Here is a 288,358-nt window from a genome sequence, read left to right as displayed (position 1 = left end):
CAATTACTCAAACCTAGTGGTTCTGAAATTTCTTTCCATGATTCTCTTTCTCTTGTTCTGGTGAGGTATGATATTTTGAAGGCTTTTGTTGGATAGCAACAGCAGTGGAACAGAAATATGCTGGAGAAGCGAGGCAGAGGGAGGAGCCATAGACTAATCCCCCTACGGCCTGAGAGAAGTGTGCAAGAAGCAAGATTACAATTCAGAACGCAGAAGGGCGGGTCTCAGGATAGAAAGCCAATCCCCTTCTCATCTGGACCAGCCTACTCTCCCATCCTTGCTATTGGTGGCTGCATAGAATTCTCTGGTTAAAGGGACTTGGTAACTCCCTGCGAGAAAGAGTGGTGTTTGATTCCACGGTACAGATTCAGAAAAGGGAAAAGAGCGTCACTTGATCAATTATGACTGCACCTAAAAAAGCAAATTAAGAGACTTAGACGTTGCCCTTATAAGGAAAGACTGGCGTGGGTGGTCAGCATATTAACAATGGCACAAATGTTCAGTTATAAATATATGGCAGAGACTATAATAATGGTTGGGATAGCGTGAGGACTGTGTTTCAAACTAATTGTTCTATAAATTGCATGTGTCTGTGTGTTTATTTCATAATAAATCTCCAGTGAGTTGACTAATTTTGACCAAATTTGGTTCATTTATCAAGGGAATAAATTTACATCACATGAAGCCTATGAGCCAATGTATCAAATGACAGCCAATAAAAGCTTTCAAAGAGCTTTACTTTCTATAATTTGTAATGACTTGCAGAGACCTCTTTCTCTTACCCTCTTTAACCACACTGTAGAGCCCGAGATAAACCTCCCAATTTCGGCTTATTTCACCATTTTCTGTATGTCACTCTCCTGCTGAAAAAACTAGCCCACAAAGCCTGAATTCCTCTACCTGCCTTTTGACTGATTGATAGGTTATTCTACAGGTAAGGCCTATAATTCACAGAACCACAACTATGCAGCCATTTTTCAGAGTACAGAGGTCAGGAAAGGTTATGAAACATGTTAGAGAAGGGACCCCCTGTCTCCAGGTAAACAAGGGAACTTTATAGAGGCTTCCAGGATTCTGAGAAGTGTTTGAAAGGTGCAGCGTTAAAGGTGTCCTGGGCATACATTTTTGTGTGGGACAAAAGTTCTAATGCAGTCAGAAGAGATCGTTATAGAGCCATCATGAAAAGAAGGAATTTGACCAGGTCTGCGTGCTCTACAGACAGCAATCCTCACACCTTAATGTGCATCTGATCACTGGGGATCTGGCTGAAGTGCAGATGCTGCCTCAGTAGGTCTGGGTGGGGTCAGGTTTTTACATTTCAAACCAGAGGTCCGTGATGCTGGTCCTTGGACCATGCTTTAAGTATGGCTACTGAGCTATAAGCCATAAGGAATAGTTTTTTTTGTTGTTGTTTTTGACAGAGCTGTCAAAAGATGAAGCATTGGGGTGGGGGAAAGTCAGTGACTGGAAATAAGGTTCTCGGGAAATACTATACATGACACACGGACGGAGTAAGATCTTTAGTTTTATCCCAACTCTACCATTTAGTTTCTTCATTTCATTAACCTCGTAAAGCTCAATTTCCTCATCTTTAAAATGGGAATAATGAAAATTAACCTGTAGGGATGGTGATAAAAACTAAATGGGCTAAGGGGCATAAAGCACCTATCATAGACTGCGCGACACAGATGCTTCAATATTGCAAGTCTCCTTCCCCTCACCTCAATCACTGCCTTCGTCACACCTGACCCCGTACAGGAAGTGACAAAGAGCATGCTGCCCTCAGGGGGACGGCATTGATGGCCCCGGGGTTCTACAATAGGCGCCCTGATCAACAGAACTCGGAGGCAGCGATTTGGGGGCTGGGTGGCCCCGGGGGCATCGGCATGATTCAGGTGTGTTATTTTTGTGCACACATCCATTATGCTCATAGGCTAGATCGACAGCCGGGAATCAGACACTAATGACAGCTAATAACTGAATAAACAGTTCAATACCGAAGCACATGTGTGCATGAAGATGTTCCCATCCACTGTCTAGAAAGGGCCCTTCATCCTCCTGCTTTCCACCAACACAGTCTTTTGAGGGCTTTCAGTTCTGTTATCACATTTGAGCCTTAAAAGAACCCTAGGAGTGAGGCTTATAATCCCTGTTTTACAAACAGGGAAGCCGTTTGATGATTTGCCCAAGGGCCCCACACCAGGAAGACCCAGGACCAACCCCAGCACCTGGTGCCGCGTCCTCTCCTCTGTGCTCCGCTGTCCCTTCGAACAAGTTGTTAACACTGTTGAATCCAACAAATATTCAAATGCCCTTGGTGAGCAAAACCCTGCAAAAGGGTGGGCGGGGGAGGCACAATTAGAGATTTTAGAACATACAGGCGCATGTGCTGGCATCTGTAGCAGGTCCTTCGTTGTAAGATCAGGTCACTATGGTGGAAAGAAATGTGGCGACTTGCCTAAAGTCACCAGTTAGTTCTGGCCTTAAAGAGACAAAGCTATTGTCAACACTGCATACAGTCTAAGTAGCAGCTTTCAATAGTCCCGCTCTGAGGCACCCAGGCTTGGCATTGTTGTTCTCTCTGATCTGCTATAATTTCCAATTAATTTGGAGCTATCACATACTTTGCTATTTTAATAAACAAGTAAAATCTTGGGCTTAAGATCAGGGGAGAGGGCCATCCTCCGGTTATCTTTGCCCTTGTTAAGTCAAATATTCTTAGGTGATTCTGTATTGATATTTAAGCGTAAGATATATGGCTAACGCACCAAAGCCAACCAGGGCTGGTGTGGAAAAGTTTCAACTCCAAACTGGTGGGAACAGGCATATCCAATACCTTCTTACTGGATTAAAGAAGGACTGGCCATTCGCCATTCCATTTCTGCTACTTCTTTAATCAAAGCCGAACAGAATGAATTGCAAATAAAAAGGGGAAAAAAAGAAACATTAAATATGAAAGGCCAACTTGCTCACCTATATTTTTAGTTCAAGTGACAGTTTTAAAATTACAAAGGTAAAAACCCTTTGTTGAATCGAATTTTAAATGTGCCATTTGTCAAACGAGCACATTTTTACAATTTTTAAAACTACTGTTTTATCCTGAAAGGTAAAAATACAAAGCGGTGGTATTATTCTTCATTTTTAGCACCACCACCCCATTTGCATTTGGGGGTGGTTTGTTTTTCTTTGCACCAGACTGGGCCTTTCTCCGCAAACCTCTTAGAAAGACACATTTTCATTCATGTCACAATGCCGTCAGATCATTTCCCAACCCCAGAGCCATTATTGTTTCCTAGAAATAGGGAAAATGATCCTTGTAGCAATCACAGAATTTCGGAGCTGAACGGGACCCAAGCAGTCGTCTCAAACAGCTCCCACACTTCACAGATGAGAAGACTGAGGCCAGAAAGCTGAACAGACCTGCCTGTGATAACCCAGCTCATCAGGGGCAGAGCCTGGCCTGGATTCTAGTTCTCTTCACACTTGGTGTGTGATTTTGTGCCGCAATGCCCTTCCTGACACTGTCCCTGCAAATGGCCAGTGCTTTCTGGTTTTGCCCCCCAGGTCTCTTCTCCTCTCCAGCCAGTGTTAGTAGTTTGACTTACAGAAAGGCCCTAACCCAGACTCATAGAGTCTTTGTAAAGACAGCCAAGAGGAAAACACCTTTTCTGCCAGGTCAAGGTAAGGACCAAATCCTTGTGTCATTATAAAAGGGATGTGGGTATCTGGGAATGAGAGATGAGGAAGTGATATATTATTATGTCAAAGAGAAAAGAGGAAGCTATGAAGAGCACAATAGAATGTCTCCTATACCCCTAGACAAGTCTGCCTTTTCTCCACGACTACTTCAACAACTTTGTAAATTTTCCCTGAGAGAAAGGGAAAAGAAACTCTGATTTCCGAGTCACTCAGAGGCACTCTCTGTACAGCTGTGGAATCTGTGCCTCTGAATATAAATAGCTATGGCTGGTAGGAAGTGGGCTGAAACTGTCACCAGGCAGACGAGGGTTCTTGAGTGGGTCCTGCTCAGGTCTTTCCTGGGTCCCTGGCCAAAGCCCCTAGATTTCTGGGAGCCTCCATGCTGACTTCCAAAATGGAAGCCCTAGTAATACGTTTGTAAACAGTCTTATTTAATCCCATCCTCAGGACCCCAAAAGATTGTCTATTTCTACCATGTCCTGTAATAACAGCCATTCTGACAGTCAGAGCAACCTCGGTCTCAGGGAGAGGAGACACCGGCAGACCAACCAGCGCTTGCTAAATATAGAGTCCCACATAATGGAATTGCAGCTCTCAGTCCAAAATCGACACTTTTGGTTAAAATTGGGTTCTCACCAAATGATTCATTATTAATGAAAAGAAAAGCATGTATTCACATTTGCTAATTATTTTTTACTCACTTATGGCAAAAAGAAAAAAAAATGCTTTAAGCTCTATAATTTGGTCACCAATTAGTCTTTAATTTCTTGGGGTTTATTATTATTATTGTTGTTATTATTTGAAAAAAGGGCTTGCAGCTGAAAATTTACATTTAAAAAGTAATTAATGCCAATTCAACGAAGAAACCCTCAGTTTCCTACGGAATTATATTGCACCTCAAACCCTTTGTAAAGATAAAAAAAAGTCCAGCACCAGGAATGGAGCTTTGCTGGCGCTCAGCTGGACAGGATACACCAGTGTCTTTCTCCAGGTAAATGGGTATGAAACCCCTTTCCACTTTCCACTCAACTTCGTCTCCTCCACTCTTCCTACCTACGTGCATCGTTACTCAGAAGAGAGCTTTTGACTAACAGTTACCGTCCAGTTCCATTCCTTCTCGTTCCAGTTGAGTGCTTCCCTGGCACAGAGCACTCTGCTGCCCGGGAACCAGGACAATGACTTAGGCGTCTCACCTGTCAGCCGCACTGCCTCCCATCTCCTTCCTCTCCTCCCAGGTTTCCTGAGCCCTCATGTACATACTCATCTGCCTGGTGTGAACTGAACCAGCTCATCTTCATCTTCCTCCCTCACCCCCAAGACAACTGCCCTCCTTGGGGTATGAGGTGTGCTGAGCAGAAGCCACTGCTCTAGCAGGAGCAGTGCTCTAGCTTGCAGTAATACTTCTCCTGGGAGAAGAACCACAATTGTTAGACAATTAACCTCTGCCAGGTTTCCTGAGCTACGTAAAAGACCATATTCGGCAGTCTTTTTACTACTGGACCAAGGAGAAGTTCCATCTTCTCTTTCGAATTCGCTTTTGTGTTGGCATAAACTTGAGCAAAATGCAGTTTACTGAATTTTCTCCTTAAAAAGAACATAAATGGGAATCTAGTTTCTCTGGGTGCTTCCAGAACATGCAGGGTACACCGGTGATTCTCAGTCATTCATTCTATCATGTCACGTACAGGTCGCCTTACACCTGTGATCGCAACTGGCAGGACGTGGGGTGGGAACCACGAGGCACACAGTCTCTAATGCATTCAAATATAAATGCCGCACCTATAATGGAGAGTTTCCATGTGGTTTTGACCAAAGCCAAAGGCCAGAGTGAATAAACCCATCTGAGCATTGTTTCTGACATCCTCTATTCACTACAAGTTCAGTGCCCTGCTCTCTGACCCGGCTTTCTGAGCTGTGCGTGTATATGTCACTGCCACTTACTCAGCCGTGACTCTGTACCAGGTATTCTGCTACACATCTCCAGGAATCTACAAGAACAGCCTTGTCATTCCCATTTTACTGATGAGAAATCGGAGAGTTCTCAACGAAATCATTTGCCGAATGTCATTTAGCTTGGGAGTGCCCCAGCTAAAATTCAAACCAGTTCAGTCAAGCTCTGGATGCCACACTACATACCGTGTTTCCAGCAAAATAAGACCTAGCCCGACCATCAGCTCTAATGCGTCTTTTGGAGCAAAAATTAATTTTTAATTAAATTTAATTTAATTTTTGCTCCAAAAGACGCATTAGAGCTGATGGTCGGGCTAGGTTTTATTTTCGGGAAACACAGTAGAGACCTGAGAATAAGATTTATTCAGTCACAAAGTTTATACATGGGATTGGAACATATGGCCAGTAACGTCAGCATGAATTCTTTGTAGTTTAAAAATCTGAATCTTTCGGCGGTGACACATTATGTAAAGACGTCCGTGATGGAAAGGATTCAGTTGTTTGGGCATCTTCATTGGGTAGCTATTTGCTGGGTACCTGAAGGACGGTAAGGTCCGGGCCAGCGGAGGGGTGGGCTTTATGGGACGTGTTCCTAGTAACTGGGCAGCAATCCTGTCTCTGACCATCTTTGTCTTCTCCAACTCACAGCAGCTTGAGTTTCAGGAAAGGCTGGCCTCCTGGCCCGGCTCCCCCTGCTGCTATGCCCATACTGGCCAGCGGGGCAGCAGATGGGAAGAGTGTCTTCCAATCAAAGCATGAGCTCCAGACCTGAGCTCTGAGAAGTCTCCACAATTGCTAGGTTCCCACATTGTGCTCCCAACAAATTTCTTTCAAATCCCGCAGTCTCAGGAAGTGGAGTGCTCACAGTAAGCCCTGGGTTTCCAGATCACTCCATTTGGGTCCTGTCAGCCCCTCCCATGTTGGTCCTGTCCATACTACAGACCTTCCTCTTAATTCCCTGTGTCAAGTGTAGTCCACACCAACTTTCTGGCCTAGGTCTGCACACCTGCTCTGAACCCTTGCATGACAGGGACCCAGTGGTCCCCTGGCTCCACGAGCCCTGTTCCCTAGAAGCTAGAGCCTTTTGCTTATAGTCAGGGGAGCTGGAGTTTTGTCATGTGTGAAAACACCTTCTGGCCCCTGCAGCCTCCCATCTGGCTCACACATGTCCAACCACTACATCTCGGGGCCTTGCCTCTATGGATGGACCAGACCCACTGATTGTTGTATGACAGCAGACACCACCCTTGGACAATCCAGCAGCTCTCATTAGACGGCCCCTGGCTAACCCCTCATTCCCAGACCTAATGAAATGTTCTCCCCGGAGCCAGCTCACTCCCACCTCTCAGGACTCGGGCTGCTGCCCAAGCTGCCCCAAACACTTAGCTTCAGAGCTTCCTCAACTTTCAACAGTTCCCATCTGGACAGACTTTGGTGCTCCTAGCACCCCCAGAGCTGCCTCTCCCCTCACTGATCATGAAGGGAAATGACTGTCTCCCTTCTCTTCAGGCAACCTGTCATAAATCAGATAGCCCATTCTTAATTAGAGCCATTCAAAGTGACCCTATCATACGCAGGTCACTTGATCAGTTTCACTTGGTCACTCTGATTAAACATTGGATGACAGGGTTCTCATCCGGGTATTTGGGGACCTACCTGGGAAAATTTCAAGTAATAACCAATTTTTTAATGGTTTCATTTCCCTGATTGCCTCCATGGAAACCCAGTGAGAGGTCCAGCCCAGAACACTCAGGAGGGGAGGGGCAGCAGTGGTCTCCTCGAGCCACAGGCCCTGGACCCAGGGTGACAATGTAGAAGGAAGTGAAGGGCCTCCACCTGACTTCCACCAGGACGCACCGAGAGAAGCAGCACCATCAGCAGCTTTTGACTCTGAAGAAAACATGAACTGTGGCAATGACACTATTTCTCTAGCAATTTCATCCTCCGCTAGAATAAAAACCAGCACAGCACTCCACACCGCCAAAAAGGTAGATTTTTCCACTTCTGTAAGCCTCCGAGACAGGAAACTGATTGCTTACAAGACTTACTTGGGCTGCCTTGCAGATACGTGATGGCACTTGCTTCTAACAGCCGCCTTCCCGAGTCGAAGGCTGCCTCCCACGCAGCCAAGCTAATCAGTGATACCAAGAGCGCTGCTAACTATATCCTTTTGTTAATTGCTCAATATAAATTAATCAGATATTCAGAAATTTCTCTTGTTTTTCCAAAGGCTCTTGTTAGAGCCGGCTGAAAAGAATCAGGGTCTCTCTTAATGAGAGCAATAACAATATTCTGTTTTTATGCACTGCCCTACCACCTACTAACTCAAACGCTTACTGTGCCCGCACAGGCAAAGGAAAGTACAGGGCCAAGCAATTGCCTGTAAATATAATTGCTATAGAGATTTAACCTGGCTCAACCAGGCCGAAGGAATATTTTTCCACAAATAGCAATTTAAATTCTGAGTTATATTCATAATGACCTTGACTCTCAATGCTTTCCTCGTTCCATTATATCTCAGCACCCCAGGATGATGATGCCAAAAAACCCTAATGCTTCTTTTTAAAAGATGCTGCCTCTGTGCCAACCAAAATCATGTCTCCAGGAAAATTTCTTCTCCCAAAAGGGGTGCCCAAAGGAACAGTCTGAAGTCAGGGATAGTCTTCCAGATTTAGGCAATGCCTGGGACTGGATTTCAGAATAGGACAAATAGGTGACCCTTCATTCAATGTGATGTGAAAGAGACCAAACAAGAGGCTCCAACAAAAGTCACTTCCCTTAATTTAATTTGACCCTCAAACTGAATAATTATTTAAAGGGGTTTTAGGCTCCTGGACATAAAACGTAAGGGAAAACGGCTTGGGGTCAGGAATCAAAAGACCTTGGTTCAAGGCTCACCTCTGTCCCTTATTAACTGTGCGACATTGCCAAGGTGCTTCACATGTTGAGCCTTAATTTGTCACATGGAAAAAGCAACAGTACCAACTCCATGTTAACAGTTTCAAGCGTTCAATCAAATTGAGTTTATAAAGCCCTTCGCTGAGTTCCTGGAAACATCAGAAGCAACCCATACCTGTGAATTAACTCTTCTGTTTGTGATGGTGATGGCATCAGTATTATTCTTACAAATTAGTCAAGGCAGGGTAAGAAGCTAATCCGTGACGGCTGACTCACAGGTGAGGAAATTAAGGGTAAGGAACAAGACCAATGAGGTATCGCAGGGTTAGAACGCTGGACAGCTGCCGTGGTAGCCAGAGGCGAAGCACCAGAGAAACAACAGTAGGATCTCCAAACACCTCCCACCCTTTGGGTTTTGCCTACAGCCTGAACTTTCAGTACCATCTCAGGGACAGAGAGGAGCTATTTCTACTCAAGGTTATTTCCAATGTCCACACCGGTCTTCCCATGGCCTACTCTAAAACAAGAACAACACAACACAATCGACAGAGAAGTAGAGAGCAGTGAGCAATGGGAAAGCAGTGGCCCAGAAGGTTGGTGGACCTGACCCAACAGAGAAACACTGCAGCTTCTGAGCAGTTTCTATTGGCCCCACAACAGACAGCTGTAGGCAGAAGGTCGAACGGGTGACCCTTCCCCACCTGGCAGTGGTTCAATGATCCGATCCTTGGCTGCTGACCTTCTCCTACCAATACGCTCTCATTCTGGCCAATTTAGAGAAAAGAAACACAGGGAAATAATAGGCAGAACATATGTGAAAATAATCCAGATTCCATATCATTAAGTGCTCTGTTCTATCGCTCATGCTATTTTTTAAATATGGCATTTATTATTAGTTGTGCACTGAAACCAAATGGTTAAGATACAAGAAAATATCACATAGACATACCAGAAGAGGCAACTGTAACACAGTGTTTAAATAATCTCATTATTCAAAGACAGAGAAATAAGTCTGAAGAAATAACAAAAACCACATGATGTAGAGCCTTGCCAAGGAGAAGCACGTCATTGCCTTCTGAGCTTACAGAAAACAAATCAGAGTACAGTTCCCCAGTATCAGTCAGAAGAGTCTAGGTTTTGCAGTGGTAACAAACAATCCGAAATTACACTAGCTTAGTACACAAAGGTTTACTTCTTACGTCTGCCAAGTGCCCAACTTGGAGTTACGTGCACCCAACACGAGTGGCGGGGGGGCTTTCTTGTCATGATCACATCAGGGATCCAGACTGCTGAAAGTTCCGTCTCTAAAAATTCTTCGGAGTGACTGACTTAGGTCGGGGGAACAGAATACAGCCAATCAGACCAGGTTCTTAAATCTTAAATCAGTGCCATTTATGTTCCTTTGGCCAAAGAAAACTATATGGCCACATCCAACTTTAAGAGGGATGGAAAGGACAGCCTCCATGGACCGAAAGAGAAAAGAACCAGAAATACATGGCAAACTGCACTAATGACATCTATGAGCCCTCCCTCCTTTCTTGTGGTGAATTATTACTAATATAAACTAATACTTCCTTACATGGAGCATAGCAAATGGTTCTTGACAAAATGCTCTCATATCTTTACTCGAGCCACACTGATATGTTCCTTGAAGTACCACTTTCTGAATCCTTTCTTGGTTCTTCACTCATAAAGCCTCTCTGTGGGGGAGCAGATCCAAATACCGTGAAGGAGGAATATGCAGTAACTGAACACAGAATATACTGTAGAATGGACCACTTTCTTTTACGCACCCAAGTTCATTCTCATCATTCTAACAAGTATTATTCTGAACTATTAAAGGTGGCTGCAGTGATGATTTACTTAAAAAAAACAGCAACCCAAGAGAGTCTGTGGCTGGTAAGTACATAAAGTCACACATAGACGAGGGGGCATTTGAAATGTTAGAAAAATAAATAAATGTTCTACCATGGTTTTCCCAGGAGCAAATCAGGCTGTGACAAATGCAAACCGCGCCCCCTAACTTTGCCTCTTGCAAAGATTTCAGACAGGAAATCCAAGTAGAAGCCCAACAAGTCTTCCTGAATAAAACAGAAATCCAGAACCCTAGCCTACACCCAAACACTGTACTGAAGTTTCGTCTATCATCCGGCCCTGAACTCAGGGTGTGACTCAGGGAAAAAAAAAAATGCGCTCAGCCAGTGCCCTGCTCTCTGAAATCTCTCGGGTTTCTTAAGGCAGTCCTCATTTCCTGCTTTCTTCTCAGGGTGATTTAGCCTTAGGTATTTCTAAAGGCTTGGAGACCGCGGGAAAGATTATCTCTCTTCCTGCCCATTTCGCCATCAGTTCTGAGCTATATATCTGGGGTCCAAGACATATGTGTCCTTGTCTGGGACATTGAATCTGTATTCACCTTATATATCACTCACTTGCTGCGTCTCCTCACCATTTTTTTTCCCTTTCTCTCTTCCTTTCTTTTTTTACCCTCCTCTCCATTTGAGAGAGGCTGCCAAGTCCTTTCAAAGCCTGAAGATAAAAATGAATCTATCTTGAGTACAGAGGCTACTCTCTCTGGAATATTTAAATGAGATAAATGATGCCGGTCAGAACAGCAGTTCCCTGACGCATTGGAGTGCCAAGAGCCATGTAGAGTTGTCACTCAGAAGAATGACTTCCCAGCCGACATCCTGCTGTCCCACCATCCTGCCACCCCCCCAGCACCTTCTCAAAAATGTGGATTTCCTGCAGGAGATCAGTAGGCAAGCCCAACCACACGTCCTGGGGCCAAAATTAAAAAAAGGAACAGGTATTCCCATAGAATAAGCTCGCACACACTAGCCCAAGGTTTCAGGTGATGAACTGAAACTAGCAGTGTCTTCCCCCAACATACATGTGGTTTCCTATTCCTCGCAGATGCCCCTGATAGCCAGCAAAGCTGCCTAGGGTGCAGGATCCCTCTAAATTGCACTATTGTATTCAAGCTGTCATTGTTCATTTTTAAAACCAGGACCCCTTCAGGTAATCAGTAACCTTGAAAAGAGCTGAACTCCAAGCACAGGTCTGCCGACAGTCCTCCGGGAGCCTGGAAAAGTTGGTGAAAAACATAAACATCATTACCCACACTGCACTCCTCTGCCCCCTCCAGGTCCCTCACTATCTCCTTCCATCTTCCGCTTGAATGTTTCACAAAGTTTAGACAGGTTTAGGTTATCACTCAAACACTAGGACTCAAACTCGGGGAAATTGTCCCTGTAATGGAGCTCTCAATTTATTGGTCAATTTCACCTTGATTTTGTGTCACTGTTAGCTTTGCTAGCCCTTCAGCTTGTATTACATACTCTTAAAATGTGAAACATTGTCAAATATTTTAAATATCACAGATAATTTTATTCAGTTCATAATCTCCTCCTCAAAAGATAAATACAAATAATTTTTCTAAAAGGCAACATTGTTACTTGTCTTTTCATACATAGCTAAAAGCTGCCACCTTCTGGATTTTCCAGGCTGGCTAAGACACGAACTACCCATATTTTCCTTATCCCCTGTTCAGATATTCTTCAGTTATGCAGTGACACTGCCATCTAGTGGGCATTTCCTAGACTATTCATTTGGCAGAAACATATAAAAGAATACTGTTGATTTGAAAGGGAAGCAAATATTCATTTAAAGCAATTTACGCAAACTAGGACTACTAGAAGAAAATGAACCATATACAGAGTATTGATATGTGAACCTAAAAGTCAGCATTTACTAAATACTTGTAAAATGAAAATAGAAGGATATGAATGCTCAAATTAATACAGCTTCATGTGGGGAAAAACAAATTTTTCTTCAAGTGGCAATACAAATTGAACAATACCCCCATTAGAACCACAGTAGCTGCATTCATCTTCCACAGCACCCTGAAAGAAGACGGAGAAATTGAGCTATTTCTCGGTCTTTTTATCTCCTTTGTGTGAGCAATAGATGAACACATATTGGCTGTCTAATACTCAGCTCTAAGATTGCAACGAAAATGAGATCAATACTTTTGCATTTTTAACAATTTCTAGGCTCTGCACTTTAAACTCTTCCTGGAATGTCTGGCGTGCCTGAGGAGAATCCATTTTGAAAAGAGCGTGACTGACAGCCGATTCATTACCGGGCTGACCTCCAGGAATGGGGCGCAGTGAGAGCAGAGTGGGAGATCAGATAGGCCCCTACTCGTAATGTTTCAAAGATGTTCAATTTGCCCTCTCCTCTGATGTTCTGAAATCTCCCCAGAGTTCCCCTTTGGTAAAATGAAGGGGTTTGGTCGGGGGCGGGGGGGATGATTTGCCCTGCCCCCAATGTCAGAAACAGTCACTGCAGCTGGGACCTCCATTTGGGGGTTTATCAGGAACTTGACAAACTGTCTCAGCTGCTGTAAATACGCTTCATGCTGAAGCTCCTGTATAATCGCATACTGTGTCTCCTGTATAATCGCAATGTGGTACCAAATTTAGTTTTGGAAAATCGAAATCAGTTCCAGGCTTTTTACTGACTGAGGGAAATGGGAGCCACATAATCCCCATCCTTGCCATCCATTCAACCCATCCCCCCAAACCCCAGCCCCACACCCCACAGGCTCCAGCCCTAAACAATGGCCCAGAGGCTACGTTCTTCCTTCTTCGCTGGGATCGTGTGATGCTGGAGGCCAGCACTGACCTGCTCACCCTTTACGGATGTACAAGTAACCTCAGGTCAGTCGCCACCCCATAAGGGCGGCCCCAGAGAAGGCTTTCCCTGGTGCCAAGGATCTCATCAATCCTTTGCTTTTTGTTTGTTTATTTGTTGTTTATTTGGGGGGGTCAGTGGAAAAGGTTTAAGGTTGAACATAGAAAATAAGTTGATCTGGTCCCCCCAGATAAGCAATGCTGCACCTGAAACCAGCCTCCAACCTCATAGCATTTCAAAATGTGGCACTACCAGCAGCAGAGGCCTGGCCTGGCCCAACTCCCAAGCTGTTCGGGAACCAGAGCGAAGGATTTCTGTAACGCTCTGGCCAGGGTATTATTAGTAAGGCCATCTCCAGGCAGATATTGATCACAGAGGAACTACTACCGGTGGTAATTCCTCTCCGTCCTTTCAGGGTCCCCACTGCAGGTGACCTGCCCCAAAGCCATCTCAGACAGACATGAAAGGAGATAAAAGTGCCCGCTGCAGGGGATGGGAGGATGAGGAAGGAGGCCCTGCGGTGAGACAAGGGGCTTCAGTAACATTTTGATTGCACATCAGTGAGGGTTAGGTTTTTAATTTCTACCTGCCGATGTGGTCCCTGAGCTGGCTCCAGCTTTCTAGCCTCTGGGGCCGTAAACAGTGTCCTCACAAATCTGCCTGTAATATTAAGTTAAATCAATAAATACATAAATCAATACACATGAGAAAGACGGTAAAAACAGATCTCAGGAAGATACCTCCATTTGCTACACCGTGGGTGCTCCTTTCTCTCACACTGGCTATCGTACAAATCAGCTGTTAGGGACACAAGCTGGAGGCCTGAGTAGCTTCTGTGGACGAGACACCACCACAGCAGTGGCACACGGTGGGCTGGGCTGGCGGCAAGAAGAGTTAGGGGCCTAGACAGTGCTTTTGCTGCACGACAGCACGACAATGACGGTTTTCCATGTCTAATGCATGTGTCCTGGGAATTCTTCTATACCAGACTCTGTGCTAAATACCAAGGCTTCCCCAAATCTCCTTGGTGTCACAGGGCTGTCAGGCTGGGACCCTCAGCACTTATATACTTAGCTGTGGAGTACTGTAGTGAGTGGAAGGAACATAGACCCTGGGAGTAAAAGCGATGGAGGACTTAGTGTTCCTGGAGGAGGGTCAGGGAAACTATCACAGAGGAGGTGACATCAGTAGGAGGTAAGAAAGGGGGGAGGGGCTGATGCAGGAAAAGGCCTGAGCAAAGCCCAGGAGGCCAGGGTGACCACGCAGATGCACAGAGCTGAGCAGAAGGGTGCCCGAGTCCACGAGGGGGGTGCTTGGGCTGCAGAAGGTAGACGATCCATATTGGCTGGACACTGCACATCTTCCCAAGAAGTGTGGCAATGGGGAGCTGGCAGAAGTCTTTAAGCAAAGCAGTATTTTAGTGATTAGCTTTGGCAGCAGTGATGAGAAAGGATTGGACTGAAGGGGACAGAAGCCAGAGACGGGCAGACCCGGTAAGAGGCAATTGCCTTGGTCCAGATGAGAGATGGTGAGACCCTTCACTGTGGATTACAAAAGCAGAGTGAGAGAGATTCGGGAGAAAGATCTGAAGCAGAGCTGAACCAGAATCTACTGGAGATCAAAGGAAAAGACAAGATGACTAACTTGGGTAAAACTAGGGCCAGGGGATGAGGCCACACCTGAAGAGGGAAAGTCTTGGGTTGGCTCACAATAAGTTTGGGTTCACATGTGCTGAGGTTGTGAGGTTTGTGGGACCTCTAGTGGGAAACTGGAATTACAGCTCTGGAGGTCTGTAGGACCTCCAGAGTGCAGATTTGATCCCAGCAAACGTAAGTTCCCTAAAGGCATGAATCTTTGAGAGCTTTGTTCAATAGGACAACCCAAACTTACAACATATATTAGGTACTCAAAAAATATTTGCTGAACAAATGAATGAAGTTGGTGATCTTCAATCTGTGAGGGATAGCTGAGGGTGCTGTACATGGGTGATATTTCTCAGAGAGTAGAGAGCAAGGACATAGTAGAATCAAGAAGGATACCCTAAGTATATAGAGGACACTTCTGGGAAGTTTGCTGCGACGAAAAGGGGAAAGAAAGAACTGTACCTTGAGGTTTCTTTAATACAGGCACTACTGTGGGGTTCATCAATCAACATCCTAGCAGGCAACAGAATCCCATTCAGAGAGTTCAAATGAAGAGAATGAACAAAGGGACTGTTTGTAGAGGTTCTGGCACAGTTAAGGGAACCACAAAGACTGGCACGGCACCAGGAGACAGATGACAGCAGGAAGCCTTTACCATCCCCAGGTGTGAAGGGGCCATGGGAGGAAATCCTGTTACCAGAACCCAAAGACTGCTAGCGCCTTGAAGCAGGGCCGTTCAGGCAGGAGCTGTAGTCGTGGAGGGATACAGCCATGGCCAGACCGTGGTGCCAAAACGGGGAGTCCGTGGACAAGAAAAACCCTGGTCATCCACCTTTTATCCCACCCTCTGATCTCTCGCCAGTGCTTCCCATTGGCAGATCCCAACTGGAAACCAAAGGTCAAGGGACAGAGGGATACCATGCGGAGGGCCTGTCTCCAGGGGCACAGAGCAAGACGGAAAGGGAGGACAGGAGACCTGGCGGGATGTGGCAAGTGAAGAATTATCAACACATAAACTGGAAACAAATAGCCAGGAAAGATGGAAAGCAAGAAGGAGTGGAGATAATTGCCAAAGTCAAGAAACCTGACGATGAGATGGCAGAATAAGGCCCATAAGGACAGAACTTTCGAGATAACGTCGATTTCGACGACACCCAGCACATGACCACCCTCCGGATTCCAGAAGCAACTGCTCTATTGATTCCCCCTGCCTGTCTCCCAGGATGACGCAAATGCTGTGAGTTTCAGGGATTTGCTTCAACTGGTTCATTCCAGGGTCCCCCCTGGGCATATTCTAACAGCATCCTTCTCTCTGATACCATCACCACCTGCATCTCCCCAGAGGCCACACATGCTGAATCTTTGGAGTGACATGGGAAGAAGCAGAGACTTCCAAAAGCATTTCTGCTGCCACAAGTCTTAAAGCTCCCTTGCACGTCCACACCAAACAGCTGTCTGCAGAGCCCAGTATGGCAGATACGGAAGCTGGATCCATGCTTTAATTGTTTCAGTTTTAGGTGTCCTGACAAGAATGCTAGGACTTCATTGTATTACCATCCCTATTTTAGGGACGACAGAACTGAGGCTTAGCATTAAGACACTTGTCCAAGGTCACATGTGAACGATCTGACTGCAGAGCCCATGCTTGAAACCCTTTCTTTCAGGGAACTCATATTCACTAAGTATCTGTTGTGTGCCAGGTACAGCTCCAGACACTGGGGCTTGAGAAGTGAACAAGACAGACAGATTCCTCTGCATCATGGAGCTTACATGCTGGGTGGAGTGGACAGATACCAGAGCATAAACAAGCACAAAGCAGTACAATCTTCTCCAACTGTGGTGAGACCCTTTTCCCAGAACCTGGCCGTACGGCATTTGGACACCCTCAAGGCCGAGCTCCAAACATCCATGTTCACAACACAAAACTCTGACTTGAGAAAGTGACACACCCACACGGCAGGCCGGTCTACTGTGTTTATGCTGCACCTTCCCACCAAGCTCTTAAAATGTGTGGAATAATCACGGCCATTCCACCGCAAGTGCATTTCTCTTTTAGTTTAGTCCTATTATAGAATGGTTTGATGGCAACCTGCTGTTAGAGTACATCTAACTATGTTAAAGCTCCCCAGGCCCTGAGCATGAAAGAACCTCTTCAGAATACAGGCCAGGACAGGTCTATCTTGTTAGCATGAAAATGAAAAGAACAAGAGCTTCCCTGGGGTAGGCGGAGGAGGAAGGGTGTTCTAACCCAAGGCTTAGGAGACATCTTTCCTTGTTCTCTCCTTCATGCTTCAGGTGGCGCTGGTGGCTTGATGGCAAGGAATCTTTTCTGTGTTCTGCCCAATGCCTGGTGCTTGAGCAGTCATGACTAGTAATGCCACTTGCAACTCTGCAGCTAAAGGTCATCTCTATGGCTCTTATGCTCCGGTTGCTTTTTGGTACAGAGGAATCAGTAGTCAGGATAACCTACAGGTTCACTCCCGAACTTCAGTGATGTTTCATTAACGAAATGGAAATACAGATCATTTAAATATGCAGGCGAACATCTCCTTCCACCTGCAATTATGCAAATGGAGATGAGCCCTGGCGTGGCCCCCATAATGGCCTCCTGGAGAATACTGAGTTCATATTCCTTAAACAAAGTTACATTTATGGGTTTTCACGAGGATGTGTATTTTGATTAATTATTGCACTCTAGAGAATAACAACACACAGGCAATCCTGCCTTGCAGTAACAATTAGAAAATCTGTAAGGCACCTGAGCTTCTGGGCCTCAGGAATGCCCAGGAGAATATACAGTGGATGCTGTAAATAAAATTAATAATTGCAGTCCATTTGAATAAAAGATGGAGAGACACGTTTGCTCTCTTTGGTGGTGGTGGTGGTGGTAGAGGTAGAGGTGGTGGTGGTGGTGGCGGTGGTGGTGGTAGAGGTGATAATCATTAGCTATCACGTGTTCAGAAAGGCCAGTTCCTGGGAAAATTGTACATTATAATCAGGTTCTCAAGGAAGGATAACGCCTTGTTATCATTTGGGCCCATGTTACAACGTTAGGTCTCAATGGACGTCCGGGAGTCAATACAAAGGTTGGAATTATTAGTATCTTCCCGATGTGGTTTATACATTTTTATAATTATTGTTAGTATACAATACTAACAACCAAAAAAGTGCACCACGGAGATAGTAGATTATTTTAAAGAGAGTTTGGCCAAATCATTTTCATATACGTATGGATGTGTGTGTGTGTATGTATGCAAACATAAGATTCCTCACTGATATGGGAAATGATATATAATCTGTCCCCTTGTAGAACAGTCTAGAAAAGCATACTCATTCAATCCCTCAACACGGGGGTGATGTTTAAAATATTTAACAGCCAGCCAGCATGAGGCTGCCAGAGTGGACCCTGGCCTTACCAATGCATTTGTCACAAACATAAGTCCTGCATCAGCCCTCTCCAGGCTCTCCTGCAGATGGGAGCATCCATTTATTTAATAACAAGCTCTTACCAAGTACATTCTGTGGATATACCAAGTGTTAGTAATTCATAGACTAAAAAGATATGGCCCCTGCTGGCAAGGAGCTCAGAATCTAGTGAAGAAAACAAAACACATACAAAACCAAAACGTACAACAGAAAGCATAAATGCCCTAAGAGAGGGGTATGCACAAAGAGTTATGGGAGTTGAGAAGAGGGAAAATTATTTGTAGCTGGAGGAAACAGGGAACTCTTCCTGGAAGACACTGTGTTTTAAATGAGGCTTGAACATTAGACGGGATGTAGGTATTGTTGTGGACTGAATGTTTGTCCCCCCAAATGCAGCGGTTGAAGCCCTAACCCCCAGCACAATGGTATCTGGAGTAGAGCCTTTGGCGGTAATTAGGTTTAGGAGAGGTCATGAGGATGGGGCTGCTGTCACGGGGCTCGTGCCCCTAGAAAGAGAGGCAGAGATCAGCGTCCCCTCCTTCGAAATAATTCCAACCTTTGTATTGACTCCCGGACGTCCATTGAGACCTAACGTTGTACCGTGGGCCCAAATGATAACAAGGCGTTATCCTTCCTTGAGAACCTGATTATAATGTACAATTTTCCCAGGAACTGGCCTTTCTGAACATGTGATAGCTAATGATTATCACCTCAACCACCTCCACCACCACCACCACCACCACCACCACCACCACCACCTCCACCACCACCACCATCACCATCACCACCTCCACCACCACCACCACCACCTCCACCACCACCACCACCACCACCACCTCCACCACCACCACCACCACCACCTCCACCACCACCATGCGTGGACAGCAAGAGGGCAGACCTCTGCAAGGCAGGAGGAGGGCCCTCACCAGGAAACGAAATCTGCCAGCGCCTCGATCTTGAACTCCCCGCCCTCCAGCACTGCGAGAAGTAAACGTTTATCGTTTAAGTCACCCAGTCGGTGGCGTTTTGCGACAGCAGCCTGAGCTGACTGAGACGGACCTGGAAGGTCAGGGAAATGAGCAACCCAGGGGAGGAAGCAGGAAGGTGGCGCCACAGACGACAGAGCATGGGGCAGCCTGGGCGAGCAGTACCGCTTGTCTGCGGCTCAGAGCTCATGAAGCCTGGTCATAAGAGATACAGCGGGGAAGGTAGATTGGGGTCAGATCATAACAAGCCAGGAATGGCGGAGTAAGGCGTGTGGACCTGATCCTTTCGGACTCGGAGCACAGTCAAAAATTATTTCAGCAGGAGACTAACAGGATCACAGCTTCATCATCAATCAACTCAACAATATTTTAACCTTCCCAGGCAATGGTGGCAGCGAGCTGGCCCCAGAAAGCCAAGCTCAGCTGCATAAGGTCAGGCAGTGGGTTCCACGTGCCTCTTGTTCCTGCGCCTGGAGAAGTAACTGCTTATTCAGGCTGTCAGTCACCAAATCGCTGGAAGCACCCTCTGTGCGGGGATGACAATGAACAATTTTCATCCCCTTAGACTACTTAGTACTTAGCAGCAGGGTCTCGCCCTGTCCCACAGCTGCCATCCGGGACCAGGACAAAGAAAAGGCTTAAGAGGATCTAAGAGAGGAGTCGTAAGCGCTCCCATTTCTACTGTATATTTCTGTGAGCTTGGCTGACGATGCTGGTCAATGTTGATTTTTCTGCATGAAGTAGAAAAGCAGAACTCTGTTGATTTTATGTTTTACGGCTGATCGATGAGGGTCGGAAGGAGGGCTCCGAGACAGGCTGAGGGGGAGGACCCGTGATGCTTCTGAGGCCTCATTTGTGTTGTGTGTTCTTCTGGGAAAGAGGAAGGTCAAGGTGAATCCGTCTTTCAGACTCAGATGGCTCCAGCGATGTCACCCCTGGGCCGAACAGGCAATGATGGGGGCGTTTCCAGCCAGGCTGAGCAAGGAGAGGTGACATTTAAGGGCTTTGAAGAAATGCTGCACTTTTGGCAAAGGGACCCCAAACTGCACCTGCGTTTCTGCAGGCTCTTCACTTGCTTTTTATATCCTCGCAGGCTGTCTCTAGAATTGCTGAAAGGTGGAAAATCTGCACACTCCTGAGGCATTAAGAAAGACAGCAAGGGCAGGGAAGAAAGCGGTGAGAGCTCAGGAGACCTGGTTCTCCCCGAACCAGGTATGTGAAATTCTAGCCGGAAGCGTGCTGCCTTCAGCCTGCCCTCGTAATCGTTGTTTCTGTAATACCACCACTAACAGTAATTGCTACCAATTGTTAAAGACCCTCTGTACGAAATGCTTTCCTTCTGTGGGATCACATTTAATCCTCACAATAACCTCTAAGGAAGTAATTACTGTCCTCGTTTTACAGAAGAAATCCAAGCTCTGACAGGTTAGGGAGCTGGGTCACACGGAGATATTCAGTACAACAGACTGGAGCCCAAATCATATGCTCCTCGTCATTGCTCATGCTGTCCTCTCCTCTGCCTTACTCTTCTCCCAGGTGTCATGGGAATAACCAGGATAAGATTCAAATCCAGCCAAATCCTGATGTACGTAGACAGGCCTTACAAACCAGGAAGAGCTGGGCACGCGTAAACACCCCGCTATCCAGTCTACTCTGCCTCTCCTTTGTTAGGGACATGTAGGATTTAGATGTGAATGTGCTTTCCAAAGCCAAAAATGGGGTACGAATCGAAATGTCATTGCTGTGAACATTTCCAAGAGTCAATGAGCCCGCCACTATATTACACGCAGGAGTTGGGGAAATAGGGAAGCAGAAGGGGCCACCATGGGATCTGCAGGAAACATCTGACTAGGTAAGGAGGTTAAACGGCCTCCTGAGCAAAAGTGAGAGGAAAGACACACATCTGCTCCATTTGAACAGAGCAGAGAGGACCTTGGCCCTAATCTAGCTTCGCCGTTTCCTCTTCCACCTACTAAAGGGCCGCTTTTCATCGTTCTGCCCCCCCCACCCGACACACAGTTGGCACGTAAAAGCAGCACGGTGCGGACACCATTAAAAACATTGTGACCAGAGGCTGCGATGAGACACTGATCGTCCTATTAAGCAACAGATTTCATAAATAAATGCAAGTCACTCTGCCTGCAGCCTGACATCGTCTGAAAAACACTGCTGAAAATAATGGATCTGCTAGTGTTCTGCTTAAAGTTTCAGATGCCGGAGCCCCAGTAAGTCACAAAGAAAGAGAGATCTGCAGATGGCTGGCTGCAGCCACGCTGTGGTTAATGAGCCCCGGACCCCCACCTCAGCCCCCAGCCTGCCCCCCAACAAGCCTCTGAGTGCCCCAGTTGCTGTGAAACTGCCATGGCTACAAAGCCACCGGTGCAGCCACCCGGAGCAATGGCCTCCCGAGCAATGACAGATTTAAAGAGAGAAATACTGTGCACTTGCTTGAGGCGAGTTATTTTAATATAATGCCGAGATGACAGCTCTCCACATTTAATCATCAGAGTCCTGATTTTTTTGCTACGACATTAGAATGTCTCGCAATTTGGGAAAACATTTCTTTTCCACGCATGCCTGACAGTGGCATGTTTGCAGAAAATGTCTGTAAACGTCACCAATTATTTTTAATGAAATGTAAATGATTGTCTACATCACCCCAGTTTTTCCCACTAGACCCCGCCCATGGCGAAGGGTAGTTGTTGACCGTGCCTGCCGGGCAAGTCCTCTGCGGCTTTGTCCTTTTCCTCGTGCTACTAACTTGCCACTCAGAAGGTTTGCCTCTCTCTTTGTCACCTGCATTATGACTATTTCTTTTTTTAATGGTGTCTGTGATCTGTAGCTGTCAGAGAGACTGTGCGTTTGATTATCTGTGCCTACGTGGGCTGAGGCAGCCTGCCCGATTGTAAGCTCAGCCACATCTTAAGGCCTGGCGGTCATTAAAATGGACATTTGCGTAAGTCTCTAGTTTGCTATTATAATTCATACAAGGTCCCCTAAGGTAGGTCTGTACTATTCTCACACCCGTTTCTTTTTAACAGATGAGAAGCTGAAATAGAGACATGGTATATCTTAATGAAAGATACACAGTGCAATGGGACTTCCGCCAGGACCCACAACCAGTGTACAAGCAACTCTGGGCATTTCTTCTTTCAGAAAACTTTCAATGAGTGTCTACCATCTGGAGGCCCTGAAGATGCAAAACTAAGTAAGATATGGGTCTTTCCCTGGAGGAGGTAACAAGGTAACAGAGCAGATAGACAGGTGAATTATTTGAAAGGCAACACAGTCCAGGTAAGCTTAGAGTGCCATGAAACATTTCCACGGTTGGGTCTGCCTGTGGGGTTGGGGGCGCTCACAGAGATGATGGCTGAGCTGGGCCCTGAGGGCTGCTCAGGGAGGGCGGGGAGGAAGGAGGACACGTCTGACAGATACAAGCAAAGACAGAGGACATGAAAAAGCATGGAGTGTTTCCAGAGCAGGGCATCTTTGGGGAGGAAAGAATATAGGCCTCTGAATGATGGGAGCATTTGGAATTTCAGCTGGAGAGGAAGAGGATGGATGGCTTTGGTGGTTTTCTAACTACTGAGAGTCTAATGCCTGCCCCACAACACGCTGGAGTAAGTTCTTATATGTCAGCAATCCTTTTCCTCCTGCCCCCAAGAAAGGGCAATGCAAAATACATAACCTCTTGGGGCAACACCAATCCACTACTCTCAGTGATAAACCAGGGTGCCTTCCAAAGGACAAGCAGCCCCCCGAGATGAAGGAACCCATTTCTGGCACCTGAGTACACAGGAGAGAACTTGGCTTTCCTGAGAGGAGCCTACAGAAACTCCGCCTGCTTTTGGATTCTTGTGAAATAATTCCTCACGTGTCATTAGCACTCTGCCCACCTTCATCCGAGACATCTCTATTGGGTTTGCCTTGCTGCACTTTATTAACTGGAGTGTGGGTCTCTCCGAGAGAATCAGCCATTGTCAGTGCTGCCTCCTCGTCACCTGACAGAAGTGGTGCTCTGCGTTCCCCTGGAAGAGCGAGGAACCGCAGCCGCGGAGCCAGCGTCCGGGGTCCTGACAGCTTCCATCAGCCTCCGACCTCAGTTTTACTTATTTCTTTGCACTAAGAAGCTGGGACTTATTCCCAAGCAGTGCTCTTGATAATAACGTGTGGCATTTTGCAGATCTGGGTTAGCTTCCTGAGTGTATTCTGGGTAAATAATTAGTGTTTCCTTCCAGCGATCTGGGCTCCTAAACCCCACGTACCAGAGACAACAGGCGGCGGATGCTGGAGTCCTACTGAGGATGACCCCGGAGACGAGCAGCATTCTGACAGGTGAGTTACCATGTTGCTAGGTAGACAGGAAGGTCCCCGGTGGAATAAACCAAAAAGCAGCCATATCCTGAAACTCCAGGTTCTGGAATGTCTCCTTCACTCCAGGACAGAGACATGAGAATACGCATTTAGGTTAATAAATTATCTCAAGTCCCTTTTGGCCAAACAAAGGAGCAGATCTAGTACATAGGAATGGGTTATTTCATTAATCCCTTCGGATGGGCAAACAGGACAAACCTAATAGTTGAATTCCATCAGAAGGCTCCAGCCCCCTGACCCAACGAGGCAAGGGAAAGTATAAAAGGAAAAGCCTTTTGCCGTAGCTAGTGGGCTTCCCAGTTTTGGGCACCCCCTCCCACTCGGGAGCTGTAACCTCTTCTCCTGCTTTTAATAAACTATCTTCCTTTACAACTCTTTGCCTCTACCTGGTCCATGTGTCCATTCTTCAGCTCATGAGACATGATCTCGGCCCACACCCAGAAACTGCCAGCGGATCCTACATCATTATATCAAGTCCACTCTTGGTCGCCAGCCATGTTTGACTCCGGGTGCCTCGCCCAGCACCACCAGCAGGAGTAATGGGATAATTCGTGTCCACAGCCCTCTCAGAATGTCTGGACAGGTCACTGCTTTGGAAATGCAAAGTGATTGCTCCCAGAGAAGCATGCTTGCTTCTTAGCAATGTGGGGGACCCTGCTCTGCAGCCCCTCAGCACCTCCCATCCTTCTCCTTCAATGTGCTAAACTGACGTACCGATGAAGCTGAAAGCGCCCAAACTCTTTAAATGCTCTCCACTTCACAGGAAAAATAAAACCTCTTGAGGTGACTTACTCCACCGCAGCTTAGTGTAACCACCACCACGGGTTCCAAATGAAAAATTTTGAGGGCTGTTGAACACACGGCGAGTTTTCAGAGCAGATCCTTGGAAAGTTACTTAGCACACTTGTCTCCATAATTGTGATACATTAGAGAAGTGTGTGGTGTTCAGCAGCCCTCAGCCTCGCGCGTGTCCAGGCAGGGGGGCGAGGAGGTAGGGAACAGCCAGGGGTTAGGATGCTGCAAGGTAGTCCATTAACACCAGCAGGACAACGGCTGCCTGACAACCAGTGCCAGCCAGGTTTTGCAGCTTAATTCTATTTGGTTTAATGGATTTGTTTCTGGAATCAGAGGGTCATGATCAGAAAGGGGATAAAACCAGGGCCGTGGAGACGCCTTTGAACTAGCGTGGTGTATCTGTCAAGTGGGCTGTCTTCCTCTCTGACATCCACACGTGCATCCATCCATGGGGAGTGCTGGCCTGCAGGGTGTGTGTGTCCTCCAGGGCCCTTCTGAGCCAGGAAGCAGCTCGAGCATTTCCGCTCTACCACCTCCACCCTGCCCCCCTTTCATATTCCAATTCATTAGCAAAGTTCTAGGCATAAAAGAGGTTTAAGGCATTTGAACACACGTTTTTCCTTTAGTTCTGCATTCAGCCATGTATGTGTGAATGCCTCATGCTCCCTAATTTACTCAGGGAAGAGCATGGCATGAAATAAGAACACTGAAAAGTTATCATACATCCCATGCTAATTCACGGTGTGTCAGGCAGACACCAGGTGCCCAACTGGTAACTGCTTTCATTCTTCACAACAGCCCTCTGAGGGAACTACGATTATTATCCACATTTTGCACATAAGCAAACTGAGGCCAGAATAGGAAATTATGAAGCAGACATTATTGCCTGCAGGACCACATGTATCATGACAGCAATACAATGACACTGGTGGTAGTGGCCGGAGGAGAAGGCCTGGAATTTATCTCTTGGAGAGAAGGAAAGAACTCATTTCATTTCAGACAGACCTGGGTTAAAATCCCAACTCCATTACTTCCTAGCTGTGAAATTTTATACCCTTTTCTTAATGAATCTGGGCTTCACGACAATTGCACCTAAGATTGATTTTTGTAAGAATTATGAAAAAAAAAAACTATGATGGGCTTAGCACAAAGTAGGTCCTCTACATATGCATCTGCCCCTCCCTTTTTCTGGACCTACCTCAATTCCACATCTCATGAACCCCAATATTGTCTGTTGAATTGCTTGTGGTAACCCAGTGTCACTTTATGGTTATTTTATACCTCATTATTAAGATAACTGAAAGTGGTAGGGCAATGTACCTACCCTGGTCTCTACTCAGAAACGGTACAAAATAAGGACATGAATCACCAAAAATGCGAAGAATAATTATCTGTGCATAAAAAAAAGTATTTACAGAGGAAAGCCTTAATGAACCAGATCCTAACCATGGAATTCATTTCTAGAATGTCTTCACTCTTGACTAAAAGAATTATGAAACAAGAACAACAAAACAGAAGGAGCTACTTTGAAAAGTAATGAGCTCCCTGTCATTGGATATATTCAAGTAAAGGCTAGAAAACTAACTGTGAGAGATATTGTAAAGGACATTAACGCACAAGCCAAGGGTTTGATGGGATCAGTGATTTTCAAACGTTTTAGCAGCAGAACATGAAGTAAAATTATAGCCACAGAGGGTAAAGAGAGGTAGGAAGTCCTAATCTCTCCATGAAGCCCCGAGGATCCCTATGTAGCCTTAGGAGTTAGGAATTAAGCCAATAAGAAAAGCCAGCACTTGCACAGTATCTTGTGGTTTACCAAGTCTTCCTGTGCACACACGTTATCTTCCAGTGACAGTGTGAGCTCACACTAATACATTCTGTGCTTTACTATACACTGGACACTCCGTAGTCCAAACAAGGTGAGCCTGAAATGATTAAATTGTAACCAGAGTGATCTCATGGGGCCATGGAGAAAGATGCTGGGAGTCTGGGGGAAAGGGCTGAGGATGCACGCAAGAAATATTAGCATCCTCTCCAAAATATACAAGGAACCCACACAACTCAACAACAAAAAAACAAACAACCCAATTGAAAAATGGGCAGAGGACCCGAAGAGACACTTCTCCAAAGAGGACATACAAATGGCAAATAGACATATGAAAAAATACTCAACATCACTAATCATCAGAGAAACGCAAATAAAAACCACAATGAGGTATCACCTCACCCCAGTCAGAATGGCTATCATCAGCAAGACAAATAGTAACAAGTGTTGGAGAGGCTGTGGAGAAAAAGGAACCCTCATACACTGTTGGTGGGAATGCAGACTGGTGAAGCTGCTATGGAAGGCAGTGTGGAGGTTCCTCAAGAAATTACGAATAGAATTACCATATGACCCAGCAATCCCTCTCCTGGGTATCTACCCCAAAAATCTGAAAACATTTATCCATAAAGACATGTGTGCTCCAATGTTCATTGCAACTTTATTTACAGTGGCCAAGACACAGAAACAACCAAAGTGTCCATCAATAGATGAATGGATAAAGAAGTTGTGGTGTATATACACAATGCAATACTATTCTGCCATAAGAACAGATGAAATAGTGCCATTTGCAACAACATGGATGGATCTTGAGATTATAATGCTAAGCAAAATAAGCCAGACAGAAAAAGTAGAGAACAATATGATTTCACTGATATGTGGTATAAATAACTGAAAACAACAAAAGAACAAGACAAACAAATGAAGGAAAAAAACTCATAGATACACAGTAGTTTAGTGGTTACCAGAGGGTAAGGGGGTAGGGAGGTGGTAAATAAAAGAAGGAAAAAAAAAGAAGAAGAAATATTAGCATCCTCTAACTTCTGCCCAGGAGGAGGGACATGTTTCCAGGAACAGGTCTTTCAGTCACAGCAGATACAGCCTTTAAATTCCCTACCAGTTCTGAGGCCTCAATTAGGGAAACAGCCAAAAAAAAAAAAAAAAAAAAAAAAAAAAAATGCTGAACATAGAAGCCATTTTTGAAAATAAACATCTGGAACTAGAATTGTGCAGTGCGCAGCCTATAGGAAAAGCCCAGCATTATTGATAAATCTGTGCAATAACAGAGCTAAACAGCAAAGTGGCAAGAGTTAAAGCAACATGGTTCATGGAAACTCATACTTGAAGTGGAAATTTTGTGCAATCACCAACAGATAAACTGAGACTTTTCTGCAATTCATAGATTAGCCCTTCTTACAAAAGGAACTCCTCATTCCTCTAAAAACAGGCGTAGAATTGTGAACTGCAGTGATCAAATTTCTTGATTGCAGCTACATAATCCAGTAAGTTAAACAAAAATAAATTTAATGTTGTCAACATAGAGTTCACAGACTCATTAGAGGGCTGTAGAAAGAGATAACAGATGATTCTGGGCTGAGTATTTAAGAGTTATTCTCAAAAAATCACAGCCCAGGAAGCTGCTGCCACAGCCACTGGCTCCTGAACCATGAGGTCTCGGCCATCAGCAGTGACAGTAAATGGATTAGTTCCAAAGGAAAGTTTCGCGTGCGTGCATCTGATCAGTGGACCCTTGGCATGGTCAGAGCCCCAGCTGCAAGAGAGTCTGGGAAACGTGAATGTTAGTGTTCCATCTTCCTCTGGACAAGAAGACACATCTAGAAGAGAACTGGAGAGGATGTAAATAAAAGAAGGTAGAGTGTTCTCTTAGAACACTCTAAGAGACAGTACCTGCCTCTGAACCAAAACAAATTAAATAAAACAAAGACGATCTAGGCAGGACTGAAAAAAATTGCAATTCTTTTAGCCACCTTTGGCTAAGACTTGCACTGGTCAGTGTAGAAGGATGAGAAGTAACACAAAGCCATACTATGGATTATATTCAATTTGCTATGTTATGTATGTTTGCTTCAACATTGATATTTTACTCTAGAATATAGGTTTATTAATTCTTATTTGGTCCTTTGGCTGCCATTATGAGACCTTAAACTGAAAGAGCCCTCCCAGATGGAGGCAGCATGGTGAATTTGAAAAGATAAGGGCTTTGGAGTCAGAAAACCCAAAGTCTGAATCCTAGCACCAGCACTTATATAACCTAAAGGCAGTTTGTTACTAAATCTATAGAAAATTCTACTTCCTCTGCTGTTAAAATGAAGATGTTGTTACCTACTTTCAAAGTCTTTGTGATGAGACCTAGTCAATCATTTTTAAAACAGTCGGACACAAAGCAGGTTCTCAATAACTGTTCAGTGTTTTCCTCCCTTCTTGCTTTCTTTAGTTAATCAAAGAATTCCCAAATAACAGTTGCACAAAAGTTCTGTGGCTCCAAATAAACCAACCTGGTAAGTGGCATTCTTGAGGAAATGATACCTGAATTACACCTTTTCCTGATTGAAATGTCTGACTGAAAAACAATCCCTTATGCTCACAATGAACACTCTAAGAGAATTTGAGATCTTTAAGCAACAAAAAGATTTCAAGTAACCTTTTTCTGTTATTTACTAAAGTGGCAACGTGACTCCCATTAAAATTTAGAAAGAATTCTAACAAGAGCATGGACCCTCTGGGAAGCAGATACTCAGACGAAGTAGGTGTGCAAGAGATTTAATGGGGGAACTGCACCTGTGAAGGGCAAAAGGAGGAGAAGCAGGTTAGGGCAGGGAGAGCTTTCAGTCCCTGACGCAGATCTGATCTCTGAGAAAGGAGAGGGGAGGAAAAGCAGGACTGGGCAGGGAGAGCCTCAGATGGAGCAGTCCCCACAAAGTCTTGGCCAACCCATCCGCCAGTCTTGGCCCACAGAAGCGCCAAAACAAGAACTTCCGGGTAGAGGGACACTTCCTGGTAGAGGTGACCTGCGTTAAGCAAAATGAGCTCCAGTAGTCTCATCTGACTTAGTCCTTGGCTGAGGCCTTCCCAGGAAGAGTTGGCCTCACTTTTCCAAGCAGAGGCACTAATGCTGGAAGCTAGTTAGCTAACTGTACCGCTTGCAGCTGAAGGGCAAATTCTTTCCTGAAGGGAGATCCAGGTGGGCCATCTGTACGATTGCCACAACTTAAAGTAACTGAAAACTAATCATTCAAACACCATCATACACAAACATTATCACATTCAAACATGGTCATATAAGAACTGAAGGTTTATGCTATTTAGAAGTTGTTGATTTCCTCATTCAATAAATACTATAATGGGTATTTACTCTGAGCCAGGCACTAGGGTTATTACAGTGAGTAAGAATAGGATCCCTGCTCTCATGAAGCTTACATTTTGTGAGAAAGAGGCAAAATAATTATTTTTTTTAAAAAAAGAGCAAACAATGCTGTGTACTAACAGAGACTGTGGATATTTCCAATTAGATAACTTTAATTGGGTGAGGGGGAAGGTCTCCCAGAGGAGGTGAAATTTGAATAATAAAAGGACACCAACCACACAAAGTTCTTGGGGAAGCTTATTCCAGCAGCGTTCTCAGCTGGTGTGTGGAGCAGGAAGGTCCAGCTACCAGTCCCCAGGGAGGACCCCCACTGCTTGGAGCACAGTACAGATTATAATGATGCCAACCACCAGAAGTAGGCGCCCACTGCATCTTCTGTGGGTTCCAAGGCACCAAGGACTCAACATACAAGGCACTGGTTGGAATGCGTTACTCACAGAAAGGAGAAGAGATGCAGCAAGACCAGCATCTGTAGTATGTGCCAATTTGCCTCGACCAGCAGGTCCCTGCTGGTGGCTGACACAGAGCAATGAGCCGCACACACCCCTCTTGGGCTGCAGACAAAGACTCCATTCCCTTCCCACCAGGAGAGGAGGCAAATATACAGGTGGGATGGCCAGGTGCCAGGTGACATGCATGCTTAAGCAAGGTAAGGAAGTTAATTGCAGACCCACAACAGGGGGAAGGTTTTTCCTAATAAGAAAAAAGAACCTGCAGCCAAGTGACAGTTCAGGACCCAAATTCCTTATAGGAGAATGTTTCAGGCCCAGGGCACTGATTGAGCAATCCTGGACAGGTTGCATAGTAGCAGATGAGAGGAAGGTGAGAGTAAGTATAGACAGAGAATTCTAAAGATTCCTGGATCCAAGTGGGCAGGGGGATTGAAGTCATTAAAACAAAAGGTAACATCTAGATGTCTGGCCTTAGTAACTGAGATAGTGGTTCGATTATTGAGACGGGACAATTAGCAGGTTCAGTGGAGAGGGAACCAAGAATTCTACTTTGCGAATGTAATAGATCAGGTATCTATTAGATACTCAAAAGCATAAATGATAGAAGGTATGAGAAGAGTAAGGAAAGAAGATGGGCAAGAAATTAAAACTTATTTTGATCTGATTTCTTTTTCCCTCCCTCCCCACCCTTTTTCCTTCCTTCCTTCCTTCCTTCCTTCCTTCCTTCCTTCCTTCCTTCCTTCCTTCCTTCCTTTCTATTTACCAAATTTAGAGAAAGGATCTTTGGGTGGGGCATCAAACCAAGAATCCACTCACAAAGTGACTCTAGAACATACCTGGTACTGCAGCCAAAACTATTCCTATAAACTCAGGCACTAACAGGTGATGGGCTGGATGGTAAATTGAAAACTTGAGGTTGCTGAGTCTTCCTACAGCTATTCTACTCGAGCAGTTCAGTTTCATGGGGTAAAATGTCAATTCCAGGGCTACTACACCTCAGGCAGCCACCTATTGTGGCAGTCACTCATTCAATGAAGGCATGAGGCCAAGTTAGCAGCAGGCTGAAGTATCAGCCGCAGCTCTGTTTTTCACAGAAAAGCATAGCCAGCACAGCTCAGAAGACTCGTCAGCCATCCCTCTTCACACTGCTACCCATGTGCGACCAAGCAGGATGCCAGGGGAGTCTCTGCCTGACCCCTGCGACTATGATGTAGAGATGCACACATGTCCCATTAACGGGTCACCCTGAAGTCATCTCTTGGGACATGGAAACAGGCCTGAGGACTGGCCAACGGCCATGTCTTCTTCAGAAAAAATCTGTTATATTAGGTATTTGGAGAGCGATATGTACTCGGAGTGCTGCAGCATCTCCCACCTCCCCCTTCTCTTCATGTTCATTTTCATGATGTGAATCCTTAGGAATGAAGAGTCCGTAACAGAAACCACTGATGAATCAAGATAGGTGCTTCTAAGGTGCAACACCTCCAAGACACTCCGAATTAAATAAATGGGAGAAAAATACTGTACTTACTCCACTCGAAGAGAATGATTTGACTAGCCAGTTGAAATATATAAACCCCACTAACATGAAAAGTTACAGAACCCTATCTTCATGGTTATCATGGTCAATTTGAAGTTATTTATAAAAACCAAATCTATTCAATTGATGACCAGACTGGTCTTTTCAACAGCAATATTTCAGGTTCCTTTCTCACCCTTTTCCAAGATGTGATTTTCTTAAACTCCTATGAGCCCAGGTTACCCATGACAGAGGGTTATTAATTCTGATCCCTTTACAATTTGGAACTTCGATGAAATCTTCCCATTTGTCACCTCTTTAACCCAGCACAGATTTGATGCCTCTCAGATTAATTTTGGTGATGAATCCGATTTCAAAGAACATTCATCCAAAGTTGAACCCGTGCACCTGCTAATGTATTTCAGTACTTTTACTAATAGCTTTAGAGAGCGTTTTAATTTATACTTCACCGTATGTTAAGATATCCTTTTTCATCACGCCTGCCTCTCCACGAGAACATTTTTCATATTTCAGATTAGAACACCAAACACTAGAACTAAATGGATGAGATCATTTTAAACATTATGCAGATACCCACGCAGGTCAGGTATTTTAATATTTTCTCATCTCTAATTTATTTCTGTACTTGTTGAATGTGGCTTCTCATGTGTCCTTTTAAGTATCTTCTTAATTTTAATGACATTTTAGAAAATTACCTGAGTATGTTCTGTGTGTAGAAGTTTTTATGTAATAGAAAAAGGCCATGGGGGTAATGAAGTATAAACTATTCTGGTCTGGCGTTTTTAGCACAATAAGGACATGTAATGCTGCCATCAGTATGTTCACTGATCTTGGGAAAATCACTTAACCTTTATGTAAGATGGGTCGTTTGATGCTCATCTCATCACCATCTACTCAACTCTCCCAAGACGCCTCAGAGGCGTCATCTATTCTGTGCTCACCCACAATGAACCCATTTCAACTGTCTCAACTTCTCCTGCCCCCACTGCTTTTCAGTTCCATCCCCACCACTTCATTCCTAGCACCCCTTCCCGGGTTCAGTCCCCTGTCATCCTTCACCCTAATGGCTGTTACAACTTCCTACTTAGCCTTCCTGCCACAACTCTTTTCTCCTAAAACCCACAGGTTCCTCTAAGATTCAGATCTGATCATACCATTCACCTGCCAACAGACAAACAAATCCACCCTTAGCAGCCTCCTTCCTTACAGAGGAGTCAGTTCAATTCAATAATCATATCGTGAATTGCTCAAATGGAAAGAACTCCTCAGCTAGATAACAAAAGACCTTTAAAAGCTATTGGCTTGACCAAACTGAGAATCAAGTGCTAAAGCACAGAACAGACACTCTCTGTCCAAGTATATATTTTTCTTAATTTATAAGTATTCAGGGATTTTTTTTAATGGACAAAAGAAAGGGAAAGAAAATGGTGTGCTAATAATGATGACTGTATAATAGTGGAAGGAAAAAAATCAGAGGAGAGAATGTCTCCCCTTTGGGTTTGGGGATGGCTGTGAACCCTAATGAAGGAAGAGTTTAGGGTATAAGCTGAAGAGTGTTCAGGGGGGTCTGCAAGATTCTGATCTTGAGAAATGCAGCCTCGTGGACAACTCTCTCTCTCTCTCTCTCTCTCTCTCTCTCTCTCTCTCTCTCTCTCTCTCTCTCTCTCACACACACACACACACACACACACACTCACATGAAATGAAATAGAAGTGACAGCCTGATCTGCCCCTACTGCCCCATTCGCAGTCATAGATCATAGGAAAGTTTCCATAACCTGAGAGTTGAGGGTGTCCACCAGCCAAGGCTCCTGTCTAGGTAGAGAGTGTTCTGGGAGAGGACAAAGTCAGCAGTGGCAAGCTCATGCAACCTAGATGAAGACTAGGATCATCTAGTATGGGAACAATAGAAGAATGGGAGCAATTGATCTTAAGCCCAGGTGAGACATATGTCTGGTGGGGAGGGGGATCCCCCAAAATACCTAGGAGAGACTTTGGGTGATATCTGCAAAGGATTAGATAGCAGTGAAAAGTCATCAGAATCAAGACATCAAATGCTAAATGACCCCATTGTACTGACCAGCAAGTAAGGCCCGGGATATTCCCATGGCAGCTGCATCTCCTTCCCCACGTCCTCCTCAGCCTCTTATGGACGACCCATGCCTTGGGCTCTTATGTGTCTCGCTCTATTTCCTAAAATAACTTTCTCTTTTTTCCCTGGGCAGCAATATCTCACACATGCTACCAGTTTTACCAAATTTCTCAGCTCCTCTAGTGACCCCTCCATCCACCCTACATTATCCACTCCTCCCAAAATCAATCATTCTTCAGGCAGAATCAACCACTCTCTACTTTACCCCTAGCACTTAGTACACACACTACACTTTCCAATTATAGCTTCAGTTGCTGCTTATGTGGCTATTCTCCCACCAGGTTGATAGCCAGAGGCCAGGCTTATTCAGTTTTCAAACTCTTTTTGTGAGGTCACCATTACCCTCATACCAAAACCAGACAAGGATATCACAAGGAAAGAAAATTACAGGCAAATATCCCTGGAGAATATAGAGGCAAAAATCTTCCACAAAATATTAGCAAACTGAATTCAACAGCACATTTAAGGGATCATACACCATGATTAAGTGAGATTTGTTCCAGGGATCCAAGGATGGTTCAACATTTTTAAATCAGTTGATGTGATATACCATATTAACAAAATGAAAATAAAAATCATATGATCATCTCAATATATGTAGAAAAACATTTCACAAAACTCCATTTGTGATAAAAATTCTCAACAAAGTGGGTATAAAGGGAATATAATAAAGGCCACACATGACAAGTCCACAGTTAATATCAAACTCCACAGTGAAAAGCTAAGAAAGCCTTTCCTCTATGATCAAGAACAAGACAAGCATGCCTACTCTCATCACTCTTATTTAACATACTATTCAAGTCTTAACTACAGCAATTAGGCAAGAAAAAGAAATAAAAGGCATCCAAATTGGAAAGAAAGAAGTACCTGTCTCTATTTTCAGATGACATATTATAAACAGAAAACTCTAAAGACTCCAACAACAAAAAATTAGAACTAATAAATGAATTTAGTACATCTGCAGGATACAAAATTAATATACAAAAATCTTTTCAATTCTATACACTAACAATGAGCTATCGGAAAGTGAAATCAAGATAACAATCCCATTTACCATTGTATCAAAACGAATAAAATACCTAGAATAAATTTAACCAAGGAGGTGAAAGACCTGTATATTGAAAATTATAAGATACTAATGAAAGAAATTAAGACACAAATAAATAGAGATACTCTGTGCTCATGAATTGGAACAATCAATATTTTTAAAATGTCTATACCACCCAAAGCCATTTACAGATTCAACGTAAACCTTATCAGAATTCCAATGGCATTTTTCAATTTCTGGTCAAGATGGTGGAGTAGGTAAATGTTATGCTTGCCTCCTCTGACCACACCAAAATTAAAACTAAACTATAGAACAACCATCATTGAGAATTGCCTGAAGTCTAGCTGAACTGAAGCTCTACAACTACAGACATACAGAAGAGCCACCTCGAGACTGGTAAGAGTTGCAGAGAAGCAGAACAGTCTGGTCTGACACTGACGTGTGACCATTAAAAATTGGGAGGAATACCTCGACTGTGGAGGTCCCCTCTGAGGAGTGAGGGGTTCCAGCCAAACACTAAGCTCCCATAGATTATGGCTGAGTGAGACAGAGAGCAGCCAGAGTTCCAGGTGCTCCCCTTAAAGGACCCACACATAGACTTACTCACTGATGGACTCACTCGCCCTGAGCTCCAGTGCTGTGGCAGCAGCTTAAAAGGCACCAGGGACATATGACAAGGAACTGAATTGTCTGACTTCAGAGCAAGGGCTGGAGAGACAGCTTTCTCCCAGACAGAGGAGCTGGTGGAAGCCACTGTTTCTTTGTTGAGTCTTCCCGACTCCTGGCCTGCAGACCTAGGTGAGTGCCATATCTGAGTCTCCATCAACCTGGCTAATACCATTTTCCCTGCGCTCATGATTCCCTGAGACCCCACCCCACCCTACTTTTGAACACACCTAAGCCACTTCCAGTGATTTTACTGTATAAATGGCTAGTTTTGGCTCATGCTGCAGACTTTCCTAAAATCTACCAAAGGTTCACAGAACCTAAATAAGCAGCATCTGGCTTAAGTTTGCCCCCTACCCCTTGCTGAGCAGCTCCTAAGCCTGGCACTAGCCACAGCTGGTGTTGTATCACAGTCTGGTCTCTTGAGGCACCTCCAAGTCCAGCATAGGTGGCAGCCAACTGCAGATTGCTTTGTGGCTTATGCCAGGTGGCCCTGAGCAGGCACAGGTTGTGGAAGAACTTGGCCTGCAGTAGGACCCCTTCCAGGAGGCCTCGGGGCTGGCATGCCTGGTGGCCAGCTTTGGACTGAGCTGGAGCATCACCTGGCCACCTCAAAGGACAACACACCCAGAGGGCAGAAGGGGAAGGCACCACAACCCTGCTAAAGCGAATCTTGCTCTGTAGGGTCAATCCCTGCACACAGCTCCTCCACTGTACTCACGGCCAGTCCTCACAATCAATCAGCCCAAGGGTCAATCCCAGCCATTGACGTGAAAACAGCAACCAAGGCTCAACTGCAACAGGAAGGAACACACAACACACTCAAGGGACACACCTGGAACATCTGGCTCAGGTGACCAGGGAGACTGCTCCACTGAACCCCACAGGACACTTATTATATAAGGCCACTCCACTAAGACTGGGAGACATAGCAGCACTATCTAACACATAGAAACAAACACAGGAAGGCAGCCAAAATGGGGAGACTCAGAAACATGTCCCAAATAAAAGAACAGAACAAAGGTCCAGAAAAAAGAACTAAACAAAATAGACACAAGCAGTCCACCAGATGCAGAGCTCAAAACACTGATTATAAGGATGCTCAATGATCTCAGGGAGAACTTCAACAAAGAGATAGGAAACATAAAAATGGAGATGGGAAATACAAAAAAAGAACCAGTCAGAAATATACAATACAATAATTAAAATGAAGAATACATTAGTGGGAATCAATAGTAGATTAGATGAAGCAGAGAATCGAATCAGCAACTTAGAAGATAAGGTAGTAGAAAACACCCAATCAGAACAGCAAAAGGAAAAAAGAATCCAAAAAAAAATGAGGAGAGCTTAAGGGGTCTCTGGGACAACATAAAGTGTACCAACATTCATATCACAGGGGTACCAGAAAAAGAACAGAGAGAACTGAAAACCCATTTGAAGAAATTATGACCGAAAACTTTCCTAATCTGGTGAAGAAAATACACATACAAGACCAAGAAGTACAGAGAGTCCCAAACAAGATGAACTCAAAGAGGCCCACATCAAGATATATCATAATTAAAATGCCAAAGTTTAAAGAGAGAATCTTAAAAGCAGCATGAGAAAAGCAGTTAGTTACCTACAAGGGATCTCCCATAAGACCGTCAGCCAATTTCTCAACAGAATTTTTGCATGCCAGGAAGGATTGGCACAAAATGTTCAAGTGATGAAAACAAGGACCTAAAACCAAGACTACTCTACCCAGCAAAACGATCATTTAGAATTAACAAACAGATAAAGAGCTTCCCAGACAAGAAAAAGCTAAAGTTCATCACCACCAAAACAGTAATACAAGAAATATTAAAAGGACTTCTTTAAGAAGAACAAAAAATGATCAAAAATATGAATAACAAAATGGTAATAACTAAATATCTGTCAACAATTACTTTAAATGTAAATGAATTAAATGCTCCAACCAAAAGATAACGTAGCTGATGGATAAGAAAACAAGACCTTTACATATGCTGCCTACAAGAGACTTACTTCAGACTGAAAGACACACACAGACTGAAAGTAAAGGGATGGAAAAAGATTTTTATGAAAATGGAAGGAAAAAAACCTGGAGTAGCAATACGTATACCAGACAAAGTAGACTCTAAATCAAGTCTATAACAAGAAACAAAGAAGGACCCAAGAATCCCACTTCTGGGTATTTATTGGAAGAAACCCAAAATGCTACTTCAAGGGGACATGTATACCCTTATGTTCATTACAGCATTGTTTATAATGACCAAGATGTGGAGGCAGCCTGGGTGTCCGTCAATGGATGAGGGATAAAGAGTAGGTGGTACAGTAGAATATTGCTTGGCCATGGAAGGGAATGGGTTCTTGCCATCTATGGTGACATGGATGGACCTGGAGGGTATTGTGCTGAGTGGAGTGTCAGACAGAGAAAGACAGATGCACTGTGATTTCACTTATATGTGGAATCTAAAGAACAAAATAAACACAGAGACAAATTCACAAATACAGAGCATATTTTGATGGTTGTCAGATGGGAGGAGGTTTGGGGCGGTGAGTCAAAAAGGGGAAAAAATTAAGTGCAAATCGGTTGCTACACAGTAATCATAGGCATGTAGGGTATAGAATAAGGAATATAGTCAATAATATTGTAATAACTATGTATGGTGTCAGATGGGTACTAGATTTAGAAGGGTGATAGATGGGAGGGGGTTGGGGAGTTGGGTGAAAGAATTAAAAAGTAAAAATTGATAGTTGCAAAATAGTCATGGGCTATTGCACTGAGCAAAATTAGACAGAAAAAGTTGAGAACCACATGATTTCACTGATATGTGTTATACAAAACTGAAAACAACAAAAGAACAAGACAAACAAATGAAGAGACAAAAACTCATAGACACAGACAATAGTTTAGTGGTTACCAGAGGGTAAGCAGGGAGAGGGGTGGTAGATGAGGGTAAAGGGGATCCAATATATGGTGACGGAAGGAGAACTGACTCTGGGTGGTGAACACACAATGTGAGATATAGATGATGTATTACAGAATTGTACACCTGAAATCTATGTAACTTTACCAATAACTGTCACCCCAATAATCTTTAATTTAAAAAAAATACAAATGAAAAGTAAAAGAAAAACAATAGTCATGGGCATGTAAAGTAAAGCACAGGGAATATAGTCAATAATATGGTAATCACTATGTCTAGTGCCAGGTAAGTACTGGACTACTCAGGGGGATCACTTTTTACATTATATAAATGTCTAACTACTATTCTGTATACCTGAAATTAATATAAAATAATATTGAATGTCAATGGTAATTGAAACATTCGAAAATGGGGGGATGGAAAAGTGAAGGGGAATAAGAGGTTCAAATTCCAGGTATAAAACAAATAAGTCAGGGGGATGTAACGTGCAGCATAGGGAATATAGTCAACAATATTGTGACAGCGTGGTATGGTGTTGGATGGTTTCTGGACGTACAATGGTGATCGCTTCTTTAGGTATGTAAATGGTGAATAACTATGGTGTACCCCTGAAACTAATATAATATTGTATGTTAGCTATATTTTAATAAAAATCTTTTTAAAAATTCCAATATCATTTTTTAAATAGAAATAATCCTAAAATTTGTATGAAACTACAAAAAAATAAAAATAATAACCAAATAACCAAAGCAATCTTGAGAAAGAACAAAGCTGGAGGCATCATGCTCCCTGATTTCAAACTATAGTACAAAGCTAGCAGAATTAAAATGGTATGGTGTTGGCATAAAATCAGAAACATATGAAACAGAATAGAGAGCCCAGAAATAAATCCACGCATATGTGGTCAATTTCCAACAAAAGAGCCAATAGGGAAAGGATAGCCTCAATAAATGGTGCTGGAAAAACTGGACAACTGCATGTAAAAGAATGAAGCTCAACCGTTATTTTACACCATACCCAAAAATTAATTCAAAATGGATGAAAGATTTAAATGTAAGACCTGAAACCATAAAACACTTAAAAGAAAACATAGGTGGTAAGCTCCTTGACCTAGGTTTTGGCAATGATATTTTGAACCTAACGCACTCACAAAAAAGCGAAAAATAAATAAGTGGGACTACATCATATTAAAACCTTCTGCACAGCAAAACAAAATAAAAAAAATAAAAAAAAAGCTAACAAAGGAAAAACCGTTAACAAAATGAAAAGGTGACCTACTGAATAGGAGAAACTATTTGCACATCATACATCTAATAAGCGGCCAATCGAAAGCATGTGAAGAACTAACACAACTCAAGAGCAAAAAACGAAAAATTAAAAAACAACAATGGAATTAAAAAATGGCCACAGGATTTGAAGACATTTTTTCCAAAGAAAACATAGTCCCCCAACAGTTACATGAAAAGATTCTCAACAGCATTAATCATCAGAAAAATGCAAATCAAAATCACAATGAGTTGTCACCTCACGTCTGTCATTATCAAAATGTCTTATTATCAAAAAGACAAGAAATAAGTGTTTGGATGATGTGGAAAAAAGGGAATCCTTATGCACTGTTGGTGGGAATGTAAATGAGTGCAGCCACTATAGAAAACAGTATGGAGGTTCCTCAAAAAATTAAAAATAGAACTACCATATGATCCAGCAACTGCACTTCTGGGTATTTATCCAAAGCAAATGAAGACACTAACTCAAAAAGATATATACGCCCATGTTCTCTGCAGCATTATTTACAATAGCCAAGATATGAAAACAACCTAAGTGTCCATCGATGAATGAATGGATAAAAAAATGGCGGTACATACACACAATGGAATATTATTCAGTCATAAAAAAGAATAAAATCTTGCCATTTGCAACAACAAAGATGGACCTTCAGAGTATTATGCTAAGGGAAAAAAGTAGGACAAAGATAAATACTATATAATCTCTCTTATATGTGGAATCCTAAAAAGCAAAACAGAATAATCTCACAGATACAGAGAGCAGATTGAAGGTTGTCAGAGGCAGGGCTAAGGGTAGAAGAAACGGGTGAAGGGGGTCAAAAGATAAAAAGAAAAAAAAGAGATTAAATGATCATAATGTAGTTGAGGGAGCCTATCAAATAAAGTGCATTTTCTTTTACGGGCAAGCTATTTCTGGAGCTGTGTATGGGTCACTATATATAGGGATGTATTTATCCTAATGGGAAGCAGGAATGAGCTAGGCCACCGCTCCCTGCACAGTTTTGAAAATCGTGGGATACCACAAATACGTGTGTGATGCCCAGAAGACACATTGAGTCTGTCGTGGCCCTTTCACTGTGTGTTGACTTGGCTCTGACAGGGGCCAGAGGAAGGCAGGGAGCAGTCTAACAGCAGACGTGGGGGGAAGTGTGTGTGTCCAGATATGACCATTGGGATGCTTTTAGGTGCAAGGAAAACAAAAGTCAACACAAATGACTTCAACATAAGGAGTTTCCTATATGATCAAACAAGTCGCCTAGACCCAGGGTTTCAAGTAGGGTGGGATCAGGGCCCTGACTCTGGATTCCTGTAATTCTGCCTATTCTGCTCCCCGCAGAATTAGAAAAGGGGAGGAGCAGGGAGGGGAAATAAAAACCACTTCCAAAATTCCAATGGCTGTCAACTGTTTAGCAGATAACTTAGGGGTCACTTGGCAGAGCTGTGGGGGCCTAAATGAAGGGCAGGAGAATTTTGATGGGAACAGATGCTCCCAGAAGGAGTCCGGCCATGGCAAGAGCAGCAGGAAGGCCTCAGGAAGGACACCGTTTCCCTAAGTAGTTTTTTCAATTTTAATTTTTTTTTCTTTCTTTTAATTTTTAATTTAGAATAAATCAGTTACCTTGGAACCATGTACAAGCAATCTGAAAAAAGTTAATTGCTTCAGGAATGAGGTTTTCTTTCTACTTTTCTGTTTTTCTCAGTAAATAACCAGATGTGCGATTCTAAGCAAGCCACTTAACCTCTCTGAGTCTCCATTTCTTTATGTAAAATAGGAGAGGATAGGACATGGTGGCATCTAATTTGCCTCTCAGCCATAAAATCCTAATTCTGCTCCAAATTAGCCAGTTTCCATTCCCCTCCTATAACCTAGCCATTCCCACCACCTCACATAATATAATTTAACTTACCTTTCTTCCTTTTAATATTTTTCTCAAGCAAATTATCTCATTAAATGGAAAACATTTTCTACATAGTGACGGCTGTATTTTATTTTATTATTATGTTTTGCCTAAGAAGCATTAATTTCATCAATACAACCACACACTTTGTTTCAATTTAAATGATAAAAGAAAACGCCAAATTATCTCCTTCCTCTTATTCCTCTTTCTCAAAAGTCACCGACTGTTTGTTTCATTACCTTGGGGACTCCCTTCAAGGAAAACCGAGGAGAGTGATAAGATGAAATGTTTTCTTTCTAAATTCTTTTGTAACTTGAAAGGCAATAAATTGTACCAAGAGAACCTTTTACTTACGGCAGTCCTGTTTTAAACATCTTGCAACAACAACAAAAAAAATAAAACTTTTAAGAAAGAAAAATGTAGTATGTAGTCTGTTCCACAGTAATACAATCTAGTAGGCATCAGACTATAGGAGTAAGAGAATTGAGTTTTAGCTTTTCGCTTACTTTTTCTCTGAGAGAAAAAAAAAAAAGTGGCTGTAACCAGAGTTGGTTTTCACCAGCTCTGCACAGGTACAGCTGTCTGTTGTTCATGAGTGGCCTCTTTTCTGATTGGTTAGGCAGACTCTTCTGATTGATTGGAACACATGCCAAATATTGTAAAATATTTCATTATTGCCATTACCGGTCACCCAACAATAGAAACTCTAGGGTTGTCGACTTGTTGATATAGAATAAATAACAGAGTGACGCACGACGCGTACAGGAAATGAAGAGAAGAAAAAAGGAAGGGAGACATGAGGGGAATTACTGCTGGCACATTTTGCTATTTTACACGTATGACATACAGATTCCATGGATGAGATTTTGAAATGCACGTGCTTTGTAAGCTATACTATGCATAGGAGGACTCTCTTCTTTAGATAAAGAAACAGAATTAAACACCACCCTGTTCTCATTCTGTTTGCACTATAGTTTTTTGTATTTGCACTAGCACATCCTGGTTGTCAATAAACCTAAACAGTAGAGGACCAGGGGTAGTTTCAACCTCCCTTCCATCAGTGAAGGAAGTTTCTGTCCCAATAGTTACATACCACTTTCCAGGGCATCACTGAATTCTAAGTGTCTGGGGAAAAGTAATTTATTAACTGGAAATCCAGGTTTATTCACCTCCCATGGATGAATAGTTTGCATTTAGGAAGTAATGTAGGTCATTCATCATAAGATTTAATCAATGTTACCTTCATTTTGTTGAAAAGATTTCTCATGATTATGTAAACATCAACATTGGCACACTGATTAACCTATAAGAAAGAGTCCTCTATAATTGCTAAGCTTCTTATTGACTTCCAAACTTCTAAATCTAAAAAATTATCATTATTTCTTAATTCACACACTACCTTATTCCCAAATGGATTTTTAACAGGTTACAAAAATACAGAATAGTGGGTGAATAAATGAAAAAGGCCATATGTGAGTACTTCCCTACCACCCAGGAAAAAAATTGTATCTAATAAAATCTCATATATTTGTTAGAAATAAAACAGAAATACAAAAATGAGAACATAATCAATGACACAGTTAGTTTTTGTTTCATAAAAACACACTAGCTGATTAAAAGAAGGAATCTTCTTGGAACCAAGGCTAGAGAGTAATTCTCTCTTAGATGCTTTAAAAGACAGTCCTATGTAAGTGAACAGTGTTTTCAAAAAGCATCCGCATGAAAGAATTGGACTTCTTGGAGTACAATAGTGCAGCTTGCATCAGACCCACCTTCCTACTAAGAACAATGATGAAATGGGTAAAATGCAAAAACATCTGTGTGCAGGCATCAAAAGAAACTGGAGCCAGAACGACAAGACCTTGGACAAAAGAGAAGCACAGCGAAGTAAGCCAACATTTTGTGCCATGTTTCCCCTAAAATATTTCACAAAGTTTCCCATGCTAAGAAGCCCAGCACAAAGCAATATTTAATTCAGGCCCAAATGCAGATAAGGCTTTTCAAGTGCAAATCCTCCCGTACCACCCCTCGAGTACAGATCTGAAGACCTGGGAACTAAAGGTACAAATGATCTGCCTCTACACACACAACATGCAATAATAGCAGGGTATTAAAACTGTGAAGGATTCTGTCATTCAAAAGTGGGGGCTAAGGGGTCAGCATTGGGGACTAAGGGACAAGAGTGACATGGTAGTCACTGGTCCTAAGCCATTCTGAAATCCATGTGGACATATACTGCCAGTTCCTTGATTAGGGCTCAGCTCTAGGAGTTGTTTTCTAAAGCTCTTGGTCCCACCCTCGGGAAGTTTATCTCCTCCGGCTTGGTCATTAATTCCAAAACTTCCTTTTCCACAAGAAATGAGCCATATTTGCAGCTAAGGAGCTGTCTCAGCGTGCTTCCTGCTGGGACCCAGAGGCTCTTTTCATTGTGAACTCCCTCCATCCATTTTAGTCCAAGCTTATGATGCTTCTGTCAGTACAATTCTCTTAAAGCTCTTCGGGCATCCTATGAATAGTAGTGGGAGTCACTCCGCCAGCAAAAGCTCCACTCGGAAGTCTTCTTGATATAGACCCTAGCCGGCCTTGTGCTGAAAGTCAGGCTGCTTAGAAACAACACCCTTCAGATTTCCGTAAAAGTTTTTGTCTCCTTCTAAGGGTCTACATAAGGCACACCCTTCAATCTTTCAGAAACCTTAACGATGTGTCTTACAGCTATACCTTTGAGATAATCGTATCCTGAGAGCAGGTCTCATACTAAGAGACCTGGTCTCTTAGCTTCACAATATGGAAAGCCTGGGAATCACATACTGTTTTATCTTTACACTCAGTAAGCCCTAGATCTTTTATGTTTTCTCTAATGTATGCTTAAAAAATGGGAAAGTTCCTCCTTCACCCCTCTCTCTTTCTCTCTCTTGTATGATACTTTCTCATACATGGCTAAAAATGACAAATTAGCACTTTTGGCATTCTTTCTGGAAATTTCCTTACATAGGTTCACTATTTCATTCAGTGCATTTTCTATTGTCCATGTGACCTCAGGGAACAGTTACTCTAAGTTTTCTCCCACTGTGTAACATGGGTTCATTTTCCTCCAGGTTCTCTTAGCAGCCTGGTCATTGTCCTTCCAGTTCCAGCAACAGTTCCTGTGAGGCTCTTCCAGCCTCCTCTTGCCTCCTGATCCCAAAGCTGATGCCACACATTTTAAGATTCTGATTGAACTATATCCTACTTCTAGGTATTATTTCCTGTTCCATTTATCTATTACTGTGTTCCTAACCACCCCATAACTTAATGTCTTAAAAGAATGTATCCTTAGCTGTCATACACATAGTTCTGTGGCTTGACTAACTTGCGCTACACAGTTCTTGCTTGGGTCTCTCTCACAGTTGCAGCAAGAGAGTGGCAGAGCTGTAACCACCTGAGAGCTTGACCAGGCCTACATTTCCAAATGGCTTATTCACACATCACAGGTATATTCTCATTCTCTCCTTTTTCGAACCTCCCTCCTTCGTTCCCTCCTTCACTTCTTTCCTTTTGCCCCCACTCCTTTTCTTTCCCTCCTACCCTCTCTCTAATGGAAACATATCTTCCAGGATCTTCCAGAGCCTCTCCACGTGGCTTGATTCTCTTATTGCTTGGAGGTCTCAGAAATGTTGTACCTCTTAACAGTGGGATTCGCAAAGAGAGAATCCCAAGAGTGAAAGTACCAAGAGGCCAGGTCAGCCACAAGACTTATACCTGAGCCTCAGAAGTCACACAGTGTCAAAGCTGATTTACTTTATTAGTCAAAAGTAAGTCAGAGGGCTATGCTAGATTAAAGGGGAGAGACACTGTTAGGGCAGAAATACTAGGACACGTGACCCAAACGGACATCTTTGGAGACTAGTTTACACAGTAAAAACTATTGAAAAACAAAGAGAAAACTCTGAAAAGCAGGCACATAAAATACAACACATTACCTTCAAAGGAGCATCAATAGGACTGATGCTGACATTTTGAAAATCAAATGATGGCATCCAGAAGATAATGGAATGGCATTTTTAAGTGCTGAAAGAAAATAACTGCCAACCTGGAGTTCTAAATCTAACAAAAACTATCTTGAAAAAATGAAAAATATAAAAAAAGATACATTTTACAATAGCATCAAAGAATATCAAATTATTAGAATTAAATCTAAAGAAATATGTCTAAGACTTTGACACTGAATGAGAGACATTTTAAAAGACCTATGGATTGATTCAGTGCAATCAACATCAAAATTCGAGCCAATGCTTTTACAAAACTCACTGATTTTTTTTATGGAAATAAAAAGAGTCAGAAATCAACTAGATTTTTGTTCAATAGAAGAACAAAGCAAGGGTCTTCTTCTACCACATGTCAACACCTAGTATAGAGTCAGGTGGTACTGATGCAGGAATAGACACACTGACCCATGGACCACAATAGAGACAGCAGGAAGAGACCCACACATACAAGGTCGCCTGACTCATACCAACAGCAAAGCAGCAGTTCAGTAGGGAAAGAATTATCTTTTCCATAAATGGTGCTGGATCCATTGGATAGCCGTGTGTGTGTGTGTGTGTGTGTGTGTGTGTGTGTGTGTGTGTGTGTCGGGGGAGGAATGTGACATAAAGCCTGCTGTGGGTTGAATTGCTTCCCCCCAAAATTCATATGTTGAAGCCCTAAGCCTCAGTGGGATTCTCCGTACTTGGAAATAGGGTTTTTAAGGAGGCAATTAAAGTTGGATGAGATTCAAAGAGTAGGGCCCTAATCCAGGAAGATGGTGTCCTCAGAAGAAGAGATGCCGGGAGTGTACATTCACAAAGCAAAGGCCGTGTGAGGACACCGCGAGAAGGCGGCCATTAGAAAAAAGGCATGAAAGAAGAACAAAGAAAACAAATAGGAACACTTTTCTCTGATGAACTGTCTCATTATTTAACAAGTATCTCCTGAAAGTCTACCGGCGTCAGATAAAACGCTTACTTACGGCCCTACAGAGAGGGGTAGAGAACATGTGCTCTGCTTTCACTTTACATCGGCTGCATAAAGAACAGACTTCTGATACCTTCTAACTTTACCGACCATAAGTATATAAAAAAAAAAAAAAGAGAGAGAGAGGGAAGTATGAGTGAAATAAGACCATATTGTATAGTTTCCATTTCCCAAACCACCCCAGCCCAGACTACTACAAACCTCAGAGTGAGAAGTTATCTCAATCTTCAGGGACAACCATCTCCACTCTTCATGACAGTGGGAAATCCATCACCTTTCCAGGCTGCAATGGATCCAGGTGCTTGAGTAGGGGGCTCAGCAAGCAAAGGGCAGATGACTACAGAAGAGATCCCTTCTGATAGACAACTGGGTCCCCAACTGCCCCAAACTCAGCTGTCTCCTTCCTGTCAGGGCAGAGTGGCAGTTAGCCAAAAGAAAAGCTCTGTAAGGGGTTTCCCAAGTCCAATCAAAATGTGGACAAGATTGAGGGCTGATAAAACATGCATTTTATAACCTTCTTCTCAAAAAGTAATCTTAGCAACTAAAATTAGTAACCTACAGACTACGAAATATTTTTTCATTAAATCACTTCTTTGGTTTGCTTTAGAAACCATAGGTTCCAGATAAGGTAGCTGTTTAAAAACAACAAAACCTCAGGGCATAAAACCGGATTCTTTCCCATATATTTATGGTTAAAGGTGGTCTATAAATGTGACTCTTGTAGTCAATAATTTGGAAACTTTTCAAAAACACAAACTTGGATACCTCGCTCAATCATTTTTCAGGCTTTAATACTAGTCTTTTTGAGGGAATGTGGGCAATTGTTTAAATGACATTATAAGTATGATGGTGTAGATCCCAGAAAAGAAAAAAACAGGTATGACGCTCATATTAGTTGTAGAAAGGTAGTACTTCCTACCTCAGTTTACTCCAGCTCTCTAGAAAAATATTAATAGAAAATATAGTGCCAAGCTTTATACTGGTTGCTTGATTTATTTGACCTGTTTCCTAAAACACTTGTTTCGTCAAGTCACAAAAGAAATCAAATTTAGATGTGTGACTTACTTCACTCTCCTATCCTAGTTTCAACACTAAAAAAGTGCTAATGAGTAGGAAAAATAAACAACATTCAGGTGGCCAAAAAAAAAAAAGGAAAAGAAAAAGATTCATAGAACCCACAAAGCTAAACTAAATCCCAGAATGAATGAATATAAATCACACACACATACACATACACACCAGGGCATAGCATCAGTGGAGGTGTTAAAAAGGTGCTCAGGTACATACCGTGCCATCTTAACATTAGTTATTGTGTACTCAGCATTCCCAAACACATTTTCCAGTCTCTTAGCTGACTGAAGGTCTTGCAACCGGTAGGGAGCATTATAAAAATAAGTGCAATGGCATTGCATCACCAGCGAGAGGAGGGCCAAGGAAAGTTAAATACTTTGGGTGCTTTATAGATTAGAAAGTAGTTTCTTTTACCTATTCTAGAAAGCTCTTGGTTGGTGGATTACAGAAGAGGAGACCAGGTTGCAAAGGGGTTAAAGGTACCTCAAAGCATCATTGAATTACAAGTGTAACCCCTGACCAGGCCACTAACTGCTCTCTAGTGTTTTATGTAAAACTCAAAATTGAATTTGCCAACAGACATGGAAAATTAAATTCCCCTGAGAAAGTTGTGAGAGCCTACATTTTGCTACAGGAGAAATAGAACATTAATGGAAGTTGCACAATATCTGTCTTTTTTAATCATAATCTCAACAGGACCCCTGAACAGTACTTGTCTTAAAAAAAGCACCACTGAGAGAAGAAGAAAAGCTCCCCTTTGTTCAGGCCCTCCCCTGTCTGTTAGGAGTACGCATGATGGATGAGGGACACTCGGCCAAAAAGCAGATCACATGTCGGAGTGTTCGGACATACATTTAGATTGTTCATATGCTCCTGGTGATTTGAACAAAGAAGCTACCAAAATGGGTTTTTAAGTGCTTTGACTTCGAGACCTATGCACCTAATAAAATGAAGAACTAACAAGCTAAAACAAAGGCAGTAACACAGGCGGATTGCCCACCGAACCCGGACGAGGTGGTCTGGCCCTGAAACTCCACCAGTCACCAGTTCTGTGACTTGCATAAGTAATTTAAGCTCCATTTTCTTATGTGTAGGAAAAAGATGCTAACACCACCTGCTTCTCAGGATTGCTATTCACGCGAAGAGCTGGACGGATAGGAGCTGTTATTACATCATCACGCCTGATGGAGACATTTAATTAGAAAATGCTCTGGCGTGTCCAATGTAGGGATCAGGATGGCATGTTGCCTGGGAAAGGACCAGCAGGCTGTCCCTGAGAAGACCTCAGCTACTTACATTCGTTATCTTTATCAATTTATCATAATACAGCATCTGGCCGTCAGATAGGCAGGCCCCAAGCCCTCATTTTTCAGTACTACGAAAACAGATTCTTTTCTGAAGAGCAGAATCCCTTCAACCAACCTCATGGTGCAGATTTATAAAATCAAACTCACAAGTTAATAATTTAAAATGGAAATTCTAATTTGCACAAGAACAGAATGCATGCTTCTACATGTCCAGTTCATTCTCTCCCTGAAAAGAGACCTACTTGGAAAACCAAGTCATAGGCAGAAGGAGGAAGATGGCCTGGGGAGAGGGACTCCGTGAGTTGGTAATGGGCACATTTCATGTCAGTCTCTCTAAAGGTCCTCAACTGGATTCTGGCCCCAGGGCTCTCTGAGGCACGGGCCTGGCTCCTGGCATCAGGGCTTGAGCTCACTGTCTATGTGGCTCTCCTTTTCCATTCTGGGGGAGGCAGATCATTGAGACTGGGGCAGGGATTGCAAGCAGGAAGGTGGCAGGAGACAGAACTGAAAACTAACCATGGACCAGAGCATACGCCATTTATAAAAATGCCACTAAAATACCCGTGGGTATCTGTAAATGCCTTCTGAGCCTGGAGTGGGAGGAGATCCATTGGTTTTCCTAGCTTTGGGTTGGAAGGGAAAGTCATCTCAGGTTGTGTTCTTTCTGGAAGACTCTCTCGCATTATTTAGAAATGCCTCATTATCACTCATGTCCCAGCTACAGTGGCCTGAGTTAGAAGCGAATAGTTTCCCCATTTATTACTTCATGCTTCTTGCAGGGTGTTGCAACAGCACCCTGGGCTGATTGGGAGCATGTGGGGTGCAGAGGAGGGAGCCACATTAACATTTACCAAAGCAGATAAAAGTGGAATACCAAGTTTTTGTGAGTTTTCCAAAGGATTCTTGAACCAAAGAACCAGCGCAGTTATTATTACTGGACTCTGACATTTTAATATCCTCATCTGCCTGTCAAGCTCACCCCTGGCTTGAAATACAGCCACAAGACAAAATGACCAATTGATACAACTTTACAGGAACTACTGCAAAAAAATGTTTCTACTACAGGGTCCTTCAAAATCCACAAAAAACAGGAGAAGAGATGGCACCCAAACAGAAAGAAAGAAAGAGAAAAATTTAGGAATATTTGGAATAAAAAGGCTACATCAATTTAAACAAGGCAGGGGAAAATGAAAAATGTCTCTGATGTTCACAATAAATATTTATTAAGTGATTGCTATGTGCAAAACATTGCTGCAAGCAGTTTATAGGTACCACCTCATTTAGCTATCACAAACTCCCGATGAAGTAGGTACTATTATCCGCATTTTAGGTGAGGAAACCAAAAGCAAAGAGGTTGTGGTATTTCTTTTGAGAAAGAAGACATTATTTTCACTGCTACTTCAGGCCAATTGTTACATGAATAGTAGAGTTTGAGTACAGTGCAAGATTACACATTCTGTGTTATGCTAGGTCCGAAGGCATTACAACTTGTCAAATACTATACAAATCCTATATGACCAAGGTAGCATGGATGACTCTGAGACAACCAGGCACACTGTGGAAACCTGTTCTGGAATGCAGAGCTCAGGTCATTCCCCTAAAATGTAATGGTGCATTACAAAAGTTCAAGAGAGCTTGAGAGAATTCAGTTACCTGGAACGTCAGTTGTAGCTCAGTCTTCCCACACCACAGTACGAAAGGGCTCCCCTGTACAAAATCCAACAATAAGAATCAATGGACATTAAATTGAGCCAGAGTCTGAAAGAAGGTGATGGAACAGGCAGCTGGCTGAGGTTTTGCCTTCCTTTCCAGCTAAATATTTCATCTTCCTCAAGCAAGTGAAATGACTAGCCCACACCTAATTAAACCTCACAATGACTGCACTGTGCTGCCTTTACAGAATGACAGACTAGTAAGCCACAGCAATCAATAGCTGACAGTTATTCGATGAAATACAAATTGAGATTAGCTAGCTTCACTTTTTATTCAGCAAATTCAAGACTGCAATCAATCCTTGTGCATGCATAGACTGTGGAAATTGGTTTTAAATGGATTTGTTTCTTCCTTAGCTAATTACAGTATACAAGTAAGTGAATAATCAATTGCTAACTCTACTCTTACTGTATACATTTCAGTGAGCAAAACAAGTCTGTCAAAGATGGATATTATTATGGTCTTTTCTAAGGCAATCTACTAAGCATTTACATACATTGCATTACATCAGCTATTTAATGATAAAGATTGTCTTATTTGTTGAACAAATGTAAAACTTCCCCTGCTATTAAGTAAGCAAGCCTATAGAAAGTTCTCAGTTGTATCAAGAGCCCACTTAGCAAAACAAAACTTAGGAGCGTGTCTAGCAGATAGAGAGTTCTCAGTCAGTGTCAGCTATTATTGACGCAGTGGGTGTTGCACAATGGATAATCTCCAGATAATCAGAGGTTCAAATCTGAGATCCATCACCCTTTGACCCAGTAATTCCACTCCTGGGTATATGGTCAACAGAAATGCTTATGTCCACAAAAAAAGCTATAAACTAATTCACTATTCACAGAAGCCAAAAACTAGACATCACCTTAATGTCCACCAACTGTAGAATGGATAAATTGTGGCAGATTCATAAATGAAATAGTACACAACAGCGAGAAAGACTGAACAACTGATAAAGCTCATAGACATAATGGTGAGCCAGACACCAACGAGGATACACTGTACGATTCAATTTATGTGAAGTCCAAGAACAGGAGAAGATATCAGATATTGAAAGAGGTTTCAGTAGTGATTACTTTGGGAGGAGTAATTGCCTGGGAAAGTTCATGAAGGAACCTTCTAGGGAGCAGAAATATTCTATGGTTTAATCTGGGTTGTGTTACCTGCGTGTGTACATGTAAGATTTCATCCTACTGTAAACCTAAAATTCATGAACTTCAATGTTATATCACAATTCCTTCACTCACTGTATCACCTCAGACAAATTATCGTCTCAAAACCTCCATTTCCTCATATATAAAATGGGGATGATAATATCGCAAACTCCTAGGATAGTTATGAGGTATCAATACAACAATTCATATGAAGAATTGAGAACAGCCTTGCCTACAATTAGTGTTTGATAAATGTAGCCCATTAATAGTTCTCACTGAGAAAGCAGTCATAAACAGGCAAGGTTTAGGAGTTATAAATTGCTTGAGGAATCATAATTCACGTAGAAGCTAACATCACAAATACAAGTGAGCCCGGTTTTAACACATACATCTAATCCTACAAATTTGAGGGAAAATTTTAGATTCTTGGCTTCTAACTAACGTGTCCCACAAACTTCATTTACATAACAAATTACTCTAATGAAGTTGAAATATTACTGAATGTAATCCAAAAGCAAGGTATACATTGTACTCTTAAGGTACGTGTTATGTCAAGCTAGATACATTCGTATTTGCTGCAGTCTCTCTGGGGCCTAAACCACCGTTCTGGAAAGCTGACGCTTGGGACAGCACGCTGTCTCTGAAGACACTGCAGGAAGGATCTGAAACCAATTTTTACAGCAGCGATTTTCTCTGGGTGGCCAGCAGTCAAAGGAGGTAAAAGTACATGCTAGCTTCTTGTCTGAGCACCGCTCAGAATGAAGTATTGGTCTTGAGAACTGCTGAATTATTTCTTGGCAGAGTTTAGGAGTAATAGTAGGTTGGTTTTATCACGATTATTGCAGCAAAATCTCTAAAGTTATAGGACTGAATATGAGGACTATAAATTTACGACGCTCGCTAGAAGAGCAGAGGCACCTTTAGACATTCCTTAGGTCTGCACGAAACCCGTACTATTGGCAATTCTCGACTTTAGACGTTTTTCAAATATTTTGTAATAAATAATACAATCTGTCAATCCATTTTTGAAACATTTGTATGAACCAGTGAAAGACTAATTGTCATGAACCAGGGAAGTGTGGGAATAGTCCCCATATATGTGCTCAGCAAGGATGGTGGGTCACTGCCTGCCCCGTGGAGGGGGTCTTCTGTCCTGCGCCTTCTAGATGAGTGTTGTCCATTAGAACTGTGATGACGGAAATGGTTTAGAGCTCTCCTGCCTGGTGCTGTAGCCATTAACCATGTGGGCTCAGAAGCAACTGAAATGTGGCTACTGTGACCAAGGAACTGAATTTTTAATTGTATCGAATTTTAATTCATTTACATTTAAGCAGCCACATATGGTTAGTAGCTATTGTAGTATGCAGACAGTTCTCGCCTGGCAGATCTGATGAGCCCCGACTCTTCCAGTTGGGAAGACACTAGTGTCGTGCACTTACAGACTCAATTCTTCCCACAGTTGGAGCCAATCTTGAAGAAAACAAGACACACTCCAGAGGCTTCCATCCCAGCGCCTAGCCTTGCTGCCCCTGGACCTGGTCAACCACAGCGGAGGCCCAGCTGCTCACACAGCCTGCCAAGTCACTGCTTTTTAGTTCCTACCCCTCCTTTGGTTCCTGGTGTTCTGCCTCATTTTCCACCTAGGCTCCTCATCACTGCTCGGAGAAGGGTCCTGATGGGAAACCTAATACAGATAACTGATGCCTTCGGACTCCTTGTAGCTCTTGCCACCCCTGCTCCCTGAACCCCCCACCCTGACTCAGCTGCTGCTAGGAACGGGCTGAGATGCCCAAAAGCTCATGACCAGACACCTCCGTCTGATTTTCACCCATTGCAAGCATCTGCCACCGGGCGTTCCCCATTAAGCACCCAGAAACGCTCTCAGATGTCAGGCTAGAGGAAAGAGTTGGGTTTTCCCACCCCAGTGGTGCCTCTCCACAGCTTCCTCTTTCTCCCCAAGGGGCCTATGGTTATAGTTGGGGTCCTGATCCTTGATCCATCCTGAAGGTATTCAAAGCTAAATTACGTTCCCAATAGAATTATCAATACTCAAAGGTAAATGAACAGCTAGGTTAAATATTTTTTACATTCATAAATGATACTAGAATATAAAATAAATGTCCACTTATTATATTTGTGGCAATAAAGACTATATCTAAGACTCTTTGGTAACATATCCTGGATTATATAAAATTATCATGTGCTACGACATTGACTGTTGGCATAATTTAGGCAAATGTCTACCAAAACAAGGAGGCTTGTGTATGCAGCTTGGCTTCTAAATACTTGACAAAAACAGAAATGTGTAAATTCCCCAAACATAACTGCCTGTATGAGTTGCAGCATTGCAGAAGGAAGAGGCTATTTCTGAGGTATATGAAGGAGATCCAGCCACTGAAGGATGATTTAATTCATCATTCTGTCCGAAAAGGGGGAGAGGTGGCATTGCCTGCGGTTTTGAACTCTGTCATATACATTTGGCAGCCCTTCATTTGGGGAGGCATAGACTTGAAAATAACATCCTTCGAGTTCTGAATGTTCTGGTTGGAAATTCATATTTCTCAGCTGGGGAACGTGAGGGCAAAGATTACTTGAAGAAAGTGCAATCCTGTAGCTCTTTTCATGATGTGATGAAAGATGTGTGCTGCTTTGAGATTCCTGAATTAATCTTTCAGAATCCTTAAGTGTGTCTTGTTCTGAAAGATCTGAAACAACTTGGAAATAAAATGGAGTCATTTAAAATAGTTTTAAAAATCAGAAGGCTACAAAACAATATGCTAAAAAAATGCAAACAGCATTCAGTTGTTTGGGGACTGGTTTTTCAGCTGTTTTTATTTCTTTTTTCTTTCTCTAGATTTTCTACCAATGATTTGTACTTCCACCTGCTGGTACACTGAAGAAATGAAATGGAAATAAAATTCAAGCATGAAAATGAAATGATTTGCTGGAATCTCTGATATAGGTTTAGTAGGAACAATCGTTGAAATTACAATCTAAAACGAAGTTCCTGAAGAGTATCAGTGTATTTATTAATCTATTTATTCCCTGTGGCAATTAATAAGAGTGAGATACCCAAATAATAAAAATACCTTCACTAGACCTCTTATCTCCAGCTATCAACATCTAATTCAATGGTCTTGCCATCACCCACGTCATCCTTTCAATAATCCTATTACCAGTTTTACAAAAAATGGAGCAGAAAGTTTGAGGGTAAACTAAACCATACATCAGAACATCTCATTTAAAGTCAAAGAGAGAAGCATCCTCAGACATGTAAATCGGTCTTGAACTTTTAGAAAACCTATAAAATACATGTTTCAAAAAATATACTACAGCAAAACATTGAAAGAATGGACTCCAGAGCCAGACTTCCAGAGTTGGAAATCCAGCTTTGCCTCTTATAGCTGAGTGGCCTTGATCAAATTACTCCAACAAACCCATGCCTCAGTTTCCCCATATGTGAAATGGGGTTAAATGATAGTATCTACCCAATGAAATACCACTACATATCTATTAGACTGTTAAAAATTAAAGAGACTCATTTTGTCAAGTATTGGCAAAACTGTCCTGCACCTGCCAATGAGAGTGTAAAATGGAACTGCCACTTTGGAAAACAATTTGTCAGTTTCCCCAAAAGCTAAACATTACCTACCATATGATCTAACAACTGAATGGGAGAAGATTTTTGCAAACAGTGCCTTGGATAAGGAGCTAATATCCGAAATATACAAGGAACTCATGAAACTCAACAAAAAAACAAACAACCCAATTGAAAAATGGGCAGAGGACCTGAAGAGACATTTCTCCAAAGAGGACATACAAATGCCAAATAGTCATATGAAAAAGTGCTCAACATCACTAATCATCAGAGAAATGCAAATAAAAACCACAGTGAGATATCACCTCACCCCAGTCAGAATGGCTATCATCAACAAGACAAATAGTAACAAGTGTTGGAGAGGCTGTGGAGAAAAAGAAACCCTCATAGAATGTTGGTGGGAATGCAGACTTGGTGCAGCCATTACGGAAGGCAGTGTGGAGGTTCCTCAAAAAATTAGAATAGAATTCTATTCTATTCCACAAATAGAATTACCATATGACCCAGCAATCCCTCTCCTGGGTATCTACCCAAAAAATCTGAAAACATCTACACATAAAGACATGCGTGCTCCAATGTTCATTGCAGCTTTGTTTACAGTGGCCAAGACACGGAAACAACCAAAATGTCCTTTGATAGATGAATGGATAAAGAAGTTGTGGTATATATACACAATGGAATATTATTCGGCAGTAAGAAAAGATGATATAGGAACATTTATGACAACATGGATGGATTTTGAGAGTATAATGCTAAGCGAAATAAGTCAGACAGAAAAAGCAGAGAACCATATGATTTCACTGATATGTGGTATATAAACCCAAAACAACAAAAGAACAAGACAAACAAATGAGAAACAAGAACTCACAGACACAGACATTAGTTTAGTGGTTACCAGAGGGTAAGGGGGGTGGGGGGGTGGGAGATGAGGGTAAGGGGGATCAAATATATGGTGATGGAAGGAGAACTGACTCTGGGTGGTGAACACACAATGGGATTTATAGATGATGTAATACAGAATTGTACACCTGAAATCTATGTAATTTTACTAACAATTGTCACCCCAATAAATTTTAAAAAAAGAGAAATGAGAGCATATGTCTATACAGAAACTTGTATATAAATGTTCACAACAGATTTATCTGAGTAACCAAAAATTGGAAAGAACCCAAATGTCTATCAATGAATAAATGGATAAATAAACCATATATACATATAGATATACATACACGTATATATATACATATATATGTGTATATATGTATATATATACACATATGTGTGTGTGTGTGTGTGTGTGTATATATATATATATATATATATCGCTACTCAGCAACAAAAAAAAGGAATAAACTATTGAAACACATTTCAACATGGATAACACTCAAAATAAATATCCTGAGTGAAAGAAGATAAATGAAAAAGAGTACAATCAGTTTGATTCTATCTACATATAATCCTAGAAAATGCAAATTAATCTCTAGTGACAGAAAGCTGATAACGATTGCCCTGAGAGGGGTGGGAGAAAGAACTACAAAGGGACATGAGAAAACATTTGGGGGACAATAAATATGTTCACTGTCTTGAGTGTAGTGATAGTTTCCTGGGCATATACATAAATCAAAACTTACCAAATTACACTTGAAATATGTACAATTTATAGTAGGTCAATTATTCTTCAATAAAGTGTTTTAAAAAATTCTGTGCAAGTGATCCCGACGCTGTCAGATTGTGGAACCACTAGACAAAACCAAAGCCTGACATACCTATGCCACCTTAGGCTGTGTTTTCAAACACCTTTCAAGAAAACACATTTTAGAAACTTTTGATAACATATTTTAATGTTTAATAACCCCAACAGTAAGAGTTCTTCCTTTACCTAATAAAACTCTCGCTACATTTAAGCTCATTTGTTTTATATTTTCATCTGTGAAAATCAAAATGAAACAATTGTTCCATCAACCTACCATGACAATCTGACATACAGCTGCTACTCAATAAATGACTATGAAATGACATGATAAAAAAATAATAGGAGGCGGCCGGTTAGCTCAGCTGGTTAGAGCGCGATGCTCGTAACACCGGGTTTGACGGTTCGATTCCCGCATGGGCCAGTGTGAGCTGCACCCTCCACAACTAGATTGAAGCAACTACTTGACTTGGAGCTGATGGGTCCTGGAAAAACACACTTAAAAATAAAGTTAAAAATAAAAATAATAATAATGATAGGACCTACTTAATAGCATTATTATGAGGATTAAGTGAGTTAATATTTAAGCAACTTAAAGCACCTAGAAGAGTTTTTGGCACATAGTAGGTACTGTGCAAATAATGTTTATTAAATAAATAAAACATAGCTGTTTAATATGCGTAAGACGAAATATTGTGGTTGTTATTAACAAGAAACTATATCCTCTTAGATTAAATACATTGTCTTGATCGTTACTGTTCGCCATAGCAGCACCTTGAGCTACCATGGATTCAGAGAGCCTGACTATTATTATGAAGAGGAACCTGAGTTAAAGCAAGAATAAGCTGGTAGTTCCCTAAATAGAGAATAAACAGTAGGAGCTCCAGGAACTTATTTTTTTTTCTCTGAAAAGCCTAATTTAACATTAAATGATCCAGAAAGGTAAATTTACTGTAAAATCTTCAAGTTTTAAGCTGACTGAAAATTTCCACAAAGTAAAGCAGCACAACGGAAGTTCTAAAACACCGACACAATTTTAAACCCAATCTAAAATACAATATTATCATAAGAAATAGTCATAGACATTTTTCTAAAGAGGACATACAGATGGCAAACAGACATATGAAAAAATGCTCAACCTCACTAATCATTAGAGAAATGCAAATAAAAACCACAATGAGATACCACCTCACCCCAGTCAAAATGGCTATCATCAAGAAATCAACAAACAACAAGTGCTGGATAGGATGTGGAGAAAAGGGAACCCTCGTGTACTGCTGGTGGGATTGCAGCTTGGTGCAGCCACTATGGAAATCAGTATGGAACTATCTCAAAAAACTGGAAATAGAACTACTTTACGACCCAGCAACTTCACTCATGGGTATCTATCCAGAGAAATCCAAAACACTAATTCGAAAAAATTTATGCACCCCTATGTTTATTGCAGCACTAAACACAATAGCCAAGACATGGAAACAACCGAAATGCCCATCAGTAGACGACTGGATTAAGAAACTGTGGTACATTTATACAATGGAGTATTATGCAGTCATAAGGAAGAAAGAAATCTTACCATTTGCAACAATATGGATGGACCTAGAGAACATTACGTTAAGTGAAATAAAGTCAGACAGAGAAAGATAAATACCATATGATCTCACTTATATGTGGACTCTAAAGAAAAGAATAAATGAATAAACTAATTAGAAACAGTCTCAGAGATATAGAGGAAAAACTGAGAGTTGCTAGGTGGGAGGAGGGGTGGGGATGAGGGAGAAGGCGAGGGGATTAGAAAGCACAGTCGGTAACCACAGGATGGCCACGGGGACATGAAAGTCAATTTGGGAAATGTAATCAATAATGTTGTAAAGATTTCGTTGGGTATCTGATGGACACTTGTCTTATTAGGGAGAGCACTTCATGGATGGTGTAGATGCCTGATCACTGCACTGTACACCTGAAGCTGAAGCTGAATAATAAAGAATGTCAACTATAATTTTATATATATATTCACAAGAAACGGAGTACAGCATTAGGAATAGAGACAGTGGAAATGTAACGGCTGTGTGCGATGTCAGAGGGGTAGTAGATTGGGAGGGGGTTATCACTTTGTGAGGGATGTAAATGATAAATGTCTAACTATTACATTGTATTGCACACCTGAAACTAATAGAAAAAGATTTAAAGGAGATAATTCATGCAAAGTGCAACAAAGTGTAATTTGTGTATACGTATTTGCCTTGCACATGTCTGCCATATAGTAACTACTCAGTAAACACCAGTGGTTATTAATATTTACAATATAAAGTGGGTTTCTTGTAAAAAAAAAAAAAAGAAAAGAAAGCAATAGTCATAGAGTTGCAATGTACATGCTGATTACACCACACCTTCAATCATTCATTCAATAAATATTGGATGCTAGTGATTTCTACATGAACAGGCAACAAATAAATATATAAAATAATCTCCATAACAGTGATAAACATTATAAAGAAAACTAAAACTGGGTAGAGGTGATGGAGAGAGGCACTTGGAGGTATGCAAGTCCTCTTTGAAAAGATGGACATTTGAGCAAAGCTATTTGAAGGCTGGAACTAAAGAATATGGAGACATTGAGAAACAGCTCACCAGGCACAGGGGCCAGCAAGATCCTGTGGTCTGAGATGGATATATGCTGCACGTATTTAAAAACAACAAGCAAGTCAATAAAATGACCTAACTATCAAGGGGAAGAGTGGTAAGAAATCAGGTGGGAGAAGCAGCCAAGGGTCAGATAACGTAGGATTTTATGGGCTGTGTGTGGCTTGTTTACAAATGTCACCCCAAAACTCTTTAATAATTTTCCAATGTAGAGGTAGGGTCTTTGTCCCCTGCCTTTGATTCTGGGCGGGCTTACAGCTGCTTGGACCGGTAGACTATGATGGAAATGACTGTGTCTTGTCTCAGGCTGGGTCATAAAAGAGGATGTGACTTCTGTCTTCTTTGCTGGAACATTCATGTTTGCTTCTATGTGACTTTCTTGAGGCGGCCATGCTAGGAGATTGACATGTAGAGGGCACAGGGATCCCCCCTGCCCATCTGCAAGTCTGCAATCCTAGACTTTCAGTCATCCTAGCCCACCTGCTAGAAATGTGAATAAATAACCCTTCAGATGATTCCAGCTGCCAGCCATCACAGTTTCTCAGCTAAGGCCTCAGACACTACAGCAGGAAGAAGTCATCCCTGCTATGCCCTGCCCAAACTGACTCATAGAATCCATGAGCATGAAAAAATGGTTGTTTTAAATGGCTACAGTTTGGGCTAGTTTATTACACAGCAATAGTAACCGAGACACCATGACAAGGATTTGGGGTTTCATTTTAAGTGAGAAATCTTTGCAGAGCTGAGTAATGTGATTAAAGTAAGAGGATCACTCCAGTTCCTATACGAAGAGTAGATGGCAAGAGAGCAGGTGTGGAAGCAGAGAAACCAGTTTTGAGGCTATTGCAGTTGTCCAAGCGAGAGGTGGCAGTGCCTGGGGTAGGGTAGCAGCAATGAAGGTAGTAAGAAGAGCATTGATTGAGAATATATTTTCAAAGTAAATCCAGTAGGATATGCTGAAAGATTGGAAAGACACAAATCAAGAATGACTGAAGGATTTGGGCCAGAGAAGACTAAGTGAATAGAGGTATGATTTACCGAGACACAAGCATTAGAGGAAGAACAGATTTGGAGAATAGAAATCACAAGTTCAGTTTTGAACATGAGGCATGTCCATTAAACACCCAAATGGAAGTGTTGAGTAGGCAATTGGATGTATGAATTTGGAGGTCACTAGAGAGGCTGGTTCTGAAGTACTGTGTTCAAATCTAAGTGCCATATTTTAGGATAGATATTTGCAAACTGGAGAATATGTAGAAGAAGGGGACCAGGCTACAGATTCTTCTAGAAGCCATCTCATGTAAAAAAAAAAAAAAAAAAAAATGGAAGGAACTAAACATAGAGACATAGAGTGGGCAAAGATATCCATTATGGAGAAGAGGCTCTTGAGTCAGTATGATATACCATTAGGACTCATCCTTGAGAGTGAAGTATCTTTCTGGAGGGACGAAAAAGCTAGTGCCCACTTACATGGAAACTAATACAAAAAAACCTCACAACTGACTGTGCATTTCCCCACAGAAACTACCACTCCAGAACCAAACACTATGGAGAATTTGGCCTAAAACAAAACCCCCAAACCGTACAGGAGATGGGTTGAATAGCAGGAAGATGTATTGGTGCAAGATTCTTGAAACAAAACAAAGCCAAACAAAACCACATATCCACACTTGCCCAGCGAAGGGTGTCATGGCCGATATGAAACTCACCTATTCATACGCTGTTCCCATCTGGAACCCCATGTATGGGAAGTTATCCTTAGTGCTTGTGGCACAAACGGTGTTTAGTACTAATAACAACAATACTCTGATTTTTAGATGTTTTAATCTTTTTACATTAGTAGAGAGGCAGTTTAGTAGAGTAATTAATTAAGAGCAGGAAATCTAGAGCTAGAATTCCTGGGCTAAGGAAGATCTAACATCAAAACTTGGGCAAGTTACTTGAACTCTCTATGCCTCAGTTTCCTACCTCATTGGATTTATCACAGAGAATAAATAACCCAACACGTATCAAATATCTAAAATACATAGCTCCAGCTAAATAATAAGTGGTCAAAAAATGTCATCTCTATTCAGCAGCACTCAGCATGTTCCCCTCCGTGAATGAACAATTGGAACCATTTGTTCAGTTTTTTCTTACTTGTTCAGGCACACAGTATTATGATGACTTTGAGAGGAAGAGCGTCAAAGTCACAGGTTGGAACTTACCCTCTTTGCAATCACTGATATCAGAACTGCTGTCAGTCACTTCCCTGTCTCCTTTTCTGCTGTCCTTCGCACCAAATTCATCTGGATTTGAATGTATACTGGAGTGAAAAGGAAAGAATTACTCTGTTATCCACACAAAGGTACACAAGGTCAAACACATTGCTTAGAGATAATGATAAATATTCTGAAATTACCTTAAACTTGCAGCAAATTTATCCTTTCCACACCGGAATAAGGAATGAAAAGGAACTGAGACTGAACCCTATATAAAAAGAGGGGAGAGAACAGCAGTTAATATTTCACCCTTAGATATCAAAATTGACAGCGCAGGCAGAACACCGCTCATCTGGAGGGCTTCTGGGAGACAGCGTTTAAACCCTGACTGATGAAGGTATTCAAACGGGACCCATAAAGAAGTTACCGGAGCAAAAACAGCAGGCACAGACGTGGGCCTAATGATCACATGGCCATCAGGCCCCCAGCCCTCATCTGTGACAAACTTTTCTTCTCAAATAAAAACCAAACCAGTGCCCCCCAATTAGACATTGGGAGTGCCAACCTGATCAGGTCCTGAATTTTTCTTAGTGCTCCCCGCATGAAAATCTACTAAACATTAAGGAGGACACTAAGAAAGCTGTGGGTGCTCTACCTGGGCCCACCAGATACTGCTCCTCTCCAGAAGTGAGGTACACAGCACACCTTACTGTCCCTGGCCTGGCAAATCCCGGCCTACTCGCCCCTGGTTCTCCAGGTCCCTGCGGAAATGGAAAAAGGCAGTGTCTCCATGAAGAACCTCAGGTCGAAGACACCAGAGTCAGCCCCTAACGCTCTGGACTTAGGCCCACCTGGCCACTCCTCGCATGGTGCCCACTCGGTGCCTCCTCCTCCGCGTCTGAGCCTTGCCTTGGAATAAACAAGTCACGGTGCTGGTGTCGGTGACCACCAGTGAAAGGCAGCAGCCGCTGGCCATGACACAGGCCATGGAGAGATCTGGTCCCGCCTTCTCTCGTTTGGAGGCAGCCGCACCAGTTCTCTGCCGGGTGGCAACAAGCCAACCCACACCATGAGCAATGTGGGGATGACCACAGGGCCGGCGGGCCAAGTCCAGCACCCCGAGGACCGCCATCAGCAGGTAGGCGGGATGCTGGGACAGGCGGCTTGGCAGCGACAGCTCACCCGTTGCCCGGTGTAGCGCTAGCGCCACTGCCACGGCCGCTGTGGAGGACAGTGAAAGTCAGCTCAGCGTTGGGGACCTGCTCCACGTGCCTTGCGTGCAGTCTGGTCACCAGGTAGCCCAGGTGCGTGCCTCAGGGCACAGGCAGCAGCACTGCATCATTGAAGAGTGACAGGGATACCAGCTAAGGTGTGTGGTTGTTCTGGTCCCCCACACGCAGCTGCACCGAGTGGCGGGAAGCCACCGTCCGGCACCTCCAACCCTAGCTGCAGCTCCGTCAGTTCCTCGCGGTCGAAGCACCGTCTCACACGCAGCTACCCAGGGGCGGGGTCCACCGAGACGTAGGTGGACACGGCGTCCCCAGGGCGACCAATCTCAGCCTCCAGCAGCCGGGAGGTAACCTGGCGGTTACAGCCCAGGTCCGGGTCCCGGGCGGCCACCGTGACCAAGTAGGCGCCAGGTGGGTTGCTCTCGCGCACTGACACCTCGGAGACCTGAGGCGTGCAGAGTGGCACATTGTCATTCTCGTCGCCCATGCTTACTGGGTAGGGTACGTGACCGGGACACGCCGCGGTCCTCGGCCACCAGCGTCAGGTTGTACTCGGCGATGCGCTCGCGGTCCAAGGATGCGGCAGTCACCACCAGGTAGCTGCCGGCGTAGGCCGGCTGCAGCCGGAAATGCTCGTGCCCGTAGAGGGCGCAGCGCACCTGCCCATTGGCGCCGGAGTCCCTGTCCGAGGTGCTGACGAGCGCCACCAAGCTCTCTCGCGCCGGACCCTCTGGTAGCAGAGATGACACCGGCCTCTGGCGTCCCGGGCCTGGTCGCAGAGGTCGCGTCCACCCCACCGAGAGCAGCGGTGGCAACGGCAGAAGCGAAGGGTGAGGCGGCAGACGCGCCCGGGGCAGCTAGCGGGGTGATGGCGATGTCCGGCGCGTTGTCATTGACGTCTCGGATGCGCACGATGACCTTGCAGGTGGCGGCGCGGGGCCCAGGGCACCCGCACGTCCAGCTCTTATGTGTCCTGGCGCTCGTAGTCCACGGGTCCAGCCAGGGTGAGGCGGGGTGCGGACGCCAAAGGCAAACAGCACGTCACCACTGTTGCCCACATGGTATCGGGCTTGTCCAGGTCCAGCAGCAGCGAGCCCACCGGCACGTCCTCAGACACCTCCACGCGTACCTGGGCCCCGGGGCAGCGCGGCATGTGGTCGTTGACGTCCCTCACCTCCACCTCCACGTGCACCAGACGGAACTGCTCCTGCGAGAATCTGACCACGTCGAAAGCCAGCACGCACTGTGGGGCCTGCCCGCACAGCCGCTCTCGGTCCAGGCCCGCATCCCCTACAGTCAGCTGCCCGTTGTCTTCAAGCACCTGGGGCAGCGAGTTGTTAAACTGAATCAGGTGGAACTAGCTTAACGCCTCTTGCTGAGAATTAAACAGTAGGAGGTCAGATAGAAAATCGAGGAAGGTGCCGGGGACTTCCAGAATTTCAGTGCAAGACTCTGCCATGAGCAGCAAGAACTCCAGTCCAGCCCTAAGGAAAGGGTCAGTGGGAAACCTGAGGCTCCAGTGAGACATCTTAGCTTGTCAAAGAGAAAAGCCAATCGCAGGCTCAGAGCTCAGACTTCCTGTCCTCATGAGCCCTCTGGAGTAGGCAGTTAGGAAACACTTGCTCTATGAAATACACCTGATCACTAAATCTCTCTGCTGTGTAATCGCTTTTCTCAGCCCCAGGCCTAAGCCTGCCTCTCCTGAACCCTAGCAGGGAGTTTACATAGAAAAGAATATGCGAGTAAGCATCCATCTGGGCCAATCTGCAGGGTCTCATGGCCTTTAGGTTACCTAGTTCTTCTAAAAAGGCTCACAGAAGGGCCTGGAAAACTGAACAGCGGCCAGGGCAGTGCAGAGGGTCATTAAGATCCCCACAGAAGTTTGCACTATAAAAATGCGTCCCACTTGCTTTTCCAGTGTGCTGGATATTCACTGTGAGAGTACAAGCAGGGGATCAGCAGCCTCTTTATTCCCTCCTAAGCACACTTACATATTCCTCAGACAGAGGCACGATTGCTCTTCTTCCCTTCCTTTTTGAAATGAACGCATATATGCATCCTTTGCCACCCACCGTTTTCCATCTATGTTGGGTTATCATTTCCTGTATTGAAAGATTCTGAGGGAACAGCTTCTCCAGAGTCAGGCAATGTCTAATCAGGGAAAAATTGTTTTCCAAAGTAATCATTTCTGAATAGCTTTTTCCATAGCAAGGAAACCATTAATGATGAAATTTCAGCCCCTTTATCTCCCTTTATGTCAGTAATTACTTATATGTGAAGAACCAGTGTCAGTCAGGGAGGTCTGTCAACCACAAACCACTATAAGGGGTTGTTAGGGGTAAGAAAAAGATTTAGGGAAATATACTGCAGTCAATCTTGTTAGAAAATTGCTATAGACCAATTATTTCTTAAAAGCCCTTGGCTGAAGAAAACCACAGGTGGCCTGATAGGCTGAAAGCTAAAGAAACATTAAACCATCTGTCTAAAGCACAATAAATAGCCGTGTGTTCAGTTGTACTTTATGTGTGAAGTGTTCTAAATGATAAACAGCCCCACATATTAATGATGACATTGTTCCTTGTACCATGGAGTCATCAGGGCGGAGTGTTCCTTAACCAGTCATCTTGAATAAAATCAGTGAACAGACTGAGTTATTAATACGCCCAGGCTCTTCTTGGCTCCTCCATGATCTGTAATGTTATTGATTCCTGCAGGGCACATGTCAGAAAATGACTGTTTTTTCTTTCATTCTTAGGAAGGAGTCGAATTTATTTTAGTGCCAGAACCTATGAATCCAGTTCTGAAACTAAGCCACGTTTGATGAGATAATTCTCAGGGGTTTAAATTCAGTGGAGCATTTGGCAAGGACTCTGAGTATCCAAGTACCAACCCCCCAATATCAGAGAAGTGCAGTGAGAAGCATGAGGTGATTCTGACTGGGTACTCTGAACCCCTAAAATGAGAAAGTGCTTCATTTTGTTTGCTTTAGATTTTTAATTTTGCTGGATGAGGCGTCAGTGTAAGAAAGGAAACAACTCTACTTCAATTTAGTGAGACCAGTTCCTCAATGGCATAAAAAATAGTTTACTTTCTTTCTTAGAACTTGGTATCCCAAGAAAGCAACTGATTACTCAGACCCTGGGTCTCGGGAAAGACATGAAGATCGGATCCCTCCACCACCTTCTTCATTCCTAGATGCTCCTTAACTGAAGACCAAAAACTGATTCACTGATGCCTTTCAAAAAGCACATGCTTCCATTAGCCAGGAGAGGGCCCCATTTAACCACAATCTGAGTCTCCTTCCTTCCTCTTCTCCTCCCTCATCCCTGCCAGGCCTGGCCTCTGCCAGTCTTCAGCATGATTGTCACCATTCATGATCAGAAAAACTACTCAGCGTACTGAACATGAAGAATAGTCCATGACTCCATCTAAAGAATATCAAAAGATCCAGATAAAATAGGAAAAAGGCAAGCAATCAGACATATTACCTCCACAATGCGAAACATCTGGACTCTTATGTTGCGAAACATCCAGCTATGATGTTCAAATGCTTGATTGCATTTTACCCCACTTTTTCTCCAGCTGTTTGGCAGTCAATAGACCATCTACGATAAAAAATGTGCTATATTGTTAGTGTTTCATTATTCTCATTAGCATTGTTTCCTAGTAAACAACAACCTTATTAAAAACCTGCTTTATGAATGAAGGACAGCTGGGGTTTCAGGAAAGAGACATTTTCTGAGGCAAAAATCAGTTCTGTGCCAGGAGAGTGACAAGCTGAATAATATAGAAACTGTATGATCTGTCCCCCTAGGGATGTGTCATCAGGAAGCTGTGTTTACAACCCTGAGCTGCTGGCGCTCTCATGTTCCATTCTGTTGGCTCTGTTAGATAAAAATCCGTCTCAATATTAAACGCACCGTGGCAGAAATTTGCTTTAAGTTGCTTGTTTTCCCATTTGCCAGCATATCACCAAACGATAAGTCCATAAAATGTAGTTTTGATCTCTTCGGAGTCAAACCTAAAGCAAAACAAACAATGGGAGCAGGGGTCTCCCACCACCACGGGAAAACCAAAATGTGAATAGAGCAGCAATTTGGTCCTCTTGGTAGTTTGGTTTTAAAAGGAGTGAAGGGAGAGGATTTTGGTGAATTCCCTACAGTGTTTACTTTTCTTCCTGGAAACAAAAGTACTGGGCATGCTAGTGTTCCCCAGATAATACCAGGAAACCAGATCTATAAAATAGGATTTGCATTCCAATCATTTGAATAAAAGATTTTCTGTTTTGCTGAATACTAACCCTAACCCTAACCCTTTACAGACTAAAGCACTCCCTTTACATACTGAAACACTCCTTAAGTAAACTAAAGTAAGTCTCACCATAAACACCGGAGGTGGAGAGGAGTTGGGGGGTGGAGAGGTGGAGAGGTGGTCAGGAAGAATGGTCCCCTGACTCAGCACAATGCCTGTGCCTTTGCATATCCCCCCTTTCTCATTACATAAAACTCCTAACATGTGTTTGAGGGACAAATGAAGCCATAGGAAAAAGTTCCTAATGTGCCACTTAGGCTGGATGATGGTATCCACGAATCGGAGTAAACATCAACTTTTATAGGACCTTGAACGAATACTTCCCCGGCCCAGAAATTGTTCTGGTGTCATCTGGAACAAATCACTCTATGTTCTACAGCAAGACCCATTTTTCATTTCTCAACTGAACAAACATCTTGGAGACGAGTGAGCGAAATATTATCAAGTGCCATGTGACTGTCTTCAAGGAGTTAGTTCTGGAAATTAGAGCTAGTAAGACTGAAAGAAAACAGATCAACCTGGCAGGTTTCCTTCTTTTTTTTTTTTTTTTAATTTTCTTTTTTAAAGTCATACATTGAAAAAAACTAAAGTCAGTCTTCAGCAGTATGAGCCCCCAAAACAGAAAGTTATCTCCTAAGTATGATTCCCCCTCTCCTGTTACCCCATTGCAGAATCAATTTACGAGGCTTCAACTGCACAGTCATCTGCAAGAAATGTCACCAGTAAATTTTGGTCCTTCTTGTGAAATGATTTCAGGGAAAATAATTCAACCCTGAAGTCAGCCAAAATACCATAGAATAGCATAGAAGCAAATAATATTTTATCAATTACGTAAGTGCTTTAACGGACAGAAAATCACAGGGAATCACTACAGAATATCAACGCTAATCACAAATTCCCCTTAACATAAAACTGGCATTTAAACGATATAACCTTCACTTTTAAAAAGTTTCCCATAGGATCATTATGCTAATAAAGATATTATCAAACCTACGTAATCTTAAAATACTACATAAAACTAGCTTTGAAACTGCTGATTTTATTAGTATAGCTGCATGAAGGAAATTAATCAATGAATAATGAGAAACATTTTGTCATTGGTTCAGGGATACCTTAAATCTCAAGTGAGTCAACGAGATAGACTTTGATCCTTGACATTCAGTCATTGGCTCAAGGACCACACCTGGTATTTTTACCATCCTGTCGGGAGGAGGTGTGCCCCTCACCAGAGAATGTAGCAAAGCCAGAAAAGAATGAAAGAATAAATATTGAAAAACATCTTTTCCCCTGTGCCTTATTTTATCTTTTTCTCTCTTTCTCTTAGCTGAACCTCTATGCCTACCCTACTTTGTACAAAAGCTCATGTCCACCAGTAACCCATGCACTTTCAGGCCCTTTATCAACAGATACTTGATCAAGTATTAGTGATAATACAACGCTCACATCCCGTAGAAGAAAATACTTGAACATTAAAAAATAAATAAATAAAACTACCAGAGGAAAGAGAAGGTCACAAGCGCCAAAGGACATGGAGAACACTATTCATATCAAGTGCAAACAAGAAGAAACGTCAGAGTTTACAAGTAAATCACAGTCCACGAGAACTTCCAGGGACGGAGAAAACCTGAGAGTGATGTGAACAAGCTGTGGAGTAGCGCAGGCACAGACTTTTTTACAGACCAGTTGGTTGGACTGGATGGTTTAAAGAGGACAGTAGGGAGGTAAATTTGAATAGGTTGCACAGGTGTGTAAGTACATGTTTCCCGACCCTGGCTAATCATGGCCGTTGGGCATCAATTCTAGGATTATTGTTGCAATTACTAACAAAGGGATATTTTTTCCTCTGGAGTTGCTGGCATAAGAAGATGTAAGCTGTTTGGGAGTGCTCGCCTGAGTATAAAGACAACATTTTTCTAAGAAAAGGCACTGAACACTTAGATCCAACCATGCCTGATCTCCCACTGAATTTTTCATGTAAATGTAACTGCAGGTTTCCCTTTTATGTTCAAGACAATTAAGGGTTGGATTTCTATTTGTCCCCTAAACGATCATAAAGAATTCCAAAATAGAAACAGGGATTGTAAGTGACAGACTCTAAAATGTGTAATTAGCTGAGAGGGATACAGTGAGGAAGTCCCTAAGGAACTATCTATACTAAATCTGGAGGTTGACCTGCATTCTTGTTAGGTATTTGCAGATGCTGGTAAACCATTAGTACTCATATTTTGGGATTCACATCACGTGTCTATTTAAGCCAGAGAACGGGGCTTAGATATTGGAAGGTTTGGGCTACATTTCTAAGGAAAGGATACTCTCCAATTGAAGATAGTACACTGAAAGCAGAAAGGGAAGAAAATATAATATCATGAAAACAGTCCCTTTCTGACTGAGGCCAATCATCCCAGAGAGCAGAAAGTTAGCAACCTTGACAAATTTTAAAGGTAGAAAAAGCCAAATTGTCTCTGCCAAACTAAAGTTAGTGTAAACAAACAAAGGCAAAAAATAATCAGGAAGATAACACTGAGGTCTTATAGAGCATGGAGCCCATCTGTCTCTTTCAAACTCTTTAAGTCCAAAATCTCCATGTTAAAAAAAATAATAACAATCATCGTATGATAAAAAGCCATCCCTTGGGATGCAACCTGGGAACAAAGGGGCATATATTAGCTGTGACTTACACCCCAAGAAATTCTTCCGAATGGCTCTAGAGAGACCCAGGAGGAAATCATTTAAACTGAGGGCTAAGGGCATGAACAGAGCACGCAGGGCTGTTGTGAGGAGGTGGAAATTCCTACACGGTCTCCAGTTTTGATTGTGGAGCTGATCAAATTCAAACAAACACTAGACTATTACCTGGTAAACAAGGGACTGTGATTCCTGAACCCTCAGTAAAAACTGGCCTGTTACCTTGGTAAAACCCCTGGAATATTACCCCAATGTCCAGCTCAGCTGTGGTTACAAAGGACCATGGCTAAGAAAGACCATCCTCTCAGAATTCTGAGGAGGCCATCTTGGCCAGTCCAGGGACACACGCCTCAGACAGAGGAGGGAGTCCTTGCATCTTCTGGCCAACAGGATATACTCACGTGCTGTAAACAATGGCCATTGTGTGTGGCTTTCCCTTTTCCAAATGGGTTTTTTAATTGCAATTATGTGTCATTTGATGTGTTGGGAAAGGTTAAGTGTATCAGATAAGCTGTTAGATCATGAGCAGTGATACCCAGCCTCACTGAGTACAATGCAACTCTTCCAAGATCTAACTTGTTGAGGACACATATCTTACGTTGGTGGTCTTTAAGCTTCCTTAAGGGAACTGATTAAGTCACCAACTGGTGGGTACAAAGAATATCCTGGCAGTTAGCAGGGATCAATGTACAGGAGTGGAAAGTTGGATCATTTCTTTCCCCTTTTCCCTCTAGCTCAGCTCCTTGATAAACCCAAGCACCCTGATATGAAACTTGCTGTGTCCAGCCATACTTACCCTCCCTGTCTTTGTCTCTCAACCAGCCATTCTATGTGTCTGTTGTCTCATCTTGTCTCTGAAAAGCTGCTGTCAGCCTGCAGATGAAGTTCCCATTCAGTTGACTCACCCACCCTTCCAAAATCTTCTCTTCTCCTTTTAATCCAAGCCAGACAAGGCTCCCCCTCAATTCAAGAAATCACCTCTTATCTGTTTATCTTGTTCTGGCTGCTCTATCTATTTCCCTTATTCAGGACAGCTGACAACTTTATAAAATAGCTTCTGTCTCTCAAGGAAACCTCATCAAAGGAGCCTGGGGGTAAGCATCCTAGGTCCTTTCTCAGACTGAGAGAGCAAAGAAGGGCTTGACCAATGCAAAATACAGCGGGACAATACTTCATCTGCTTGCTCCATCTATTCCTGAAGGTCAAGGTTGTGTGTGCTTTTAAATCTCCCAGGTCAATTTAACCATCAAATCCTCAGCAGTGAAAGTGAGACAGGTGTAGAATTCTCAAGTGTTCCTGTTTGCCTTCAGGATTTACTCCATTCTCTTTTAATAACCTTCATTAACTTAATACCTAATTAATAATAGATTTGTTTGGCAGTGTGAAGACGAAAGAAAATATGTAAAAGAATTGCATAAACACAAATGTTAAGTCCTTAATTTATCACAAAGCTTGAACATAATTTAAGCTTAAATAGAAAAAAAAAAACTTAAAATAAATTTAAAGGGGCTATTAAATAAAAACTATCATTGCATCACTTCCTAACCAAAAGCTTTTGGTTAGTCCATCTCTCTCTATTATAGAACCAGACATAGCTCTTAGACCCTGCACGAACTCAGCCCTACCTCTCTTCCCACTACACGCCACCTTGCACTCCACAGTATATGCTACACCTCCACCACACATGAGATGTCCCTGAAGTGCTTGAATCATTCCCATGGTCATGACTTTGCACATGCTCTTCCCTGCGCCTATAATGCTGTTCCTTCTGTTGTGCTGTTGAAATGCTATACAGTCTTTAAAGGAAAGCTTTTCAAACATAAGCATGCCTACAGATCACCTGAGGAACTTGTTAAAATGCAGATTCTGATCCAGTGGGGCTAGGAGAGGGCCTGAGATTCTGCGTTTCTAACAAACGCCAAGGTGACGCCATTGCCACACCTCCACGGCTGCACTTTGAGAAGCAAGGCTTGAGCGCTTAGTCAAAGAGCTGCCCTTTGGGAAGCACCTCCTCACTGCCTCAGCTGGGATACCTCTCTCCCAACACTCGGATTGGATTTACCCCACTTTCGCCATTCTGCCTTACCTTAGAGCTAGACTCCCAAATAAAATGATGATGTGGCAGACTTTTTCCGGTAAGCTTCGTGGTATATTTTTATGTCAGAAGAAGGGCCCATCCTACTTTTAAAAATCACAATAGCATTGTGTTCAAAGTGGTTGTGGAATAAATGTTGGCTGATTAAGATGAGACTGGATAAGCCAGCATTGCTGCCAGGTCTCCCTTAAAGGGGACATTTGTAACAGACCCAGACCATGTATCACAGACAGCCACCTGGTCAGCGGACAGGACCATGGGTAAGAGTGTGGGCAGATGAGTTGGGTTCAAATCCTGGTACCACCAGGTCCTACCAACTTTGGGCAACTCACCCAAACTCTCTAAGTCTCAGTTTTGTTTTCTTTTATAAAACAGGAATGATGATACGACTTTGCAGGACTGTATTTTAAGGTTTAAATCAGGGAACAGACATAAATAAAATGGTATTTATAAAGCATTGAGCACTGTGACTGGTGCATCATAAGTGTTCTATAATAAACATGAATTTTACTATTACCTGGAGGGGCAGACTTTAAGGTTGCCATGAAAATTCTACGACAGGTTTTAGATTCCTTCCATCATTTCAGGGCTGTTCCTCAACACCTTCACTGTGCTCTGCTATCCTCTGTAAAGCTGAATGCACATCACAAATACAGTCTGTAAGCATTGATAACCACCGATCGCTGCCTCTTTCCTGTATGTTACTGCTAAGCATATGCTAATTCCATCTCTAGAAATTCACATTAAAGACTACTAAAATGCAGCTCATGAGGTTACCACAGCAACCGCTAGATGTCATCTTTAGAATGTCCCTCTGCTCCATGTCCTATTTGAGTCAGAATCATAATATATGTACATTCACACATCTACTAAATAATTGGCTCGCATACAGTTTTACACAGTAATCGTAACCATTCATGCATCAACGTAATAGGATATGCAATAACTGCACATATTTTAGAGATGTGCACATATGTATATAGAGAGATACATATAAATATTTTAAAATGCGCATTGTACAGGGAAAAGACTTCCTCAATATTTAATTTCTTCTTTCTTTTATTTATCAGTTACTGTAGACTTTTTCTTTAAAATTAGTGAATAACAATTAAACGTGTTTTATTTTGGGAAAAGATTATTTTATTTTGACAGCTCTTCCTTCTTTATAACCAATGTCACGCATACCCAATGTGAAAAACACAGAAAACTTCCTATTAAAAAAAAAATCTGTACTTCCACTATTCAAACAGCTGTCAACATTTTTATATTTATATATTATATATGTTTATATTTATACAGAGGGCAGCAAAAAATGTATGCACATTTTAAGAAAGGAAAAACTGTATTAAAATTGTAATATTCAATACATACCGATAACAAAAGATGAATACAAGTCATGTGTATACATTATTTTGGCACCCCTGGTATGTTATACATTTACCTCTTTCTATATATAGAGAGACGTATACAGACATGTGTACACATAGAAAAACATATACAGAGATACATATAAACACACACATATATTTTTATATGTGACAAAAATGATATTTGCAAATAGTGTCTGTATCCTCCTTTTGAATGTAGCCCATTTTTTTCCTCTTAGCCTTATATTGTGAAACTTTTTTCATGTTAATAAAGTCTTGTATGATGTCATTTTACAGTTGCTTGGTATTACACCCTATGCATATACCATAATTTCCCATCCCTTTGCTGTTGAGCACTGTGTTTGCTAGATTAGGTTTGGCTATTTGTGACTGGAAATTTCCAAACAGTGCTTAAACTAGATTGGAGTTTATTTTCTTTCATGCAAAAGAAAATGCAAAATTCCACGCAAATTTTCTTTCATTAAGTCTCAAAGCTTGCAGGGGATTCCCACAGTGTCAGGACCCGGACTTTCTCTGTCTGGCTATTCTGTCATTGTTAGAGTACTGCCTCGGGTAATAAAATGTATGTTTCAAATACAAGTATTACATCCACAATTCACTAAGCCAAAGGGAAAAGGTTGAAGAATAGAGTGATCCTTTAAGGAGACATCTTAGAAGTCACACGCAACACTTCCAGTGGCCACAAATTAACTGTAAGAGAGGGCCAAGGTTGGTAATGCTTTACTGGAGGACCACGTGCCCCTCTACAAACCAGGGTTCTTATTGCTAAGGAAAAAAACAAGACGTGACAATGGAAGAAAAACAGCAGTCCCTGAAACACGTAGCTTGCTTCTATTTTTTTGCTCTCGTTAATAATGCTGTGATGGACATCCTTGGGCATATATACCCATACACACATCTCTGATAATTCCCCTGGGATAAATTCCCAGAAGTGTATTTTCTCAGTCCAAAGATATGTCAGATTTTAAAAGTTTTAATACCTATTGCCAAATTGCTCTCCAGAAATACTGCACCGATTTCTACTCTCATCACCCTTGCAGGTTGGGGAGAGAAAATGCTATTATAAGAGTCAATTTAATTTGACTGTTCGGAGATGCCCTACCTCCTGCAAGGAAGATGAAGATCCCCACATCTCTGGAAAGCTAGCGATTGAGAAGATTTGTGTAGAAAACAAAGAATCTCACTGCCAAGTGAAAAAGCCTTTTCCTATCTAATAACATCAAAGGAAATACAATTTAAGCCCCAGCAATGGAAAGGACATTGTTAGCTTGGGTTATTGAAAGATTTTAAAATGGATGCAAAAGAAGACAGACAGCATAGTAGAGTGGGAAGAGCGTTGGACTCAGTGCCAAAATATGAGTTTGAACCCCAGCTTCTATTTCTCTGTGTTCTGAGCCAGCTGTTTAACAGCTCTGAGGCTCATTTTCTCTAACATAAAAATGGAACCACGAATGCCTCTCTCTCGTGTTTTAGTAAAGCTTAAATTTGTTAATGTGAAAAGGTTCAATCACAGTTGTATTTGAATAGAAACTTGCATTCTCCTTAAATTTTATTATATTGCAATTCTGTATTTCATATCCTCTGTAGCTGGATGGAGGGAAGTAATAATTTTTCTTCAATAAAAAGAGCCATTCAATAAGACATTCTTAAGGCGTTCGTTGTTGTTGTTGCTGTTGCTGTTTTGTTATTTTCAGCATTAAGGGATTTTAGTTTTATTAATTAGTTATATTAAAACATCATTTACATACAATAAAATTCACTGATTTTCAGTGTATAACTCAATGAGTTTTGACAAGTAAACACATTGTGAAATCACCACCTCTATCAAGATGTAGAATATTTCCCCAGAAAGTTCCCTCAGTGCCACGTTGCAGTCAATCCAACTCCAGGCAACCCCTGATCTGAACTATAAAGTTATGCTAATTTTACCTGTTGTCATATTTCACATAAATGGAATCACACAGCATATGCTCTTTCATGCCTGTCTTCTGTCACTCAGTGTAATATTTTTGAGATGTATCCATGTTGTTCCATGTATTTCATTTGTGTTTGTGGTATTGCTGAGTAATTATCCTGGTATATGCATGCACGGCCCTGTGTTTATCTTTCACCTGTATGGAAATTTGAGTTGTTTATAATTTTCGCCTCTTATGAATAAAACCACTATGAACATTAGCATACAAGTCTCTGGGTGGACATGATTTTATTTTGAAGGAATGGGGGGTACATACCTACAACCTGAATTGCTAAGGTATATAGTGAGTGCATGTTTAATTGTATAAGAAACTGACAGACTATTCTCCATAACGGTTCTGCCATTTCACTCTCCACCAGGAATGCAGGAGACTTTCAGTCCTTCCACATCCTCACCTACATCTGAAATTCACAGTCTTTTTAAATTTTTGCATCAGGTATGTGTGAAGTGGTATCTCACTGTGTTTTCAGTTTGCATTTCCCTGATGAATAATGACGTTCAGCATCTTTTCATATCCTTCTTGGCCATTTCTATATTTTTTTGGTACCGTGTTTGTTCAAGTCTTTTTCCTGTTTTAATAGATTGCCTTCCTTATCAGCAAGATGTATATGTTCTTTGTATATTTTATTTTATGAAGTGTTTAAGTCTTTTTCCCATTTTTAGTAGGTTGTTTGCATACTTATGACTCAATTGTAAGAGTTCTTTGTATATTCTGATCACAAGTTCTTTGTTAGATACAGGTATCACGAATATTTTTGAGCCTATGGATTGCCTTTTCACTTTCTTAATGGTATATTTTGAAGAAGTTCTTAATTTTGATGAAATTCAAATTAATCATTTTTAAATTTGATGATTAGCACTTCCTGTGTCCTATCTAGGAAATTTTTTGCCCATTTAAGGTGACATGTATTTTTTTTCCACCTTGTCTTCTAAGTTTTAGCTTTGACATTTAGACCTGTGATTTATTTTGAATTAATTTCTCTATATGGTGTGGACTGGGGACCAAAGTTTATTTTTTTCTTATATCAATATCCAGTTGTTCTAGTACCATTTGTTGAAAAGACTATGCCCTTCCCATGAATTATCTTATTGCTTTTGTCAAAATGAATTTTGGGTTTATTTCTGAATTTTCTACTTTGTTCCATTGATTATATGTCTACCCTTCTGACAATTCCATATTGTCTTGATTATTATAGCATTTACAGAAGGTCATGAAACCAGGAACTATAAGTCCTTCAACTGTTTTTCTTTTTCAGAATTGTTTTGACTATTTTATGTCTTTTGCATTTCTGTGTAAATGTTAGAATCAGCTTCTCAATTTCCACAAAAATTGCTTCTGCAATTTTGGTCAACATTACGTTGAATCTGTATTTCGATTTTGGGAAAATAAACATCTTAACAATATTGAGCCTGCCAATCCATAAACCTGGTATAGGTCTTCATTTCAAATTTGTAAAATTTCTCTCAGGAGTGTTTATTGTTTTTAGTATACAGGTCTTTTACATCTTCTGTCATATTTATTTTAAAGTATTTTATGATTTTTTGATACTATCCTAAATGTTTTTTGTCCAATATTTGTTTTATAGTTGTTAAATGCTGATATATAGAAATACAGTGGATTTTTTACTTGGATATAGCTTGAAACTTAAATTCAAGCTATTATTAAATTCATTCACTCTTTCTAGTTTCTTATTTTTTTTTTTTTTTGACTCCTTAGGTTTTTCTACCATGTCATTTGTGAATAGAGACAGTCTTATCTCTTCCTTCTCAATGTTTGTCCTTTTTATTCCTTTTTCTTGCTTTATTTCACTGGCTAGGGCCTCTAATACAATACTGAATAGAAGTGGTGAGAGCAGACATCCTTGCCATATCCTCAGTCTTAGAGCATTCAGTGTTTCACTAGTAACTATGGTATTTATTACAGATATATTTAACATGTTCTTTATCAACTTTCCTTCTATTCTTAACTTGCAGAGAAATTTTATCATATATGGGTGCTGAATTTTTCAAGTTTTTTTTTCTGCATCTATTAAGGTTATCACATGATTTTTCTCCTTTATTTTGTTGGGGTAGTGAGTTACATATATTAGTTTTCAAAAGTTAAACCAGTCTTATAGTCCTAGGACCAACCCCACATGGTCATGATATATTACCTTTTTCTCTAGCTATTGCTGGATTTGATTTACTAAAATTTTTATTTTTAAAATCTATGTTAATGAGGGACATTAGTTTCTCATTTCTTTTGTGATGTCTTTCACATGCAAGTTAATTACAGACCTGTCAATGTCTACTCGTTAGCCTAGGCTTTAGGATATGGAAAGCTCTAATTGTTTCTCCTTCCCTATAATGTAGTGGACTCAGTTTCCAAACTCTGTCTGCCCTGAGGATCTTGGCAAAGCTTGGATTTTTACCATTTAATGGGGTGGGTCTAGAAGAGGCCTTACTACAAGGCATGCTTCTTTCTTCTAAAGCATGACCTTTCTGGTGTCTTAGGTGAATGAATGCTTGGAGCAGGACTCTCTCCTCAAGCTGGATCAGAACTCCCAGCATATTCAAGGAAGTTTCTGGTATCTGAAGTAGTAAGTCTTATGTGATCGTGCCCCATACAGATGCATCCCAGTCTTCTTCAGTCAAGGATTCATGAGAACTCCTATACAGACTTCTCACTTCCTCTCTCACCATCTGGCACAGCTTCTTTTTCCCTTTCCCAGTAGCTTGAAACGCAGCTCTCCCCAACTTGAGTAGCCCCAAACTCTTATCTCCGCCTCTTCAGGTCAACTGGACCACCACACTCTGCACAGACCCATCTTCCTGTGACACAATTGGAAAGTTGGGCAGAGCGCTCGATGAATATGGGGGGAAAGTTTCTCTTCTCTTGGGGATTGTGCCACTTGTTTTCAATACCCAACAATGGTAGCCTCCTATATTTGTCCAGTTTTAAACTCATTTATAATAAAAAAAACAAAAACAAAAAAAACACAGAGGTCCTCAGGGCTTTGTTTTATATAAGCTTTTTAACTTGTGGCTGCCCGAGAGAAGATATCAGACACTTTCGGACAAAGATAAAATGGATTTCTTTTTTATTGTCTCAAGTAGTGCTGAAACCAGGATGGTTGCAAGTTGTATATAGACATTGGGGATATACCATTTTTTTCTGTTATTTTAAAACCTTACCTTCTCACCTCTTTTCCAAAAACTCTTTCATTCTCATACCATTCCAAGAAATTTCTTGTTAATACCCACCCACTGAATCAATAAGAAAAGACCATACAACTGATTCTGCTGCATTCCAATAGTGAAAAATTGTGACTGAGGGAATTGCAAGAGTAAAAATCTACCTGTGTGTTTTACTACGACGGATTAGAAAAAACTAGTTGTGTTTTCCTAAAACTAAGCGTGCTTGACCAGAAAGACGGGTAAGAAGGAGCTTTTTGGCCCATCTAGGAAGCAAGGATCTGTTTATAGGAACTATACAAATCCCAACTTCAAGGAAAAAAATAACGGAAAAGACTTCAACTCTCTTTCCTGCCACCAACTCCCCTGCCCCACCTCTATTGTGGAGATCTTTTTCTTGTTGTATCAAATATCTATTGCTGCATATCAAACCAATCCAATACTTAGTAGCTTAAATAACTACTATTTTATTTGCTCTGATTCTGTGGGTCAACAATTTGGTCGAAGCTCAATTGGGTGGTTTCTTTTCTGGTCTCACCTGGGGTCACTCATGTTTCTATGTCATCTGTCAGCTCAAATGAGCTGGTTAGCCTAAACCTCATTCATGTATGCTGGCTGTCACCTGGGCCATGTATCACCACCAGGCCAGAAGACTTCTTCACATAGTGGCTGTGTTCCAAAAGCCACAAGAGATGGGGCTAGTCCTAATGAGAAAGCATTTGTTATGCCTCTGCTTGGGTCACATTTGTTAATGCCCTCTATTGCCAAAGCAAGTCATATAGCCAAACCCAGAGTCAACATGAGAGAGGACTAATAGAGGGTGTAGATACAGGGAGGTATGAACCATCGGCGCCATTACTGAAACCATCTATGACATTTACCGAAGTAGCTAATCATGTACCTAAGCCCTTATGCATTTGTTTCACCTTTCTGCAGCAATCCTTCAACATCACAATGTGCTTCTTCTAACAGAGGAGGCAATAATCTATAATATCAGGGAAATGGACGGGTGATTCCTAAAATCTTTTCTGGTTTGGCAATCTGACACAAACAGCCAGGACTCCATTCCCATAGGGTAGTTGATATTTAGCTAACATGCCCAGGTGCCGTGCTACTGGTTGTTTATATTAAGCCTCCATTTTGATTGGTGGGTACCTGTGCTGTAGCACTGGTGAATATTTAGAATATTCACCCTGCCCACATATGTTGGTTCACCCTGCAACACACTAATCCAAGTGTGATAAGTACCTCGGGTATAATTCACAGACTCACTGGCACCTTATCATTTGTCCAAACCCTGAAAGTTACACTTGGAAAAACTGAGACCCAGAAAGATCAAGTGTCTTGCTTTGATTGGGTCATATGATAAGTAGATGGGAGAACTAAGCTTGGAATCCAGGTCTTTCCATTGTTATTATACCAATGTGCTTAAAATTAAGCAGTATCCCAACTGATTTTCCCATGGTTTAGTCCTGCCCTTCTGGACGCCAGTCTCTTAAACTGCTACCTTAGTTTATATGTTTAAGATCTGCCTTCTAGTCACAGATTTAAATGTAAACTTTCCTAATTGATAAAGAAAAGACAGAAGATTTTTGGAATTTCTGAGTTGTTACTCTTCATAGAGTTTAACAGGAACACATTCCATCTCTTGGTTTAGGGGTGGGAGGGAATGAGGAAAGAATGTTATTACAAGTTTGGATGCAAAAATCTGTTTCTGAATTCTCTCTCACTCATTATTTCACCAAAAGCATCCCTAAGCCCTAACTTCACCAATCAACCCTGACGCTAAGGAATTTCAGCACCTCTATTATTGGTTGAACAGGGCAGTCATCCTCAGAAATGTTTTTATTCTGATTTAGTTACCTATTAATATAAGACCCAGAACTACCTTAGTCTCAGTACTCTAGGATCTGTGATGTTTTTCTCCCAAAAGCAATAATTTAAAGCGGGTTGGAACTGTCCTCTGAAAGAAGAATCAAATTGTGCCCTGTAAAAGGCTAAATGGCAAGACACTGAAAAACAGAACCATATTTTGCATCTTATAAAATCCAGGTAAGTCTTTCAGAACAAACAAAGGAGCACAGAACAGGAAGAGGTCAAACACGCGGGGCCATTTGGGGCTAGTCAGACTTCTAGGACCTGAAGATTTCACGTGGTCTAGCCTAACTGTGAATCTCACAGTTATGAAGACATGAGAACTCTATACAATTACAAATCGCTAATAAATCTGTACAAGGAGGCATTGAAAATCCAAATTCATCTTTACCAAGTGAAGGGAGCGCTAACAGGAGGACATATACGCAGCTCCTGGAGAGACACACACAGGAAAAGTACTAACACACCAATCCAAACTCCAGTCAGATGTCTCTTTAGAGCTCCTGTCAGCAGGAAGCCAATTACTTGGGAAGGAATGAAGTTTGTTTTATGAGCACATTACAAACGCAGCCCTTTATCCTAACATCAAGGAAGAATTTTGCATTTCCCATAGAAGCCAGCAGTGTTTTGTCGTTGAAGGGCTGGTAGTTAGCCTTGGCGGTGAAAGGTATGGGAAGGCTCTGGGAGAAATCAACAAGCTCCTTACCTCCCTAAATTTGGCTCTGATGACTAATCTATGAGACTTCATTTGTGATTACCTGCAACGGAAGACAAAGGGCCTCAGAGCACAGTAACTGATGCCACGGCGTAACTTTTGGTCTCTAATGTAACAAGCCTTGCATACTTTCAGCATCAGGAGCCTCTGATCTTCATCAGAGGGATCAGAAGAGAAACATAGGACATCATCTTCCATTTCCTAACTCACGAACATAATTACCATTATTTAATAATGTAGTATTCCCTAGGAAGAAACAGCCTTTTGAAAGTTTGCGCATTAAAAAAAAAAAAAATGCTTTCACCTTTGTCCTGATTCTGAACACAAAAACATCTAATTTGTCTCAGTTTGTTTATATAACCCTTTCCTTCATATTTGAGGAACTAGATGCCAGGATTCTTAATTAGCACAGTATGCTTGGTTAAATCATGGTGTAAAGTGCTTCGCTGTACTCCGAAACATCTGCCAGATTTTTTTCAGGGGAATAGTAACATTTTACACGAAATGAGAAAAGGAAAGGGCTCGGGCCATTTGACGGATCTTTGGGATGATAGAAATATCACTTCTATGCCTAGTCACAGCATTCAGTGTTTCTAATATTATAATTATTGTCCCAGAAAGCCACTCTAAGTTGGCCACTTGACCTATAAGATTAATACACCACATTGCAAAACAAACACTTAAAACGCCCTAACGTGGCATTTGCATGTCACAGATACAAATTTCTTGAAACCTTAACAGAAAGAGAATGAAAAAGAAAGACTATTTCATTTTCTTGGACCAGCTTCTTGACTGCTGATTGATTTTCAGCACAAGGAGACAAGTTCTTCTAAAACCTGAATACGTTCTGATTTCCATCATGATTTCTTCTTGGACCCACGGTTTATTTAGAAGCATACTGCTTCATTTCCAAATATTTGGCGGTTTTCTACTTATCTTTTTGTGATTGCTTTTTAGCTTAATTCCATTAGGGTTGGAGCACATACTCCGTATGAACGTAATATTTGGAAATTTGTTGAGACTTGTTTTTTGGTTGCACTGCCGTTGGGTGCCGTGCTCCATGTATGTCAGTTGGGTCAAGGATGTTAAATATGTTGTTTCGATTCTTCTACATCCTTAGCAATCATTTCCCTCTGCTCTTTCTATCAGTCACTGAAAGAGGTGTAGCATTAGAATTAACTAAAACTATTGTGGGTTTGTCTTCTTCCTCAGTTTGGTTCTATCACTTTTTACTTTATAAATTTTGAGCCTTCGTTATTCTATCCATGCAAATTTGTCAGTGTTACTTCTTGGCAGATTACCATTTTATCATTGGGAAATATCTCTCCAGTAATTCTTCTTGCCTTAATGTGAACTTGGACAGTTGTTAGTTTAGTAACATCGCTTTCTTTTGGTTGATGTTAATAAAGAATATCTGTCATCCTTTTACTGGCAACCTTTTTGTATCTTTACTTTGAACTTATTTACTATAAGCAGAGGCAAAGTTTTTCTTTTAACCCAGTTGGACAACATTTGTCTTTTAATTGGAGTATTTGACTTTCATTTAATGCACTTACCGATATATATGTGTGTGTGTATATATATGGGTTTAAATATACCATCTTGCTAAACACTTTTTCTTTTCTTCACATATTCCATGTTCCTTGTGCTCCCATGTCTTGTCTTCTTTTAATTAAATATTTTTATTATTCTATTTCCTCTTTCATTATCTTGTTTATTATAGTTTTACTATTCTTTTAAGGGTTATCCTAGAATAAGGCATGCATCCTTGACTTACCATGACATAACACAAGGATCTTAGAACCATGTAACTCTGTCCATTCTCCAGGCTTTGTTCTATTTTTGTCATGTGTCTATCCCATAGATATTTAAATGCTACAAAACAATATTATTATTATTATTATTATGCACTTTCATTTTCTCCTACATCTGCCCATACCGTGTTTCCCCGACAATAAGACCTAGCTGGACCATCGGCTCTAATGCATCTTTTGGAACAAAAATTAATATAAGACCGGTCTTATTTTACTATAAGACTGGTATAATATAATATAATACCAGGTATAATATAATATAATATACCCAGTATAATATAATATAATATAATAATATAATTCCAGGTCTTATATTAATTTTTACTCCAAAAGATGCATTAGAGCCGATGGTCCAGCTAGGTCTTATTGTCGGGGAAACACAGTAGATTACACTTTGCATTACTTATCATTCTTTCTTGTATCTCCAGGCTTCTATCTGGAGTCATCTTTCGGAAGAACTCACTCTAGTATTTACTGTAATGCAGGTCAATAAGTGAAAAAATTATCTCAGCTCTTTTTGGCCTAAAATTATTTATTTTGCTTTATTTTTAAGGGATATTTTTACTGGGATACAATTCTAGGTTAACAGAGTAATTTTTTTCACAATTTTGAGTCAATAGTTTAAAGCAATTTGTCAAAACTTTGAATAAATAATTTCATTGTTAGCTAGCTCCATTGCTTCTTTGGAAAAGTCATATGAGAGTTTTATTTTGGCTTTTTGTCTGTTTCTGTTGTTGTTGTTGTTGTTTTGTTTTCTTTGTCTATTTTTCTTGGGTCTGCAGCACTTTTACTATGATATACCTAGGTATGGTATTTTTATATTTATTCCACTAGAGATTTGTAATGCTCCTTGACTCTTGGTAACTTTCATTATTTTTGGAAAATTCTTGGCCATCATCCCTTCAAATATGGCTTCTGTTCCAATCTCTTTCTCCTTTCATTGAGGGGTTCTACGTGCACCCCCTCAATAAAAAATGTGGTCAAAATATGTTTGACCTATTTACTAGGTTCCATATTTCTCTCATATTGAGATTCTCTTCTGGCTCATCTTCTAATAGTTAACTAATTCACTACAAAGCAGTTTTTAATCTGCTTAAATCTATCTGTTCAGTTATTAATATCAGGTATTATTTTTCACTTCTAGACTTTCAATTTGATTATTTTTAAAGTTACTATCTGCTTAAACTTTTCATCTTGCCTTTTATTTTTATCATGTTTATTAAGTTTATGTCAGATAACTTCCATATGTGGATCTCTTCCAAGTCTGTTTTTATTGTGCTTTTCCTCCTAGTTTTCAGAAACATATGTACTTATCTCCTGGCATTGCTTGCTGATCTTTTATTGAATTCCGATATCATATATGAAAACTTGAAGAGATAATTTGAGACTGGGTAATGCCAACTTCTTCAAAACAGCATTTACTTTTGTTTCTGATAGAATAGGGAAAGATTATCTTAATCTGATCAGAGAATAAACTGATAAATATCCAGGCTTACCTTTGGGGGACTGGTCTATTTCTGGTCCACCCTCACTCCTAAGATGTAGAGCATCAGGGACCTAATTAAAACCCTGGAGGGTTTGCCAAGGTCTCCTTCCTTGAGCTGGCTCTGAATTCCAGTTATTTTTCCCCTCTCCCATGAGACCACTAGATGCTCTATTTGGCTTCTCAACCTTTAAAGCCATCAATCTCTACTTAGTTCCTCAGCCTCTCTACTGCTTATTTGTAATTGGTAAATGCCTTGAAGGGAAAAACAGTCCTGAAAATCAAATTTACCTCTCTGTATTTTCTGTCTAAGATCTTGGCCACTTAAGTTGTAATTGTTTTGGTAGCTCTGCAATACTTCCAACAGAGTTTTTATAAAAGACATTTAGTCTAGATATTTTTAGTTCACTATTGCCAAGAACAGATATCCCCCCAAAAATACTTTTAACATTTTTAATATCCAATCCCAGCAGCAGCAGTAGAAATATGACTATTCCTATAAAATACTAGCTGTCTTCGATTTAGCCACTATGGAAAACTGCATGGAGGTTCCTCAAAAAATGAAAAACAACCCTACCTTTGAGCTCCCAGAGCAAGATGGCTCCTGCTGGGCCAGGGACAGGTCTCAGCAGCGCAGAGCAGCTGTGAACTGTTAGTAGCCTCCATTCACAGCAGCTGGCAGATTGATGTAGCAGGCGAAAAGGATATCTAGGAGGGCATCCATAGCATTGAGTGCAACAGGTATCCTGAGCATTTCAGGAACACAGACTTTTTAACTTCTTCAGTTTTTATCTAGCACTTCCTTATTCCCTTGCCTGTCCCACGGCAAACATTTTCTTCTGGTCCTTCAACCATTAGGATGGAGGTGGGGGCTGAGAATGAAATTATGGGAAAAGAACCCACCCTAACACACACACACACACACACACACACACACACACACACACACACACACACTCCCCAACACCCCTCCTAGACCACCCACCTCACTGCTGCCCTAGAGCCACACCCTACTCAACCCCTTTACTGGGGAAACCTTGCCCTAACAAGCAGACCTCTTAGGCAAAGTCCTTTCAAGATTCCTCTGAATTTGCTACTTATCAGAGAGTGTCCAATTAGCACATGAGAAAGCTTGCAGCTCTGTCCTTCCAGAATCTAGACGTACAGGACACTCCTCCTGCAGTCTCTTCCATTGATCTCATCTTCAGGGGCCTCTTGCCTTTAGGGTTTTCCAGGCTAGAGTCAGGATCCAGTCTCTGGCTCCAGACTCCAGAGGACACAGGTTGACCTCTCTCTAGAACTCTCTCTGGACACAGATCTGTTCCCATGGATGAGATCTCCCCTTTCTTACAAGTAACACCACACTTTCTCTTAACTCCGTCTTATGTGGCATAGACTGGGGAAGGCACTCCCTCACCCTTAACCCTTGAGGAAGGGAAGGGAAACAAAATTCTGATTCATTTCAAAAGTACAGAAAACCTAATTACGATGGCTTAAAAAGATGCCAGGTAGGTGAAGAACTAAGGAGCATTTTCTAACTCCTTTTCAGTTAGTCCCTATTTTAAAGGTGTTTCTGTGTTAAACACAACAGGCAAAGTGTTGGTATACTTGTCCTTTATGCTTCCACCAGAACTCATGAAGCCTCCAGAATTTGGTACTTGTGTCTAACATAATTTGCCACAAGATGCTATGAATTCCTAATTACTTGATTCTAAAACATTATTTTTAAAACCTAAATGTTTAACTTAATAGAATTGTTTTTCCTCGGGAGAGGAAGATTTTTAAGTTTAGAAAAGACACATAGAATGTAGGCTATTACACAGCATCTCCTACCTACTGAGTGACATAGAATCAGCACTGAGGTCTGACTTTAAAAATAATGTTATGTTAGCAGACCATATTGGATGGAGCTCTCTTCCCTCTATACCTCCACGGACCATGAAATTAGAATATTTCAAGCCCCTATCTTTACATCTGTATTTTGAGAAGCCAAGTGTAACATGAGAGTATATTTTTTTGAAGACCACCTAATAATTTCTCCTCCTAATTGATTCCTAAGCGTTTACTGAGCATTTGACTCTAGGCTTGGTGCTAAATTAAAAACCAAGTAAGAAATGGACACTCCCCTTAAAGAGCGTGCAGACTAATGAGGGAAACAGAAAAATAATCCGGGCATTCATATATGGCTGCTCAATGATGGAGCTATGCATAGGTGCTGTGCGAGCCCCAAAGAGAGTAACCAGCCAGTCATGGGTGGTCAAGAGGAGCTTCTGGAAGCAAGTGCTCTTTGAATTGTCTTATACGACAAGTGAAAATTAGCTAAATGATTCTGTTTTCTATCCTGGGTGACTGAATGAATGTTGGTGACAACAGTGAAAATGGAAAATATGTAAGCATGATTTAGAATGAAAGATCATGAATTCAAATTGGACTTTGGTGGGTTTGTGCTATTCTCTCAAAGAAGCAAAGGTAGGTAGGGAACATTTGGAAATATAAGAATAAAACTCAGGGGAGATTTAGGCTAGAAGTACAGGTTTTATAGTCATCAACATTTACTTGGCATTGAAATATTGTGAGTGGATAAAATCATGAAGGGAGAACATACAGTAGTTTTACATTGTCTGCTTCATGGATTTTTTTGAGAATCTGATAAACAGAATGGACTCTCTTCCAAGAAAAAGGTACAGAGAAAAAAATTGCATACACTTACAGTGAATATAGATTCCCTCAAGTTCATTTGTAATTAAGAAAACACAATGTGGAATAAAAGGGGAAGTGAATTGATGATTGAAACTTCCTGAGACACAATCAAAAATATTGATGTTCAAGACAGCATGCAAAATAAAGCGATCCAGACAAAGATTTGAAAAAGTTGGGTTTCTGAAATTAAACGCTTTGACTTTTATAACTATTTAACTATGTACTACCTGCCTTTGGAACCAGTTCAGTTTATAAAACACATTGTCACAAAACTCCAAAACCAGAGGCAATTTTGAAATATACATTTGAAATGGAGTTGGATCTATTCATGTCACAGCTCCAGAGAATATATCAAACTAGAAGTAATGAGTTCCGGTTTGTAAGGATTTTTACAACTCAAGAGAAATTGGCTTTTCTAAAGCTTTCCCTTTCTCTGGGTTGCCAGAGCACCATGCTTATACTTCCACTATAAAACTAATTTCATTTTTTCTTGTTCTCATGTCAACCTCCCCCTTTCAAAATTTCAGGGTCTTTGTAAAAAAAGGATCAATTTTTCTTCATCTTTGCCTACAATGCTACCCTCCTCCAGCTGCCCCACCACCATCAATATAAAGCCTTGCACATGCATTTGATAAATATTTCTGGAACTAACCAGAATTGTCAACCCAATCCCAGAATCATCTAACACTAGCAAAGCAGAAATCAGAAGTGTAGAAGATAATAGAAACCCGAGACTCCAATTGCCTCTTTCCGGGTAAGGTCTGATCCCTCTTATTTCTGTAGCAATTGACCAGAAGAAGCATCACAGTAAATAATATTAATCAGCCCCAGGTCTCCACATCACATTTTTCATGCTTGTATTACATTGCATGGTATGGAATTAAAGAAAATGGCGGGGGTGGGTGTGGGTGTGGGGATAGACGTAAGTTCCCAGAGACAAAAGGACAGAGAGAATTCTCTTCTGATACATAAAAATTGTCTCCTAGACAAAAGGAGACTATCATTTATGCAAAGCAAAGGACAAAACAAGTGTTAGTATAAGAACAGATAATCTCAGTGGTCATAAATTGAATTCTTTGCTCTACATTAATCAAAACACACATGCAGAAATTAAATCAACAACACGTGCAGGAATTAAATCACAATTTAGCCTTGTTTGCTGTGTAACATTGTAACAAAGATTGGTGCAAACTGACATCTTTAAACATTTCACATGAGCCTGAAGGGAAGCCATTTTCTGACCTTTGCAGATTTACAGTCCCACCTAGGATGAAATGGAGCAGAATGTCATTGATGTTTGCAGGAGAATGTTTACTTTAGCCCCTTTTTGATGTCGTCATTACCTTACTCCTTAGTAAATAATCATGATGTGTTTACAAACGGAGTAGTTTTGGCATCTATTCCTACACATGAAATGCCTAAGTTTATTGTAATATTAGACAAGGCATTTTTTTTGCTTTTGGTTTGGTTTTATTGGCTTGTCCATCTTGAACTATCTAAAAGGCACTTAAAACCCCTTGTCTTACAATTCAAAAATATAAAATAAAATTAAAAAGCATATAGAGACCAATTTCAAACTAGCCTTTACTTCATGGGAGCCTTTTGAAGTAATACACAGCCTCAAATAATCTCTGGCTAGCACGATGGGTTGCCCAAATGATCTGTCTCTTCTGTGGGAACATAGGGTTTGTTCCTTTTCCATGGTTATTTTCAGAGGTTGCAGTAGCTCTGGAGAACACAAAGTATTGTTTTGGTTTTAAAAAAAATTCCAAATCAAAAAATCACCTGTCTTAGACAAATGCCTTATTTGTCTAATAAACACAGCACAGAATAGAGCTACTCTTTGTTAGACCAGGTGTCTTATATTTTTATACTGAGTGAAGTATTTGATTCAAACGATTTTAGAAGAAAATCAGGTACAAGAAAAGAGAGAAAATGGCAAGACTTAAATAGTGAGTGAGAAGAGAAGGGAGGAAAATGAGAAATAGGTCTTGAGTTGTGACTACTTACTCTGAGGATGGAAATTCAACAACTGGCTTTATTTTTATAAATTCAGACTTTGGCCTGGAATGTTCTTCCACTCCCCCCAAGTAGATTCTGCCACATGACAAATTTATATCCGTTTTTCAAGCCTCAGCTCATCCATCACTTTCTCTTTAAAGCTCTCCTATACCGCAGAAAGAATTCCTTTCTCCCTCCTCCATGCTCCCATCTCACCTAATCAGACCACTTTTTAGAGAGAGGCTCGCCCTGCACTGTGAGAGTACTTTGCAGACCCTGGATTATTTGTCACTTTCTGCCCAAGGCTTGTCATTATCGATGATATAAAAATTTGCTTAATAAATTATTTTGAATAACTCTAAATGACTAACATTGAAAAAAGCAAGCCCCCAGATACTTAAATTAGACAGACAACTAATAGAGCTCCACTCACCATATGTCATGAAGTGAGAGAAGTATATGAGAACACAGCACTTATGAAATCAGCCTTGGATGTGACAACCTCTAAGAGTAGTTGGAATAAAGACAATTCAGAGAAGAATTTTTATAAGAACAAGAGAGGAAAAATAATTATCTTTGGTTCGTTTTCCAGAGGAATTTTACCAATGAGCGCATTTTTTTTTCATTAGGAAAAAAAAAAGAAGAAAATACTTACCCTGAAAAACCCCCATGTGCTATATAATTCTGTCCTGGGCAGAAATGCCACACACCCACACCGGTGTTACAGACCACCTGGGTAGGCATCTGAGGACTCTCGTCCCACTCAGAAATTGCTCAGTCCTGTTGTGAGCATCCACTTACAGCTATACTTAGAAGGACCAATTTAAAATAAACGATGCATGAACCACTGCATAGATCACCATGGACACTGTCCAAACATTGCCTCATAGCATGACAGGAACCTAAAGTTTATTGAAAAAGGTCTATTTCTTTTCAAAAGCATAATTAGGTATGTACTGACTTACTAGAATTACTCAGCTACTGTGTAATTTGAATAACTTTCTCCAGAAGAGTCTTTCAATCCTCTGTGGGATATGTAGAAGCCCATATAATAAATACATGTGTGTTCACTCACACATGCAGACGCACACTCACATATACTCATATATATGCACATTGCCACTCAGTTGGGCAAAAACATTCACACACGTGTTGACCCATACACCCACACACACATTCTCTCTCTCTCTGTCTCTCTCTCTCTCTCTCTCTCTCTCTTTCACACACACACACACACACACACACACACACACACACACTCCCAATTAACCAGAAGAAGCGCCTCAGTGGGTGGATTATTTCCAGAATGGCTACCTGTAAGACAATGCTCATGCAATGGAAAGGGGGTATACAGTCACCGGTAAGAATTTACAGTAGCTACGAGGACCACTAAAAGTACCATAAATTGAAGTCTTGTGGAATATCAGCTCATAGGACCATATACATCCAAATTTTTTCTAAATGTTTTTAAGCCAGGCTGGCAAGTCTTGACATTAGTAGAAATAATCTTGATGTTTTTAAATCTCAGAAAAGTAAGGTGGAATAACAAAATTAGCACTATTGAAAATAATACTTCTTAGGCCCTGAAGTATTTTGGTGTTGCTTCTCTTACTCAAGTTAAGAGTAAACCCTTCGTGTTTTTCCTCAGGGTTTACCTTAGCTGGACTTAGCTGGACTCAAAGTCCACGGGGACAGGTCCTCATGTGTCCCACTTACCACTGAGTGCCCACAGTATCGTGAAGGAACGAATGAGTGCATGGGGGTCACACATCTCCCTAGTTAACCTTAATTGTAGCTAACCTGTGGGTGTTTGCCATGACACAGTATGGTCCTCTCCTCTAAAGAAACAAAGGGGAAATTAGAGCACGCCCAAGAAAGTTCAGGCTTGGGTAGGTGTTCACACAGCACAGCACCCTTTTTCTTCAGGTGCTTGGCTTCACTGTGGAAGCTTATTTCCTTTAGAGAAGAGACTGAAATCACACACATACCTTTCATGAAATTATCTTTGTTCCTTCCCATAGTGACACCGGAGAGAGAGCGGCAATGACTCAGTGCGCACCTACAGAAAAAGGGAGAAGAGCTGAGGAACTGTCCAAAGATGCCTGTCAGAGCAGCAGAAAATATGTATTATTCATAGCCTACCTTTCCATTTAGCGGAAATGCTTTGACCAAAAAAATCAGACAATTATTTTAGTTGACACCTCATTTGTCTTATGTAAGCATCATTTCACTTATACTAAAGATAAGAGAGTTAACCTAAAGGTTTCTGTCCAACCGTCTGTACTAAATAAATGAAATCCTAGGGTAGATTCCCAACAAATGTTTAAACAAATATATGCACAATTGTGTTACATGCATATTCACATGATATCTTTTAACCATATTGAGATTGAGAGAGAAAGAGTAGAGAAGTACTTATGGGATTCAAACTAAGCACAAGATCTGATTGATTTGTAAAACTGACTATATATAGCATGTATGTGTGTACACACACACACACACACACACACACACACAGATGGAAAGACACATACAAGTCTATCTATACAGTTATCCCACGCCGATTATGCTTCCTGCATTTTTAGTAATTGCAGCATCTGCAAACCTACAATGAAAGTTAAAAGAAAAAAAGACAACAAATGGGTCTTTGAAAACTGTGCCAAAGAGGAGCTCTTTTAGTTTGAACTAAGCCACAGTGTTCAATTTGTCTCTGCCCTAGACGAAACAGTATCCATTTGGAATGCTATATGAAGATGTTTTGCTTTTGTGGAGATAATTGGCTCTAAACAGCCATAGTAATTACCAACATCAGGTAGCTCAGGCAGCATTTGGTCGCCCATTGCCGATTTATTTGTGAGCAAACGGGAGGGTGAATGGGGTGACAGAACAGATGGAGAAGAGACAGAAGTACTTCATTGGCACCTTGCATGGATGCCTCTCACAATCATTCTCCCTCGGGCACCATCATTAGTGCCTCTGGCTTCTGATCCTGGTCCGACAGCCTGTGGGTGAGTGCAGTTGCCACCAGCTGTCCCTCCCCCTAGCCTGCTCCTTGCGCTCCACTCGTCTGGCATGGAGAAGGAATTTCTGTGCTGATACCTTCAAGGTCTGCACACTTTGGTTTCACCGTTGAAGTTTTTTTCTTTTTTTTTCTTCAACAATAACAAGCCAGTTGGGCTGTAGTTAGGGGTTAATTGGGCATAAAGGCAACATGTGAAAAGGCCCAGCTGTGCCTCTCAGAGAGAATTCCAGAGAGTTATTATAGCTGATTGCTACCTTTCAACAATGACTCCCTAGTCTGGTGGCAGTACCAGCAACCAAGGTGTGACCAGAGTCCTAGGGAAAAAATGCCAAGTAGAAAAGGAGGTGGGGAAGTAGTGTGGAGGGAGCCATGATAAGGGACAAGTACAGAAAAGGAAATAACTACAAAGAGCTGTAATGGAAATCTTTGGATAAAAACATAGTAGCTAACGTTTATTGAGCAATTACTATCTGCCAGGCACTAGAGTAAGTACTTTACATGGACACAGCACTATGAGCTTGGTTTCAGTATTACCTCCAGTTTACAAATGAGAAAGCATGGGCTTAAAATAAAGGTTTTAAAAGAGGTTGAAAGCCCCTTAGCCTATAAATACCAGACAGACTCCGATCCAGACTGAGAAGTCCCTTCCTATGACTCTCCTGCGTGCCCAAGAGACTGGACATCTGCTTCAGGGTCAAGGAACTTACATGTCACCCAACCTCAGTGTCTATGTCCATAGACAGAAGTGGCAATTCCAAGTGTGGGAGACAACGTCCCACATCAGAGTCATCTGATACCATTATTTAAAATATAAATTTCTGGGTCTCCTTTTCATAAATCAGACTCTCTACGGCAAGATGCCCCAAATTGCATTATTAATAACTCCCCTGAGGATTTTTAGGTTCAATAAAGTTCAAGGACTGCTGGACCAGCCAATCTCTAAGGTATCTTCTAAGCAGAAAATTATATGGCTCAAGTGATGTGACACCCAAGGAAATGGTTGCATTCTTTATACTCAAATTTTATTTATTTAAAAGAAAGTTCAAAATTGTTTTATTCAGTATTAATTATTTTACTCACAAGAGGTGATTTTAAATGATTTTCTTTTGTTTCCAAAATTCAAGCCCATCTCAAAGGGGGAAAGATTGCATTCCAAACATTAAGGAAATGAAAAACCTCAGATTTAGGACTATTCTAAAAACGTGCTAAGCCATGACAGCATTTTTGAAATCAGACCTCGCTCAGGATGATTTTTAAAAAAGGTCACTAGTCTTTTGGAGGTATGAACTCTCCCTCTTTCTCCCTCCCTCCCTCCCTCTCTCCCTCCCTCTGTCCTTCCCTTCCTCTCTGTCTTTTCTAAAAAAATAAATTATTTAAATGATTAATTTAAATAAATAATTACCTTATAAGCACACCTCCCAAACAGTAAACGGAGTTGAGCATATGAAACGGAGTTTGCTTCTTGTTTGCAAAAAGAGTTCATATGATTCAACCTCATATGTGTGCACATGTGCACCTGTAGAATATTTAATGGTCCACTTGCTTGGTCCTCATAATGCCGTGCTGCCGTCTCAGTGCGTTCTAAATAGATGTTAGGTGATGATATTGTTGAAATTTCCCATTCGACTTCCCAGGCTTTGTCCTCAAGCCTTAGATCTTCATAAAAAGGTGAATATTCACAACTGTAGTAGACCAATCCGTGATCCAACTAAAAATCTAATAACTTCCTTTTTTCCACCTATTCCCACATATAAACTAACATACAAATATGTTCATCCAACCCATAAGAGCCACAGCATTTTCCCCAGTGACTTTGCATATGTGTTTGCTGTGTCTTTCGAAAGACGGCTTCGTGAAACAGATTTTGTCAGCGATGTATGTTTTCCCATTATTTGGGCCATTTCCTCAAACTGTGTTCAGTCATTGTCACTAAAAACATATCAATAGGAGAAAGAAATCTGAAAGTTAGAAATTAGGCAAAAGGACATGGATTTGCATGGATTGAATGCTTGGAGAAATAAAAACAACTGAGCTCAGCTGGCCACATGAAATGTTCCTGCCTTTTCCCCCTTCTGAGTCTTCCTCCTCTGTGCGCACCTCTGAGTGCCAGCAGGGTTATTTGCCAGCAGTGAGCTCTACCTAAAATTTTCTAGAAGCTCTTATTCAGCAGTGAAATTGTTGTCTTCCTCTGATCCTCAGATTATGGAGACGAGGGGATGAATGTACAGCACCAAGATTCCCTCCCTACCGAGATAGCTTTTCACTCTTTTTAGTTTGAAAAAGATCAAAAGGAAACTGGCTGATTAGCATACCAAAGGAGACACACAAAAAAACCCTAGAGCTTTATCGTTGTTGCAATCCAATAATAAACACCCGAGTACAAAAAAGATTATTTGATAATGACACACAGAATTGAAAGCCTTTGAAATAGCAGCTTCTAGAAAAAAAAATATTTTTGGAAGGGAAAATATCCATAATTATACAGAATAATGCTTCCGCGTCGGGGAGGGCTCCTCGTTCCTGTGAGAGCTGCGGGCAGAACCCGTGCCTAAGAAAGGCGGTGTGGACTGCCTTCATCTGAAAAACTCAGAAAGCCTACAGATGGTTTCAAACCCCTTCCCAAGGAAACAGTCAGCTCTTTCATATTCCCAAAAATTAAACACAGAATCCTTTTCTTACAAATAAGTGTCCCCATTACCCAGACCAGCACCCAGCCAAAGGCATGAGCTCAAAGAAATGTGCAACACTTTGAGGTTCATTATTCTTCTCTACATACAGCCTTTTCTGGTTTAGAAACTCGGGTAGTGTCTGCAAATATGGACTTTTTTCAAGAGAGGAGAACAAAGCAATTGTTTCATTATAAACAAGTTACTCTGGGAAACAAGCATAGGAATCCACCAGGCTTATGGAGAGAGACCGTCGTGAAAGAAAATCAGACCCTCAGTCCTTGGGTTAATATTAACATCGTGGCACTTTCCAGGGAGAAGGGTCCCTCCAGGAGAAGGGAATAAGGATCAGGAGAATGCCATGAGAATAGATTTTTCCGTCGTCACAGTGGGCAGGCTCAGTTGTGAGTTCATCTGCGTCTTCCTCTAAGGCACCTACAGATCTCATTGGTCAACACTGGCATGTGGTCACACCTGGCTTCCACGTGTGAAGCTGACCCACGTCCACACGAATTCATGACCTCACTGGGATAGGAGATGGTGAGATCCTGCATTTGTGAGATTTGTGCTAATGGAGAATTTCTGCGTGAAGAACAGGATGCCAAGCCCTCGCTCCCATTTAAAACGCACACTGGCCACAGGGAAGGTATTATTTTGCCTGGAGATCACCCAGGTAGTTATAACGGATTTTCCATAGACCACTGGCTCTAAGCCATTTGAATTAAGCCCAGAGGCCCAGGGTCTTCATATTTTATCCCGTTTCTAAGCAAAGAATTACTGTTAATGAGTCAAATGATAATGACTCTTTACAAATCAGAGTGAAAATGAATAATGCCTCTCCTATGTTATAGGCTTATTTTTTTTTTTAAACAATACATGGATGAGAAGTATGTCTTTGACCATGAAGAATCCTACCTTCTCTCTGGGACCGCTAGTTCTTCTCAGATTTGACAAGATCACTTAAGATCTTATTTTGTTAGTTTTGTACAGAATTAATTTTTTGTTCCTTTTTATAAATTATCCATTTGCAATGAAACAAGCCCCCAATCAGAATTTTAACTTAGAAAATGTGTCTAGAGGAGTAAAATAAATGCCATTTACCCACCACTTCAAAATATTAATTAGACTTAGCTATTTGCCCGCTAAGTACCAGAGGAGCCAGGGTGATTAGCTGCACTAATTGGAATTTCAAGTGGTGCTGATAACCACACAAAGATAATAGGATTATACCTTCCTGCCCTGGAAAAAGAAGGAGCTTTGTCATAACTGTTTAGCTGATGGTTTTAAGCTGTTTTACACCTAACTACCCCCAGAGAAAGGGAACATTTTCAGATTCTATTTTTGTTCATACAAAAGAGAGAGAGAGAGAGAGAGAGAGAGAGAGAGAGAGAGAGAGAGAGAGAGAGAGAGAGAGAGAGAAATAAAATTCTTCCAGGTAGCAACAAAGGTACAAAGGAACCGCCCTCTTTGCTTCTGGACCTCCGCTTACTCTCCACGAAGCACAGACAAGAAATTTCACTTGAGCACCACCAGCAACTCAAGCTGAGTCAGAAAGTCAGCTGGACCTTCCCCTCCCTGAAGGAACACTGTTGGTTTGGTTTGCAGAAACTGTCCCAGAAAGTCACGAACACCTCCATTCCCAGGGTGGCCAGAACCATAAATGTACTTTATGTTTGGGAAGGTTAGACTGAGGTTCTTACCTGTATTTTATACATTAAGAAACTATCATTTGAGGAGGTTGAGTCTTTCCCATTATTCCCTTCACTTGAGAACACTCCGTGTTTATAAAAAGGTAGCACTTTGAAAACCTGACAGGATCCGACAGGTGTCAAGAGGCAGAGCAGGACTCCAGCGACTTCTGTCCTGTCTCGTCACTGGGAGCCCAGCTCTGGACCATCTTCCCTGGCCAAACTGCCTTTGTTGGGTTCAGCTACCTTGATGTAATCTCACAGATTAAAAAAAAAAAAAAAAAAAATGTGGGTGAGGAGCTAAAAACCCTGCAAGTGGATCCCATGCACTTTTACCATCCGTTCTGATGTCCAGACCGGCTGTTACAGAATCAGGCATAAACAATCATAAAAGAAAATTGCACTAGGGACAAAAGAGGGTGGGGTTGGAGAATTTTCTCACAAGAGAGAAATTAACACAGATTTATTTTGCGTAAATTTGGAAAGCAAAATGGTCGCAAAGTTATGTGCACACGCAAAGTTCTGGTGGCCATGAGGTAGAGATTTTACCACTCGACTGACCAGTTTCCTTCAGTAACTTGAGAAGACATAAAATATTTTCCAAAGTAAAGGTATGAAGCCAGTCCTTCATTGCAAACTTCTCTAGTTTGGAAAAAAAAAAAAAAAAAGGATGAATTTAATTGAACAACCACTGGTTCTACCCACACTTGAAAGCGTGCCTTCTCCCGCACATGGCCTGACTCATATGGAGCATCTTAGGAGGTCTGTAGCCATGTGGAGTTGCCATAGCAACTTAAGGAAGCCTGAAAGGCCAGCTTACCCCTTCATCATAAGAGCAGGCATAATTTTAGACATTCTTTGTGTTGGAGCATTACATCTCCAGAAAATGCCTATCTATTTATGTTACTATTTTATCCAGGCAAGCAATGATTACTCACTATCATATTAGTGCAACTGAATTTGCGGAATGTGAATCAAAAGCAAGGCCCCAGAGGAATCAAAGACGGTAGAGACTATGTATTAGTGTAAAGAAAGGCAGGAAAACTAGGCATAGATCCCAAGGCCCTTTCTAGGGGAAAACCAAGCAGAGGATAAAGGCTTCCTAGGAAGAAATGCAAGAACAGTGAACTCCAGGGAAAGGCTTTCCAAAAGGTGGGGAGTTCACCAACAGGTGAAGAGAGATGAATCAAAGAAAAATTTTTCACTTTGAAATTTTCCCTTGGGTTATCAGATAACCAACTGGAGTTTTTGGTTCATTTTATTTTTAGGATAACCGAGGAATAAGTTCCTTACTAGACTATAAACCTCATGTAAGTAAATCCCGCCCCCCTTTCTCCTTCTATTGATTCATTTATAAATACATTTACTATGTTCCTGGCTCATAGGAAGCTCTCAGTAAATGTATTTATAAATGAATGAATATAAGGAGAAAGGGGGGGCGGAAGGGAAAAGGAGGGAGGGAGGGAGAAAAAAGAGAGGAAGGAAACTGTTGATTGCAAGTTTTGTGAAGTCTAAGAAAACTGAGTCTTTGGCAGTTGAGAAATTTTAATAACTACAATTATGTCTATTCAGTGCTGTGACTGTTGAGTAAGAAGCTATAGGTTCTTATTGCCCTAAGGAAATAGCTTGGAAGACATTTCTGTTTGTGTTTCTGTGTTAGCTGAGAATGGAAGAGCAGTGAAGAAACAGTATTGGAAGCTGGAGAAAAGGGGACCTGAGTTATGTACTCGCAGAACAATTAGTAAAACAGTCCCTTGAGGTAACTTGAAAATTAGAAACTGGTACCTAGAAGTGGAGTACTGCTACAATAACAACCTAAAATGTGTGGCATTTGGAATTGTGCAGTGGGCAGAGGCCTGACAAACCTCAAGAATACTCTTAGTGACAGAAGGGCAGTGAGGAAGCTGGAGAAAAGAAAACCCAAGTTATGTGTGTGCAGATTAATTAGCAAAGCTGTCATCTATAGTAACATGGAAAATAGAAAGGATACCTAATTAACTTGTGGATCCAGCTAAGGATCCATGCAGAGTGTTGAAAGTAGCACCTGACATTTAGTTGCTTACGATAAGCTATGGAAGGAGTAAGATGAGCTAAAAAACTAACTGTTCAGTTTTCAAACAGAATTTAGAGAAAATGTAAAGGACTTCAGCATTCAAAAATAAAACTAATTCTCAACCCTAGTGTGTCTTGGGAAAATATTCTCAAAGTAAGAAATTGTCTCAGGGAAAGACATCTAATCTAGGATACTACCAGTAAAATAATGGGGCCCCAAAGTAAAGATTGAATCAAAGTTTTGTTTTGTTTTTTTAAATGAGAAGTTGGAAAACTTTATGGCACAGCCTCATAAACTCTTAGCTAGAAAAAAAGACTTCTAAGAATCCTCAGGACTCATCGACTCTCTCAGCTAGAGGGGGGAATGCCTTCTAAGAATAGTAAGGGCATTGTCCCACAGCCTCCTGACTTGCAGGCAAAATTAGAGACAGGTTAGTCTTGTAGAGCTATATGAGTGACAAATGTCTAATGAAGTGAAGCCACAATAAGCTTGATAGGAACTCCACAAAGTTTTTATAGAATTATAGTACAACACACATTGCCAGATTAGATGAAAAGAGACAGAGACGTTTCAAAATGAAATCTAAATTTCAAAATAGAAAGTGCTTTCAACCTAGGAGCAGGCTGAAGACCGGAAAAATGACTCAGTTACAATCACGAGCCATAGAGAACTGCGACCGGACATCAGAACCATGCCCCAAGGAAGAAACTGACAATACGTACGCAACTAGATTTCAAATTCGCTCACGACTAATCATTGCACTATGTCTCCCACTTCCCCCTTTTGGAATGAGTGGTTTTATTGAAGTGTCTCTGTTCTTGCTTCACCATTATATGTTGGTAGTGGTGGGCAGGAGGGTGAAAAATAAGGTATCTATTCATTACACAGGTATTCAGATTGAAAGCATCCACACCTAAGAAGTCTCATCCTCTCTGGGCCTGATTTAGAGGATGAGATTCTAGACTTCAAGTCTGAGCCTCATGCTGTAATGGAATGAGACGTTAGTAGGCTCAGAAAGGGTGGTATATTGTCTCTACAGGAGAGATGAGAATTATTAGGGTCCACGGAATTGACAGTGATAGGCAAATAATTGGTTAGCTCCCAGGGAATCACACTCTTGCATATTTGCTTAGCAGATTAACTCTGGGCTTTACCATCTGTGCCTAGATTTGGTCCATGGGACATCAGCTAGTGTGATGCAAGAAAAGCCTGGATAAGCACTTCTGTATTTGGGCTTATTTTTTTAATGCTCCATCTTGAAACTGCCAGACTGTGAGGAAGCGCAAGCTAGCGACTTGCAGAGACTGCGGAGAGACAGAGATAGCTGGAGAGCTTCAGCATTTCAGTCATCCAAAGAAGTCAACAGTGAAGAATGAAGAAGACACCTTGGATGTTCCAGCCCCACAGACATGGAGTGCAGATGAGCTGTCTTCACCAGGTCTTGCCCAAATTGCAGAATCATGAACAAACATATAACTGCTATTGTTTTAAACCACTAGTTTTAGGGTAGTTTATTATACAACAATGAATAATGGAAAAAAGAGTATGTGCTTCCATTTCTAAAATTTTTTTCCTTTATATATATATATATATATAATATATATATATAATATATATATATATAATATATATATTATATATATATATAATATATATATATTATATATATATAATATATATATATATATAATATATATATATTATATATATATAATATATATATATAATATATATATATATATTTTGTTTGTTTGTTTGTTACTTTTCTCATTACTTGACTTTAATACCTAAAAATGGGTCTGAGGGTTCCAAATTTCAGCAATTTGAAGGTTCTGTTCAATTGGGTTTCAGTTAATATAATATAGTGTAATAATGACTTTCTTATAATTTAAATAATATGAGACAGCAAAATTATGCAGTAACTTCCTAGTAGAAGATTAAGCTTCTCAGAACATGCTGCTGCTGAAATCACGAGGAACTTATTCTCCATTCTATTATCCTGTTTTATTTTCTTTATAGCATTTATCACTGTATGTAACTATCTCATTCATTTATTTGGTCACTCCTTTGTTGTCCTAGCCCCACCCTGGAATGTAGTCTCTAGTCCATCTTTTCCACTGGTGGAACACAAACGGTTAGAACATTTCCTGGCACATAGTAAGGGCTCAATAAATGCTGTAGAAAACACAGTGGTAATATAAGGTACACTCTTTAGGGGAAAAAAGCGTCTAAGGTAGACACTGCAAGTGTTCAACAGCATTTTTAGTCATTCTCCTCTTCCTGGCACGTGGAAGACAATGTTTCTTAGCTCCCTTGCAGTTGCAAAGGGCCATGTGACTAGTTCTGTCCCACAGGCTGGGAGCATAGTGATGCATGTCACTTTTCAGTCGAAGCACTTAAGATCCAGGGCTGGCTTCTCTGTGGTCCCTTTCCCTGCCACAGGGACCCCTGAAGCTTTGTGCTGAGTTGCCTGGGCTGCTTTGCTCCCACACTGAACATGACCACCTTGGAGAACTGCCTGGATCTCCAGAAGATTTTGCCAAAGCAAGAAATAAACTTTGTTGTATCAAGTCACTGAGAGTTTGTGCAGTAGTGTGCAGCATAACCGAACCTATCCCGACTGAGAGAGTACTTGACAGTGAGTTTGTATACTTTTCAAACTCTGTACCTAAAAAGCCTGTACAGTCATTCACAGATTCAAGGACAATGTATTGGATATCTGTTATGGATAAGGCACATGCTAGATCAAGGAATAGAAACAAATATAAATTAGTACTGCTTTCAAGGAGTTTGCAGTTTTACAAAAGAGATAAATTATGTACATAAGGAACTATAGTACAAGTCAAAAAATTGTGTCGAAAGTTGGGTACAGGTAAAGTATTATGGAAATCTAACTGAGATGAATATGATAAAGACTTCTCACCCCAGATCCTCATAAGTATGGTAATTTAGGAAAGTGAGAGGAACGACTTCATGTTCATATGTGCCATGGTGCCAAAGATCAGGCTGCCAGGCGTGCTGCTCCCCCATGTTCTCATTTCTCTGTAAACCTCCGTTCTAGACTTGTCGTGGGCTGGACTGTGTCCCCCCAAAATTTATATGTTGAAGTCCTAACCCCCACTAGTCAGAATGTGCTTTTATTTAGAGACAGAGTCTTTACAGAAGTAATCAAGTTAAAATCAGGTCGTCAGAGTGGACCCTGACCCAACATGACTGGTATCCTTACGTAAAGGGAAATGTGGAGACAGGCAATGCACACAGGAAGAATGAGCATCATGGTGGGGACCAGTGTGATGTCTCTACAAATCAAAGGATGCCAGAGATTGACAGCAACCCCCCAGAAGCTACCGTGTTTCCCCGAAAATAAGACCTAGCCAGACAATCAGCTCTAATGCGTCTCTTGGAGCAAAAATTAATATAAGACCTGGTGTTATTTTACTACATATAAGACCAGGTCTTTAATATAATATGATATAATATAATATAATATAATATAATATAATATAATATAATATAATATAATATAATATAATACTGGGTCTTATATTAATTTTTGCTCCAAAAGACGCATTAGACCTGATTGTCTGGCTAGGTCTTATTTTCGGGGAAACAGGGAGGAGAGAGGCATGGAACCGATTCTTCTTCACAACCTTCAATAAGAACCAACAGTGCCAAACCGCAATCTTGGACTTCTAGCCTCTAGAACTGTGAGACAATAAATTTCTGTTGTTTAAGCCACCCAGTCTGTGCTCCTTTGTTGCAGAAGCCTTAGCAAACCAACACAAGCCTTGAATAGATGCATGAGATAGGGAAATGAATAAAAGCCTGTGACTACTCAGCCGACTCTATGTTCCAGCTGCCCATTATCTATTCCTCTTTCCTCCTCTTCACTAGCAACAAATCAGGTTGATGAGAAAAAGGTGGAAAGTAACCAAAAATTTCTGGCTATCAGTGCCTGTGGTGGAAAAAAGGAACGAAGCCTGCGGATTCCTGAGTAGGTTTTTTTTCAGTCTCTGATTAAACTACTGGGAAAAAAAAGGAGAGGGGCAGAGAGAGAGAGAGAGAGAGAGAGAGAGGTTATTCTTTGATTGCCTTGTTTCCTTCTTCAGTGAATGTCTTTTAAGCATAGTTTTGATTTTTTTTCCCTGGCAACCAAATTTAAAAGAAAATCTACATTTTAAAATGCTGTAAAATCTTTCAATGTGTGTGTTTGAAAATGTCTCAAGCTTATGTGGGTGTGTAGAGCATGAATGTGGTTTGCTTCATATTATTGCAGTGGTTTCTAACTCACTAACTCTGTGAGCCTTACACACACCGATACAGAGACGTCCCTTTGGGCATGTTTCCCACTTTTGGTCCCTCACGCTCTTTTCCATATATAAGATGTGATCTGCAGTAATGGCACTACCTCTTAACATGGTTTGTAAAAGTGCTTCTGAAAGCAATTCCAAATGAGGAGGACCAAAATATTTAAAGTAACGTCAGCATCTCTGGCAGAGTAAACTCTACAGTCTCCCCTGATGACCACTTTAAAGTGCAGCTCTCTTTAGTCACCTAAGTTCTGATTTTTTTTTTAAAAATCTCACTCGTTTGTAGTCATAGCTAGAATTTTAAACATACCTTTGCCTTCTCCGAAAAGTCAGCCAGCCATTTCCAACATACTCATGGAGTGACGAAATGTGCGTTGCATTGCTGGGCACCTTACACAATAGGTAAGTGACACAAGCTGTGTCCTCTGGGGAGCATAGAAAGAATAATGGAAGCAATGGTATTTCCATAAATGCATATGTTGATATTTAACTTCATAAAAAAATGCTCATCTAGAGATAAATAATTTCTCTTGAAGTTAAGAAGTTTTACGATAGATCTAACAGGAAGAGGAAAAGGAAACAGGTCATGGGGGGAACAACACTAATTAACACTTATGGCCGCATTTTCTATCTTCAAAGCATTTGATGAAATATTAACTCATTTATCTTCCCAATGTTCCTGTCAAATTCATAAAGCTTTAGACTGTTCTGATGTTCCCTCCAGTACAATTCCATATAATATGTGCACATCCAGTTGATTTTTGCATACAAACACGACTGGAGTTCTGACAACCTGCAGGGTGTTTGATATGCAGTCAGCTCACAAACTTCAGTACAAAGAACAGGTGGTACTTTCTGGCCATTAGTCCAAAGACTCACTCAGAATATCAGGGTCTGCCCAGAAAAGATGATCCTTTAAGCACCTAACCATATTTTGTCAAAATGGGCTCTTTCTATGTTTTCCTCCCTTCTAAGTCATGAACTCCTCAAGGCAAAGAACTGTGTGTTTTTCATGTTGGTTCCAAGGATCACCTAAGCCTGTTGGCTCAGAGTGATGCTTACTACGAACTAGTTGAACAATAACAATAAAATCTTTACTGAGAACCTCTTATTAAACTGTGAAGAATAAAGAGCATGTGGTATCCTTCCTGCCGTCTAGGAATGGAAGAGAAAGCAGGACTTACATACAGGAAACAGCTAGACACAAAACACAGAATACGACTAAGTGCCATGATGTGTGGCCCAAGGAATGTATGCTAGAGGAGGATTGTGTGTGTGTGTGTGGGGGGGGGGGGGCCTCTCTGCCCATCAACCCCACCTTCTTCCCTCCTTCCTTTGAGTTTATACATGTTTGTCTAAGCAACTTCTGACCTGCAATGAATTGCTACAATAGGAAAATGTTACACTTCCAAAAATGCTTAATGTAGAAATTTCACTCATTTGAGAATTACACACATATTTTAAAAGTTTATTCCTGTACAAAACAACACACACACACACACACACACACACACACAGAACTGTAATGCAGAAACAGTCTAAATTAAAGCTGTTTCAGAACATTTTGAACAAAAAGTAATACAGCTCCAAGCTTTAACTGAAATTTTGCTTGACTTTTATGAATTTGAAGAAAGTTTATTTCTGAAGAGAATCTAGTTTAGATTTTTCTCAAGGAAAATTTGTTTTTCATGCCTTTCCTTTGTATGTGAATTTAGTAGCAATTGTGGAAACCCATAGCCCATTACACATTTGAATGTACTGTGCTTTTTCCCAGGTAATTCTGAATCTTGTCAGGACATTCTACAAGTACCATACATTGACATGTCCAAATGGACTTCCTTATCTTCCCCTCAAACCCAAACCTGTTATTTTTCCCAGCTATGAAGCTCACTAAACCTGGGAGAACCCCTGGCGCTTCCCTCTCGCACGTCTCCATCTCATCTGCTTGGAATCTATCTATTCTACATCCTGCGTCCCACTCGATTCCTGCCTCCCTGACGTCCCCACTCTCTCAGCTACGTTTCAGGACCAAGGTCAGTGCATCCACAGCACTCGCACCCTACCCACGGTCCCCTCTACTCCAGCCTCCAGACTCTCCCCTCTTCCTACTTCACCACCTGTTATCAATTTATGGTCTCTAAGCCCCAAATATACCCTTTTCTGCCCTACCTCAAAATACTGGAACTGAACCCAATAAACATTTCTCCTTTGCGAGAGGGCACGGTGTAAGGCCTTGTCAGTAGAGGGCGCTCGAGGGAGACTGCAAGAGGAAGATGCTTTTCTGCGCAGCTCCCTTGCGGATTATGCAGGAGACTCAGTGACGCTAACCCTCCCATGAATTCCTCCCACTCTCCTACAGATGGCTTCCTGCTCACCAGTCCAGTCTGCCTCACCTCAGTGAACTCCTCTGCCTTCTACTGGTCCACACTTGATGAATCACAGCCTGACAGCAGGGAGGGGAACTGCTCCCAAGTCTGTTCCTAACTTGCACGCTCTCTGTCAGCCCTATAACTAAGGACTGCTTCCAACATCGTATCCCGGTATTCTTGAGAGTTCCCTTTATACTTCTTCGTACGTAATACCTTTAACCAGTTAATAATTTTTATGCAGTATTCACTTTTCCCTGTTCAAATAGCTTTTGTGGTTTTGGTCTCCTGACTGAACCCGAACTCAGTTCACCACTTTTGTTTTAAATATAAATCAAATAATAAATAAATAAATAAATAAATAAATAAATATAAATCAAATCATAGAAACTGCTGCTAAAAACCTGCAGTGACTTCTCATCATATGTAACGTTAAATCTAAATTATCTTTGGGTCCAAAAGAAAAGTCTACTTGGAGACTATAATCACCCAGTTGGGCTATGTCCATGGATCCGATGACCCAATAAAGATTAGAGATTAGACCGCGGCTTGCCTGTGTTCTTGTAGGACACGGCATTTGGTCACATGATACCAGGGTTTACCCTACTCACCCTTTCTACTGCAGCTCACCTCAGCTAGCGCTGTTGGACCACAACACAGAGCACCCATTTCACTGCCTGCAAAGTTTCATGGTACTCAAGGGTAAAACAAACCCAGCCATAATAGCACTCAGGTTTTGCCATCATTCCAGCTCCGCCTAAAGGCCTTCAATGCATTCCCCAAAGTGAGAGATGAAAGTCCACTGAAAGAATTCAAGGCATGTTTTAGACGAACTTTTCTCCTTGCTTCAGTCTCAGAAATGGCAGGCTTTACCTGTTTCATCCTAAAAGGCCTGCCGTCTCACGCCTGCTGGATCGCTCTCCCTTTCCCACAACCATCACCAATTCATCACATCCTTAACGGCACTCTTCAGATTTATTTGTCAGGGCAGAGGACCCAGATTAAAAATGAAACAACTATTTCACTTGCTTGACAAGGGGAGACCCCGTCTGCCAAATTTCCATCCCTATCACTAAGAAACAGGACTTAAGGAAATAAATAATAAATGTGTTCCAACCTAGGGCCACCTAGGCTGGAATACTTACGGGCTTCTTATCTTAGTGCAACAATTATTCCAGTTAATAGGTTAAGGGATATATATAAGATTACCGGTAATCCTTTCATACCGCCGCTGAGTACTTACTTGAGATGCAGGGCACACATATTTAAGGATTAGCTCCCCTCTTTCCTTACTCATATCCTTAGAGTGATACCACTTCCTGCTGTCTTCCCTTGCAGAATAGAAATGAAGAATAGTTACACTATGGGAGTTATTACAATCAGGCTCTTTTATATCTTTAAGGCAATTACAGGCAAAGACAAGAGTGCCTAATGCACAGCATTTCCAGAATTTGTAATTTCGGCATCTCATCTTGCCAAGCCTGATAACATCCAGATGTTGTCCTATTGAAAGGTGTTACATAGAATAAACCTCAAGCCATGTTTTATTTGGAGGGTTTCCAAAATGTAAAGTATATATTTTTTCCTTTAAAATATCAGAACTTCTGTGGTTTAGGAAGTAGTGTTCTGGTCTGCATGATGTCTTAATATCTAATAATAATAGCAACAGTAATACTTTATTTATTTAACAAACACATAGTGCTAACTATGCACTTTCCAAATAGCAACTCATTGCATTCCCTCTGATACAACAACCTTCACCACAAATTGCCTCTAGATTGTTATTTAATTCCAGCTGGACAGTGTAAAGCGCCACTTCTTCCAGGGCTATTTGCATGTAATAGGAAGGGAACTGACACTCACTGAAGACTTTGCCAGGACCTGGGATAGACAGTCCTCATAAATCCATGAGGAGAAGGTACTGTATTCATTCACAGAGTTTGACTAAGAATTTAGGAGGAAAAAAAAATCCTCAAGTCAACACTCACCAGTTACATTCTGGGCATATGTTACTGGGGAGACCTTTGGAGAAGGCAGGGCTTTTTCTGGGGTGGACTTCCCAGACTATAAAAGCCTTGCCACTCCACTCATTCAGAAAGTCTTTCTTTCCCAAGTGCCCGGTATGTCTGTGCGGGCCCCTGTACTCAATGCTCCCACAGTCTCACTGACACAGACCCGGCCGTATGCTGGGTGCTGGCAGAAAGGACGGCACGGCACCGTGTGCTAAGGGACACTTAGGAAGGACATATAACCCAGCTCTCAGATATCAAGATATCACCAAGTCTAAGGAGTGACCTGATAAAATGAAAAAGTGCTGCGTAGCCAGGCCCTTTAGAGCCTTAGCTCTTGCTGCTTTTGCCTCTGAGATTGTCCTTTCTCTTCAGTTGAATGCCTGGCGTGGAGGGATAACTTTAAAAGTCCAGGGTCAGATGCATCTCCTTACATTTGTCCTGTTCTAGAATTTTTTTTTTTAATGAGACCAGCATCCTCACTAGTTTTTATCCCAGGAAGTATCCTTATGGCATTCCTCAGCTCCTCTTAGGAGCCAGCATACAAACCTCTTACCCCTGTGCACCTGGATGCAGGCAGGGTTAGCTGTGCGCTTGTGAGTGAGAAAGAGAGATGCTTGTCTTAGAGCGAGGCAATCTCCCCTCCGTGACTCGGAGTACTGGACAGTGTGAACAGCAACTTCTCCTGGGGAAACTGCATCTTTCACCATGGATACAGCTCAAGGTCAAGGGGTGCAGGGTACTGCTCTCATGGAGCAGAGATGAGAGTAGGTCACTGTCCAGAAGCAAAACTTAGGGGCTGTTCATAGCAGTAGAATCTAAGAATGTTCACGTCAGTCAAAAAGCAGGTATGCCAAAATCAGGCTACCACTTGTAAGCCAGGCAACAAGAGAGCAGCCAAACAAAGTAAGAAGGCTAAAGACGTGGGAACTGAGAGGAGCTTATGTGTAGGGAGATTCAGAGCAGAAGGAAGGAAGGAGAGGCCTGACGGAGCATGATTTATGGAGCCAAGGAACATGCAGCTACAGAGGACTGATATAGGATCTCTGCAACCAGGAGAGGTGCATGCGCTGAAGGTTTAGGAGGAGCCAGAAGGCAGCCAACACCTTCACTTCAGAGCTGGCAGGAGAGGAAAAATAATCGCTTACTCGATGGCTACTGAGTTTTGGCCTCTGCTGAGATGCTTCAGAGCAGAACAGCCAGGCCAGAAACACCTGCCATGTTTGTTCATAGATGTATTACAGCTGCCACCTTCCACCCTCCAAACAAATTTTTCTAAGCTACTCAGATCCACTAAGATCCACATTTTCTATGGCCTCACAACAACCTGTGTGAGAGCAAGGAGTCTAGAATGAGGGCAAGGAGAAAACCATTCCCTTCCTACTAGAGAGAGAGGGAGAGAGAGAGAGAGAAATTGAATGTAACTTAAAAAATTTTTAAGAGCACATATTATTGGGGGACACAAAAGTGAGAGAGATATGGCCCACCCTCCTTGGAAGAGCTCATAGAGCCCAAAGTAAAAAACAGATTGACAAAAATAATTGAAAAACAACCCAGGCCCTCATGCATTCATTCAACAAACATGCGCTGCTTACAGTTTGGAGGTAAAAGTAAACACCAAGTCCTGTGTGAGTACAAAGACGCTAGTAGTCTACCCCAAAGGAAGTAGGAAGAAACTGAACAATCTAAGCTAAGGAAGTGTACGCGTGTGTCCTTGTATCAGGGTGAAGGTGAGAGTTGGGATGAGAAATGGCATCCTATTCCAGCCCCTATAACATCCCTGTGAGGTCCATGAAGACTGAGCTTTCTGAGGGCAAGAACTATGTCCTACTCACCCCAAGATCTCAGTACTTAATACATAATAGTTAATAAATACGTTTTTAACTAAACTGACCTGAGGTATTCCAATTCTCATTTTTTCTAATTTTACAGATGGCACCTAAGTCTGTAAAACAAGGTTTGTGAGGTTGCAGAGGGAGAACGTGTCAGAGATCAGGAACCAGCAGCTGGTCCACAGGTGCTTGTTATATGTTTGTTCCAGACACTCACCGCTTGCTCAGAAAAGGAAGGTAAAGCTTGCCAAATCAATAAAGTTTCTATCATGTTTCCTCCCGTTGGATTTACAGAATGATTTGGTCATTCTGCTTCTCAAGCCTGCACATCTTGAGCAAACAAGGATGATTATGGGTGTCTTAGCTCATTAGGCTCTCTATCGGAAAGCTGCCAATGTTGTGAGAAGTCAGCTCTCTTCCCAGACATAGAAGGGGTGTCCAGGGAAATATCGCTTTGGTGTCTCCTAAGCCAAAGGAGAGTTTAAATTGTGACGCCGTCTACCTTTGGCCCATCTGACTCCCGTGCAGCTTTCTGCAGGCTGCACCATGACAGTGGACAAAGGACGGCACATGGAGGTAACTTTTTAAGCATCACACAGATTCTACCACAGCCTGGGAACATTATTCCACCAGACAAGAAATCAGCACTGGAGGCCCACCTGAGCTTCTCAATGGCGGAAAGTATTTGAATGTGCTGCCCGAGTAACCTGGGCTGACCCTGGGGACCTGCCTTTATTCATTAATAGCAGTTCCTGAGTCTTGCCAGTTAATAGAAGACACTCTCCAGAGACATGCACCATCACTCCTTATTTGGTTTTAGGGATCTTAATTGAAACCCAGAGACTTGGCATTTAAGAGGGTGGGAGGGTGGAGAAGAGGGAGAAAGCTAGCAGGGCAGGAGGTCAGGATGGGGGTGGGGGGTAGAGGAAATGGTCGGACTGACTCAGGAAAGGTGAATGACACAGACAGAGAGAGAGACGGGACAGAATGACAAGGCAAGGACGAAATATAGACCGGGAGAGAAGGAGAGGCTGAGCGGAAACATTTTTCAAAGTGAGGCTGATGATTCTCTTTTCAGACATGTCAGATAGGTTTCTAATGCCGCTGATGCGGCTTGCCTCATATTCTAAGGGCTGATGACGGTTATTTCCTGAAGGACCCGCTGAGTGGGGTAGAGTGTGGGGGAGGCCAGCAGATGAACTGAAAGGAGAGGGGAGCCGCTTTTCAATTTGGAGAATGATTTTCAGGAAGGAGGGCTTCTACCCAGGGAGGAGGAGGTACAGCGTCTCCTCACAAAGACAGCACACATTTAGAGCTGACTCCAAAGAATTGTCAGATCCAGTGTTTGTGGGAAATAATTTGAGGGTAATGGAGAGAAAATAAAGGCTTATATCCATATTATCATGCCTGCGCCTGCTCATTAAATCTTCTTCTGTTCCCTTCATTCTTGTTTGTGCCTCTATTTTTTTTGCGTAGAAAAAAAAAAAAACACATAAGGGCTCACCATGTTTCCAGCAAAAAGAATAAAAATGAGTAATTTTCATAATATATTATTCCATCAGGAAAATTCCAATTTCACGTTATAAATCTTTTTTTTGTTCACTGAATATGCTGTCAATTTGAGAACAACTGTTTGGTTCTTTCGACTTTATTGGGTGTGAGCTTAATTAATCACAATGGAATCCTAGTCAAACTATTTTCCAACCCAAGAGGCAATTGTTTCCTATAGCACGATGTTTCCCTCTAACTAAGGATGGCACCAAAATGGAGAAAACATTAAAACCCTGATGCGCCCCTTAATGGACTCCATGCAAAGTAGCTATATTAATGTAATGGAGTTGAGATCTTAATTGCACTCGTGTTTATATTTGCAGACTCCTTTTTTAAAGCCTTTTTATTTTACTAAACGATTTGAATGACGAGGTAGGAGAGGTTACATGGCCTGCTAAATAGAGATGGGTTTCACCACTACGCTAAAGGAGGAAAAATGAATCTGGGAGGGAAGACTGGCTAATTTAATTTCGTAAAGTAGGTTTTATTCTCAGTTGATAATGGCTCAAATTGCTCTGTGAAAGCAATCTTTCCAGAGCCAGAAAATGTTCCCTGAACGCTCAGAAAGAAGCATGTCCAAGAGCCCTTTTTGTTCCTCCCTATGACAACCATTAGCTGCCACCGAAAAACCTCCAGCTCGAGTGCCAAATCCTGTGCAAGGCAATTTAGACAGATGTATTCTCTGGCCTCTGATTGAAAGAACTGATATATGGTAATATACGTTTCAGCCAAACTTAGGATGGGAGAGATTGCACAGTGAGAAGTGGAGGAGAAATGCCCCATAACACCTTATATAAAATAGACATTTAATTAATTAGTGCCTGATGCATGAATGAATGAATGAATGAATGAATGGGTAAAACTGTCAGGGCTTTTACTTAGAGGATGAGGATGCTCCCCTCTCCAATCTTTTTCCTGTCCCTGTTATCAGACACAGACCAACAGGAAATATACTACATTTGCTAATTAAAAGTCATGAATGTGGATACTGAGCAAATAGTATACTCCCCTCCCAAACCTCAGCCAAGAGTTATCCTGCCAGGTGCTGGTTATTTTCTCCAGTTACACGGTGCCCTTGTGAGACACTTCTCTTGGGCCTCAAGACTTAGAGTTAACTATTTCTCCCAAGAGCACTATTTGATTACATGGATACTAATAATTTTATAAACTCTTTGTTTGGGCTGCTGGGAGTTCAGAATAAGTTCTGCAGACCATCCTCTACTACCTGCCCTTCCCCAGGCAGGGAGATGATGTACTAACCCCATCCTTGACTTTATCCCATTGCCTCCTTCATGTTTTTGGTGTGTTTTTTTTTAACTCCAGCTTGTTTATTTGTTTATTTATATATTCAGAGCTTTTACAATGTGGATTTTTGATAATCAGATCCTTCTCTATGGAGGAAAAAAGAGAGAAAGGAAGAAAGAAGGAAAACAGATGAAAAAGACCTAGAGTTGAGTTAGATGTTATGAAGCTTTCAATCATTCAAAAACATCTGTGGTTCTCCCATGGAACGCCAGGCACTGTACTAGCTGCTGGAGAGTCCATAGTCTAATGGAGGGGGCAAATGAGAACACACAAATGATTATAAAACTTAGTCGTGTAGTTGTACTATGCAACTCTGAACAAAGTACCATGGGAGTACAGTAGAGAGGGCCACCAACTCCAGCTAGGGGAAATTACTATCTGCTCCACCAAAATGAGAAGGAATCTGCCAGGTAAAGAAGGAGAAACAGAATGTCCCAAAAAGAGGAAACAGCTCAAGTGAAAGTACCAAGACATGAAATTGTATGTTGTCCCCAAGACACCACGAGAATCCCCATTTGGCAGAAGTTTGGTGCTTGGGCGTGGGCAGACACTTAGAGGCATAGAGCTTGAGAAATGAGAAGTTGGTCCTAGTCAGATGTGGGAAGGACCAGAATGACAACGTGTGGAGTTTAGAGGCTCATCCAAGGCAGTGGGAAGCCAGCAGCAATTTCAAAACCAGACAGCCGTGTGGTCAGCTCTACTTTTTCTAAAGAAGTCTATTTGGATTGGGATGAAGAGAGGCTGGAAAGACTGATTAGAGGAACTTAAGTTCAGTGAGAAATGCTGAGGACAAGAATCAACAGAAGACATACCTGTGGATATTTCTGAGCCAAGTGGCAGGGTTTATTAACTGACTGGACACAGAACTAGAGACAATGGTGCCCAGCTTAGGAGATGGAGGACCTACATTAAATACAGACGACAGCCAAGAGGAGCACTAAGCTGGATGGAGGCCAGGTAAGTGTGAGGAGCCAGCAGAACACCCAGGTGGATAGCAGATCGCTAAAAATACAGATCTGGAGCTTGGGGAAGGCACCAAGGTGAAGGAATTAGATTTGACATTTTCTAGCATATAAATAGTACCTAAAAGTTACAGAGAAGATCAGATCACTCAGACGTGAGCATGTACGATACAGACAGGAGAGGATATGGAGCCTTGTAACTGGGAGTTATTTTTAATTTTATAAGGGAATCACCTTTCCTGGAGGTTTTTGAAAAGGCTAGGTTTTTATCTTCCTGGGGTACTGTAGGGCAGCCATCCAAACAGACGTATCAGCCAGGTAATCTTGCAAATGAGTTCAAGTCGGTCTCCCAGGGAGGGCACTAAACTCCTCAGAGGACCAGTCAGACATCTAGACTCCTTAAGTTTTATTGGAAAGCACAATAACATTAGCAGGAGGCTACTTCTCGGTGCTTGGGGAAAAATAACAAACACATAATGTCTCCGAGGGGTCCAACGTCATGCTTGGAAGAAGCAAGAGAGGTAGGGAACTGGGCTGTGGTCCAGGATGAAGTGGTGTCTTAGGCTGTTTAAAACACATCAGAAGCTACGAATGTTGCTTTGAAAAATGCAGAGAAGTGTCAAGAAGAAGTGGGAAGGAACAATGTTGGTGTCCAGAATGTAGAAACGTAAAAGAGAGAGACTCCAGCTAAATTTAGGTATGGATGACACCAGAAGTCAGCATCATACAGTGTTTAAAGAACTAAGAGAACAAAGAGAGTGAGACAGAAAGGAGAAGGGCAGGGAAGAGAAAAGTCCTTGAAAGGGAATAGAACAGAAGGGCAAGGAAGAAAGTCGTCAGTAGAAGCCAATACTGCAGGTCTGATGTTGAGGGCAGGGGCCAAACTCACTGAAACAGTCAAAGACAGACAGTGACCAGAGAGGGCTGAGGGAGAGCAGGGATCAAGGGCAGGCAGGACTCCTTAGAGTCAAGGGTAGAGATATATAGTTGAATAGAAAGGAAAGGTTGCTGCTGAGTCAATACAGTTTTGATCTGGTGCAACAGACGTGAACTCAGAAGCCTTCGGCTCAAACGCTGAGCTCTGTCAGACACTGACTGTGAGAAGATGGGCAAGTGTCTTAATTCATTTGGGTTTCCATTTTCTCCTTTGTAAAATAGGAAGGATGATATCAACCTTTCTAGGATATTTCAAAATTCAATGACATGACAGATATGAAAGTCTGGACCAGGCATACGGTAAGTGCTAAATAAATGTTTTTATGAATGAACAAATGAATAAAGGCTAGATTGCGAAGGACTTTGCTGATTTTGGTTGAAACTCAGGTAAACTCCAAGAGGGTCAACCAAAGCCCTAGGGAGGGAAAGAAAAAAGAAGTAATTTACATGTTATGGGTTGGGTTGTGACCCCCCACCACCACCAAATAAAAGATCTGTTGAGGTCCTAACCCCAGCACCTCAGAATATGACCTTATTTGGAATTAGGGTCTTTGTGGATTTAACCAATTTCAAAGGAGATGATCAGGGTGAGACCTAATGCAATATAACTGGTGTCCTTATATGAAAGGACATTGACAGGCACTGCGCTGATGGGAAGACACAGGAAGAATGCCACAGGAAGACAGAGGCAGAGATTGGAATTATGTTACCACAAGCCAAGGAACACCACAGGTGGCAGCCACCTCCAGAAGCTGGAAGAGGCTGGGAGGATTCTCTCCTGCAGACTTCAGAAGGGGCACGACCCTGCCAACACCTTGATTTTGAGCATCTAGTTTCTAGAACAATGAAACAAGAACCTCTGTTATCTTAAACCACCCAGTGTTTGGTACTTTGTTACGGCAGCCCTAGGAAAGCAATACGACATCTAAGTTCAGCAAGAGATCCAGTGGGAGGTGGAGATCCAGAGTGTGCTGAAACCTGACACCAACACTCTCAACAGCAAGGCAAGAGGGCCTGTAAGCCTGCCTGTTGGCACTACTCAGGTTTCCCTTGCTGGCAGATAGTAATGTGCCAACAACCCAGCTGTCTGTGGGGTGAGGGTGGGCCAGGTAGGAGGAGCAAGAAGGTGAAATGGTGAGGCAAGTCCCAGGCAGGCCAGTGGCTGGGTTGCACAGGGTGATTTTCTATGAGATAATAATCCATTCTCTTTGTCCAACTAATAGAGACATAGCAACATACATCAATGGGGAACAAGACAAATAAAGGATCTGGTGCCATTCATGTCCTTTTAAAAAAGAAAACAATCATAGCTTTCACATTATTTTGACCGAAAACTCAAAATAGAGACATTTGTCATGTTTACTTACCAAGCTACTAATAAGGCACACAGAGAAACATTTATAACACAGAGATATTTGAAAGCTTAATAAGAAAACTTTAATTTTTACGCTGTTTGAGAATGGGTTTATCCATCCGGAGGAAAGGGGGAAGGGAACATCACGGACTGAGCGCAACTGGGTCTGGCTCAGCATGGGACAGAAGCACCTCATGTACTCTTCTCAGTGGCTCTGCTTTACAATAGAGTAAACTGCGGCTCAGAGGGTTAAGAAACGTGCCTAAGCCGATGAGATCCAAGCCTGGGACTTACACTCTGATATGCCTGACTCCAACAGCAGGCGCTGTTCCCCTCACCATGGCTGGAGCTATAAGGGTACAAACTAGAATTCAATTTCTCAGGCACCTGAAAAGCCAGCAAGAGAAATGGACTGAGATGGGATGAAAGGAGACCATGAAAGGGTCGTCTTGCATCCTGTCCCACTCAGAGCCCGGAGCCCTTTTGGGCCCTCGGTCAGCTCCTGGCCCATCCTTAGGTCAAGTAGCTGTTTGTTGTGTGTGTGTGTCTGTTCTTGAGGAGTTGCCAGTTCTCCACTGGGCCAGTGTACAGCTGGGTGACGTTCGGGGGCCACCTGGGCTTCACTGGAATTGTCCCATTGTCCAAGGACCCAGCTTCACCCCCTGGAGACCTCTAGTCCTACCCCCGAGATAGGTGTATGCTTCTCACATCCTGAAGAAGCTCATTATAATCAAGGAGCTGAATAGTGAAACAGAAATTATAATTGACACTTTGAAGCATTAATCTAAGCACAAATTAATATTCATCAACATCTGCTATTTGTTCAGATGAATGTTTAGCTTAAACAAAAAAATAGCATTCTTCCTACCCTGAGACAACCTGTACCAAAGAAGGTGGAGTCTGCTCAGGTCTCCTGTGTGTAGCCAGCAGGAGAGCCTGGCTCCCTGCGGAGACACATCAGTGACAATCCTCCCAGAGGGACCCTGAATAGTTTTCAAGAAATCATTTTTATCTGGCCATTTTTCAATTCCTGACTTTCACGACACTGCGATTCCTCTCAGAAGGGAAGGCACAGTAAGCTGGGTGATGTTTATTCCAGCTCCGTCTTTGCAAAAGTTTCTCCCTGTTGTCTGCCTTTTGATCATCATCATGGGGGCAGGAGGAATGTCGTCGCTGGAATATTACTAGCTAAAACTCCAAATGTGTGTGGAGAGGGGTTCACAGGGGAGCAGGATGGGAGAATGGAAACGGGGTAGGTATAGCTCCACGTGGATGGAGAATGAAGCAATTACATGGCAAAAGCCTGCCCTGTGACAGCCAAGGGGAGTTCGATGGAGTACCATCGGAAGTGTCATTGAGTCAATAACATCTTTGGATCAAGGGAGTACTTTTTAGGTCATAACCAAGCTAACGGTTGTTCTCTTCCTGCCAAAAAGCCAGAGAAACTTTTGAAAGCCCTCCCACGACTACAGCCAGGGCAGATCTGAGAGATGTTTAGACCCATAATCTGTTCCCTAGGTAAAAACGATGGCTTTAAAAAGCCCTTTGGAGGATGTCTTTCCTTTCATTTCAACACTTTTCCTCTCTCTATGTCCCAAATATTTGAAACACAGTCACTAAAATGGTAGGAATGTAGTTAATGAAGACAATAAACAAACCAAAAGACTAAGTTTCGCATACTTTCAAATAAAAACAAAACCCCTGTGAGGGTTGTCTGAATTTCGTAGCCTGCCATGCCTGTGTTGAGTCGTGATGGAGTGACTTTGCAGAAGTTTATACACTATCAGTGGCAGAAGTCTGTACTAGTTACAAGCAAGCACTTTATAGTTAGACGATGAGGTCACATTCCAGCTTTGCCACTTATGACATGTGTGACCTCAGGCCGCTTAGCCTTGCTGTGTCTCACTTCCATCATTTGCCGAATGGGAGAGCTGTGATGGTTAAATGAGTTGAAACGTGTAAAGCATTTGAGACAGTCTCTGCCACCTTGTAAGTGTCATATAACTCTGAGCTATTGTCATAAACTCAGTCATGGAAGGTGTGTATTAGAAAATCTCTGGTAATTAATGAATTGAGATATAGAGTGAGTGAGCCCAGGCTGGAACGGGTCAGTTTATTAAATCCAATGTATTCATTCGTTGAACTTCTAAAGCAAGTGTGGTGTCTGGACTTTAGACAAGGAATTTGTTCAAAGGTGAATCCCACAAAGGGAATACAGCACAATAGAGCAGAGATGTTATTTGCGCCCCCACCACCCATATGATGGGTGGTATCTGTGGGCACAGCTGATGGATTCAAACGCTGCCATGAAGCGGTCACGCCCCAGGGATCAGCTGGGACCCAGAAGGGGATTTGAGGGTGGGGAAGGCCATGGCAGCTGAGACAGAAACAGTCTCTGCTCTCATGGGGTCTACTTTTTCCTTGAACAGAGAGATAGATAACTAATAAATTAAGGAATGCACAAACAAGAATTACATTAAATAGTGATAAGCTCAATGCAGAGAACCAAAGAGACTGATGTGCTAGAGACCAGAGATCCAATGAAAGCTGAACGGTCACAGAGGCGTCTCTGAGGACGTAACGATGAAGCTGAGGTCTGAGTGAGAAGAACAAGCCATCCCTACACAGACTGGGGGCAGGGGGCCCAAAGGCCCAAGGAAGGAGCACATTTGGAGAATTCGAGGAACAGAAAGGAAACCAGGGTGGCTGGAGTGAAACGGATGAGAAAGCGGAGTAAACAAGAAGTAAGAAAAGTAGGCAGGAGGCAAGACACGTAGAGCTCTACAAAGCAGCAAGAACTTTGGAATTCATTCTGAAGTGCAATAAAAGCCATTGGAGATTATTTTTGTTACCGACTAACAGTGTTTGGTTCACAGAAAAATTGAAAGGAAGGTGCACAATGCACAGCTTCCTTCACTATCAACATCCCACCAGAATGGTACATTTGTTATAACTGAGCCTACATTGACATACCAGTATCACCCAAGTCCATTGTTTACATTAGAATTTGCTCTTGGTTTTGAACATCTGTGAGTTTAGACAAATGTTTAATGGCATGTACCTACCACTGAGGGCCGTTCAAGAAGAGGTGTGCTATGATATGATTTATGGTTTTAAAAGATCACTCAGGGGCTATGTGGTAAGCAGATTCTGACATGGTCCCAATGATCCCACTTCCTGATTTTTATGCCCTTTGTAATCGCCTCCCCTTGAGTGCGCTCCGGATCTAGTGACTTGCTTCTAACTAAACTAACAGAACATGGCAAAAGCGACAGGGTGTCACTTCTATGATTTAGGTTACAAGAGCCTGGGACTTGTTAGTTCTCTCTCTCCTGCCCTGCTCCTCATCCTGATAAAATCAGCTGCCATGTTATGAGATGCCCCTTGGAGAGGCCCATGTAGCAATGCACCAAGGGAGGCCTCTGGCCAATAGTCCCTGAGGAACGGAAGCCCTGATTCTAACAGCCCCTGAGGAAGTAAGTCCTGTCACATGACTGATCTAAGAGACAGATGCTTCTGAGTCACTCAAGCTTGAGACCCATCACCAGAGAGAGGATGCAGATGAGGGGTGTACAGATTCTTAACCCCACAGAAACTGTGAGATAATAAACGTTGTTTTCAGCCAGTAAGTTTTGGGAGTAATTTATTCCAGTAATAGATAACTAATACAGACTTCTGTGTTGAAAATGGATTTTAAGAGGACATGAGTGGGGCCGGCCTGGTGGCTCAGGCAGTTAGATCTCCATGCTCCTAACTCCGAAGGCTGCCAGTTCGATTCCCACATGGGCCAGTGGGCTCTCAACCACAAGGTTGCCAGTTCAACTCCTCGAGTCCCGCAAAGGATGGTGGGCTCCACCCCCTGCAACTAGCAACGGCAACTGGACCTGGAGCTGAGCTGCGCCCTCCACAACTAAGACTGAAAGGACAACAACTTGAATCTGAATGGCACGCTCCACAACTAAGATTGAAAGGACAACAACTTGACTTGGAAAAAAGGCCTGGAAGTACACACTGTTCCCCTATAAAAGTCCTGTAAAAAAAAGAGGACATGAGTGGAAGCAGGAAGACTGGTTTACAGTAGATAGGAAAAGAGGTTATGGTAACTTGAATTATGACAGAGGTAGATGAGGTGGAGAGAAGGGGACAGATTCCAGGTGTACTTTGTAGAAAAAGTAAACATAACTTGCTATTGTAATAGACGCTACCCTGGGGCAAAGGGAGGAAATGAGACTAAAGGAGTTTTAGCTTGAAAAACTATGTGTGTACAGAGATGGAGACAAAGGAAAGACGTCTGAGGGTCAAGGGTTAATGTCAAGCTTTCTGTTTTAGTCATATTGAATTTGAGACCATGCTTACTGAATACTTACTGAAGAGATAAAGTGGACTCTTGGATAATTGGATTTAAGAGTCTGGAGTTCTGGGAAGAGATCAGGGCTGGAAAGCCATGAGCATTTATAGGTGATATTTCAAGTCATGCTACAGGATGAGACCCTTTAGGGAGTGCATCAGTTCCATTGCTGCATAACAAGCCACCCTAAAACTTAGTGGCATAAAGGAACCATTTTATTACTCTCTCAAGATCTCTGGGTCAAGAATTTGGACAGAACATGCAGAGACTAGGCTCTGTCAAACAACCCCGCGATCCCCAGCAGGGCAGTGGTGAGGATATTGCAGATGGCTTTTCTAGAGGCTCAGGCTTTCTCACGGGGAGACCTCCTCCCCGGGCAGCTCAGGACTGCAAAGCCCAATGTCCCAGGTGGAAGCTTCACGGCCTATTCTGTTCTAGCCTCTGGTGTTAGGAATCATTTCTTCTGCTGCATTACAAATGAGTCACTAGTTCAATCCAGATTCAAAGGGAGGAGACATAGATACCACCTCTGCATGGGGGGAGAGTCAAAGAATGTATAGACATATTTTAAAACTACCACCAAGAATTAATGTAGATAGAGAAGGGAATACTAAGGAAAGCCCTGGGGGCATTTCAACATTTAGAAGTTAAGCAGAAGAGGAAGGGCCAAAAGAGACTGAAATGAAAGTCAGTGAGGTAGGAAGAAAACCACTGGGTGAGGATGAGGTCATGGAAGCCTAGAGAAGGATCTGTTTCCATAAAGTAGGAGTTGCCATTGTGCTAAATGCTTCCGAAAGGTAAAATAAGATCGGGACAGAGAAGACTGGGTTTGATAACTGAGAGGCACTGGTGACTTGACAGAAGTAATATCTATAAGGTGGTTGGACAGAAGCCATCTTAGATTGGATCGAAAAGAGACTGTGAAGAAAGGAAAGAGACATCAACCATAAGCCGACAGTTGTGTATGCACTTGTATAAACAAGTCACCTTCATGACCCAAGGAAATCATCAAACCACAGAATCTTGGATTTAGAAGGTCATTGGGTGCATATACTTGAACATTTCTGATCTTAGGGAGCTCATTAGCTCTCACAGCAGCTCATTTTATCATTGCTAGGAAAGTTCTTTCTTCCACAGAACTCACTTCTGGCACCCATCTGTCTCTATGTGCCTGGAACAGCATACAACCAGTCATGTGCCACTTCGGGCTCTTTTCTCTAGATGAAGCATGCATGCTCCATGCCTCAGGATTTCCAGACACTTCCTGGTCTCCATTGCTCTCCCTTGCCTTCACTCAAATTTATTCCTGTCATTCCCATAGTATGGCATTCAAAACCCAACTCAATATCCTGGGTGCTCTCTGAAGGTGGCAAACTCTGGGCTAACTATTACCCCTGCAGCTATTTTAGGTTTCTGTCTCACTGCCATCTCACACTGTAGAAACCAAGACTCACCAGCTGCTATCCACACTGAGTCTTAATCACCATCCCAATTTATAAATATTCAATAATATTTGAGGCAATAATCTCAACAGATTGCTTTTCCATAGCAAAGCTAGATGCTGCCACATCCAAGTACACTGAAGAAGCTAGAAAGAGGAAGCTTTTGATCCCACTTCATGCACCTTGATGCTGTATTCTTTTTTTTTTTTTTTTCATAAAGATGAAACACAAAGGAATAAGGAAAGCTTCCTGAGGACACTGGAGACCCCGGTCAGTCTGCGCTATTAGGACCTCTGAATGGATGAAATGAGCTTTGTGTCCAAGAGGGAACAGGGAAATCCTGAACCAGTGCCATGACTTACCAGCCTGAATACCCTGGAGGGCTTCCCTTCTCTCCTTCCTCGGTATGCAAAATTTATAAGAAAAGAAATCAAATCAAAGATCTCTTTCCAAAATCCACTCACAATGCCTCTGTGCTAGCTTCTTTAAAAACTGTCTTTCTCCTATTTTTCCTCTGAAACTGTTTGTAAGTATTTCTAAGCCATTTAAGTGACTATTCAGATCTCTAGCCTATTTTTCTACTTTAAAAAGAGGTTAGGAAAGCTGCCTGGCACTAGAGAGACAAAAACCCAGGAGAGTGAGATAAGAAATCTTTTGGCTAATTCTAACAATCTGTCAGTACAGCATAGGTATGTGCACACCCCCTGCCCCCACACATGTACACACCTACAGGCGGGCAAAATAGAGGCCCACTGGTCTGTACAGCACAAAAAACATCACCTTTTTTTCTGTACTGGTCGCTGTCAGTGTGGAGAGTCTGGGCAAAGTGGGTGGCTACTGTTCTGTGCAAGATGCAGCAGAAGTCTCATTACCCCCATCATGATTTGCCCTCCTTTTCTTCCTTTCCTCGCGAGCTTGAAAGACTTTCTTTGGGTAGGAGAAATAAAACATAAAAGTATACCAATGAAATATTTATTGTGAGAGTCTTTGTTCCAGCTCTTCTGGTTCAGGGTCTAATAGACCGATTTAGGACTAACCGGAGGTTTAGACCCTTCTCCAAGTCCATCAACCACTATCTAAACTCAGAAGGTTGGGTGTACCCTGAGCAAAACTGTACCCTACGCAAACTGGGCATTTTTACAAGTTTAGTATCTTGGCACACTCAATATAATAATTATTATGGGCATGCCATGATGCCAGTCCCTCCTCATTTTGTGGAGGAAAGAGATGAAACCATGGTCCTTGAATTCAGACAGTCAGGAAAGCTACTCCAGATTCTTTCACATTCTAGATTTGGAACTTGGGTCAAGTTTCATAAAGCTTTTGAGCCTGCATTTCCATAGCTGTAAAATGGAAATAAAAGTGCCTCCTTGTGGGTATATTCCTGAGAGTTAGGTATATTCCTAAGAATAGCCCTCCTTATAACATCTGGCCCAAGTTCCAAATCTAGAACGTGAAAGAATTGTGAAGTAAATGATTTCACTTCAACTCTGTGTTATTATTATCTCTGATTAGTGATCAACATATTAACTATATATCAATGATGACACGATATTATCCAAGAAAGCACCTTTCAGTAACTTCATAGAGTCTGGTATATAACAGGTGTTGCATAAATTTTAGTTTCCTTGCCTTTCTCTTCTTTTAATCCGTCCAGTTTGGGGATGGATTACCAACCTTGCTTAGATCATGTCACTCCCCTCATTGTAACCTGCAGTCACTTCCCAGTGTACAGAAGCTAAAACCCAAATCTTTGCATTACCCTTCTCTGTCTAACTTACCTTTATCTAGCAATTCCTTTCCCAGCTACCAAAAGTGAACCCTCAGCTCTCATTGTCTGCACACTTGCGCTGCCCAGCTCCTCTCCTTTCTTGCCCACCTCTGTGCTCTGGTTTGCTTGTGGACGTGCCTCCCCTGAGAACACTATCTTCACCCATCTCTGCCAATTAAAATGCTGAGAATCCATCAAGAACCAGCTCAAATAATTCTCCTCCCTGAAGACCGCAAGAAGAGATCCCTCTTTCCCTCCTAAGTCACGCTCAAGGACTAATTGTATTTCCCATAAGCTACTTCACAGAGACTATCTCTTGTTGTTGTTTCTCCACATGTGTGAAACTCTGAGACTTCCAAAGAAAATGATGCCAAAAAGGAAAATGGAAATTATTTTCACCGACTCTAAAAACTTTTAAACTAATGGGATCTCTATCAGCCTCCGAACGAATACATGGGTGTGGCTCACAGTCATGGTTATGATGATAATAATGGCTATTATAATAGTATGCTGAATCCACATGCCCTGGATGTGTGCACATCCCTGGGCCCAGGTAGAGTTCTGTGGATGACTAGTTACTGCTTCAGGAGTCTTCATCTGGTTCAGTCGAACTTTCACCTCCTTGGTAAGCACTCCACAATTTTAGTAGACTGACTTGGGAGCCCTACACTATTACTACAATACCTTGAGTATAACTTTACCAAAGCACTTGACACAATACACTGTGAAGCTGATTAATTGCCTGTCTCCGTGAAGAGATTGCAAATCCCCTAAGAGTACACACCATATATTATTTGACATTATATCTACCACATCAAGAATGGTACTTGGCATGCTTTCAAAAAATGTTAATTGAATAAATGAGTGACTGAATGCACGCGTTTCTGCCTCTAGGATTTAAATGCAGGAAATAATGGCTACTGACAAATAGCGGTCAATATCCAAAAACAAAGCCCATGACATTACTCCATTTCTTCTGTCACCAAAAGCCTTAACTTTTTAGCCTGTTTTACTACATTAGTAAATGCTTTCAGCCACCAGTAACAGAAATCTCAATTCAAAATGGCTAGAACAATGAGGAAAAATTCTTCTCCTATAACAAAATATATCCTAAGATAAAGTGACTCCAAGGCCCCAGGCACGAGCCATCCTCCTGACCTAACATTCTCAGCAAGTCCACTTGTCTTCAAGCCAGCTATCCACGTGGTCACAAGACGGCTGCCACACACGCAGACATGACAACTTCTGGCAAGAGAATAGGGCTTCTCTTCCTATAGGGCTCTTAACAGAGGCACATCTCCTCATACCTCTTTGGCTAGAATTTTATCTCAGTTCAAATGTTAAATGAGCCACTGACAAGAGAAATGAGATCACTGTGATTCACTCCAAGATGCCCATGGCTCTGTGGGGGGAGGATGGGTCACCTGAACAAAACCAGCAAAATGGGAAAAGGAGTCTGGTTGGTAGGTGGCCAACGGCGATTACTAATTGTTTACGATGCCCACATGGTCTGTTTCTGCTCCTTGCCCACAGCCTCCGCTCCTACCATTCCTTCTATCTCAGACGCTGCCTTCCCATCACACCTGCTGTTCCCAAAATATACCGTAGAGTCCCGACTGGACAGATTATGTCCTACCTCTGCTTTTGCTCTATGTTCCCACCTCGGCCTGAATTGCTCTTCCCTCCTGTCCAGCTGACAAATGCCCACTCATCCTTCAGCTCTCCACGGAGGGATCACTTCCTCTGTGAAGCCTTTCCTGACACCCTCCTGCAGCTGATACTCTAGTCATGTCCCTCCCCCATGCCTTGTTTGCCACTTCTATCACAGTATCCATCACACTGAAAGGTGCTTCTTTGCTTACACCTTCACCTCCCCTATTCGACGAAGAGCCTCTCGTGAGCAGGACTGTGCCTTGTTCATTTTTGTATCCCCCCCGTCTCAGGTGCAGTGTCACGTATTTATAGAAACTCCACGTAGGCGTGATAATTTGCGCAAAATTGAATGAACTGAACTGAATCTGGCTGTGTGTAACATTTCCAGCAATTTCTCTAATGCAACTCTGCCTGCTGTCAGGGAATCTTGGAAAAAGCAATCACTAGACAGTTCAGTAGGGACCATGCTCTGAGCTGACCTCCACTGATAATGTTGGGGGAGGAACTGAGAACTGTCCGGAGACCAGAGGCCATGGCGCCAGGTGTCCTTGCTTGGACAACTAACTGCCTATGTCCCTCCTATGGAAAACAACCACCCCAGTTTTAGCACTGAAAACCCTGCATCCCAGAGAACTTTTCAGTCCTGAGCAAATCAGGACAGATGTCACCAAACCCCCAATCGTCCTAGCATGGTGGATCTCCTCTTCACCATCTTAACAGAATCCTGCTTAAAAAGAAGAGGATCAGTCCCCACGAAGGGTTTAATGTCTGGGGAAATAAGAACGGTTGTTTCTTATTATCCTCACTGGGGAAAGAGAGGAAGATTTCTCCCCTGGGGTTAAAGGTTAAAAACCATGAATAGAAGTGAGCAAATTGTAGAGACCCCAAATGATTGGACAGAGAAGAGAGTTACAGAACATTAGTTGTTTCTAAGGCAACAACTTCCCAGATTTATCCCAGAGATTTGGAGCCATTTCCCACTACAGCGGATGATTATATGCTCATAGATCTCCAGAGAAGCCCTTAAAACCTTTCTCAGAAAATCCATTTGGAGGAAAAAAAATACAGTGCTTAAGATGTAGGGTTGCTGAATATTCCCAAACCACCAGAGAAATGCTTGTGGAGATTACTATGCCATCCTGACATTTGGCTAGAATTCTACATGGCTTCAGATCAGCAGAGTTTCATCATTACCATATGATCTGTTGCTTTGGAAGGAAATTCTAAGGAAATATCTGAATGGGTGTTTAATATGTCAACGTCTCCTCAGAACAGGTCTTAACAGTCAGTAAGTCCACACCACAAAATGGCACGGTGCAAACAGATGCACCGATCTTAATGAACAAGAACAAAGATGAGTTCTTCAGGAAGCACCAGCCACCTATACAGCTGCTCCTCCCACCCACTTCTGAAAGACAATGACCAATACATCCACCTGCAAGAGGCGTTACAGTTTAACGGGGAACTCAGTTCAGCCCTTCTTTACGTCACCTCTCTTCCTAGTGCATGCTGTGACAGCCATCTCAGCTTCGGTCTCAGTTGGGGCCCTGTCCACAGTGTCCCCCAACCTAGAACATACTCAGCACCCCACTGTTGGTTACATCCAGGTCTGTAGACTGTGTCTGGGATTCTGATATCAGGAGACAATCGTATTCCCCCTTTTGTTAGAACCCTCGGACCACCAACATTTGAAGGCTAAACTATGTCTTGTCTGAATTTGAACCATACTACATTGGTTCAAATGCTGACTGCCACTTACAGCTTGCATAACCTTGGCAAATTCTTAACCTTGCAATGTCAATGTCTCTGTTTCTCCAAAATTAAAATGGAGCAAGTGATAGACCAACTTCATAGCATTGTTCTGAGGATTAAGTAATAACTGTAAAGTGCTTAGAACAGAGCCTGATTCATCATAAGAATAATGTAACTATTAGCTATTATATTCTTTGTACCCTCCAAGTCTAGTATGATCCTTGGCACATGTCAAAAACATTAAAAAAAAAAAAAAAGCTAATGGAACTGAAATTTCTACCAACAAGGCACAGGTAAGGATAACTCATCAAATGTTTCTTATTACATATTGTCATTCTTGACTGATTTTTGCTTCTTTGTTGACTACTTGGAGATGTGTCCCCTTTTCTTCGGTCATATATCTGGCCACGATCTTTACAGGGGATTGTAGGCAAGAGGACACGTGAGAACTCTGGCCTCTGCACAAGCTCTAGTCCCAGCAGTTTCACTGAATGCTATTACTGTGAAAGGGCAGAGAAGCAGAAACTACACCTGGCTGGGGAACTCAAGAAAGGCTTCATGAAGGAATTCTTATCTTAACTGAACATTAAACAGACTTAGTGGAGATGCAGAAGGAACACATTTTTAAAAGAGAAAGCAGATTTCAATGCTGGGAAATCATCAAGTATGTTCAAGAAATATTGACTAGCGCACGTGGGCATGGAATCCAGAGCTCCACTATTCTGTCACCACATTCCTACCTATTTTGACCCCCAAAGATGGCAGAATGGCTGAGATTAACTCAGAGATCATGTCAAGAAAGAATTAGTTTTCCTTTCCCAGTTCCTAGCGGGATCAGGTGGCTTCAAAGGCCGAAGAATCAACTAAACAGCTTTTAAAAACCAAAGAGAATTAATCAGTTTGGATTTGGGATTAAAAGGAGATACCTGTCAAATGATATCTCTACATCTTTGTTCTTCCGCAGAGCACACAGTAGGGATATGAATACTCCCAGTGTGTTGACTAGAATCACTGAGAGTTTACAGATGGAAAAAGCAGTGCATTGCTGGCAAAAAAAAAAAAAAAACACAAAAAAACAGCCAGCCACAGTGGCTGGGGGAGAACAGTCTGTACAGAGAAAAAGATGTGAAGTCCACACTTACAGATCCTGTGCTCCCTGAGTCAAGGTGGGATTCTTAGAAGAACAGAAATATGATCAATGAGGTCACTGGCAAGGCAGCTGCTCTGCTAGACTGTGATTTAAGTTTCTCTGCATAAGGAGTTCCTTTGAGCAGTGGTTCTCGTCCTTCCATACCTTATGGCTGCAGCTGCTGTTCCTTGTCCCATCAATCACTCAGTCATCTGCGTCCCACCACGAGGGATGACACTAACATGTGCACAGACACACTGTTCTATTGTTTCACATGGCCTCTCAGTTAGCCAAAAGAATCTTTAGGCTCAGAAAAACAGCTCATCCAAAGTCTGCCCTGTTTCCAGAGGAAAAGTGATCCGTTTCTTCAAAATCTAAATAGCATGAAAATAGGGTGTAGGGAAGGAAGAACTGTTATAATTAAAATGTTTTATGAGCACTAACAATCAAATGCAATGTGTGGGCCTTGATTAGATTCTGATTTGAACAAACTAATGAAATTTTTACACAATCAGGAAAATTTAAACACGGACTAGGTGTTAGACGATATTAAGGAATTATTATTAGTTTTGTTAGGTATGAATGGCACTGTAATTATGTTGTTGGTTTTTTTCTTAAGTTCTTATCTTTTAGAGATATCTTCTGAAGCATTTAGAGAATTTCTTCTCTAAGATTTGTTTTAGAATACTGTAGTTATATGGGAGGCATGGTAGGTAAGTAGTAGGGCAAAAAATGAAACAAAATTAGCAAAATGTTGAAAACTGCTAACATCACTTGGTGGTTCATAGGTTCATTATACTATTCTCTCTAATCTTGCATATGTTTGAAAATTTCCATTATAAAAAAAATTTTTTTAATCTTCCCAGGCCCATTCACACTGGCCAACTAAATGCAGCATTCCATTACACTAGACACTTGGACAAAGAAATAGGTCTGCACACTGGGTGCAGCAGAGAAAGAAAGAAAGACAAAAAGGAAGCGCAACTGACTGCCAGTCCCTCACCTACTGCCCCACTGGTGAACTCCAGGAAGGAGAGACTGTCAGACCCAGCATTCCCCACCTTGCCTGTCCCAGGGAAAATCATGAATCCAGTCTGAAATGAGGGGAATGAGTAGCCGGGCAGCTCTGGTCCTTAATGGGGGCTCCACCTTTTCATGCCACTTCCCTGCTCCTGCCCATCCAAACAGAACCTCATCCCTACACACCCCTCTCCCCAAAGGTTGTTCTGCAGAGGTAAGACCTCCTACTCTTAGTCTTTAGATCCCGCTCTCAGACAAGCGAGACCCTATATATTATTGGTGCAACTCTTTATCACACTTAAAGAGGAAGAAGGATATAGTGAAACTTGGAAATCACAACATTCTACTGCCAGGTTTGTTTGGATTTTTCTGTTTTTGTTTTGTTTTGTTTTGTTTTGTTTTTTTACCTATTCCAAACATCTCCAATCTTTATACATTCTAAAATAAAGTGTAATCAGCACTCAAATCTAAACATATTCAGTACTGCTTTTCCTTAATGCAGGTGATTAATACTCTGAAAATCTCATGCCTTACTTCATTTGTCGAGGAAAAATGTTAAGAAAAATATATTTTCGAACAATATAATTTTGGTGATATGATGGAAGCAACTCAACCATCTGTACAATTTAGCTCTTAGCAGATTTATAACTAATCTTAATAACATCCACTAATAATGGATTAAGGAAGAAGAACAGATTGAAGTTTAGGGGCAGAGACCTTGTGGCAGGAGCACTCAGTCTGGCTGGTAGGATGGAGTACGTCAAAGCCATGTGGGAATGACCAGAGAAACGGGAAGAGGCAGAAGAACAGATGTGGTTGCATGTGCAAGTTGAAGGGCTGGAAGTCAATGCCTCCTGCGGAGGAAGCAGAAAATTATGATAAACTGTATGGCCAACGTTACTCAGAGGATACCTAAAAGTTATTAGTGTCCATTCCTGGCAGATAGAATCATCAGGAAAGCACATCACACTTACTATGAGATATGAGAAATATGAGGGACTGAATTTTCATTAATGGTTGTGAAAGCCAATGTCCCATCCCAGTGCTGGATGGAAACCACTGGTGACACAAGTGAGTGTGTGAGAAGCACTGTCTTTTAGCAGCAAGAGGCCTGAGGTTTGAGGCACAGGACACCAATGACTAAAGAAAGCTTTTGAAATGGTTGTAAATGGAACTAGTAGTATGGGAAGGGAGACGAGGGGCAGCTGAGCCCAACAGAAGACAGAGCAAGGCATAGGTACCAAAAGGGGGGAAGAAAGAAAAATTGTAATAGCTGCCATTTATGGAAAATTACTATGTCCCAAGGACTTTACACACAAATCTCTGTCCTCCTGCCATCCTGCAAACCGACAACATTACCTTCATTTTGCAAGGGGAGGAAATTGAGACTTACATTACCCAGATGGTAAGTGGCAGACTGAGAATTCCGTTATTGTCGGTTCCGACTCCAAAGTGTAGACTTTTAACTGTTACTCATGGGAATGGATAAGGGAGTAGACCCAAGAAGATCTTAAAAACTATAGGTACCATATGAGGAAAATGTTTTCGTGAATGTACTCCCATTGCATAGCAAAAGAGAAGCTTACCATTTGCAACAACATGGATGGACCTAGAGAACATTATGTTAAGCGAAATAAGTCAGACAGAGAAAGATAAGTACCATATGATCTCACTTATTTGCGGAATCTAAAGAAAAGAATAAGTGAATGAACTAATCAGAAACAGTTTTGGAGACAAAGAGGAAAAACTGAGGGTTGCTAGATGGGCGGGGGGGGTGGGGGGTGGGGGGGAGGGTGAGGGGATTGGAGGGCAGTCGGTGACCACAGGATGGCCACGGGGTTTGAAAATTAATCTGGGGAACGTAATTTGGTGGTTACCAGAGCGTAAGGGGGTTGGGGGGTGGGGGATGAGGGTGAGGGGGATCAAATGTACGGTGATGGAAGGGGAGCTGACTCTGGGTGGTGAACACACAATGTAATTTATAGATGATGTGATACAGAATTGTACACCTGAAATCTATGTAATTTTACTAACAATTGTCACCCCAATAAATTAAAACAAAAAAAAGAACAGATACGTAACTCTACTACTAATTGGTGATTATCTCTCATTAATAGGATTATTATAGGGACTCTTTGCTTCTTTATATATTTTTTAAGTTTTCTATCATGAACATGTATTGCTTTTTTAATAAGAAAAAAAAGAAGTTTAATTTAAGTGTGGAGAAGGATTAGAATCCTAAACTCTGCCAATGTTTCCAATAGTTATCTGTCATCTATGAAAATGGAAAGCCCTTGGCTGACTTGAAAATGGAGTATTTACACAAAGACAGCAAGGTTCCGGGACTGGAGACAACACCCAGAGGAGCTGTCAGTCCAAGACTTAGGGCCAAAGAGCAACCTCCCACACGCAGAAAACGATCAGTCTCAGATCAGCTCAGCTCTTATCTCCCTCCTGTGATTTCTCATCCTGTGAATTATTCTAGGGCTTGTATATTTATTTTTTAAACAGACAACAGAGGAGTTATTCTCCAAGTCTCTATCAGCTGAAGTATTAACAGCCTCCAGCTGAGAAAATGTCTTTTCACTTTGCTTGGCCTAATCATTATTTTCTCCCTCCTACAGGAATTTCAGTATCATACAAAGGATCATAATACAAAAGACCACGTAGGTGATTGTTTATAATGCTGCTTATAGACTTACAGTGTATAATTTGGGTGTAAATTTTTTAAAGATGTCACTAGTTTGGATTTTCTTTCTAGGGAGAAATGCTTTGCCCCCTTCATTCTTTGAAAGCCTAAATATAAATGTGTCCAAACTAAGAAGCAGAAAAGAATTAAAAGGCTTCTTTTACAACTTTCATCTTATTTCTTGAAGACTTTAAGTGGTCCAAAATGTAAAATTGTGTTTCACCACCTGTGCAGGAATGTACTCTTTCTCAGACAAAAAGTCTTCTAAATAAATATATGAAATATTCAGAGCAACCAACTCTTGTCTTCTAAATAAATATATGAAATATTCAGAGCAACCAACTCTTCTCTGAGGCCAGGATCCCTGCGGGTGAAAAGGGGGAGGGATTAAGAAGTACAAATTGGTTGTTACACCATAGTCATGGAGACGTAGGGTACAGCATAAGGAATGTAGTCAATAATATTGTAATAACTATGTATGGTGTCAGATGGGTACTGGATTTATCAGGGTGATAGATGGGAGGGGAGTTGGGGGCCAGGGTGAAAAAGGTGGAAGGATTAAGGAGTACAAACTGGTAGTTACAAAATAGTCATGGGGATATAAAGAAAAGCATAGGGAATATAGTCAATATTATGGTAATCACTATGCATAGTGCCAGGTGGGTACTTTGTAAATTATATAAATGTCTAACCACTATGCTGTACACCTGAAATTAATATAAAATAATATTGAATGTCAACTATAATTGAAAATTTTAAAAAGGAGGAGAAAGGTGAAGGGGAATAAGAGGTTCAATTCCCAGGTATAAAATAAATAAGTCACGGGGATGTAACGTACAGCATAGGGAATATAGTCAGTAATATTGTGATAGCGTGGTATGGTGTCAGATGATTGCTGGACTTTCATGGTGATCACTTCTTTAGGTATATAAATGTTGACTAACTATGGCATACACCTGAAACTAATGTAATATTGTACATCAGCTCTATTTTAATAAAAATCATAAAAAAAAGAGAAATGGGTTCTATTCTGGTACTGTGTTTCTTGTGTCAGTTTCACATACCATTCACAAGTCTGCACTAGCCCACGTCCTGGGCTACAACTCCTTGTTAATGACACAAGACAGGAAGACATTCTCAACGTGAACCAATTTTCTTTGCTCACAGCACAAAAACAACGTGGGCTTGTGCACATAAGCCCAGAAAACCATCATGCAAATGCCTTCCTCTTGCCTTTACAAGACTGAAGGGGAAATGGCTTCAGTACACTTGTGATACCAACAGTTAGTAGGTAGGAACCCTAGACCCTTTCTTCTAAGCATTTGGAGACACTTCTTTTTGTCCTCCTTAGGCACCCAGCAGTCTTACTTTCCTCTGCTTCATTTCACTTTTTTTTTTTTTAATTAAAAATTGTTCTCAGAAAGTATATGAAAAGGAGTCTTATTTCAGTGTAAATGACTGATATCCCAAAGGGTTTTCCATTCCCCAGACCGCTTTCCTACCCACTTCCCCCCCAGAATACTACTTACTATGTAAGACTCAGAAAAGCGAAAACCAAAAAGAAATGCTATCTTGAACTGTGAGATTTCATGAATCAGTCAGCCTGAAAGAAAACTCTGGGGAACCAAGAACAATGTCATCCTCCTGACCACGGCAAATAAGTGACTACCTCAGGTCAGTGCCAGCATCTTCCTACAGGAAGGGCAGAAAAGTGTTCATGTGCCAATGTACAAATTCAGTTTTCTTCCCGGTAAAATGGTAATAATAATAGTATGGACCTCATATGGTTGCCATGAGAGTTAAATGAGATAGCAAGTGGGAGGTTCTTGGCACATAGCAAATAATAAGTGTTAGCTTGTTAGCTCTCTTCTTTGCCTTCCCTTTATTTATTCACCCATTCAATTAATATTCAATGAACCAGCTTCTTCCCAGATTTGAATCACTTCCCAGTGGTGATACGAGTTAGAGCTTCGGGACATGCCTGGTCTCCTCCAGGCTAGTAGGATACAATTTAGTACCCCTTAGCAAAACACACTAATTGGTCCCTTAGTGACCCGAAAGAGTTAATGCATTATTGTAGGATTTAATCTACCACTTCCTGACAAAATGAGTTTTGGTATTTTTTTATACATAAGTCCGCTAGAATTAAAGTACACAAATTTTCTCTCTCTCCCTCCCTTCCTAACACCATCTCTCTCTGTCTCTCTCTCTCTCTCACACACACACACACAACTTCCCAAGAGCAATAAGATAGGTTAGATATTAAGATTAAAACAGTCTATTTAAAATTTACTGAGTATTTTTTTTTACCACAAAAGCAATAGACTATAGAAAACTTGAAAAGTTCATAAATGTAAATAAGACACAAATTTTTCAGAATCTTACAACCCCTTAAAAAAAATAGTTCTCAGGCACTGCAAATATTGTGTTTTATTTTCTCCCAAATTTTTAAACTCTTATTTAACACATATTCCATAATTCATATACTCTCAAATATACTTTATATACCATGTGTTTGATGATGATGCTTTCATAATTGTTATCATGAATATTTTTCTAAATCATTACAATATTTTAACAACAACCCAATATTCCATCATATGGACATTGCATGATTTGTTTAGCTACGACTACGAGTCTATTCTGGGACATTTAGGTAATTTCATTTTTGTTTCTACTATAAATGATATTGAGACATACTGCTTCATATATATATTTTTTAAATTTATTTCTGTCATTTCCTTAATAAAATTATTAGATAAAAAAGTATAAGCACATTGAAGGCTTAATGAAGATTGTCAAATTGCTTTGCATCGACTCACAGTATTAACAATCCCTTTCCATCACATTCTAGCCAACCCTCAGCCTTTACCCTAAACAATCTGTGTTGATCTAATAGGTAAGACATTACCTTTTATTTTTGTTTTCATTTGCATCAGTATGATTACTAATGAGGTTGACCCTTTATTCCTATTTCTTAGCCATTTGTTCTATCTGCTCTGTGAATTGTAGGTTTATGTTTCTGTCCATTTTATTGAGAATATAGAGGTTTTATTATCAGTTATATTAACTCATTATATATTAATATTTTCCCACTGCTTTATTTTTAATCTGAAATAGTTGCTCCACAAAAATCACCATAGACCTCAAGCAAAACTAAGGTATTTTTCTTGATAATAAATATATCCCACCAATATATCAATAATGCATAATTCCCTTATTTGCACCTAAATTTGTATGACATTTTTGACACAGTTTGTAATTTTAAATATTAAAATCATCTATTCCTTTGCTATTTAGTCCATTGCTTATATACTTACATAGTCCTTCTGAATCTGGGATGAGGTAGATATTTACCTGAAGTTTCTTCTAGTTTTTTACAATGGTTTCATTTTTCATGTTTTACTTTCTAATTTATCTATAATTTACTGTGTTGTATAGCAAGAATAAAAATAAATCTCTCTCAAACACATATTTCCAATGCCAATTGTGAAAAAAATTCGTCCATTTCAATATTGATTTCCTATAAACTAGCATCTATTTATGTTCTATACATTGTTTTCTATTCATCTGCCTGTATTGGTTCATCTGGTTCCGTATTTTGCCATGTATAATATAATATGCTCCTGTGTGTAATGTGTACCCATGGGTTTGACCCAAACTTTCAGGGAAAAAATCTCTCATTTTAATTTTTTTATTCAAAATTTTTTTTTTTTTATATTTAGGTACTTGTTTTTTGTATTATAAAGGAATTTTAGTATTTATTTTTTAACATATTATGGTACAAGAAATTTTATGTACCGGTAACAAATTTACGATATTTACACATCATAGAAGGCCAAGAACTCTTCATCATTGACAATTTGTCATAAGTTCAACAAAACTAATTATCATATTCCAGGGTATTATTTTGCATATGGATGTTGTTATTGATTTCTAGAGTTATACTTTTAACTAATAAGCATAAATAAAAGAATTTAAAACATTTATATAGATACAGAATTAGTACTACCCATGTATAATGGGCATCCTTATTTTTCCCTCACAAATTTAAGCAAAAAAGTGTGCATTATACGTAGCAAAATATGGTATTTTATAGTCCAATAGGTCTGGTCATTCCCCTAATCACCCTTAAAAAGTTTTATTTTTCAAAAATTTTGTATCTATCTTAAATTGTTCACTCTTCAGATGAACTCTAGAATTATTTAGTTAAGGTCTCAAAAACTCCATGACATACAAATTCATGAGGTAGTTGCCTTCCCAATATTCCTTTCCCCTTTCTTCTTGCTAGTAGAACCCCTATTTTATTCAAGGGAAGAATGGGCATAGCTTCTGATGATAAATTTATTTCCCAGGCCCCACTGTAATTAGACTGAACAAGTGAATCAGTTTGGGGCAAGGAGGCAGTGTGGCTTAAAATTCTGTCCACAAATTATTTGGTACTCCTCTCTTAAAAAGGTAAAAGTGACTGTGTTAGTCTTACAAGGCTCGTTCATAAAATAATGTGACTTCTGCTTTGCTCTCTGTAGGATCACTTGCTCTTCGGGAAGCTAGCCGCCATGTTGTAAGGATACAGCATGGAGACCATGGACAAGCTCATGAAGTGGATAATGAGGCTTCCTGCCAACTGCCATCTTGGCAGTGAGCATCTCAGAAGTGGATGCTCTAGCCCCAGTCATGCCTCATCTTATTGCAGCCCCTATCAACATTCTAACTGGAATTTCACGAGAGACTCTGAGCCAGACCCACTTAGCCCAGCCTCTATGGCCTACCTAATCCACAGAAACTGTAAAATACTAAGTGTTTGATGTTTGTTGTCATCTGATTTATCCCCTGCAGTATCCTTGTTATTATTGTTGTTGTTTGCGACTGATTTGGAGGGTTAGTTGTTCCACAGCAATAGATACCTAATACAGAGGTATAAGCAGAAGGCTTCTGGGGGCTCTTTACTTTGCCATGTAAGTGGGAAAAATACAGCTGGAATCACACTCTCTTTCCTCTTTTACTCCTTGAATGTAGATGTGATTCCTGAAGTATAGCAGCCATTTTGCATCCAAGCAGCAGACAAGCATAAGTGTGAAAGTTGGTGCATTAAGGGTGATGGAATAGAATGATTGAAAGCTGGATGACTGAAGATATTGCTAAGCAGCTGGAACAACAATAACAACTTGCTAGTAAATAAGTCTTAAAGCCAACAAATACGTCTTTTATTATGTAAGGAAAATAAACACTTGGCATTACTCTTGGCCAATGAATTTGTTATTAACACCAAGAGCATTGCTAACTAACAATAGGATCAGATGTTCCTGCGTGGACAGACAGAACGAGACGTTTCATGAATATGTCCAATGTGATTTTAGAGTCATGACAAACTGATAACTTTTAACAGCTCTAATGCAGTAAGAAACACATATAAACTTCCTTCAAAAACTTTTGAGTTTGTAGAAAAAAATGGAAGGTGAATTAATAAATGACAGCAGAGTCCAGATTACCTGAGAGAAAAATGCTTCAGAGTATGTAGCATACGAAGACGCCCTTTTGCGCGTGTGTGCTGTTGTAGATTAACCGGTGGTCATATTGCCTGCCATCAGGCACTGAGCGCAATTCTTCAAAATGCCCATGAAACACAAAAGAGAGCAAAAATGTTTCACTTTTATTTAAATTCTCATTCTACATTTTGAAGCAACTCTGTCCATCTTTTAAGGAATTATTAAGACCAGCTCTCTTCAAAATATTGGTCATGCATAAGTGATCTGTCACCAGTATTCCCCAGTGAGGTCGTCCACATATTTGTCTCTCTCAGGACATTATTTAACATGAAAATATATGTTCTTTTATTTTAACTGAACTACTCAGTTTTACCATGTGTAGTCTCAGAAATGATAACATTCACACAGCTCCCAGAATGGCTAACATGTAACAGACACAGTATCAAGTAAAGATGAAAGTGTAGAGTCAATCATTCTCTCAAACCAGAGTGTTAATTGCCATTATCACATCGGAAAACTGTTTCCTATTTACTAACATTGAACCTGTGAACACCCTTTGGCCCATCAATTCCAGCACTGCGTAAGTGTATAACCAACAGAGGTGGCACATATATTCACCAAAAGATACGTGCAAGAATGCACACATTATTCATAATATGTCAAAAGTGTAAACCACCCAAAATGTGCATGCCGGGTAGAAAGGTAAACCAGCTGGGCATGTTCACCCAGTGAAACACTAGAGCAATAGAAAATTATTGCTACACGGACAACACTGATTCTTTCAGCCACAATGTTGAATTGAACGGAAGAGGCCAGACACAAATGAATACATATTGTATGATTCCATTTGCTTAAAGTAAATTAAAAAAAAAAAAAAACCTGATCTATCAAAACAGTGGTGATAGAGGTGAAAATAATGGTTATCCTTGTCAGGATAGGCACTGGAAGAGAACACAGGGGGTCTTCTGGAGTTATGGTAATTTTCGATTTCTTCACTTGGGTAGGGCTTCTATGGGGATGTTCCATTGGTAGTTTGTAAAGGTTCATCAAAGTGCACATTTTCCCATGTATGATATGTGATATTTTGCTTAAAAATAATGCCACTTCTTTCCATTTATTGCTGCAGTATGGATTTTTAAAGTGTAATATATTTGTGTCAATATGAAGCAGGCCAAGTTGCAACTCATGGCAACTTTTGCATCAACAAACCAAAGACAGAAAAGAAACTGATGTCATTCTTCTAAAACAAAGCAGACAAAAAACAGAAACAGTGGTGTCAATGGGCCCAAAAAATATGAAAAGCTGGGGCAAGATGTTTCTGAGTAGAGAACAAAACATGTATTATTGGTCTCTTTTCTTACCCTCTGTGGGCTACAGTGGGCCTCAAAGGAAGGGTAATGGAAGAGTTCACCCCCTTGCCCGACCTTCCTACTTATTCCTGAATGTGGAGTTGAGAAGGGGATAGTACAGCAGTCTGAGACAGACAAATCTGGGTTTTCTGTCTACCTTAATTTAAATATAGTTGCTTTGGGTTGCCCTGCCTCCCAGTATTAGCACCCCCCACAGGTTGCCCAGTAGAAGTGTGGGTGCCTGTAAGAGGCCAACAGTTGCTTTAGACACCTATCAAAATTCTTCTCTACACCCAAAACTCTGACCCTCAGGTAGACGATTTAAGCCTCAGTTCTGTTCTGCCCTGCCTCTCAGATTAGCCTGTGGGCATATTTTTCTCTAAGATAATATGAAGAATGCATGCTAAAAATGACTTTTCTCTCCCTTAGGGATTTGGGGAGGATTTATCTGGAACTCAGATGACCAAAACTATGGGTTCTGTCTTAAAGATTTATCTTCCAATCCAAATGCCTCCCCAGAGTCTAAGAATTTTGCCTCATACTTGACCTTTTTTTTTTCCTTATAAAAACGTACTCAGAATTTGGTCAGGAAAAAAAAAAGAGATTACATGAAGCAACGTAAATATCTTTACAATAAAAATAAATAAATATCCAAATCTAGAGAAATTCATGTAGACTGTGTGATGGGAAAGTGTTATCTGTTTGTAACCGTTTTCACAATTTATGTATGGCAAAGTTGTTTATCCTCCAGAGGGAAAGTGACATGCACTTTACTTCCTCAGGTGCCCTGAATTTGGAGGTTTAAAATAGTTCTTTGTAGCACCTCCCTGGGATTTTGACAGATGCTTCAGGCTACTGGAAAACTTTAAAGGGCTTTAACAAGAAACTGCATTGCACCATTTTCTTGTAATCTGTGTACATAGTTGTCTAGTTACAGCTGGCTTTAAACTATCCAAAAGTTGGGAACATTTTAAATCCTGTTTGTTCCTTGAGCAGACTAATCATTAATGAGCTAATTGGTTTGCTTGCTTCTCAAATTCAAGCTTATTTCTACATCTACTTTTTCTAATGTATATTTTTTTGCTTTGATTCATTGGGCAAAATATTATGTGCCTGTTTGTTCATTGTACACTGACCAGGCTTTGGAGTTTGTTTTAAAAACATGTTTTAAATGTCCAAGGTTCAACAAGCCCTTACCTTGCCTTTTTTATAAGGTTGATGCCCAAGCTTAGGGTTCTTTTTCCTTCAAGATATTGTTAAGTGCTAATAGCAAACATCCTATCCTGCGCCCACCTCTCCTCACCACTGCATGCCCACAAAGAATAAGCCTGTTCTTATTCTACTCATAAAAGAATCAAAAAAAGTTTTAGGATTAGCACATTCATTAGAGTAAGCTTCACCAAGAATTTTTCTGATATACCTTTTCTTGGAAGCACATACTCTAGAAAGCCCCAGAAGCATCTGTGGATTTGCAGGGCAGGACCCATTCTCAGCTCACAGTTCCAGGCCAGCCGCTGTACGGAGGGAGCCATCTTCACGCATCTCCAGTGAGCTGTCATGTAAACCTGAGAGCCCAGTGTATCTCTGCCCTCTACCTGGGCTCTCTTCCTCACTTCTGCTTTCTGATTACTCTTCTGAGCAACGTCCGGAAGTAATCCCACCTTCCGTTACATCCAAGGGTGAGGAGGTCTTGCTCAGTGAGCCAGTCCCACAGCCCAAGTCTATCTTAGTCATGTGCACCCACACGAGAATGACAGACGTGCAATAACGTCCCATTGGGAGTAGGGAGTGGGGAGAGCTAGCTACTATAAATGAATGTGTAACACCTTTACAGTAGCCTCAATCCCACAGTCATTTATTTACTTATCCTCCAGATGGGTTTCCGAAACAGTTAGAGATGGCTGCATAGCCCCATCTCCAAAGAGCTAACTAGTTACTTTCAGGTCATACTGATTGGGGGAGGGGTAATTAGGCCATCAGCATCCTTTGTCCTTGATATGACCTACATCTAAAGTGAAGAGTAAACTTTGTCAGCCTGTGGCGAAGAGCTTTTTGTTGGGGGATGTTCAAGCATGCTTGTCAGGTTCGCGCCCATCACTAGCAACATGTTCAGAATATACTTGTCATCTCTCTGTCATCAGTAAATCCATTTGTTCCCAGCTGTAATTTATCTCTTGATAAATCATGCTATCAAGTTGAAGTGTGAAAGCAATACCCTCAGGACATAAAATACCACTGAATCCGCTGTTTGGTTAATTTATTACTATTATTAGGGAACTGACAGGACTACTTTAAAAATCGAGTGCCCAAAGGCTCCAGATTTTTATCAGGTCTTGGATACTGGAACAGTGTTCAATCACGCCCGGCTGACCGGGCCACTTCCCCCAGCCTCCTTCTGCCACCCTTTCCTTTGGCGAATTCTTGCAGAAGGGAGGAGTGGCTGAAGCAAAGCACAGCTTCCTTCCAAACGTTCAGACAGATAGGTAGGTCTGACAATCAAGACATAAAGCCCTGGGGCATCTTTCTCAAGGAAGTTGTTTGCTTTCTTAAGCGGACTGTCTGTCTATTTGGTCCAGGACAGCATGGCATTATGTATGTTGGGTCATAGCCCAAAAGACTGACATGGTGCAGCGACAGGAGCTCCAAACAGGAGGCAGCAGACGTGACTTGAAATCCTGACTCTGGCATTTACTAGCTGTGTGACCTTGGACAAGTTAATTAATGCTTCTTCGCCTCGGTTTCTAGAGTTGCAAAATGGCGCTGATAATAGGTTTGTTGAGAGAAATAATTAAGACGTGTGGAAAGGCTCACCTATATAGGACACGCAGGTGGTCAAGAATGTTTGTTGCTTCCTCTTAAACTGCATATTTAAAGGCAGAAATTATAGGGACGCATCCATGATCTTAATTTTTCAACCACTACTCATTATCCACTTCTCAATCATACTTAGATTTGTTTTAATTTGGGATTCAACACTGGGCATTAAGATAGATGGTAAATAAAGATACCTTTGTAAGACTTTTTCACACCTTAGAACTTAATGAGATATAGATGAAATCCCATTCTAACAAATGATATGACCAACCCCAACTTTGCCAAAAAGGAAAGAAAGAAGAGAGAGTATAAGGGAGAGCAGCTATAGCCAACCAACCAAATAGTATTTCAAATAGCATTTAACGCTTTTGACATCCTAGCATGAATGTTATAAGAGAAAATGCCCAGTATAAATCACCAGGGAGCTGGTTTGGGCACATGTTGGTGGCAAAGCAGGCACCTATGTAAGCCTCTGCTATTGCTAACTCTACTCTTTCCAGCCCTTTCCTTGACAAGCCACTTCCATTAACACTTTAAGACCTTTGCACTTGCTAGTCTCTCAGCCTAGGACACTTGTCTGTGACCTCAACTAATGTTCCTTCACCACTTCATGCAGATCTGAGCTCAAATATCACCTCTGTAGAGGGGCTGTTTTGAACCAACTCTCTAAAATACGTACCTCCCCCACCCAATGCCCATCCATCATTTGGTCCCTTGTCCTGCTTTTCTTTCATAGCAGTTAACACTACCTGACATAATCAGTTTTGTTGTTTCCCGCTAGAATGGTAGCCTCAGGAGCACAAGAGATACTTGTCTGTCTTAGTCACCACTGCTACAAATGCCTAAAATGATTTCTAGCATCGAGTAGAGAGTGAGAGGAAGAAAGGCTGGTGTTCTCTGCCATCACATAGGAACCAATTGCCTTTCGGCAACCCACAGGAGTTCAGTTCCTAAAAGCACATGTCCCAGAACAGAAGGGGAACCAAGCCACCTGGGCACCACCTACTCAGCCTCATTCAGATTCTTATAATCTCTCGCAGGTCTTTTGCAGTGGCCGTCTAATTGGTCTCCTTTCCCCAAGTTTATGTTCCAATTCTTTTATCCACCCCACGTAATTCCTTTCTTGCTTATTTGTTTTTTTTCCTTTTTGTTGTTTTTTGTTGTTGTTGAGGTATAATTGACATACAGTGAAGTGCCTGTGCTTCAGGTGTACAATTTTCTGAGCTTTGATGTCTGCATATACCCATAAAACCATCACCATGATCAAGACAATAAGCAGTTATATCCCCAAAGTTTCTTCATGCTCCTTTGTAATCTTTCCCTCCCACGTCTGTCCCACCTGCCCCCAACCCTCATCCCCAGAATAGTTTGCATTTTCCAAAATACGTTGTATTTATATAAATGGAATCACACAGTACACACTTTTGTGGGAGCTTTTTTTAGGGGAAGGTGGATTCTTTCACTCAGCATGATTATTTTGAGATTTGTTCATATAGTGTGGGTGTCAATCAATAATTCTTTCCTTTTTATTACTAAGGGGTATTATATTGAATGGGTATACCACAATTTATTTTATTCATCTGTTGGTTGACCTTTGGATTGTTGTCAATTTTTGACAAAGTATCAATAAAGCTGCTATTAACATTCATGTACAAATCATTCTAGACATGCTTTCATTTCTCTTGGGTAAATACCTAAGAGAGGAACTCTGCATCACATGGTAGTTGTCTGGGTAACGTTTTTGTTTTGTTTTGTTTTTTAAGGAAGGTGCAGCTCACAGTGGCCCATGTGGGGATCGAACCAGCAACTTTGGTGTTATCAGCACCACGCTCTAACCAACTGAGCTAACAGGCCACCCTGTCTGGGTAAGTTTTTAAGGAACGGTCAAATTGTTTTCCAAAATGGTTGTTCCATTTTATATTCGCACCAGCTGTGTGTGAGAGTTCCAGGTGCACCACAACCTTATTGACACTTGGTGTTCCAACTGCAACGTCTAAATGAAAGCCAAACCTGACCTTGCCACTCCTCTGCTCTAATTTACCCATGATTCTCAGCCCACTTTCTTTGGGACTGTTTACAAGCCCCTGCCTCCCCACACAGACACATCTTCCATCACTACTCCCTCTTCTCATTCCCAGCCCCCAGGCCTTCTCCATCTAGCTCACAGGGCTTTCTCCATCTTCCCAGCAAGAGCACCCCTGCTTGAGTCTGGGCCTTTACACAAGCATTTCTCCATTCTTTCACTGTTATGGGCAGAATTGTGTCCCGACCCCACCCCCCAAAAAAATTTATATGTATAACTCTTAACTCCCAGTACCTCAGAATGTGACTGGATTTGGATAGAATCTTTAAAGAGGTAATTAAGTTAAAATGAGGGCACATCAGGAAGGGCACTAATCTAATATGACTGGTATCCTTACAAGAAGAAGAAATTTGGACATAGCCACTTACAGAGGGAAGACGATCTCAAGACACAGTGAGAAGGTGGCCCTCGACAAGCCATGGAGAGAGGCCTGGAACAGATCCTTCCCTCAGGACCCTCAGAAGGAACTAAGGCTGCCAACACCTGATCTTGGACCTCCAGGCTCCAAAAGTGTGAGATGACAGATTTCTGTGGTTTACGGCACCGGTCTGTGGTATGTTGTGACAACAGCCCTAGCAGACTAACACACTCATCTCTTAAACTCCTCTTAACTGTCAACCAGTTCACTTGTTACGTTCTCCGTTACTTCTTCCTCCATCTCTCTTGCCCAGAGCTACTTCTTTTATCCTTCCACTGGTAATGTGTTCATACCTCTACTTGTAATTTCATGTTACTGTCTCCAAAGTATTTGTGTAAGGGTCTACCTTCCCCACCTGGCTAGAACATTTTCTAAATCTTTGCATCCCAAGCTACCTAGATCAGTTTCCCGACACAGTGTAAATTTCTATGTCTATTTGTTGCATGAATTCTCTGGAACTAGACTGCTCAGCCAGATTTCTTTCCCCCATGGTTTCTTTTGTCCTTTTTAAAAGAAAGAATCCCAGCAAGATCTCCCTGGGAATTTATCCCAAGGAGATCTATGGACAAGTACATAAAAATGGATATACAAGAGAGTTCTTCAGAGCATTGATTGCAATACGTATCAAAAAATTTCAATAGGCATAATTAGTGTTCAAAAGAATTAGTTAAATTATTATATGTCTCACAGAGGAATATTGTGCAGCAAATAAAAATGATGATGCGGATCTATATTTACCGATGTGGGGAAAAAATAGCTGCCACCTATTATTGAATGAAAAAAGAAAGCAGGATACAGAGCTGCATGTGTAGTATAATATGAATACAAAGTTATGTGTGGGAATAGCTGTAGGTACCCACACATACAGAAATACATGGAAGTGTGTCTGCCGAAATGTTACAAGAGTTCAATCTGGGTGGTAAGACTTCAGATGATTTTTCTTTTTTCTCTACACATTCCAGAAATGTTTATTTTTGGAAGTAGGCATACATTTACTGTATAAAGTTATTTCATTTAAAACTATATGATAATAAGGAAGGAGGAGTTGGGCTCCATTGTTCTGATCAACCCCTTCTCCCGAGCACGGGGAGGAGGCAATTCTCACCCCACTAATTAAGCTTCCTGAAAGCAGGTCAGCCCTGAGCCAGGCCACACAGATGGGCATCTGTATGGCACAATTAGGAGCTATTGAGCTGCTTCTACCCACCCTGCCCTGGTCTCGTCCTAAAATGAGTTCTGCTGTCAGGCTTTAAAAGCCTAAGTTTCTCATTATTAGTCATTCCATTTGGATACTTCAATTAGGCAGCTGTTAAAATTCATGGGCAAAAAAAAAAAAAAAGAGCTATTATTAGTTAAGGACATGATAACCCAATTAATTTCTCCCATCAAAAGGCTGGACCATTCAATTTTGATACGGAAGAGCAAAGAAGGGGGAATGGGCAGGAATTGGTGATGGGGGTAGGGCAATCCAGCACAAATACTCAGTCCCTGGGGAACGCAGGGAAAGGCGGTAGCTGGCCGGGTAACCGCACCTGTTTTGTAAACATGCTAGGGCAGACCTCGCTCCTCAGGGGGACACAAATATCGAGAAAGCGCCTCTCACCTAAGAAGAGAGAATTCTGTACAAACCGGCCGCACGCACCTTGATTCCCTGTCAATGCATGCTTCAGTCTTTGGGCCACACCTGCACACCCGTGGATGATGACTATCCATTGCAGACCACATGTGATAACACTGTAAAGTATTACCCAGTGTTTTTCATTCCCCATGTTTCCTACTAATGCCTCATGTAGCAGATTATATTCTCCCTAGATGCCACATCAATATATGGCCCATTTCACATGCTCACAACGTGACACAGAAAAGCATCCCCACCCAGCGGGGGAGCAGGGGTCAATATTCCCTCCTCTGGAACTGGAACCCAGACACCATGTTCTAAGAAAGTCCACAGCGCGTGGTATGCCCTGTGAACACGTGACGGTCTTCCAGCTCACTTCCGCAGCCAGGCCTCCCGCCGACAGCAACCTCCAGATACCTAATTTACAAGCTTTGCGGTGATGATTCCAGCGCCCAGCGTTTGATGATTTCCACCTCAGGCCCCGCACACAGTGGAACTGAGATAACCTGTCCTCACTGTGCCCTCTGTGAATGCCAGACTCACAGAAACCATGAGGCATAATAAATGAGTATTTTTGCTTTGAGCAATAGCTAACCAACCCACCACCTTACCCTTACCATTGCTCTCAGATTAGGTTGTTCAAAGAAAAAAGTGTCAATTATTTTTTGTTTCAAAGAATCATCTCTACGACAATGGCGTAAAGGAATCTAAAAACCCAACACTCGACTATCAAAAAACAGAGCCCTAAAGAACTTAGAGGCATAATATTTATGACTTACGCAACAAATTTGCAAGAGGACGAGATGTAAGAGTGACTTTTCCGGTATAAAAAGAGATTGAAAAAAAAAAAAAAAACCTTCAAGTTTTGTTTTGTTTTTTGTTTTGTTTCTGGAGAAAAGAGAGAGTGTGGGGGTGGGGGACCTGGAGGGCCCTGGAACACCAGACAAGGGGCTTCACGGCAGGAATGCAGGCAGTGGAGACCAGAGAGGTTGACAGGTATCTTAATAGATGCCCGTGGAACTGATAAAGAGGGTGAGGGACAGGGAAAATCAGGCGTCTCTTGCCTGCACTGACATGATAACCTAGGACCAGATAGGCCACCTCAATAACCCATAAGTTTCAGGGGCATCTTAATATCAACCTTGGGGGAGAAGGAAAGAGGGAAATAATAACCGGTATGAACAAGATTCCCCTGGAATTGATCATGTTAAATAGTCTGCCACCAGTGGGGGAGAATGAGGCGTGGTGAAGAGGGAGGAAGGGCTTGAAATACTGTTTACATTTACTTATCAAAAAATTAAGCACCATTATTTACATATCTGAGTTATGGCTTAAGGATTTTATACTTCTTCACCGTTTTGATATTCACCATTCCTGCTGATGTAACCTCCAGGAGGGGAAGGACATGAGTGGATCAGGGTAGGCACTCAATGAATTTGTGTTAATGAGTAAATAGATGAATAATGAATTCTAAACAGCTCCGTTGTGGAAATAAAAGGACACAGATTATCTCACCATTTGTCTCCAATAAGCCAGATCAACTTTATCAGGTCCCCAAACCTCAGGGGGCCCAAGAGCCCTTATCTATAAAATTAAATGATCTCTAAATGTACCTCTCTCTCTAATATCCCACTGGACCATAAGCTACTCCAGAGCGGGAATGAAGATGCAATCGTTTCTACAGCCCCAGGACCTAGCATAGTGCCTGGTAAATAGCAGGCAGTCAGTAAATATTTGTTGAGCAATGAGACCAACGTTATGCTATGTTTCAAATCCTAACAAGGACAATGTGTAATTTGGTTGCCTTTTCAAGTATATAAATGTTAAATGAAAACTAAAGAGAAATAACAAACCGAAAATGTCATAATGTCGTTTTCACGGTACAGCAAGATTTCCTAACTGCCCAGCATTTAAGGAGTAATGGTTTTGTTGCCGGGGAGTCTGAAACGGTGATTTGCTGACTTGCCTCCCAGTTATTCTGACTGACAATCTCTCCGAGCTGTCTTTTGGTGGGCAGCTGTTGCCCCTGGTGCATTTTTGATCAAAAGGACATATGTCCTGTCATCTTTTATAATCCTCAGAACTTAAAGATTGTCTTTTACTTAACTTTCCTGAGCTGAAATTAGGTTTGAATAATAATCAGGACTGTGGATCTTCTAAAGCAAAGGGACTTTATGAGAAAATGCTATCGTATGATTCTTCCAGGCATAGAATTTCAGAGTTGAAAGATTTTTTTCCCATCCTAGGATTTTATCTTATTAATATTCTCCTTTGCAATTCAAGTACTAAGAACTGGAAAAATGTCTGATTGTCCTGCAGCAATGGCATTAAAGTCTCCTCATAACACGCAGCACCAGAATTGTGCTATAATTTAGTGAAATTGAACATTGCGCTGTGACTGCTAATTTTCCGTTGAGATGATTCCGTCTCCAGCCAAGAAAAGGAAAGGTAAAATCTTGATTGAAAAAAAAATTAAAATCCTTTTTCTAATTATTGTGAAGACGCTGAGATGTTTTAGGGTAAATATTATACACCATTTTATCTTTGCCCTAATTTTTACCACGAGTTTCTGCTAAAAGTCCTTGTGGCTAGAATGTTGTAACTGACAGTTTCTCTTTTAATCTTCCACTTGGCAGACCCAGTTATAATTGTATACTGACGATGCATTCTGCTATGTCAGTGTGTTCATTTTTAATCTTTGTTTTCGGTTATTTGCACTTCGGGACTTAGTCCACAAAGTCAGTTTGGGAGAGTTGTTCTCTTTCGATGAAGGAAGCTAATCAGGCCATTCTGCAGGTGCCAAACAATCACAGTTAAAAATATGAACACATGCATGTTAGCCCTAAGTTTAGAAATACGCTTTTTAAACTTTCCTAAAGTTCGTCATCAATGCAAGGTATCTATTATTTTGTCGTAATTTATTAATTTCGATAGAATCTCCCTGTGTTTTTACAGTGAGATTACTACGATTTGACCACAGATCTTCTGGATGAAGTGGTTTGTTTGTTTTTTCCATAGTCATATGTAGTAATAATAATAATTGCATATCTTTTTAAAAGAAACCCATTAGCTTCATTGAAGAAAATGTGTAATTGTTGATTTCCTACTATTGGTAATTCCCATAACTTTCACAAGTGTTGGAGTAGAAAGTCATGTCTCTACTGTGGCAAGTCTTACTCATAAGATTGTCATGGTGGGATGGAACACGTCCCCACCAGTGGGATGCGATTTGAGAGTCTCCCATGATGTCTTTCCCACTGCACCATAAGGAACCCACATAATACTCATCCCTCTGACTGAGATCTCTTTTAAAATGCAAACATGAGGGTCATGATACATTGTCACGTCGTGTCGTGTGAACACTAAGAAACTAATTTAAGAAATTAGTTAATGCATCAGGTCAAAGGCTTGGGCTTTGAATAGTGAAACATAAGACCAGCATCAAAACAGAAGAGTTATATTTTTAAATAGCCATCTCCAATAGTATTTTATACATGCCATTATCATCATTTATTTAGCATTTGTTTGCTTTTAGGTACTTATCTTTGCCTGTGTTCCCTGGAGATCAGAGTCTGAGGCAAAGATTCCAGGTCAGGTCTTACAAGAGGTACAATCCCAGGGAAGCAACAGTGCCAAAGGGAAAAGGGGGATGAGGAAGGGAAGGAGGGCAGGCATAAACAACAAGGTCTGTTTCTGAACTGGCTACATCTTTCTAGAAAACACAGTCAGCTGTTCAATCCTATGACACCCCAACCCCTCTAATCAGCTGTGTGGAACCATTGCCTGTGTGGACAGGAAGGGAGGGTGGATCTGCCAGGGTCCTCCAAATCCTCTTTATCATTGGTCAAAGGTCACCCCTCCAAGTGTCAATGCCCCACCACCTCTGAGTTATGATATCTAGTCTGTCTGGGAAGCTGCCAGAGAAGCCCAATCCACAGCCAATGATGCAATGCTTATTCTGAGTCCAGAAGTACAGAGGAAATCAAAGCCCTTAAGAGTTTGGTCAAGTCAGATCTGAGCCAAGAAACCCAAAGGCCTGGCTTCAGGGGACAAAATGGAGCCCATGCTGAAGCCCAGATGGGGTGGTAGGATTCAGGTAGTGGGGGTGTTGTCCAGTCTGTCCCCCAAGCAAATCATCCAAGGCCTGGAGGATAGATGGGACCAAGCGAATCTGGAAAAGTACGTAAAATGGCCTGGTGCCAAAATATTGCTGTCTATTTTTGTCAGGTAGACTATGGGTTCCTTGATGGCAGAGATCTGTCTTATCCTACCGTCCTTGTATCCCTAGAAGCTAAGGAGAAGAGTTAGCATCCCAGACGAAACTGAGCCTTGTTAAGACACAATTTGGGAAATGCCCACCTGGTCTGGCCATTCTGTGCACTAGAATCTTGACTATAATTGTCAGATGGGTTCATGCATCTCAGAGGTTTACCTAAAGCAGTTTTGGAAAAGGATCCTTCCACTTAGGTTATTATTTTAAAGACAGGAAAAAAATACGCAAGAAAAATAAAAACACTTCTACTGTAGTAGTTAAGAAGACACACTTTGGATTCTAACAGACCTACTGACATACTTGTATAATCTCACTAATCTTCGTTTTCTTTTCTGAAAAATGAGGATAATAATATCTGTTTCATTGCACTGCTGGAAAGTTGTTGGATTGTGCCATGTCAACTCAGTTAAGCAGGGAACTGTGTTTCTCAGACACCTGTTTCTTGGATGATTCAGGTTAGGATTGGCCAGAAGAGAAACTTGTCCAAAATTTGGGAGATGGAAGTAAAGCAGCGGGGTGGGGGCAGGGCTGAAGACTTCCTTTGCAGTGGGATGTGGGACTGGTGATACAGCAGTACCTGGTGGATCCCAGCTGTATTGACTTTGTTCCGCATCTGGTTTGTCCCCCCAGCTGCTGGCTCTGCTCATTAACAGCTGCCACCAGGCCGTCCTTAGCTGTTTGGCTGCAAACCCACAGGGGCAGCAGATACACAAAGGCAACAGCTTCCCATGTCCTCTCCCAGCGCTGCACCCTCCCAATCCACCTTGGGCAGCTGGACCTGTTTCATTTCCCAAATTCCTCTGTAAGCTCCGAGTTGTCTCTCCGAACCGGTGCTTCAGGAGAACTGCTAAATGACACCTCCCACCCTCGAGCTCCCTCTTCCAGAACTTCACTTCCCCAACACCTTTGACAGCTGTGTAATAAACCTGCTCTCCAGGGAGAACTTGATTTGTAGCCTTTGCTGATTTCTATGGTGTACATACTCCCATTTTTCAAGCTACCACGGTTAAGTCACTGAACACGGAGTGGGGAAGACAGGCACAAGTGCTCTCAGGAGCCCTTGTGAGCTGGCCCCAGAGCACCCCTAAATAAGCCCCACTATGCATAGCACTCAGAGTGCCTGTTTCTCTGACTGAACTCTGACTCATGCATGGAGATTAGAGGACGACAAGTGTCATGCTCAATACAACGCCTGGCACACAAGAAATGTTCAGAAAGTTACAGTTAGTGTGTACAGAAACCAATCCTCGTGGGGTGATCAGATCTAAATCTGCTACAGACATGTACCTACTTGCAACCTGCAAAGAAAAAAAATGGGCCCAGAAACAGAAGGATTTTTCCAACTAATGCAAGAACAATTTTTACGTAGATTAACCTGTGTTGCGTTTCTTTAAGTAAATAAATTCCATTCCCTACAAAGCAAATATGGATTACGTAAATAATAGAATATTTTGCACACACAGCTATGGAAGGTTGCATTCTATGAATATTAAGCAGCGATTTTGTAGTTAACATCAAATGACTGTCTCCGGGAAATTTATAGTTACTGAATCTGTCCAAAAGCTTCTAGCGTCTTTCCAATACACTGAATACCAGACAAAGCTTGTGTAAATTTAAATTTAAATATGGCCCTTCCCCTCCAGTCTGTTCTCTTAACCGTGTTCTTTGCTGGCTCTGTGGCTGCGGTCACAGAATGTAAATAGCCTTATCCCAGCAGCGAAGCACTTTCAAAATTCAAAGCACTTGACATATAGGATTCCTTTCTTCCTGGGCTAACCAAATAGCAAAATGACTTATACTTGCTTTTAATTTTAACCAAGGGTTTTAGGTTTATAATTTGTGTTTCCCCAGCTGAGAATCACTAAATCGATGCTTACTTTGGAACTGACTTGGTGTGGATTACTCAACGGTTAGCTTAGGCATGAACACACACTGTCAACTACCTGTCTTTCCTCCCCTCATAATGGGTGAAACTTTGAGCCAAATATTGCTAAGAGAAATGTCTCTCCACAGATACTGTGCAAATTCTTTTTCCTTTGCCCTGGAGCTACGTTATTTGCTGAGCCTCTTCTTCGCTTTACAAAATTCTACATCTGTAACCCCTGCGCTCTGCAAAAGGACGCTCGTCTGTATCAGGGCTTTCATTCAATTTTTCACTTTCAGTTTCTCAGTCAACAATTGCTCAAGATTTATCTTTAAGTTATCAAGCTTATTTCTGAGGAGATTTGCTTTCCTCTAAAGTGCACTCTCTGCAAATAGTGGCTGCCTCTCATTGTCACCCAGAGGTGACATTTGGGTTTTTGTTCTGATCTCTCTTTCTGTCTGTTTGAACTGCATTTTAGCAATGGGAAGGATTTTATGAATCCTGGCTTGGATGGAAGAGGGCAGAGAAAGGAAACAACAGCTACATTACCTATCACCTGAACAAAACATCCCTTATTGTACAGAATTCACTACATCTATGTTATTTCTTGTATAAACCTATCAAAATGAAGAAGGGGGAGTCATTCCAGGCAAAAGAAATAACATGTGTAAAAGTGCGGTGATAAGAGAAAAAAACACTGCAGCTCAGAATCAGGAAATTAGCCAACGATGGAACAGTAGTGGTAGACTTCACAACTCCACAAAACATGGTATTGTTTTCTGCTCCTGACTTGGGCTCAGTGGAGTCTCCATTGTCATCCTTAGACTAAGAAAAGGTTAAGCAGGAGGAATGGAGCAAGGTTCAACAATAGACAGTTCTTTCTTTGTGCTTTGCCCTCTGCACATGCAAACGAAAGACCTCAAAATGGCTGCCTCATATCGCACTGTTTAAGTAGAACTTATATACCAAACTAAGGCTTTGGACTTTATTGGGCAGGAACTGAAAATCCCTTGTATGGTGTTTAGTGTGGAAGTGATGTGAGCAACTTTGAATTTGAGAGCAAGACTGGAGACAAGACCCCACTGGGAACTATTGCCATAACCCACAGAAGAAATGGCAGAGGCTTGAACTAGGGCAGTGACTAGAGGATGGAGACAAGGAAAGGGCTTAATAAGAAACTGAAAGTTTTCTATAAGGCTTGGGGGCCTAAGCACTCAAGGGTGACCCTGCTGATCTGGCTTGGGAAATGGATACATTTCTGCTTCAAAGAGAGAAAAAGAGGAAGAGGATGAGCTCAGTTTTTGGCTTACTGAGTTTGAGATGCCGGTGGGTTAAGCACATAGACTGACCACAAAGGCATCCGGCTGTTTCCTGGGTCCTTCCCTTCCTTTCTGCCCATGCCTCATGAGGCTCGCTGAAGGACACCTGTAGTTCTGCCCGTCCCCCATCCCCACACACCCAGCCCTGTTCTACACTCCCCACTCTTCTCAAGGGATCTCACTGAATTGAGGAAATCATCTATCTTCAATGCAGAAATAACTCCCAGAACTACATTTTTGGTTCAGATTTCTTTCCTGAGATCTAGACCCTTAAATCTAGCTGCTTACAAAGCATCTTCCACCATTTCTCAGGCACTTCACCTCCACCCAACCAAAATTTAACACATCATCTCCCAACCCTTGCAGGTACACTTATTTCTCTTCCCACATTCACCCCTTTCATCACAATCCACAATCTCTAAGTTAGAATCCTGGTTGTCACTCTTGCTGCTTCCTCTCCCTGTGCCCACCATTTAGCTGGACACCAAATCTTTTCATTCTAATTCCTGTTTCTCTCTCTACTTCATCTCTGTTCTTCTCCCCCTCACTTCAGCCTCAGTGCAGTCCCTCATGTACTTCCTGTACTTTTCCAACAACCTCCTACTTGGACCCTCTGCTTCTCATCGGGTCCCCTTCCCAAATTGTCTTCTGGCTAGGTTTCTAGAAGGCTTTCTAACATGCAAACCTGATCATGGTACTTAAAATATTTTGACATATCTTTATGCCCCAGAGGATAAACAACCAACGTCTAGACAAGGCACTGAGGTATTTGACGTTAGGGCTTTGCCCATCTTTCCAGCTTCGTTTCATAACCCTCCCCTCACACACTGATGTGGTGCTTTGCTACATCTCCCTTTCTGCCTGGGTGCTCTGCCCTCCACCCTAAGCCTGTCGACAGCAGGGATTTAGTCTTCATAATTCATTGAGGAGAGCTTCCCTGTCACCAGGCAGAGCTGGGTGCTTCCTTATTTATCCTCCTGAAGCACATCACACACCCCTCCATTCCAGGGATCGATTCTCATTGGTAGACTCATTTGTTTATCTTATCCCCTCTTAAACCGTAATCCCTTCCAGGGAAAGGACCATATTCTTCTCCCCAACATTTGGCACGGTGCCTGGAACACATCCTTTAATCACTGTCCACGGCATCAGTAAATAAACAGATACAGGGGAGACAGAGTCATTCCTATGCTCCACCCAGAGCCTGCCTGTGATTTCTTGCTTTCTCTCCTTGTGATGTAGCATTTACTTTCATTCTGAACCTCCTGAGAGCCAGCGCATAAAGAGAAACAATAAAGGATATGGTGTTTGTTGTTTGAAAAAAGCAAAACTTTCACTTCTTCAATAGAGACAAACTTTTTCCTGATAATAAATTTTAAAAGGAATTCATCGCATGAGTTCTTGCACAAGGAACATTGAACAACATAATGGGCAGTATCTTTAAGCAGTTTTTATAGAAGCTGCAGAAATATTCTTCACTTCACTGTTTCCAGTATTAATGCTTTAAAAAAAAAAAAGATAGACCTAGCACTAAAACATGATTCATGAAAGAGTTTCCACTGAGAAAGGCTAAGCTAATGAGTACCATATTTAGAGCTTTTTGGTGGTCAAAGGTACACTTTAGTACATGTAGGAGACTGTACATCTATAAACTCTATTCCTCAAATATCAGTTGTCTCAGCCAGGCTTTGACAGGAGCTAAATGACAGCCCCAAATTGGATTCTCTGAGAGCCTAGAAAACTCCCACTCATTTAAGGGTAGCTATTTGTAGAATGCAAACTCTTGCCAGAATGAGGAAAGAATTTGGGCTGCTGAATAACAATATAGAAAATAAATGCTCAGAAATTGTGGGAGGAGGAAAGGTTCTGGGTTGGTTCTCCAATCATATCATTTGGCTTTGTTGCACTGCACAGAGACCCTCACAAAAAGTTACCTGTATGTGGGCTTATCATGGGCCCACAAGTGCACCAAGACTGTAAGAAAATTCATTTTTCTTTGGCTTTTTGTCAAAAACACTAGTCATTTTTTTTCTTTCAGCCTCTATCTACAAACACAAATATGAATTCATCAGGCATTAAAGCTCCAGGAAGAGTAAGGTACCTAAATAGTAACAATTCTTCAGAACGTTAAACACAATAGATTTAATTTTAGTCAGCAAGCACACGCTGATTGCAAGTAGGAAGTAGAACAACAGATAAGAGTTCAAATCAGACCAGTGTCAGGCAGAGCAATGCACCCGCAGCCTCTATCAGCTCAAGTCCCATCACTACATTGTACTAACAAAAAATCTGAGCATGGCAGAGTCGAAATGCAGTTATAAGAATCATCATTAAAGCAATCATAAGAACTCAAAAGAGACTTCCACAAAAATAAAAAAAGCAATAATTATTTTCACATCTAAATCTGCTAAATATTGAGAACTCTAATATAAAGAAAATGAAGGCTCTCTAACTTCTAAAATAAAACTGCTAGAAAAATATCAGCAAGACAGTTAGTTTTCTAAAGCAAAGTAAGTGGATGTTGCTTCAGTATATGGATTGATACATAATCCAAACATATTGACTTATGTGTAATTAACAAAGGAGTTTAATTAATCTGCTGATTGAAAATGTCATCGATCTTATTCAAGTGAATTTTAATTCAAAGATAATATCATTATGAGTATTATGCTCAAGTAATTTCATTTAATTAATCATAAAACTTGTTCTCACATATGCCTTTAGCCTCGATAAATCGTAAAATAGCTGACAAATTTTCTTTCAAGGAGAAAATTAAAGATATCAATTTGAAGCACTTTATTTTATTTTATTGCTTCATGTACTCCGGAATAAAAATAAAATGTTTCAAAAGATATTGTCTTCCCTTTTCTCTCTATTTTTGTCATATAGGATGACATTTCTTTTGTGAGCATTCCTGTATCTATGCGTAAAATAAAATTCTATAAATTATTTTAAAGGAAAGTATGTGCTTTCTCAGGCATAAGGAATATCCGAGTTTGTTTTTCTGAAACCTTGGCAAGAAAAAAAAAAACAACAAGGACCAACTACTGAATAATTTTTCATATGACAGATCTCCATTAGGCTGAATTACTGAAATGAAACTATTGCAGTAATTGTCATTCTTCTCTCATCCTATATACCAAGTCCAAATGAACAAAATATACTTCACGTCTAGAAAGCAGATTCCCCAAAGCCAATTAATGTTCCCAAGCTAGTAGGAAACTAATTAACATTTATTTCTGCCCAGTGATACCTAGGTATCCTGGGTTGCTAAATTTTCCCCTTGTCCTAAACTACCAGCGTACACTCATTGAATAGTGATAGTTCTTTCTAGGGTGATTTACAGAATGTGTCTGCACAGTGCTAAATGCCCTCCTTCCTCATCCCTGAGAAAGATAAATTGTAGGAGATAAGGAAAGACCAAAACAGGTATAAGCTTAAGAGGGAGATTTTTTAACAAATGGCACTGCTATAATTGAACAGCCTGAGAAGGGTGAAAAGCCATAAGAAGAAAGGATACAGGTAGAAGGGAAAGGAGGTTTAGAAAGAGATGTAGGAAGAAATATTTAGAAGAAAGGGGTAGAGAATGGGAGAGGCAGAATTAATCTTTTCCTGCCTCTTTCTCCCCACCAGTGTGAATCAATTTGCACTTCATACAGTGAGACCTAATTAAACCAAAACTCACTTTCCAGGAACCCCAAAGACATCCTGTTGTCTTTAGTAATCAAAATACCAAGAGAGCATCAGAGGTCTGAAGAAAAGCAAATCTAATTTTGAGGAAATTCCGATGCATTTTCATGATTCTTGGATTGTTACCATAACTCTCATTTCCTCTCCAAGCACCATTTTTCTAAAATAAATAAGTAAATCCAATGATTTTTTTTTTCCCCTCCAAAGAAAAAGTTTAAAGGTATAAAAAAATACCCTTTTCATTCACAGGCTACAGAACCCCTTACATTGATATACGAAAGTTCCACAAGATTCACAGGCAAACAATGGTTCTCATAGCCAGCACATTTTTCTAGAGAAGATTACATGATTTTTGCCTTTATTAAATTAAACTTAGCAAATATTTATTGAGCATTCATTATATCCAAGGTCATATCCTATGAGTTATAGAGTAGTCATATACTATAATGCCGGCTTTCAAAATTTTTACTATTTGGAAGAACGAGAATGGATAATAAAGTAAGACAAGTAGACACATTAAAAAATGACTCTCACAGAGGCAAAATAATGTAAGGGCCATAAACATATACAAACAAAACGAGATAAGGTACCAAGGAGAGTGTCTTAGTCTGTTCACGCTGCTGTAACAAAGTACCATAAACTGGGTGGCTTATAACTAACATTTATTTTCTCACAGTGCTGGAGGCAAGATGTCTGAGATCATGGTGCCAGCATGGCCGGGTTCCAGTGAGGACCCTCCTCTGACTTACAGGCTATGACTTCTTGTTGTGTCCTCACATGGTGGCAAGCAGAGAGGCAAACAAGCTCTCAGGTGTCTCCTCTAAAAGGGCACCAATCCAACTCATGACCTCATCTAACCCTAATTACCTCCCAAAATCCCCACCTCCTCATGCCATCACATTGAGGGGGAGTGTTTCAACATCTGAATTTTGGGGGGACACAAACATTCTGTCCATAAACAGAAGGACAGATGGTACCTGGCTTTTGGGGGGGATTCAGTCCTTCATTCAAAAATCCTGTCCTATGCTTCACCCATGGCTCGTATCATGTGCCAGAAGTGGTAAACAGTGGTGAACAAAACAAACAAAAAGGAAAAATAATAAAGTAACAGTTTGAGTGTTAGGTATCTTTTTTTTCCTTTCAATAGCTTATTACGGATCTTTCTCCACATGCTCACCAATACATGAAAGTGTCAGACTTGAATGATAGGAAATGGTCCAAGATAGCAGATTAGGTAAACACTATGCCTGAGGCCTCCCAGGATCATATTAAAATTACAACTAAATTATAGAACAATCAACCTCAAGAATCATCTGAAGACTAGCTGAAGAGAACCCCTATAACTAAGGAAATAAAGAAGAGACCACGTTGAGACTGGTAGGAGGGGCAGAGATGCAAAACAGGTTGACCCCAAACCCACAGGTAGTGGTCAAAAACTGGGAGGGACACCTTGGTGGCAGAGGTCACTGATGAAGAGGAAGGGGTCCCAGCCCCACACTGGGCTCTCCAGCCTTGGGGTCTTGTGTCAGGAAGAGAAGTCCCCACAACATCCGTCAGTGAAAAGCAGTGAGGACTCTGTCCATCCTAGTTAAGAAGGAAGGTGGCTAGAAACCCAGACATCATCTTAGAGGACCTGTGCACAGTCTCACTAGCTTGCACACACTAACCTGGGGTCTGGTGGAGAGGTGGCAACTTGACAGGTACAGACACATATGGGGAACGACTGAGTTGTGTGGCTTTGTAGTGAGGGCTGCAGGGACAGCCGCCATTGTCCCTGTGTGAAGTCTGCCTCATGTGTAGCCGACATACTTTTCTATGTTGAAACCTACCCCAAAGGGCCAAATCTGAGATCACATCAGTCTCGTAGAATCCATGCGTGCATACTGCCTTGGTGATGTCCTGGGTCTCCACCACACACTAGTAGTGCATCGCCTGGCCCACTCTTGGCTCCTGAGTGGCTGGCTCCACCCCACAAGCTGCAGAAGCCTTTAACAGCAGTGGATGGCTACAGCGGCCTAAAGAACTTTCTGTAGTGGCCAGTCAGCCACAACTTGAGCTGCAGCCTCTCTTGGAAGCCTCTCAGGGATCTGTGGGCCTGAGGCAAGTGGTGGCTAACCAAGGTGTTCTCAGGACATTTTGCAAAATGATCTCAAGTCTGGCACTGGTGCAAGAACTGAATTAAATTTGTAAAATCACTCCATGATTCCTGGGAAGCCTGGCTTGCCCAGCGAGTTGCTTCATTGCTGGAGACACTGTCAACACTAGGTCAAACAGCCCAGTCCATGCACCTAAGGAGGCTGTCAGTGGCTGAGCCTTACAGGCATCCAGCAGGTGGCAACATGCCTGTGGGGACACTGAGCCTTTTGCTGAGCTGCTCCAAGCCCAATACTGGTGGCAATCAGCCTCGACTCACAGCAAGGCCAGCCCTATATGCCTCCAAGTCCAGCACAGACAACAACAAACCACATATAACTTGGGGGCTCCTAAAGGTAGCCCCTGGCTGGTCACAGGCAAGACTGAAATTTGCTTGCACAGAAGCCCCTCCCAAGAGACACCAGAAACAACACACCCAGAGGCCGCTTCACCACAACAGACTACTACCCGGTTAGTGCCACAAACAGTATACCCAAAGGGTGGTCTCAAGAAGTACAAGATCCCACTTGGGCAAACTCCCTTCTGAGAGGTCAGCGCCCACATAGCAGCTGATAGACTGTGGGCATAGCCTATACATACAGCAGTCAGCCTGAGAGTCAATCACACCCACTGATGAGCCAAAATAAATTAAGGCTCAACTACAATAGGAGAGTACACACTCCAGGGATGCTTCTGGAAAACACACAGGAGATAAGGGAGACTGTAACATTGGACCACACAGGACACATACTACATAAAGCCACCTGGCAAAGACAGAGAGACTAGGAGATTTACCTAATACGTAGAAGCAAACACAGAGAGGCAGCCAGAAAGAAGGAAAAAACATGTCCCAAATAAAAGAATAGGAGAAACCTCAAGTAAAACAACTAAATGAAATGGAGGCAACCAACCTACCAGAGACAGAGTTTAAAACACTTATTATAGGAATGCTTACAGAATTTAGTGAGAGCTTCAACAGAGATAGAAACCATTAAAAAGAACCCATCAGAAATAAAGAACACAATAACTGAAATGAAGAATACACTAGAAGGGATTAACAGTAGATTAGATGAAGCAGAAGATCAAGTCAGTGATTTAGAAGACAAGGGAGCATAAAACACCTATTGGAACAGCAAAAAGAAAAACAAATTTTTAAAAAAATGAAGATAGTTTAAAGAACCTTTGGGACAACATCAAGCATAACAACATTTGCATCATAGGAGTACCAGAAGGAGAAGAAAGGGAGCAAGGAATCAAGAACCTATTTGAAGAAATGACTGAAAACTTCCCTAATCTCATGAAGGAAATAGACATACAAGCCCAGGAAGTACAGAGAGTCTCAAAAAGATGAACCCAAACAGGCCCACACCAAGACACCTCATAATTAAAATGGCAAAGGTTAAAGATACAGAAAGAATCCTAAAAGCAGCAAGAGAAAGACAACTAGCTACAAGGAAGCTCCCATAAGACTGTCAGCTGATTTCTCAACAGAAACTTTGCAGGACAGAGGGCAGTGGCAGAAAATATTAAAAGTGATGAAAAACAAGGGCCTACAACCAAGACTACTCTACCCAGCAAGGCTATCATTTAAAATTGAAGGAGAAATAAAGAGCTTTCCAGATAAAAGAAAGATAAAGGAATTCATTGCCACCAAGCTAATATTTCAAGAAATTTTAAAAGGACTTCTTTAAAAAGAAGAAGGGGGAAAACAAACAAACAAAGATCAAAAATATGAATAATAAATGGCAATAACTATGTACCTATCAATAATCATTTTATATGTAAATAGATTAAATGCTCTAATCAAAGATACAGAGTAGCTGACTGGAAAGAAAACAAGATCCATGCATATGTTGTCTACAAGAGACCCACCTCAGTTCGAAAGACACAAATAGACTGAAAGTAAAGGGATGGAAAAAGATATTTCATGCAAATGGAAATTCAAAAAAAGCTGAGGTAGCAAAACTTAGACAACATAGACTTTAAAACAAAGACTATAATAAGAGAAAAAGAAGGACATTACATAATGATAAAGGGATCAATCCAACAGGAGGACATAACCCTCGTAAACATTTATGCACCCAACATAGGAGCACCTAAATATATAATACAAATATTGACCGACATAAAGTCAGAGATCGACAGTAATACAATCATAATAGGGGATTTTAATACCACACTGACACCAATGAACAGATCTACCAAACAGAAAATCAACAAGGAAAGAGCAGCCTTAAATGACACACCAGACCAAATGGATTTAATTGATATTTTTAGAGCATTTCACCCCAAAGCAGAAAAATATACAGTCTTTTCAAGTGCACATGGAACATTTTTTAATATAGATCATATGTTAGGCCACAAAACAAGTCTCAATAAATTTAAGGAGACTTAAATCACATCAAATGTCTTCTCTAACCATAATGGTATGAAACTAGAAATCAATGGCAAGGAAAAAACCTGAAAAACACATAAACACACAGAGGCTAAATAATATGCTACTAAATAATGAATGGCTGAACAATGAGATCAAGGAAGAAATCAAAAGATACCTTGAAACAAATGAAAATAAAAACACAATGACCCAAACTCTATGGGACACAGCAAAAGCAATCCTAAGAGGGAAATTCATAGCAATGCAGAAAGAAACAAGAAAAATCTCAGATAAACAGTTTAACTTTGCACCTAAGGGAACTGGGAAAAGAAGAGTAAAATAAGCCCAAATTGAGTACAAGGAAGGAAATAATAAAGACCAGAACAGAAATTTTAAAAAATAGAGATTAAAAAACAATACAAAAGATCAATAAAACCAAGAGCTGGTTTTTTGAAAAGACAAACAAAATTGACAAACTTTAACCACATTCAACAAGAAAAAAAAGAGACAGGACCAAAATAAATAAAATCAGAAATGAAAGAGAAGTGACAACTGATACCACAGAAATACAAAAAAATTTAAGAAAATTATAAGCAATTATATATCAACAAATTGGACAATCTGGGGAAAAAATTAATTCCTAGAAGTATACAATCTTCCAAGGCTGAATTAAGAAGAAACAGAAAATCTGAACTGACAAATTACTACTAATGAAACTGACTTAGTAATCAACAAGCTTCGAACAAACAAAAGTCCTGGACCAGATGGCATCACATGTGAATTTTACCAAACATTCAAAAAAGAATTAACACCTATTCTTCTCAAACTGTTTCAAAAAATTCAAGAGTAGGGAAGGCTGCCAAGCTCCTTTTATGAGGCCAACATTACCCTGCTTCCAAAACCAGACAAACATATTTGAATAAAAGAACACTATAGGCTGATATCCCTAATGAACATAGATGCAAAAATCCTTAACAAAATATTAGCAAACTGAATTCAGCAATGCATTGAAAAGACTATACACCACGAAGGGGGATTCATTCCTGGTATGCAAGTTTGATTAAATATCCACAAACCAATTAACAAGATACACCACATAAATAAAATGAAAAATAAAAATCATATGGTCACATCAATAGATGCAGAAAAAGCATTTGAAGAAATCTAGCATCTGTTTATGATAAAAACTCTCAGCAAAGTGAGGAAACATATCTCAACATAACAAAGGCCCATATATGACAAACCCACAGCAAACATAATTCTCAATGGAGAAAAGATAAAAGCAGTCTCTTTGAGATCAGGAAAAAGACAAAGTTGTCAATTTTCACCATGTTTACTAAACATAGTACTGGAAGTTCTAGCCACAGCAATCAGACAAGAAAAAGAAAAAAGGCACCCAAATTGGAAAGGAGGAAGTAAAATTGTCATTATTTGCAGATGACATGATACTACATAGAGAGAACCCTAAAGATTCCACCAAAAAGAAAATAACTATTAGAACTAACAAATGAATTTAGTAAAGTAGCAAGATAAAAAATTAATATTCAGAAATTGGATGCATTTTTATACACCAATAATGAACTATCAGAAAGAGAAATTAAGAAAACAATCCTGTTTACAATTAAATCAAAAAATAAAATAAAATACCTAGGAATAAATTTAACCAAGGAAGTAAAACACCTGTACTCAGAAAACTGTAAGACATTGAAGAGAGAAATTAAAGAAGATACAAATAAATGAAACATAGACCATGCTCCTGGATAGGAAGAATTAATACAGTTAAAATATCCATACCATCAAAAACAACCTGTAGATTAAATGCAATCCCCATCAAAATATCAATGGCATTTTTCACACAACTAGAGCAAATCATCCTAAAATTTATATGGAACCAGAAAAGACCCCAACTAGCCACAGCAATCCTGAGAAAGAAGACAAAACGGGAGGTATCACACTACCTGATATCAAATTATACCACAAGTCTATAGTAACCAAAACAGCATGGTACTGGCGTAGACACAGACACATAGATCAATGGAACAGAATAGAGAGCCCAGAAATAAATCCATGCCTATATGGTCCTTTAATCTATGACAAAGGACGCAAGAATATACTTTGGGATAAAGACAGTCTATTCAATAAATGGTGCTGGGAAAACTGGACAGATACATGCAAAAAAAAAAAAATGAAACTGGGTCACCTTCTTACACCATGTACAAGAATAAATTCAAAATAGATTGAAGACTTAAATGTAAGACCAAAAACCATAAAACTCCTAAAAGAAAATACAGGAAGTAAACTCTCAGACATTACCTTTAGTGATATTTTTACTGATATATCTCCTCAGGCAAGGAAAACAAAAGAAAGAATAAACAAGTGGGACTACATCAAACTAAAAAATTTTTCACAGCAAAGGAAATCATCAACAAAATGAAGAGACATCCTACTGAATGGGAGGAGATATTTGCCAATGATACATCTGATAAGGGGTTAATAACCAAAATTTATGTTTTAAAAAACTCATACAGCTCAACACCAAAAAAAAAAAAAAAAAAAAATTTCAATTAAAAAAATTGGCAGAGGACCTGAATAGACATTTCTCCAAAGAGGACGTACACATGGCCAATAGATATGAAACAAAAGCTCAATGTCACTAATCATTAGAGAAATGCAAATAAAAAACACAATGAGATACCACCTCACTCCTATCAGAATGGCTATCATTAATTAATCAATAAACAACAAGTGTTGACAAAGATATGGCGAAAGGGGAATCCTTGTGCACTGTTGGTGGGACTGCAAATTTGTGTAGCCATTATGGAAAACAGTATGGAGCGTCTTCAAAAAATGAAACATAAAACTACCTTACAACCCAGCAATTCCATTCTTGGGTATTCATCAAAAGAAATCCAAAAACACTAATTTGAAAATATATATGTACCCCCATATTTACTGCAGTGCTATTCACAATAGCCAAGATATGGAAACAACCTAAATGCTTATTAATAAATGATTGGATAAAGAAATTGTGGTACATTTATACAATGGAGTATTACTCTGCCATTAAAAACAATGAAATCTTACGATTTGCAACAATATGGATGGACCTAGAGGATATGATGCTAAGTGAAATAAGTCAGACTGAGAAAGACAAATACCATATGATCTCACTTATATGTGGAATCTAAAGAACAGAATGAACAAACAAAACAGAAATAGACTCATAGATACAGAGAACAAACTGATGGTTGCTAGAAGGAAGAGGGTTGGGGGTGCGTGAGAAAGGTAAAGGGATTAGGAAATACAAATTTGTAGTTACAAAATAGTCACTGGGATGTGAAGTACAGTATGAGAAATTGTCAATAATATTGTGAAAACTATGTATAGTATCAGGTGGGTACAAGGCTTAGCAGGGGGATCACTTTATAAATTATACAAATGTCTAACCACTACATTGTACAACTGAAACTAATATAGAACAATACTGAATGTCAACTATAATTTTAAAACTATATAGTAATGACGTGTAAAGTACAGTATAGGGAATATACTCAACATTACTGTAATAGCTATGTACTGTGTCAGATGGGTAGTAGACTTGTTCGGGTTATCACTTTGTGAGGTGTGTAAATGTCTAATCATCATGTTTGATTATTAAGTTCATTACACCTGAAACAATAAAAAATTGATGTAAAAAATTAATTTTGAATTATCATTGTAGAAAATGAAAAAAAAACAAAGAAGAAACTAAATTTTAGTCCTAATCCCACAAAAAGTTATCTCACTCTCAATTTGGGGTATATTCTTCTTATTTGCTTTTCCATAAGCATTATGGCTTTTTAACAAATATGGAATAAGAATTTGTAGAATTCTGTAACACGAATGTATCATTATTTAACAGGCTCTACGGTGGCAAGCATTTACTGATCTTATTTGTTGAAAAGATGCCAGCATGATGAACTATATGATCATGGATAGAGCATGGTTCTTATAATCCAGATTAACAGATTGCCAGGCAAGATGGGGGCAGACAAATCACCCATTTGTTCAATTAGCTTGAATAGTTACCATGTTCCAGGCACTGACCACGGCATGAGGGATACAGCTGAGATAAGTATAGGAAAAGTCTCATGAAACTCATATATTGGTGGGTGGAGACAGATAATAAACTAATACACGAATGATATGAGTTTTAAAAAAATGGACAAAGGATAAAACCTGGGAATTTATAGGACAATGAATACAAATAGGCAATATGCATATGAAAAGATCCTTAGCCTCGTTAGTAATAAGGAAGACGAATATTTTTTTTTAAATATTTTGACCCCAAAATTGGAAGGCATTAAAAATATTGATATTTTCATTCACTGAAAAACATAGTACAAGAATGAATCACTGAGGCCATTTTGGAAGTCATTTTTGACAATATTTTTCAAAATTTCACATGCTGTACTCTGATCCAACAACCTTACTTCCAGAAGTCTTAAAAAAATACTTTCACATGTGCACAAAATTTATGTATGAAATATCGTGAAGTACTGCTTATAATAGCAAGTTCCTTCAATGAGGAAGTGGTTAAATAAATTATATTACGTCTATTTCATGGAATACTATAAAACTATTATAAAGAATGAGATAAAGCCATATGTGGAAAGAGTTCCAGGACATTGCAAATGAGAAAATATATAAGTCACTAAATGGAGGCATAGCATGATTATGTTTTTTAACCAAGAAATTTGAGTCATAAATGTGTGTGTGTGTGTGTGTATGTGTGTGTGTGAGTGTGTGTGTGCTTCTGTGTGTACATACATGGATATATGAGGTATGATAAAACAATTTCAGTGAACGTTTAAATTTTTTTAAAAAATTTATTACAGTAAAAAAACACATTGCCATTAACCCCCCTCAAAATACTCCCCCTGACTTCAAACACACTTATCCACTTTCTTGCCACTTTCTGCCACTTTCAGAAAGTTCTTGCCACTTTCTGAAGCAGTTCTGGACACCCTCTTTCGTGAGTGTCTTTAGTTGCACTGTCATGGTTGCCTCGATGTCCTGAATCATTTTGACTTTGGGGAAGAGCCAGGAGTCACATGGTGCCAGATCTGGTGAATAAGGTTGATGAGGACACACCGTAATGTTTTTATGTGACAGAAATTGTCATATACCAGAAGTGATGTGTGACATGGATAGTTGTCGTGATGGAGGATGATTTATGGCACACTTTAAAACACACCTTCTCTCAACCATAACACACCTGACTGCACCAAACAAGTTGAAACTTGTCACATACTGTTACTAAAGTTCTACGCACAGCTTCTCGTATTGAAGATCCCTGCCTTTCTGTTGGATGGCACTCGGCAGCAGCATTCACTGTATTTTGTGATCGCAAGGGAAAGGCTCCATGTTACACATTATTTCTGGTATACGGCAATTTCTGTCAAATAAAAACATGGTGTGTCCTCATCCACCTCTGGCACCGTGCAAATACTGGCTCTTCCCCAAAGTCAAAATGACCATGAAAGGTAAATGTTTTGAATCAACGCAGGACATCGAGGCAGCCATAGCAGCGCAACTAAAGACACTCATGAAAGAGGACTTTCAAAACTGCTTCAGAAAATGGCAAGAACGATGAGATCAGTGTGTGAAGTGACAGGGAGTGTTCTGAGGGGGACTGATGGCAATGTGTCTTTTACTGTAATAATTTTTTTATTTAAACATTCACTGTATTTTTTGATCATACCTCATCTATATGAATGCATTTGTGCATGTATACATACACACAAATGCATAGAAAGATAAATGAGACAACAAATAAACCAAACTGATTGGGAGGAACTATGAGTTGATGGGAAAAGTGGTGAGAAAAGCCAGGATTTTCTCTGTATAGCTCTGAATTTTTTAATCCTATTAATAAAAAGATATTTATGCAATACATGTAATATTTTCAAAAACTAAAGCAGGCAGAAAATTTTGGAAATGTCAAAAAGGACAAAAAAGAAAATTAAAATCACTTATTATCACAGTTACCTTTCTTAACTGAAAATCTGATCACTACATACAGATATTAATTCCCTACAGAATAAACTTATGCCTGCAAATGCCTTAGCGTGACATAGTTTTATCCATGTATCCTTTATAGCTTCCCATCTTATTCTTCCTCAACTAGCAACCTAATATCTGACCAGAACTTGAAATTTTCTGAGTACATCTATTCCTTCTGCCTGAAATAGACTCTCCCACCTGTGGCTGGCAAACTCTTAGTCACTCTTTTTTCCCTTTTCTGTTTGTGAGAGTACTTAAGCGAATGCTTTTTCTCTCATAGTCTTAGTTTATCTTTTCTGTTAGACCATCTGCATCTGAGGGATGGGAGCCATCAGTGTCTGTGCCAACTCAGAGACCTACTCAGGAACTAGAATAGGCACTGACTCACAGCGGATCACTCACTAGATGACGGAAGGCGGGCAAGCAATGAGGAAACAATGCAGGAAAATAAGGCTCGCTGAGCAGCAGGGGAGATTCAGCCTGAAATGTACTACATTTCACTGCCATGATACAAATTCACCATTTGACGGGCATTCATTACTTTCTCAAGCAACACCTGACACCAGGAGAGCGGAAGAGGAGAAAAGGGGTGAGAGCCCCAGGGAAGGAGCGTAAGAACGGGGTGATGACTAAGGGGCTGCTGTCACTCTGAAATGCACATGGTTACGTGATGGTTGTGGCTGGTGAGGGAGCAGAAACCAGAGTGAAAGCCCTGGGGCTGAGGTGAAGGAATGTGGGTGGTGGAAGTTGGGAGGTGGGGGTTAAAGGCAAAACATTCCAGAGCATTCTTTCCCAAAGTACTTCCAAAGTATGTAAGTATGTATTTATGCAGGGGAGGCAGGGAAGTCTCCCATGGCCAAATATTTGGGAAATACTAAGCTAAACAAGATAATTTAGAGATAATTCAAGACAATTGTTAGTAGCATAATTTCTCAGAGACTTGACTTTGGTAAACTGCTTTATGAACCATGGAAAGCAGGAGGCCGTACCAATGTTTACCAAATGTATTTGACATCGTGTATTAGTTTGCTGGGGCTGCTGTAGCAAGGTACCACAAACAGGGTGGCTTACACAACAGGAATTTATTGTCTCAAAGTTTTAGAGGCTAGAAGTCCAAGATCAAGTTGCCACACAGGGTTAGGTTAGTTCCTTCTGACAGCTGCGAGGGAGAATCTGTTCCAAGCCTCTCCCCTGGCTGCGGGTGGTTTGCTGGCAATCTTTGACATTGCTTGGCTCGTAGGATCACCCTACTCTCTGCCTTCATGTTCACATGGCGTTCTCCCTGTGTGGGGGTCTGTCTCCATGTTTCCGCTTTTAATAAGGACGCTGGTCCTATTGGATTAAGGCTCACCTTCCTGTAGTATCCCTCATCTGAACTTGACTAATTACATCTGCAACAACATTATTTCCAAACAAAGTCACATTCTGAGGTCCTGGGGATCAGGACTTCAATGTATGAATTTCAGGGGGACACAATTCAACCCATAGCACACAGTAAACTTTTGGCACCAAATATAGCAGAACTGGTATCCTGAGGAACACAGTTTTGGTAAAATCTGCTAGAATCGCTTATGTATCATGAGGTTCTGCCGATAGTTGGCTAAAGATAGGGGCCCTCATTCACTAAGACCCTAGAATGCACCAGGCAATTCAGGAAAGGTGATATTATGATGACAATTTTGCAAATGAGAAAACAGATTCTCGTCACTTAAGATACTTGGCCAAAGTGACTGAGCTGCTATTCAAACCAAGGTCTGTCTCCCTATCAAGCCACCTCTCTCTCCACTCCAACTTGCTGCTTCCCGAAAGAATATAACCATTAAAGTAAGATCCTTGCTGTGTAAATAATGGGGTTATTTTTCTACCCCTCACTAATGACTAATCCATACTGAAAAGTGGATGAGAGTTGAAACAAAGCAAAGGCAGCAAGGCTTCCTTCTCATCGTTGAAATAAATCTGTTTAATACGTACGAAGCACTCCCGGTTAAATGTTTACCTTTTGAACCCTACACTGAAGGAAATGGTTTCCTGGAGCTTTGGCTAATCTTTTAGCAAACTATCAAACTAAAAACTTGGGTGCTTTTTGATGAGGATTTTAACTGCACTATTGATTATAGTGCAGCTAGAAACCATTTTCAGTCTTATCTTCATATGATTTAATTGACATTGAGAGGTATTTTAATTGAAACGTTAGACTTCCTCAGTAGAACTACCCTTTGTTTCTAGCAAGGCAATCTAGCTTTTATGCTTTTAATCGCCATCTGTTGTTCAATAAATGTCAAATTGTTCCTAATGGTCTCTCTAAGCATAGGGTTGGGTTGTTTTTTTGGTTTTTTTAATTTGCTTTTGTGTTCAGTGTTTGTTATGGGCAAATGAGTCCTTGCCATAAAAGAGTGCCATTTCTCTTGGTGCTTAAGTCCCGTTAGAAGGAAAAAGTGATTAGAAATAAAGAGACAAGAGAAATGTGGTTTTTTTATTTCTTTCTTCTTCTTTCATCTTCTCGGCAGCGGGGAGATTTAGAAAAGTCCATAAAAACGTTTCCTTTCAGCAATGCTGGTGATTTTAGTCCCACTCAAAGCATAAAAGGAAGAGAGACCTCCAAAAATCTTTGAGTCACTTGAACTGTCTGAAATGATAGAGGCTAATATATAAAGGAAGGTAGGTGAGAGAGAAAAATCCACTGGACACAGCCAGTTCCAGATATACCAAGGAGCTTGTGACTTCATAAGCCAAAGGAACCTTTTACTTTTTTAACCCTGTGGTTATTTTGTAGGGATAAAGCAGGAGCAATGAAAGAACTGGTACCCCGCTCCTGGACTCTAAACTGAACCAGCTTACTCTCCAAATATGGAGGAAGAAGATGGCCAGTGATGTCAAATAATGTGCAGTAATGAGAGGGAAGGAGAGAAGCTCCCCGGGGGCGTACAGAAAATGGGTGCAAAGATGCAAGAATTTTTTGGTTTTCCTCATTAACTTCCTGACATTCAGCATCCTCCATGAAAGGTCATCTTCTAAGGTTAAGAAACTAAACGACACTGGCTCTTTGGAGCCCTGGAGAGCCCTGGAGGTGAGGGTTGTGTGTCTGTTGGGAGAGGGGAGGGGGCTTTCATTGAGAACTGTGTGCATCATTTTACAATCAACTTTCAAACCAAGAAATAGGCTTGATTGCTTGGATCGGGGTTTGAAATATTCTCCAGGGGCTGGGAGAAGTACATTCTAAGAGGTAATTAGAAGTGGTTGAAATACAGGGCTATAAATGGGGGACTGATGTGATTTTACAAGAAACAGATCATAACTCAACATTCTAATGACTTTCTTTGGAGAAGGTCAGCAAAGCTATTAACAAGGGAAGTGGGCATGCCGAGTTCTCCATCCCAGCCCATAACTGAACTTGGAACAAAGTACCTCCGTCAGGACTCAGACTCTAATTACCTGAGCCAGCTGCCTTCGCTCAGGCACAAATGCTGAGAGGGGCTAATGGGCAGTTGGGCTTCTGACTGCCCTCTGCACTTCTTTAGCTGTCTTCCCCAAAGGGATAAGAATAAAGATGCTGACAAGTTCAGTTTTTCAGCCACCATGGCCAAAAATAGAGCAAATTATTACAAAGATTTAAAGTCCCCCAGACCCAAGTAGCATTTCCCACTGAAAAAACGATGAGATTTAACAGGAGTCCCTCTGTCACCCTGTCCTCCGCTCTGAGACACAAGCAAACATGTCAACAGCGGCCATGTGGCCACAGTGGGATTTAGATGGGGGGCCCATCCCTGGTGCTCCAATTTGGAGACAAAAGGCTGGATAATTTCAAAAGAAGCCCACTTCCCCTTGTTGCTTTATGTTATTTGTGTACACACCTACCATATTGCTCATTTGGTTTAGGTTAAGTTCAGGGAATGTGTCTATGTATTTTTGTTTTCCCACTCCCCATGCTCCAATACTAAAGGATGCCTGGCACCTCAACAGGTATTTGTTAAATTAAAAATAAATCAACTAGGAGTTTTCAGAGGGGCCTCAGAACATTGAGCTCCCTCCAAAGTATACTCTTCTTCCCCAGCGATTTCAGCATCTTGGGGCGGGGAGGGTTCTTCTTTTTCTTTCTGCTTTCTCTAGAGATACAGCCTCTGGCCTACTCTTGCGTTCCTCTGGGGGTTCGTCACTGAGCCTGGATGAACTTGATCCAAGGCCTTTCTTTCTTCAAGCCCAGGGCCAAGATAGCCACTGGAGTCGGTGTCAGCCAAACCAGACATTTACCTGCTGCTGCCCCACCCCGGCCACCACCAAACTACGTGACTCTGGAATCAAAGTACTCTCAAAGTCAAAATTGTGAGGAACAGAAGGGAAATATGTCTTTAGACCATCATACCTCCCTTGCAAATAATTTATCACTCCCTCATTTGTAATGATTCCCATGACGCCCTATACTTAAGGTCTTATAATTGTGCTAGGTATGATAATATACACCCTATGGTTATATATGTCCAATGCTTCCTTTGATTTTTACACTAGATCCAGTTACATATATGTTGGACTTGTGTCTTACTGCTTTCAATTAGAGGACAACATCCTCTAGACTCCAGACTCCCAGGCCTCCTTGTGTCCTTGCTTCAGCTCCACCAACATCTATTTATTTCTTGACCCCCCTGGCTCTGGACACAAGCAGTTACAGTCTAGGCTTGGTTCTGTGAAACCAAGGTAACAATACATTGCCTTACCTACTTTTCAAAGATATTTATCATGAGAAGACATGAAAACAGCTTTTTTCCAGCCTTCCTGCTGTTAAGAATTCTAAAGGTTAAGGCCTCCAGTAAACTGTGATTAGAAAAAAATCAACGGAATAACTGCATGATCACCTGCTATATTTAGCAGGCTAGTGATTTCCAGAGTCACCTGGCATTTCCGCCTTGCAGCCTTCGTCAACCCCTCAGGAAGTGTCCCGGCCCACCACCTCTAGCAGGGCTACAAGGTCTGACATGTCTTGAAATAGCTCAGCGTCTCACACAGTAAAAGGGTGTCCAACTCCAAAACAGAAAACGACTTACTGTAAAACGGTTGGGTGAGGTAACGCTGGTTCATAAAACAAAACTATTGTATAAAATTCTAATAAGTCTTTTGGTTCCCTTAGGTTCATATAAGGTACAGCGCCATTTCTTAAATTGCTCAAAACTCTGTAGCAAGTGGTCTGGGGACAGTGGAGGGGCCATGTCTTCCACAGACTGCAGGTGTCCCTTTCTGTGGCTTTTCTGCCCTCCACAAATCCCCTTTCTCTTCCTTCCAGTACTTTTATGCTCTTCTTCCCCTCAACAAAAATGAAACAAAAAGCCCAATGGTCATTTACAACTAAGCATACATTGAAATTTACTTCTGGGAAAAGAGGAAAGATTATTTAAAGAATAATGGCTAATAATATTGAGCATTTACTATGTGCCAGGATCTATTCTAGATGTATCACATATATTAATCCAGTCTCACAACCACCCCACAGGATAGTTTGCTATTATTTAGTCCCTATTTTACAGATGAGAAAAATTAAGGTGCAGGGAAGCTAAGAAACTTGCCAGAGTCACACGGCTAGTAGGTAGAAAAGCTGGGCTTTGAACACAGGCAGTCTGACTCCACAATCCATGTTTCCAACCTCTAAACTAGTTTGCCTTCCAACAGCTTTTCACCTCCATCACCTCCCATGTTTTCAGGAAGACTGAAGCAGAATGTTAAGTGTGACCCTTGAGAATCCTCTTTTGATCCTGCCTGCACTCTAGCTGTGTCTGTTTATAACCTATGGGTCACAGGCACCCAGAAAATGAGAAGAATGGAGGACAGAAGAGGGACAAGCTGGTCCTTAGATTTAAAAAGGGGAACTGAGAGCTGCTCACGGGGCTTTCAAATTGCTTTTCTCTACTGCAGGTTTTCACCGTGGGAGAGGGGACAGGGTTCTGGGACCCGTTGGCTTCCACCAGAGCAGCTCCACTTTCAACTGCCTCACACACTGGGTGTCTGAGTGGGATTTTGATTGAACATAGAGATTCATGGCTCAGAAAAGTTTGGTAACCCCTGGGGATGAAGCTATCACCTAGGTGTCAGCTTCCTTAATTGCTAAGCCCTCCTCATGGCTGATTTATACAACCCTGTACTCCCTGGAGAGGAAAGACAAGGGTGTGTGGACCAGGCACATGCTGGAATCTGTCTGCCAATCCCATTCCTGTGACTGTCAGCTGTCCTCACCTAGAGCAGGGAGAGCGTGCCTAGGGGAGGTGGACACATTAGAAGGACCGTGACGTTATCGTCTGCCCACCTAGCCAAGCCTAAAGAAATGCTTAAGGGTAAATGGAAATAAGATGAACCTGTGACAGCGCTTCAGCAAGCACAAAGTATTCGGAAATCCATTTCTTCCCGTCTTCCAAATTCCTTAAGTCACGTAGTGCCCACTTATGACCTTCATACTATTTCTCACCTGCCTGTCTGAGCCTCATGAAAAGTTTTAAAAGACCCACAAACAGGTGTGTGTGTGGGGGGGTACACAAACACATGCACTTAGTAGATTTAAGCCCGCCAGCTCCAGGCACCCAGTTGTATGATCTAACCTGTGTACATTGCTCAGCAGAGCACTAATGCCTGTTCCCAGTTTGCATCCCAACTCAAAACATAAATCATATTCATAGCACCCTCCAAATTTACAGGCTCCAGGGAGGCATCAGAGCACAGAGTTCAGAGGAAAGCTGGAGCTGGGACTCAGGTCCCAGTTCTGTTGCTTACAATCTATGGGACTTCAAGAGACTTCCTAAGCAAACCCCTCTGTCCCAGGTTTATCATCTGTAAAATGGGAATAACCATCGTGCCTGTTTATAGAATGGTTGTTCTAGACATAAAATGCTTAGAACATTGCTGGCACATGGCAAGAGTTCAAAAACCATTAGCTACATAGAGCTAGAGAAGTGCCTACCAGACCCTGAGTCCCTGCTACGTCAGCGCAGTCCCTATTCCACTCCGGCTCCAGTAAAGAGCTCGTGGCTGCAGAACACAGATGGCCACCATTAAACAGGAAAATTAGCAGCCGCCCTTGTTGGAGACCATTAGAAGTTACAAGATTCCTGGGGGAGGCTGGCACTTATTAGGCTCTCTTCCTGGTGCAACCTAAAATAGAAAACACTGCCTGAAGTATCTTGTGATCCGAACAAATATTCTTCACTCATTCACCACATATTTATTGAGCACATCTTAAAATAATGGCCAACTACGTAAAAACACTCCCTGTATCAATGCTGTACTAAATGTGCTTTCCATCCATTCACAACAACGCTGGAAGGGAGGTATTACTACTCTTTCCATTTTGCATATGAGGCTCAGAGAGGTAACGTAACTTGCCATAGGTCGCACAGTACATGGTAGAGCTAAAATTCCACTAGAGCCAGAGCTTAGTTTTTTGACTACTCTGCCACTTGTCTCATATCCAGAGAATTAGCCCTCAAACCCATACAGACAGGCAGGATGGCCTGTGCTTTCTCAATCCTCTCTAACTCATAGAAAAATCCCCAGGCGTCTGTGTACACAGCACACTGAAACCCATAGTGAACAATGCTGGAGTAAGCATTGCTTGTTAGCCTCACAAAATCCAGACTTCAGTTTAAACTTTGCACACAAAACCCCTCTAATCTCTCTGCCACCACATTCAGACAGAAGGTGTCAAGATGCACTTCCTTGTTTGCAAGCTATATAGATGTAACTGTGATAAAAATTGTCTTGGGTGTGCCTGTCTCAGCCATTTAAAAAAAAGAAAATCTGGGTAGGTATTTTGGGCTGCTTCAAGCAAAGAGAAGCTATGGAATCCTATTTCAGAGAAATGAAACCCTTTGTTTATTATAATTAGCAGGGAGTATTTTGTCAACTGAACAATAACACTAGCCTCCAAGTACAGATAATGTAATTACGGAGTATTCATACGGTCTCTAAAAATATTCACAGCGACATCAAGTCAAATCTTGTCTACCCTCTTCCCCCGACCCCCCCGGTCTCCTCCCCCACACACACAAAAGAATGCAAGGACACCATGCTCCTGGATTAGCTGCACAATTCTCGTTCACACTCAGCGAGAGTCACATAGCTAACACGCCATGCAGTGCTCTGAAGGTTTTATTAATAAAAATCCATGGAGCAAATCTTGTGGTTAAGAGCACTTTTAGCACAGAGGTCCAGACAGGAGGTCCGGCGGGGCCCCTTAAACACAACGGCGTTCAGGCTGTAGGTCTCCTGTGGGGCCACCTGTCTGGCAGATGTCGTGGGCACCTCCGTTGCCAGTGACTCCCCTTGGCAGGGAAGCGGCTCCCTTCCCAGCCCTCTCCTGTCTGTCCATATGCCCCGCTGCCTCTGACATGGAGCTTTCTGGCTCCTCCCTGAGCTGCAGTCCCTCCTGCCCCTGCTCACTCTTCCTGGGACCCATACTCCTCATGAGGCTTCAGCAGGGACGCAAACCCCAAGACCCTCCAGGACCTGGAGCCTGGCAGGGCCAAGAAGCAGGCATCCTGGGAAGTGTCCCATCCAAGACTGGGGATGTGGCTCTGCCTTTGGCTGGGTTCGAGACCTGGGGCTTGTTCCTGGACCTCTCTGAACCTCGGTTATCTCAATGACACGGTGACCGTAATACTTACCTCATAGGGTAATTGTGATATAAGTGCTCTTACCACAGGTAATAATAAAAAAATAATAAAAGGGCTAGAAGGAACCTTTGGGACGTGATGGATACATTTATGGCTAGATGTTGGTGGTGGGTTCATAGATGTATATTTATTCCCAAACTCATTATATATGTACAGCTATTTATATGTCCACCATACCTCAGTAAAGTGGTATAAAAGGAAGAAGTAAAACATGTAAAAATACTTGGTAAGTTCTCACTCAACTTAAGTCTCCTTGGTTGCCTTCCTTTTCTATGTAGTTTTCCCAATGGAATTAACAGTTAAAATGGTTAATTAACTATCTTGGCAATAGTCTTCGGCAAAATTCTAAAAAAGCTGAAGCTAAAAGAATGAAATGCTGCCTACAGAGAATTAGAAATCAGCTTGCCTACAGCTAGCAATGGGGGAGAGGGGGAAATCCACACAGGAGGAAGGCGGCCTGGGCCTGGAGGTGAGCCTTGGGGTCTTAGGACACTGTCCACTGCCTGCCCCACTGTCCTCACCAGCCTGTACTTCTCCTCTGTGGTCCAGCCCAGACATGTATCCTCTACCAGCCCCTTTGGACAAACCAGAGATCCAGCCACATTTTTCGAAGATTGTACTAATGGTTAAGGAATCAAAAAAGATAAATCAACAAAACATAACAAGGAACCAGGTCATCTAGTTTACACATATAGTTTATCCATCTTTAGTATGTGACACCTATGGGGAGGTCTCCCTGCCAGGCTGTCCTGCTGCCTCCATGTACCAGAGGTCACATTTAGCCCCTGCCATCCTAGAAGGATCTTGTGACTCTCCGCACCAGAGATGGACAATTTAGAGCCAACATGTGTTCCCTAGGCTGCTCATGGCAGACATCACGAATCAACCACAGCTCTCTCCCTCACTGAGCACAGACTTGGACTCTGTACTCTAGGTATCAGCCACCAGACAGCCAAAGTTAAACCAGATCGTGAGCCCTGCTTTAGACTCCTCAAGGTCCTTATCAAAGAGGCCAGAGTCTCAAGAAAGCCAGAAAATTCCTTTTCCTGCCTAAAGATCACCTTCTAAGTTCTGGGGTTTCCTGTCTGAAGACCACCTTGTGTCCAAGTGAATTGTGTGCCAGGAATGACATGTATCAGAGGATTCCATAGAGAGATGTGCCTTTCTCTACTCACCAACTTAAAACTACACATTTATATGAAACTCAATAAGAGAACAGTCTTCACAGTAGTCTCCTCTTAGGCTTTCCACCTAACCCCCAGGTCCAGAATCAAAATACCAGATGCCACAGTATTGGCTGAAGACGGACATCTTCATCATGTTGTCATTATTCACCTGTGGTTATCCTCACTGAGGACAGAGAACAGTGAAAGCCATGAACTGATTGAAGGGATTAATTTGTACCCCATAGTCTATATACCTCCTCAGGTTTCCACAAGCCAGGAGGAAAATTTTTCTTCCCTAACACTAGGTGAGCACCTTTCCAGGAATATGAGGATCCCAGTACTGGGGGTGCAGTTACATCAGGGCCCAAGCTGATGGAGGGGATGCAAAGACTGCTCCCTTCTTTAACTGACCCTTATTGGTTCTGGGGAGAAGAACCAAAAGTTGCTAAGTGCCTACTAAGTACTTTACTTACGTCATTAAATTTTCACATCAATTCTATGAGGTATGCATTCTTGATTACCATTTTACAGATGAGAAAATTGAACCTTAGAGAGATTAAAAGTCTTTTCTCAAGGTCACACAGCTTGCAACAGGGCCTGGACAGCTTCAAACACCATGCTCTCCCTTTACCATGCTGGCCCTCCTGTCACTGCAAGGTACAGCCAGACCAAGACCAGGGCCTATTGCTACTATCCTCAGCCTTAGGAGGTACAAGACAAGGTCTGAACCCCCAAGGAAGGCTTTGATAATATTCTTCACATAATAAAGTATTGCGGGGAGGATTTCTGGTCAAGATGGTGGAGTAGGTAAATGCTGTGCTCACCTTCCCTCAGGACCACATCAATTACAACTAAACCACAGAACAACCATTATGGAGAATCACCTGAAGTCTAGCTGAACCGAAGCCCTACACCTACAGACATACAGAAGAAGCCACCTTGAGACTGGTAGGAGAGGCAGAGATGCAGAACAGGCTAAACCCACACCCATGTATGGCCATTAAAAATCGGGAAGGTAACCCCCTGAGGAGTGAGGGGGGGTCCCAGCCCTTTTCCAGTCCAGGGTTTTAGTGCCTAGGAGAGAAGTCCCCATAACTTCTGGCTGTGAAAACCAGCAGAGATTATGGCTGAGTGAGATGGAGGGCAGCTGCACTCCCAGGTGCTCCTCGTAAAGGAGCCAAGCATGGACTTACTCACTGACATAATCACTGGCTCTGAGCTCCAGAACTGGGGCAGCGGCTTGAAAGGCACCAGGGACATGGGGGGCAGGTGGGAACCGAATTGCCTGGCTCCACAGTGAGGGCTGAAGGGGCAGCTTTCTCCCAGATGGAGGGGCTGGTGGAAGCCATTATTTCTTTTTTGAGGCCTCCCCATCCCTGTGTGCAGACGCAGGCAGATGTCGTATCTGAGTCTCCATCATATTGGCCATTACCTTTCATCTGTCCCCTAGTGATCACCCTAGTGATTCCCTGAGACCACGCCCCACCCAACTTTCAGGCTCAACCAAATCACTTCCAAGTGGCTTATCACTGCTTCCAGTGGTTTTTTGGTATAAATGGCCTCATTTGGCTCATGATGCAGATTTTCCTAAAATCTCTCAAAGGTTCACAAAACCCAGACAAGCAACATCTGCTTCAGCGTGTCCTGTACCTTTGGGTGAGCAGCCCTAAGCCCAGCACTAGCCACAGCTGGTCTTGTATTGTGGCTGGGCCTCTTGAGGCAACTCCAAGCCCAGCACAGGTGGTGGCCATCTGCAGATTGCTTTGTGGCTCATGCCAGGTGGCCCCAGGCGGGGCAGAGACTATTGCTGAACTTGGCCTGTAGCAGGTCCCCTCCCAAGAGGCTCCAGGGCTGGTAGGCCCAGTGGCCAGCTTCAGACTAGGCCAGAGCCTCACCTGTCCACCTCCAAGGATGCACCCAAAGGGCAGACTGCACAGGCACCAGGGCTTTGCTACCGTGTTTCCCCAAAAATAAGACCTAGCCAAACAATCAGCTCTAATGTGTCTTTTGGAGCAAAAATTAATGTAAGACCCAGTATTATATTATATTTGTTATATTTATTGTATATTATATATATTATGTTATATTATATTATATTATATTATACTATACCCAGTCTAATATTATAGTAATATAAGACCGGGTCTTATATTAATTTTTGCTCCAAAAGATGCATTAGAGCTGAGTGTTGGGCTAGGTCTTATTTTTGGGGAAACACGGTAAAGCAAACCCTGCTCAACAGTTCATCCACTGTAGTAACAGCCAGTCCTCACAACAAATCAGGCTGAGGGTAAATGCCTCCCACTGATGTGCAAACAGCAATCAAGTCTCAACCACAACAGGAGGGTAACACGCATCCCACACAAAGGACACATCTGGAGCACCCAGTTCTGCTGACCAGGGAGACTGCACCACTGGGTCCCATGGGATATCCACCACATAAGACCATTCTGCTAAGAACTGGGGGCATAGCAGACCTACGTAGAAACAAACATAGGGAGACAGCCAAAATGGGGACAAAAAGAAACAGTTCCCAAATAAAATAACAGAACAAAGTTCCAGAAAAAGAACTAAACAAAATGGAGATAAACAATCTCCGAGATGCAGAGTTCCAAACACTGGTTATAAGGATGCTCAATGAACTCAGGGAGAACTTCAACAAAGAGATAGGAAACATAAAAATGGAGATAGAAAACATAAAAGGAATCAATCAGAAATAAAGACTACAATAACTGAAATGAAGAATATATTAGAGGGAATCGACAGTAGATTAGGTGAAGCAGAGAATCAAATCAGCAATTTAGAAGATAAGGTAGCAGAAAACACCCAATCAGAATAGCAAAAACAAAAAAGAATCCAAAAAAAAAAAATGAGAAGAGTTTAAGGGGTCTCTGGGACAACATCAAGTATACTAACATTTGCATTATAGGGGTACCAGAAGGAGAAAAGAGAAGCAAGGAATTGAAAACCTATTTGAAGAAACAATTACTTTCTTAACTAGGCAACGGAAATAGATATACAATCCCAGGAAGCACAGAGAGTCCCTAACAAGATGAATCCAACAAGGCCCATGCCAAAACATATCATAATTAAAATGCCAAAGGTTAAAGACAAAGGGAGAATTTTAAAAGCAGCAAGACAGAAGCAGTTAGTTCCTACAAGGAAGACCATCAGCTGATTTCTCAACAGAAACTTTGCAGGCCAGAAAGGATTGGCAGGAAATATTGAAAGTAATGAAAAGGAAGGACCTACAACCAAGATAACTCTACCCAAGAAAGCTATCATTTAGAATCAAAGGACAGATAAAGAGCTTCCCAGACAAGAAAAAGCTAAAAGAGTCCATCACCTCCAAACCAGTATTACAAGGAATGTTAGAGGGACGTTCTTAAGACAACAACAACTTAAACAATATGAATAACAACAAATCTATCAACAATTACTTTAAATGGATTAAATGCTCCAATCCAAAGACAGCATAACTGAATGGAGAAGGAAAGAAGACCCTTCCATATGCTGTCTACAAGAGACTCACTTGAGATCAAAAGACACACAAAGACTAAAAGTAAAGGGATGAGAAAAAGATAGTTCATGAAAATGGAAACAAAAAATAGAAAAAGAAGGTGGGGTAGCAATACTTGGGCAAGACAAAATAAACTTTAAAACCAAGGCTATAACAAGTGACAAAGAAGGACCCAGTAATCCAACTTCTGGGTAATTATCTGAAGAAACCCAAATCGCTACTTCAAGAGGTTGTATGCATCCATATGACCATTACAGCATTGTTTACAATGACCAAAATGTGGAGGCAGCGTGGGTGTCTGTTGATGAATGAATGGATAAAGAGGAGGTGGTACATTTATACAAAGGAATATCGCTCGGCCATGGGAGGGAATGGGTTCCCGCCATCTGTGGCAGCATGGATGGATGGACCTGGAGGCTATTGTGCTGAGTAGAGTACGTTAGACAGCGAAAGACAGCAATGTGATTTCACTTATATGCAGAATCTAAAGAACAAAAGAAAGAAAGAAAACAGAAACAAACTCATAGACACAGAGAACATTTTGATGGTTGCCAGAAGGGTTTGGTAATGGGCGAAAAAGGGGAAATGATTAAGAAGTATTAATTGGTTCTTACAAAGTAGCCATGGGGATGTTGGGTATAACATAAGGAATATAGTCAATAATATTGTAGTAACTATATAGTGCCAGGTGGGTACTAGACTAGTCAGGGGGATCACTTCTTAAATTATGTAAATGTCTAACCACTATGCTGTACACCTGGAATTAATATAAAATAATATTGAATATCAACAATAATTGAAAAATTAAAAAAGGGGGGAAAGGTGAAAGGGAATAAGAGGTTTAAATTTCCAGGTACAAAACAAATAGGTCGTGGGGATAACTTACTAGAGCGTGGGAAATATAGTCAATAATCTTGTGATAGCATGGTACCGTGTCAGATGGTCGCTGGACTTATGGTGGTCACTTATTTAGGTATATAAATGTTGAATAATTATTGTGTACACCTGAAACTAATATTTGTATGTTAGCTATCTTTTAATAAAAATCTTTAAAAACATAAAGCATTGTGGGGTGGTTCACTGAGATAACTAGTGATGATCGAATGCTGGAATTTCTGATGACTCAAGATTTCTAACTCATGCCTCTGCAGTCATCAGCTTGATGCAGACAAATGAGAGCAATGGTTTATGACCATTCTTCCAGACCAAAGATTTTCACCCCAACCAATCCATCAGCAAGTACTGGCAGGCTTCCTCTAAAACAAATTTCCAATCAGTTCACTTTTCCCCACCTCCACTCTCACCACCTTGATCCAACCACTCTCATCTCTCTTGAGGAGCAGTGCAATGACTCTTAACTCATCTTCCTGCATTCACTCTAATCCAAACTCTTGTGCCCACAGCCATCAAACTCCCTGCTTCAAACAGTCAATGACTGTTCTTAGAATACAGTCCAGGCTCCCTACTGTGAACTCCAAGCTTCTAACTGCTCAGGCTCCTGCCAGCTCACATTATATAATATCTTATTTGCTTCTTTAACTGTCTTTTGGTGCTGTTTCCAGTAGAAAGTTTCCTGTGGAAAAGTGTATCTTTCTGTCTTATGTTCTTTAATTTCAATATCTAACTCAGTACCTGGCTTACACTAAACACTCCAAAATACTGGTTTAATATTTGAAGGAATGTGATCTGGAACACGTACAGGAATACAAATTCTCCCCTGACGTAGCTTGCTAGATTTGTTCGTTTAAGGGACTAGAAGAGTGTAATTAATGTAGAAACCAGAAGATGTGGTTTTTAGTCATTAATTTGCTACTTAAATTATCAGCATGAGTCTGGGGAAATCTCTTAACTGCCCCTGGCCTCAGTTTCCCTGCTATCTGTTTTGCCTTTCCCATGAACAGATGTGACGATCCTACTCGTTCCGCAAATTTTATGGGCCGACTCTTTACAAGGCACTGTGCTGGGTCCTGGCAAGGCCACGATGAATATGACACTACACGACCTGAGAAGGAACGCATGGATAATTTGGGGGCAGAGGACAAAGTACACAAACAAGGAAGTGATACCATGTGCTTTAACAGAAAACTCATGAAGCTACAACGCGACCCAAAGGAGCAAGTGGTCAACTCCATCTGGTGTTCAGAGTGGAAAGCATTTCCACTCTTGCGCTGGGCTTTGACGGGGGCGGGGGGATGGCATAGGACTTCCCCTGACAGGAAGCGAGAGCAGTGCTCGGAGCATGTGCAAAGGCAAGATGCCTCATATCCAGGGCACAGGAAGGGGTTCTAAATGGCCGGCAGAAAGAGGACGGAGGGGCACAGGTGAAAAATGAGGTTGGACAGGTAGGCGTGGGCATGGAGCATGGAGCTTCTCTGCCAGGCTAAGGAGTTTAAATTTGATCCTATAGGAGAAGGGTTTTAAGCAGAGGCATGACCTAACGAAGTGTGTATTTTAGAAAGATTATTCTGACAGCAGCCTGGAGGGTAGATTAAGAGGAAAACCCATTAGGAACAGAGACTGCGGAGAGCAAGCTGTGGTAGGAATCCAGGCAAGCGGGCTGCCCTAAAGGGTCGTAGGGGACTAGAGAAGAGGTACGAGCACTGGAAGGACCACTTAGACCTGAAAGCCTAGGAGAGTTGTAAGTTCCGGGCTTGGGTGATGGGTTGAGGCCATTTTCCCAAACAAGGCGTGTAGGAGGAAGATCCGGGTTAGGGAGAAATATACCAAGTTCCGTTTTGAGTCCACTCCTGCAGAAGCCTACAAGGACAGGATGGTGTGGGCAGCACTCCTGTTGTTTTGGGGTGGCTGGAGAAGCTGAACCCGTTGACCAAGTCACTGTGCTATCCACGTGTCATCTCCTTTCAGGCAGGAGGAAAGCGAGTTATGGTCCCCTTTCCTCATGTGGGTGCAGTGACGCTTTGTCTAGCTATCTCAAGAAGAGTGCCACATCCAGATGAAAGGAGCTCTGTTAGTGAGGAACATAAGGAGACCAAGCACAAAGACATCTTTAAAAGGCTGCCTGAAGGGTGGGAGACCGTCTGGCAGAGGATCCTTCTGGCTTCATAATAAGATTTAAAGATCCAGAGACAGAAAACAAAAGATACAGGCAGCAGAAGACACGGATGCGTTCCCTCTCCAGATGGATTAACATTTGGATTGTTTTTTCCAGATGTAACTGGCCGGGATTAAAAACGCATGTTTCTCCCGCAAGGGGACAGGCATACGGTGGCAGTGGAGACCCCGGGGGGCTCCTAAAGAGACAGTTGTCTGCTCATCAGCTCACCGTGGGGCCTGCTGTCTGCAGAGGTGTGGATGCGGGGACCAGTCAGGCTTCAGGCATGGATGCATCCCTTCACCAGCCCAGGGAGCCATCACTGGTCCCTCCATCCTCACCAAGCCCCAGAGGACAGTACACTAGGCACTAGAGCCCAGAGTACTGCAGAAAATGAAAAGAAGTTTTCTTGGTACAAAACACCAGATGGCTCCCTCTCACATAAGACTCTGAAGGGATCACAGTGTCCTTTCTTCTCAGCTCACCCGTGAGGCAGCCCCTCAGCCGGCACCTGGGCCGTGGTGAAAATAGGTCAGACTTTGTGAGTTCTGGAAAACCAAGTCCTTCAGCATAGCCAGTTTTCTCAGAGAAACAGCACCTTCGTCTGCCCACATGACTTGGCTCCTTCACAGTCACCATTTCCCTCCACCCCCTTCACTGCCCTGGATCTAGCACGTGAGAATTACTCATTCTTCAAGGCCCTGACATAAGCACACTTCACTCTAGAACCTTCCTGGATTCCCTAGCAGGAGCGTCTCTCTCAGTCTGGCTCCTGGTTATCCTGCGGCATTTTATGTGCTCTCACCCCCAGTGAAGTCTATTTGCATTACAGGTGCAGTGGTTCCAGGTCTCTCTCACACGTTTGATTTTCAGTCCTTCCAGAGCAAGGCTGTGTTGGGCCCACCTAGTAGTTAGTCTCCCGGGCCTGCCACTTTGAAGCTGTTCTGCGAATGCTTGTTGAATTCATTAGAACAGGTGAGTAAAAGCTGCAAATTGTACTGCTACAGTGAGGAGAGGCTGGTGTTCCCCAAGTGAGTCTGATTCTGCTAGCGCTGTCTGGATTTCAATACCTGGCGTTATTGCAGGGGGACTTGGGGATGTCTGGCAGGAGCTGTGGTTATCGGTCTAGGAGCGTCTGCTGGCCAGGTCCCCGGCAGGTAGGAGGAGCAGCTTGTGCCTCTGGGAAGAGTATTGGCTCAGACATGGTGAGTTGAATCCTGGATCATAGTCTTTCCTACTGTAATGCAGGGTTTTCTGCTCCTGCTCCCAGCAGGTGAATGCAGGAGACATTGAGGCCAAAAAGGAACAACAACGGAGCCACAGATAGGGGGTTCGTACCACTATAGTCTCTCTGGCAGCCGGGCTAGACACAGGAAGCAGGATCCACATGATCCACACAATCTGCAATCCACGCTTGCTAACCACGCTTACTAACGTAGCTACAGCAGTTATATACAAAACTATAGTGGTTAATGGCCAAGTGGTTACAGCTGATGGCCATCTAATAACTGAGCCAGCACCTTTCTACGTGAGGTCAAGAGCCTGGAAACCGCTCTCTGGCCCTCTCCCTACACAGACCCTTGCAGATAATTGTAGGAATTGTAGGTGCACAGTGCCTGGCACGAAATAGGTGTGCAGTAAGTCTTCTGAATAATTCATTCATTGACAGAGACTATTAACTAAGAAAAGGCACAGCCTGGAGACAGAGGATCCACAGCTTGTGAACAAGGCTGGTTCTTGTGATGCAGGCTAGTAAAAATGTCCAGGTGCCGATGCATCTATAATCTGGGTTACCTGAATCCTGAGACCTACCTGAATTCTGTCCTAGCAACTCTGGCCCCCCAGACTTGACTTTTCTAAGCCTTGATTACACTGGCTCAAGGCTGTGGTACTCACTACCTCCATAGGGTCATCATGAGTAATAAATAAACCACCACGGGCTTGTTGAGTCTGTTATGAGACGCACATACATGGCACAGCCCTGGGCCCAGCTCCTAGTAAGCAAGCCAGAAATAAGTGTTAGCTTCTATGATGGTCTTTTTGACCCTCTAGACTCTAAGCTCCATGGAATCAGGAACTCTGTTTTTCTTCTCACTCTATATTCAGATCCTTCACACAGAACCTGACAGATAAGGAGGTCGGGAGGTCTCAAATAAAGGTTATTGAAAAAATTAAGACCTGTTTGGTGGAATTTTGGTGGTTGTTTTTTTTTTTTTAATTCTAAAACGTGGAGACCATGCTGATCTATAATGTTTGTTTCATTCTTTGGCATTCAATGATTTCTAGTCAGATGGAGGGACCAGTTCCAGTCAGGAAGTTCCAGTCAGCTATTGAATCTGTGATTGCATTGTATCATGAGTAAAGACAAAAATCAACATTCTTCTTCGCTTTCTCAATCTAGTTATTATCTCTGTGCAATAACTGAGGATTGAGAGAAATTCTATGCTCCTTTTTTAATGTTGACCAACAAACTTGTACACTGGAATGCATGTTAATAATGAGTATTGATCAGTTGGATTTACAAGCTTGGGCACATAACTGTATGCTGGAATTCTGTAAATTTTCTTGACCACAGCCACGGATAGCCAGAGAACAATCTGAATCCATGACCAGTGTGAGTTTCCTCGGAGCTGAAGACCCACACTTCTAACATTGTCCAAGCCCATGGTTCCAGGAGTGGAAAGGAAGAGGGAAGCTTCCATTTTTACTGTGCCTGGCTCTGTGCAAGGACTTTGCCTTTGTATCACAGTATTTTGTGCGGCCCACCAAATAAATATTTCAGGTTCTTCTCCTGGCCATACTTCCCCTCCCCCTTGAAGTTAAGTTTAGCCATGTGACTTGCTTTGGACAATGACGTGTAAGCAGAAGTGATGCCTTTTCACTGCTGGGATGAAGTTTTAAGAGTCAGCATGCTATTTTGCACACGCACTTCCCCTCTGCCATGGCAATGTGTCACATAATGAAGCCTCCTTCAGCTTAGGACCCAGACTGAGGGTGACCTGGAACAGCGTTCCCAGCTGATTCCCCATGAGTCAATGGCATTAGCAAGAAATACATCTTTGGAGGCTTAAGGCACTGAAATTTGGGAAGTCATTTGTTACTGCGGCCTAGCCTGAATTCTCCTGACTGATACAAGATGTTACACCATTTAATCCTCTTTAAAAAAAAATCCACAAGGTTTTCTAGGGAGCCAGTTCTTCATAGATCTCATGCATTTCTGCCTGTCCTACAAGCAAAGCAATAGTTCCCTTTGTTCTAGAATATCTTCTCAAGGACATTAGCAAACAGCCCGGAAAGGTAGAGATAGTATCACCCTCCAGAGGAAAGGGCAGGCATGCTTACTGCCCCTTATAAATCCAATACCCTAAGCCTGGGGGTCCCTCTCCTATAACACAGCATACTTTCTGTGCAGTATTGCACCTGAGCCATTTGCAAGGGGAACTTATATAAGTATGGTGATGTTCATGTTTTGTTGTGCCGTGAGTAATAAAGTCAGTCTATTTGACCCAAAAGTCCATGTCTTCTGCCAGCATCTTTGAAACTGTGGCAGGCTAATAAGTAAGCTGGAAGTAGGGGGAAATTTCAGACTTTTCACAGTTCTTGACAGCAGGTATTAGCATCACCATTTTACACATGACAAAACTGAGCCTCAGAATAAGTTACCTAAAGTCACACTGCTAATAATTGGAAGATACCATTTTTTCCATTTTTCCCTATTGCTTGCCACGAAAAACAAAACTTTAAATACCACTCATTCATTCCTATATTCCTGAATTCATTCACTCACTTACCTATTAAATAACTAGCACTAGCTTCCTAAAGTTCTTTGAAAATTAGCATTGCATTATCCCAACATACCCAGTTTTGATGCCTAAAATAAGACATATGAGATCATCTTAATCTTAGCATATACTGTACCCATTTCCCACTGCCTTCCCTGGAGCAGACAGATGACCAAGGGAGTGTAGCAAGGCGTCAGGTTTCCCATAATTTAATGTCAAGTGTACGTTTTACCCATCGATGCAGTGATAGATCTGGGAGCTGTAGAGATCTCTGAGAGAAGCAAGGGCACAGTCAAAGCCCTTTGGGGGCCCGTAAGTCATGAGCTGCTCACCAAGGGCACTCAGACCCAAGCAGAAGCTCCATCCATGTCCCTGTCCTCTCATAGGCATTGCAGCAGCATGAAGAGGAAGCACGGGCTTAGCATAATTAAACTGCACTAAAAGTATGCACTTCCCCCACTGAGAAGCCTCAGGGTGTTAGATCCCAGGAAAACCTAGCCAGAGCCTGACATCCACCCAACCCTTCACTCCTTCTTTTCTAGGGGCACATACTGGAAAGGATTTGGACCAATAGATCTGGATTCGACTCTTGACTCCAGCTCTAATCTACTACATTTTGTGGATTTTGGTACAGCATTTTTAACCTCTCTGAACTTCAATTTTCTCATCCATAAAGTAGGATAATAGGATAAACTATCTAATTTAAGAGATTTTTCTGGAGATTAATAAGTGAGATCTCATATGTAAAGCACAGTGTCTAACACATAGTAGGCTTTCAATAAGTAGCAACAATTCTCGTTGCCATCATTTTTTTGTGCTTTCACTGAGTACAGAGAATATCCCTTTAAACAAAAAGAAAATTAGAGACTAGGTGTAGAGCCACTGGCTGCAAGCCAAAGGGGGAAGATAAAGCGTTATAATTGCCTCTCCTGGGGAAAAGCAATAAATCTAGGCAGCTGTGCTGCTCCCACTGTGTGTGCCAGCATGAGAGGAGGGCTGTGTCAGAGAACTTGGTCTCAGAGCATGAGAGCCCACCAGGTACAAAGCACTCTGGGGTGACGTGAAGGGTACAGAGAGGAGGCAGGCACTGTCCTGACATCCAGGAGTTTTTATCTATAGGATTAGATAACACGAGATAGATCATAAAGGTAATCTTTATTATCTACCAAGAGTGGGACACAGGGAAGATTAGAAATCATTGTCTTATGAGGAAAACTGAGAAAGAGATTGTAATGTGCTTTATGTTTATGGTGGGTGAGCTTTCATTCCGGTGAAGGGGCAGACTTAAGACAGACTCCATGTGCGAATATTTGGGATGGTGTGGGGACAGAGCCCCAAAAAGCAGTTTCCAGGCTCTCGGCCTCACATAGAAAGGTGCTGGCTCAGGTAGTAAATGGCCGTCGACTGTGATCAAATGGCCATCAGCTGTGGCTAGTTGGCCGTCAGCTGTAACCAGTGAGCCATTGGGCACTAATATAACCGCCGTGGCTACGCTAGCAAAGAAAGGGGGGAGCTAGCAAGAAGATCGTGGCTGAGCCTGCAAGCGGAGCAGTGAGGGTTGAGAATTGTGTGGCTCCTGTTTCCTGTTTCTCCAACCCAGCCGCCAGCGAGAGTATAGTGGTGTGACTCCCCTACCTATGGCTCCGTGGGTGTTCCTTTTTGGCCTCACCATGTCCTGCGTTCTTATGTGGGGAGCGGGACCAGAGACCCAGCAGGCCGCTCCGCACGACACATGGCATAGTCGGCAGGATCCCCTGCACTACAGATGGGCACTGATAGATGAAATTTCAGTTAGAGACATGGAAATAGAGAAAGCAATTAAAGCAAAGGGAACTAAGGAATCTGACAAGGATTGGGTCCGTTTAGGAAACAGCAAGTGACACATTACAGTTTGGCTGGAAAAGTATTATGGGGAAACAGAGTCTACAAAATGAATGGCCTTGAGAGTGTGCTTAATCTGGTCATCAATGAAGAGTGGCAGTCCCAGAACTATGTTTAAGGAGCATCAATCTGGCAACTGTGTGTAGGATGGGTTGGAGGAGGACTAGGTTGACAGCACAGAGACCAATTAGATAAGGATGCAGCATCTGAAGATGAAAGAATGGGAGTCCTGAACTGTGGGGAGGGGCAGTGAAAATAGAAAGGGTGATTCCAGAAAAGGTAAAGATTCTGGATCCAAGGAAGAGAAACTTCAGGAGAAGCTTAACAATACCTGAGCCATGCAACAGGCATTCCCTGTGCTGGACGCATAGAGGTACCAGCACAGCACCCATTGTGACGTGGCCATCACCCACACACTGTGGAGAGAAGACGTGCACCTGGAGAACGCTGCTTAAGGACCAAATGGGTCAAGGATTTGGGGGGATAAACTTAAGCAAAAGCTTTCTAGCAAATGAGAGGCATTTATCCATAAAGCAATAGACTAAGCAAAGAACCTATGGGCACCACTGTTCTGCAAGCTTCTAAAGATGGGCATGATGGAGGGTGCCATTCTACCAGTCAGAAGACTGGCTTGGATCAGCTGAGGTCCTGAGGTCAGCTTAGTTTGGGTAACTCCCCCAACTAGAGCACCTGGGGTTTCTCTAGGAGGAGATTCCAAAGGAGCCCAAAATCAGGGACCTTTCCAAGGGTCCTCTATGCAGCCCAGGAGGAGGAGGAAGAAATTGACTCTTGATTGATCAAGGATATTAGTTAAGTATTTCTCTACCCTTTTCACAAAGATAGCCCAGTGGGAAATGTGAACGTGTGCAGCCTTGGAAAAGGAGCTTTACAAAATAAGCACTGCTTCTTTTTTGCAAAGCAACTTGCCAGTTTGAATCAAGATTCTGACAAATGTTTATGCTTTGACCCAATAATTTTACTTCTAGGAACTTATCCTAAGAAAATGATCAAAATGCAGACAAAGATTTCTATGCCAGGATGCTTCTAAAGGAAAAACATATAGGAAAAACATAAAATAAATTGCAACAATGGGGAAACAGATAAATAAATTATGGTATGTCTATTTATGAAATATTTTGTAGACATTAAAAATCATATGTTTGAAGAAGATGAGATGTTCACAAAAGAACGCTACAGGGAAAAAAGCAGACTACTAAATTATACATCCCTTCTGATACCATGATGGCTCCACGGTGGGGAGAGGAGCAGACTCTGAGGAACGAAATGGGGGCAGCTTTCCTTCTTCATACTTTTACAAACTTTCAGATCTTTCCATGGTAAGTATTTATTAACAATAATATTTATTGAAGACTTACTATGCGCCAGATACAGCATTAGAAACCTTACGTATACAGAGGGTGTCAAAAAAAAATGTATACACATTTTAAGAAAGGAAAACACTGTATTAAAATGGTAATACTCAATATATACCAATAACAAAAGACGCACACAAGTCATGTGTGTACTTGGTTTTGGTACCCCCCAGCATACGTCAATCCACATAATCCACATAACAACTCTACAAGATAGACACAATTATGAGACACGTATTAGAGCGAGCTGAGGAAACAGAGGCTGAGAGTCAGGTTCTTTCTTCAAAGTCATCCGGCTAAGAAAGGGTGCAGGCAAGACCTGAAGTCTCCCAAATGTCCTTTTCCTTCTACATTTCACTCTATAAGGGAGTATAGGGTGTTTGTAGAGAAAAACATGACCTTCGGGAACGGGACTCTGGTTTTCTGCCAAGTAATTCACCTTTTTATGCCAATGTCACCAAACTACTGATGACTGGAATTTCTTTTCCGTGGAAGGAATATGGATTATAAAAGGTCAGAGAAAACTACTTTCCATGGTTAGCAATTAGCTAGTTAAGCAAATTATATTAAGTACTTAACATTGGAGCTAGTCATTGGCGTTTACAAGTAGATTAAGAACATATAGGAATGCGTTTTTTACTCTGGAAGAAAACGAAAGGGGGAAATCTGCCCATTTTCCTCCTGGGAACCCTAAGTCTGTTTCTTTGACAGGCAAAGCAATGAAGCAGAGCCCTACAGGCTCACCGCTGTGAGGGCTTTGAGCAAATCACTTACCTTCTCTTGCTCGCAATTTCCTGATCTCTAGGACAAAGGAGTCGGTCTAGATGATGTTTCAGTCCATTTCTTGCTCTGATTGTCAGTGCATCTGCAATAAAACCAGTATAAAGGTAAACCTATCTCTGAGAAGTCTAGTAGACCACCAGACACAAGAACCCAATGTTTTGCATGACCTTTCTCCTCTACAAAGCAGGACCTCCCCCTCTCCTCTGCTGCCCAGCCTGCCAGTCCCAACTGAGATCACAAGTCTTAGTCTTTTGTGATAAAATAACCAAAGGGGGGTGGCGGGTGATGCTAAGGAGAAATAGTGGGGTCAGGGAGGCAGGAGAACTCTGAGTGCCCTAAGGACTGCTAGATCCCATTTCTACCCACGCTTCCGCTTTGGAGCTGCCCAGAGAGATGCGTTCTGATTCCTTTGTTGGTGGTGGTTTTTCTTTTTCCTTTTAAAGCACTCTCTGTGGGAATAAGGGTTCAGAATCCCAGAGATCCTGAGCTAATTTATAAGATGAGAAAAGAAAGTGATTTTTCTGAGCATGTAGCATCATTTCCCCCCTGATAACGCATGCACTGGCCTGGAAGCGCCTGGCTTGCTTCTTCTGCTCCACACCAATTGATATTCTGCGCACAGCACAGAACACAGGAGAGCCAAGGCCAAACACAAATGATGCGCAACAGGAACAGGACAAGAGCAGGCCAGTTTTCTGGGGAACGGACCCTGTGACCCTCTTATCTTCTGGGGACAGCAGGAAACAGAGAGAGAAGCAGGCCCCGAGCAGTGTCTTTAAGAGACAATCCCCCAAGCTAAATCTCTGCAGGAACCTCAAAGAACCAAAACATCACTCTGAGCTCCATGGCTCCCCCATAAACCAAACACTCTCCTGCTCCTGACCCCGCTCGTTTCTTCCTTCCACAGCAATAACAACAATTACACAGTTAGCAAGCCAGCGGCCAGGCATATGCTGGGCCCCTATAGCGTATACGAAGTGGGGTCAGTGGGTCAGACCTGATGCTGCCCATAAGGAATATGAAATCTGTAACGAAATAGAAGATGACTGTGGGTATGCTCCCTTAGCCAGAAGAGAGTATGTTTTCCTCTTCTACAAACTGCCCCCTGCTCAACTTAAAGGTTCTTAAAACTGAAGCTGGAATAAGGATGAGGAGAAACTGGTGACTACCGTCTGTGGACCGATCCAATGCCTCAGACCTGGAGCTGAGGACGGGAAGACATTTTTGCCAGTTCCTCCTCCCAACTACCACACTTCAGTTAAGGAGCCTGAGACTCTGCAAGTTTAAGAAACATGACCAAAGTAACACAGCTAGTCAATCGTCAATCACGGGGGATGTGAACCCAAGTTGGATTGCCACCCCCACCCCCACACACACACCACACCAGCTTCCATTGTCCCACACTATCCCATCTACATGTTTCTGTGTTGAGTGTCTGCTATTTAGTAAATACCATAGATGGAAGAGTGTGTGTGTGTGTGTGTGTGTGTGTGTGTGTGTGTGTGTGTGTATATACAGGTCTCCAAACAGCCTGGGATTTGGACACAGATCAGTCCAGCAGAGCAAACTGCCCAAGGCCGCCATGCTTGGCCCATCTTTCCTAATTCCAAGAATCCTTTTCCCCAGTTGAGGCAGCCAGGTCAAGTTATCAACCTTCACTTTTCTGTTGGCGCTGGGAGCAGATGTAACCGTGACCTACCCCTGTGTGAATACCTGTCACCTGCTATTCCTACCACACAGTCACATCTTCAGTAGATCGTACCCAAAAAAGTTCTGTTCAGGCCGCCGGGCCATCAGGAGCCCGGCCCACCACGCCAGCTTCCCAAAGCTTCTCCCTGAGGCCATGACGCCACCGCTTTGGTGCTGAGTGGTGACCCCAGCGAGCTTCCGGGGACTGAGGAGGAACCAGGGACCCTGTGTTCCACTGCAATGTGCATACTTGTGTCGCTTGATTTCTTTCAGGCTTGCCCTGGTGTTTTCCCAATCGACTCACGTTTCTCCTTGTCACTAAATTGCTGAAAGTAGAAGCTTGTGTCTCTTTCCCCAAAACAAGAAATAAAAAATGAAGAGATTAAACAAAAGAGACAAAATAAATGACACTGTCCTAGGAGGTGCCTACCAACAGGGTGAGTATACAATTGATAGTTCAAACTAGAACTTTCTGAGAATGAAAGGGGGCCACCATTAAGAATTACACCACCACCACAAGTATACTCCAGACCAGCCCGGGCAAAACAAGATGTATAGACAGAACGAAAGTCTCAGCGAGCAGGGTCCATGTCACCGCCCTTTTCCAGGCAATATGTAGCGTATGAGGAGGAGGTGGTCGTGATGGTGGTTGTTTAATAATACCTATGAAAAACAAGAAGAAAAAAAGCAAAAGCTTTTCCCAAGGGCGGGGGTGGGGGCAGGCTCGCAAAGGTAGGTAAACTGTGCTTTCCTGCCATTGTCTCCCCTTTTTCTGTCCTGTGAGCTGTCAGAGAAGGCCCTCGGCTGTTCTTAGCCTCGCCTTCCTCAAAGTCTCTACGCCATCTGTTATTCAAAGTCTCAGGCAAGGTGTAGAAAACAAACCATTCTGAATAAATTCTCTTGGCCAAAGATACTTGCATTTTAACTGCAAACAAATCCTTTAGCTCAAGGAGTGGCTCTCAGCAACGCAGGGACTCAGGAGCCCGCTCCTCTGCCTGCTCACGTCTCCGGTCCAGTGGGGCGTTCGGGAGAAAAAGCCCCTCCCCACTGCGCTTCGACACTTTAAGGGGAATAACCTGGCACTCCAGCATATTACATCCCTAGGATTAACGGGCTCCAGGTTTTGTCAAGTCAGGGTTAATGAGAACCAGACGCTGCAAGTGCACGAGGGGCCGGATTGGCATTCCCAGCCTCGCAGGAGAGGGCCAAAGGAAGTACCACCTCTGAGAAGTATCGCCTCTGAGATGCCCCACTGGTGTGGGGCCCCCTTCAGAATCCTCTCTCTCCTGGTGATAAAATTAAGTTTCTCTCCCTGCAGGCAATGATGATAGCCACGCAAACCCGAGGTCTGCTGCCGGCCGGGTCTGCAGCCAAATGACAGCAGAGCAGCACCAAGACAGAGCTTCCAGGCTGCTTCTTAAGTGGGTGCACAGAATCTGGAGTCTACTGATGTACACTTAAATACCAGCACTATTAGCTGCATTGCTGTAGAACTACCTACCTGCCAGATGTGTAAGAGCCGTGTTTACTGGTCTGTTTGCAGCTGGTTATACGTACCTCCTCTGGGCTCACGCCCCATTCGTTCAAATGGCTGTTTCCCCATCTGCTTAAGTGAGAGAGCCCAGAGACACAGTGTCCCACATGTGCGCATAGGATGCCCAGGAGAAGATCAGGACGGAGAGCACTGTTGAGGTCAAATGATGGCAACCATCTGATTTTTATTAAACACAACATTTAAAAAGAACGATCATCCTATTGCCTCCAGAGTATTTTATTTTTCTGCTGAGAGAAGAAATGCTCTCTGAATGTTTTATTCAGCAGGAACTAGAACACTGTTATCATAAAGTTTCTTCCCCACATTAACTCCCTGAGCTTACGCTGCCAGGATCCATCCTCTCTAGGGCAGTTTTGCCTTCATTCAGTGACTTCTGAGATTTTGCTAGAAAATCTGCCACCCGGCCTCGAGCAAGCGGCAGATGGTCTCAGTGGGGACTGTGCAGTGCAGCCCTCCCCGGGATGGTTCTGAGAAAACTGACAAACTGTGTGGTATCGTTGGAAAGGAAACCCATGCAACTGTACTTACCCAGATTCTCTTCAGTAGCAGATCAGAGCCTATTGAAGACCCTGGGCTGGTTCCTATCTGCACTGCCACCTCAGGAGTTCTGGGTGACAACACTTTCCAAAGGCAGCCTGCCAGCCCAAGGACCCCATCAGTCTGCTGGGGGGAAATATCAGCCAGTATTTCAGGGATGGTGAACGGGGGGGATATTATGAAGGACATGGCATACCCCAAATTCTGGAAGCTTCTGGATGGTTCTACAAATGCAAAAGATTCTTATCCTTATCCTCAGAAAGAAATTGAGGAGCCTGAGTCTCTCCTAGGACACAGGTGGGCCACTGAGATGGATTCACCATGGGGGTACCATTCCAACTTGTCTGATGGAGTCTGGCAGAGGAATTATAAAGTTGCAAATGTCAGCTCCCCTTCAAAAGTTCATTCAGAGTGACCACTGTTGGAGGAGAAACTCTGTCCCACTAAGGTGGTGTCAGGCAAAGTCACCAATGGGTGTTAGCATTACAAAAAACACAAAAAGTGATGGATGCCCAGGGGATGAAGGAGGTGCTAGAAGAAGCAGTCACCAGAGACAAGAGGAGGCAGTCGTAATGGTGACAGGAGTGGTCACCAAGTGAGGTTGCTGTGCCAGATACCGTCTATGGGCACTGGCATCAATTTTCAACTTCTTCCCTCATCTTCCTTGTATTATAAGGCTGGGAAGATTAAAACTACATTTCTCAGCCTCCTGTACAGACACAGTTCTAGGTTCATTATAGGTTCAGTCAACGAGACCCATCTATGGTGACAATACAGCCCCTGGAAGATGGAAGGCTTTCAAGGTGTGCAAGTGGGTAAGTGGGCACCAGCAGAGGTGAGTGGGGCAGAAGATGGGTTATATGTTCCAGAGTCTTGGTACCAGTTTGGAGGGCATGGGGATCACACCAGTGGTAGTGACAGATGCAGTTTCCTGATTTCTGGGTTGTTGGCAGTGGTGTGACTTCAATGCCAAATGTTAAATTGCAGCCTCTGGTTGCTGTTCCTCCAGACTTTCCAATGATTTCATAAGCACCTAAGTCGCTGTATTAAATCCTTCCTCCTTGCGATAACTAGAGTGCTGAGGCAGACTGGCTGACTGCTTATCGTCCCATTTTCTTTTCTCTGTGTACCCAGCAAGATTATGTTTTCGAGCTTCGCCTGCAGTCAGATGTGACCATCTGCTGATGGATTGTGACTGGGAGTGTTGGAGAGTCCTGAGCTAAACCACCTAAGACCCTCCATGTTCTTCTCCTGTCTCCCTGTCTGATGCAGACTAATCCAATGACCTTGGGAGCTACATGTGGAGATGGTTGAGCCACAAGATGAAATGGAATGAGCCTGGGTCCCTGACTCACCATTTGGAAGAGAGTCACCATGGAAGAGAGGCTCTCTCCCATCCTAGTGGCACCAGACAAAAATCACAACTGGCATGTGAAGGGGAAAAAAGGTGTTGGGGATGAGGAAGATGTTATACAAATAACAATCCAGGACAAACTGATGAAAGCAGTGGTCACCGAGGTGAAGGAGGAAAAAACCTGCTGTTTGCTAAGTCACAGGGAGTGTGAGGCTCATCTAATGTGGCAGGTAGCAGCACCCCAGTTCAAAGAAGTTGTTTCTGTTCCTGCCCTGAACTCTGATGACAGCCACCAAAGTGAAAGTCAGACCAGAGTATATCACTGGTAATACTCATATAAAAACATTAAAGGCCCCAACCAAAAAGAGCACATGAGCTGGCAGAGTCCAACTAAAAAGAGGGGAGGCTGGAGAGACTTGGAGTCAGTGTACATCTCCTGGGTGGAGGCTCAAGGACCAAATTCCTTTGATGTCATGTAAGTCCTGGTCCCTGTCCATCGTTCCATCCTCATCCTCCACATATACTGAGTTCCAGAAAAACCACTTAGAAGTCCCCAAATACACCAAAGGGACTTTTCCCATGTTCCACAAAGGGGCTGAAGTCTGGGAACCCAAGCTCAGAGGTTCCAAGATGTCCAGAGCTGGCATCCAAGGAATAGCCTCCTCTCTGGACAGATTGAAAGCCATCTTTCTCCACCATAGACCTTGATTCCAAGGGCTGTTCCCTTTGAATGAGTTCCAGGAGCAGATGCAGATCTCAGAGACAAGTGGGCACATCCTGAGCTACAGATGTAAAGCCTGGCAACTGAACTGACAAGTCAAATAGCATCTCTCATCGATGAGCCAGGCCAGCTGGTCTGTTCCACTAGCTGGGAGCATGCCTGAGAAATGTGCCTGCCTTTTATTTTGTGATGTGTCACAATTCACCCTTTTGTTGTTCCGGAACATTCTGGAGCACAGGAGGCTAATCATCCTTCATGGTGTGACATCTGTTTGAGATGGCTGACGGCTCAGGCCCAAAACCTCCCTACGTCATCCTGAAAGGGGACACACGGCCACTCTCAGTCCACCCGTTGTCATTTTCCTTTCACAAATCAAGAAGAGAAGAAAAATACACTCTATGGCTGGCAGTGCAAACTAACCCAAAAAATTAAGTATATTTTACTCAAAAAAGAGTACAGACTAAATACCTACCACTGTTCTGAGAAGACTGACACTTCATTGACGGTACAGCAAAGAAAACAGGGGCAAACCTGCATGGGTCCTCGCCACGGTGCTTGGTGAAAGCTAGCCTTCATCTAGGTTTTCAGTGGCTCAAAATAAAGAGAAAGTAGCCTCCCTTTCTGCTGGTCATGTCGCTCTGTCTCTTGGAGTCACAGCATGGAAAACACGAGCTCTGAGAATCAATCTTAGAGCATTCCGGCCTTTGGAACTCCTTCAAACCAAGATGGCACCTGCTTAAAGTGTCACTAGTTGCAACAAGTCTTAAAGGAGAAAACATCTAAACTCTGATCCCAATTAGCTTTATATCTTGTCAGCCCAATGACATCAAGTTCAAAATGAGAAATGCTGAGGGCAGAGCATGTGCCAAAGACTGTGCTAAAAACACTTTACATATGTAATAGCATTTCTTTCACCCAACAGGAATCTGGGGTAGTTTTATCCCATTACACAGAAAACGGCACTGAGTCTCAAAAAAATGAAAGAACCTTCCCAAAGCCATCCTACTTGTATGCAGCAGAACCAAGAGTGAAATCCAGCTTGGCTTTGCTCCAAATCCTGCGCTCTGAACAACTACACATCGCCAATTATTATCAGGACTCACCTAGGGAGAGATGCTTGCGGCACAGAGACTGGAGAACAAACACTGAGTAAGGCTGGTAGCAGGGAACTTTGGAGTTTTAGAAGTGCTACCAGGCAGGCTTGATTGATGCCTAGGGTTAGACCCATCCCATGGCAATCCCAGGCCGCTTGGGAACATTTATAAGGGCAAGTGAGTCACCACGGTTCTCTACAACACCCACCCACCCTCAACCCCCTGGCAAATAATGTAAATGTCGGGAAACTTGAGAACCACTGGTAACGCTCAGTCACCCTCTGGGGTAATGTGAGCCCACAAGTTCTCTTTTTCAAGAGGAAACCTGAAGAAGCCCAACTCAAAAGGCTACATATTGCATGATTCCAGAGACAGGAAACAGATCAGTGGTTGCCAGAGGCCACGAGATGAGGGTAGCCATAGACAACAGGAGGGCACTAGAAAACTTTCTATGGGATGACGAAAATGTTTTCTGTGCTCATTGTGGTAGCCTTTACACAACTGTCTACATTTAGCAAAACTCATTGAATCGTACACTTAAAGTTGGCAGATTTTACTACGTGTAAATTACATCTCAAGAGACCTGATTTAAATACACACACACACACACACACAAACACACACACACACACACACACACACACACACACACACTTCTTTTTTTTTCCTGAAAGAAAGCTAGCTGGTGAATCTTGAGCTAAAATTTTTATTGTGTAACTGTACTGCAGTAAACCCTTGAACCTGAATTCCTCAGGTTTCTTTAAACCTTCCCAGCAGGGAGATTTCCTGGAAGTGGCCACTTTGACGGATCCACCATGTCCAGTGGAAAGAAGGTTCTGAAGGGAATTTTCAAGCAAACGCTTCTGTAGCAGTTTAAATAAGAAACTGATCATCAGGGTTACCTTGGCTTCCTGCCTCCTTTCCCGAATCTTCAGAGGTCATACCGTGTATTCAGTAGAAACATTCATCTGGAAGATTGCTTAGAGCCAGATTAAATGTAACATCACTGTTTTTAACTTATATCTCACCTGACATACCTGTCTTTATCTTCATATCTGGTTGTATTTTGAAGGCCATATCTGCCTCTGTGCTCAGCTTTGAAAGACGGGGAAAATCTTGCTAAAAGTACTAAATATTGTAGCTACTACTAATACCTGCCTCAAAAGGCTTAGCATGGATTAGAAATGAGCATTTTGGTAAGACTAACTACACCAGCCTAGTCTGTCTGTCCTTGCAGCGTAGGTCACTCATCCCCCTACACATTCTGTTTGAAAAAGGTGCGTCTCTCCCCAGGATAGCCAGTTAGTCCATTTGCTTTCTATGCAAGACCTCCTGATTGGGAAAGATCTGGAGGCTTTGACCCATATTAATAGCGCATTTGGAAAAAGAACATAAGCCACACAAATATAGTCTAACTTTGGAAATAACCAGATCAGTCATGCAAATTAGTAAGCACAGAAGGTCGTATCCCAGAAGAAAATAGTGGTGTCTCATACAACAAAAGCTGCCAGAAAGAACGGATTTTAAAGGGACATGAAAAAGGCAGCCAGGCTCTGGACTCCTTTAAAAGCTGTTAATGTCACCTGCCACTAGGTGTATTGTCATTTGGGAGACAGCCATCTCTGTACCTCACAGCAAGGTATAAGCTATCCTACTAAGAGGTTTTTTATTTTTTTCTAGTTGAAAAAAAAAACCAAATAGTAATTAAAACAAAAGACAACTTTTTTTCAAAGCGCATTTTAATCCTTTATTACAGGGAAAGAGTACAGCATTTAAGGAGCCAATCCCATAGACGAGGGCTCATGAACATTAGAGGAAAGAGACGAAGAGCAGATGACAAAGCCTCCACATGCACAGAAGCACATACACCTACAAAGTTTTCCAACTGCTTTGACTTACTCGATACTTTCAGTGGGTATTCTACATTTCTTCCTCAAAAAACAAAAATATACTTTCTTACAAGTTTCAGGCTTAAACAAAGACAAAGTTTGCATGAAACAATGGATATGATTTAACCTAAGTCTCACTGAAGTTCCAAGGGCTTTGCCTTATAACCAGAAATGCTATCATTGTATCACTGCCATCTGATTTTCTTACGGTCTTAGAGTCATGTATGTAAAAGTTCACGATGAGACCAAAAAAAAGAATTTTGTTTATCTTATATCTGTTTCATAAAAAGATGGTTCATTCTTTTGTTTTTTTATGATTTTATTTTTTTATTTTTTATTGTTGTAAGTAGGAGGTAGGGGGAGTGGGTTGGTAAGCCTGGTTCTAATCTTCCGAGCTGCCTTTGGAACGATGTAATGAGGCAGGGACGTTCCCTGACTCTTACGCAGGGAGACGATGGGAGAAAAGGGTAACCCAGTGTCTCATTTGAAGATCCATCAGGATTGATTTGCAGTGTCCTATTTCATGTATAAAAGGGTCTTTCTCCAGAAAACTCAGAGCATTTTACAGGTATCATATAAGCACGCTACATTTATTTATCTGGAACATACAAAGCACCCACCGTTCCGGGGGCTAGCAAGAAAAATAAAGTTGGAGATTTAATCCCTCAAGGAGTTTCAGGTACTAACCTGACTAATTCAGCCCCAGGTTTCTTTCAGGAGTGGGAGAACTAGCCAGGCTACGTGGAGGAGACTGGTCACTGAGCCCCCTCTCCTGGACAAAGCATTCCCGGAAGCCATATGGAGTTCTCTTTAAGTTCCTCAATTCAATTCCCAGATGCCACCTCATTGATGGCTTCCCTGGCCCATGACAATCCCACCCTGGAAGGATCTTACTTCAGTAAGGAAATGCATCCCAGGAGGCAGATGGCTTCCAAGACAACTTATCAAATCAGGGCAAATATCTTAAGTCTCTAGTGTGGTAGAACTATGCTCCCAAATACTGGAACTAAGCAAATACACTCCAGGATTGCACTGCAGGTATCTAAATAAGTGGAGAAGACCATGTTTACATTTTTTTAAGACCATTTTTTTCAACAAACATTTTATTTCTCTCTCACCCGACAACCTGAACAGTTTAGTGGGGCTCCTGCTTGAAGATGAGATCATAATTCAGAAGGTAGCCATCATTATAGACAAAAAGCTTCTGGTCGAAAGGATGATAGTTGATGCTTTGCACAGTTTCCTGCATCTTATGCATTATAATGTCTAGTCTGCCCTCTTTCCCTGTGTTTGTGTCATAGTAGTAGAAAATCTCTTCTGTTCTGGTGTTCAGAGTACGGGTGGCATACAGAACCCCACATATCATGAAGGCATTAGAAACAGATGGTTTATACTGCTTGGTATGCCAAGTGTTTAGCACCAAAAGGGTGGTGTCATTGAGTTTACTAATCACCATGTTACCAGTGCTGGCTTCAGTGGAATAAATCACCCACAATCCACTCTCATCTACAGCAAAGTCAATGTCTTGCCAGCCAACATTAGCATATGAAAAGCGGTTATTATAGGCAGCATAGGGGAGATTTTGAGTCACAGAGACGGTGTTGGTGGTCAGGTTAATTTTGGCAATGTTGCCAGTGTTGTACCAGTTGACATACATGTTATTCTTGTAAACTGCTGTACCACTGCCTTGGCCATAGGTAATTCGGGACTGTTTGGCATGTCTGTACAATAGCAGATCATCCATTGTATTGTGGAGTTGGTAATATTCCAACATTCTCCCATCTGGATTCAACGGTGCCACCCAATACTGCCCTTTGTCTGGATTCTCGGGAGAATAATCTCGACCCCAGGCACCATACTTGTAGGAAAACCCTCTCCAGTTGAGCTGAACTATAAAGGGTCTGCTGATGTTCACCACACCACCGTGAGTGCAGGTCCCTATACAAACAAGAAAATACATGATCATTCTTAGAGCAAACGAATGAGAAGATACCAACAGTTAAATGACCTAAGAACCAAAGGAATCCATAAATGTTTGTCTTGTCAATGTACAGTGACAACAGTGGTTCTGGTGGAGAAGACCCAAAACCTTCTCTTGGTTTCAGTCTCAGTATAAACCTGCTGGTCAGCTCTAGAGAAAACGACCATTTGTTTCCATGGGTGCATTTTCCATCTGGAAAATGGGGATGATGAAATTGCCAAGAGCCATATGAAAAAGGTTGGAGGACCCAGAGACAGGAAAAGGGGACTTGGTAAATTTAATATAACTTTTTTTTCTATCAGGAAGCATTTTGCAAATATTATTCTGTTTCATTTTTCTTATAGAAAAATCAAGAAAGCAAGACCATTCCAGAGTCTTACTCTATGTCCATAAAGCCAGAAGGTACCACTCACCATGATCAGAGAGAATCGTGATGAAGGAGAAGACTGTCCAAGCCAGTCTCCTTTCCCTTCACCTTTCTGCCCTTCCCTGGGACTCATACCAGGTCCTAATACTGGTCCGAGTTAATCTCAGAAAAGGAAGTTTTAAATATGATAGTTTAAAGATACAGAAAGATGGTCCTATAATGGCGGGATTTCAGCCTTAGAAGCCATGGAAGTTATTTGAGAGCAGCATTGCCCTCTCTGTGCCCAAAGCATAGCCCATCACAGAGATCCCTTGGTGATCGTCTTGCCGCAGAGTTATAAGGTGGGTCTGGCTGTTTATAACCTATATTCTACCACATCATAGAATGACAGGCAAGTACTTCATCGTTCCCATTCTGACACTGTCACTGTCACAATGTGTACAACCAAGTGGGACCAGACTCACTGGTCCAACTGAATCTCCATCCCCTATAACACTTGGGTGAATGACTCAAGCTGGGTAATTGGCCCTTCATGTTACAGTCCCTCTGAAATGCCTGCCAACCCAAACCATTTATGAGCTATAGACAATAAAATTCCTCCAGAATTTTTATAATAACTATCCAAAGAGTTGAACACCCATTTTCTGGGATCTTACTAAATTGCCTTTAAAAAAAATGGGTGAGATAGTTTATTGGATAACAACAACAACAACAACAAATATGGATAAGGTCATTTTCCCTCATCCTGCTGCCTGGACCAGAACAAGTAAGGGAAGGAGGGAACAGAATCTGAATAGCTGGATCTCACTTTAAATGCTAGGAGGGGATTAGGGAGCCATGGAGAGCATATGAGGTGAGCTGGAGCCAAAAACAGAGCTCCAAACAGTTGCCTGAGGTTAGCATTGTGGGGTCAAGGGGATGCAAAGCTTTTGCCTTCTGAGTCTCTGCATCTGACCAATATGGCAAGACCCCTTCCTTTCCTGCGAAATGTCTCCCCCTCTCCCTACCTCACTCAAGGACTGCTCAGAGGTGAAACCATTACTAGAAATCCTGCTTTTATTTTTCCAATCTGCTGGCGCTTTTTGGTCCCAGAATTAAATACGTGCTCCTTAAATGCTCTCATAAATCTGCAGCTGGTGGGAAAGCCAGCCAACCATACAACAGGTAGAGAAATGAAACCATTCTGTACGCAACCTCAAATAATTTTGCATATCATTAAGCAGAACACAGTCATGGGTTTATTTTAATAATGCATGCACCATTTCGTAAATAAAAAAGCAACGTGTGTTCAGCCGAGAGGCTGCTCTCCACTAAAGAAATAATAAATAAAATTATAAATTATTATTTCTTCTCCTAAAAGTGATCTCTCAGATGAATGCTTGTTTGCTTTTGTTTATGAAACAATGCATGAATTATTAAAATAAAGTTAGCGGTATGTTCTGTTAAATGATAAAAACTGTTAGGTGTTTCCATATGCTACAAACTGGATTTTCTAGTTAAAATATCTTCCCAAGAAATTATTTATTCAACTACATTTCACTCTGAGGAAATGAAAGAAAGTCACTTTTTTCTTGCAGGTTAGAAGACTTAGGAATTGTTTGCTTAATTGAATCTTGAGAAATATCCCAAACCAATAGCAACAAATTTTTTAAGGAAAACGTACGATGCATATAATTAATTCAAGAATTATCATGGGGTTAAAGATAATAAACTATTTTATCCTAAATGTGGAAATCCTTGAATTAGAAGGAATCAAAATAATCTTCCCTTAAAAATTCCTACTACTATTATACTATCGCTACCCCTAATAATGGTAATAACAGTTCAGTAACATTTCACATGTTGGCCAAGAAATTAATATTATACCTGATATAAATACTAAAACTGTATGCACACAAATCTCTTTTATTCACCTCCCAACCATTCCTAAATACTCTCCTTTTATTTTTGTTATCTCCCCTTTATCCTTTATCTCCTTTGAGCCATTTTTAGGGCACTGGCTCTGGTCAAAAAAGTGGATACAGAGAGGAGAACAAAGCATTGTTGCCAGTACCACAGATGTGGCTACAACAGTGACAGACCACTGAAAAGCTATGGAGGGCTTCCCTGATTCCTGGCAGCAAACAGTCTTGGAAGCAATACTGAAGCTAGGACCAGTGACCACTGCTCCTCTAGCGCAGCCAGAGTCCCCAAGCCCCCGCCACCTACCCATCTACCCGAAGCTTCTCCCTGTCCTCCTCTATCTCACACCCTTTTCCAGCCGTTTCCTTCATTTGAAGGTCTTAGAGATACTCCGTTGTCTTTCTCAGCCATCCTATCCCTGCCACTGGCACAGCAAACCATTGCCCAGCCATGATCCAAGAATAATGAAAAATCAATGAATCATTTTGCATTTTCTGTTGGAAAAGAATACAGCATAGAACTGAGAGAAAAAGTACGTCGTCAGCTCCTCCACATATGAGGATGCAAAGAAAATTCGGTGTTATTCAGTTTGGTAAGTTTGTGGGAAATTTCCAGGAATCACAGGTACACCTCTCTATCAGAGTATCTATGGAAGGCAGCCTAGTGCAGTGAAAACGTTACCAGACAGACTCCACATCAAATACTCACTCCAATACTTACTAGCTATGCATCCTTGAGTGAGCTACTTAACCTTCTGAGCCTCGGTTTCCTCATATTAAAAGAAAAATAATAATACCTACTCTGTAGGACTATTAGGAAAAATAGAGAGAAGGCAGGTCCATGTAACTCAACAAATGGTAACTGTCAGCATTGCACTCACATCATGTTACCACTGAAGGTTTTCATGACTGTCTCCCTCCCTGGATAGTGGTTTGGGAGCGGTTTTGTACCCATCCTGATGACCCCAGTACTCAGAATGGGGCCAACCACACAGTGTTTGTGAAACAAAGGAATGAAAGACTAATCAAATCTCCCAAACCCTAGCAGTTTATAAAACACTAGCAGGGTAGGAGGCTTACCTACTCTTACTTATGAAACACTAGCCTCCTACCCTGCTATATATCTGAATTTTGTAAAGACCCTGGAGTACACGTCACAGAACGTAATGCAAAGAACCCTCTACATAAGGGTAGCCGTGGTTGGCAGTCTCTTCGCCACGCAATTCATTAGCTATTGCTATGGTATTCTGGAAATATACTGGGGAGCCACATAGTGAGACTTTAGAATATTGTAACTTGGCTTTTTAAAAGTACTGTGGTTAGCGTATTCTTTTAAAGCCAAATGATATATGCCTGCAGAGGAAACTTAATCTTAGATCTATCAGTGTCCTCTCCCACCTGGGCATTGGACCTTTATTTGAGCCACGACAAGAATATGATTGACGTGTGAGAATTAGGCAATTATAACAGTCATAATCATAAAAATAATTAAAATGAAATTGACTCTGAATTATTGGATATATGCTATCCAACACTCTGCTCTTCCCGAGGCTTGGGATTTGGGCAGGTCACCCCAAATCTTTCATACCCGAGGCAATTACCACTCGTTCACTGAGTACCTTATGTATGTCAGCACAGAGCCGAGCGTCGCCAAACAGTGGTAATCAACCCCTGAGCATTTATTCCCATTTTGCCATTTTGCCTAGGCAATTATTTAGATTCAGGGGGGAAAGAGAGAGAGACAGAGTCAGTTGTTTTCAGGGGGAAAAGTTAATGAGCAGAAGGCCAATTATTTTAGACTAGAAAGTTCTATGAAATGAAGCAGAAAAGGATGCCATTTTCAGCATAAACTAAATGTAAAGTGCATTTCATTGAACCCTCGCTACACGTCCTGGGTCTAAGATCGAGCTGACCACAGGGGTAGCAAACCACAGCTGCAAGGGAGGAGCCGAGAGAGCACAGAATCACTGCATAGCTGAGACTTACATACAATCATTTTTGTCCGGTGCAACTCTGCAGTCAAAAAAGCAGAGAGGCCAGATTTTAAAGTCCTATAATGGTGAGTAACTTTAATTAAACTCTCCACAGGCTCACAAGTTGGCGGTGCCTGGGGATTTTTCAATTCTGCATTATCAAGCAACCCAAACAGAAAGAGAGCAAGTGAAAGAAATTGATTTAAAAACATGACAAAAAGTCAGTTTAATATAAACATCATAAATATAATATGAACAAAGCTGGAGGAGGGCCAAGTGGCTTGGCTGGGATCCAGGTACAGCCAAGGTTGTGGGAAAGTGAGAGGAAATCTGGGCCTAATTTGCTTAAACAACACAGCTGTGCCAGGATGGCTGACAAAAGTCTAAGGGTGAGGACCTAGGGGAAAATTCTGGGGGGAAACAAAATATTCTAACACAAATAATCCAACAGACTCACTTGTTTCCCTCCTTAGATACAAAGCAGTGTACTTTCTCCTCCACCACTGTCCTTGAGTTACTACGCCTGACAGTCTAGGTCCGGAGACGACCAGGAAGTAAGGGGCCTTGCATTTCAGCCTCAGGGCTGTCACTAACTACCTGTGTGGCCTCAGGACAGGCAGCATCCTCACCAGGGAAGTCCCCTCCTCTGAGACATGAGGGGCCTGAGCTAGATGACCTTGACTGTTCCTTCCTGCTCTCAAATGTCCTCATTCTAAGGGATGCACAGGAAACTGTGCCAGAAAAATCTATTCCACTGACGAGGGGGAAAGGGGAGGGAGGGAAAGAGGGAGGGGAGAGGAGGGGAGGGGAGGAAGAGGGGAGGGGAGGGAAGGAAAGAGAAGGGAAGAGAAGGGAAGTCTTGCTCAGGTATTATTGAGGGTTGTCATTGCTGCAACTCCTGCCATCCGTGGCAGAAGGAGCTCTTATTTCCAGCGCACACTGACACCACTGATCCCAGACCAGTCCTGCCTCAGTTTGTTACAGAGAACAGAGCATGGCCTTTGTCTAAGCCTCCTCTCTCTGTCATACTGTGACAGATTCCCAAGTGCAGAGGGAGGAAAAGAGTCCCCCGAACAACATCACGAGGCTTATATCTATGGCAGTATCTAATTAAAGCCTTAAAGAAACCAGCTACACTGACAAGGATCCAGAAACGCAAGGCCTAAAAGGAAACAGGTTGTGACAATAGGAATTAATGAAAATAATAAGAACTGTACCATTTGATGAAAAGATACCGTCCCCATTCAGGCTGAGATGCTCACGACCTGCAGAGAGCGTGTCCCTGTGACACGGGTGTCTCTGAAGGACAGAGCTGAAAGCTGCAGCTGAGAGGCATTAGTTCACCTGGAGGGACGTGCGGAAGCTCACAGGGACCTAGCACTGCCTTTGTGCACAGCCAGATTTCACTTCCATTATCCTCTTCAAGAATTAGAACAATCGCCAGTGTCTGCGTGCCTGGCACAGAGCTCTGGGCTTCCCAAGCGTCCTTTCATTAACCCTTACAGCAACCCTGCAAAGCAGGCACTATTATCCTCCCATTAGCAAGGAGGGAGATTAAGGATCTTTTCCCTGTGGCCACCTAGCTGGAAAAGCTCAAGTCTTTGGGTTCCCAAAGCCCTGCTCCTGATCCCTACCCTCCACTGTCGCCATTTACATTCACGGGCACTTACGGAGCACCTGCCTCTATGCTTTCCTTGACCCCAACGATGACTCACTAGAGAGCGAGACTGCAAGCCTGCCCTCCAAGAACTCAGACCAGGAGGGACAGCTGGACACACCCACAAGTACAGGACATGGGGCTCTCCGGTAAATCCTCACTGAAGCCCAGGACACACTATACAGAACAGCACAAAGGTAAAATAAAAAGGCGGGAGGAGGGAAGGAAAGAGAGAAGAGGGAAGGAAGATTCAAGCCCTAAGCCCAGCTCAGCAGATCAATGAGCCCATCAGCCCTTGCAATCCACACACAGGCCAATGCCATGCAGGCTCCAGAGGCTCTTCCCAGGCCCCCGATAGCAACTCCATCACCACCGAGATGCTTGTCCTCTTAGTAAATGCCAAGGGTTCGTGTGTAACGGGTGAATTTCGTTTTACATCAACGCACTGGCCGTGCTTTTCCTCTGTGAGCCCCAGAAGGTGAGAGGATGTAGGGGAGGAGATTAAAAGCATGGAAGAATAAACTCAAAACTACAAAAACCCCATCCTTGCTGCAGGGTTGCAATCCTGAATCCCTTCCCCACCCCACTGTGGGCCCGTCGGGGGCCTGGCTCAGGTGGCAGAAACCTGGCATGCTTACCAGGAGCGGGAACAGGTGGGGCGACAGGGATGTTTTCACTTTTAGAGGCTTCGCACTCCTTTAGCTTGTTCTTCAGAGCCAAGATTTCTCGGCGAATGGCAAGGACATTGGTTTTGTCTAGTGTCTCGAGCTTCTCTACCAGGAGAGTCATATTCCTTATCTAAGGAAATAAAAATTCAGAGTGATTTTATATTATTGTGCAATTTCTTTCATAAACATTCCAGGGCTGAATTTTGTCACTTAGTGAAATATTGCAAGAGAATCCACCTGAGATCCTTCTGAATGGTTTCATTGGGAAGAATACATTTTATGGTTTAGCATGAATGCTTGTCAGATCTCAGGCAGATGAGTGTGACAAAAAGAAAATGGCAAAGATTTTTAACAGCTTTAATAATAGAGCACAGGCTCAGTCTCAGCACCCACAAATGTCCATTAAAGTTCATTTCTAATAACCTCCCCCTATAAACTCATGTTTACTCACGTTGTATCATAATTAAGTTTCTAATGAATGGTGAAAGCCGGAGAAAACTTAAATTCTAAAATATGTAACTAGAATTCTCAATTAGCCCATGTCATGACTGTGCTAGTAAATTCTCATTGATATAAATTATCCGACCATAATATTAATGTCTGGATAAATAGTCTTTATCCACAGAGCTTACAAGCCTTCACTAAAACATACTCACAAGAAACTCCATTTAAAAGGGTTGCCAGTATTTGAAGACGAGTTCCAAGATTGATCAAGGAGTACATGACCACACAAAAGGAGAAACAGACCTAGCAAGTCCAAAATCAGGTAAATTGTGGCTTTCTAGTCCCATGAGGGTAAATCCAGAACAGAGAGAAGACTCTTGGTCTAGTGCGGCCATGGAGTTGGTCAGATTCATATCATCTCCTGTCTAGGGACACTGAAAGACCACTTGGTTCTGGGGCAGGACACGGATCACCGCTCCTCAGTCAACATGTCCCCAGTGAGCTTAACTTCCTATTCAAAGACAGAAATCCATCTAGAGCAGAACACGGGATATGCCATGTGGTTGTGAGGGAGTCCAGAATTAGAAGTCAGGAGAGAGAGATTCATCGCCTGGTCCCGGCACTGATCGTGGAAGGGTTTTATTATTAATATACTAAGAAGTAAGTTCACTCCTTACCTCTACTTCCAGCTGGTCAACAATTTCTGAGCTCCCAGAAAAACCATCCTTCAGCTGGATGATCAATTTCTCCATCTCCTTCACTTCTATCTTGATCAGCTCAAAGTCCAATTCAGTGTAAGAAATGGAATCTTTTTCCATGATCTCTACCCGGAGAGTTAGGTTTACGAACTTCTTTTCATAGATAGTGATTAATTGGACATACTCCTTCACCTAAAAGAGAATCAGAAAGCTCAAGTCAGTTCCCAGAGTAATATTAGACAGGCTTCCTCCACTACCAAGCCCTTGGGGGCTATATGACTGCCGTCAATTATTTTTTTTAAAAAAAGAAATGGATCAAAAATATATTTAACTATATATTTTTTAATCTCTCCAAATACAAACTTATTACGACAGTTGGGGGGATGGATTTGGTACTTGAATAAAATAATTTTGCTTCAGAATCTTCATTCACAAGTACATTTTCATCTCCATTTTAATGTTTGAAGATATTAGCCCTCCAAACTAAACTGGTTTGAATCAGAGTCTCTTGCCCTCTCCCTCCCCTCAAGCACATGCTCCAAATCAGGGTTTCCCAACCTCAGCACTATTGACATTTGGGGCTACATCATTCTTTCTTGGGGTGGGGGGGGGTTCCTTGTATGTTATAGGATGTTTAGCAGCATCCCTGGCCTCTAGATGCCAATAGCACGCACCCATCCCTGAGTTGTGATCACAAAAGATGTCCCAGAGATTGCCAAGTGTCCCTGGGCGGCAAAATCACCACCACCACCACCCTCCCTTCATTTACAACCAGTGCTCTAAATCTAAGTATTTTCTAGAAGGAGGGGAAATGCACTAAATAGAATCCTTTCTTTGCTCACCATATGCAGTGAGTTTTGAGCCCCTCTGCCTTTTACAAAGTGACATAAAGACCCATCTTTCCTCACAATATGTGAGTCTGTGAGCAACTTGAAGTGCACCTTTCATTAAGTGCACCCACATTTATTCCGAGAACTGATTATTGCAATCAGACCTTTAAATTACACATTTGTTGCATATATTTGAATGTCTGATCATTAAGTTAAAATACTTCCCAAAATTCCCTTGGTGGTTTAGCGTATAATTGGAATCTCCAAATGGATATTTCAATATAAACACTGTTGGTGGTTCTTTCTGTGTCTGCTCTCTGAAAGAAGTGCCATGGCTTTTTTAAGGACCTGCTCATTAAAAGTTGCTTGTTTGACATTCTTTTAAAAAATTGGAACCTAAGTGATACTTTTCCCCAAACTGTGCTAATGTCAAGTAGCCATCCACAGAGCCGAGATGGATTCAGGGCCAGATGTTGGCTTCTAATCCTTCGACTACTAAAGCAGCCCTAACTTCTGTCATTTCTGTCGCTCCACTTAACCCCACTGTGCAAATTAATATAGACTCATAGGCCACAAACCTAAAGGGCTAGGGCTTCAGGCAAAGAGGATTTTAATGAAAGTTGAAAATGCAGCCCTTGGCGCTGCTGGTGTATCTCCTGGGGCAACTGATGTTCACTCCATCAGATGTGCCAATGGAGAATGATAAAGCTGGTAACATCTGAGCAGACAAGGAGCTTACAAAAATATAAAAACCTAACAAGTTCGGTTAAAAATACAAACACAGATTTAGGGTAGCTAGATTTCAATTTCTGAAAAGAAAGAAAGAAGAAAGAAAGCAAGAAAGAAGAGAGAAAGAAATCAGGCATCAAACCTTGCCTGTGATAAAAATAATAATAAAAATAATAGTGACGAAATGCCAATCCATTGCAGAAATGGAAGTTTGCAAAATGAATACTCGTGTTGGCATTTGGTCTTGCCAGTTCCTGGGACAAATACACACCCTCTGCTTTCCTGGAACATTTTTGGTGGCACATCGCAGCAGTTGTTCTACAAAAACGAGTGATTCAACTGTCATCTCTGTTAAATGAAATGTGGCTCTCCCTGAAAACCAAGGCATAACCTACAGTTTGCTACCTATGAGAATTTGTGGTGTTCGACCACGAAATGAAGGATCTGTGTTTAAGAAAAAGCTTAGGTTCTTTCAGCTGACAGTTAAAGGAGGGTTCAGTGATATTGAGGAAAACTGGAATTATCCATGGAGTTATGGAAGGCAGGGAAGAATTTGAAGATGGGCCAGAATAACTTCACAGTGTGAACTGGACTAATTTAAGTAGATTGTTAGCATAAACCTTTCACGTGTACAGATCTCTAATCTTAAAATGGCATGGAAACTTCTGAGAACATCCCTGCTCTCTCTGTAGCTTCCGTCTTAGTAGAGGCGGCCCAGCTTGCCCAGAATGTATAGCAAGAATATGGGTCTGGCCCGAAGGGGACACATCCCTGTGTCAATATCTCTACCACAAGGCTCTTTATCACTGCAAGTTTGAGCTTTAGGAGACTCATCGGTGCTTGTCTTCAAAACACCAGCCTAACACTCAGAATTTCCGTTCTTTTATTTGTTGTGCACATATTCCATCATTGATGGGTTGTAAAAATCAAAGTTTGTTTGGGGATTTGTTCTAGAGTGTTTGTTGTTGTTGTGTACAATAAATGTGTTCCTAGAATAAATAAGGATGCAATACAGTAGGCTTTTAAGCTAAATTAGTTTGGCTCAAGTTTCTGCCAGTTCCCCAAAATCTGTGATCATACCTATGGCCAGATTATTTGAAATAAGTAAATATACTTTGCAGCATACTCCTATTTTAACATACCTTTCAAAATAAATGCAACCAGATGAAATGAGCTTGAATTGTCCATCACGACATATGAAGCACTTCAGAGTTACACTCACCTAAATTCTAATCTGACAAGTACTTAGTGGGCATGTCAATTTCTCTAAGCCTTAGTTTCCTGCTGTAAATTGGGGGAAATAGTATCAAACTTCCAAGATTATTGGGAAGACTAGAGAGAATATATATTAAGTGCCTAGCCTAATAGATACCCTATAAATTACAGCAATTATTAGCGAAACAGTGATTTCAGGGTTTTTTTGTTTTCAACCTGACCTTTTCATTTACTATATTTCACTGCAGAAAACATTGCTCAGTCAATGTTGTTTGTTTATGGGTGGCCTAAATGTCTCGCAGGCTACCTCAACCTTCTCATGCATGAGGATCTATTAGCAAATGCTTGGTATTCAATAACTTGCCCTGAAACCATAACCTTCCAGAGAAAAAAATAAAACAAATCCTGAGCTGCCTTTTGTGTCATCTCCTTTCCAAGTAGAGTCACAAGAAGACATGTCATAAACAACAAAAAACTATAAAATGCTTTTAGCATCTGAGGCAGACACAAGTCTTTCCTGTGTACGGGCAGATACTGCATCAACGTAAGCGGTCAAAACCCTTTCCTACCGGCCTGCCCAAACGGGCATCCCCCCAGGCGTCTAGATAAACCGTGATTTCCAAGGCAACCTAGAGATGTCTCTAATAATTCACCTGCAAATTCAAAAGCCCTCAGCTGAGGAGATAACTTTGAATCTAAAGGTATTAGTGACGTACTGCATCACTTCTTGGGTCTGCCCTGGAGGATGGTGACAGCATGGCTGAGAGACAAGAGAACTGAGATGAATTCTGAAGAGTCAAGTTCCTGACCTGGCTTAAGCAGCCTTTACACTTATGTCTCTACCTTTATGAACCTCAGGTTTCTCATCCCTAAAATAGGAAGGAGACCACAGGCCTATCTGCCTTAAAGGGTGGCTTGAGAGTAGAACAGAAATGGAAGCATTTAGAAAAGTACAAACATAACAAGTTACGATTATTGTTGTTGTCACCTGTCCCACCTATCTATTAATATTATGCAAATCTCAACTGGTAGGACAACTCCTTTCTTACATAGGTCTCAGTCACAATTTTTTTAGGACCAGCTACTGACATTTTCAGAACTAAAAGCTGTCCCACCCACTTTGAACTTCTCCTCTGCCAATTATAAGCAAAGCAGATGCCACTTGCCCCCCTCACAGAAATGGAATTACATGTCCCATACTCACAAACCTGGCAAGCTACGTGCCCTCTCTAGAGCAGCTTGGAGTTTCACACTGCCCTTCACACTCCTGCCAGCAAAAAAGACATGCAAATCAGTAGCTTCCACTATTTCAAAGCAAATGACTCTAACTGAAAAGCTCTTTACCTAGGATTTTCCTGCGCTTGTTATGTTTTTATGCATAACTTCTTATCTGTACTTGATTATGCTGGAATAAGGCTATGAATATTAATGGTTGGAATTTATAATTTAGTGCTGTGCCTTTTCTGCTGATTAATTCAAGGACATTTTATTTCTTAAAAAGCTAGGTTCCCGAAGTAGTAAAACACATTTTCCTGGACACTCACTTAAATTTAGAATATTTATCTACCAATTCAGATTGAAAGCAGGGTGTCAGTTTCACCACAATTTTTTTGTCTTAAAGGATAACTATGCTGGATGTTGTGGTGGCTAAACTTAAATTTCTCAGGAAAACTTATTTTGAATCTGGAAGGAAAGCCAGAGCTCCTTGTAAATTCATGGAGCTGTAGTAAATTATGTATAATGTGATTATAGCCTAGTGTGAACTTCACCTACGCAGAAAATGGGAGCCTTTCTAATTGATTTTTAACTTGGCAAAAAAGGTAGAAAGGTCAAAACTAGAGGAAATCCCATTGTTCCAGTTAGCTCACAGAAAGACAAATCCTATAACTTCCTCCACTAGAGGAAAGCAGTAGTCCGGGGGTTTGAGTCAAGGTCTTTACCAAGGCTGAGTAACCTATTAGTCTTGAATCAAACTCCCAGAGAAGCCTTCAATTTTGGTCTAATGCTAGACATGGCTAATGTAATGTTGCTGCTGAGATGATAGAAGATAACCACCAACAAAGAGAGAGAGGGAGAGGAAGAGAAGGAAGAGAGTAAATTGGAAAGAGGAAATAAGAGGAAGAGAAAGGAAAAGAGGGAGGAGGAAAGGAAGATAAGAGGCAGAAGATTTGGGGAAGTGAAGGAGGAGAAGGAATAGGAAGAGGAAGAGAAAGCCAAAAAGAGTTTTTTAAAAAAAAAAATTAAGAAGGGAAAGAAAGATTAGGAGGCATGGACAAGGGAAAAGACTGAAGCAAGAGGAGAAAAAAAAAAATTTTTAAGGGAAGGAAGAATGGAATAGGAATAGGAAGAAAAAGTGAAAGAGAAGGAAGATGAAATAAAACATAAAGAGGATAAAGGAGGAGAAAGAAAAGAAAGCAAGGCTAAAGAGAAAAGGAAGGAATAAACAATAAAACTGAAAACCGCAGAGCTGGGGTTTGCAGGGAGAGCTCCAGTCCTCTTTCCAGCCACATGAGCCTCACAATATTGAAGTGAGTTTATCCACTGCGGGAATAATCTCAATCTCATTTTCTTCCTGTGCCCTCATTTGTTCTGCTATAAAGAACTCCACAGGTGTACTGTAAATAAAAGCTAAATCCTCCATAGGATGCAAATGTGCTGTCTTTGAAACAGTGAAGAAGAAGAATAGCTGCTTGTAAAGTCCCAAAAAAAAGTGTTTTGTGCGCTAACAAAACAAACTCATAGATACAGACACCAGAATGGTGGTTCCAGAGACAAAGGAGGGGAGGGGAGGGAGAAGTAGGTCAGGGTGGTCAAATCTATGGTAATAGATAGAAGGAAACCAGATTCTACGGGTGGTGAGCACGCCGTAGGGTACACAGAGTGGAATTATAATGTCCACCTGAAAATTCTATAAGGTTATTAACCAACGTTACCCCAATAAATTCAATCTTTAAAAGGTGTTTTCTTTTTGCCTGTTTGTTTGTACTTATTAAGACACTGTTGGAAGAGAAAAAAATTCTTACTTTAGAAAGCTCTTTCTGGAACTTCTCATAGAGAATGTGAGCTCTGTATTCCAAGCGCTCCACTCTCTCCACGGGGAAGGTGGTGTCTGGTAGAGTGATGGAGCACTGGCAGGTCCCACGGTCATCCTTGGAGCCGGTGAAATTGGAAAATGACTGTAAAGAAAAGTAAGTTCAACATCAGTAATAAGCTGAGAGATGAGCTTTTTGGCAACTGGAGGGACAAAAATTGGCTTGTCGAAAGAGTGCTTAGAGGCAAGCAAGTGGAATCCAATAAATAAATGAATAGAACCATAGAAACCAGCGAAAACCACCAAGTTTCACAGGCAGGAGCTACACCTAGCATCTTAGCCACATCTATCTCCACCTGTTGGGTTAAACCGCTACGTCACCCGTTTTATCTAAAGGAACATTATCTTTTCCTAAAGAGTCTTAAGGGAAATTATTATTGTCCCTATATAAGGAAAAGGAAATCAAAAATTGATAAGAGTTCTAAGTTTGATTGCCAAATCTACCATTGACTGGATGTGAACCCTCTTTAAGTCTCAGTTTTCTCCTCCGTGAAATGGACATAACCTACTTTACTCTACAGGGTCGTCCTCCAGGGTACCCGCATAATGCCAGCCAAGTCCCTAAACACGGTAGGTGATCAGTAAATGTCATTTCCCTTTTTCTTCTCCTTACTCATTTTCTTTTCCTCTCCTTTACCCCAACCCCAACCCATTTCCTCCTGGTAGGAATGAGGAAAAAACATCAAGGATATGGGTTACAGTGAAAATATACAACACAAATTCACATCCTTTCTTCACCTGGGAAATTGTGTAATTACCATCCTTCAAAACGGAAACAAACCAGCCATTTGTTAAAAACGAAACAATGCGTGAGTCGGAAGGTTTTGTGCAATTTTTAAAAAAGTTTTGCAGCTTACCACTTGCAGAAAAGTCATTTTGAAATATTTGATGTTTCTTTAAAATATTCAGGCTCACACTTCAGTGCCACTGCATATTTTAAAAATGACAGGTTTGAAAGATCCTGTTTTTCTTTTGTCCCCTTTGAACTTCCCCAAGGGGATTCCACCACAATTAACTTTTTTTTTTTAATACTACTATTGCCTAACAGAGTAACTCTTGGCAGCCAAATGACTCTGCCGTTCAGGGATCTCATCTGATGCCCAGGGCAGCCCAAAGCTCACCTGTGGGACATCAGCCTGACGTGTCTCTTTCTGAAACTACCCAGGGAGAGCAACGGTTTGCAGAGATTGAAAGGGACCCAGGCTACGCCTCTCAAAGTTTAGGAGGTCAGCTGGCTGCAGCTGAGGTTGTGTGCTCTGTGCATTTAACGTCCACCAACCTGCATGATTCTAGAACAAGATGAACCTAGATGCTTCTGCAATCAAGGTTCGTCCCGTCAGTGACCTCTGGACCAATTAATTCAGGCTTTTGGAATTAAGTTGCTTACTGATTTAACCTAATCTTCTTTAAGAAGAGCAGAAAGAATATATGTCTACAATTTGTACCCCAAATTCTCTATGCCAAGTAAATTGCTGACAATGGCCTCAAATTTCTTTGCCAATCACACCCTATACCTGCAGGAATTGGGGAGTAAGGAGGGTGGACAAGCGGGTTTATGCTGAACACCAGGACTGGGAGGGGGCAAGGGAAGGGTCTTTGCCGGGGACGAGTAAGGCCCGGACAAGCTACCCTGGCGGCCTGTAAGAGAAGCCAGCTTCCCTGTGAACCAGCTTTATCATTCCCTCTGAAGAGAGAAAGACTGCAGCTCAAGCATGCCACAGCTTTGGCAGAAGGACCACTATCTCACGGACTTTTGAAGAAATAGCTTATTATAACTGTCTACAAAAAAAAAACAAAAAGTCTTGCATTGCATTCTGACAAGGGAAGGTTAATTAGCTGCACAAGACAGGGTTGGACCATTCTTGGAGTCCTCTGAAAAGCTCTGTCAACTCAAAAACCAGTGGAGATCATCAAGCAGTCTCAGACAATCAACTAGAAACCACTAGCTAACAACTTTTAATCCTGAAGTTCACCTGAAAGGCAGGCAAATAATTATAGCCCTGCTGACAGTCATTCCATCGGCTTCTGTTGAATCTCTCGGTCCCAGTGCTCTGGACTCCCCAGCTGCCATCCTGCTTATCATCAGCCCAGCGTGCTCAGCTGACATCAAAATGGTCCATAAGTTTGATCAGTGTCTCCCATTAGAGGTATTTCTGCTCCTCTCATTCAAAGACAATGAAGCTAACGGTGATGGGTCTCTCTCTGTGGTGAATACTTAAACTCTATGTGTGTGGAACATGGAGAATGGGAGACAAAGACAAGCGCTTGTCCCTTTGGTTGTTGGGAGGGGATGTGACCCCCTTGTGGAGGGCAAATAGGGCCCTGTGCGCCCCACAATACACCTTACACTGGTAGGTCCTCGCTCACTCAACATGTATTCAATTAACATTTACTGGTGTCGACAACAAGCCAGGCTCTGGTGTTAGGGAGACAGACAACACCCGACTCCTGCCCAGTGAATCGGGCCCATTTTCATGATAAAAGCTTCAGTTGTCTACTTTTGCATCGAGCCCCTTAGCCTGGTGACAGAAGCATATGACTCATTCTGGTTCTGACTCTGCGAGTGGCGGAGCAGAGCGTGAAGCCTTTTCTCATCTGTGCAGTGAGGACCCTGGTGGCGGTTCCTTCACCGGAGAGTGACACCCGAGGCACGCAGACCACTGCAGCAGAAGGGGTGACTCACATTTGGGATGTGAGGTTGCAATCGGCTCTATTAGCAGCCCAGTCTAAGTGCCTGTAAAGATTCAAGGAGTAAAATAATGGTGCTCAACATTTTCAAAGTACAGAAAATGATACATTTGGAATTTGCTCGATGACAGTTATAAAGGGGTTTTCCACCACTTTCCAAAGAGCTCATCCAGCTGACAGCCAGCCCTAGAAAATCGGGTTTATAATGGAAGTGACACCTTGTCGGCTGCATAAAAGAAGTTGGGCTTGTGATACCGACTCGCCAGAGGAAGATAAGTAAATCACGAAGGAAGTTAAAACCTCTAAGTATAATTTAACTACTATTTTTTATCTACTTCTAAATATGTATCTCCTTACCAGATAACAGGCATTTTCTAACAGGTTCTCTGTTTCGTGACCTATGATTTATTTTCTATTATTTCAGCTGATCATCTTACCCAAATGCTGACTTCTGATTGGTAATGAAGCTTCAAAATAAATTATTATTGTTTATAATAATAAATACCTCATTTTTAAAAATGCTAACAAGTTCTAATTGTCCCCATGAAAGTCATTTATTTTCATGAAATAAAATAATGCATCTGATTTCTGGCTGCAAAGAATCTTTGTGCATATCCATGATTCGCAAAGCATTTTCCTTTTAAAGATTTCATCTATACTCCTTGAAAATACAGAAAGCTGCATACAGAGAGATGGTCAAAAGCGTGAGCAGACTAAGTTTGAGCTATAGAATGTGCTAGCTTAGTGACCTTAAGCCAATGACTTCACCTCTCTAAGCCTCAGTTTTCACATCTCTATAATGGGATCATTAATTGTATCTATCTCTTAGGGTTAAATAAGATATTAATAATATGTATTATGAATAATCTTATGTGTAGTCCTGCCGTGAACACCATTGCTGCCATTTCTATCTGGGTCTTATCCAAACCATCTGTTAATCAACAAATTTGTATTGCCTATATATAGTCCTGATGGTGAAAACAAAAACAACAAACAAAAGCCTTTTCCTTCTCTTTCCCATTGGCCCTTCCATTCAGACATGGTCATGTAAGCAGGGACCTGACCTGTGAGTAAAGGTCATAGAAACGCAACGGGATGGGTTCTGGGGAGTTAAGACTCCCCTACCCCAAGTCACAACTTAGCGTGGAAAGCCTCAGTTTTGCAGAGCAGAGCTCCTACTGAAAGGCCCAGAGGTGATGTGGGCAGAGGTGACGTGAGAAATTGCCTCTTGGCCCCGAACCTCTCACTCCTCCATCCCTCTTCCCAGTTCCCTAAAGGAGGTCCAGAGGATACATCCTCCAAAGAACTGGGCTCACTACGTGTTCCATTGATGTAGCCTCTGGCTGGACCAGTACCTTTTAATGCATAAGGGTTGGTTAGTTGGTCGGTTGGTTGGTTGGTTTGTCGCTACTTCTGTTATTGGTTTGAGCTGAAAATGGTTCTAAAAATTCCCTATAAGGAAGATATTTCCCTCTTCCAGGGAAATATCCATGTGTGATTGCACTTTCCTAGAGACCAAGGACTCCTCCCCCTACTTCTGTCACCCATGTCCTTTACAAACCAGTCTCAGAGAAACTCAGCACTACAAGCCCCGCACTGTGGCTCTTCCTCCCTCCAGGGCATTTCTTCAACATGCGCAGGGTCCCTCCTGGGAAGCAAATCAACTGGACCCACTTTTCTGGAACTCCTGCTGGTGGAGCCCCTTCCCTAACAGCTCTAACTGGGCATAGAACCTGGGCATGTCTGCTTGCAGAGCTCTCCGCCCCGCCCCCAGTCTAAAGTGCAGGCAAGCTAGAGACCCTCCTAAAAGCTTAGATTGTTTCCTGAAAGTCCCTCACTAGAGAACTGAGATGTCATCTCTCTTGCTAACAATTTAATTATTTCACCCAGGTTTTAATTCATTTCCATGGCTCCTACAGTTAACAAAGGGAATTGTAAATCTTTTAGAGAGCTCAGGTCTAGCCATCCATGAAATTATATTCAGGTCTCCAAAAGGCGAGAGAAAGGGAATGAATGCAGCGCTCAGACTCTGGGGCCTGCTCACCTGGGTCCTGGAGCCAGAACCAGAGCTGGCGCTCCAGTTGCTGCTGGATTTGGAGCCAGAGGTGAAGCTGGAAGTGAAGTCAGATTGCAGCACGGAGGTGGGGCTCAGCTCAGGAGTCAGGTCCACCAAGTCCCCTGCGTCTGAGCCCAGAAGGGACAGAAGGGCCAGCAGGAAGGGGAAGCCGGGCTGCATCTTATGCTGTTGGCTGGAGCCGCTGGCTTCTGCAGAGCCCAAGGGCTTCTTATAGCACCCAGTGGGGATTTCCCCATGGCCAGTTTGTGGGGAAAGAGGAAGCCACCGGAGAGCGTGTGACAGCCCCGGGAGAGTCAGGGCATCCAGGAACCTGAGTCACCTCCACACCTTGTCTCTGATCCCCACTCCATCAGCTGCCCTTTGATCTGTTATCTCCTGCCAAATATTAACTCAAACGTGCTTTTTCAAACCTAATATCTGGTTTCCAACTTCAAGCCTAATATCTGGTTCCCAACTTGATACTTCCTTGAAAGAGACCTGATCAAAGCAGTCTTTGTGAATGAGACAAAGCTTTCGGCCCCAGGAGGCAGAGGCAACCCTGAGGCCTTTGCCCAGAAGCCATTTCTAGTGGTCCATTTCACCGAACGCTGCTCTCCAGAGTGCGCAGGGAGCTCAGTTTAGAAACTGTCCCCAGCGTGTGAGTCCCTCTTCAGATACTACTTTCCAGGTTGTGCCTGGCCCCTCCTTTGCAGCGTCTGCTTCTAGACAAAAGTTCTCTCAACAACCCCACACTGAAGGAGGGACCAGCAGTGTTATGTTCCCTGGAAATTCAGCTAGGGCTCTCTACACATCAAGCACTTACCCCTGTGGGATCCATGCAGGAGAAAGAACCCACACAGGAGGCTGCTCCAGACCCAGGCAGGGAGGCCCACGTGGAGCCGCTTCCCTCTCCAGAGGGCTCGGTCTGACCTCCACTGGCCCAGACCTTCTTGTGAGTCTGTCTGTGTCTGCGTCAGCTGGTCAAGAGCTCAAGGTTTATTCATCCGAGGCTGAGAGATGATGCATCTTTAGGCTCCATTTGCACCTCTCCAACACTTTACACACCTTTGTACCCTCTGCCTTCCTCCCTGGAGAGTGAAAAAGGTATTGGCCTGAATACTAAAAACCAGCTCTGTCACTCAGCTGGTGGCCTCTGCAAGTCATTTAGCCCCTCTATTGTTGTAACCATTTCTAAATTATTAGAATTAAATATTAAATGGGGAGTTGCTTATAAGCTTAAAGTGCTATACAAATGTCAGATTTCTGTGCTCTTTTTTTGTGATTGTTTTGTTTTCAATTTCCTAAAGCCTGTCTCCTCCTGTAAGGTGGTTGGGTTCACAACAGGGAAATAAGGTCCCTGCCCCACTTCATCCTTGCACACCCCAGGAGCATTGGGATGACCTAGTTTGAAGGGTTCTTTTACCTCCTGGGCTCCACACACTCTCAGAATAAATACTGTGCCAATGTGAGAAGCGGTCTTAAACCCTTGGTAAACTGTTCAGATTCTCAGGGGAGGGGGCTAGGCAGGAAAATAAGGATGAATGAATGGAGAATGAGAGACAGAGAAGAGTTATGGAGGAAAAGGGGGAAAGAAGGACACATCGCTCTTTTTGGGGTACCAAAGGTGCACTGGGGCTGCATCCCTGGACCAGTGCCCCTGACCTGGAAGGCTGAGTGAACCCCCGACCTAGATCAATCTCCCCAACTTTAGAATCCACACTGCCCCAGCCATCCAGGCTGCTATTGCTGCCTCCACATTGAAACACACCTTCAAGCCACACAGGATGTCTTCTCAGGCCACTCTTATTCCCATATTCAGGTATGTGTGGTGATTAGGGGTGGTTAGAGTAAACCCAGGAAGGAGCATTCTCCCAGAAGCTTTCTGGAAACAGTAGGGTCTACCTACAAATCTGCTCCAAAGTTAATCTGTGGTGAAGACTAAGGTGACGGGCAGGTCATCCATGGCTAGCTGTTAGGGGGTAGGAGGACTATTTTGAAGCCCCCGCCTTTCATATTCTGCCCTAGGTAGGGTTGCCAGGTTTAGCAAATAAAAATACAGGATAACCCAGTCCAATGTGAATTTCAAATCAATGACAAATCATTTTTTTAGTATATGTCCCATGCAATATTGGGAACATACTTATGCCAAAATAATATATGTTGTTTATTTTACTTCCAAATTGAACTGGATGGTCTATATTTAATCTGAGAACCCTGCTGGGAAGGCTGCTTGCTGCACTTTGGCAAAGCCTCCTGGGGCAGGATGTCAGCCGCAAAGTTCACTGTTCTCTATGGGAAGAGATTCAGCCTTGGTCTCTTCAGCTGAATGTTCTAGCCACTTAGACGCCTAGTGCAAGACAGGAAAAGCAAGTGAGAGAATGAAAAATGGGTCCACGGAATCCATTACCCTGTCACTGAATGCTATGAATATGGATATAGGGAGAAGAGCTTTCTCTTCCTCCCATCACAGCTCCCCTTTTCCTCCTGATTCCCAGCAAAGGGCAAAATCTCATGTCATTTGCTAGTAGCCTCTGTCTGTGGCGATAATGAGCTTTCCGTGTCCCTTTTTTCAAGAGGCGTATCAGTGGCATTGTCAGTGAAAAAACAAAAAACTCATTAAAAATGGTACCCCATAGAAGCCCATTTGCCCACTTAGGGGTTTCTATGACCAATCCTTTAGGAGACCCCTTTCCAGAAGGGTTGCATTCCTGCAGGAATGAGACAGCAATTCTCCCAAACACAGATGTGCCCCAACCAGGAAAGAACCACCCCCAACTTCCCAACCCCCTGCCAAACCCAATGCGCATAAGCTGCTTTGTTCCTATATGCCTGTATCATTTTCAGAACAAAACTTTGATCTATTTGGTAGCCTCAAAAGCACAAAAGCATTGGCGATGCCTCAGAAATTAGATTATTAATAATAATAGTTTGATCAGTTCTTCTGCAAATACCTTTGTCCTAAGAAACAATCAGCCTTCTGGTTATCTGACAGCCTCAAAGACAGGAGGAAATTACCAGCCCAGCAAAGCAAACAGTGTATTATTTATAAAAATGTGTTCCGACCCTGGCTCCCTCTAGAGGAAGGGGTCACTGAAATTCACTTGAGTAACAGCATCGTCAGTGACAGCATGAAGGAAAGGGACTATTTATACACTTCATTGGGAGAATTCCTGTACTTCGTGAACAGTTGTGACACACTGGAAAGATACCCATACAGACAGAGCCTTCGTTTAATCCCTCGTCGTTAAAAACCAATGCCAAACATACTGCGGTACCTTCAGAAGAGAGTGTCTTTAGGGTATCTGGTGTGTAAAAAGACAACAGAGACCATGTTTCCTCTACAGACTGACTTACAGAGGCTGTGTCGGGGTGATTCTTTTCAGGTCTGTTGACTCCATGCCCCCAAATCCCTCAAATTCTTATTAACGATACCAGGAATCTGGTGTAAAAATACTTATCACCTGACATCATGCATGTGCCCTGGAAAAAAGGTCAGCACTGTGTCTTGGCCCCACTCTGTGCTAAGTATCAGGCCCTGTGAAAAACACATAATTTTTGTTAATAAAAATGTCTAGTCACTTACATTTTGTGACTAGATGTAGGGGAGGCAGGCCACTTCAGAGAATATACTAGACATAAAAACAACAAGTGGAACACAAAATCAAGCACATGGACACTGAAGAATGGCTGGATTGACTGTGGGGGCCTAATCAGGTGGGTTGATGTGAGAAGAATTCTCCAGGTAGTGTGCTTCTTGAGGATGAAGATGAAGGACTTCACTGGTTTTGAATCTCCAACATGTAGCTCAGTGCTTAGTACTTGGTGCCCAATAAACATTTGCACACTGAAGGAATATATTTAATAAATATATGAATCAACAAATGAATGAATTATTGAATTGATTTAATAAGAATTGTGAAGGAAATTCTTAAGCTAATGTTGTTGAAAATATTAATTTTTTAAATTAGCATTGGAGGAAAGGGAGTAAGTCGCAAGCAAAAGAAATTACATGAGGAAAAGAACTCATGCAACCTGAATTCTCTGCAGTGTCATGGAGAGAATTATGACCGAGCCCCTGCAATGCCAAATAGCCAACACTAGCTACTCATTCTCAGATCAGATTTCTTAAAGTTGTGCCTCAGCCTGACCCAACCCCCAAATCAACAATTCCCTGAGCATATCCGATAGCTGAGCTACCTGGATTTAGCCATCCCATCATGGTTTAGAAGATTCAATCCCCAAAATACAGAATCTGCAACCAAATACTTGCTTTTCAATCTGCAGCAAAATCGTCAACACCACCAAGATGCAGAACCAAGCTGCTGAAAAGCTCACCTGATGCAACCGGTGCAAAGTTCTGGCAAATGCTGAAAAGCTCACCTGATGCAACCGGTGCAAAGTTCTGGCAAATGCTGAAAAGAAACAATGACATAGCGTTGGACGGTAACATATACTACTGTTTTAGGGGGAAAAAAAAAAAAAGAGAAACTTCGCATATTCTAAGGCAATGTTTGGACTAATAAGCCACAAGAGTGCTCAGAAGTACTTCCTTCGTGGACGACAGTAGAGTCAGAAAACACCACCACCACTGGGGCAGAGGGACTCAGGAGACACCAAACCTCAGGCGCATTTATTTCTGGGTCCCACCAGAGAGTCTCTGCCCAGAGACCTAGGACCACGGGCTGCCACCTAAATTCCTCCTGCCATCTCCTGACCACTACATTGAGATACACCTCACTGCATCCCCACAGCAACACTTTAGTTTTCCACACCCACTGGATTTTGTAAAGCACCTAGTCATCCCTCAAAGGCCAGATGAGTTGGTTTCCCCAACCAGAGGTGAAGATGCTTTCTCCTCTCGCTTATCTGCCCCCTTGCAGAAGCTCTGCTTGCCTCACATCCAGCCCACCTGAGTTGAATTATAAACAGTGTCAGCGTTCTCAGCCTGGCCTGTTTTCCCCATAGTTACGGTACTTGCACAAGTCTAGCCTCATCCATCTCTCCTTGTGAGAGAGGCAAATTCTTTCTGCCTCTCTGAGGAGTTGTCACCTGTAAATTCTAAATGTGACCACTGCAACTATTGCAGCGCTTCCAGATTTAGTCCTGTATTGTTTGTTTGTTTGTTTTCATTACTTCTCTGTGTGAATCTTCTCAAAGCCTACAAATGCTAAGTACAAGCTAAGTGTCAGAATTCTGCACTTAGAGACAAGTCAATATAGTGAGAAGGTCAAAGAGGCCAAAATACTGAGCAAAACTATTAGATCTACCAACTTCCTAGTTGTGCGACAGTGGGCACACAAGCACAACAAACCGTGTCAAACCTAAGCGTTCCAATATGGCAGCCACTGGCCGCGTATGTCTATTAAGCAGTTGAAGTATGACTTGTCCAAACTAAGATAAGTATAAGTATCAAATACATACTGGATTTCAAGGACTTAGTATGAGAGAAAAGAATGTAAAATAGCTCATTAGTAATTTTCTATCGATCACATGTTGAAATGGTAATATTTTAGATACATTGAGTTAAATAAAGCGTTTTATTAGAATTGATTTCACCTGCTCTTTATTTTCTTAATGTGGCTTTTAGAAAAATTTTAATTACATGTGTGACTTGCATTATATGTCTTGCACAGTGATATGGTGGCACATACAGAATTATTAGCTATGATGGAGAAGCTTCTGGAGGTCACTGAAACATAGGAAATTGTACCAAATCGTTCTTCCCACCGACAGGAGGTTAGCTAACCGGTGTGTTGCTGTCATTGGATTTCAAATTTAACATTTCTTCATAAATATTAAATGTTACAGAAATTCTCTCTGAAGAGCCTTAAAATGAAATTATTGATAATGTTTTCTGTATCTTAAAAAGCTTATCGTATAAGAGCTATATGGACAAAATGAAGGCATCATATTGAGAATTACCTCTACAAGAGCAGTCACATGATGTTGTATTGGAGCCCACATTTCTAGGAAGTGACAGATTTCACATAAATTTCTTTCTTTGGAGTTTCTTTGGGGACAAAAGAAAGATCTGACAACCGCAGGCCTCCCTTCCCGCACCAGTGAGCTGGGGGTGGGAGGCCGCTGCCCCTTTAAACTCCATGCCTACTCCCTGGTTGGCCACGGGCCCTGTCATTTACTCCTGGTCTCTTTCCTTTCGTGTGTGACTTGTCTAGTCTTTATAGGCCTTTTGGATATACAATTACTAAAGATTTCAAATTTGAAAAGCCAGCTCTCTAGAGGCAAGGAAAGTTTTCTCAAAAAGAAAAAAAGAAAAAAAAGAATGTGGCAATTTGAATATTGCATTTCCCCCATTTCACCAGAAGAACAGTATAATGTCACAATGTATTACCAAGGATTACATGCCATATCACTAAACTTAGATTTATGAGTCTGGGAAAAAACAATCAGAACACAACGAAACGAAATTTGAAACTGCTATTTAAATGGAACAAAATTTAATGAATCATAAAATGAAGCAATAGCCAAACCTGGGCAGGAAGCTTATGGCAAACATGATCACAAAAGGATCATATAACCTTATTTGTGATCATTTAATTATAATTGAAGTTGGTTATTGGCTTGTCCATCCTGGGGTCACTTCACACTACCTCCCAAGCCCAGCCATGACTCGTCAATGTGACTTGGCCCAGGTGATGCCCAGTGCAAAATGAAAAGGTGGGCCTGGTTTTCAAAAAGTGATTAAGAATTTTAAGACCGAGATAGCAAAGCATTAAACCAAGGGTGAGACCCTTGTAAGTGGGGGACCCCATGCGACTGTCCAAGTTACAAGCCCATGAAGCTGGCCCTGCCAACAACACGGAAACCAACCAACTTGGACGGGATGAGAAAGTCTTCCTACAGAAAGTAAAATCCCAAGATGCCACCTAAAACATTTTTGTTTCCTAATCTACATTATCTAAAAATGGACTTTGCAGCATCAGGATGGAGAAGACACGCTTGGAGCTGTCCCTATGCCTATCAAGCAGCCAGTGGCAGCCAACTGCTGGAAGCTGAAAGACCCAGCAATAGTGTGATGAGAGGGATGGAATCTTTTCCAATTTAATCCCACTTTTAAGAATTTTACATTGAGGTTGCTATATGATGATATTTTACAGGTTCACCTTTCCTTATAGGCTGTGATGCTTGCTGCTGCTACTGTATTTAGAGTTAGAACGATGATGCCTTTGATGTCGCCACAAAAATTAATATTTAATGGAAAGTTTCCATGATTATTTTAAAAATAAGAAACATTTATAAAACATGAACCTGAATTTTTAAAGGTGTATTGCTTGGTGATAACCCGTGGGTGACCTGACTAACAATCACCAAAGACAAGTAGTCTATACATCATCTTGCCCAGGCATCCCCCACCCTTCCTTGGGTCAAACACGTTGGTTATACTATACTCATGCTTAGTTAAGTTTTGTTTTGTTTTCTTTTGTTTTGCAGGTGTAAGTATCTATGTGTGTGCATAAATGTTTGGTGTTGTTTTGGGTCTTATTGAGTTCCCAATTCTTCTATTCATAGAATGGAGAAAAGAATACTAATAGTGCTTATTTAATAAGACTGTTCATTTATTTATTTACAAATCTTTAATTTGTAGGTAAGAATCAAGGAAATGGAGAAGGAGCTGCCTGTGGCCAGAAGAAAGTCAGGCAAGTGTGATGTACTTGAAGCTAAATGAAGAATTTCAAGGGTGAAAGAGCCATCAATTGTGCCAAATGACTCCACTGGGTCAAGTGAAATGAGAAGACTGAGAACTGACAACTGGATTTAACAATGTGTGGGTAAGCGTGACCCTTTATGAGAGCAGTTTCACCACAATGGTGGCCTTGAAAGCATTACAGAGGAGGGTTAATAGAAAGTGAGAAGAAAGAAATGGAAGACAGCAACTATAGGCAACTCTACCACCAAGTTGTGTTTTAAAGAGCACCCAATAAATATAAGGACCAAATGTGACTGCACTTTCAAAATTATAAAAGGACTATGTAAATGCTGGGTGGGATTGTAAGAACCCAAATCTGTTGCGTCCCAAAGGTATGGTTTTCAAAATGTCAGCCAGATTCAAGAATTCCAGTTAAAGCTTTAGCACCGAGAAGACGGTATTCTCACTGTGCCCGTGACTGTTCCAAACAACCAGTAAATCTTTAAAAAAAACAAAGTTCAAAGACTTGGGTCAGTGATAAGCATGGTCTATTAAACCCCCCCTTCCCAACTTGGTTTTACAATGAGTGCATAAAGTACAGAATAAGGAAAAAAGTACAGTTCTACACACAAAGGAAAGCTAGTTACTCTTTAAGAAAAGGGTTCTTTGTTCTTCAGGAGCCTTGGAAAATTCCCAAGCTAATCAATGCATCTTGCTTGTTTACAGTATCAAGATAGTATAGAGTGAGAAATTTCCAGTAAGAGAAGTGTCCTTACCCACTGCTACCGAAAATGAACGCCCCAATGGTGTCAAAGAGTGTGACAGTTGTTCACAATGAGCGTCTGTCCTGTTCCCAGTTCAGGACATCAAGTTAATATTTTATTCCTGGAGATACGGACAAGGTACACATTAAACCTGCAGGATTGGGTCCAGAGGCCTAAGCAACAGTGTTCTACCGCAGTTTGCTCCATCCGTTGGGAACTCAGGCCCACAGACCACAGAGAGCCAGGCTGCCCAGCTCCGAGGATTCAGTATAAGAGGGTCGTGGAACCTGAAGCAGAACCAGCACTTAAAGCAGCGTTAGCTGCAGCTAAGGTGGGAAAACACTCAAGCTTCATATGTGATTTTAAATTTTCTAGTAGCCACATTAAAAAGGGTATAAAGAAACTGGTGAAATTAATAATATGAATATATTTTATTTATCCCAGTATATCCTAAGACTTACCATTACAATAAGTAGTCAATATAAAAATTATGAATGAAATATAAAATTATTTTGCATGTTTTTGGTACTAAGTCCTTGAAATCCAGCATGTGGTACTTCCAGCACATCTCAGCTCAGAGTAGCCCAATTTCAAGAATGCAGTTGCCACTCATGGCTGGTGGTTACCATTTTGGCCAATACAGCTCTAGACACCAGGGATTCCACAGTGAACAAATCACATATCTTGCCTTCAAGAAGCCTAGAGACAATTAGGGGCAGACAGGATTCAGACAAGTAAGCAGACTCTTAGAACTGTGCCCAAATAGAGATAAAGAAAGCATGCTAGTGGCCTGTGAGGAAGTAGTACCTAACCAGATGTGAGGGCTGAGGCTGGGAAGACTACTACAGGAAGTCAAGTCTTCACGAAGCCCCCAGAAGTAAAAATCAAAGGGACAGAGAGGCAAGGAAAGGGCACAGGAAATGTGGTGAAGATGAAGGAGCATCATCTGCCAAGTCCTGTGAATAAGAGAGGATGTCACATGGTCTGGGAACTTCGGGTCACTTGTTATTGCCAGATTCTGAGGAGGAGAGTAAGAACAAAATTCTCCAGGTAGAGAGGGACCAGATCCTGACAGGCTGTGTGAGCCATAGTGCCGAGAATGGGCTTCCTGCTGAGGGTGGCAGGAGTCCTTAAAGAATTCCAACCAGGTGATCTTGGTGGCCCATCCACTTCAAGGTCCATCTACTTCAAGCCCCTCTTGTCAATGAAGGAATGACTAGCCCATTGGGGATCTGCTTAGAGTTCCCAGCTGCCTGCTGGCAGACCCGAGACCAGAACCCTGACTGTGAACCTGATCTCACCAGGTGCATCCACGGCCCCACCCGACAGGACACAGGCATGTGTGCGCAGAAAGGGAAATGCCATTGCTCCACACAGCACACGAGGTAACCCTGCTGATCTCCCCAGGAGGTGAGGCAAGAGCGTCGGGAACTAACCCCAAGGGAAGAAAAGGGAGAAGTGCGATTGTCCAGGAGGGGAAGTGCGGGCCAGCTCCATATTCTGGTCACCTGCCTGCCCAGGGTCCAAATAAAGGGAGAAGTGCTATCTGGTAGGAATGGAAAGTGCATATCAGAATAGGACCCACAGCCTTGGGACCTGCTGGCTACAACTCTAGGCCACTCAGGAAACAGGTGAGGACTGACCCGGTCCAGAAATTCAGGAAGTGAGAAAGGAGTCTGGAATGTGCCCATTTTAATAGAGAAATAGCATTTGAAATGGTATAGTATACCTGAGCTAAGTGCCTAGACTGGGGCGTCCTTACCCTCCATATGCCAGGAGTGCAGCAAGCCACAGATAAATGTGGCACATCTTCCAATTGTATTTATTTTAAATGGTATGTTTATATAAAACAAACCAATCCTTGTCTGGCTGCTAGAGGCCGCCTGCACTCCTTGGCTCATGCTGACTTCCTCCATCGTCAAAGCCAGCAATGTCTGGTCAAGTCTTTCCCACTTCACATCACTGACACTGACTCTTTTCTTTGCCTCCCTCTTCCACTTTTAAGGACCCTTGTGATTAGGTTGTGTCTGTGTGGATAATCCAGGCCAGCTCCCCAACTCAAAGTCAGCTGATTAGCGACCTGAATTCCATCTGCAGCCTTAATTCCCCTTTGCATGTAACATAAATACTCACAGGTTTCAGGGATTCAGGAGTGGACATCCTGGGGTGGGGAGGGTGAGGGTGAGGGAGGCATTCTTCTGTCAACCTGCCTGCCCAGAGTCCAAATAAGGGAGGTTAAACACTCAGATATAAAACTAAATCTAACACAAGGTAAGAGCCTCGCAGATAATAAGTGCAGTGAAGCTCAGGAAGGGAAAGACTGCTTCCTGTTGGGCTCATCGGGAAATGCCACCCAGGCCAGTGGGCTGTGTGGTGTGCAGCCGATACCAGGACAGCCCATGGGATGAGGGCTTTGATCTCTGTGGTCCCTCGACCTGTCCAGTGGTAAAGCATTATGTCCCACAGAAGCAACAGCAGCGAAAGAAGCAGGAGGGGGCAGGGCCGAGCTGTGACTGAGGGCACCTGGGGAAATCACAAGACCTCTGCGGAGATGAGTTTCTGGGGACAGGTCAGAAGACGCGGATGCCCGAGCAACGAATGGGGGCTGGTCCCATAGGCACTGAGCAGCTATTGAAGGCTGACTGAAAAACGCATCTGATGATGATGCAGGAAAGATGGGGATGGAGAGAGATGAGGCAGGAAGGGCAGCTCGTCAACAATATAGACAGAGGTAAAAAGGGAGAGAATGAGGGTGGTGGCACGGGGACTGGAGAAAAGGCACAGACACCTGGGCACCTTGCAGGTAGAATGAAGAGGACTGGTGAGTTGTGGAGAGGTGGACAAGGAGAGTGGCACGGTGATGGTGGGGGAGGAAAAGAGGACATTTTAGGAGCAGGAATCTGAGGTGCGGCCAAGATCCTCAGGAGGAAACGGTGCCGCTGGCATGGAAATGCAGACTGGGACCTAGGAGAGTGTGAGGGGTGCTTGGAGGTGTGGAAGGAACTAATATCCATGATCAAGGGTAATGTAATAAAGAGAGGGGCATGTCATACACCTTGGGTGACATCCGATTTAGGGGTCTGGAGGAGGAAAGAAGCCACTGAAGGAGATGGAAGCAAATAAAATCCACAGGTCGCCCCACCAAAGCTGCTCAGTGGCTAATGGTGAACAGCTGATCAGAACAGTGATTCAGTACATTGTTACTAACTTCAGTGCTTATCAACAACTAGTCTATCAAAAAACCACAGAGAACCCCTGGAGGGCCCCGAGAGGCTAGAACAGGTGCATCCTAAGTGATGGAAAACACCCCAGCCTAGGGCTGTGCCAAGAAGGCAAAGTTCAAGAGAGCAGTTCCAGTGCCATTTCTCCATAGGCCAATCAGGAGTGCTGCCCTCACAGGGGCCCACTGAGAAGACGGACCAGGGGCTCAAGTCAGTTCTGAGGCTGCGAGTCAGGGCCCCTTCCCCGTTTCCCCACAGAGCCTCCAGCTTGCTGTTCTGTAACATCTCTTGGGCAACCGTGGGTGTCCACAGTCTCTGGCACAATGTCCCATGTGCAACGGACCAGCCATGTTTGTTCTTTGCAAGGATAGAGGGAAGGACAGACAGAGCCACTCAGAGCAGTTCCCATCACGATGTTGCTCCACACAAACCTATGTTATGATGCAACAATACTTACTGTGTTGTCTCATTATATAAAACTCAAAATAAAGGCAAAACTAATGTGTGGGGCTCGAGTTCAAGGTAGAGGGAACCCTTGGGGCTGAGAAGTAGTGACAGGGGTGGTGACACGAGAGAGGCTTCCGTTTCTTAGTCTGGGGCTGGTAACAGAAGGAGGCTCGCTTGGTGAAAATTCATCAAGCTGTCATCTTTTGGCTTGTGCGTTCTTCTTTATGTCTATTATATGCGTATGAAATAGTTTGCTTCTCAAAAATGCTATTGTGTAGGAGAGCCCTGGACTCCTGAGTGGGAGGTTAGTAGACCTGGGACAGGAAGAGGACAAGTGATGCCAAAGAGAGGAGGATGAGCACAGAAAGAAACCTTGGCCATCCTGCAAGGACCACACTTAGCTTTTCTCCAAAAGAGGGAATCTTGTTGACGGAGGAAGCTGCCAACTGGGCAAGCCCACCAGCCATGGTCAGGGCAAGAGGCAGCTCTAGAGGTCACTGTTTGCCATGTGAAGGAGGCACTACAGTCGGTGGCATGTTGGTTTCTGTCATGGTCAATTTTACATTGTCAACTTGGCTAGGCTATGGCACCTAGTTGTTTGGTCAGACACTCATCTTGGGGTTACTAGGAAGGCATTTTTTAGAGGTGATTAACATGTACAATCAGTTGACTTCAGGTAAAGCGGATTACCCTCCATAATGTGGGCCTCAATCAATCCATTGAAGGGCTTCCGAGCAAAGACTTAAGGTTTCCCAAAATAGAAGGAATTGTGCCTCTCGGCTGCAACGTGGAAATTTTTCCTGAGTTTCCAATCTTCAGACTCAAGACTGCAACATCAAGTCTTACTTGAATTTCCAGGCTGCCTAACGGATTTTGGACTCGACAGCCCCCACAATCATATACACAAACTTATGAGTATATAAATAGGTCACCTTAGTTTACCCTATTGGTTCAGTTTCTCTGGAGAACCCTAACTAATACAGTTTTCAGTAAGGTGTTTGCGGGGATCCCAAAGCATCTGTCTCAGGCTTCCTCTGAGGGCAGACAAGGTGGGAGCAGCACTTCCATTTTGTGGCTGTGGCGGAAAGTTCGGGGAAAGAAATCCACAGCCAGTCCAAGGATTTAATGCTGGTTTTGTCCTTTTTACTCAACTCAGTGAATGTCACCACATACATTCTGCTAGTGCTGAAAAAGAGGAAGTGCTGAGAGAAGGAACTATTGAGACAAACCTGCACATTTCCAGTTTTTCCTGCTGGGTTACTTATGTGACGTTTTCAGAAGGTCCCCAGAAACTCCAGATGAAGAGCCACCTTCCTCAAGATGTGTCCAAACCCACCTAAACTGACCCAGTTAGATGCGGCAGAAGAACTGGGGAACACAAAGAGCAGAACACAAATGTTTCCAGGGCTTTAATCTTCTCCAAACTGAAATATTGTTGAGATGCTTTATCTTCCATTGCACATAGAGGAGATTAAAAAGCCGTGATAAATGGTTGCTCTCTGGGAGGCAATGCCATATATAGGGCAATACATAATTTCCTGCGTCTGGTATCGTTCGGGATAATTGTCCCGGTAACGTGAGAACAGGAGGGATATTAATTTAATATTAAAGCACAATTATAAGCTCTGTCATACTGTTAACTTCTTTTAAATGTTCTTCTGAATAATTCCACCTTTGCAAGATGGAATAAGCACACAATTAAAAACTGCATTAAATAAATGAATAACTAATTAATGAATAAAAAGAACTCAGAAAATAAAATGGGCCATGCAAATTCTAAACAATAATTTTAACAGCGGGACAGATCTTAATCCTTCAGATCTTGAAGGAATAGATTTGGGTGCAGATGGCTAGAATCTCTCTCTAGATTCAGCTCTCAAATAGCCATGTTCTTTGTTCAGGCGCTGCCAAGCGATAGTTTTAGATAAAGGCACTGCAGGCCATGGGGCATAACTGACCAACCCCTCACCATTCTGCCTTTCCAACCCTACTACCATTGCCTCCTCCATAATGCCTGAAATGCTACATTTTCCTTGGCCCTCCAGCCAGAAATTCTACTAGGGTGATTCTGCCAGTGATTTAGGAATTCCGTTACAAAATGCAAATATTCTTATAAAGCTTAAAGGTGGATCATTCATTAGCACATTGATATTAACCAATTCAATCAGATTCATTTCCTCCCAACACCTCATTGAGGCCAACCTCTTAGGGAGGTGGGGTGTGAGAGAGAAGGTGGTCATTTTGCAGCAAGGAGCAATAGTCGGCTCAGAAAGGAAGAACCACCCAGTGCAGGAATGTTCTAGAAACCCAGGGAAGGTGAAAGAATAAGACTCCATAATTAGCCTTCATTTCATGTCCACAAGGGAGCTAAGACTTTAAGGATGAGCCATGTGGATGAGCAAGAAAAGGAGGATGCTATCATCTAGCCTTGTCTTCTGTGTGTCAAATGAAGGTCAGTGATTATATGTATTTTACTAGTTGAGGAAACTGGGACTCTTAAAGATAACCCAAGACTACACAGTAAGTAATGTGGTAAATGGGGGAGAAGAAACTAAAAACTTTGTCCCTTTGACTCCAAAATCCACAGTTTTTCAAACACACCATGCTTCCTCACAGCAACTTATGAGTTAGATATGATTTTCCCCATTTTTAAAATAAAAAAAATCCAGGCTTTTGTGGACTGAAGAAGACTTTGAGTGTTGGACCGGCAAGAAGAGACGCTGAAATTTTGCAGTTAAGGTTATGGGAATCAGGAAAAACCACGAATGCTGTCCACGGCTATCTGAGTCAAGATTAAATTCTCACCTCCAGGCTCGACCAAGACACCCTGATTTGAACTAAGTCAAGTTGCCAAACCTGGGAGAGAGTCCAAGTTACACATGAAAGCATTGTTTTTACTTCAAAGCATCTTAAGCTAACGGCCATTGATAAGAGCTGCAATTAACTGTTCTGTTATCAGAGTGGAAGTACCAACATAAAACCCTGCAGTTATTAAAATTATCACTTAAATCTGGAAGAGGTTTGTGAGACAACCCTTTTTACCAAGTGCCAGGAAACAATGAGAACACTGGGCTTGGGGAAAGGCCTGAAACTCACATACAATAACTTCTCATGAGGCCAACGGCCGGCATGACAGTCCAGGAAGGCCTGGACTGGGGCTGGCCTTTGGGGCTCTCCGCTTACCTAGTAGGACCCCATGGGAAGCCCTCGCAGGCTAGGGTCTTGCTAGCAGCCCAGCATAAGTGCCTGCCTGGCAGAGACTTCTTGACTGGCCACCACCAGCCCCACAGGGTCCCCAGAGCCATCCTGCCATCACTCTGCTCCGGCTGGTCCCCACAGTTCCAGCTCTTCTCCAAGTCCTCCTGCTCACTGACGTCCTCTTCTCCTGGGGATTGCACCGCCCATGCTTCCCAGACGTGCTGAGGGAAGAGGGTTCGCAACAGAATCCCCTCCTTCCCTATCAACCCCAACCCCTCACTCTCCTTCTATCTGTGTCCATTTCCCCAGTCTCTTCTCCCTTCTAGAGCTAATCTGATAAGTTCACTCACAGTTCCCACTACACCTTACTTTCAGCCTTTGTCATGCATGTCAGAGGGTTGTGGCGGAGCCTAACTTCCATCCGTTTAATAAGTTCCCACTGTGTTCCAGGCACTGTGGGGTGCCTGGCACAAAAAAGGCACCACCTTGACACTTACAGTCAAGGCAGGGCCAAGTTGTATGCATCGATGTAATCCCAGCCCCAAGTAAGGTACCTATACATAGTTTGCAGTCAAATAGCAATATTAAAGCTAAAAGGTATAATTACAGTTTACAGAAGTTTTTGATTACTGTCTTAAAAAGCTTAAGTGTTAATAGCCAAAAAAAAAACACAAAAAACAATGTTTTCCATTATAGATAACATATTTCCACCTTTATGAGAACCATTAATCCCTTAATCATCACTGCTCCCCCTTAATCATCCCTGCTCCCCCTACCCCAACTCCCTATATCCTAATGGTTAGAATTTCAGTTTCTGGAAAGCCTAAGATGGAGATATTTGAAGGAGAAGCCCTTCCAAACCACACTAAATTACCAGCCTTCTACAGTAGATGCATTAAATAAGAGGCCTTGGTTGTACCATGTGGACTTCCCACACAACTGCTAACAGGGTGCCCTACTTTACATTTTTTAGGAATCTAAAACTTGTGGGCCAAAGCCTAGTTCACCCACAGATGTTCTGTATGGCTCCACGTTGCTTCATAAAACTTGAATTTTATAAAATGCATGTCTCGGTGTACCACAAGTCTCACCATCCTCTATTATCTTACATCTAACCCTAATTAACAAATTTTTGTTACTTGCCTGGTCTCAGCCCCACCTCAGAGGCATTTGGATTTTTAATACTTGAGTAATACACAGTTTAAAAATCATTTGATGTCCACAATAACACTTTGAGCTAAGCAGGGGTATTGTTTATTATTCCCACTTTGTGGTTAAGAAACCTGAAGTGCCAGGAAGAAGTTAGTGACTTTCCCATTTTCAATTATTGTGCTTTGTGGTCTATGTCACCTGATTTGTGGGGTTCTGATAGGCTAGGTCAGCAGTAATCACCAATGACTGCCTCCAATGGATGGCCTCTAGCCTCCAGCTTCTTTCAGGGATTCTTAACCTGGCCTCCATGCACGCCTACAGGTTCCAGGACTTCAAGGGTTCCCTTGGTTGCTTAAAATAACACACAATTTTGGTGGACGTGCATACACGGAGGGAAATGCCTATGGCTTTTATCAGCTCTCACAGAATGTGTAACAGCAATGTGAGGTGACCACCTGGTTGTCAACTGTTTCCTGGAGCTCTCTCCTACCCATAATGTGCAAAGCCATCTGGCAGGGCTGAGAGGAACCCGGGAGGTTTACAATTAACCAAGTAAAAGAATCATTATTTTTTCTTGCCAGCAGTCCCTTAGATTCTCTCTATAACTGGAGGGTAGCAAGGTGCAGGGATCTAGCCGGTCTTTACGGACGTCTCACCTGGAAGGACGCCCATGCTTTTCTGAATTATCTTCCCCTAACGCAACATAAAAGACTGCCCAGGTACAGAGGAAGGAGGATAGAATGTCTCCGCAAAATTTACCAAAACCAACAGGAAGTTGAGGCACTGAAAGTTTCCTCAAGTTCTCCTCCTTGCTGGAACTTCTCTCTGTACTTTGCCCCATTTCTCACACTCATAATCTTCGTGATCCAGCCACTTTTCCTCCAACCATCAAAATTGACTGCAGAGAAAGAATGTAAACTTGGTTCCACTGAAGTTTTAAGGACTGGTGAGGCTTAATAATGTCGCACTGTGCTTTGCCACAGTGGGCTTTGTGTTTTATGGGTAGTGAAATATTAAGTCAAAGGAATGACTCTCTACCTGAGCAATTTCTAATATCAATCCACCATTGGGTTGAGTGAGACATATTTGTTGCTTTTGTCAGCACATCTGGACAGGCATGAAAAAGGGCAGTCAAATATAAAAGATCTGGACTTGGAGTCAGGAAATAATTAAATTATCTTATATATCAGGCTTTTTATAAGTTTCAACTTAAAATATTCCTTGTCTGTCAAAAGTAGAGAGAGGAAGTTAAGTCCTTTGGTTTAGCTATTTCTAAGGTATTTCAGGGTCTAAATATAAAAAATAAAAAAAAAAATTCTAAGAAAAAAATGAATGAAACTAAGAGTTGGTTTTTTGAAAAGATAAACAAAATAGATGAACTTTTAGCTAGATTTACCAAGAAAAAAAGAAAGAGGATTCAAACAAATAAAATTATAATTGAAAGAGGACATATTACAACTAGTATCACACAAATACAGTCAGAAGGATCATGAGAGATTATTATTAACAATTATGCTACAACAATTTGGACAACTTCAAGGAATGGATAAATTCCTAGAAATATACAACCTATGGAGACGGAATGATAAGAAATAGAAAATCTGAATAGACCAATTACTTGTAAGGAGATTGAATCAGCAATTAAAAATCTTCCAACAAAGAAAAGTCCAGGACAAGATGGTTTCACTGGTGAATTCTACAAAACATTTAAGGAAGAATTAATACCAAACCTTCTCAAACTATTCCAAGAAATAGAAAAGGAGGGAACATTACAAACTCATTTTACGAGGCTAGCATTACCTAGATAACTAAATCAGACAAGGACACTACAAAGAAAAGAAAATTATAGGACAATATCCCTGATGAACGTAGATGCAAAAATCTTCAACATTATATTAGCAAACCAAATTCAACAGTACATTAAAAGGATCCTATATCATGATCAAGTAGGATTTATTCCAGTGTGTGAAGATGGTTCAACATCTGCAAATCAATCAATGTGATACTCAACATTAACAAAATGAAGGATACATATGATATGATCATTTCAGTAGATGTAGACAAAGCATTTAACAAAATTCAATGATAAAAATTCAACAAACTGTGTATAGAGGGAATGTACCGCAACATAATAGAACCACAGATGAGAAGCCCACAGCTAACATCACACTCAATGGTGAAAAGCTAAAAGGTTTTCCTCTAAGATCAGGAACAACAAAAAGATGCCCACTCCCACCACTTTTATTCAACATAGTACTGGAAGTCCTAGCCACAGCAATTACGCAAGAAAAAGAAATGAAAGACATTCAACCTGGAAAGGAAAAAGTACAATTGTCTCTACTTACTGATGACATGGTATTATATATAGAAGACCTGACAGTCTCCACCAAAAACCTGTTGGCACTAATAAATGAATTCAGTGAAGTTAAGGGATACAAAATTAATATGCAAAAATCAGTTGCATTTCTATTCATAATAGCAAACTATCAGAAAGAGAAATAAAGAAAACAATCTCATTTAAAGTTACATCCAAAAAATCAAGTACTTAGGAATGAATTTAACCAAGGAGGTCAAAGATATGAACACTGACACTATAAATCACTGATGAAAGAAATTGAAGAAGACACAAATAAATGGAAAGATATTCCATGCTCATGGGTTGGAAGAATTAATGTTGTTAAAATGTCCATATTACCCAAAGGAATCTACAGATTCAGGCAATCCCTATTAAAATTCCAATGGCATTTTTCATAGAAATTTTTTAAAATCTTAAAATTTGACCCCAAATAGCCAAAGCAACCCTGAGAAAGAACAAAGCTGGGAGCATCACACTTCCTGATTTCAAACTATATTACAAAACTATAGTAGTCAAAACAGTATGGTATTGGCATAAAACCAGACACATATACCAATAGAACAGATAGAGAGCCCAGAAATAAACCCTTGTATATGTGGTCGATTAATTTATGACAAAGAAGCCAAGAAGACAGAATGATGAAAAGATAGTCTCTTCTATACATAGTGTTGGGAAAACTGTACAGCCACATGCAAAAGAATGAAACTGGACCACTATTTTTTATACCATACACAAAAATCAACTCAAAATGGATTAAAGAATTAAATGTAAAAGCCATGAAACTCCTAGAAGAAAACATAGGCAGGAAGCTCGTTGGCATCAGTCTTGGCAGTGATTTATTTGGATCTGACACCAAAGGCAAAGGCAACAGAAGAAAAATCAACAAGTGGAACTACATCAAACTAAAAAGTTTCTGAATGGCAAAGGAAGTCATCAACAAAATGGAAAGGCAACCTATAGAATGGGAGAAAATATTTAAAAATCATACATCTAATATAGGGTTAATATCGAACACATATACATAGCTCTATACAACTCAATAGCAAAAAAGAAAAAAATGTCCAAGCAAAAACTGGACAGAGAAACTAAATAGACATTTTTGCCAAAAAGACATACAAATGGCTAATAGGTATATGAAAAAAAAAATGCTCCAAATCACTAATCGTCAGTGTAAATCAAAATCATAATGAGATATTACCTCACACCTGTTAGAATGGCTATTATCAAAAACACGAGAGATAATAAATTGACAAGTATGTGGAGAAAAGGAAACCCTTGAGCATTGTTGGTAGGAAAGTAAACTGATACAGCCACTGTGGTAAACAGTACAGAGGTCCGTCAAAAAATAAAAATCAAACTACCATATGATCCAGCATTCCCACATCTAGATATATATCCAAAGGAAATGGAAACAACATCTCAAAGAGATATCTGTACTCTCATGTTCAGTGCAGCATTATTCGCAATAAGCAAGATCTGAAAACAACCTAAGTGTCTATCAATGGATGAATGGATAAGGAAGATGTGGTATTTGTATACACAATGGAATGTTACTCAGCCATGAGAAAGAGGGAAATCCTGCAATCTGTGACAACATGGATGCACCTTGAGGGCATTATGCTACATGAAGGAAGCCAAACACAGAAAGACAAATATTGCCAAGTATCGCATATGGAATCTAAATATAGAAACAATAATAGCAAAGTGGTTTCCAGGGGCTCATGTGGTGGGGGAAATAGGAAGACATTGGTGACATGCACAAACTTTCACTGTAAGATGAATGAGGTTTGAGGATCTAATGGAAAACATGGTGACTACAGCTGATAACACTACTGTATAATTGAAATTTGCTGAGAGTAGAACTTAACTGTTCTGCAATCAATCAATCAATTGTCAATTAATTAGATGGGTATCCTTTCAGAATATATACATATATTAAACCATCACGATGTACACTTTAAATATACAATTTCATTAGTTATACCTCAATAACGCTGAAAAAAAATTACATGATTCCAAAGCCTGGATCTTATCCAGCCCTGTCATGTATGCAACCACCCCTTTTCCACCCCTTTCCCTCCCGTTTTTCCACAAGTCTGGTCAGAATGTCCCAGGTGCTCAATACACATCCCAGAAGAACTAACTTTAGGGGTTTCCCACTCCCAGCTCTGCTCAATCTTATCCACCTCAGGGCCAGAGTTCCAGAAGCCCTAATATTTACCTCTTGGTTAACTGGCACCGTCCTCTCTGTACTCCCACAGGCCGAAACCCCCAGAGTCATCAGTATATCAACAAATCCCATTGGCTCTACCTCCAGAATGCATCCGGAACCTGACTGCTTTCCACCACATCCATGGCTGCCTGCCTGGGGCAAGCCATCACCACCTCTGGTCTGGACCACCGAAACAGCTTACGAACTGGTTTTCTGTCCCCCTTCCTGTCTATTCTCCCCCAGCATTTGAGTGGTCTTTTTAAAATGTAAACGACATCACATACTTCTGTGCTTAAAACCTATTGCTCTTACCCAAACTCTCACCAAAGCCTGCAAGACCTCACATCTTCCAACTCTTGCTAACTTCTCCATCTTCATCTCCTATCTATACTCTGATTCATTTCCTTCTTTGTACTCTCTGAAATTATCTTTTGCATTTATGTATTCAACAAATACTTATTGAGCATCTAATACATTGCTATCCAGAGCCTATTATAGGTGCTGGGAACACAACAATGAACAAAACAGATTTTTTAAAATAAATAAATAAATAAACAACTGTCGTTGTAGACCGTACATTCTGGTGTAGACAAATAGGGGGATTTGTTTAACATGTTTATTGACTCTCTCTCTTCCAAGAGTGTAAGGTCCTTGGGACTAGGGACCTTGACTATCTTGATCACAGCTGTATCCCTAGTGATTAGAACTATGACTAATAGCAGATGCCCAATAAATATTTATTAAATGAAAGAAATTTTCTTAATTCAAGACCTCATCTTCTGTTCAGAGCAGATATCTGCTTATGCTCCACTCTGGAAGAGTAAAAGACGATCCTAGAAGGAAGTCATGATAAGTCCCTTCTCACAATGGGCCTTCTCACAAGGGATACCATGGGCTACAGTTGCCCCACTCTTGAGCCTACTTCTGGGCTTGGACAATTGGCCTGGCCAAAAAAGAGAGTTGACTTTTCTGAGCCAAGGTGTTCGGTCTGCCCCTCTGCCTGGCAGAAGCCAGGTGGGAACGCCCATCTCGGGGTCCCTGGCTGTCGGGTGTCAGTCATGGTGCCCCCCTCCCTTTCTCGCCCACCCCTACAACAAGGAAGGGACCCTGCTGCTCTGGCCCAGGCCACATCTGCTCTCTACTTCAGATATGTCCAACCAGCGCCCACAGTTCATTAAACAAAAAGTCTCCCATTGGAAGTGAGAGGATTGAATTGATCACTATTTCTGTCACCAAGCCCCCACGACCACCACCACCCTACTAGCCATTTTACTGTAGAGAATAGGTGGCTTCCACTGAGACTCCAGCTAATAAGCAGAGATCCCTATTTCACAGAATGGTTAAAGAAGCTAACTTTAGAAATAATGCTCAGCACCTTCTTCTGCCAGAGCTTAAAACACTTCATAGGTAGCATCTAATTAATCTTCACCAAGTCCCCAAGAGGAAAGAAAAAAAAAAGAAACCTTTTATTATCTTCTCCTAGCACCAGATAAAATATGGAGAATCAGCGTTTTACTCCACAGAGCAGATCTAGGCCCAAACTACGGGGCTGCTACCTCCACATGCCAAACTCTGACCATCAGGCCACCCCGCCCTACCCTTGGAAGCTGTAAAAAAGGAAGAGACACGAAACAGAAATCTAAATATCCCTCCAGCTATGATGGAAGAAGGTGTCAAACACATCCCATGTCATACAGCTCTTGTCACTCTACAATCTTGCTCTGTCCTTGGGAAACATCAGCATGCTTTCTTTGAGATGTAACAAGCTTTCAGACTGAAAGATTCTTTTTCATCTTCCTGGGAAGTTGGGATACCTGGAGACTGTGTTTTGAGATACATATATGGACGTCCAATTATATAGCTCTGTTTCCATGGTGTAAGTCCCTTTATCAGATCACTCGCCAGTGCCTGCTGTGATCTGCTCAGACCGCCTTGGTTTATACTAGGATGTCTCTCTCCCTCTCTGGGCTTCTCGGCAGCTGGCTGCCCCCGGGAGAAATGACTGAGCTTAGGAGGAGGCCGAAGGAGAGAGAGTCTCAGGCTCACCCTGGCTTCTGAGAAAAGGTACGCAGCTGGGTGGGCTTGAGGAGACGTGCCCCAGAAGAGTGGTTACGCTGGGAAAACTGGTTTCCAGAGACACTTGTTCCATTGTCTGTGTCTCTTCCATCTACTTCAAGCTGCTCTTGAATATCCCTCAGGGGATACACCAGAACCCCCTTAAGTCTGTCCTTTCAGTGCTTCGTGTTCTAGATGGACAGATGGAATAACTCACATCAGCATGGTTACGGTATCGACAGCTTAATGGGATGGTCCATAGAACCAGAGACAATTTAATCTGAGCCTCTAGAAACACAGCACCGTAACCTGGAGATTCTTGATCTGGATTTCAGGAATGTACAAATTCCCTGAAATTGCAGGCAAAATTATATATACATGTGAATATGTCCATTGTTCTAGAGAAAGGTTCCACACTTTTCATCTAAGTTCAGTTCCCTAACAATGTTAAAATTATATACCCAAAGAGTGACTCCAAGGAGGAATTTTCTAGCACTCTGACCAAAAACTGAAGGAGAGATGAGGGGCAAGCAGGCCCTCCTGCTATTCTTTACTTCTACCAGCTGACATGCATGGAGACTGCCTAGGTACCAGGAATTGCTTTAAGCATTTTCCATTTATAAATTAATTTAATTCTCATAGGCGCCCTGGAAGGAGCTACTATTACTAACCCCATTCTACAGATGATGAAACTGAGGCACCATGAGTCACAGCAAGAAAGAGGCCAAGCTGGATTTGAAACCAGGCAAAATGGCAGTGCGGTCTGTGCTCTCAGTGCAGCACCAGTGGGCGCTCAAATATTTTGTCAGTGTAAATGATGACATTACAAGAGGATGTATTTCTGCTAATGCTATTCAACTTTGTTTCAAATTTCAAAATTTCTAATATCCAATAAGATAGGCTTTAACAGGTGTGTGGCTGCCTGGCTGCCTGGCTCACAACCGTGGGCCCCTCCTCACCCCCACAATCCGGGAACAATCACCTCCAGGGCTGCAAAACCGAACTCTACATCCTGACTGTGCTGGGAGAGACAACGGTTTTGGCAAACCTTTTCCCAGAGACTATACACTTGAGACAATCTATTATAAGCAAGTGCTTTGTAGGCTACACGGTGCTGTACAAATGTGAATTAGGATGACAGCTATGCTCTACGTTTTGCCTGATAAAGTATAATTTTAAAAAGTCACGCCAAGTGCCACAGGATAGTTCCACTTCAACCGAACTGCTTTCTGCTTTCTTTGCTGTTGACCACATTTTATATTTACCAGCCACTCCTCACAAAGTTCATTTAAATGCACAAATCTGACATCCCTGTTTAGAAGTACTGGAAACATAAAACTCCCACAACTAGAACATCTGGCCTCACAGCAGCACAGATGTTTGTGCCACATATTTAATGGGGCTTTTTTTCCACTGCTCTGCACCCAGTGGGCGCTCAAATATTTTGTCTGTGTCAATGGTGACATTACAAGAGGATGTATTTTTGCTAATGCTATTCCACTTCGCTTTAAATTTCAAAACTTCTAATACGATCCAATAAGATGGGATTTAACAATAATTATTCCAATGACAACCCTTTTTATCTAATTGAAACTCTTTCGCACAAGATCTCAAAACTTTGTAGACATAGAAAATACAGCTTCAATCCAATTCAATATATCTTATGTTCCAGAGTTTGAAACAACACATATAACAAAAAAAGCAGGCTGCCAAAATATCAGACTGTAAGAACAAAATTGAATTAGTCCTCCTTCTCACATCAGTATTAAAACTATTTTAGGATGGCTTTTAGCAGACTTCTCATTCATTCATTCATTCAACACACATTTACTGAGCACTTCCAATATGCCAGGCACTGTCCCAGACTTTTGGGCTGCAGCAGTAAACAAAACAGGCAGATTCTAGCCCTTGCAGAGCTTACATTCAAATGAGGGGGGGTCAGAAAATAACCAAAAATCATAATACATCAGTGAATTTGACAGCATGTCAAAAAGTAGTAAACGCTCTTGAAAAAGCAGAGATGGGGGCATTTAAGCAGGAGTATTTGAAGGGCTTGGAGGCGTTACAGTGTTCAATAGGGTAGTCAGAGTGGACTTCAATTGAGAGGGGGAGAATAAGCAAAAAATGTGACATAGGTAAGGCTTATCTGGGAGAAGACTGATGCAAGCAGAAGCATGCCTGCTACCCTCCAGAAACAGCAAGGAGGCCAGCGAGGATGCCGCAGAAAGAGGCAGGGATGTGGTAGTAGGGGGTGAGGTCAGAGAGCAGGGGTGGGTGGGGGAGGGTCTGGCTGAGCCAGGCTTTGTGGGCCATATGGTCACAACTCCTCTACTCTGTGTGAGATGGGAAGCCACTGGCAGTTTGGAGCAGAAGAGGCAGGACCTGCCTTTTATTCTAAAAGCATCCCCTCTGGCTACTGTATCAAGAACAGATAGTAAATGTGTGGGGGGGGGGGCGGTTGGGGGAGAGAATCAGGAATAGAAGCAGGAAGACCAGTTAAGATGCCTTCGAAGTTACCCAGGCAAAGCGATAGTGGCTGAACTAGGGAGGTAGCAACGGTGAGGGTAAGACGTGGCCAGATTCTGGAGATATTTTAAATGTAGAGCCTATGGGATTTCCTGATGGAGTCACTAGATAAAAAAAGAAAAAGAAAAGAAAAGAAAAAGAAGACTCAAGACTCAAGATGTCTCTGAGGTGTTTGCCCTGATCATTTTATTATCAAAGAAAACCAATTTATCGGTTCTCGTAATGAAGGAGCAAAGACAACAGTGGGAGGCCGGGGTCAGCGTGGCTTATGCTAGCTGGTACGGACTGTCCGATGGCCAAGGGACAGTAGCCAGGATGTCCTCCTCTGCCTTCCACCACCGCCCACCCCAGAGAAGGCACTGTGGAACTTTTCTCTCTGCCTCACTTCCTCTCATTCTCCTGCAGACCCAGAGCAAGGCTTGGTCTTCATGAAAGAGTGCCAACCCCCTAGACTGAAAGTGTGTCATGCATATCTATATTCAGGATCTCTTTTCTTGTCTTTTATGGTGGCATTTGTCCTAATCTTTATTCTTCAAGCTTCCAGGAGAGCTCAGAGTCCTGATCTTGTGGGAGTAATGAACAAATGTACCGTTCATGGTTTTAGAGATGCTGATTCAATTTCCCTTCAACTTTCAACTCCATAGACAGAATGGATTAAACAAAAATTTTATGGGTTAAGGAAGTTTCACAGACTTTTCTGGACATGGCTGAGAAAACTGGTTTAGTAGGGGGGCATATCAGTTACAATCCAGGCCCAGGAGTTAGTATTTGCTCTTTTTATAGAAAGCACCTCATTAAATCACTGTCTAGTCTGTAACTGGCTTTATTGGGACATAAATTCATTTCACTAAACCAATAAATGTTAATTCTTCACCCTGGAGATTCTAGTCAGTCTGGTTTTATCCTGCTCAAGCTCCTGAGGCTGCCATCAATTACTCATGTTTGGGTTTATATGTCATTATGGAATCACTTTAGCTAGAACTAACGGGAAGTGAAAGGACAATAAAACTAAGCCTCATTCCAAAGAGAATATACAGAAGAGGGCATTCACCTGAACCCCATTATTCTTTTCTATAAATTAAAATATCCTGGCATTCTGCAGTGGCAATCCATTATATTTAGATTCTCTGCAAAAGCTGGGACAGGCAAGTGGCAGGTACTTACTAATGAAGGGGACTAAAAGGCCTGGGCTCAGAAGAGCTAGGCTCAAAACCTGCTTTGCAACAATGAAGTGTGTGACTTTTAGCCAGTCACTAATGTCACAGAGACTCAGTCTGCTCATCTGCACATCGAGCACAAACTGGGACAGGTACACGAGACAGCTGGGGGTGGGTGGCGTGAAAGAGGGAGCATCCAGCTCAGAGGTGCCCACTCTCTGTTTCTCCATTATTAACCCCAATTTGCTTCAGCAGCCTTCCTTTGTGATCTTAAGCAAGTGACTTAACCTCTTTGAGCTTCAATTTCCCCACTTGAAAAATGGAGCTGATTGTATCTCTCCTCCGTTTGGCCCTCACAAGGTACACTGATACCGATCATCTCTGGAAAGTTCTTAGCATCTGACCGGAAATGGGGTCAGTTTTAGAAGACTGTAACACCACTGAAGCAGGATTCCATTTTTAAAAACAAAGGCATTATCTCTCCAACCAAATGTTCTTTCCTATGATGGAAGTTTTCTCTTTAGAGCCGTCAGCTCTTTTTTTTTTCCCCCTCAGATAGAAAATGGCTTCCTCTCTTCGAACCATATATAACTTCAGAAGCAAGGGGGGAAACAGCCGAGTTGGCAAAAAGTAGAGGTGAATTGAATGCCTGCACATCCCATTCAGGATAGACTGCCCTTGGTGTAAAACAGTCAGTAACATTTTACAAGGAAAAAGTGTGGATAAATGACTGCAGTCCCAAGACGGTGCTCCTGATGGCTTTTTATAAACCATGCACGTTGCCTGGACGCCTCTGTGCCTGCTTCCCCCGCCCTCGAGAGAGATCATGAACAGGGCTTTCAGCCAAGCCAAGCGCTCCAGCAGGCTCCAGCCAGACCTCGCTCCATCTGCAGCCCTTCCTGGGGCTGAAGCAGGACCTACAGCCAGGCTTAGACCTGGAAAGGTAAAGAGAGCCTTCGTGCCAGGGCCGGTGCTGGGCACTGAACAAAGGAGGAACGCGGGAGAAATGAGACAGGCCTGGGCTCCGAGTCATATTGGGGAGCCAATGCTGCCTTTTGCAAGCACTGTGACCTTGAACCATTTCCTCCTCCTATAAAACGGAGATTTCTAAAACCAACCTTATGGGTTGTTGGGAGGCTAAACTGCTATGATATTACGAACGCACTTAACACAGCTATTGGTATTCAATATATTTTGATCTTCTCCCCTAGTCGTGGGGTCCTCACCAAGATGCTGTTAAGTAATGAGGAATTTGTCAAAAAGGAAACTGAGACACAAAGTGACTTGCTCAACAGTTGCCTGTCTGTCTCCCGCTCCTTGCTCATCCACTACACAGAGTTCAGCCTCTTTATCTAACAAAGAAATGGAGACGTAGAGAGGTGAATGGGTTAAACGCCTTTCCCAAGTCTCTCAGCAGATCCAGGTCAGAGCCGCTCTTTCCAGTTGCGTGTTCTTTGCATAAGCCTAGAGTCTTAAAGATCATATTCATTTCACAGATAAAGAAACTGAAGCTCATAAAAGACAACGTGTTGCTCGAGGCCACACTCCAAATATTGACAAAGGACCTTGAGATCTTACAGAATACTCTTACGTGTCTTGATGCCCTGTCAGGTGTGGCCTAGAGCTTTTAATCGATTCACAGAGACCCTACTATGCACCGCAGTCCCTGCTCTCAGAGTTAGCAGCCAAATGGAAGCCGAAGCCAGCGAGCGAGGACACCTGAGTGGCAGGTGCTATCACAGGGGTAAGCCGGGGTGGGAAGGAGAATGTGGGAAGGACACCTAGTCCAACCTTGGGGGGATTGAGATTGCTTCCTCAAGGAAGTAAGATCTGAGCTAAAGGATGAGTGGGAGCCAATTAAATAAAACGAAGGAAGAAGAGTGTCCAGGAAGAGGGAGCAAGGTGTCAATAGCCAGAAGTTTAGCGAGTGTGGCCTATTACGAGAACTGGAGCATAACGGGAACACAAAGAAAGACAAGGCTGAATAGGAAAGCCAGCTAAGTAAGGCTTCGTAAACTGCTTACAGCGTGAACTGGAGGCTGCGACAGGCCGTTGTTGCTTATCACACAATGAACAGTTGAGCACGCCTGGGAAGGCAAGACCTACGTCACCCAGAGACAGCAATGGCAATGGCTTCGTCTGGTAAAATATACTTTCGGTTTCCCATCAAACTCAAATTCCTATGAATATCAAATAGAAAGAAAAAAAATCAAAGCATTGCGTACAGTATCGAGATTTTAGTAAACCATTTCCATAGTCTTTCTTGATTTCCCCGTGAACGAGATGGAGAAATACATGCTCAAAAATAGCCCTACTCTGTGAATGAATAGCTGGCTGGACATTTTCATTCAAAGAGTAGATTTAAAGGGCTGGGGTCTTACTCAAGAGAAGTCTCCAGCAGCATGCCATTCAAAACTCTCTCTCTCTCCCTGATCTTTTTCTGATAGTCATATTCCAAGACTTCGAGGAAGAAACAGAAGGCTTGTTTATCAAAAGTGAAGATGACTTCAAAATAGGAGGAACACCTAGCGCTTTAGGAAACACTATTCTCAAGGTATCAATAAAGTACTACCAATAAAATTAAACATAGCACAGACAAATGTAAAATCCTGCATTTAGACTCAAAGAATGCACTGCAATATGAGGAAGACCTTGCTAGTGGTGTGTGTGTGTGAAAAAAAGCTATTTTCATTAACTGCGTGACATGATTGCTGAACCACAAAAACTGACTAATGCAATTCTTTATTGGAAGTAGAAAAGAACTGAACCGCTGAATAAAATGGCTCATATTTCCAGGCTGGTGAGGTCTGGGGGACAGAGGTGGTCCCAACAAGAGTCATGAACAGAATTGTTTTGAGTCACTGAGTCACCCCTGCCCAGCCCCTCAGGGATGTCTCACATACACTCGGAAATACAATGCCCCTAAAAGCCTCTCCTAGTCCCAATAACATGGTGTAACTGCTGCAATAAAGATGCAATACAGGACACTGCTGGGACATCTCTTGCGTCTCTACATTTCACCCACTGATGTGATTGACAGAGCACCTTTGGTTATTGCACTTGGTGACTTAGAGAAAATATAGGTCGAACACTTTCTAACTCCTAACACCCTCCCATGATGCCCTTTCCTGAGAACCCACGATGCTGCCAAGGTGATCCTCGTTCCCTGCTTTGTTTTGTGTTGATTTGTGTTGATTTGTTTTGTTTTACATTAGGGTGGGTGTCACCTTACGGCCTCTTGATCCCTCATGTAAACCAACCAAATGAATCTGCCGGTCCAGCCCTGCAGACATGCTGGACGGGTATGAATGCTCCATCTTAGGGACTTCCCCCCGACACATGTCCTCTCTGCATATGACTCTGCCCAGATCCATCCACAGTGCTAACCCAGCTATCGTTCATGATGATGAACCCATATTCTCTGCATGAGTGGTGAGGATTCCAGAGACCATATATGTTAGGAGAAATGACTAAAGGACTTGGACTTCTTGTCTTAGAGAAGGATTAGTGCAGATATGATACCTGTATCCTGTCTTCCCAGAGGGAAAGAGTAACAAGCATACTCTGTGGAGCTCCAACACAAATAACTAGGTCTAAAATGTATAAGACGCCATGAAACATGCTTTGGTTCACAATAAGGCAGAGCTTCTTAACAATGTAAGCCATCCATAAATGAAATGAGCTGCCTAGAAAATAATGATTTCCCAGGCACTGTAGTTGCTCAAAGCACATTTCTGAGGGCTAGGGGGCAGAAAGTACACCTGCTTTGGTGGGAAGCGGGACCAGATGTCCGGTTCTTGCCAAATCTACAGTTGTGTCAGCTGCGGAGTCTTTGTTTAAATAGCTGGGGTGTTCTGTGGCTCCCATGTCAGTGTGTGGGTCCCTGAATAGTGAAAGACAAGAAAATTCGGGAGACTTGAGTTGTTATCTAGACTATCCCCCTGATTTTTTTTATAAAAAATGGATGAGACTCTGGGAACTACATTGTTTCCCTAGATAAACTATTCTAGCTTATATCCCTTATCAGAAAGATTTCCATTTTCTTCCTCTTAAATCTCTAGGCCTAACTGTTAAGCTCATGCCTTCTGGCTTGATGCTCAGCGAAAATGAAGAACAATCAATCATATCCCTCATTATACCAACTCATATAACTAAAAACGTCTTGCGTAAGGCTTCTCCTCTCAAGGCTGAGAAATCCCTGTTCATTTCCTGCTCTTCATAAGTGTTCTTTCTAATGATCACTTCCCCAGTTCCTCTAAAACTTCTCTAAAACTGAACCCAGAACTTATAATGACTCCGTTTTCTATAACAGTGTTTCCCCAAATGTGTTCCATGCAACATTAGTTAATAGGTTTTTTTTTCCTGAAGTGCCCTATGATCCAATACATTTGAAACATTCCAGGCTAAGTAAAGGTAATCAGAGTCCTCAGAGCTCTCCATATGCATTATGAATCTCCTAGACCGTGATACAGTATGTAGTATCTCCCACACTTATTAACAGAGTTGTCTTTCAGAGCATCTCAAAGGTCTCATGTTCCACAGAACACAGTTTGGGAAGTGGTCCCTCTGTAAAAATGATGTCTAAAGCCCATCCCGCCCCATAGAACTCCATTCTGCAGCGGTCTCCCAACCACATGACCAGCTCTCCCTCTCCCTCCCCACAGAAAACCTCCTCCCAGCCAGGCGCCCACCTTCCCTCCAGCCAGATCCTATCCATACTTCAGCTGGAGCTGAAATGGTATAATGGCGTCACGATGAGAGATGGAGGTGACCAGAATATCAACAAGAGACGGATGAGATGACTGAGAACGGGAAGGTTGGCTTACCCAGGTCACATAGCAGGGTAGAGGGAGGACTGGGACGGAGCTCCCAGCCCAGTGGTCCTGATGCTACACCAACCGCTTGATCTACAGGCCAGAGACTCACTGAACAAACGTATTCGAGCCTCACCTCAAGCCTCCCGAACCAGACTCTCTTGAAAGCCTATACTTTTTTAATGCTCACAAAACATCCGAACACTCCACCAGGTTTGGGAACCACCACATCACGTGGCACCACCTCCCAAGCAGAGCCACGTGTATAGTCAACTATTCTGGGCCATTCAACTTACCTGAGCCTTTGTTTCTGCACTGGTAAAATGAGTCGGCTGGACCTGTTAATCCCTAAGATCCCTTCTAGCAACTCGATCCTATCATTTCTAAGTACTACCTCAGTGACATGCAACTTTTACCCATCTGTTCCAGCCAGCACTGTTCTCTCCCATGTCTGAGCATTTGCATAAGTATTATTAGGGGCTCAATTCTTATATATATATTCTGTCTACAATAATATTTTTGGAGTGTCTCTGATGTGGCAGGTGCTCTATAAAGTTATTGTTAATGCTTACAACAATCTTAAAGGTATTAACATCCTGTTCTAATGAAAAGAAATGAGGTGCCTACAGTGGAAATAAAACTTTCAAGGTCATAGCCCTTTCAAGCTGTGGAACTGGATTTCTACACTGGTTCTGCCTCAATTCCAGACGCTGTGCTCTGTCCACAACGTCACGCTGCTTGCAAGGTGAGTCAGGCTTCCTCAGTAAAGGCGCCAGTTCTCCTCATCCTGCTTCCCCTACAACACTAGCACCAAGCCGAGCATCAAGCAGACACCCAATAAATAATTGTTGAGGCGATTACTGGATTAACGCCCTCCATCCACCTGGAGCACACACCACATCTTTTCCAGGTTGTGGGAAAAAAATGCTAAACCCAGAGCCCATCTGCAAGTTTTCAGTTAGCTCCGAGCAGAAAATTGCATCTGTGTAGACCGCACCTGTAGACTAACGCTTAATTAATAGGCTTATCTTGGATGGAATGAGTCAAAGAAAGACACAGTACCGTGTGCAAAAGACACTGGGGAACATGTTGACTTGGAGGGGTCCTGTTTCATTTCTCTTGTTGCATACTACTAAAACCATGTTAATGAAAATGTATTATTAGTGGTAAGAATAATAAAGATGAAAATCCTCTCTCGCCTGATCCCTTACAAATGTTGTTTTTCATTTTGAATCCTAAATTCTCCGGGGAGAAGAGGGAGGGAATGTCACAAATCCAGATAATGATCTTGGGTATTACACTGTTCATTTGGAGCTCTGATTTAGCTAAGCTGACAGATGTTGGGGAAAAACATGTCTAGCCAGAAAGCTCTCTGGTGGCCGCCCAGCTGTGGCTGCAAAGAAGAGTGAGGTTTCCCTGACAGACCTTCACATGCATTTAAATTCAGGGTTTGACATGCAGAGTCGCCCGCTCTGAAGGTAGAAGTTGAAGTACATGTTGTTAGGCAGTGACTCCAGCCTCCTGCATGCTTTGGGGACTGACTCATGTCTAACCACACAGCTCACTCAAAATCCTCGAAATTCCTATCACTCCTTATGCCCCACTGTCTTGACAGAACTATTTTCCTTATTACTGGTTAACATTTACACCAGGAAGAAAAAATAAAAAAAAAATAAAAACACCTTTGTGTTAACCACCATCATGTGACACTTCCTTTGTTCTCTCCCCAGAGCAATTTAGAAGAGGGGAATATTTAATTCACTTTAAAGGATACCAGTTTCCCTAATGATAGTCTAAACTCATGCTTTTTGTTTTTCGTTTCTTCCAAAATAAATAGGAGAGAGGTACCCAGAGAAAAGACCCACTCCAGGGAGACAACACAACGTGAAGGGTGACCTTTGATGTCCTTGGGCCTTCGGTTTCCCACCTGAAGAAATTTTAAAGACATTTTTTATCTCGGAGGAGAAAACCTGCTAGTTAAATACGTTAGAAGGCCTGCTTCTTCTCAGCAACAGTCCAGGGAGGTCAGCCCTCAGTCTTAGCTTCCAAGAGCAGAGGTCAGATATAAAGACATTGCATCAGGCTCCTCTCTAAGCTCTCAACCTCAAATAAACAAATGAGCCTGGATTTCAGAAACTTTGGAGCACAAAAGTTACAACAACTAAATGGCCAAATTGTTTTCTGAGAAGCAGAAGCCTTCCTGTAATCTAGAATACGTGGTTTAGAGCTTTGAGTGCTAATTTTTATCACAAGGAAGACAGAAAACAATGAGGGATGTACTTGTAAACAAAGTTAAATGAATTCACAGAAAAGAAAAAGACATCAATAGTCAATTTGTCACTTTAAATGAATTCTAACCACTGGTCTCTTAGAAATAGTAGGGTCTGAAACATTCCCTTGAAAACACTAGCCTCCTGACACCTGAACCCCGTACGCCAAATAAATGAATGCATTTGCAAACAGAGTTTGAAAAGAGAATTTTAGTGAAAGAGTAGTAACTTAGAGGTCAACAACCCCCGTGCAATGGAAAGGCGGTGGAGAGACCCCTGGCCCCCAGCTCCCACCTTTGTATCGTTACCAAAATCTTGAGGCTGCCCCCTTGGACTGCTATTTCTTTCTCAGACTCTGGGCCCTAGCTGTGTTCCCTACTATTTTAAAAGTCATGCATCTCATTTAGGTAACATTAGTGGAATCATTGTACCAGTATCAGCTCTACTATAATCTTATCAAAATTTCACCTGTCTTGAGAGAACAAAGGTATTAACTCCAGGGTCAATTGTCCATAGAATGCCTAGAATTTTCATTGCGCCTTTAGTCTAAAAGGGCTTCTACATCTAAAATAGCCCCACAGAATAATAGCATAATTCCTTCTGCCCCTCATCTTTATGAACCTGGAGACAAAGACTCCTAAGAAGAGAGTCTGTGTATCTTGCTCAAGGTCAACCAGCTCATTCCTTCACTCTTTACTTCAACAAACATTCGAGGAACATCGTCTCCATGCCAACCTCTGGGAATACAAGGATGACTAGAACTCTGTCCCTGACCCCAGAGGGGAATCCAGGTGGGAAGAACAGATTTATAGAAAGATTATCACAGGGCGGTGATCATTGAGATGTGAACAAGGAGCTATTGGAGTAGAGAAGAGAAAGCTCCTGTTTATCCAGAGAGAGAAAAAATCCAGAATAGGACCTAAATCTTTAAACACACAAACAGACAGACAAACAAACAAACCTACTCATCTGTTTCCTAGGCTAGCAGACCTCAGCCCTAACAACACATAAGAATCACAGCATCGCCTGGGGAGCTTTCCCCGGTAGCGGCACCTAGGGCTTCCACAGAATCATTGCATCAGGGTCTCTGGTATGAGGACCTGTTATGGACTGAATGTTTGTGTTCCCTAAAATTTATATATTAAAATTCTAACCCTTTTGTGGTGGAATTAGCAGGTGGGCCCTTTGGGAGGTAATTAGGTCATGAGAGTGGAACCCTCGTGAAAGGGATTAGTGTCCTTATAAGAAAAAACCGGAGAGTTCTCTCTCTCCTCTCCCTTCTCTCTCTCTCTCTCTCTCTCTCTCTCTCTCTCTCTCTCTCTCTCTCTCTCTCTCTCTCCACCCACTCCCCTCTCTTCTATGTGAGGAAACAATAGAAAGACAGCCATCTGCAAACCAGGAAGTGCACGCTCACCAGACACCAGGTCTTCTGGCACCTTGGTCATGGACCTCCCAGCTTCCAGAACCATGAGTGATAAATGATTGTTGTTTGAGCCACCCAGTCCATGGTATTCTTGTTACAGCATCCCAGAATGACTAAGACAGAACCTAGACGTTTATCTTCTTTGAAAGTTTCTCAGCTTATCCTGTGGTGCAGTATCATTGAAGAACTGCCATATTGGACTAGACTGACACCATCTCCACCAAAATCTGTAGCTTATGTAATAATGTAATATTGTTTATCTTTTTATGCGTGTGCCCATCTCACCTTCTAAATCATCAGCCCCTTCAGGACAGAAACGGGGGCTTAACTCTTCCACACCCTCATTCAGTCCTCATGGGAGCAAGCATACGTATCATAGTCACTTGATAAATATTCAATGAACACATCCACTTCAATGAAGAAGATAAAAAAAAAAATGAGCTTGAACTTGTCTGTGAATGTCTTATGTTCATAACTCAAGGCTGAGGTTGTGCCAACACAATAATGAAGTATAACAAGTAGGTTTAGTTCAGCTGGATCAGAAAGACGTGTATGATTAAATCCAAAGACATTGATTGACTTGATGACCAGCCACCATCTGCTAATGAGTTTTTCCTCTGGAAAACTGGGAAACAAAAATGTTGCCCAAGATGGCACACTGCCATTTATCAGAGGGCAAAGGATCTCAATTCCAGTGAAATGGATTTTTTTTTAAAAGCAAGTTGACAGCATCCAGCTCTCAGCTGGCAATCAACAAATATTGAGGGAAATGAATTCAGGCTTTTGTTGGATTAACTGCTGGCCTTGTAAAATGGAAGCTACCAGGAAGCTGTGCCAAGTTTGGGGTCCACTAAATCAGTCACAAGTTTCCAGCACTAAAGTCTCCCTGACAATGTTGTCTGGGACAGCAGGACGAATGGAGACTGCTGGCTGAAGCCTATCTGGTGAGACGTTGCTCCGTCAAGTGCCCACGCCAGCTCACTTCACCTATGCCCAAGACAGAGTGGAACTTTTCTGACTGAACTAAATCCTCCAAGCCTCATTAAATCACGCTTTAGTACCACATTGTTCGGCCATTGCGGCTCCCAGTGTTGTATGTCAAACCTGTCCCCTCACCGTCTCGGATAATAAAATGTTTTATGGTTTTGCTGGATGATTGCTCCGCGTCCCTTTTATTTTCAAAATGACACATAATAAATACCCCAGTGGAGGAAAGACTGATTTGATGGAAAACACTGCAATGGGTAGAGCCAAAAGCAATCAGGCTCACCCAGAAAAGACAGCACAGCTGGTGGGGTTTCTGGAGTCCTGCCATTTGCAAATGTTTCCTCATCCATTCACGAAAAGCACAACTAGCAGGATGTGGCTCAATGCCTCCCAAAACGTGGCCTGTGACACAGTCAGTCCAGCTGATTTGGCTCCCCCATATGCTCAGTCCCAACCAGGCTGCAATGACCAACTCTCAGTTCAGTCAAAGACACCTTGTAGAAAGACCCACAAGAGACACATAAGCTACGCTAAGGGAGAACTGACAGGTCACGGTCACCTTGGCGGGTTCAAGGAGCACCTTGTCATTGTCGACACACCTGTACCTTCCCTCTGAAGGCCAGTCACGCGAAGCCTATCATTTTGTTGTCTAATAGCATCGCTGGCATTCCCTCTCACAAGTCCAATTTAGCCTACAAAGGAGGGACCTGTTACCTACAATCAAGAACAGATGAAGTTTTGTTTTGAGTTCAGTCTACTCTGATCTCCCAATTCTATTATTTTAGTAATATATAGGCTTGGATTTCAACGCAACCTAATTCACTTGACTTTTGAAATATAAAATGTTGAGGCCTTTTTTAAAAAAATTATCATCTGACTTTGGTTTTAGGTTCCAAAACTGGTGTGATATACAATCAGCCCTCTGTACCTGCAGGTTCTGCATCCACAGATTCAACCAAACGTGGATCAAAAACATATAGTTTTTTAAATGTTACATTGTTGTTGACATGTACTCTGTAGTTAGGCCTATGATGGTTGCATCTGAATTAAATATGTATAGGCTTCTTTTTGTCGTTATTCCCTAAACAATAAGCATAACAATTACTTATATAGCATTTATATTGTATTAGCTATTATAAGCAATCTAGAGATGATTTAGTGTATGTAAGAGGAAGTGCATAGGTTATATGCAAATACAACGCCATTTTGTATAAGGGACTTGAGCATTCGCCGTACAGATAGTGCTGATTCCATCTTGAAAAGCTGGCTCCATTTTAAAACTAATCTGCCTGAACCCTTAACCCCTCCCCTTTCCCCCAAGTGGACTCTGGAAAGTATAGACTCCAGGTTAACCACAAACTACCATCAGTCCTTCCTCCACCATTAGTCTGTCCTCCGGGGCCAAAGCGCCCTCAATGTGATGTATTGTTTAACTCACCCTGGCACCACAACTCCCAGTATCTGGTTCCTTTGTTCCCCTTGATCACCCTGCATTCCTTGTAGAGTACACTGGTCCATTTCTTAGAGGATATAAAACAGGAGGTCTATGGGGGTGAGTGGTGTGGCAATCCATTTGGTCCTGCTGACGCCCAGGCCTGTGTTTCTGTAAGTTCACTAATAAAGCGCCTCAAACTGACGAGCTGGACCTGTCTGCTTAGTTCTTCATCCCCTCATCCTCTTCATCTTCAGCATTTGGGGGCCACTGCATACACAACCTGTATACGAAATATCCACAGATTTTGGTGTCTGCTGGGGTCCTGGAACCAAGCCCCTACAGATACCGAGGGATGGCTTTATTCCACTTTTGCTGTGAGTCACTGTCTATGTGCTTTGTTATAGTCAGACACGTTCTCTGGGGTGTCAACATATTTGTGAATTATGTCCTCAATAACATGAACACGGCCAGTAGATTCTGCATGTAATTTAGCCAGAAGTTAGCATTGCTTCCCATTTACAGGTTACAAATGGATACCTCTAGATCTATTAAAGTCAGGGGTACTTAAATAATTTCTTTCTTGATTAGGATTATTTAGAACTCCGAGACCACCTTTAAAATAACTTGGAGACACACGGGTTAGCCAAGGAACTGTCTGTTTTGCTTCCTAGCATAAAATGTAAACGACAAACATCTTTGAAGGGAAAACAGATACACTTATTCATGGTCACTAATGGCCATCTTTAATCAATGACACCATCTTTTTAAGGAAACAAATGAGTCGAGTTTGTCTGAAAGTAGGAGATAGTAATTGGTTAATGAGGTTATTGCTCTTCCAAGCCAGGACAGTAGGCAGCAGCAACTGGTAAAATGGACTTTCTTTGCCAAGGTCCTATCAGTCAAGTGAAAGCAAGTGCTTCTCTGTCAAAAGTCTCATCTCCAATATAAAAATCTTCTTTAGAGTGAAAGAAGTTTGTCTCAATTGAAAACAGCCAGGGGCAGTGCAATGGAGGCAGGGTGGGGACACAACTGCCTGAGCTGCTGGCTTTGTCTAGACAGCACCAGAACCAACCAGCCAAGGACCCTCAAACAGCATGGCAGCCCCGTGTGCTATGGGCTACGCAGGACGATGTAAAGTAAACTAACCAGCCATCACCTCAACGAAGGAATAAACATGCCTCCTTGGGAAGCTTTCAAGGCTCTTTCAGGAAATTGAAAATAACCAGTCACCTTTGCATAATCTTTCTAGACTCTGCCCCATAATAAGAAAGCAAGAGAAGGCTGGAGCTCTCCAAGATCGGAGGCCTTGCAAGCCTCCCTTCAGCTGTGGTCACCTCCCCAGATGTTGAGAGGGAGCTGGCGGTCTGTGTTATGACTCTATAAGAGGGTTCCCCAAACTTGTTTTATTACACACCCTAACCAGAAACATTTCTGGGCACACACTCCTGAGAAGTTTACATTTGTTTATTTATTTATAAATTAAATGCATATGCAACTATATTAATATGTCATGTGCATTTAAAACTTATACATAATATTGACATTTTATAAGAGTGAGAAAAAACAAATACGGGACTCTTGTTTCTGACAACAGACAGACTAGCTATCTGGATCAATCCTTTCTGGTGGAAACAACTAAAGATGCTAGATATGTAGTTTCTTTAATCTTTGTAAGTGTGGTGATAAACTGGCAAGAAAGTAAATTTTCAGAGTCCAGAATCTGACTGAAAGATGGAATCCAGGAAAGTAAATAGAGCATGGAGGCAGCTTCCACCTGAGCGCGTTTGCTTAATCTGGTGAATTTAAGCTTTAGCTTTCATGACCTTGTGAATTAAAGGGTATAGGAGATAAGGACTAAGGCCTCTCCAAATGTGGAGAGTCTGACGTGAGACCCTACTTATAAAGCTGGTACCCCAAAAGGCTATTACTCTCCATGAAGGGATAAACGAGAAGTAAACTCACCTCTCCCCTTGGAGACAGCAGAGAAATCTGCCTGCTCTGAACCTTAACACAAGGTAGAGAACAAAAGTCCCTTGAAAATTTGCAACCAGCAGTCGACCTTCACACAGATTTTTAGTTCAAATTTACTGAACCTGAAGCCAAGACTTTAGTTTAAAGTGGTCCTTCGTAGGTAGTGTCTCAGGTGCCTGGTAAAAACAAACCAAGGATTCTCTGGAATAACACACTCTCGACTCAGTCCTGGTAGAATTCCAACTGACAATGTTCTAAGAAATAAGATATCACGGAAAACCACACACATACACACACACACACACACACACACACACACTGCACAAGGAAACAAGGCGCTCTGAGCAAGAGCTTACAGAAACAATTATTGACAGAATAAGTCTTGGAAAAACTTGAACTACTTGGATAATCAGACACAGACTACAAAATAAAAATACGTAATATTTTTAAAGAAACAAAAGGAGAATTTAAAATATGTGTAAGTGACAGGAAACTAAGTGACCAGGCTTATTTGGAAAAAATATATGCAGAAGTTTCAGAAATGAAAATTATGTTTGAAACTAAAACTCAGTGGATAGCTTCAACAGATTAGACATAACTAATAACATAATAATGAAGAAATCTTTAGAAATTATCTGAATTTCAGCCCAGAGAGAAAAAAGTTGGAAAATGCAAGAGGCATTAAAAGCCAGAGAAGATAGAGGGCAGGGGGTCTGTCGTATGTCCAATCAGAGTTGCAGACGAAAAGAGAAAGTGAACGGGGTGGAGAAAATAATCGAGACAAAATAGCTAAGAGTTTTTCAGAGTTGAAAGATATCAGCCTGAGATTCAGGACATCTAAGGAATCCCAAGCAGCAGGATAAAAAAAATTCACACCTAGACACATCGTAGTGAAACTGCAGAACACCAAAAAACAGAGATGAGGGAACAGATATGCTGCCTACAAAGGAAGAACTATTAGACAGATAAGCTGACTTCTCAACAGCAGCCAGAAGACGAGCGATGATATCACAATGCACTAAATGGAAATAACAAGCAATGTAGAATTGTGCATCCAGCAAAAATATTTATCAAGATAAAGGTGAAATTTTCAGAAAAAAAATAAGAGTGCGCCACAAGAGACTCTCATTAAAATAAGCCCTAAAGTACTTTAGGAAATAAGTCAGGGAAAAACTTATTTTGAATGAAACAGACTGAAGAAAAAATGATGAGGAAAGAAAATAGTGAATATGTGGTTCACTGTAAATGCATGCTGTATAAAATATATACAAACATAAACTACCTTGTTGCATAGCGGAACCAAAAATAGATAGTGTCTGGGCTTCTGGTATCTTATAACATCTTTGATCACCTACTTGGATTGTTTTTTACCCCAAAGTATTGTGAATGAGGGGGAAATTAAGGTATAATTTTTATACAATAAAATTCACATCTTAAATGTTCAGTGCAATGAACTTTGACAATTGAACCATGTAACCACCACCCAAACAAGATATGAAATATTTCCCTCACCTCAGAAAGTTCCTTCATTTTGATTTTTATAACACTAGATTAGTATTTCCTGTTCCTGAACTTCATATAAATGGAATGGTATGGACTCTTCTTTTGTGTTTAGATTCTTTTGCTCAATTTAATGTTTTCAAAATTCATTCATGTTGTGTTATCAGTAGCATGTCCTTTTTATTGTTGAGTGGTGTAACATACATGAATATATAAATAATTTATCTGTTCTCCTGTTGGTGAACATTTGGGTTATTTCCAGTTTGGGATTTTATAAATAAGGCTGCTATAAACATTCTTATATAAGGTTTTGGGGCATACACATTTTCTCTTGGATAAATACATAGAAATGTAATTCCTTGTGTCATATGGTAAGTGTGAGATTATGAATATATAACTGCCAGTTTTCCAAAGTAACTAAGCCATTACACTCCTACCAGCAATGAATGAGAATTCCATATGCTCTAACACTTGATATTGTCAGTTTTTTAAAAATTTTTAGCCATTCTAGTGGATGGTTTTCATTTTTATTTCCCTGGTGACTAGTGGTATGGAGAATATTTTCATATGCTTACTAACTACTAATATATCTTCTTTTGTGAAATGTCTGTTCAAGTATTTGGTCATATATAGGCAGTCTAATTAAGATAATTTTTTAATTTTGATGGAGTCAAAATCAGTGTATTTTTGTGTCCTGTCAAGAAATCATTGCCCACTTCAAGGTCACAAAGGCCTGTTTTCTTCTAGAAGCTTTATGGTTCTTTTATGTTTTAAATACACAACCCATCATGAATTAATATTTGTGGATGATTTGAGGAAGGGTTTAAGGGTTTGTTTTTCTTTTCCATACAAATATCCAGTCATCCCAAATGTTAGTTAAAAACAGTTTCATTTTCCCCACTGAACTGCAATGATGTCTTTATCAAAAATAAATTAACCATATATATGTGAGTGGTTTTATTTCTGGACATTATTCTAAATCATTGATCTATTTGTCTATCCTCACACCAACATAGTACTATCCTTATATTAATATCAAACTCTCATTATTATTATAGTTTTATAATGTCTTGAAACCACGTGTATAAATCCTCACCTTGTTTTTGTTTTTCAAGATTGTTTTGGCCCTTGTAGATCTTTTGCATTTCCCTAAAAATGATTGATTCAATAATTTTTGGCAATTTCTTTAAAAACATCTGCTGGGATTTAGATTGAGGTTTGATTGGATCAGTGGGTTATTTTGGGGAGAAGAATAGATATCTTAACACTATTTAGTCGTCCAATCCATTAACATTCCACCTGGACTTTGCTTAAGCCATTTATACTCATTAAAGTTTTTGTCATTCAGTCAAAACTAACTCTAATTACTACATCAATAAAGGAATATAGGTAGAGTGTCAAATTTTTTTATCATAAAGGGGGAAAATGAAAAAATATATATGTTTTAAATTTATCCAAAGAGGGAAAAAAATGAAGGAAGGAAGGAAGAGAAGGAGCGAGGGAGGGACAGAGTGAGGAAGGGAGGGAGGGAGGAAAGAAGAGTATAGAGAAAAATAATAATCATCGAGAGAATAAACGAACATGGTGGAAATAAATCAGAATAATAGCCACTCTAATAAATATGAATGGGTGGCCAGATGGCAAACTGAAATGTTCTGCTGGCTCCCTCCATCAAAAACAATCAGAAAAACTAGAGAAGCAAGAGAGGAAAATGGATTTCAGAAACTAAACAAAAAAAGAGAAAATTCTGGAAACATAGAAGTATGACTTAAATTGGTCTCAGACAGTAGGTGGGAAGGTAAGTGGTGGTAGCCTGAAGCTGGGGGCAGCCAGACACAGAAGTATAGACTTGCAGAAAGATTTAAATTCTATTCTTGCTTCCTCCCCACAACCTACTTGAGATACTATTTGCTTGTCCCTTCACTCTAGAAATCAGAGGAAACAGCTCACACAAGTTCACTTGTCCAAGGAGTAAGATCAGGGAAGTGCATATGCCCTGCTAGGGTTGGTAGTTGAGTAATAAAGGGGCTAATAGCCATCTATCCTCAAGTCCTAACTCCTCCACAACTTGCCTTCCAAAGCCTGGGAGCTGAGGCTTTATAACCCGTGAGGGCTGCCTCTTCCCAGTGTAGCATTTCCCTCGGAGTTTAAAGGGAAACAGTGACCAGAGTTGTTCTTGGTAAAACAATAGCAAACCAGAGAGGGTCATCAGTGTCTTGTGGAGCTCGACTTGTTTCAGTCTGGCCCCTTCCCTCTTTTTAAATTCAACAGAACTGACAGGCTGGAACATGGCCCCTTTCCAATATACACTTCTGGACCCTCAAAGAGTACAACTACCTCAAAAGAAATTCAACAAACTGGAATGTATATAAATATGTTATCTGAAGCAGAATTATTCGATCTAATTTAAGAGAAGTTCAATGAATATATTAAGGATACCCTGCCATGGATTCCTACATGGTCCCTACATGAATGGACCTTCAAGGCATCACACTAAGTAAGCCGGACAGAGAAAGATAAATACTGTATGAGAGCACATATATGTGGAATCTACAATAGCTGAACTCATAGAAAAAAAATTGTAGAATAGTGGTTACCAGGGGCTGAAACATGGGGGAAATAGAGAGATGTTGGTAAACGGTACAAACTTTTAGTTATTAGATGAGTAAATTCTGAGGATGTAATGTACGACATGGTGATTATAGTTAATAATACTGTAGTATGTATTTGAAAGTTGTAACAGTAGATCTTAAATGGTCTCACCACAAAAAAAGAAATGGTAATTTATGTTAGCTAATGCTTGGTGATGAACATATTACGATATATAAGTGCATCAAATCAACACGTCGTACACCTTAAACATACACAGTGCTGTATGTCAATATATCTCAATAAACCTGGGGTAAAAAGGAAACAAGAATCAGACTGACATCAGATTTCTCAACCATAATACAGGATGCAACAAGATGATGGGATAATATTTTTAAGTATTTAAGTAAAAGAATTGTGAAGCTATAATTTAAAATATACAGCCAACTCATGATTTCACTATGAAGAGGTAATCAAAATATTCTCATGTATTCATGACCTTGAAAGTTTTGCCACACAAAGACCCGTATTTGGGGGAAAAAATGCTGAAACAGCCGATGAAAAAGACACTAAAAGATATTGCATCAGATGTGAAAACTAAGAGTCATTAAATACTTTGGTGAAATGTATTGTTGTATTTTTTAAAAAGCAGGCAGAGAAAAAGGTTATGACCAAACAAAAGAAGAGGAATATGTATTATAGTGTCTAGAACTAAAATTCTGGACAATCTCAATAAGGTGGGAGAAAGAGTTTGGACACAAAGGAGATATAAGAACATGCTAAGTACTTCAGTGCTGAGCAGAAGATACAGCTACTAATAAGCTCAAGAAATCAAGGACAGATTATTATATGATTTTTAAGTCAAGGGAAATGACCATATGAAAAAAATAGAATATATAAATTGAAACCAGTAGGAAAAAAAATACAAACCATATAATGGAGAGAAAGAAAGGAAAAAAATAGAGTATATGCTATGGAAAACAAGAAATAATTTGGTAGAAATGAGTTCTAACATCATAATAATTAAAATAAATGCCAATATGTTAGACTCATCCATTAGATAATCAAGACTTTTAGATTGGTTTTAAATACAAAATGAAAAACAAATGTTAAAAATATATAGCCAAAAACAACATGTAAAGGACTCATGGATAGGTGAAACACATATGACCTAAAACAAGCTGAGTAGTAATCTTAACGTCCAACAATGTAGATTACAAAGCAAATATATACATATATAACATATATATAATATATATATGTTATATATATATTATATATATAATATATATGGTGAATGTTTGAATTTAAAAAAATCTATTGCAGTAAAAGACACATTGCCATTAATCCCCCTCAAAATACTCCCCTCCATTTGAACACACTTAATCCCATCTTTCTTGCCACTTTCTGAAGCAGTTCTAGAGGTTCTCTTTCGTGAGTGTCTTTAGTTGCACAGTTGTGGCTGCCTCGATGCCCTGAATCAATTCAAAAAGTTTACCTTTCATGGTCATTTTGACTTTGTTTTAACTTTGGGGAAGAGCCAGAAGTCACATGGTGGCAGATCCGGTGAATAAGATGGATGAGGACACACCGTAATGTTTTTATTTGACAGAAATTGCCGCACCAGAAGCGATGTGGGCCACAGAACCTTTCTGTTGTGATCACAAAATATGGTGAATGTTGCTGCCAAGTGCCATCCAATGGAAAGGCAGGGATCTTCAATACTGGAAACGTAGCCTCGAACCTTACTGTGTTTGCCCGAAAATAAGACCTAACCAAACAATCAGGTCTAATGCATCTTTTGGAGCAAAAATTAATATGAGATCCGTTCTTACTTTACTATAAGACCAGGTCTTATATAATATAATATGTAATATAATGTAACATAAAGTAATATAATGTAATCTAATATAACATAATACTGGGTCTTATATTAGTTTTTGCTCCAAAAGAAGCATTAGAGCTGATTGTCTGGTTAGATCTTATTTTTGGGGAAACATGGTAGTAACAGTGTGTGACAAGTTTCAACTTGTTCAGTGTAGTCAGTCAGGTGTGAGCTATGGTTGAGAGAAGGTGTGTTTTAAAGTGTGCAGTAAATCATCCTCCATTACGACAATGCTTCGTGTCACACATCACTTCTGGTACACAGCAATTTCTGTGAAATAAAAACATTACAGTGTGTCCTCATCCACCTTATTCACTGAATGTGGTACTGTGCAGCTTCTGGCTCTTCCCCAAAGTTAAAATGACCATGAAAGGTAAACGTTTTGAATTGATTCAGGACATTGAGGCAGCCACGACAGTGCAACTAGATACTCATGAAAGAACTTCCAGAACTGCTTCAGAAAGTGGCAAGAATGATGGGATAAGTGTGTTCGAAGGGAAGGGGAGGGCAGTACTTTTTGAGGGGGATTAATGGCAATGGGAATAAATTTTTACTGTAATAAATATTTTTTTAAACATTCACCATATTGTTTGATCACCTCATATATACATGTATATATATTATCAATAGCAAAAAATAGCAAAGTAAACAATAGGACAAGGACAAGAAAATATGTCAGTCATAAACATATTTTCAGCTAACAATATTGTCTCAAAATACATTAGACAACAATTGATAGAACTGCAAGTAGAAATAAGTAAATCAACAATTGAAGTTTGAAATTTAACTTACCCTTCTCAGAAACCATTAAGTCAAGCAGTCAAGGGGCATAGAAGATATAAACTATGTAATGAATAAGTTTGATCACAAGTAATTTGCATTTTTATGAGCATACGTGGAACATTTACAAAATAGACCATGTATTAAGTCATAGAGGAAAACTCAAGACCTCTAAATAATCAATATCTTAAACGTGAGTAATGTAATAAAATTAGAAATTAACTATAAAGGGTGACTTTTTAAAAAATCCCATGGGTTTGGAAACTAAATAACATTATTAATAAATAAATCCTAAATTACAAAATAAGGCAGAAATAAGAGAAATTTTAAATAATAATGAAAAGACTACATGTCAAAATGTGGAACATAAGAGGTACTTAGTTACTTACGGCTTTAAATGAATGACACGATAGAGGTTAGCTTATGCTATAGTGGTAATCATCTTGCAATACATAAGTGTATCAAATTAACACGCTGTACGCTTTAAACTTACATAATGTTATATGTCAATTACATCTCAGTAAAGATGGGGGAAAAAAGAAAGTAAGAAAGTTTAAAAATAAACACGCATTCTATTGAGGGAGATGGAATAAATCAATATAACAAACCCCAAGGATCAAGAAGAAGAGAAATAATAAATGCAAAAATAAATGAAGCAGATTGAGAAATAATACAGCTGATTGAAGCTGGTTTACTTTATATGTAGTACAAGAGGAAATAGATAAAACTTTAATGGACCATAAGTATTAAATACATTGAAATGTTCAAATATCTACCACTCAAGAAAAAGAAAGATTTGTTCAGTCAGTTTACTAAACTTTCAAAGAAGCACTAATTTTTAACTTGTGCAAGTTGTTCCAAAGAAAAGAAAAAGAACGGAAGCTACCCAGCTCATTTTAGTCAACTAGTGAAATCTTGATTCTTAGAGCAGATAAGAACAATAAAAGAAACATATCATACACCACTTACGGACATAACTGTAAATAAGTAAGCTAATCTAATCTTTCAGTGTATTGCAAATAATAATACATCACTTTCAAGTAAGATTATTCTAAGAATGCAAAAATGGTTCAACATCAAAAAAAATTCTATCAGTGTAATATAGTATATTAATAAACATTATCTCAATTTAGGAAAAGCCTTTGATAAAATACATCCATTAATGACATTAACAACATTTAGCATAAAAGTAATAGAAACTTCGGTGGATAAAGTTTACATATCAAAACCTATAGTTAGCATTATGCTTAATGAGGAAATTTTAGATGCACTTCCTTTAGAGTTGAAAATAACACAAGGATTCCCAAAATCCCCACTCCTTTTAACATAACTAGAGTTTTGCCCTATAAGGGGAGAAAAGGGTGTGGTTAAGAATTGAATGAGAAAAGATAACACCTCTTTTACTTGAAATGATATGATCACCTACCTAGAAAGCTTAGCAGAATCAACAGACCATAAAAAGTTGGAGGTGGAGGACTAATTAGAGACTATAATTACGCATATGTTGCAAGGCAATGCATACAAGTTCAACCTATGAAAAGCAATAACCCAAAAAAAAATCCATTCAAAAAAGCAAAATATTATAAAGTTCTTTGAATTAATTTAATCAGAAATACACAAGAGCTCTATGGGAAAATATTTAAAGCTTTAATAAAGGAAATAAAAGATGGTCTGAATACATAGAAAGACGTTCCATGTTTTTAGATGAGATGATATAATAGATGTCACTTACCCTCCACATTAATCTATAAATTTAATACAATCTCAATCAAAATTCCATTCAGATTTTCTGAGACACTCAACAAACAACCGAAATTTATGTGAAGAATTAGTGTCTACACATAGTTAAATTGAACTTAAAGAAGGGGTTGGGTATTTGACCTACCAGATTTAGGACACTTTTTCATTAAGACTATTTTTTAGAGCAGTTTTGGGTCACAGGAAAATTGAGGGGAAGGTCCAGAGATTTCCTACATGTCCCCTGCCCCTCCACACACATAGGCTCGTCCTCCCGTTATTAACATCCCCCACTAGATGTTGGGGGTACATTCATTTCAATTCATGGGCCTAGACTGACACGTCATCATCACCCACAGTCCACAGTTTACATTAGAATTCACTGTTGACGTTGTACATTCTATGGGTTTGGACACCTCTTACAATCAGTGGTCTCTTAGATTTGATAAATTATAAAGAACTACAGATCAACACACACACACACACACAGTGACAAACAAAACTCAATTTTTTTAAAGGGGCAAAATATTTGAACAGGAACTTCACAGAAAAAATTGAATAGCCTAAAAATATGTAGGGAAAAAATGTTCAACTTCATTAGTAATTGGGAAAATACAAATTAAAATTACAATGAAATATCATTTCACACTTACCAGCATGGCAAAAATTAAATGTTTGACAATACCAAGTGCTAGAGTGAATGCAGAACAACTAACACTCATAAACTCTGCTGCTCGGATTGTAAATTTGTACAATTACTCTGGAGAACATTTTGGCTTTATCTAAGTTAAGATACACAAAACCTATGACTAAGCAATTGCAATCCTAGATTCAAACTCAACAGAAACTCTTGCACTTACGCACAGAGGATACGTGCAAAGCATGTTCAAACAATACTGTTTGTAATTGCAAAACCTAGGAAAAAATACTGCTAGAATGGATAAAAAAAATATGGTGTCATCTCCTATGGGACATCATGTATCAGTGAAAATGAACAAATTACAGCTACATCACTAACAAGGAATGAGCTCATGAACATAATACAGAGCAAAAACAAACAAACAAACAAACAAAAAAGCAAGTTCCAGAATACTTATAGCGTGACTCCATTTACAATCAGAAACATGTAAAATTAAATAACATTATTCAGACTACAAATCCACATTCTGAAGCCATAAAAAGGCAAGATAATCATGAAAACAAAATTCAGAATAGTGGTTGCATCTAGGGCAGAGGGAAAGAAAAGCCTCTAGAAAGCAAGCACCTCCAGGTTTTAGAGGTAATTAAAATATTCTACTTTTAAAACAGGGCTGTAGGTACACTTATGTTTCTTATATTATTATTCTTTTTACTCTACACATATTTTATAAATGTTCTTTTAGCATTTACTCAATATTTGACTTCTTACATTAAAAAAAAAATCAAGGTCCTCACATCTAACCAATTTTTGTACTAGCACATTGCACAATCCTGTGAAAATCAATCATAAGTACATTTTACTCTCCAATATCTCTGACAATGACTGAGTCACCAGGAAAAGGTTTAAGGCTAGTGTACATTTTCAAGAAGGCAGAAATTTCTGAGGGCATACTAGAAATATTTGGTTAAAATTAGTACATATAAAAATGTTTTGGCACTGAATGGGATGCTTATGCATTTCGTTATCTAGAAAATTCACTTATGAGGAAACACTTGAATACTCATGATGACAGATGAATGAAGTGTTATTATGTACCATATGTAAAATAAAATATGAATAAAAGTTCTCATTTTTGCTTTTCATACCCAATAGAAAGCACCTCCACTTTAGAGAACACTGATCTAAAAGTATATATATTAATGAAATTACCGGATCTCTTGATAACTCACTAACCCAGATTTCCTAATCTTCCTCTTCTCTCACAGTCCTTCACCCAACCCAACAATCAACTTTAGACAATTATTTTTAGAAAGGAAATTTCTGGAAGTTTAAAGTCAGGGAACCCTTATTAGAGAAAAACTAAATCATGGGAAAATGCTTTAATGGCATAATTGAGCCCCTCCTTTGTGCCAAGCTCCATGCAGAAAGTCGGGAATGAAATAGAAGACAAAATAGGGTCCCACACTTAGAAACTTGCAGTCCAGTGGGCGGAGACAGCCATTAATTAAAGAATCACTCAGACCAAAGTTCACTTACAATGGAGATAAGTGCTGCATGAAGTTATGAGAGTATAAAATAGAGAGAAATGGCCTGGTCAGTGATGACTGAGCTGAGCTATGAAGAAAGGGGAGGTGAGATCGAGGCATGTACGTTGGGAAAAGGGGAATGAGAGAGGATGGGAAGCAAATTCCAAGCAAAGGAACCAGATAGTGCAAAGGCACTATAGCAGAAATTGCATGTGGTTTATAGTCAATAATCACACCATGAAGAGACATAAGGTAGTACAAGCACATCTCAGAGAGATTGCAAGTTTGCGTCCAGACCTGGACTGCAATAAAGTGAGTATCACAATAAAGTGAGTCCCACTAATTTTTTGGTTTCCCACTGCACATAAAAGTGATGCTTACACTATACTCCAGTCTATTATAGACTCCAGTCTATTAAGTGTGCTATAGCATTGTGTCTAAACAAAACAATGTACATACATTAATTTTAAAATCCTTTATTGCTAAAAGATACTAACCACCATCTGACCCTTCAATGAGTCATAACCTTTCCGCTGGTGGAGGGTCTTGTCTCAGTGTTGATGGCTGCTCACTGATCGGGGTGGTGGTTGCTGAAGGTTGGGGTGGCCATGGCAATTTCTTAAAATAAGACAATGAAGTTTGCTGCACTGACTGACTCTTCCTCTCATGAATGATTTCTCTATAGCATGTGATGCTGCTTGATAGCATTTTACTCACAATAGGACTTCTTTCAAAATTGAAATCAATCCTCCCAAACTCTGCTGTTTCTTCATCAAATAAGTTTATGCAATAGTCTAAATTCTTTGTTGTCATTTCAACAATCTTTACAATCTTCACAGCATCGTCAAGAGTACATTCCACCTCAGGAAACCGCTCTCTCTGCTCTTTCATAAGAAGCAACTCCTCGTCCGTTAAGTTTTATCATGAGATCACAGCAATGCAGTCAAATCTTCAGGCTCCACTTCTAATTCTAGCTCTAGTTTTCTTGCTCTTTCCACCACATCTGCAGTTATTTCCTCCACTGAAGCCATGAACCCTTCAAAGTCATCCACAAGGGTTGGAATCAGCTTCTTCCAAACTCTTGTTAATGTTGAAATTTTGACCTCATGAATGTTCTTAATGGTGAACCTAGAATGGTGAATCCTTTCTAGGAGGGTTCCAATTTACTTTGCCCAGATCCATCAGATTTGGAATCCTTATCTACAGCAGCTATAGCCTTACAAAATGTATTCCTTAAATAATAACACTTGAAAGTTGAAATTACTCCTTGGTCCATGAGCTGCAGAATGGATGTCGTGTTAGCAGGCATGAAAACAACATTAATATTGGACATCTCCATGAGGGCTCTTGGGTGACCTGGCGCATTGTCAATGAGCAGCAATATTTTGAAAGGAATTTTTTTTTTTCTCAGCAGTAGGTTTCAACCGTGGGCTTAAAATATTTAGAAAACCCTGTTGTAAACAGATGTGCTGTCATCCAGGCTTTGGTGGTTCCATTTAAAGAACATAGGCAGAGTAGATTTAGCATAATTCTGAAGGGCCCTGGGATGTTCAGAATAGTAAATGAGCACTGGCTTCAACTTAAGTCAGCAGCTGCATTAGCCCCCAACATGAGAGTCAGCCTGTCCTTTGAAGCTTTGAAGCCAGGCACTGACTTCGCCTTTCTAGCTATGAAAGTCCTAGATGGCTTCTTCTACCAACAGAAGACTGTTTCATCTACATCTGAAATCTGTTGTTTGGTGCAGCCACCTTCATGAATTATCTTAGCTAGGTCTTCCAGATAACTTGCTGCAGTTTCTACCTCAGCACTTGTCTCACCTTGCACTTTCATGTTGGAGATGGCTTCCTTCCTTAAACCTCGTGGATAATCTCTGCTAGCTTCAAACTTTTCTTCTGCAGCTTCCTCACCTCTCAGCCTTCATAGATTAAAGAGAGTTAGGTCCTTGCTCTGGATTAGTCTTTGGCAAAAGGGAATGTTGTGCCTGGTTTGATCTTCTATCCAGACCACTAACACTTTCTTCAGATCAGCAATAAGGCTGTTTCACTTTCTATCGTTCATGTGTTCACTGGAGTAGCACTTTTAATGTCCTTTAAGAATTTTCCCTTTGAATTCACAACTTGGCTAAATGTTTGGTGCAAGAGGCCTAGCTTTCAGTCTATCCCAGCTTTCCACATGCCTTCCTCATGAAGCTTAATCATTTCTAGCTTTCAATTTGCAGTGACAGACATGAGATTTTCCCTTTCTCCTGAACACTCAGCGGCCACTGTAGGGTTAACTGGCCTAATTTCAATATTGTTGCATCTCAGAGAGTAGGGAGGCCCAAGGAGAGGGAGAGAGACAGGGGAAAGGTCAGTCATTGGAGCAGTCAGAACACAGAATGTTTATCAATTAAGTTCTACATCTTCTATGGGAACGGCACAGGGTTCCCCAAAATAACTACAATTGTAATGTCACTGATCACAGATCACAATAATAGATATAATAATAATGAAATAGTTTCAAATACTGTGAGAATTACCAAAATGTGACACAAAGATACAAAGTGAGTAAATGCTATTAGAAAACAAGCACCACAGGATTGCCATAAACCTTCAATTTGTAAAAAAAAAAAAAAAAAACTCAGTATCTGCAAAGTGCAATGAAGTGAAGTTCAATAAGGTATTCCTGTAGTAATAAATAAGTAAACAGTAGTTTGCTCCAGTAAGTAAACAGTGCATTAAATTATTGAATAAATGACATCTGTTTCTTATTTAGACTTCAGTAATCATAACTAATCTTTTTATGTGATTGACAATACCTGCACTATACACTTTCTAGTTTCAATCCAGGTTATGCTTAGGAACATATGAATATTTACAAGGTGAACACAAGAGTAAAACGTAAAACAATGAGAAAGGAAATTGATAGATTCAAAAAATTTTATTAGCACACTTACATCTGAAAGTAATTTCACTCAAGCACATAAAGCCTAACTTCATGTGTTCAGTACTTTGTGGAAATACAATCATTCGCTCATTCATCAAATATTTAAAGAATGCCCAGTATGGGTCAGACACCCAGATAGGTACGAGGTCTGAGGTATACATAGGTGTTAAGATATGGCGCTTGCTGGTTCACATGAACTGGTCACTAAAGGGAGAGTCACCTGGAAAACTGAGGACAGGGGAAGTCACTCAGGCATTGTTAGGGTTTGATATATCCTTACAGATTTGGAATAATAAAGGATGTAAGAGCAAACAATACACAGAAAAAAGAAAGCCCATTGGAAACATGAAAAACCAACAGCTGGTGACTAAAGAAAATGTAATCATGATATTCTACTTGGCTCTAAAGAGTAATATATTGAAATACTTATAACAATGTAAATACTGTTTCTCTAACTAAAAAAACTATTTGAAGGGTGGAGGGAGGAATGCAGAGTAGAATATGAGAAGTAAATGATCACAGTAGAAAAAGAATAAATAACATCTAAATAAATAACTATGCAAAGAAACGGCTAAAAAAGTTCAAAGCGGTCGCCCGTGAGGGGTGGGCTGAGAGATGGTGGTGAGTGGGACAACTTCTAGTGCCTCTCATTATAAGCCCCTCTGCAGTTTTTGAGGTTTTTTCCATCATGTCCATATATTACTTTGATCATTTTTAAATGAGCGCTATTTTTAAAAGAGACTATTACAAAGCGAAGTCTACATAATCTTATATGGTGCAGTATATAAATCAACAAACAAACAACAAAAGGTGAGCATGGCTTTATGAGGGAGATACAATGGGGACTAGAAGGAAGGAAGCGTGGGTCCATAAAACACTGTTACAGACCATACTCTAGGGCTCAGCCCAAGTGGGTCCTTAACCAGAAAAACACGATGCAATCATTTTCATTTTCCCAGAGAGCCGTGTTATTCCACTGTCCCGTTTCTTTCTTGTCTGATAGGATTTTCGCAGGCCCAAGGCTCCTGGCACGGCTGCTTTGCTGCCTTGTCATAATTGTCTGCTCACTCTGCACATTTCCTAAACCAGTCTGAGGGCATTTTCCAAACGTGAAACGCATGAACAGGCATGGCAGAGAGGCTGGCATGTGAAATCTGCCACTTATCTAATCTTGCAGCTTGTTTCCTCATGAGAAATCACTATATATTGCAGCCCTATATCCCACATTTGGCAGAATGATAAGCTCACCATAACAAGAAAAATGTAGGCTTTTTTGGGAAAGTCACTGCACATGTTCAGTTGTTCTAGAAAGTTCTCTTGGGAGAGATTTGTTCAAAGGACATTTTCTTCTTTGTGGAAAGAAAGGTAAAAATAGGCTAATTCTCAAAATGCTGACGGCCACCTCAGCCCCCACCAGAGAGCAATGCAGTCACTCACTTGTCTTGGGAAAATGTGTACACTTAGAGTGAATCTCTCTCCTAGATTCTATATATGAAATAACCATTTACCTTTGGGCGATTCTAAAGTGTCTATCACCCCACTCACCTTCTCTAATCTATTCTGCTTCCTCCAGGCCCAGAAGCATTAATGGAAAGCTATTGATCATGTTGAGTGAAATGCTGAAAAGGTTACTGAGAGTCAAGGGGACACTGATATCAAGGGCAGGAAAAGCCGCCAGGCTTCCACCTCAATCAAGGGTTTATCTTCGGAGAAAGGTGCCGTCTGCTGACAAGGGCTCCTTCCACTACTGTCCAGGAAAAGGAATGCGGTGACTGGCTCCCCTCTGCCCAGTGCCAAAACGCCCCAAACAGGGAACCTCATAAAAGTTTGGAAACATTTCCCTCTCACTCTCTGGGACTTTTAAAAGACTAGCCAATCCGTTTTTTTGTTTTTTTGTTTTTTTTTTACTTTAGCCCTACTGTCTTCCAGTTCAAAAGTTGATTTTCTCTTCTTGAGTCCTAGTGAGGCCAACAGAAGTGGGTGTAAGGGTGAGGCTCTCTGGGTGTGGCGGGGTGATGGCCACAAGCCATCCAGATGGGGACAAAATGCCCTTCAAAGATGGCAGCATTTTAACATGCCAGGTAGGACAGGGCAAGGAAGGAAGCTTGAGCTGTTTTCTTTGTTTATTCGTTTGTTGTCAAAACGCCTACCCACATTCCCAGGGTAAGTTGTTAGAGACACTGCAGGATTTAGAGGGACAGGGCATTAAAGTATATGTATAGCAAAGCAATGAAAGGGGTGACATGCTTCATGACCCGTATGGATGCGCCCAGTCCTGGCTTCAAACAGAGCCCTCAGTGCCGGCAGGCCTTCCAGGGGAAAGGGAGCATCTTCTAGGATGCTCTCTTCCATCGTTCACCCTCAATCAGGGAATCCAGATAGGACCACCAGGAGTGTCTGGCTATGCCTGCTTTAACTAAAACCATGTTGATGTTGTTGAGGTTTCCTCATCTTCTCAAAAACTGGCTAACATGTCCTTTCATTCCACAGTTACTCACGGGATGCCTTCTCACAGGCCACTCCCTCCACCCAGAGCACACTCTGCTCTTCCCCTGCTCTTTCTGCAGTCTCTACTAAGGCATCCCTTACCCCCAAAAACCTAGCCTGCTCCCCACAGGTTGGCGATATATGCCTGACACACACGTGTTCCATAGCACCCCAAACTTCCCCACCTAGAAGTACTGTGATACTTGCCAATCTGCCCAGAGAGACCACACACACCAGAAGGGCAGCTATCACACCACTCAGTCAGGGCCTGGCCCATCGTAGGCACAAGATAAATATGGGTGGGATGAATGCATATGGACCGCTGAATGGACCACTGTACCTGGCACGGTGAAAATATCAGTATGGATTAGTTCTCTGAGCTCAGGGTCAGGCAGCTAGAATGAGAAATAGTAAGCAAACATATGCTGGTTCCTATGGGCCAGCCACTGTTTTAAGTGTGTCACTTATATTAATTCTCACTATGACCGACGACGACGTAGGTGCTGCTATTATCTGCATTTTGCAAATAAGGGAACTGAGGCACAGAGCATCTTAGCTAAGCCCCTATAACTGGTAGGTGGCAGACGCAGGCAACAAGTCCAGGCAGCGGGCTCCTGAGCCCAAGTCCTTACCCACTGCGTATGCTGCCTGTCATGTCCCCACGAGAGGGCTGTACACAGTACAGCTCACACCTTCCATGAGCCAAAGTAAGGTACACAGTGCTTGGAGAGATGGCGGGGGGGCAGGGTAGAAAGCCATCCCAGCTGAGGACATTTCTGTGATCAGACCTGAGCAGAGCTCCCCCCACTGCCCTACATGACCCACCCCTCTAGATGCTGCAAGCAACCAATTTTGGAACCAAGTTCAAAGTTTCAGAACCAATCGACACCTGATCAAACACAGTGCCCAAAATTTTAATGGGAAGTTGAGGTTCTAATTCTAATATATTTCAGCATTGATCTATAAATTGCTTTGTGAGTAATGCTGGTAAAAATCCTTTACCTCCCAAATGAGAGAAAATTAGCTTGCTAAATATTACTTTCACTGGGGTGCCAAAAAAAGGCATACAAGTAGACACTTTGGTCACCGTTGCTCAAGCAATAGTTCGCTGTAATCAGAAGTGTCTGGACGCTGATGGTAACCACTTTGAGCACCGCTTGTAACTGCAGAAGTCAAACTTGTAATCATCGTTTGTCATCGGTATATATTATTAAAATTTTAATAGTTCTTCCTTTCTTAAAATGTGTGTACATTTTTTTGGCACCTTCTGTATATGGCAAAATCTGACATAAAATATTTTTAAATGAAAGGGCTCTTGTCCTGATCCCTATGTCTATGGGCTTAAAAACTGAACAGATTTAAGATAAGGAATTTTTTTGTTTTGTTTTGTTTTTAATGTTTAGGTTTTCTTGTCTTTCATCGCTTGGAAAATAAAGTGGCAATTCATGGCCATAATGGATAATTCCACACTGTGCCTTCTAGAGATTAAGGAAAAAGGAGCCCTTCTATCTGTATTCATAGGTTCCTGCAGGGGCCAGAGCTCGTGACCTTTGTGACCTGCAGCTGCTAACGGGAAATGCCAAGCCATTCTTGTTCTAGTTCAGTGGCTCCCCCAGCATTTTCAAAGGACAATGAAAACATCCCTGGGCATCTGGTCTCCTTAACCCCATCCTAGGAACGGCTCATTCTATCTTGGAAGAGGTCAAGGTTTATTATTGTAATAGAGATCATTTTCACACTTCTTGAGAGCAGGAGTGACTGAAGGAACTGATGAAAGGGAATTCTATAGGGTCGGAAATAAGAGAGCAGCTGAATTCCATTAGGAGGTGTCACTGTGTTTGAGGTGTATCGTAGGGTCTCTGAAAACAATCACTGTAAGTACTTTTATAAAGCAGAAATTGTTAAATGGAGGTTTTTAGACTTCAGAATTTCAAACATTTGCTTTGGCTTCCTCATTAATTCAAATTTCAGAAAGGACAAAAAGGTAGTAATTTTCTCCTCCAGAGAACAGGGTGATATCCTTATGAAGCCACAAACGTTTACTTGGTGGAATTACAACAGCATTTTGATACAGAGAGAGTCAAGATGTGAAAAGAGGTCCAAACAGCAATAGCACTGGGATTTCACTTTCAACGTTCTCTGGTCCTCTCTTTCAGGGCAAGTTTCACTCTCTGAGAATATTATTCCTGTTTTCCCAAAACCCATGCCAAGGAAACCTCTCCTTTCAACTTCCATTCTAGGCTGTCAGGCAGAGACCATCATACTGCATGATTATTTTTAAAGATTCTCTAAGCGTCTTTCGGCTGTGCACCTCCTTCCTGGCCGTCAGTTCACTCCTCTCTAAGTTACTTTTTCCTCAGTGCCATCGTCATCATTACCGCTACGCCTACCATTTGCAGAATGCTGTGCCAGCAGCCATCATTTCCTGCAGACATGGCTTCATTCCCTCTTCACTGCTCCCCCGTGAGGTGGGTTGGGTTGTCCCCATTGGAGCTGAACCTACAAAATTTAGGGATGTGCTTAAGATCACGTAGGTAACAAGGAGCAAGGCTGAGATTCAAACCCAAGACCACTGGTTGTGACTCCCAAAAGGCCTTCACATGAACCTCAGCAGTATCTGTGCCCTCAGAATATGATGGGGTGTAAGGGGAGGCTGGCAATTTAGAACACTGAGCGGGGACACAGTGAATCCCAGTCTTCTTTCCATTGCAGAGGAGGAAGCCAAGGAAATTAGAGAATCACAAATTCCTCAAGCGGGAAGGTACCTCAGCAGTACCGTACTGTACAAACGAACCATCTGGGGATCAAGTTAAAAATGCAGTTTCCTGTGGGGTGGGCCTAAGACTCTGCATTTCAACCAGTTCCTAGGGGATGTAGATGCGCTGACCTGCAGACCACCCTTGGAGTAGCCAGGCCCCTGAGGACATCTCCTCCAGCCTCCTGCCCAATGCATGATTCCTCTGCACAGAACCCCAAAGAGGGAAGAAACTTTGGGGGGAGGGTGCTGATGACCCAAAAGCTCCTAGGAACTCAGAGTCTCAGCTTCTGAAATTGAATGTATTCCCATATCAGCAGTTCAATAAGGTTAAAATTCTGCACTACAAGTTTACTACGAATGAGTTACCCATCTGCATCCCAATTTATGTTGAGGCGGTATCAAAACAGGATGAGAAGTAGCCCCCCAAATGCATTCGGAAATGGAAAAACACACTGATCCCTGTGTTGTGACACATGAAGCTTTAATTATTTACCAATTCTTAATGCCTGATTCATAATTAATACCACAATGCACTTTGCTCCCTAGCTGCTCCCTGATTGCTGCCAAGGCTATGGATTAGCATATCAAGATCAAATTCATCTTTTCTTAGGAACCCCATGAATATGTATCCAGCTTGTTGAAGGAGAAGTTTAGAATGCAATTTGCCAAAGCATTAAGGAACTAATAGGAAAGGAAATTGATAATGGTCACCTTATTAATTTGAATTAATTTCATTAAATTTAAATTAAAAATTAATACAGCTGGAAAGTTTAAATGGGTCCTGGCCCAACTGACAAAATAGCAAAATTGTCTGCAAGTTTTAAAATCTCCCTTGTGGAATGATTAGAAGTAATTCCAGCTTTCTCCATAATAGCATCATTTGTTAACGCATACAGATTGCCCCTGAAATGTTACTTTGCAGAAATCCAGAGTAGCAATAGCTCTCATGAAAACTACCCTTCCCAGGGTGGGGATTCGCAGCCCTAGGGACCCAGCCAATACAAACACTGCCTTTGTCCCTGAATCCTGGCCTATAGGCAAACCGCTTTAATCATCAGAACTAATTGAAGAGAGAAGCAGATGTTTTGAAGTATGTATATCCACGGCATTCTTACTGTGATCACCTCTCCAGGAAATTTGGAGACTTTTCTCAGTAACAAGTAGAGGATTTAGAGAAACAAACAACATTGATTTTGGCCTCTAATTTGAAGAATGAAGGCAAGGTTGCATTTTGAAGTTTTGGCTGTGTCATGCCCACATTTTTACGGCTCCTGCTCCTGTTCAAAGTCAGATGGTAGAATTTTGAATCTTCTAAGATTTCATCTCAGCAGCATACAAATTCAACATTTACAGACAGAGCCTGAAGCAAAAGGTAGAAAGGGAGGGAGGGAGACAGGGAGGGAGGGAGGGCAGGAGGGAGGGAGGGAGGAAGAAGGAAGGAAAGAGGCAGCCTCTATCCCTACACCTGGCCACTTCTACTTGGCCATCCAAAAGTGAGCCCACTTCCTCACTTCTCTGAGCCTCTGTCTCTGCGGGTGCCTCTGCCTGGTCATATTCCCTCTAGGTGTCACTTCCCTTCCTCTTCTTTTCCTCCCAATTCTCTTCCCTCAAGACCCAATTTAAATGTCTCCTGCCTCTGTGGAACCTCCGCGAGCCAGCCCCCTACCACCAACCCTATCTGCCAAGCTGGTGGTTCTGTGTCCTCAAGTTCATTGTGCCTTTTCATTGTCATTGCCACCTCCATGAAGTGCTGAGCTCCTCAAGCAACCATTAGCACAGTTCTCGGCATCTACTAGAAATTAGTGGATAAAGGTTGAATCAAACAAATGAAAGAATGACTGAATGAATGACCAGATTGGTAGACTAATTGTCTTTGGTTGTTCTCTTGGACCAAATGAGATCCGCGCTAGTCATGTAATTCATTGTTCAGCCATCAGCTGTCATGACTGGACTGTGAGCCCCAGGAGTGCAGCAACTATGATGACCTTGAATGTCCCATGCCTAGCACATGCCTTGCACATTAGAAATGTCTGACAAATATTTTCAAATGGCTGTATGGATGGATAAATAATAATCAGCCTCCAAACTGGTCAGAACAGCATACCACGGACAAAAGCCCTGCAGTGTTTCTCCTTGGGCACGTCATGCCAGGCTTGCCCCCCTCGGGGCCTCCAGCGGTGTCCCAGCTGCCATGTTTTCAGAGCTTAGGCCCTAAGGCCTTCTTCTTCTCATGCCTTTCACTAAACAGTGTGCCGAGACTGAGTGAAGTCCGTCTGTGACCGCACTGCGGCAAATCACCTCTCATTTGGTTTCACTTCAGATCATTTCATTTTAAACAAAGCTTTCTGGGGCCAAATCACTACCCAGTGCTGCCAAACAGAACAGGTTCTCAACAAATCCTGAAGGTGGCATTAAAAATCACCACGACTTCCAAGCATAGGAAGGGAGAGCCACGTTCTAGTTTTCGTTTGTTTGTCTGTTTGTTTACTGGGGGGAGGGTTGCTTTTGTTTTTGTGTTTTAATTCATGGCAATTGCACAGAGTGCTTATCAAGCTGCCACTGCCACTGGCCACCAGGTTGTCCACCCTCGGGAACTTGATGTGCAATGAATTGATGACCCCCGAGAGTGGCCCACTTGGAGCTTCTCTCTGACAGATGTCCCTGACACCAGAACGCCCTGGGATGGAGCCTTCTGTCCCTATCACTTGCCATTTGGATTCAATAATAAAAGCAGATTTCTTCTTCCCTTCCATCAGAAAGTGCTGTGAAACTCAATGTGTCACCACCAGCCAGCCTTTGAAAGTCGTTTGGCCACCCTTGTCCCTGGGCTCCCATCGGCCGGGAGGCTCTTATTTATGCAGCTCTGTGTGTCTGGGGAACAAGATGGTAGAATCACCAGAACACTCCACTGCCTCACCCTGACCTGCTGGGCTTGTGACAGCCCAGGACAGAGCACTGGTACTGCCAGTACCAATGAGGTCGTCCACGTGTACCACTATCTAGGACACCACGTTCGGGGCATATGTCTTTAGGTCTTTGGGGGGCCCTTCCCTACTGTGGCCAGGCTAGAGGACCCTGACCCTGACCCTGACCTTGACTGACTAGAGACCAATCCCAAGGTCTCCTGCCCTTGGAAGCCTTCCATGAGCAGCCAACCATCACCAACCTTAGCAGCAGAGTGGGTTACTCCCTGTTCTGCGCCCTCCTGATCTTCAATTCAGCTTCTCATTGTAATCACACTATTGTTTAGGGGGCTCTGAGGGGGTTGAAGACTGACATTTAAAAAACCTGATCCTGAAACATTCTATACTCCCCACCATCAGGAAGCCCTACGCACTTGCAGAAAGCTTCATGTTTGGTGACCAGACCCCAGCCAGGGGTGTCTGCCCTTCCCATGTCATAGTCATTTTATCTGGACCTGGTCTACATAAAAATAATAGTCATGTGCCACATAATGGTGTTTCAGTCAAGGATGGACTGTATATACGACAGGGGTCCCATAGGATTATAACAGAATTGAAAAATCCGTATGATTGTACCTGGTGACATCGTAGCTGTTGTGATGTGGTAACGTAACGTATCACTCGTGTTTAGGGCGATGCTGGTGTAAACAGACCTACAGCACTGCCAGTGTATAAAAGTACTAATACACCATATTTTTACTGTACCTTTTCTGTTTAGATGTACAAATAATTCCCATTGTGTTACAATTGCCTACGGTATTCAGTAGAGCTCATGCTGTACCGGTGTGCAGCCCAGGAGCAACAGGCTGTACCAATACCCGAGGTGTGTAGTAGCTTATAGCATCCAGGTTTGTGTAAGTTACTCTGTGTTGTTCGCACAACAACGAAATCGCCTAAGGATGCATTTCTCAGAACGCCTTCCCATTGTTAAGCGATGCATGACTGTAGTGTACGAAGGTGTGGGGCAGGGCATGGTTCTCTTATCCTTAAAATTACCCTGCAGGGAGGGTCCAGACCCAGAAACCCACTGGGATCATCTTACAGTGAAACACTCTGTGACGTCCTCAGCCGCTCTTCCATACTGCAGGCAGTCGAGTGAGGTTCAGCTCATCTCCTCAGTGTGTCGACCAACAAACATTTTTCAAAGCTTCTTTATGATGGGCCAGTACTGGGCAGGGCATGGGAGGGAGGCTGAGATGAGAGAAGAAACCCAAGGCATGGTCCATAGTCACATCGAATTCTGGGACAGATTGTAGGTACAGTAGGAGACCAGGGGAGGGAGTGAACTCATAGACAGAAAAATCTTCATGAAGCAGATGGGATTTAATGAGTCTTAAAGAATGAATAAAATTTAGGGAAATGGGTGCTGACTGGAGAGAGGAGGGTGTTCCAAGTGAGTTGAAGAGCATTCACAGGGGCCCGAGCGAGTCCAATGTGCGCGAGAGCCATCTCACAGGCTCCTCACTCTCCCTTGGTGCATTTCTTCTACAGCAAGGATGGGCACATAGGTCTCCCCTTCTATCTGGCTCAAGTGCCAGTGAAAAATGGTCAGAACTGGAGTCCCAGAAAACCGCGGCATCATCCTGGTGGGCCAAGTAGGAGAAGGGAAAGGAAGCTTTGCTTTTTGGCAGCTTTGATGGATGAGCCTGGGGCCACACGGGCAGTGGGCACACTTTGGGTGAAGTATCTTGATTCTGCTCCAGACAGGGGTGGGGCAGCCGCAGGTATGCTTGGAGGGAGATACTCCACTGCTCATGTTTCCTTGTCCAGTCCAGCCAGTGGCGAGGTACCAAGACATTAGCTGCCCATCGAGGATATTTATGGGCACGTGTTTTTATTTTCTTGCCTGGTAGGTTTGAGGAGATGGGAGGCGGCCTCGGGTTGAAGTCCTACTGAGAGTCTTGCATTCACAGTAAATACAGCAGGAGTCGCCAAAGCCATTAAGGATTCTGAACCTCTAGCTGCACGTTGGAGAAGAATTTTTTAAAAAAAAGAAATCCAAATAAGACTTTCCACCAATAAAAATGAGCACCCCAAAATGAATTCGCTCACACAAACCATTTCTCCTGGTTGAACATTATCAGCCTTTGGACCTTGGCTGAAACCGAGTCGCTTTACCGTCAATTCACAAAATACAATTATCCGCTGTCTGGTTTTCTGATAGCAATTCTTTCGTAGGTGAAAAATGCAACTGTTGAGTCCACTATTGAGAAACCTTGACACCAGAAAACAGAGGAGCCAGCAGCAGGCAGCTCATCAAACTCCAAATCTATTTTCCCAGTGCCTGGGGGAGTGAATCGAGAAATTTTCACTTTGGGGTGAACATTGGGAGATTAAACACTTAAATAATCATCATTGCCAACAGCGGCAAAAAAAAATATGTTCTGTCTCTAGCTCTTCAGCACAATTTCTTAAAACATTCTTGGATTGCCACGCAGGGGTGGGATAGGGACCCCAAGTCAGGAGCCTTGGAAAGAGTCATTGCATTTCTCTCCTCCAAATAATGTCAAAATCCATAAATTATCTCCTTCCCTTGGTTTATGGGTATGTAATTCCCACCAACAAGGCTGGGAATATTAGACCCCATTCTGTGGTGAGCAGAAAGGAAGAAATACTCTCCCCAGGAGCCAAGTGTTCATTTGTGTGAAGCAAATTACCTCTTCTGCAGTGCAAAATAGTTGGGATCCTACCTGGAAAACACCCCCTGGGGAGCAATCTGCTCAACCACAGGTGACAGATTCCTTCTATTTTTAAACTATCTCCTCTGGTGTGTCTGGGTGTGAGCCCAGGTGAAGAGAACGAGCCAAAGTAAGTCAATCAAGTTACCTTTTCCCTCTGTTTTGTCAGCTTCTTTCTAAACAATCTATTTCTCCTAAACGCGCGCACGCACACACACACACACACACACCTTGTCCTTATTTCTCAGTCTCTACCCCTTTCTCCTTTAGTCTGTCCCTTTCCTCCTCTTACAATCCCCCTCAGACTCGTCCCTAACCCCCTCCTCTTCTCTTCTCATATGACTACTCCTCCCTCCATCTCTCTTTCCTCCCCTGAAAATGAGTCATGGTAAACAGAAAGCTCAGGCTTTCAGTACAAATAAATAGGAAGAAAAACTCATCAGGAAAAAAAAAGCAGGATCTCTGCTTAATGCATGGTTCAAACCTTCCAAAGGCTTAATGAAAATCTGGCACACACAGAGCGTGTGAATCTTATATCTCTGCATTATAAATCTGACATCAACTCACAGATATAATGATTTTGGCTCTTCGCCCTTCTAAAAGGAGACAAAATGTTTGCAGTCATTATTGGCATTACTGTCTAACAAGAGAAAGGAAGACTCTAATTATGACTAGACAAGTCATGAGCAAGGTTCATTTCACTGCAGTCCTGGGAAAACAATGCACTGGGGAAAATTAATGAGGGCAAGAGATGGATAAAAGAGAAATGTCTTTAATTTGCTGAGTGTCTTCAGCTACTTTTCCAACCCAGCCACCCTGGATGGCAGGCTTCCTGGCCATAGTCATGTCCCCAATGCATCCTGTGCAGGTATCCCTGTGCTACCTGGAGAGCTTCCCTGCTCACACAACAGAGAGTCATCTAACAATGGGTGTGAGCAAACTGAAGAATGAGGAAATACTCCTAGGAAAGTCCATGGTTTACAGGAATCTGGAAGGAATCCCTTTGTCATGGGAGAGGCCATACCCTCATTTCTGGGTTTTATAAATTCTACTTTACATGTATCAGGTTTTCTCAAAATAGGCTTAAACTAGTCTCCTCTAACGCTATGTCCACATGGGCAAACCAGTAGCGTACCCACAGTTGACAAGGGGAACCTGGCTGGTTAGGATCCCGGGAAGGAGAAAGGCACACGGGCCATGGGAGCTGCAGCCAGAAATCTTACCGTGGCCGATGGACGTAGATCACTGAGAGTTTACATCCCAGTGAACAAGTGCCTGGTTTTATCCATATATATGGGTTTTCATGATGCCAGGACTGTCCCTGAGGTAAGGATGTGATCAACATGGACAGGCCCTCCTCCCCAGTCCCACGTACTGGGCCCTGTGGTAAGCGGCCCCTGTGCCAGGACCCCCAAGCAGCCAATAGCCCACTTTTCAGCCTTCTCCAATTCCAGGTCTAATTTCTACCTTCTCAGAAGCCCCGCGCTAACACCACTGGACCCATTCCTGCTCCCCACAATGGAGCTCTGGGTATTTGGAGCAATTTGGGAAAACAGAAGCACAGGAAAGTCATCAACCAGGGGGAGGACCAAAGGAAAGAAGGAAGAGGTGACAGGAAACAGGAGTTTAATCCAATGGCCTGCCTCACTTAAACCCCAAAAACTCTTTAGTCAATAGATGGCAGACATACAAGTATACAATACAGCCTCTGAAGGCCTCAAGGGCCCAGCACTCTGACGACCTGCGTGCTGCACGACAAATCTGGAACTTTCTGGGGTGAGCATGAATATAAGCATACAGCTGCTGCTTATTAATCTGTGGATTAACCAGACCTCTGACTACCCGCCGATTCTCTTCTGAGGCACTTCGATATCCTCTATTGAAAACCCAAATGACCAGTGGTAACGCCTGCTACCACTAGTTTGGTTTGGTGGGGAACAAGTGGAAGGTAAAATTATCCAAGGTCACCCGTGATCTCCCGGTCCCTTCAGCCTGGTCTCACTCTGGCTAAAAAAACCTTTAGATTAACGATGGAGTTCATCTGTCTGTGTTCCTGTTGCCTGTTGCCTTGGATAATGACCCATGGCTATTTATTTACCTAACTTCTATTTGCCTAGGAAGCCATAAGCTTATTTATTCCAATAAGCAGACACTGTACACCTGTGTAAGTGGGATGAGAAAATGCATGGCTTTTTTACTGAAACAGACAAGATTTTCTCATTAATAAACTTGCATGTGACAGTAGATTACAATCAATATTGGATTTGGTGTTTCAGAACTGTCTTCTATTTGAAAAATAATAAAAACCTTATTAATTTGAAATGCCAAGGACCAGGAAAAACTTCACGAGCTTAACCCACTTTAGAGTAGCTAATATTTTTGTTCAAGGCACAGTGGGGCATCAGGCAGCTGAAGGAAAGCAGTTGCTTCCAATCAAGCATGATTTTGAATAACCAATATTGATTTAATGAGGTTTTACTCTATATCAGCATTTCAGCCAGCACTATTACAGCCGCTCAACCTTCCAAGGTCAAGCCCAGAGGTTTACCCCTTACCTGAGGTGGAAAATAATGAAATCCATTTTCCCCTGGGGAAAAAATACCTATAAATCACATTTTCCACACCTCACGTGGCTGCCTCAAATGGCCCCACTCTACAGCATGTCTATCTGTCACTCCTCCAGCTGCCTCAAGGAGACTCCATCAGGCTCTGGGGAGAGAGGCAGCAGGATGAAAATGACAACTTGGGTGTCAGACTGACAGTCGGAGCCTGGGCTGTGCTGCAGTGAGGCTGGGGGTTTAGGGAAAGAGTCTCTCAGCATCTCCGGGTTGCTTTTTCCCCCCCTAAGTAAAATGAGCATGAACCATGAGAGTCAGTCAGCCTAAAAATGGGAGCAGCCTCAGAATAGAAAAGTTATTGGCTACTTGACATTTCCACACTGATCTTTATTTTCATAAATCAGGACGGTTAGCTGCAATCCCACCATTTTTAACCACAATGTGTGGTTAGATTGCAATTAATGCAAATATGTAACATGCTAATACCAATTGGTAGTCTTGTCACATTGATTATACATCACCATAGGGCTCGGGGTCATTATATTAGCGTCGAATTCACACATCTCCTTAATGGACCTATGGGATGGATATGTAAGGGACTCTGTGCCCTCAAATAAGACGGGAGATTTGGGGTTATTGCCAAGTCCGCTCCACAGTGGATTCGGACCCTGCCTGAGCCATACGGGGCACATACATCTTGCACCAGGGAAGAGCAGATGAAACAGAGTTAATGCTTTGTGATACTGTGGGGTTGCACAGATTGTTGCCCTACTTCAACTCTGGAAAGCTGTTCCTTGGCAGTTGTGCAACCTCCTAATGGCCAGTAGAGGGTGCAGCCAGGACGACCTGGGAGCTGCCCTCTGCCGGTCGTGCTGAGCTAGGGAGGGAGCTGTCCAGGGACCAGCATGAAGAGGACACGCTCAAGGAGAGACCCGGGTACCCTTGGACTGACATCTTGGGTGAAGGTGGAGAAACGTCAGCAAATCCCTGCCAGCAAACTACTAGGTTCAGAAGCCCAGAGAGTAGAGGTGGGGGTTGTAGCCAGCTTAAAAAAAAAAAAAAAAAAAAGCTGTCCTAAGATTGCTGGTGAAGAGATTGCTATCGTTGTTCAAGAAAATGATTTCATGTTTCCTGGCGTATTGGTGAAGATATTATCAACACACACAACCATGTGTACATTTTTGTGAATGATCCCAGATTATCTGTCATAGCTTCCATTATGGAGAACAGATATTTGGAAGCCATTAATCCTAGGGTAACTCTTGCTCACCACCTACCAGCCAATTGTTTTTCCTTCGCCCTACTGCTTCTTGCTCTTCTCTCCACCCAAACCTTCATCCCCTTTCATCTTATCCTCACCCATCATCCCTCCACTCAATAAGCACCTACTATGTGCTAGAGATAGGATTACAGTGGTGGCAGAAGGAAAAGTCACAGTTGCTGACCTCAAGGGAATTACCATTCTAACCCTCCTTCTGCACTCCCTTTTAGTGTGTGTGGGGGGTGGGGGGGAGATAATGGAAAATAAAATTTGGGAAAATATCCGGGGACCCGATAGTGAAAAGTATTAAATGTCATGC

General features: G+C 41.9%; 1 protein-coding gene and 1 pseudogene across 1 annotated transcript; both read right to left on the bottom strand.

The window, feature by feature from the left end:
- Window positions 1–63,318: 63,318 nt before the first annotated feature.
- Window positions 63,319–191,062, bottom strand: LOC117021610 (protocadherin-8-like; annotated as a pseudogene).
- Window positions 191,063–200,679: 9,617 nt separating this feature from the next.
- Window positions 200,680–220,333, bottom strand: OLFM4 (olfactomedin 4). Its single transcript, XM_033104858.1, has 5 exons — window positions 220,105–220,333; window positions 215,305–215,457; window positions 209,487–209,699; window positions 208,336–208,495; window positions 200,680–201,756 (listed from the first exon to the last, which is right to left on the bottom strand). Exons 1-5 carry the CDS (start codon window positions 220,294–220,296, stop codon window positions 200,954–200,956), a joined length of 1,521 nt encoding a protein of 506 aa, XP_032960749.1. The 5' UTR covers window positions 220,297–220,333; the 3' UTR covers window positions 200,680–200,953.
- Window positions 220,334–288,358: the final 68,025 nt, after the last annotated feature.

This window comes from Rhinolophus ferrumequinum, chromosome 4 (genome assembly GCF_004115265.2).
Source record: "Rhinolophus ferrumequinum isolate MPI-CBG mRhiFer1 chromosome 4, mRhiFer1_v1.p, whole genome shotgun sequence".
Lineage (NCBI taxonomy): Eukaryota > Metazoa > Chordata > Mammalia > Chiroptera > Rhinolophidae > Rhinolophus > Rhinolophus ferrumequinum.
The sequence above is the reverse complement of the archived record's forward strand: the minus strand, read 5'-3'. Positions and strand labels throughout refer to the sequence as shown.

Coding starts and splice junctions, on each gene's coding strand:
- OLFM4 (XM_033104858.1), bottom strand. CDS start 220,296: ATGCAGCCCGGCTTCCCCTTCCTGCTGGCCCTTCTGTCCCTTCTGGGC. Junction 215,458..220,104: donor GTTCTGGCTCCAGGACCCAG/GTGAGCAGGCCC, acceptor TTTTCTTTACAG/TCATTTTCCAATTTCACCGG. Junction 208,496..209,486: donor TTGACCAGCTGGAAGTAGAG/GTAAGGAGTGAA, acceptor TTATTTCCTTAG/ATAAGGAATATGACTCTCCT.